Below are 252,500 nucleotides of genomic sequence, written 5' to 3' on the forward strand. Positions count from 1 at the left end.
AATGTAACAAAGACATGAAACTGACTTATGAACAAATAATGAATGAATAAATGAATTGGAAAATTAAGAAGTTTTTGTTTTCTCTTTTGTTTCCGAACATAAATTTTTTTTTTTGCTTTTTTCTGAATATTTTTTTTTTCAAAATTTAAATTTTTTGAAAATGAATTTTTTTTTCAAAATATTTTTTTTTTTATAAAATGTACTTTTTTCAAAAAAAAATTTTTTTCAAAATTTTTTTTTTTTCAAAATGTATTTTTTTTTACAAATTTTTTTTTTTTTTCAAAATTTTTTTTTTTTTTCAAAATTTAATTTTTCAAAATTTAATTTTTCACAATTTTAATTATTTTCAAAATTTAAAATTTTTTCAAAATTTAAATTTTTTTCAAATTTTAACATTTTTTCAAAATTTACATTTTTTTCACAATTTAAATTTTTTTTAAAGATTTTTTTCTCAATTGATAACATTTCTGATAAAAACAAAATAAAACAAGTTCTTATGAATTAACGAAGTTGTTAAATGGTGTAAAAATGCTATTTAAAAATACAAAATTTGACAATTTTCTTCCAAAAATCTAAATATTCTGTTCTTCTGAATTGACTTGATAAATTTTTTTTTCATTTTAATACTTTGAAATAAAATCCTGTCGTACAAAGTCCACACGCGAGGAAACACGTAACATAACATTCAGAATATTTATTTTTCTCTCTGTTAAAATAGATCCATGAAATTAACATTAATTCCATACAAAAGGTGAAACATTCGTACAACACGAGCTTCACGGTGAACGGACGAGGGTTTGTACGATGAATTTGCCGTTGTTTTTTGCGTTGTGTCGCAGTAGCAGCGTTTGTGTTCGGAAAAAGTTAATCTCATCAAGAAAAATGAATATTGTGAGTTTTTACCGTTTTATTGCCTGGAAAAATAAAGAGTTTTCTTAAAATCGCTGAAGCTAACGTCGTCAAATTAAATCGTTTTTTTTTTTAACAGCAGCTCAGTATAAGACCCCTTCACTGAACTTCAAAATAAAAGCCTGTAAAGTGCTTCGTATATTTTTTTTCCTTTTTCTCCGCGTAACTCACGAGCGTCGTCAGCGGTCTCTGTTGCGAGGGCCGTGCGCCGGCGGAGCGCCCTCCAGTGGAGCGGAGCTGGGCACGGAGAGCATCTGTCCACCGTGCATTCGCTCGTTGGCGCGCAGCTGACAGCCGTCCTGTAGCATTCGCAGGACGATGCGGGCGATGTTGCGCGAGTCGTCGAGGCCCGAGTGAGGGCGGCCTTCGTACTTCAGGCCCAGTTTCTCCAACATCGTACTCAACTTCGTCTGTGTGCGAGGAACCTGCGCGGAGAGCGAAACTTTTAGCGTTATTTTCATCGTTAAATCCGGATTTTCTCTCTTTTTCCGAATTTTGAAGTCCCGATCAAAGTCAAACCTTGTAGAAGTTTCCGTACGATTTCCTGACGTTGATCCACTTCTTGGCGAACTGAGGATATCGGATGTGACTGACGCGACACTGGATGTTCAGGAACTTACTCATGTCCCACGACCTGGAAAAGAAACACGGGATTATGATGAACGTGAACAGGGATTATTATTATTATTGTTGATGAACAGGGATTATTGGACTAACCCGTCCGTCAGGATGGCGTATTTGTATTTAGTCCCGAGTTCTCGCTCCTGAAGCCACGCCGCCGCTCGTCGAAGGACATCGGGGAACAAATCTGCGTCGTCCACCATTTTCTGTTCACCGAGAAAAATTTTCTTGAAAAAAAAAAACCGGACGCCGAGATTAAACCTTCAGATTTAATCTGGGGTTTATAACTCACCTGTGTTATTCCCGTCAGTTGCACGCAGAAATCCGACAGCTGTGGATTTAACTCAGGTTTGACGTATTCCTGAAAACTGTCCACCTGAAAATGACGTGACAAAAAAACAAAAAAAACACGTTAAAGCTCCGCTAAGTAACTGCTGACGCCACAGAATAAGTCACTTATGTTTCTGAGAACTGGGGTTATTTCCTTAACATGAAGTTCATGTTTCAGAGAACCTGGGTTATTTCCCTAACCTAAAGTACACATTCTCACTCATGTTTCAGAGAACCTGGGTTATTTCCTTAACCAAAAGTACACTTTCTCACTCATGTTTCAGAGAACCATGGTTATTCCTTAACCTAAAGTACACTTTTTCCACTCATATTTCAGAGAACCTGGGTTATTTCCTTAACCTAAAGTACACTTTTTCCACTCATGTTTCAGAGAACCTGAGTTATTTCCTTAACCTAAAGTACACTTTCTCACTCATGTTTCAGAGAACCTGGGTTATTTCCTTAACCTAAACTTCCCTTTCCTCACTCATGTTTCAGAGAACCTTGGTTATTGTCTTAACCTAAAGTACACTTTCTCACTCATGTTTCAGAGAACCTGTGTTATTTCCTTAACCTAAAGTACACTTTATCACTCATGTTTCAGAGAACCATGGTTATTCCTTAACCTAAAATTCCGTTCCTCAGTCATGTTTCAGAGAACCTGGGTTATTTCCTTAACCTAAAGTACACTTTCTTACTCATGTTTCAGAGAACATGGGTTATTTCCATAACCTAAAGTTGACAGCCTTCTCTCTTTACTAGCGTAGCTGTTAAGCTGATGTGTCTCCACAGACACAAAAAAAAAACCTGATATAACAAAGAATATAACAAAGAATCATGGAGCTGGTATTATTTTTAAAAAGTCACATACTACAGCTTTAAAACAAGAATAATCCCGTGTTTGTAAGAAAATCCACTCACGATTTCTTGCGTGTGTGTGTTGACGAGGACCATGGGGAACTCGATGATTTCGTGGAGGAAGTCGGCGGGATTATCTTCCTCGCACGTGGCTTCAAAGTCGACCACGCAGATGTAGTCGTAGTAGGTGTCGGCGGTGGCTCCGCCCTCTGCCGCCGCCGACTGCTGCAGCTTCTGCTTCTTATAGTGGCTCTTCAGCCTCTTCTTCATCACGTCCTTCACTCCTCTTCACGCACAAACACAGGGACATGTTCATTCACAACACTCGTCGTGTTAATACTACGTTAATAAACTGTTTTTTTTGTTTGTTTTTTTAAACCTCACCTGGTGTCGAGCTTCAGCTCGGATAACTTGAGCCGCAGCTCGTCCTTGGACATGCGGTTGATGTGTCCGTTAGCTAGCGCGATCTCCTTGTAGACGGGGTGACTGAAGTCGCTGTTGGACTGAGACGGCGACACGGGAGGGACGGAGTCCTCTGAGGGACAAACCCTGCTGCAGGACTTAACCTGAGGAGGACAATGAGGTCAGGAAAACAAACATTTACGTAATTCTCTTAAGCTAGGGCTGCAGCTAACGAGTACCTTAGTATTTTCTCGATCCATCTTGCTTTGTTGCAATGCATTGTAATTTTTTTAAAAAGCGGACTAATTTGACTAAATGTGAGAAAAACAACAATGCATCGAAATCAATGTTGCTGCCAATCGTTGACCCATTTCAGGGCCTAATAATAATAACTAATATTATGAAATTCTCTTCGAAATGTTATGTAAATTACTGTAGTTTTTTTTTATAACAGTAGAGTTGTGTAAACATACTGGTCTTTCAACTGTTAAAATCTGTGTGTATATATATATACATACACACATATATATATATATATATAAACACACATAATTTTCAGAAAACTGACTCATTTAAAGTGGAAATAAATATTATTATATATTATTTTTACAGCAGTTTTTGGGAAGGTGACATAATCTGCCTCAAGGAACAAATTAGTCCGTTTTTAAAGGGTTAATTACATATATCTTGCCCATAATAGGATATTATTCACAGTTTTTGCCTCCTGTATTTTACATTTGTATTGCTTTGCTGCTATTATACTGAGAACAGAGTATATAACGTGTTGTTTCAGAGCTTTATACATTAAATAATTGGATATACACGACGTGACAGAGCTAATAGCGACATTTAACGGTTACACATGAAGCTAAGGCTAACATTGGTCGTGCTAACGCGTCCACGAATGACAAGAGTTTGTGTTCACAAATGTGTTGTTTTTCCGTCACCTTTTCCTCGTCTTCTTCTCTGGTGTCAGACATCGCCACGTTCACGTCCTCTGTGGTGTTGATATTCTCCTTCTGTTCGTCCATTTAAAGGCGAAAAAATACGCATAAAAAACGCGAACTTATTCAGACTGAAGTCATGAGAAACACTGGGGATGCTAACGCTGCTTTAGCCACACGACGCTAACAACAACAACTTCTGAGTTTAAGATAAGATAAAAAAACAAAAAACTCCACCGTTTCACCAGATGTTACGGATTTAAAATAAATTAACAAAACTCGGATTAATTTATTCTGAAGTGTTCGTATCTTTCGTCAGTTACTGCAGCATTAAAATATCGTTTTTTCATCTAAAGTGAACAGTTGTGACGATTTCCGGTTTGCGCCTAAACAACAGAATGGACGCTCGCGATCGCCCTCTACCGTCACGGAAGACGAACTGCATTTTTTGTTACGACGTGGTTTTAAATTTTTATTTTTGTATTTATTTGCTTTAATTACCTCATATTTATGTATTTTTAAGTATATCAAGTAATTTTGCATTATTTTGAGATTTTTATTTTATTAACGAATATAAATAGTTTTATGTTTGTGTATCTTTTAGTGCGTAAAAGTGATGTGAATATCTTACAATATCGAAATATTGACAATAATTATCGATATTGATATAATATACACGCGATATAACGTTTTTAATGGGATTGGAGGCGATATTAGTAAAACAACGTTTGAACTACTTTTAAAATTAAAGTTGTACTGTTCAGGTCTGGCCACTAGGTGTAACTCTTTTATTATTTTTTAGTCTTTTTGTCAATAAAGCACAGAAAGTAAAAGAAGAATAAGAAACTGGATAAATTAACCGTTTTAGATGTTTTTATTCACTCATGAGGCAAAAATAAGTGACAATTATATAAAAAAAACACACTTTAAATGAATTGAATCACGTTTATTTTTTATACAACTGGATATATTTATATAAAAACGTGAATATTTTCTTCTTAAATGCAAATTTTTTTCAAAATCAAGCACTTATCTGCTGTTTTTATATTTTCAGCGAGGTATTTAATAGTTTTATTGTTTGTTTGTTGTTTACTCTCTGGTGGAGGTCACGTGACGTATGATGGATGACGTCAGGAGGGAAAAGAAGACAAACATGAAGAGTTTTCTTAGAAAAACAAGATTTATTTATTTTCTCCTCCGAGACAGAAAAACTAAAGAAAGACAAAGACGAGACCGAAGTTTGACGTAGAAACGGCGACAATAAGAAAAAACTGTGTTTGTTAAAAAAAAAAGGCGAATGTGCCTTTAAAGTCTCTGTATTTGGCTCTTTGTTTTATTTTGAAGGAACACGGCGAGAACACACACACACACACACACACACACACACACACACACACACACACACACACACACACACACAGGGACACAGTAGAAATATACGCTGCATTGAAAAGGCATCAGTCTCTCGTCGACCTTCATCGTCGTCATCGTCGTCACAGTGATCACAGGGGTCGGGTGGGCGGAGCTACATTGTTCACTTCCTTGTTTTTGCGTCCAGTTTGCGATGCTGCGTTCAGGTCCAAAATGTCCAAAGACGTGGGACGCGATTGTCCTCCAGAGTGAGACAGGCTCTTCAGTTGGCCACCAGGGGGGCGACAGGGTGACACACACACACACACACACACAATAAATCATTCTCAGCTGGCTGATGGACAAGGACACACATACCGAGTTAAAAACAGACCTGCTTTCACACACACACACACACACGCGTTGATGTGTTTCCACTTGTTTATATTTAAACTTTAACCAAAGACGTCACACTGATCCCAGTCTCGCGCTACGTGATCTTCCACCAGGTGGAGCCATAACCTTTTTTTTTTTTTTTTTTAATCTCGTCTCCATATCGCACGTGGAGAAGCGTAATTTTTGCTCACGTCAAGATACGTTTTACCTTAGCTAGCATTGTCGTCTGAGATACGTAAAAAAGTTTTCGTACGCCGCTCCAGGAGACAAAGTTCGGAATGTTGTACGTCACACGACAAGTGGCAAGGATTTTTTCCGTTAGTTTAGAGCTTCCTGTGAAGACGTGGTGTGCGTATAAGTCTGGGCTACGATTTCTGTTTTGCCGTTCACGTGACAATTGTCTACGAATTGAGTTTTTAGCTCATCTCGATGAACCCTTAAGAGGTCCTTTAATATCCTAACACATTTGTCCTTAACGGCAAAAAATGTTAGCTTTAGTAATTTCTTTCCTTTTCCACTTTAAACGAGTCAATCTTTTTAAAACGACTTCAGCCTGAAAACAGATCAAATATTGATTATATATTTGACGTTTTAACCTTTTAAAAAACAGCTGTTTTTGGGACATATTTTTGTCGCTAGGAACAAATGTGTCGGTTTTTGTGAGACGACATTTCTAAACGTAAAAACATTTATTAAACGAAACCAAAATGGCTTGAAAATAGAACACAGAATGGCACATAATCTCCCCTGTATCTCTGAAGGGCTTTACGATCGTACGTTTGATTAAAAAAAACGTACATTTTGCGAATATTTTGACAGATATCGCAAAACGGCGTTATTAGCAATTGGTACAAACGATCGTTTTCATAAAAATAGCGATCGAAATCAAGATGTGGAGTCCGTCAACATGCAGCGGGGCAGAATTTCAGGTTTTGACGCTAACAAAGAATCTTTTTCACGATTGCGATCACTGTGACGTCCTAATGCGACAATTTGCCAAAATCGCGATTGATTGGTCAATCCAGAGGCCAACGATCACGCGTCCATCCTTGTTGCGATGAAAAAAACGTGGTGTCACGTTGCGTGAACTCGTTCCAGCTTATTCGTTGTGTTTTTGTCCGATTTTTCCAATGTTTACGTTTGCGTCCTCGGCGTATGCTCACTGCTTGTCCGCGTGCCGTTTCCTTGGAATTATCGCAGACTCGCGCGGACACGAGGCCGCGAATCCGTTCGCGACATGGCTGAGGAGCTACGGCTGGTGTGAGGCTACATTGTAAGCTCCTCCCACCCTCGGTTTCTGTGTTGCCACGGCGACGCGCGCGCGCGGCCAAGGTTTTTGGTACAAAGTGTTGGTCCCGGGGTTTTTTTTTCCAGTCAGTGCGGCAGCAGCAGCCGCTCCAGCGCGCACTGCATGTGTTCCCAGTTCTTCCACAGCAGCGCCAGCAGGGACACGCCCACGCAGGTGAGCGCCAGGTGGAGGCGGCTGCGCAGCAGCGGCGCGGCGAACTTGGCCGCCGTGGAGACGCACACCAGGATGACGGTGACGATGGCGAGCATGATGTTGATGCACTTGCCCAGCAGCACTTTGGCGTCGGCGTTCTCCAGCTGCACCGTCTGCTGCTGCTGCTGCTGCTGCAGCTCCAGCTTTGAGACGCGAGTCTGACACGACTCCAGCACTTCCTGCATCACACAAAAACACACAAAGGACGATGGTTAAAGTCCCCGGATTGGTTTAGCTTGGTTTAGCATCATTGGTTCTCGCTCTGAAGGTCCAGCAATCAGTTGTTAAGGTCACTTAATCATCACACATGGAAGGAAAACGGCTTTGCAGTAAGTGGTGACCTGCTTAGCGTTCCGTAGCGCGGTGCTAGTACGTTCATTTCAAGTTTAAATTCCAGGGTTTTTACACAAACGCGTCTTTAGCTCTCGTTAGCGCTTTAGCGCGGACGTTTCGCTCTAAATGAGGACAGAAGAAGTCTGTCTCACGTGTCGTCTCACAAAAACCGACACATTTGTTCCTAGCGACAAAAATGTGTCCCAAAAACAGCTGTTTTTAAAAGGTTAAAACGTCAAATATATAATCAATATCTGATCTGTTTTCAGGCTGAATTCGTTTTAAAAGATTGACTCGTTTAAAGTGGAAAAGAAAAGAAATTACTAAAGCTAACATTTTTTGCCGTTAAGACAAAAACTAAATTCGTAGACAATCGTCACGTGAACGGCAAAACAGAAATCGTAGCCCAGACATATACGCACACCACGTCTTCACAGGAAGCTCGAAACTATCGGAAAAAATCCTTGCCACTTGTCGCGTGACGCACAACATTCCAAACTTTGTCTCCTGGAGCGGCGTACGAAATATTTTTTTTACGGCGCAGACTGCGATCTGATTTCTAGAGCGCGTGACGGGATAAAGACATCGCAGACGACAATGCTAGCTAAGGTCAAAATTTTACGTAGATCTTGACGTGAGCAAAAATTACGCTTCTCCACGTGTGATATGGAGACGAGATAAAAAAAAAATGTTTTGTTTTATCTGAATTAATTGAAGTTTATTTTGTCCGGAATTTTTTTTTAAATCGTCTTGTTTTGTCCGCGCGTATTTTCTTTGTCATGTGGTGCAACCGATAATAGGCGACAGTTTATCAAGCTCTCGATATAATAACCGCTCACCTGTATGTCTCTGGCTCTCTCGTAGGCCTGGTACGCCACTTTCTCCTCGATGCTGGCCAGCTCCTGCTTCAGATTACTGGTCTCGTGCTGGTGCAGCTCCGTCAGGTCGTTCAACTGATCCTCCAGACGCTCATACCTGAACACAGAGGTCAGACGGGGACGAGTGAAACTATGCCCTCGGTCGACTTGGCAACAGTCCGAGGGGTTTGTGCGGAAGCTCCGTCGCCCTATTTATAGTCGACAAAAGCTTAGAATAATAATAACGGTCCCAATAAAACCGTCAAAAGAGCTCAAATAAGTCCAGCGGCTGACCGGCGATCACAAACGTGAGTGCTCGTCGTCCAAGACAATAGGGACTCTTTTCACGCTAGTGGAATGATTTAGGGTGAATTCCAATTCCTCGCTTAACCCTCAATCTTAACCCTCAATCTCAAAAAATGTGCGCTCCCTCTAGTGCAAGTGCTGTCCCGATTCTCAGAAAAACTGAGTTGAGGGGTGAGTTTAAGGGCTGTATCGCTCTCAATGTTGAGATTTTCCAAGACCACCCTTGGGAGCGAGGGCTACCCAGAATGCATTGCGTGTTTTCACGTGAGAAAGATGGCGTCGAAAGCAGCGAATCAAGTGCGCTACAAATTAAGTGTTTTCTTTGTTAATAGAGATATAAAAATGACGAAAACCATTGTATTATCTTAGTTTAGGCCCATGTTATGGATTACTGACGTCATTGTTGCGTAACATTTATTTTTATTTTACGATCGTTTGTCAATAGCCGGCCGGTGCGGATAAGCGATCGTTCGCTATCGTTAACCCTTCAATAAGCCGTGGTGTGTGGTAACTGTCAGCTGAATATTTGTATGAGTATCATCTTATAACTAACTGACAACCTAATAACTTGACTGACAAACGGATCATAATAAATAGTCCTGACGTAAATGTGTTCTTCTTCTTCTTCTTCTTTTTTGGAGTTGACAGACTGGACGCAGCTTCTTTCGCGTTATTCTGCCCCCTACAGTCTGAAGACGTATATGCATTTAAGGGGTGTCCCATTTCTAAGTGACAAAATAACCCTCAACACTTGGTTTTGAGGGCCAGTTAATATTAAGGGTTGAGCTTCAGGGTTAAGATAGGAATTGTAATTGGCCCGTAGCCTCCGTCAGTCCACTGGATTTCTTCCCAAGACTTCTTCCAATTAGCTTATTCCTCTTAGCGTCTGCTAAACACTTGAACGTAAACAGCAGTCTTGTCCTCACCTGTATCGTTCCTCCTGCAGCACCTGCGTGAAGTAGCTATAGTCCCGTTTGAACTGCGTGTTCATGGCCTCCATCTCGTCGGCCAGCTGTCCCTGAGCGTCCCTGACCTCGCGCACCATGTCCACGATCTCCGACAGGCGCCCGTTCGAGTCCGACCTGCCGGGACCGGCGCCGGAGCCCGCCCCCGAGCCGCCGGCCGGGTTCCCGTTGGAGTCGGCGGACGCCGACGTGCCGGTGGAGCACTCGTCGTCGCTCTGGTACTTGGCCGTCTTGCTGACCGTGGTGGCGCTGCCGCTCAGGCCGCGCGCCGCGCCGTCCACCTGCAGCCCCGACGAATGCTCCATGGAGCTCTTGAGGTGGGCGATGTTGTCCGCGCTGCCGAACTTGTTGCGTATGAGGTTGGCGAACTCCCGCGACTTGTTGAAGAAGAAGGGCGGCGAGAGCGACACGCCCGGCCCGATGGTCTTGACCTTGTCCAGCGCCGGGTGGCGCCCCGTGGCGCTGACGTCCTTCAGGCTGCCCTCTTTGCTCTGCGAGCCCGACTCCTTGCCGTCCTTGTGGCCGCTGTGCTTGCCGTTGGTCTCGGCGTCCTTGGCGCGGCGGTGGTACTGCTCCAGCTTCCTCTGCAGCCGCGCGATGCTCTGCGCCGACTTCTGGTTCTTCTTCTCGAAGACCTGGCGGATCCGCGACGCCTGCTGCTTGTCGGCGTTGTTCACCAGCTTCAGGTACTCGGCCACATTCTGGTCGCGGGCCTCCTGCTCCACCTTAATCTGCTCCGTCACCTGAAGGGATTATAGAAGACCATGATGTCAAGACGCAAAGCGCACGTCAAATCTACGACGCGTCACGTGTGAGCTCGCGTTCCCGCTGACCTTAAGGATTTTCTGCTGCAGGCTGTCGATACCCAGCGCTCCCTTGGAGAAATCCAGGCCCACGCCTTCACTGCCAACGCCGTCCACCGCATCCAGGTTGGACTCTGAGCCGCCGCGGCGAATGGGCACTGGGATGCTAAGAATGTTGACATCGCAGCCGCTGCGCTCCGCCTGTGAAGACAAAAAATAAAAAATACTCAGAACTCTGCTTTCGGACGTGCAGAAAGACTTTCGAGATCCAGAGACTTTCTGGATCTGTACAGATTCACCCCGATCTGGTCAGATCTCGCAGAGATAAACACATCTGAACTTAATCGGTGAGTCGATTCTTAACGAAATCTCACGGGAACATACATGGGCGATCACCCATCATCCCCCAAAAAAATTAGATCGATCCGTCAAAAAAAACTGTAGACAGGAAGTTGCTAACGGGAGAACAAACCTACGCTGACGAAAACATACCCTTTTTGGAAGTAGTAAAAATACTCAGACTATTGTGCGGACTTTTTCCCGGCCTGCCTGCAAGTCACATTCCCAGAAAACAATCGATCCAGCGCAAGATAAACACACAAAAAGCGTTGAAGTTGCTTAAAAATTGGCGGGCCGACAACTGAGCCTTGAGGAACGCCATAAACGAGAGCAAGTGTCACGCTTTCTGTTTACTCAACGCTTCAACGTTTCAATTGAACGCTACAGACATTTTTCTACTCCCGTGAAAACTAGTTTTGACGTAAAACAAGCTCCCACTTGATCCAATTTTCCTCGCCGGATAACTCCCCTGTGGATAATTTTTACGAAAACATTTTTACGGCACTTTTTGGTCGGAGAAGTTTGAAAACGGTGTTTGGCGTCTAAACCGTTCTCATTCAGGATAAATGGTAAAGGAAACGCACACGGACGTAAAGCCCAACTTATACTCCTGCGTAATGTGCTCTACGTAGGTTACGTAGAGCCTCTGCGTCGTCTCAGGCTGCACGAAATATTATCACTCCGTCAAGGGACAAGGGAGATGGCAAGAGCTGCGATTGGTCCTCAGGACAGACCGAGCTGATCACCGCCGACAACGTCGCTGCCAAACTATAAATGCGTCGTATCTTAACGCACAAACCACGTGTTTAGACTCTAAATGGCTAATTTCTCGCCTCAAATTATCTTAAAACTGCGTTCCGTGACACAGAAAAGTGAGAAACGGCCACTGTTTCAACAACAACAACAACAACAGTCTTTCTCTCTCCGACGCCATTGCTCACTGTAGCACAAAAGCACAACAACCTTGCGCAGCGACCCCTACTGATCGGGCGGGGAATTGCAGCGCTTATGCGTCACCACGACGCGGGAGTATGAAGGCTCGAGGCGTCGCAGGCCAACTATTTTGATAATCGATTAATGGGTTGGAAGCTTTTTTCATGATTAAAACAAGATTTCTGATTGTTTCGGCTTCTTAAATGTGAATATTCTCTTAGTCTTTGCTCCACATAAACAAAGAAATCATTAAAACTCATTTTGGTTTGTGGACAAAACAAAACATTCAAGAACATCGTCATTTCCAGGTTTGACAAACACTGATCAATGTTTTTTTTTTTTAACATTTTCTGACATTTTATGGACCAACTGATTCGTCAATTAATCGAGAAAACAATCGACAGATTAATCGATTACGAAAATAATCGTTAGTTGCAGCTCTAATGTGGCCTTTAGACTGAAACTGACGAGATTTATTGAATGCATCTCGTTAGCGGCTCCCGTTAGCTCAACGCGCCGCGAACCCTGAACTCTCATTCGCCTCAGGAGTTCAGAATATTTGAATATCGGACTAAAAAACCTCATCCCAATGCTAAACAAACGGTAAACACTCGACTCTCGAGTCCACTCGGGGCCTTCGGGGTAAAACAAACACAAACCTACTGCACTATTTTGGTTCCCTTTATTCAAAAAGCTCTTTCACCTTCACGGCACTCGACGAACTCGCTCTCGTCAAAAGAGGATGAAGAGCGTATCGAGTTTTGCCGAGAGGATTCTAAAGGGTTTTTTTCAGATAGGATGCTAAATCTGTCTCGACGCTGAACAATGGTCCGTCGGCAGAGCAGCGACTCCAAACAACAAACCTCCCCCGGAGCCTCTTGTACTGGGTAAAAAAGACACTCTGCGTTTGACAAAAGCAGACGATTATGTAAGGGAAGTGAAAATATTAGACCGTGGTGTCTGCGGTTGCCACGGCAGCAAAGCACAAACAGACACAGACTTTAAAGGCTTTAAAGACACATAAGCGAGCAGCTGACGTGGCCTGAAGGCAGGTTTTGTCCACTTTACTTCCTTAATGTCTTTGTCTTTAACTGCGATCGTCAAACCTACAGCTTCTGCTTCTCTTTTAATCATCTTTCCAGTGTTTCTCACGCTTCCTGATTTACAGACGGAGGCGGCAAAAGAAAAACAAACCTTAAATATCATGATAATATCGTACTGTGACTTAAATATTGTGATAACATCGTACTGTGACTCAAATATCGTACTGTGACTTAAATATCGTGACAATATCGTACTGTGACTCAAATATCGTACTGTGACTTAAATATCCTGATAATATCGAATTGTGACTCTAATATCGTACTGTGACTTAAATATCATGACAATATCGTACTGACTCAAATATCGTACTGTGACTCAAATATCGTACGGTGACTCAAATATTGGGACAATATCATACTGTGACTCAAATATTGTGATATTTCGGATTTTAAATTAAATATCGTGATAATATCGTACTGTGACTTAAATATTGTGATAACATCGTACTGTGACTCAAATATTGTACTGTGACTTAAATATCGTGACAATATCGTACTGGGACTCAAATATCGTACTGTGACTCAAATATCGTACTGTGACTTAAATATCCTGATAATATCGAATTGTGACTCTTATATCGTACTGTGACTTAAATATCGTGACAATATCGTACTGGGACTCAAATATCGTACTGTGACTCAAATATTGTACTGTGACTTAAATATCCTGATAATATCGAATTGTGACTCTTATATCGTACTGTGACTTAAATATTGTGATATTACGGATTTTAACTTAAATATCGTGATAATATCGAACCGTGACTCAAATATCGCATTCTTGATTATTGTCAGAATCGATTAATCTGTCGCTTAAAATTTAAATTATTTTGCCCACAAACTCATAATCTATTGCATTTTAAAGAGTTATTTGCAGAAAAACCAAAGAATGTTCATATTGAAGAAGCTGAAAACTCACTTTAATTCTTGAAAAGAAAAACTGCTTGAATTGTAATGTGATTGATTTAGTAATGAATTAAAAGCAGAATGAAGCTGCATCCTTCAGCCACTCACAGGTCAGTTCTGTGGTCCACGTGGTGTTTTTGTTGTTTAAAACTGTTTGGTTATGCATGAAAAGCTCTCGGGGCTAAATTTAATTTCAGGAAACTGCCGTCGTCAGAGGAACTCGCTGTGAGTTGGGATTAAATAATTCATGTTAATTTAAGGACGTTTGTTATTTGTTTTCCATGTTTGAGTCCATGTCAGGAAAAACATGTTGCATCGTCACAGCGTTAAATAAAACATAAATAACTGTTTAATAATGTATGCGGACGTTCTTCTTCTTCCACACAATTACATGTTTTCCCCTTTGTGTTGGTTTTATTTCCCTGAGGAAACGTGTGTGGGTGTGTGTGTGTGTGTGTGTGTTTTTGTACTTGCGGCATTCTGAGGACCAGTGAGGGTTTTTAACCAACAAAGTGAGGTCATTTTTACGGAGTGAGGACATTTTGGCTGGTCCTCACTTTGAAATCACTTCCTAAGGTTGCTATAACATGCCATACTCAATTTGTCAAAAAAAAAAATCTAATTTTGGACGACATAGTATAGTATGACGTTTTTGTCAAATTTTGGACCAAAAATTTTGGCTAAAATTTTCTTTTCAAATTTTGGGGCAATTTAAAAAAAAAAAAAATTGTCAAATTTTTCTTACAAATTCTGGGTCAAATTTTTGTTTTTCACATTTTGGGTCAATTTTTTTTTTCACATTTTGGGTCAATTTTTTTTTTCAATTTTTTTTTTCACATTTTGGACGACATAGTATAATATGACGTTTTTGTCAAACTTTGGACCAAAAATTTTGGGTCAAATTTTGGGTCAAATTTTTTTTGTCAAATTTTGGATGACAGTATAATAGTTTTTGTCAAATTTTGGACCAAAGTTTATTTGTCAAATTTTGGACCAAAAATTACAAAAAAAAATTTTTTGAAAAAGTTTTCCAGACCTTTTTGCTCTGGGGATCCACCTGCAGACATTTTGTGGTACTGCACCCAGTAGTTCTTTATAGATGTCATTCATGAAGTAGATATTTGTAATTGTGTTGATTTATAAAGTGGAAATGCTGGTCCTCACTTTGTCAGCAACCCAGTCTTCAGTATGCAGCAAGTACAAGAATGTGTGTGTGTGTGTGTGTGTGTACAGTAATATAAACAGCCTCACAGGTCACTGCAGGGCTCAGCGCTTCAGTACTGACCACAGATCTGCTCCGTCTCTGTGAGCTTGGACTCGTTGACTGTGATTCATCGCTTTAAAAACACACTGTGACCTTTGACCTTCCCGCTTCTGTGTCGGTGGCTGAAATTTTTTTTTATTTAACACAGATTTTTGCGCCGTGTCTATTTAACGATCATTCTCCTTTGTCTTAACTTTTCTCATAAACTCACTAAGACTCACGGTTAAAGTGTATAATAATAATATGCCGATGACGTCGTGTTTTACCTTGGTAACAGCTCACTCTGTTTAATGATTTGTAATCAGTGCAGCTGATGAAGAACCTTTATTATTAACTCATCATCACATTAGTCATGAATCATTTCTCTGATTAACCTTTAATCACTCGTTTGAAAGCTGAAGGACACAAGCACCTAGCGCTTAATCACACACACACACACTGGTCCTTTAAAAAACACAACATTTATATCACTGTCATGTCAGGGAGACTTTATTTAAACATAATGCATCATCACGATAACAGCTAAATAAAAAAAAAAGTTGTATTGTTATTGTTACTGTGGTGTTAAGTTATTAAGATTGTAATAAAAATCCTATTGTCATTGTCATCTAAACTTAAATATTGTGATAATATCATATCGTGACTTAAGTATCGTGATAATATTGTCTTAAATGTCATAATATCGACTTAAATAGTACGATATTTTCACACTAATTAAGTAACAGTACGATATCATCACGATATTTACGTAACAGTGCGATATATCACGATATTTAAGTCACAGTATGATATTATCACAATATTTATGTAACAGTAGGATATTATCACGATATTTAGGTAACAGTGCGATATTGACACGATATTTCAGGAACAGTACGATATTTTCATGATATTTAAGGAACAGTGCAATACTTTCACAACATTTAAGTCACAGTATGATATTTTCATGATATTTAAGTAACAGTACGATATTATCACGATATTTACGCAACAGTACGATATTACCACATTATTTAAGTTCCCAGTACGATATATTCACGATATTTAAGTAGCAGTACGATATTTTCACGATATTTAAGTAACAGTACGATATTATCACGATGACATTACTACGATATGTACGTCACGGTACGACATTATCACGACATCAAAGTGGCAGTACAATATTACCGCTTACATTCCGTTGTTATCGCATGCTCTTGCAGCGTTACAGCGCCACATACAGGCCTGGCGGATACACTACTTTTGTAGTGTAGTTTGTTCTTACAGGTTTCTGGAAACATTGCTGCGTTTACAGAAAACTTTTAAGAACAACAAATGTAAAACATATACAGTGAAAGAGACAGAGATCAGAGAGAAAAGTGTGTACAAACAAGTGTGGTCCAGTAAAGCTGCTGCAGCAGCAGCTCCCTCTAATCCAGGATAATCTGAGAGTCTCAGAGAGGAAGACGGAGCTGGATGTAAGAAGGAAGGAAACCTCGCCAAGGTTAGAGAGAGAGAGAGAGAGAGAGAGGATGATGACGACCTGGCACGAAACACAGAGGAGGAGGAAATGATCCAGGAAAAACCTCACGTCAAGATTTATTTCCCCACTGAGGCGTCTCAGATACAAAGAGACACGCCGTCCCCTCTCCTCCCCCAGCAGCCTTCAGGTAATCAGGGTCAGATTAATAACAGCCAATACACAGAGGTGGGACTCAATAATTTGTCAAAAAAACAAAAACAATCAGCAGCTGTCAGTCGCTGACGAGAGAGGAGACGGATCCATCAACGCAAAGTTGTTTACGCCGAGTGTTTCACCTTCTCTGATAGACTTGAAAACAAAGATTGTTCTGGTCCCCAAAAATCCATCTTAAATGTTCAGATTTAGACGCTTTAATATCAACGTTAACGGGAAATCTGTCGGTCGGACAAAAACAAGAAGCTTCGGATGTCAAAATTCGGATGCGGAGAGGAACGGGGATATTTAAAAACCCATTTGAGCATCAAGCCATCTGACGTAATTACCGCGTGGGCCAGCGGAGGGCGCATTGAGCGCAAGACGGTGTAAGTCACGTCGTACTCAAAACGCGACACCGAAGCGTCTTAAAAGTGCGAAAGGGCGGAAGTATTTCCAGTTCTACGACACAGACGAGAAAATAAGGTACAAACGTGCCGACTCACCTGTTAGCTAAGATGCTAGCATCGCAGATCTTTCACGTTTTCAACCTCGTGTGACTAATATTACGTGTAATAACAATAAATGACGTCATATCTGTGTGTTTCGGAATATCTTTAAAGGAAAGGCACGTCACATATTTACTTATAAAGTCATATTTTTTTGGGAGGTAAACTGTATAAATGTATAAAGATTCGTCTTTTTGGGCTAACGGACAACATAACAATATTATTTTTACGGATATTTCATAGGCAAAAGATGAAAATAATCACTATTTCCAATTTGAGCATCACGCCATCTGATGTAATTACCGCGTGGGCCAGCAGAGGGCGCATTGAGCGCAAGACGGTGAAGGTGTCGCGTCTTAAAAGTGCAAAAGTGCGGAAGTATTTCCAGTTCTACGACACAGACGAGAAAATAAGGTACAAATGTGCCGACTCACCTGTTAGCTTAGATGCTAGCATCACAGATCTTTCACGTTTTCAACCGCGTGTGATCAATATTACGTGGAATAACAATAAATAACGTCATTTTTGGAACGGCACGTCACATATTTACTTATAAAGTCATTTTTTTGGGAGGTAAACTGTATAAATGTATAAATCTTCGTCTTTTTGGTCTAACGGACAACATAACAATATTGTTTTTACAGATATTTCATAGGCAAAAGATGAAAATAATCACTATTTCCAATTTGAGCATCACGCCATCTGACGTAATTACCGCGTGGGCCAGCGGAGGGCGCATTGAACGCAAGACGGCGTAAGTTACGTCGCACTCAAAACGCGACACCGAAGCGTCTTAAAAAGTGCAAAAGTGCGGAAGTATTTCCAGTTCTACGACACAGACGAGAAAATAAGGTGCAAACGTGCCGACTCGCCTGTTAGCTTAGATGCTAGCATCGCAGATCTTTCGCGTTTTCAACCTCGTGTGACTAATATTACGTGGAATAACAATAAATAACGTCATTTTTGGAACGGCACGTCACATATTTACTTATAAAGTAAAATTTTTGGGAGGTAAACTGTATAAATGTATAAATCTTTGTCTTTTTGGGCTAACGGACAACATAACAATATTGTTTTTACGGATATTTCATAGGCAAAAGATGAAAATAATCACTATTTCCAACTCCAAACAACAAGATAACTAAAAAACGGAAGTTGCTCTTTGATTCATTCATTTCAAAATGACCCCAAACATTAGCTGAAAATGGAAACTAGTCTTTTTCATGGAATAGAAACATTCAGATTACAGGTATTAATTACTCTGCTCTAATCAGCTTGAACCAGATCAACTCTGGTGTGCGTTTGAGTGTCGCGGAGTGGGAGAATAACGGGATTAAGTGAATCCAGATCAAGAGATTTAAGTTTACCACGACAGACGAGGAAAAGGTGCTTAGAGGAAAACAACACCTGGCTGCGAAATAACAAACTAACTAACGAACAAACCAGCGTCGGGAAACCATCGTTCTTAACCATGAAATGAACTAAATGTGCTGCACGTGGCGGAACGGCATTAAAACGAGTGAATTCATTAGTTTTACGAGTAAACAATGAGATAAATTAGCACGTTGTGGATCCTCGGGGGTAAAGTATCAGCGGAGGAGAAGTCGTTAAGACGATTTCCTTTAGGGAACACGAGCGAAAACATCACGGAAAAATCCATTTAACTGTCGTTGAGCAGAACTTTCTTTTCTGGTGCCTGTTTTTCTAAACTAACTAACAATATTAAACGTCAATGCCTGATTTACATACTCAAAGTTCCCAAAAAGGCTCAACCTCGACGATATTTCGCCAGGTTCACAGTGTTCCAGCACAGACGAGCATCTCTGCTAATTCATGACTGTACTTCCTGAGGGCGGCAGAGACAGAAACACAGAATATTATGGTCCTAAATTACACCTAAATTACAAACCACAGCATCTGCAACTCAAACTCAGACGTATTCAGCAAGTCTCAGCTCTGTGCATGAATAATAAATGAAACGAGGCTCTTTAACAGCGAGAGCTGTCATTAGCGTTAGCGAGCGTGCAACTCCGCGGTCTGTTTTGGCAACTCTGAGGTTTCACTTTCACTTTCTCATCAGGTGATCTTTACTTCCACTTATCTACACTTCGCGATACATGGTCCACGATACCAATAATATCGCGATACGGCGATTCTTCCGTAATAAATATATTGTGAGACAATCATACGGTGAAACATCGCAATATCTAAGTGAAGAAAACAATATCTGTTTTTAACGGCGCAAGCTGTCATTAGCGTTAGCATGAGCGTGCACTCCACGGTCTGTTTTGGCAACTCTGAGGTTTCACCTTTACTTTCTAATCACGTGATATTTATCAACACTTATCTACACTTCACGATACATGGTCCACGATAGCAATAATATCGCGATACGGCGATTCTTTCATAATCGATATATTGCGAGACAATCATATGGCGAAACATTGCGATATCCGTCTAAGTGAAGAAAACAAATATCTGTCTTTAACAGCGCAAGCTATCATTAAAATTAGCGTTAGCATGAGCGTGCACTCCACAGTCTGTTTGGCAACTCTGAGGTTTTTTGGCCGACATACCAATAAAGATGCATAATTGCAGAGAGGTCATTAAATCTCGTCTATAGTGAAACTTATAGAATATTTCCACATCTGTGTTCAAAAAACAATACTTTCAAACGTCTTTTTCATATATTGTTAAGTTTTTGATGATTTTCTTACAGAAAATATTCACAATCCGTTTCTTAAAATCCCATTTGGTTCACTGCATCCCGACAAATAAACCTAATATTATGCATACTTGCGTCACAGCACATGTAAATAAATATAAAAAAAATCATATTTGTAGAGGACGCCAGTATACAAGTGAAGGAGTTGGCCGCCTAGTGTTTTATTCACGAGTCGTATCAGTGGATCTTTACGTGTTTGCAGTCAAGAATCAACCGATTCCATCTCCCCTTGTAACTCCTCCTCTCATCTCTAGAGTAAACATCTCTTATCGCCACAGTCGACTTCAGTGAAACTGACTGTAATAATGAAGTCGGGGGGAAAACGCCCTTAAAGTCAAGTCTGTGATATATAAAGAGAGAGAAAAAACAAACTCTATAGAGGCTACGTTTATACTGTACGTACACTTGTATGTGCTGATAATATTCACTCGCCTGATTGTCGTAATTGTAATTGTAAAAATGTGATTTAAAAACAGCATTAAATGTTATATTATGAACTTTTTTTGACTGAATTTGTAATTGTTTTGTATCGGCCATCAGCAAAGTTGTTATTTTAAACATATGTAGCAGGGGTGTGAATCATAGCTAACCTCACGCTACGCGATACGTGGTCCACCATACCAACGATATCGCGATACGGCGATTCTTTCATAATCCATATATTGCGAGACAATCGTACAGCGATAATCGCGATATCTGTCGAAGTGAAGAAAACAAAAATGTGAACGTGAAAAGTGCAGGATTTCTCTATTCATACGATACTATATACGATACATGGTCCACGGTCCCAATGATATCGCGATACAGCGATTCTTTCATAATCGATATATTGCGAGACAATCGTAAAGTGATAGTCGCGATATCTGTCTATGTGTAGAAAACAAATGTAAACATGAAAAGTTAAAGTGCACGATTTCTCTATTCATACGATACGATATGCGATACATGGTCCACGATACCAATAATATCGCAAGACGATAATTCTTTCATAATCGATATATCGCGAGACTATCGTAAAGTTATAATCGCGATATCTGTCTATGTGTCGAAAACAAATGTAAACGTGAAAAGTTAAAGTGCACGATTTCTCTATTCATACGATACGATATGCGATACATGGTCCACGATACCAATAATATCGCGATACGGCGATTCTTTCATAATCGATATATTGCGAGACAATCGTACAGCGATAATCGCGATATCTGTCTAAGTGTAGAAAACAAATGTAAACGTGAAAAGTAAAAGTGCACGATTTCTCTATTCATACGATACGATATGCGATACATGGTCCACGATACCAATAATATCGCAAGACGATAATTCTTTCATAATCGATATATTGCGAGACAATCGTAAAGTTATAATCGCGATATCTGTCTAAGTGTATAAAACAAATGTAAACGTGAAAAGTTAAAGTGCACGATTTCTCTATTCATACGATACGATATGCGATAAATGGTCCACGATACCAACGATATCGCGATACGGCGATTCTTTCATAATCGATATATTGTGAGACAATCGTACAGCGATAATCGCGATATCTGTCTAAGTGTATAAAACAAATGTAAACGTGAAAAGTTAAAGTGCACGATTTCTCTATTCATACGATACGCGATACATGGTCCACGATACCAACGATATCGCGATACGGCGATTCTTTCATAATCGATATATTGCGAGACAATAGTACAGCGATAATCGCGATATCTGTCTAAGTGTAGAAAACAAATGTAAACGTGAAAAGTAAAAGTGCAGGATTTCTCTATTCATACGATACGATATGCGATACATGGTCCACGATACCAACGATATCGCGATACCAACGATATCGCGATACAGCAATTCTTTCTTAATCGATATATTGCTAGAGACAATCGTAAAAACTATAATCGCGATATCTGTCTACGAGTAGAAAACAATATCTGTTTTTAACGGCGCAAGCTGTCATTAGCGTTAGCGAGCGTGCACTCCACGGTCTGTTTTGGCAACTCGGAGGTTTCACTTTTCACTCTCTAATCACATGAGGTTTATCAACACTTATCTACACTTCGCGATACATGGTCCACGATACCAATAATATCGCAATACGGCGAATCTTTCATAATCAATATATTGCGAGACAATCGTCAACGATACATCGCGATATCTGTCTAAGTGACAAGTGCAGGACTTCGCCGTTTATTACCAACATAGGGAAAGGTCAAAGGTCATAAAGTCTATGTAGTGAATGTAAAAATGCATTTATAAGTATTCATTTACGACGATATATAACCAAATAGGGCGTTTTCACACAACTGTATCAGAGTCTAACTGTGTTTCTGCTTCGTTTTTGTGACAACAGTGCTGTAAAAACAGTATTCAGGTCACGCACGGAGGTAAAAAAAAACTTCCTGTCAGTTCACCCTTTTAATTTTTTTTTTAAAAAGGACAAATGTGAGTAGAGATGAGATATTTGGTTCATGTAAATCGCTCGTCAGGAGGAGGCTCGTGCCTGAGGAGGATCAGCCGTGACTCTGTGGCCATCAGAGGAGACTCCCGGGGGGAAGGAAAACACACACACACACACACACACACACACACACACACACACACACACACACACACACACACGCGCACGGAATACATGAAAAGCCAAACAGATGGAAAAATCAGAAAAACAGACCAGAATACAAAACACACAGGGTCTGAACGTGATTTTCAGCCTTTTTTCTCATTTCTATACGAGAACATTCGATCATTTAAGGACGATTTTTACATACATTTACAGCATAACGAAGATTATCAGTAAAGTATCAAATATCACTTACTTAAATATCAACTTTAATTAAAAAAAATTGTTCATATTTGGTCATAAATTGTCATAATTTGTCCTGCATGTAAGACTCCTGCTGTAATGTTTGTGTTCACCTTTGTTCTACTGTCTGTAATGTACTGTAAACACACACACACACACACACACACACACACACACACACCCAAACCCAAGGCGAGGCCGAGGGGAAGTAAACAACTTGGGTTTTAACGACTGTGTCACCGCGATGACTAAAGAGCGACTTCAAGTCCTGACAAAGCAACTGTTTGCACACGCGCACACACACACACACACACACACACACACACACACACACACACACAGATTATGTGTGTGTGTATAATACTGTGTCGAGTGTTGTTACAGACTATTATTTCAAACATCTTTGAACTTGAGATACAGGAGGTTTAATCTCAGGTGTGAAACGGGGGTCAACTCGGGAAGCGAAGTCTCTCCCAGTTTCCGACTTCCGACGTAAATGGAACGCACTATAATGTTTTAGTTTTTTTTAGTTTCTTTGTTATTTACTACTTAAAAGTCATTCATTTTTTTTTTTATAAATGTTGTGTTCCATTTCCAGAGCTGGGAGTGATGTCATTTCCCAGTTGACCGCGTTCCGGAAAGAAATCGTAAAAAATCACACGGGTATGGGGCTAGCCATTGTTAGCGGTACCAGTCCAGCCTCTAAACGGTATGTTATAAAAACACACACACACAAACACTGTCGTAAAAAATACCTAGCTGGACGGAACAATAACACTTTTTCGCATACCGATACCGATATTGGTATGCGGAAATACCGATACCACTTTAGATGTTTGAAACTATGACGCTTTTCAAGCTATTTCTTAACGACGTAACACGACTCAGCTAAAGCGCTGTTACCGATTTATTCTATTTTTTTTGGTTTTACATTTTTGGACCGATACCGATGTTGGGTATTGTGTCAGCTCATCCCTAATATCTACAGATAAACACTGCTATGTGTACGACTGATTAACCGTAGGAAATCCGAGTTCCAGAGGCCGTTCCTTTCCCCGTGAACTTGGAAATTCCAAGTTCTGACTTGAAATAAAACAGCAACGTTCTATTCCAGCTCTGTTTTTCGTCCATCAGATTGTCAGTTTGCTGCAGCTACACAAGCTCTGGGAAAACTCTCACCCTCGACACTACACTCACTCGTTATCAGACCACAGATGGAACGGCTGAAGGAGGAAAGTCATGTCCGACTGAGTCTGATTTGATGTATAAAAGACTACATCGGGACATTAGGAACATTTGAACTGTACGACCAACATTTGAATGATGCAATCACACAGCATGCTAATGCTAAATGTTAACTTTACAGCCCCGTAAGGTGGACGTTAGCACGCTTAAAAGATAACCGTTCATTTGTTTGAATAGTGTTTAAAATGTTAACTTTACAGCCCTCTAAGGTGGACGTTTTGCTAACATTAGCATGCTAATAAGATAACTGTTCATTTGTTTGAATAGTGTTTAAAATGTTAACTTTGCAGCCCTGTAAGGTGGACGCTTTGCTAACATTAGCATGCTAATAAGATAACTGTTCATTTGTTTGAATAGTGTTTAAAATGTTAACTTTGCAGCCCTCTAAGGTGGACGTTTTGCTAACATTAGCATTCTAATAAGATAACTGTTCATTTGTTTGAATAGCGTTTAAAATGTTAACTTTACAGCCCTCTAAGGTGGACGTTTTGCTACCATTAGCATGCTAATAAGATAAATGTTCATTTGTTTGAATAGCGATTAAAATGTTAGCTTTACAGCCCTCGAAGGTGGAGGTTTTGCTAACATTAGCATGCTAACTGTTCATTTGTTTGAATAGCATTTGAAAGGTTAACCTTACAGCCCTGTAAGGTAGACATTTCTCTAACATTAGCATGCTAATAAGATAACTGTTCATTTGTTTGAATAGCATTTAAAAGGTTAACTTTACAGCCCTGTAAGGTAGACATTTTTCCAACATTAGCATGCTAATAAGATAACTGTTTGACTAGTGTTTAAAATGTTAACCTTACAAGTTCAGCTCATGTTTGCTAATTTACTAGCACTGAACGCAAAGTACAACTTTGAATTGTTGTATGATTTCAACAAAATACCGTTACGTTTTCACGTGTAAATAAATGAAGTATAATTGTGGTTACAATGGTGAGGAATCATCGTCTGTACTTTAGCTGGTTAGCTGAATTTGACTGGTTAGCTAGATTAGCTTAGTTACAACTAGCATCTCTTAATTTTATCTCTGAGATTTCTTCACATTTTGCAGTATCTTCACTGCTTCACAAGTACTTCATTCATCAGCCGTCCGACGTAGGGCGAGTTAGAGTTGACGACACAAACACTTGTTAGCAGCTGTCAATCTCTTTGGCTAATCTGATCGCATCCTTCGTCGTTATAATTGAACTAATGTCCCCCCTGAATGAACGACGCTAATGAGATGTGATGATAAAGGGCTATATTTGGAGAGAGGCGCATTAAAAATTCATTAAGTTTTGACATTAGAGTCTCATTTCCTACAATTTAAGGACGCCGTTTAAGCTCAGCCGAGTCTCCTCGGGGACACAAATCTAATCGTCTAGTTTTTCTAAAACATATCATATATAACTGTTGTAATATTGTCACAGCAGACACATTAGGGCTACGACCAATCATTACTTTCATTTATTGATTATTTTTGGTCCATTAAATGCCACAAAATGGTGGAAAAAAATGTCTCAAAATGACAATTATCTTTGTCCACAAACCAGAGATTGAGTTTTTTGCTGGTTTCTTTGTCACAGAGGGAACAATAAAACAGAAAAATGTCGACATTTAAAAAAGCTGCATTTTTACACTAACAGACATAATCTGAATGTAATCCAGTAGTTTCGGGTTCCGCCGCGTTGCCTTGTGAACAGAAAACAAGGGAATACAGCGAATCAATAATTCACACTACAGTGAGAGAAGAGAAGAGCACGCTGGGGATGGATATCGAGTGAAAAATCAATCAACTGTTGGCAATCCGTTAATGTGACGCCGAGTGTCCGAGTGTAATCCACACAAACATCTGCAGCGTTTACGACAGGACGCGTGCGAATTAAAATCCCCGTGTTTATTTTTGTATATTTTTGACCTGCTTTATGCTTCCATTTGTGCAGTTTGAGGACACGGTGGGGAATAAAAAAAACTAAGTTGTAATCCCTCCTCCGCTCTCTCCTCTACTCTACTCTTGTAATCTGAGATTTTAATCTCAGCTTTTCCCACAGCGAAGATTACCCCCGGTCAGCCTCTGCTGTCGTTCAAACTCTCGGGAGGACAGAAAGGCAGAAGAAGAAGAAGAACTCCACAGGTGGATCAACACCAAGATCAATGTCAAACTTTAATTAAAGTCCTTAAAACACTATGACGCACTTTTTGCATGGGATTAACAGCCAAATTACATGGGATTAGAAATCTCAATAAAGTAGGAGTTGCTCGGTCATTCTGGTTCTGTCACATCCATAACACCGGAATTTGCCCGTGCAACAGTTAAATCATATTAACTGGTTGATTTTAATGGCATTTTATTAGCCACGTAGCCTCGGGCCAAGTAACTTTAGGTGCAGAAAGCTACGGGATTAGCATTAGCCTTAATCTTGACGACATTATTCCAGACCTGCAGTACCCTGATATCTTCAACTTCCGGATTAACTTCCCTTCATTTTAGTCACTGAAAGTTTACAAGAGCCTGGAGGCAAACAAATAATCTGGCTTTGTGAAAAGAATTCCGCTAACTGCTAACGATTGCACTGTTGTCACCGGAAGGGTAAATGTCATAAAGTAGCATAAACGTAAGCATTAGCAACGGGACAGTGTCGTGTAAATAAGTGCTGTGTTTACGTTTGTAGCTCTTGGTAAATCCAGTCTGAGTCCATGATTTACCAAGAGTTAACCACAATCCATTGCTTCTGGGTTCCAAGGGCTCTACTAGCAGCGATCGATCAAGCCGTCTGACACATAGTCCGACCAGAGGAACCACAGTTTGAGAACCACTGGTCTACAGAGTTAAACAGAGGGGTTACGTCACCTCGGTTGCTCGCATCAGTATATGAAATGTTCTACTACTCCCTAACAATGAGTCATCGTACTCCCAAAATAATCCCACTGGAACAAACCATTATTATGTGAACTTGAAGTTGAACTGACTTTGATTTGCCTGAGCTGCAACAACAACAATGACAAAGTGACCGTGTGCGCGTTAGCCGCTCGGGATAATCAGCTAATGAATTGATCCTGTGATAGGAGCAATGCACAAACAAACACAAAGCAATCAATTTTAATGACATTAAAGTATCATTTTAAGGATCTTGTCATACATTAAAGTATACTATTTCTCCTTTTTCAATATTTTTATGGTCATATTGACGTCAGAATCCTGCAATTCTGTATTCGTGTGGCCACGTTTGTTTCGTTAAGAGTCGTTTCAAAGAGGTTCGGAGCAGCTACAGGTGCTAACTTCATCTCACCGCATCACTGGAGATGATGTGGTGTGTTCTTGTACTTGCAGCTTACTGAGGACCAAGTGATGGGTTTTTAACCAACAAAGTGAGGTCTTTTTTTACAAAGTGGGGACAAAGTTGGCCCGGTCCTCACTTTGTTTTCGTTGAAATCACTTCCTTAGGTCGTAAACACGCTTTACTCTGATTTTAACGCAAACAAAACCCCCCTTTTCCAGCCCCTGGTGTTTCTCACACACACACACGTTTTGCTCTGGGGCTCCGCCTGCAGACATTTTATGGTACTGCACCCGGTAGTTCTTTATAGGTGTCATTCGATATGACATAGATATTTGTAATTGTGTTGATTTATTTAAGTGGAAATGCTGGTCCTCACTTTGGCGGCACTTTTACCCGGTCCTCAGTATGTGACAAGTACAAGAATGTGTGTGTGTGTGTGTGTGTGTGTGAGAACACAGGATCTCTTTGATGGGTTAGAGCATTTGCGCGTCGGTTAATCCGCATCGCGTTACTCGCACACCCGACATCGCTGCTGCTATGTGTGTGTGTGTGTGTCCGCTGAGTCTACTCAATCCCTAATCTGTGAGAGTGAGTGAGAGTGAGATGGGATACAATCCCATATTTTGCATATCACCGTTTGCTTCTTCTTCTTCTCACGCCTCGTTTAATCCACGATACGATAAAAAGAGCGAGAGACGAACATGTGCACCTACAACGTGAAATATTCCGATAGCTTAAATATCAGTTAGCTTCTTCTTCTTCTTTTTCTTCTCGGGCCGACACGTCGGATTGATTTCAATTCATTCCTACGATACGATAATGAGAAGAAGAGGGAGGGAGATATAGGGAAACTGATTCCACTGGTTGGTTTCCATGACAACAGACACAACTGAGCGGAGCTGGGCTTCGCACAGTGCCATAAAAATCTAATGAAGTGATTGAAAGGCAAAGACCATCAGTCAGAGCCCATTCAACCTCTTTGTCTCTCCGTTATCGACCGTTACTGTTGTGTTGTTTCAGTTTTTAACAATTTAATTAACTATTTCAATGACTGATGAGTGCAAATATGTTCTGTTTTCTTTGCTCCGAGCGACAAATAAATCACTAAAATGTGTAATGATGATAATTAAAGCTGGGCGAAATTAATTATCGATTTTTTTATAATAAAAATTTTAATTAGTTTTCTCTTTAACGTCGTGTAGTTAAGGTTAAGTTGAGTGTTTGAAGGCGGTAGAAACTTCTGCTGTTGTTTTTGTTGTTTTGCCGCAGGGCCCGCCATCTTGTTTATACGCTTGTATTTTGGTGAACTTTAACCTGAGGGGGAGACTTTGTTCAAATGTGCACAAAAGGGAGAATAAAAAACTATATTCAAGTAAAAAAGCAAGACTTTTGTAGTAAGTTTTTAAGAAGGAAAAAAAATTAGATAAAAGTCGTACATTGGGTTTGGTGTGAGAAAATCAGCTATTTCACACAAATACGTTCTCCCACCAAACTTGATTTATGACCTTTATAGATTTTGTTTTCCTTCTAAAAAAGCAAACTACAAAAACATGTTGTGTTTATTTTGTTTTTAATCTTCATTTGTGGGATTTAAAACACAAATTTCCATATTTGGAAACGCGCTACTTGTGATGTTTAATGTAAATAATCGCTGTCTTTAGCTGTTGGTAAATCTAGTCCGAGTCCATGATTTACCAAGAGTTAAAGGCGCCATATTTAAGAATGTGGCCAAAAAAACGGTTACTACATTCAAATTAAAAACACCGAGGGTCTTTTAGGTTTCCTTTTCTGACGTAACTGGCAACCCGTGGTTGCTCGGCAGCTGAGGCTCTACTGACTGCAATGATTGGTAGATGGCCGTAGGTGGCGCCACATGACGCCAAAACATGATTTCAAAACATAAACATGATTTGCAGTCTGCAAAAAAAAATTTTTAATGCTAATATTTTCTCTGTACTGTTGTTGTTGGTGAGTTCAGTTTGTTATATGAACATTATTCCTGAGTCTCTGTGACATATTAGGAGGATTTTTATGGCCAGTTGCTTTAGATTTATTACATAATGCACCTTTAAGGCTAATGCTGATCCTGTAGCTTTCTGCACCTATCGTTACTCAATCACCTCGCTGTTCTCCGGTTAGCTTGGCGTGTTTGACTATCCACCACCTTCATATTTTATTGTTCGCTCCTAGTACAGAAAAAACGCAGATTAGAAATAAAGATCCCCGCAACCAACACGACTCAAAAACAAATCTCCCGGCACCACTAGCGGCAGATACCGCGCGCCAACGACGTGAGATTAGACCTTCGCCGTCTTCCCTGACGTGAAGAGGAACACGCTGCTGCCCGCGGGGAAAACCGAGCGAAGGAAACAACAGCATCACCATCCCTTCCCTTCCCCTCACATCAAACACTCGCTCACAGAGCTGCAGCAGCACCAAGGCCATGAAAGAAATCTTTGAAAGTGATCTAAAAGGATAACAGGAGGAGGTGGGGTGGGGGGGGGGGGGGGGTGGGTGTATGTGAATTAATCATACACCCACACACACACATGGAGACGAGCGACGTGACCTTTAAGAGACCTCAGAGAAGCGTCCACGTTGATGTTACGATAAACAAAGTCAACTCGAGTCCTTCAGCACAGTCACAACAAATCAATTTCCACGCCGACGATGAAGGAAAAACAGTCAGTGCATATGGGAAAAACGTGGCTCAACGTGTTGCGAAACCTGCATTACTTACACTAGCTCTCATGCGCCGGAGCGTAGAATATCGTGTTATTCGATGAATAATAGCATCAAACAGCAGCGCACGATATTGGGACTTTTTGCAGATGTGCTAAATATCTTGGGATATTTGGGTCGCAAACTGATATATATATAAAAACACACTGTAATCAGCCAAAGACCGCCAAGTTTACCAGAGACGACACAAAGACACAGCTATATTTAGATCTGCAGCCAGTTTCTGTGCAAACAGTGTAAAGACGTGCGAGCTGCAGAACATATTTACCACTGGGACGGACATAAACAAACCCAAACGGAATGAAACACACACACACAGGTCAGAACAGAGGACCAATAAACAGGCAGGAAAGTCACAGGAAGTGGATAACGACGTGGAAAAGAAGGCCACCGTGAACTCCGTCAGTGCTTTCAAGTCATTGTTTTTCTTTGACTTTAATACTCAGGCTCAGTACTTGAGTTTCATATATTAGTATCAAAATTGTCACATTTTGGACGACATACTAACCTATGACTTTTTTTTTTTACTTGTTTTTTTTAACTTTTTTTGTCAAAATTTGGACAGACATTTTTTTGTTCAAAATTTGGACACACTTTTTTTAAACTTTTTTGGCAAAAAAAATTTTTTTGTCAAATTTTGGACAAACTTTTTTTTACTATTTTTTGTCCAGTTTTTGACAAAAAAATTCTTCAAATTTTTGACAAATTTTCGACAAACTTTTTTTTTACTTTTTTGTCAAAAAAGTTGTTTTGACAAATTTGTACAATTTTTTTTTTGTCAAAAGTTTGACCATTTTTTTTGTCAAAATTTTGACAATTTTTTTTTGTCAAAATTTGGACATAAATTTTTTTGTCAAAATATGGACAGAATTTTTTTTTTGTCAAAATTTGGACAGAATTTTTTTTGTCAAAATTTGGACAGAATTTTTTTTGTCAAAATTTGGACAAACCTTTCTTTACTTTTTTGTCCCAAAAAAAATTTTTGGGTCAAATTTTGGACAAACTTTTTTTAACTTTTTTGTCCAGTTATTGACAAAAAAATTATTCGCATTTTTGACAAATTTTGGACGAAACATTTTATTTTTACTTTTTTTGTCAAATTTGTGACAGTAACTTGTCTTGACTTTTTGGTCAAATTTTGGACAAAAGTTTTTGGACAAAAAAAGTGTTGAATTTTGGACAACATAGTATGACAGCATGATAGTGTCATAGTTTTGTTGTGAATAACATCTATAACTAGTCTGTTTCAGGAAAAATGGGTATTTCGTCAGTGATTCGAAAATAAATTAGATTCATATCTGTGACGCTGTATTTTCCACGTTAATGATTGAAAACTTCCGTGTGTGGCTCAACAAAAATGTCTCTGTTTGGCCACAGTGACTCAGATTAATTCACCATTAAATCTCACCCATAGATAGATACCCCCTCATTTAAGCAGCAGCAGAAACAGCAGCAGCAGGATGACAGTTGTGTATGTGGGTGTTGATTCTCAGACACACTATTCCCATCTCCCTCAGCGGTCTGACAGCGTCTCCTCTAACAATTATAATCAACTCGCTGCCGAACCTGGAGAGGAAGATTGCACTGGCTCTGGCTCACGTTCTCCGTTAAAAACTGCACCTCCGATCCACTTTCTCAGCCCACACACACACACACACTTCACTTTGTCAAAAACCCTGTGAATGTGAGTCTCTGCTGAAACTGGGTCAGAGGAGAGTGTTATTTTCCTGACGTGACACGTCGTGTTCTCCCAAAACCTTTAGGCGAAAAAGCGTTTACGCCGCACATACCAGGAGAGCACAGCTGCACAGAGTCGCCGGTTATTAGTGATCTACAGATGAGGTAATCTGGGATTACAGTCGAGCCGAATCGATCACTAAATGAACCGTCAACTATTTTCACAATCGACGAATCAGTTTGAAGCTGATTTTTGTTACTGCGTTTCACCGTAATGCATAGAGTGACCACGATTTTGGCTTCTCGCGATCATAAAAACATTAAAATCGCAGAAAAGCGATTAATGCGCCGCACGGCGCGTATGTAAATTCCCATGCTAGAGAAAGACCCTGAACGCACCAGTGTTGCTGCGGCTCCAACTGACGTGTGTGGATCAATAATATGAGGAAAGAACGTGGAAACACGACAGAATGGCAGCCTTTGGTTGAGAAGAAATGTAGGACAACATCTACATCTTTCTGCAGTGCTTTCAAACGCGTGCTCCTCATATCACCGATACACACACTCCACTCGCTAACTGGTGCGTTCAAGGTGTCCCTCCAGCATAGGAATTTCACACACACGATCAACAACAAAGGGCTTGTGAAGCTTGTGAACATTTTTTTCATAAATAAAATATATCCACTGGACACACAAAAATCCTCTGAGGCTGGAAGTTTGTGTAAAACACTTTGCTCCGCCGTGCAGCCACTCTTCCTCCCTCGCCTGCACTCTCGTATTTTGGGGACTGGTATGGCCCACTGAGTCCCAAATATAAGTACTTAAAGATTAAAAAGTTGATTTTGCACAATAGGGGACCTTTAAGGACAAATCGAGGCAATTAAGAAGATAATAGTGAGCGCGGGGGAACACCTTTCCACCGTTCTTTAAGTATATTCTGGATAAAATGCTGGATTTGCAGCCTCACAAGGCAAAGGCATGTGTTTGGATGAGACAAAAGATTCGAATCTCCATCCAGAATCAATGCAAAGTGCACAAACAGACGACCGGACAAACCGGCTCCTCCACCTGCTGCTGCAGCCACAGGCGTAGCTGTTTGCAAACAGACGTCTCCAGAAAACAACAACAACATCGAGCGCAGACGAGAAGATTAGATCGTCTTCCACCAAACCTCATAGGAAATATTTGGCGATTTTAAGCGAATCTCGCGCGAGGACATAACACGACGCAGCGGTTTGAGAAGCAGAGTCGTACGACAGCAGATCGGCTTCATGTTTCTTATTCGTAGTGCAGTGTGCGAGGCGGCGTGCGACACATAAATGTGACAAAGGTGGCGTGGGGACACGGCGTATTGGATCTGTGCTGAAATAAGAGCAAAAAACATTACATGTTTGAGGAGAAAATGTGGAAAATCAGGTCAATTCATCTTCAAACCAAACCCCGTGGAAAAATGTGACAATTCAAGCCCTTGCAGAAATGAGAGTGCAGACGCAAACAATGCAGTGGACTAATCTGATGGTGGTGCTTTGACAGATGAGTCATATAACATATTAACATATCGCCTCCATAGGAATGTGTGAATGATGAAAATAGAGATAGAGCGATATTAGGAGTAGTAATGTCGGAGCTATAGTGTCAGATTTATGTGCCGAAATGCACTTAAAATGTTAAATTTCTACGTTGATTTGTACAAAACTTGCTGAAAAGAATGTTTTGAAAAGCAGGTTCACGATTCCACCAAATCCCATTGGAAATTCTGTCAATTTAAACATCATAGGGACAGAAGTGACCAACTCTGCGCTGTAATATAGTATAAAGTATTAAAAAAGAGTCTTTAAATGCTTTCATATATATGCCGAATTGTACATTATTAACAAGCAAGAGACAAACAAAGTAAAAGTTGCGATGGTATTCGTCACGGAGCGTTAAAACAGTTTGTAAAAAAAAAAAATAGAGAGATTTTCAAGCCGAGTTCACCTTTTTACCAAACTCCATTGGAAAATCCGACAATTTAAGCCTTTTATCCCGCGTGGATGCCAACACGGTGCAGGCAGCGGTATAACATGACACAGTGGTTTGAGAGGAGTCGTATTAGAGTATATCGTCTCCATAGTAAAGGCATTATAATCACTATGGAGACGCAATATGTGAATGAGACCACGGACCGATATTCCGAATTTGAAAGAAAAAAAATCAATTTAAATGTGAAAATGTAGCAGCCGAATTGTACGTTAATGGAAAATAATGACAATTGAACCGAAAACGTGTTCGCGGTGCTCGACCGGGAGCGTTAAAACAACAGTTCGTGTTAAAAATGTCTATTTTATAACAGGGTTTCCGTCTATAACAGACCTCCGCTGTCCGTGAGTGTGTTTTCCTCCCACTCGGCGTGGCCACACATACCGCAACGTAAACGTAATGTATGGGCTGTGAAGCCACGGAGAAGCGGCTCGTTTAAATAAATAAATACATACATAAATAAATAAATAAAATGCTGAAAAGTGTTCGCTAGCGAGTTAGCAAAACACGAGCTAACTTCGGACGAGTACGTGTATTTACCATGTTAGCAGCGCTGTAGCAGAGACCCGACTTCTGTTGAACTTTTCCCCGCAGAAGCAGCAGCGACAGCGGCGGCAGCAACAGCAGCAGAACGCGGAGCTCCGGACATAATCTCTCCGCTGGAAACTCTTCCACCTCCCGCCCGGTTTTTCTGGTCGTTAGCCTCGGGTGTAAAGTTGACCAACGTCTGCCATGACGGGCTCAGGGGGAAACACACACACACACACACACTGGGGCTTGCTACGGTGCGCCGGCTTCTCCTGCCCCGCACGCCGCCGGCGTAGAATCCTCTCTCTCTGCCCAATGTGACTGACTGGAGCCGGGGGGGAAGTGCGGAGCTAGACCAAGCCCCGCCCACCGCGATACACAGAGAGGGAGGGGGCCGCGGGGCATATCGATTACACCCATAACAAACATGACCAATTCTTAATAATTGTTTTTATTCAAATGTTTAAATATTTGTAGGAAAACACGCCTTAAAAAAAACCGACTTATATTTTATGTTTTATTTAGTGAGCTAGTGATTTTGGGAATGTGATAAATAAATGAATGAATAAATAAATAAATAAGTTAATTAATTAGGGTACTCGTTATTAATTAATTAAAGTAGGAAATGCTGGGAAAAACAATTTAAAACAACATACTGAACATTCCTTGGCCAATTTATTAGGTACGCATATTCACAGAAAAATTATATTTTTGTCAATTTTAAGTGTTTTTTAATGGGTTTTATGCTCCAGTAAGAGGTTTTACCCACTTCTGCAGTCATATTTTGATACTTGAATTCTTAATTTTTCACTATTTCACGTAAAGCAGCGTTTTATAATGAGTGATTTAAAATGCGAACACGTCTGCTGTTGGGAGCATTAAAAGTGTCCACTCTTCCGCTGACTCGCTCCCAGATCTGTTGATTAAAATGTTTATTACTGTAGGAGTTAGAGAGCGTGGAGGCAAACCACACAACAATAATATAAACTGTGTGTGTCCCACGGCGCAATAATAATAAACAGTGCCCCGCGGTTTAAATGAATGCTGCTGTGAGACTGTCAATCAAACCTGAACTTTAGTGAAGAGTTTATAAAAGCATAAATCTACAACTGAGCTCCTGTCAAGTCATAAAAGTGAACCTAATTAGTAATTAAATTCCTATAAACTGTTTTTTTGCAGAAAAATATGTAATATTTGCACTTACATAGCGAAAATACTAATATTTTCACCTTTTTGTCACGTTCGAGGCCAAAAATCTCCATTTTCGTCCATAATTTCCCCTTTAATAGCTTGTTTTTACAGCGGAATAAATCATAATAATTATATTAAGTGGTCATTTCGTGCAGAATTTGCAGGGTTTTCCCAACCTTTTAGTCAAAAATAACATAAAAATGTGATATTAGCTGTAACAGACGGCGCTTGGGTTACACTGAATTATGACGGGGTCACGCGGGGGTAATGGTGGTTTAACGCTGTTGCCTTGCAGTAAAAGAACGGTCCAGGTCTGGGGCCCCAGTTCTCCGATTACCTCCCACGAAAACACGCAGAGGCTAATCGGACGCTCTAAATTCACAGTGAGAGTGAACGCTTGTTTGTGTCCGTGTGTGGAGACAAAACCACAACTGACGCAGTGGCCTCTGGTCCCGGGTCAGCAGGGACCCGAGCCGGGTTCGGCACCAGCAGCAGCCGCCGCGATCCCCCGCGTGGAGCATAAAGCAGCGGACGATGGACGGACGGATGAATTATTACTGAAACCTGGGGGGGGGGAAACATGACGAGGGGGCCGTTTTTCGAAAGATGAACGAGCCACAAAGAGGTCCGGGGACGGAGGCATGAATGATTTAAAGACACCGCGGGTTCAGTGTCTGGACGAACCTGACAAAGAAACCAATTAGTATCAGCGCAGGAGCCGTAACGTGAGCTGTCGCTGCCCGCCGGTAAATCTACCGTCCACGTGGCCGTTGAATTCTGTCAGAAAATTGTTTTATACCAAGAAGCAAATACTGAGCTCTTACGTTACGTTAAAATACACTGGCGTAAATACAACTTTTTTTTGTTTGTTATTTGCTTAATTTTTGCCAATAATGCCAAGAAAGTGGGCTGAGAAGTGCAGGGGGCGTGGCCTGAAAGCGGTGGGGAGAGAAAGACGACGTAGCCATACATTTGTCCATCATCAGTATGTGGAGTAATTTGCTGTCGGTTAACGGCGTCAATGTTAACGCACGTTAGCGCTTGTCGCGGCACTGGAGTCCAGGCAACGTTTACCAGTTAGCTCCGTTAGCTCCTTTAGCGCGTTTAGAGCGCCTACAGTCGAACTGGTAGCGGTCTATAAGGAAAAGAGCAGCGCTATAAATAACTAGCGTACCTGTGCACTGCGTATGTGCGCCTGTTTTTACAGGTTAGCGTCACTTTAGAGACTCATTTTAACGATCGGGAGTCACGTAAACATTACGTCGCGCAACCTATTTTTCCGCTCAGGCCATGTGTTAAAGTGGGTTAATGTTGACGCTGTTAACGCCGTTAACGTGCTAACATGCCCAGCACTAGACTTTATATAGAGTTGTTGATCATCTGCATATACAGTAATTCACTGTCTTTATATATAGAGTTGTTGATCATCTGCATATACAGTAATTCACTGTATTTATATATACAGTTGTTGATTATCTGCATATACAGTAATTCACTGTATTTATATATACAGTTGTTGATTATCTGCATATACGGTAATTCACTGTCTTTATATAGAGTTGTTGATCATCTGCATATACAGTAATTCACTGTCTTTATATACAGTTGTTGATCATCTGCATATACAGTAATTCACTGTATTTATATATACAGTTGTTGATTATCTGCATATACAGTAATTCACTGTATTTATATATACAGTTGTTGATTATCTGCATATACGGTAATTCACTGTCTTTATATAGAGTTGTTGATCATCTGCATATACAGTAATTCACTGTCTTTATATACAGTTGTTGATCATCTGCATATACGGTAATTCACTATCTTTATATAGAGTTGTTGATTATCTGCATATACAGTAATTCACTGTATTTATATATACAGTTGTTGATTATCTGCATATACAGTAATTCACTGTCTTATATACAGTTGTTGATCATCTGCATATACGGTAATTCACTATCTTTATATAGAGTTGTTGATTATCTGCATATACAGTAATTCACTGTATTTATATATACAGTTGTTGATTATCTGCATATACAGTAATTCACTGTATTTATATATATATATATAGAGTTGTTGATCATCTGCATATACAGTAATTCACGGCCTTTATATACAGTAGTTGATCATCTGCATATACAGTAATTCACGGCCTTTATATAGAGTTGTTGATCATCTGCATATACAGTAATTCACTGTCTTTATATATAGAGTTGTTGATCATCTGCATATACAGTAATTCACTGTCTTTATGTATAGTCTCACCACTGTGTTAGTGCTCAGACTTTAATAAACAAAGGCTGGTTAAACCTATTTAAAAGCCTGGTTCAGGTTGTTGTTTACAGTCCGGTTAGCAGCGCGACACATGATAACGGAGTGTCAGGTTCAGATAAACATCTACAGTATCGATGTTGCACAGGAGTCTCTACACCAACGACCTTATTAAAAAAGACACAGCACCATAATCACAGGGGGATTTATCTCCGTCTTCCTTTATCACCTTTCCTTCGCCTCTCGTGGGCCTCAACCCCACTTTATGAGGCTGTGAGTGAGTGAGCGCGTGAGTCAGACTCCCTGTTAATCACCGTGACAGGTGAGCGAGCTGATTGGTTGAGAACGACGCGAGGCTCGCGATTCAGAAAAATATAAATCTAAAAAAAAAATAAAAGAGCACCTGGCTGTGACACAGCGGCAGGAGATGAGGCGCCGAGCTGCAGGCCAAAATAGACCGTTAAAGCTGCAGTGTGCGACTTTTTTTCCCCCTTTACTTTACTTGTCAAGCAAAACTATCAGACCTGACGGAGGGAGCGCTTGAAAACTGCAAAATAACCGGGGTATTTCGAGCGGTACAATTATTTTTTCTAGGTCGCCTCGGTCTCGAACGAATCACGTCCCGTGTGCAGCACAACAATGTCACCGGGTGACACGAGATCTTGAATAGAAATCCCGTATATATCCGCTAATTGTCTCGCAAATAAAGCTAAATTGAAGTAAGTGTCACTAAACCACTTGTGTGTATCTATAGTTGATGTTATTTGTTGATCCAGGTGCAAAATTGCGATTTTCACACTCTGGGACCCTGTAAGTTCGTCAGCTATTTCGTTATGCTAGGGAAGTTAGCATTGAATTTCATTAAATTTGAATTTAGTATCAAAAAGGACTCAAATTTGGAGAATCCTGGCAGGAACGACAAATTGAGTTCCCCCCCCACCCCAACGTTTGATAAAATTTGACGCGTTTTTTTTAATATTGCGCTCAGACGAGTTTGTTCATTTACGAAGCGTGCAAATGGAAACGATGGACACCAAATCGAAAATAGCTGACTTCCTGTTGAGTTGAGGTCATGGTCCCGATTGACTTTTTTGTTCGTGTTGTTCTGTAACACATTTTCACCAAGTTTCGTGAAATTTGGCGCAACTTAGTTTCATCTTTGTCCTACTGCGCCTGCCAATTTTTGTCCATTTTCACCAACATTTAGTGCCTTCGTCTTGGCCTGTAACATGTTATGCTAGGGAAGTTAGCATTTAATTTCATCAAATTTGGTACAGTCTCAAATTCGGAGAATCCTGGCAGAAAAAACTATGTTTGTTTTCATCCAACATGTGATAAAATTGCCCTGAAAATGCCCTCGAAACATTTCACGCATTTTTTAGACGAGTTATTTTCATTTACGATACGTGCAAATCGCCAAGACGGACGCCAAATTCAAAACAGATGACTTCCTGTTGAGTTGACGTCATGGTCCCGATTGACTTTTCTGTTCGTATTGGTCTGTCACACGTTTTCACCAAGTTTCGTGAAATTTGGCGCAACTTAGTTTCATCTTTGTCCTACTGCGCCTGCCAATTTTTGTTCATTTTTACCTTTTTTCGTCTTGGCCTGTAACATGCTATGCTAGGGAAGTTAGCATTTAATTTCATTAAATTTGGTGCGGTCTCAAATCCTGGCAGGAAAAACTATGGTTTTTTTCCCTCACAACATTTAATAAAATTGCCAATTTTCCACCATATTGACTGAAATCTGAATCTAATCCACGACTGATTGCACAACAACGACAATAACAACAACAACAAATCTCGATCAACACAAGTCCAGATAAACTTCCAGTCCATTTCCAGTTTAGAGACAGAGAGTTAAATGTGACATTTATTTGATTTGATGATTTAGAATTCACGTTACGTAAAAGTCCACGCTGCCATTGTTCCCGTTTGTTTGTGTTCCTTATGGACTTCCTGCTTCACTTCCTGTCTCGGTCTCAGCCAACGTGACGTCTCCGTGACCTCCAGAAGAGCACGGACGTCCGGGTACGCTCGCTGACACCAGCTCAGAAGAATCCGGGAGGAGGTCGTGAGAGTGTGTGGAATGTTTAGAGGTCAAAGGTCGCGGCGGCGAAGCGTTTTGAAGGAGGTTAGGACATCGTGTCGGGATTAAAGGATGTTTCTGCAGACGGAGCGTCGGAATGTTGCAGCGGGATTGAGAGGAATGTTCCGGTGGGAACGTTCTGTCGAGGGGTCTGGAAACTGTCTGCAGAGAACCAGTGGAATCCGTCAAAGACTGAAGACCCGACCAGACTGAACCAGACTGAACCAGACTGAACCAGACCGAACCAGACTTAATCAGACCGTCACATCTTTCAAAGAAACTTGATTTGAAACTCTGCAAAGGTCCGCTATGGTCCACTATGGTCCACTAGGGTCCACTATGGTCCCAAATGATATACAATGGTCTACGAGGTTCTATCATTGTCCACTATTATCCATGATGATCTGTGGTCCACTATGGTCCACTAATTTCATCTTTGGTCCACTATGGTCCATGGTCTACTATGGTCCACTATGATCTGCTATAGTCCACTGTGGTCCACTATGACCCACTATGGTCCACGACAGTCCATCTGCTATGGTCCACTATGATCCACTCGAGTCTACAATGGTCCACTGTAGTCCACCATGGTCCATTATGGTTCACTATGGTGCCACTGTAGTCCACTATGGTCCACTATGATCCACTGTAGTTCACTATGGTCCACTGTAGTCCACTATTGTCTATTATGGTCAACTATGGTCCACTGGAGTCCACTATGGTCCACTATGGTCCAGTGTGGCCCACTATGGTCCACTACGTTCCACTATGGTCCAGTATGGCCCACTATGGTCCAGTATGGCCCGCTATGGTCCATTATGGTCCACTATGGTCCACTGTGATCCACTGTAGTCCACCATGGTGCATTATGGTCCACTATGATCCACTGTAGTCCACCATGGTCCATTATGGTCCACTATGGTCCACTATGATCCGCTGTAGTCCACTATGGTCCAATGTAATAGTCTACTATGGTCCACTGTAGTCCACTATGGTCCACTATGATCCACTATGGTCCACTATGATCCACTATGGTCCACTATGATCCGCTGTAGTCCACTATGGTCCAATGTAATAGTCTACTATGGTCCACTGTAGTCCACTATGGTCCACTATGGTCCACTGTAGTCCACCATGGTCCATTATGGTCCACTGTAGTTCACTATGGTCCACTATGATCCACTGTAGTCCACTGTAGTCTACTGTAGTCCACTATGGTCCACTATGGTCCACTGTAGTCCACTATGGTCCAATGTAATAGTCTACTATGGTCCACTGTAGTCCACTATGGTCCACTATGATCCACTATGGTCCACTATGATCCGCTGTAGTCCACTATGGTCCAATGTAATAGTCTACTATGGTCCACTGTAGTCCACTATGGTCCACTATGATCCACTATGGTCCACTATGATCCGCTGTAGTCCACTATGGTCCAATGTAATAGTCTACTATGGTCCACTGTAGTCCACTATGGTCCACTATGGTCCACTGTAGTCCACCATGGTCCATTATGGTCCACTGTAGTTCACTATGGTCCACTATGATCCACTGTAGTCCACTGTAGTCTACTGTAGTCCACTATGGTCCACTATGGTCCACTGTAGTCCACTGTAGTCCACTGTGGTCCACTGTAGTCCACTATGGTCCACTATGGTCCACTGTGAGTATACACATTAAGTGCGACGGCTCAACGTAAAACAGTATATGGGGCGTGAATTCCATTCATGTCCACATGAAAGTGACACAGACATGATGTTACATGACATTAGTAATCTGAACCATGTCTATCTACAGCTCTGTTGCTAAGCAACAGCTACAAAGTATCATGAAATAATCCAAGTCATGAGGCCGGTGTCATCAAACAGTCAAGAACATGGAACTGGAGAATGAGGTCGATGTTGGGGGATGACTGACACTGTCTGTGATTCGGCGTCACCGTAACGGACGTCAAATTTTCTTCATGACGTCATTTAATCCCTGCAAACGCGGCTCAGAGTGTTTTCCGTTAGCGCTGATTAACGTCATCGCTAATATCGATATTCTCATATCTCGCTGTTTGCACACGTGACCTCATCAAATATATATGTGAGAAAGCCGGTGACAGACGGAGACACCCAGCTGTCTCAATGTGGCGTCTGAGTCAGACAGGAAGAGCAGAGCAGCACAAACACACGTTTGTGCAGCATTTTATTCCTCATCCTAACCCTAAAACCAGGTCTTAACCCTCGAAAAAACCCTCTCAAGTCCTGACAACCACACAAAACGTCCTCACAAAGACCGGTTCCAAACAAAACTGGTCCTCACAAGCTTCTAGAGACACAACACTGACCTCGAGTTTAACCCTAATTCAAATCTTAGCCTTAAACTTCAACCAGCTCCTCAGAATTGAGGTTCTGCCTCATAAGGACCAGGTTTTGGTCTCCATGAAGACTAATGGTCCTGACAAGGCCAGTTTATACCAGAAAAAGATCTTAGTGAGGACACATCACAGAACCCTGACACTAAACCAAAATATCTTACCCTTACCCTAAACCTAATTCGAACCCTAAAACCAGGTCTTAAACCCTCGAAAAACCCTTTAAAGCCCTGAAAACCACACAAAACCTCCTCCCAAAGACGGGTCACAATCAAAATTGGTCCTCACAACCTTCTAGAGGCATGTACACAAGTTTGTATAGCTATTCTTCTGAGGACACAACACTGACCTCGAACCTAACCCTAATTCAAATCTTAGCCCCAAACTTTAACCAGTTCCTCAGAATTGAGGGTCTGCCTCAAAAGGACCAAGTTTTGGTCTCTCATAGGACTACAGGTCATGACAAGGTCAGCTTATACCAGAAAAAGAGGGAACACGAAGACACAAGCTTGTCTTTATATCTTAGTGAGGACACATCACAGAGCCCTGACCCTAAACCAAAGTATCTAACCCTTACCCTAAACCTAATTTGAACCCTAAAACCAGGTCTAAACCCTCAAAAAAACCCTCATAAGTCCTGACAACCACACAAAACCTCCTCACAAAGACCAATCCAATCAAATTTGGTCCTCCCAACCTTCTAGAGGCATGTACACAAGTTTGTGTAGCTATTCTTCTGAGGACACAACCCTAACCCTAACCCTAATTCAAATCTTAGCCCCAACTTTAACCAGTTCCAGAAAGTATGTCCAAAAGAGGGTACAAGAAGACACAAGCCTGTCTTTATATCTTAGTGAGGACACATCACAGAGCCCTGGACCCTAAACCAAGGGTCTAACCCTAAACCTAATCCTAATCCGAACCCTAAAACCAGGTCTTAACCCTGAAAAAGCACGTTAAAGTTGTGGGGATCAGACAAAAATGTCCGCACGAGGTCAAAATGAAACTGTAACTTAAGCACAATTCAAATCTTAGCCTTAAATTTGAAACCAGTTCCTCAGAAATGAGGTTCTGCCTCATTAGGACCAGGTTTTGGTCTCCAGGAGGACACTACTGGTCCTGACAAGCTATGATATATCCACTGTTTGGTGATGTTGGACATGTTCTGGCACAGAAAAACGTTCATAATTGAATAGTTTCCCAGCTCACCCGCTGTGTACGCGTCCAGGAGAAGGTTATTATGGTCATTATTTCACTTTTATTATGACTTCTTGTTTTTAATGATCCACACAAACACTCTGATGTGTCCAGTGATTCATATTATGCTGGGGAATATGTTTGAAAAAGCTGCTGCTGCATCAGATCAGACTGAATCAACACGGCTTACATAACCTCGCCACAGAAACATCCGAAAGATTAAAAAATAAATAAAAACACAGACCTCCTCCCCCTCCTCCTCTTCATCTTCATCTCCCATTTTCTTCGTCCTCAGATCTCACTCCCGTCTTATTAAATCTGTCAGCGTCGCTCTGCAGGCTGTTGCTTTCATGCCAGCAATTACATTTTCTTTGGTTATGACTCTCTGAAGAAAATAAAGTCGCTCTCTGTCACCTCGTAACTTTTCCTTGGCCTCAAATACTTCTTGTTTTCGCGCCGTTATTGCTGCAGCAGTATTTTTTTTACACTAAATGTTGGTGAAATGGCAGAAAAATATAGTAAAATAAGGGAAATTATGTGAAACACGGATTGAGGAAGTCGAAATTAAGTTCCACCAAATTTCACGAAACTTGGTATAAACATGTCAGAGCCCAAGACGAACAAAAAAGTCTATCAGGACCATGGTCTCAACGCAACAGGAAGTCCGCAAATTCTGAATTTACATGTTTCGCACAATGAGCGAACTCATCTGAGCATGTTTATTGTACCAAAATTAAAAAAAACACGTCAACTTGTACTGGACACACCAAAGATGAAAAGTTACCAAAATATCTCGCAGATTCAGAAGGGTGTGGCCACGGCAACCGTCGGAAATTTAGGCAAATTTCGATGAAACTTTACGAATTAGGATGTGCCTCATGAGAAAGCCAAAACTAAGTTTCACCAAATTTCACGAAACTTGGTATAAACATGTCACAGCCCAAGACGAACAAAAAAGTCTATCAGGACTATGGTCTCAACGCAACAGGAAGTCAGCAAATTTTGAATTTGCATGTTTCGCAGAATGAACAAATTGGTCTCAGCATGTTTATTGTACTGGAATTTTAAAAAACACATCAATTTGTACTAGACATATCAAAGATATAAAAAAGTTACCAAAAGGTCTCGCAGATTCAAAAGGGCGTGGCCATCGGAATCCAGGCAGATTTCAACCAAAAATGTAGGCGAATTTCGGCCAATCGCCAAGAAACAGGAAGTGCCCCATAACATCACCGTACATTGACCGATCGGCTTGAAACTTCATATGTGACACAAGGGAATGACCTTGAAAACGTCTACGAACATGAACTTGACTCAACAGGAAGTCAGCCATTTTGAATTTAACCACCATTTCACCACACTTCCAACAGGAAGTGCCCTGTAACGTCGCTCTACATTGACCAATCTGCTTGGAAACTTCACACATAAGACAAGAATTGGCCCAAAACGGATGGGAAACATCAGCTAAAAGTTGCATCAGAATTTCACAATAAGTGTATGAAGATAGTTTAGAGAATTCCCAATTAAACGCGTTTATTTTGGTGTGGAACGACGTATAGTTCACGAAAAAGAACATTTTCAAGTTGCAAAAATTCATCTATAAATGACAAAAAACAGACAGACGGCGCTTCCTGCGCTAAGTCGGCCACTATTTTTATTGAGAGTGACATTTCAGTCACGTGATTTCCTGACATCGTGCTTTATTTACTGTCCTCACTTCCTTCTCTTCCTCACGACTGTTTTAATAGATAATATAGGGGTTGTATTCCTTGACTATGTTTTCTATCCTGTGAAGCACCTCCGCAGTTGTGTTGCCTCGTATGAAAAACTGCTATAGATAGAAAATAAACATTTGATTCTTTTATTACACGGAATGGAAACTCATTTTCAAACCGAAATGAAAGTAAATCCCTGTGGACTGAGTCGTCAGAATGGCTGAGTCCAGTGACATAAATGCTCTTGTGTAACTGATGCTGCTGAGGCTCCATTATGACACGTAATGATCCGTACTCGCACACAAACAACAAAAACAAGCTGTGACACAGGGGGGTTAACTAAAGGGAGGCTCCCGCTGCTGATGATGCTAATGATGCTAATGATGCTGCTGCTGCTGTGGAGACTGTTGGCAGCGGTGACACTGATTAATAAGTGCGCCGCAGAGGGGAATGACATGAATTTTGTAAAGCTACGTCAGCTTCATACAAATAGTTTTAACGTCTCCATTAAAGTTTTGAAGCTACTACTTTTAAGCTGAAAATACACAACTCTGACTATTAGCACCACCTTTCATAACAAACACAATGAGCTAACTAAAGTATTAGCAGTCATTTGGAGTCATCTTTGTGTCCACGTGGTGAATGCAAATCAAAATGTCCACCTCTTTAGCTCAGTTGGCGGTCTCCACCACCTCCAGAGTAAAATACTGTGTATCGTTAGCGGCTAACTGTGACACTAAATGCTAAGGAAAGAGCCACAAAGCTAAAGTTAGGTAATATATTCCGTGAGTTCATCGTTAATAAAAGCTATTTTAGTTTTTAGTTTTTAGCTAGTAAAGAAAACTCACTAACACAAACTAGCATACAAGCTAGCATAACATCTAAAACTCAGCTCAGTTGAGACAGGGAAATACTTGCTAATGCTAACATTATGGGTCAATTGAGTCATATCTTTATATTTCATTGGATATATTTCAAAGTTTCCCATATAGTATAATTATTCAAAAATATTTCTATCAATATTAGAAGTTTGTCATTAATAAAGGCTATTTTAAGGATGGTTTTTAAGCTAGCAAGACTGGTAATAAATTAGAGAACTCACTAACACAAACTAGCATACAAGCTAGCATAAAACTCAGCTCAGTTGAGACAGGGAAATACTTGCTAATGCTAACATTATGGGTCAATTGAGTCACATCTTTATATTTTATTGGATATATTTCAAAGTTTCCCAGTTAGTATAATTATTCAACAATATTTATATTAACTATTAGAAATTTGTCATTAATAAAAGCTATTTTAAGGATGGTTTTTAAGCTAGCAAGACTGGTAATAAATCAGAGGACTCACTAACACAAACTAGCATACAAGCTAGCATAAAACTCAGCTCAGTTGAGAGAGAGAAATACTTGATGATGCTAAAATTATGGTTCTAGTTGAGCCTTATCTTTAGATTTAGACATTTCCCAGTTAGTTTAATTGTTCAGCAACATGTTTATTAAGTATTCGGTCTAAATATAAGCTATGCTACTATTTTACTTGTAAGCTAGCTTACGTTTTGTCGTAGCTCGGTTATTTTTCTTATATTCTGCTGCCTAAACAGTACATATATTTAGTTTTGTGTTTGTGTTTGTGTTGTTTTTGAATAAAATACGGTGTAAGTTAATGTTTAAAAGGAGGAGGAGGTGAAACTGGACGACTGTTTGAATTTATCTCTGAGTTATTGTCTTCTTTTCCCCGTCTTTGCACGTGAAAAGACGCTGCTTTGCCTCTTTTCAGCCTCTAATAAAAGCACTTTCTTCAGGGAAAGAGCTGAGAGATTCTTCGCTCTCCAGCCGAGGCCTTTTGTCCAGAACCTACGGCAGGGGAAGTAAATCAATGCGACACATGAATGGACGCTCTGGCAGTGGAGACGACGATTTGTTGTTTTGTCCCTGGCAGTGAATTTAAAGTGAATGGAGGTGAGTTGTTGTCACGGTGATTAACACCACGGACACAGTTTCACTGCGTACAGTTGGCAGTGACTGAGACTGAGTGAGTGAATGAATGGGTTTTCTGTGACCTGGAGGTGAAGTGAATAAATAAATGAATGGGTGAAAACGGGGTGAGAAATGTAGGTCAAATGTTTGTCAGAGATTCACCTCCTGAATCCCAGAGAGTATTGAGGTCAGGCTCTGAAAGACGACGCTATGTTTTCTGTATTTTTATGTCGCGTTTTGTGAAGCTGGAGGCGACGAGCGGTGGATCAGTGGTAGAGCGGGTGGGCTGTGGGTTCGATTCCCAGTCCACGCTAGTCTAAGGTATAAAATACCTTAAAGGGATACTTGAGTAAATGGTGTAAATGGGTGTTTAAGATGTGTGGAAGAAACTGTTGCACGGTGTGAATGTGTGAGTGAAGTTGTGTGAATGTGTGAGTGAAGTGAGAATGTGTGAGTGAAGTGTGAATGTGTGAGTGAAGTGTGAATGTGTGAGTGAAGTTGTGTGAATGTGTGAGTGAAGTTGTGTGAATGTGTGAGTGAAGTGTGAATGTGTGAGTGAAGTGTGAATGTGTGAGTGAAGTTGTGTGAATGTGTGAGTGAAGTGTGAATGTGTGAGTGAAGTGTGAATGTGTGAGTGAAGTTGTGTGAATGTGTGAGTGAAGTGTGAATGTGTGAGTGAAGTTGATTGAAGTGTGAATGTGTGAGTGAACTGTTGTGAATGTGTGAGTGAAGTTGTGTGAATGTGTGAGCGAACTGTTGTGAATGTGTGAGTGAACTGGTGTGAATGTGTGAGTGAACTGGTGTGAATGTGTGAGTGAACTGGTGTGAATGTGTGAGTGAACTGGTGTGAGTGAACTGGTGGTGTGAACGTGTGAGTAAACTTGTGTGAATGTGTGACTGAAGTGTGAATGTGTGAGTGAACTGTTGTGAATGTGTGAGTTAACTGTTGTGAATGTGGGAGTGAAGTTGTGTGAATGTGGGAGTGAAGTTGTGTGAATGTGGGAGTGAAGTGTGAATGTGTGACTGAAGTGTGAATGTGTGAGTGAACTGTTGTGAATGTGTGAGTTAACTGTTGTGAATGTGGGAGTGAAGTTGTGTGAATGTGGGAGTGAAGTGTGAATGTGTGACTGAAGTGTGAATGTGTGAGTGAAGTTGTGTGAATGTGCGAACTTGTGTGTGATATTTTTTAGATATTCTTTGAATTTTCCCGCTTGTTCCCACAATTGAATTATCCAACAACACTGGGTGAATATATACATTTATTAGCATATTAGCATATTAGCTTCTTTGTTTTTACTTGAAAGTTTTGTCCTAAAGTTATGTTTTTGTTTTGTTTTTTTAATCCTGCATAGTGGTGCTTTAATGACGAACCAGAGTCCAGATGAAGTGAATGTGTGAACACTTTCATGTGTGTGTGCGTGTGTGTGTGTGTGTGGTCACTGTTTGAAACAAATATCTGACGGGTCTCACTTTCAAAGGCGAGTGTGTGTGTGTGTGTGTGTGTGTGTGTGTGTGTGTGTGTGTGTGTGTGTGTGTGTGCTTTCATGTCCACCGACGTCACCTCCTCCGACCCGTGACATTTCATTTCCTTTGTCCTCCTCAGCGTTGTTTGATGTCTCTAATTTTTTATGAATAAATGTCACCTGTGGGCGAGGACGAGGTTTGTGACGTCAAAGGTCAGAGGTCAGCGAGACATGAATCATCACCTCTTTTCACCTGACAATGAATAACTATAGTGTTTAGTATAGTATATAGTGTAAATAGTGCAGTAAATGTAAAGTATTATTTACTGTCCTGAAACAACAACAGACAACTAACCCTAACCCTTAAACCAGGTCTAAAAAGCCCTTAAAGACAAAATGTCCTCACAAAGACACACATACAAGAACACACACATACAAACATGTTCTTATATCTTAGTGAGGACATTCCTAAGCCCCTTATCTTAATCATAACCATCATAACTAAGTGTCTAACCCTAACCCCTTAACCCTAAAACCAGGTCTTAACCCTTAAAGTAGATCAGACAAAACGTCCCCACAAAGACACAAATACATGCACACACACATACAAAATTGTATTTATGTCTTAGAGAGGACACGTCCAAGACATAATCCATTCCCTAACCCCCTTACCTTAACCTTAACCCTCACAAATAAGTGCCTTTAATTGACCCTTAACCCTAAAACCAGGTCTTAACCCACAAAAAGGTCCCCACAAAGACAGGTTTTTACAATTTTTTCTGGACCTCACAAAGATAGAAATACACGCACAAACACACACACTAAGTGCCCTATACCCTTAACCCTAAAACCAGGTCTTAACTCAGGGAAAAGCCCTTTAAAGTGCAGATCAGACAATGTCCCCACAAAGGCACAAATACATGTACACACACACACACATACAATCTTGTTTTTATATCATAGTGAAGACACTATATATATATATATATATATATATATATATATATATGTTTATAACTGACTGTGCTGTTAAAGAGTGCGAGGGTTTCAATAAAAGAAAATGAATCTCTTTAATCATCATAATAAAAAGAGCTCTGGATGAGGGATGACTTTCAAAGTAAGAGGTCTCGTAAGTCACATTCAGGAGGCTCGCCAAATTAAAGTCCACAGCAGCAGGTTCAGTCTGTGATAAACTGTGTTTCTAGAACACGATTATTCATTATTCTGCTGCATTAAGGCCACCACAGTTCGGGAATCTTCAGTCTCACCACTAGATGTCACTAATTCCCACACTCTTTTTAAAGAATGTTGTGAGCTTCTTCACGTATTACGACTTTTTTCACGTAATATTTAAACTTCTTTACTTATTACGACTTTTTTCACGTAATGTAACAAAAATGTTCTCGTATTATATACGTGATATTATATATCTCGTAATATTACGTGAAAAAAGTTGAAATTTTCCAAGAAAATGTTTGTAATATTACGACTTTTTTCACGCAATATAACAAAAATTTCTCGTAATATCAAGATTTTTTTTTGAAAAATTTCAACTTTTTTCTCGTAATATTACGACTTTTTTCACGTAATATGACAAAAATGTTCTCGTAATATTACAAAATTTTTCTTGGAAAATTTCAAAATTTTTCTTGGAAAATCTCAAAATTTATCTTGGAAAATTTCACAATTTTTCTTGGAATATTTCAAAATTTTTCTTGGAAAATTTCAACATTTTTCTTGGAAAATTTCAACATTTTTCTTGGAAAATTTCAACATTTTTCTTGGAAAATTTCAACATTTTTCTTGGAAAATTTCAACATTTTTCTTGGAAAATTCAAATTTTTTCTTGGAAAATAAAAAAAATTCTTGGAAAATTTCACCTATTTTCACATAATATTTAAACTTCTTCACGTAATATTAGGACTTTTTTCACGTAATATAACAAAAATATTCTCGTTATATTACAAAATTTTTCTTGGAAAATTTCAACTTTTTTCACGTAATATTACAACTTTTTTCTCGTTCTATAGTTTTTGCTGCCAGCTCGTGTCGCCCGGTGACATCCACGCACAAACACAGGAAGTGAAATCCAGTGCTCAAAAACCCCGTATTTTGCTTAAAAGACGTTGTTTTCAGACAAATCTTTGGTCGTTTCTGTTCAGAGACAGAACGTCGACGTCATCCACAATAAAATAAAACAAATTCACAACGTTAGCATCAGGCCGCCGCCGCGACGCTACGACGTGTTGTTCGTGGTGAATGTTTGCAGAGTCGGATAGTTCAGATAGTTTTCATCAATGATTGTTGTTTTTCTGGAGCAGCTGAGACGGAGTTTCCTCAGAGAGAGAAAGTGTCTTTGACTGCAGACTTTCCTCTGGTTACAAAAGCTGCTTCACATATTTCACTGCGACTGCGTGATGAAACACGTCTGACTGTTAAAGGGACAGTTCACGTGTTTCTGAAGAGTGACTTCACGTCTTTATCTCACTGTTACACAGTTTTTTAAAGGCTTTTATTTTGTAATTTAGTAATATAATATAAGTTCATAAAAACGTGTTGAAACAAAGAAAGTGGACTTTGGAGTTTCCCTCGAACACACGTCGACGACTGTCGTGGACTTTGTCTGTTTTTATGACGACGATTTCAAAGATAAACAAAGAAAATACAACAGAATATTATGACTTTACTATTTTTGTGTTAGGAGTTTTTTAACATTACTTTATTATTGTAATATTACGACTTTATTCTAATTATATTATGATTTTTTAATAATAGTTTATTTTTTATAATATTTCAACTTTTTTCCCGTAATATTACAACTTTTTCACGTAATATTACAACTTTTTCTTCGTTATATTACAACTTTACTTTTTTCTCGTAATAGTTACATTTTTTCACGTAATATTACGACTTTTTTCATGTAATATTCGGACTTTTTTACGTAATATTCCGACTTTTTTGACGTAATATTCTGACTTTTTTCACGTAATATTCTGACTTTTTTCACGTAATATTAAAAATGTTTTCACGCAATAATACAACTTTTTCACGTAATATTGCGATTTTTTTCCCATTATATTATGAGTTTTTTAACATTACTTTATATCGGTAATATTTCGACCTTTCCTAGAAAATAAATCAGATAAGGCAGCAGTAAAACTTCTTCTAATGCACAAACACTTATCATAACTTTATCATAACATTTTTAGTGATTCATTAACTTTTCTCGTAATAAATTAAAAAGCTAAACGTGACCTGAGCGTTAAACAGAGTCGTGTTTTTATTTGTGCAGAAAAACAAGACGTGAGACGAGAAGAAGAAGAAAAGCTGATCTCAGGTCAGATCTACCTCTGTGACCCAGACGAGTGGAATGACGCTGCTGTTCCTCCTCATTCCTCCTCCTCTTCCTCAGCTCAGCAGCTCCAGGACGACGAGAAGAAGAAGAAGAAGAAGAAGAAGAAGCCTCCTTCCTGCAAGTCACACTGCTCACTGTCTGTCTGTCCTTTGAACTGTGTGTGTGTGTATGTGTGTGTGTGTGTCCGTGTCCATGTGCAAATCACTTTATTGTGAAATGTTTCACTTCCTGTAGACGAACTGCTCAAAGCAGCTGCGGCTCCTCCTCGCTCTCAAATCCCAACCTGCTCTTAATCTCACACACACACACACACTTGCTTTTATCACTTAGTGAGGACACGTCCTCTTAAATCCAGGTTTTAACCCCTGAAAAAAGCCCTTAAAGGACAAAATGTCCCCACAAACATAAGGTTTTTTTGGGGGGGACCTGACAAAGATATAAATACAACACACACACGTCTGCTCCTGCTGTGAAAACACAGCACCTTAAAAGGCTCGAGGACACAAAGGAGGAGACAGAGGAGACGTCCACCACACGGGGGTGAAGAGGTGAAGATGGAGGAAGAAGAGGAAGAGGAGGAGGAAGAGGAAGAGGAGGAGAAGATTTCACTCATGTGTGAGGAGGAACTAAACTTTTGAACCAGAGGACATGAGGACATTTTGTCTGCTTCTAAAAATAGAAAAAGACTCTGACAAACGCTCTTACACACAGTTTGACTGAAGTGACGCAAGAGCTGACACTGATTTATGACGAGGAATCAATCAATCAATCAATCAATCAATCAATCAATCAATCAATCAATCAATCAATCAATCAATCAATAACAGACGTAAAGAACCACGCTGAAGCCACAGCTAAATAAAGACTTCTCCGTTAAATGAAGTTTTTTGCTGAATCGGCCAAATCCTCTCTCTCTCTGTCTGATGCAGATGAAGTGACACAGCACAAATCAACAAGGACAAACAAACAAACAGCTCCCCCTGCTGGACACTGTGTAGAACACAAAGTCAGCTGTAGTTTACTCACTCTCTCTCCTCCTCCTTCCTCCTCCTCCTCCAAACTGTTCCGTGCAGGAAAGAGTGATGAAACTGTGAGTCTCCTCATCAAACTGCACCTGAAGACACAAACAAACAGAGTTTCTCAAACACTGGGTCAGGAGCCCACACATGGGTCATGAACTAATACTCAGAATTAACGCTGTTATTTGTTTTCTTTGTGGCCAAACTGAGTCCTCTGTGTGTTTCCCGTGGAAATGCGCCTCTGCAAATTTGACCAAAACCTCATAGTATAGAATGTCATCCAAAATTTTGACATTTTTTTTTGTCCAAACTTTCACCAGAAAAAGTCATGGTATAGTATGTTGTCCAAAATTTGACATTTTTGGTCCAAAATGTCACCAAAAAAGTCACAATATAGTATGTCATCCAAAATGTTATAATTCCATTGACAATTTTTTTGTCCAAAATGTCACCAAAAAAGTCATAATATAGTATGTCGTCCAAAATTTTACAATTTTATTGACAAATTTTTTTGTCCAAAATTTCACCAAAAAAGTCATAATATAGTATGTCGTCCAAAATTTTACAATTTTATTAACAATTTTTTTTTGTCCAAAATTTCACCCAAAAAGTCATGGTATAGTATGTCGTCCAAAATTTTACAATTTCATTGACAATTTTTTTGTCCAAAATGTCACCAAAAAAGTCATAATATAGTATGTCGTCCAAAATTTTACAATTTTATTAACAATTTTTTTTTGTCCAAAATTTCACCCAAAAAGTCATGGTATAGTATGTCGTCCAAAATTTTACAATTTCATTGACAATTTTTTTTGTCCAAAATTTCACTAGAAAAGGTCACGGTATAGTATGTCGTCCAAAAATTTTACAATTTCATTGACAATTTCTTTTGTTCAAATTTCACTAGAAAAAGTCACGGTATAGTATGTCATCCAAAATTGTATAATTTTTTTGCCAATTTTTTTGGTCCAAAATCTCACCCAAAAAAGTCATAATATACTATTTCATCCAAAATGTGTCCATTTTTTGACAATTTTATTTTCCAAAATTTGACCAAAAAAAGTCATAGTATAGTATGTCGTCCGTTTTTACTCAGCACGGTTTAGGGGGCGTTTCCAAGCGAGCTGAGTAGGTACTATGCGCTGATTGGTCAAAACCGCCGGCCACTGATTGGCCAGAAGTGTCGTCACTGGATACGTCATGAGCGCGACATACGACACAGGAAGAAGAAGTAGAAATTCACCATTTTCAAACAAAACTTGCAGCAAACGAAGACGGCGACATGGAAACTCTGCGTAAAATCGTTCCGTGGTCCAACGACGAGATCCAGACGTTCTTGTCTTTAGTCGGAAACGACAAAATACAGAGAGAGCTGTACGAAGCCGCCCGGAACGCGAATGTCTACCGGGAGCTCGCGGAGTCGATGTCCGCTCGCGGTTTCCACCGCACACTCCAACAGTGTCGGGATAAGTTGAAGAAACTCAAGAGCTATTATCGGTCCATGAAAGACCACAATGGAAGGAATGGAGCGAACCGCAAGAGCTGGAGGTGGTTCGACCATATGGACGGTATATACGGCGAGGACCGGCCACTAAAGCGATGGAGAGTGGGTTTCCTCGACTCGGCCGCACCGTTGACATCGCAGGCGAAGGTGAAGGATTGGTTGGAGAAGAAGATTGAGGATGGTAAGTGTGTGTTTTTCAACCCGAGAGCAACGTTTAACCACTGCGGAGAATAAACTCACTTAAAGGAGACTTTTTAATTGGGACATAGTGTTTTGCAGACCCAGTGAGACACACATTTAGCCGGTAAGCTAGCTAGCTAGTCGGCTACATGTGTCCGTCTGTTTACACGATAGCTAGCTAGTTGGCAACAGTGTTTCAGGCTGGTGGCGTTTAAACACTGCTGAGAATAAAGTCACTTCAACAATACATTTTAATGTAATAATAAGTAATATAATGTGTGCACTGTATACCCAATGAGACACACATTTAGCCGGAAAGTTAGCTAGTAGGCTACCCTCCGTCCGTTTGTTTACACGATACGACGTAGCCGGTTAGCTAGTTAGCGATGTCCGCTACTACGTGCTCAGCCGACAACAAAACATGACGTAAACGTGTAAAATAAACCAGGTTTGTACATATCATGAATTAGACTTATCGCCGTAAGTAACATCACGTCTACAGACCCAGCGAGACACATATTTAGTTGGCAAACTAGCTAGCTAGCTAGGCTACCTGTGACCGTTTGTTTACACGAGACAACGTAGCTGGCTAGCTAGTTAGCAAAACAAAACATGACGTAAACGAAACCAGAATTGTACACGTCGTGGCTTTTAGTACCGTGTAACATGTTGTTTTACGTGTAATAATTACAGCGTATGTTTTGTACACTTCTTTCGTTCAAGAATCCCATTCCATTTTCGAAGAGGGTTCGTACGTCAGCGACGGCGCCCCAGCAGAGTCGTTAGCTGCACCGTCGCCGGTGCCACCGACTTCGCCAAAGCGACGTGCAACTGGTAAGAAATAATAATAATAAACATGATTTACAACAGTTTGCCCTTTGCGGCAACTGTGTTTCCGGTACGTGTACCTTCCTTTCATTCGTTTTTCAAAATAAAATAAAACAAAAAACGAACCCCAGAGCGGGGGGGACTTGTGGTGGTTGTTGTCCCCGGCCCTGGAGTCACAGAACGGGGGCAACTACCACCATCTCCCGCCTCACACCCTGGAGCTCCACACAGGGGACACTCGCCACCACCAGTCCGCCTCCCTGGAAGTCCAGAGCGGATACAACAAGCATAACAAGCACCCCCCACCCAGAGCTCCACGTTTATACTTTTTACACATTTAACACACTAGGTTAATATTAATTGTTTTCATGATTCCATTTCATTCATTTTCACAAAGCTCTGCCCCCCGTGGAGCTCCAGAGCAGGGACAACCACCAGTCCCCACCGCCCTGGAACCCCAGATTTATAGGACCATTTCCTTAACGGTTTGATTAATAACCCATTTCTACATCTCTATATTGTTATCTAGGTAAGAGAAAAAGAAGAAGCACAGAGCAGGACCTCATAGACGACCACACAGAGCTTTGGGCGGAATATGCTCGGCAGCAGGAGCTAGACCGGGATCAGCGTTTACGCCACATCCAGCTGATGTTGGACGACGCTCGGAAAACACGGGAGCAGGACGCTGTCCTGAGGAGGGAGGAGAACGCCGCGCTCATCGCAGCGCTGGGGCAGCTCGTCCAGGCGAGCGCTCAGAAGCAGCAGAGTGTCTGCTGGTTGAGAGAAACAAAAGCAATAGTTTAATTGACATCTATATCGCCTCCCTGTGGTCAAAGGGTGGAACAGGTGGTGGCCAGAACTGACCCTGACCCTTATGCTGGATTAAAATCCTTCAATATTTAACTCTCATAAATGCCTTTTTTCCCTCAACAGCAGGTTTATTAACAGTTTTTTTTGAAGACACACTTGAACATGTGTATAATCTTGTATTATCTACAGAAATAAAGAAACTATTATATTGTTAAATACAAAATAAAAGAGTCTGATCTTACCTTTTTTGTATCCTGATAACTTCTGCTGGATTCTGGCACCGAGTCTTCACAAGTGTGAGTGTGTGTGTGTGAATAAACACACACTCTTTGTTAGTGCTGGAGAATCTTAACACACATCGGTGAAACGCTGCCTCAGCTCAGTTTTAATCCCACATGGATTATAACACGATGACGCTGAGCTGCTCTCACACACTGTATCACACACTGTATGACTATAATGGGAAGATTTTTGTCAAATAAATTTACTTTATGGCCCAAGTTTTGACAAAAAATACACATTTTAACTTCTTAGATGCCAGGAAAACTTAAAAATAAAACAAAAATACACATTTAAACTTAAATGTTGTAATTACAGTCATTTTTCTACTGTTGACAAACATTTTTAACATTTGCCTGCCAATATCGCTCTATATTATTCCTATATGTTTATTTTTTAACTTTCCATTTACCAGAACATAATAGAAACACAAATTATTAATTATAATGCAAAATATATTAATATTTTAGTGAAGTATTGAACACAGCAAAATTTGTTTCTGATTTGCATGGTGTTTTTAACCTACTGTATATTAAAAAAAATAAAGTATTTATCTCTTGAAATGCAGTTCCACATTTAGCCATTTAGAAGTTTTCAAATGTTTAAATCGTCACACTGAGCATCGCAGTGTCACAAATAAATCTCCTGCATTTATTTTAAGGGCTTTTTAGGTCATGTTATGTGAAAATTTACTTTACACAGTGTATTAAATTTGCTGTAAACAGAATAACATAAATAGCACTTATATCCACATAGTTGTCGTCCAAAAAAGTCCTAAAACACCACTCGTACCAAATTATTTGCTATTAAAAAGTCATAAATCTGATTTTTTTGCCCAAATATTTGCACTCAATGCACTCAAAACAGTGTTTTACATATATCCTGCATTTATTTTTAGGTATTTTTTGGACATAATATGTTAAAAAGAAGACGCTTAATATTTACTGATTCTGAAGCTTTGAGGAGATAAAATGACAGAAAACCTGACAGTGACGAGATAAATCTCAGTGTGTGGAGGCTTTTATTGTGGACAGTAAAAGGTATAATTTACAGATAATTTGTGTGTTGACGTGTGTGTGTGTGTGTGTGTGCAGTGTGTGGGCTTCTCACGGAGCTCCAGCTTTGGGTGGAACCCACTCGTGGATCTTCTTGCTGGTGGTGGGGTAAGGAACGTACTGCTGTGCGCTGCCGCTGGTGTTGAACTGATGAACCTCGGCCAGGAACTTCTTCTGCTCCAGAGGGTGAGTGGTGGGCGGCTCGTCGCCGATGCAGTGGAGCCAACGGTGCCTGAAAAAACAAAACAAACAAACAAACAAACAAACACGCTGCCTCGTCATTTATTTATCTATATGAATAAAAGACAGAAATAAAATAACAAACGGGTCGTACCATTCAGCGGGAACCATGCTGCCGTCCACCTCCCAATACGTGTTCTTCCCGTTCATCTCAGAGGTGTAAATCACCCAGCGGTGACGCCCTGCAACACAAATACACACTCTGTCCTGTCAGTTATTTAGATTTGTTGTTATAAATAATTCAATATTGGGTTGTGTCTGTGTGTGTGGGCAGGCAGTGGCTCATCAGCAAAAAAAAATTTTTTTTATCTCGAAATGACTTGAAATTCACCATCATAATAGTCAGCATCACTCTGAACAAGGATCAGTTGAAAATATTTGAAAACCTCTTATGGAATAATTTTAATGAATTTTTGAAAATCGGGAAATTATCCATTTGCCATGATGCAAAAAAAAAAGTATCTCGTAATGACTTGAAATTCACCATCATATTAGTTGGCAACGCCCTGAACAAGGATCCGTTGAAAATATTTGCAAATCTCTTAAGAGATAATTTAAATACATTTTTAAAAATCGGGAAATTATCCATTTGCCCTGATGCAAATTTTTTTTTTATCTCGGAATGACTTGAAATTCACCATCATAATAGTCGGCATCGCCCTGAACAAGGATGTGTTGAAAATATTTGCAAATCTCTTAAGGAATTTTTTAAATTCATGAAATGACGTGCTGATAAAGGCCCCTCTCCTTCAATATTTACAAAAAAAGTAAGAAAACACCACTTCTATGTTCATATTTGATGAAGAAAGATGCAATAAACGGCTTTTTTTGTTGAATAACAACATGTAATAAAACAGCACTCATATATGAGTGATTTCTACTCACCAAAGAAGCAGTTCTTCTTGTCTTCATAGTATTTGTTCCCGTATTTATCGACACCGATCAGAGTTCCAACCTTCACCTCATTCACTCTGTCCCCAACAAAAACATCATAGTAGTGACATTTCTAACAACAATCATCATAATTTATTCATCATCTTGGAAGCTGATCATTCTGTTCTCACGCAGAAAATAACGATATCAACGTTTACACTCAGTGAAGCAGGTGTGCATTCAAATGTCATCTCAATCTCATAAATAGTGAAATATGTCTAAAATAAAGAGTGTTTGTATCATCTCTGCTGTGCCGAATTATTCCACACATTCCTAACTTCATTTTAAATAATCCCGCTAATAACTTGTAATAAGTTTAAAGTCGCGAGCTCGTCAAATGTTTATAAAATCAGGGAATTTTGAATAGGATCAGGTTTGACATTTCATAAATCAACTTTAAAACCGCTATAAAGGTAAAAGCTTCACATTATTAATTACACATGTATTAAATATACTTTTAAATGATTGTAAAACATTTTTAAAAGATTGTAAAAGTGTAAATAAAAGACTTAATGGAGGCTTTGAGTACAAGGTTAGCTGTCAACATGCTAGCATGTTAGCTCCGCGGAGGAAAAGAAGAAACCCCGTGTCACGCTTCGATTTTTAATCTAAACAAAACTTCTTTTGTCGTTTTAAAAGAGCAGATAAATGTGTGTAAATTTACCGGAATAAGTGCCACATAAAACCACGGAGTCCACCGTGACCTCCTAGCTGTCCCAAAGCCCTTCGGACTACGTTAACATACTCCGCCATCTTGAGACGGAAGACTTACGGAGACGGACTGTGTGCGGTTTTATAAACAGGTCCGGAAAGAGAAGAAAAAAGCAGTTCCGGTTTCAAAAAACCGTAAAGAGGAGCTATTTTATTATTTATGTGCAATTACATAAATAAATCAAGTTCTTACGCCTCGTAAACTGCCCTATAATATAACTCTAATGCTACGCGTACATATTTATGTTATATAGCTGCATAATTGTACTTGTTTAGTACAATTAGCACAGTTTGTGTACATTTTTATGATTATTTATTCTTTTTATTCTTGGGTACAGTTTTCTTTATATTCAAATCTACTTTTGTACTACTAATAATAACATAATTAATTGTCTGTAAATAGTAATTATCAAAAAGGTTAAAAAAAAAGCTAGTAGCAAGTAGTTAACAATAACAACTGCTAGTCATTCGGTATATTATATAAAAATGTATTATCACTATATTCAAAACGGCAAATCAGGTGCATCTTTATTCACAATTTAATGTTTAAAAACACACATTTCATGTCATTTTTTAATGTTTAAATGTGTATTTTTAATTAGATATTTGTCAGTCCGTAAATAAATAACCATTAAATAAAGAAAAGCTTGGAATTAGCCATTTAATTCGGCCAAAGAAGCAGAAAAGGGAACATTTTAGATTCAAGAAGTCGGTGCTCGAGCCCCAAGAGTCATGACTTCATAAAAGTGATGTGTAGACTTTTAAGTGCAGGATTTGTGCGTTTGTTTTGGCATTAAAGTGAAATGAAAGAAGGTAAATTAGAAGTATTGAGCTCAGCAGACGCTAACAGCTTCATCTGAAAAGTCCGGAGTGAGCCATAAAAGTGTTTTATCTCTTGAGTTTAATCTGTAGCTCAAACACAGACCCAGACTTGAACCCCGAGAACCTGATCCTCCCACGTTCATCCGTCCACACTCGACAATAAACCCCCGACGACAAAGAACAGAGCAGGACGTTAACACACATATGAACACACACGTAAAATTAAACATATATATTTTATTAAAAACTGTTGCCTGACAGTTTAGGGAAACATAACGTTTAACTGTACAATCAGCCCAAAAAAACAGCTCTAACGACGTCATTTCTTCATCTAAAAAAGCAGGATTTTTGTCGTTTTAAGAGACAAAAACAACTTTTTTTTTTTTTTGCCTCGAAACGACTACAATTACACGATAACCTTGTACAAAAGTGAGTAGTCGGTGGATTTTGTTGTAAAAACAGAGCGCCTATATTATCGCTATTCATCTCATAAAGGCACAAAAAAGTGTTTTCTATCTTTTTCAGCATTTCCTTAGAAATAGAGTTCACGTTTTCTTCTTCTTCTATTTTATTTCAAACAAAAACCCTGACTCCCCAAAACATAAGCTGCAGCCTGTGCTTAACAATAAATCTTCCTATTTTATTTCATCTTTTTATAAATATTACCTCTTGGTTTTCATATAAAAAAGGTCAATGTTGCTATTTTTTTTTTTTTTACCCATTAACCAAAAATAAACTTAAACTTTCTGTAAAAAAAAAAATCTACAAAATTGATGATACTTCCAGTTTTTTTTCTTCCAGGATGTTGTTATTGCTTTCTTTTTTTTTTTAAATAATCCCATGATGTACACGTGTGATGTTTTAAATCTAAAAACATATTAAAGTTAAATCTCTAAACCAGAGAGATCCACCTAAAAAAATAACAAGCAGAATATGTGATTTTCACAGTAAAAGCTCACCTTTCTTACACTTTACATCCCAAGATTCGTCTTATTTTGAAGATTCCGTAACAATATTGTGTCGTTAAAAGGATAGTTCGGGTCTTTTAAAGCGTCAAATCTCGACTATGTTGCTTTATTTTTGTTTTTGTTTTTCTGTCTGGAAACTAAAGTCAGTAAACCGCTCACTCTCCCACACCAAACCCCATAGAGAAAACCATCGATTTAACGTCACAGCTCACAGGAGCCGTTGATCCACCGCTGCCTCCGTCGCTAACTTCAAACGTCTTATTTTGCGACTTCGGTGTTTGAAATCCTTCATCTGGATTAACCTCAGTGACATAAAGTGACCACACGGGGCAGCGGTGGAGCAGAAGCTTCTGTGTCCCAGTGGGCTTAAAATGCTGTTTTTTTGTATGGAGTTTGGTGGAGGAGAGTTATGAGATTACAAACTTCAGTTTTTCTAGTCAGAAAAGTCAGATTAACAGTGAGATAAAGCAGTGAACGGATTATCAAGACATCGCAGACTTGAGCCGACGTAGATTGTGTAACGCAAGTGTGTTGTTAAGTGGTTAAAATCTGTTCTTATTTGTATAAATTGATGGTTTTCCCGGAATCCTGTGCCAGGTTTTCCTGGAATCCCAGGTTTTCCTGGAATCCTGTGCCAGGTTTTCCCTGAATTCTGTGCCAGGTTTTCCTGGAAATCCTGTGCCAGGTTTTCCTGGAATCCTGTGCCAGGTTTTCCTGGAATCCCAGGTTTTCCTGTAATCCTGTGCCAGGTTTTCCTTTACTTCTGAAACGACGTTAAAATATTGTGAAGGCTAATTTTAGTCACGTAGTACGGATCAGTAATTTATACTTGCATAAATTGATGGTTTTCCCGGGAATCCTGTGCCAGGTTTTCCTGGAAATCCTGTGCCAGGTTTTCCTTTACTTCTGAAACGACGTTAAAATATCGTGAAGGCTAATTTTAATCACGTAGTACGGATCAGTAATTTATCCTTAATCCCAAAAAAAGCCTTAAACTATCCCTTTAACTTTAGACTTTGCTTAAAAAAACTTTTTTTTAACATGTTTGAATGAAGGCGGAGTTTCATTTTCTTTTCTTTCCTTCATCCGTTAAAAAAAAAAAATCATCCCAGAGACTTCATAATCCCTCGGATTATCCCAGGACTTCAAAAACCCAAAACTGGAAACCGTTTGGTCTCACTTCCACACACGTGCTTCCGGACTTGACCTTTGACCTTTGACCCTTGGCTCTGAGCTCCAGAGAAACTAAAATCCAGTTGTTGTTTTTTTTTTTTTCCGGGGGACACAACAGCAGTTTGCTCTGCGCACAGTTGGTGGCGCTCCTGTTCCAAAAATAAACAGTTCATGCAGCAGACTTCCTGAGCTCGTGACCCTTGACCTGAGATCAACGCTGGGGGGGGGGGGGGGGGGGGCGGGGCAGGCGGGACGGGACGGGACGGGGGCGGAGTCTTATGTCGTCCTTCTACGACCTCGTCGTGACCTCACAGCTACTGCTCCAGAATCATGGCCTCCTGAAAGGCCTCGATCCACCTGAAGAAGAAGAAGAAGAAACATGAGTTTTACTTTGCCCAAAGTGAGGCTCGGGTCCAAAGTCGGCCCGGTTAGGGTTTCATTTGGCCCACGAGACTTATTTTATATTTTAAATAACTTATAAGTGCTTATTTCAGGTTCTGATGGTTAAAATCAGAGTTTTAAAATAAAGCTGACATGTGATAGCATGGAGGAACCTTAAAAAAAGTTTTTTTTAACAAAAATATACAATTTAACTAAGAAATATTTAATTTTAAAGAACCTATAATACAATATATAATATAATACAATTATTAAAGCAGGTGATTATTCATTTTAGCTCTTTCAGAGTAAAAGTTGTACTTTAACGGAGTAAAATTAAAGTGTATATACGGTACTTTTAATAATACTACTAAATTAAATACATGGAGCAGGTCAATAAAAATCAGAAAAAAAGTGAACTTTTGAATGAAAATTTTAAGATTCTGAGAACAAACATTTGTAATATTTGGCGGATTAGGAATAATAATCTGCCAAATGTCGTCCAGAATAAGCTAAAAAATATTGAATTTTAAAGAACCTTAGATCTTATTACAACATAAATAATTCCAGTAAGTGTTTAATTTGATACTTTTACCTCTTTCAGAGTTAAAGTTTGTGCAGTCCTGATGTATTAAAATACTTTAAAGGAGTAAAAGTAAAGTGTATACACAGTATTTTCAATAAAAATACTGAATATACTAAATTAAATACATAAAACAGGTCATTAAAAACAAATCAAGTTTAAGTTTCTGAGAAGAAACATTTGTAATATTTGGCAGATTAGGAATAACAATAATCTGCCAAATGTCGTCACAACTCGTTACTCGGTCTAACTAAGATCCCGTGTCACCGGGCGACATTCGCGTGCTGCACACAGGAAGTGATCGTTTACTTTAAAACAGAGGCGACGGAAACATCGCGCGAGTAAAGTGAGGTTGTTTTTTTTTTTTAACTAAAAGGACAAAGAAGCGTCAGTTTGACGGGATTAACGCTGCTCTGCTCTGCTGCTGTATACGCACAAACGCTCCCTCAGTCAGATCGGGACACTTTTCGACTAAGAAAAAAAAATCATAATTCCTCTTCACGGGTTAGCGAAACAGCTAACAGCCAAACTCCGGTGTGTAATCTGTTAATCTGGATTGCCGAGGCGTCCGTACCTCTGTGCAGCGGGGATGTCGTCGGCCTTGAAGATGTAAAACAGCGTGTTCTTGTGATACAGCTTGAACTGCAGCTTCTGAGCCGGTCCGTTCTTCTCCTCGCGCAGGAAGAAACCCAGCAGAGGTTGACTCTCCAGCGCCGCCACGTCCTTCGAAAACACACACACACACACATTCTTATTCTTACTCCGACTCATCTCAGATTAGGGGGAAAAAAAACGCGCGGGTTATCGCGCGGGTTGAGCGAGTACCTCGCTGGCGGCGTACGTGTACAGGACTTTGTTCTTGATGACGAACCACAGCCTCTTCCACTGCTTCTTGTTGCCCTTCGACCTGTTCAAGTAGCCGCTCATGGACGAGTTCTCCGTGTTTGCGGAGACCTGGAGAGGAAAAAGGGTCAAAGGTCATCCTTTCTCTTTCAAAATAAAAATCAACACACACACACACACACACACACACACACAAAAGTGTTTGGTTTGACCTCTTTCAGCGCGGCGGGAATCTTCTTCTGCTTCCTGGTGAAGGAAAAAGCTCCGGGTTTGATGGGAGACGTCGACGTGGAGGCGCAGCGGTCGCCTGGACACAACGCAGCGACGTCAAATTAACACAATTCTACGTAAACTGAACATTTAAGTGAAACCGAGGCTGAACGTCGTCGTGAAAAGACAAAAAACTTGGTCTATTTCAGCTTTAAATTGTTTATTTTCAATGGTACGTTTTGTCTTTAGCGCTTCTTTTAAGGGCTAAATCATGACATAAATAACACTAATTGGACAGGGGTAACCCACACCTTGGTTGACATCAAATTCAAGGACTTTTTAAGGACTTTCCAGGACCGGTTTCCCTCAAATTCAAGGACTGAATGTGCCGACACATGCTTAAGTCTTTGTAATCGTCTTTGGATTGGACAGATCTTGGAATTTTTCATATACCATGCGTCATCACGTAAGATTTGCTCTCTTGCTTAACTTTACTCGCTCATTGTTCTGCAAGGAATCTCACGTTAACGGCAGAAAGACACGACACCGCCAGGTAATTTCGACTCCAGGGAGCTAAACTTTTAGCTAAACCAACTTCTTTCTTGCACAAAATTCAAGCACTTTCAATGACCCTCGTCTGTTTGGGGCAATTTTCCAAAAAATTTCAAGGGGCTTTTTTCAAATTCAAAAACTTTCAAGGATTTCAAGGACCCAAGGACTCATATATAGAGTATAAAATGTCTGCCACTACAGGTCTCTCTCGCTCTCTCCCCCTCTTTATAAAAACAATAACAAAAGACTCAATTTGATGACGATCGTGAGCTTCAGTTCACTTCCTGATTAAGCGACTGATCCTCCTGGGGATTACGGGATTTGTTGACGACGAGAAAACTTTCACATCATCACCAGACTGATCCTTAAAATTCAATCTATTTGTGCATTCCATTTACATCAGAAGTCGGAATTGACCCAGGGTGATTTCGAAAAACTTTCAATGGCTTTTTTTCCCCCAATTCAAAGACTTTTAAGGATTTCAAGGACCTTTGAATGGAAGTGTTTGTATTTAGTATAAAATGTCTGCCACTAGAGGTCTCTCTCTCTCTCCCTCTTTATAAAAACAATAGGAAAGGACAAAATTTGGCGATGATCGTGAGCTTCTGTTCACTTCCTGATTAAGCGACTGATCCTCCTGGGGATTACGGAAAAAAAAACTTTCACATCATCACCTCCTCAGATCCTTAAAATCTAATCTATTGCTGCGTTTCCATTTACACCGGAAGTCGGAAAATTTGGGCGTGGGAGTGACGGGTGTTTTACTCACTGTTCTCCTGTAGTTTGGCGAAGCAGTGATCGCACACTCGTGCGGGCTGGTTCTTCAAGTACTCCAGGTAGTACTTATTAGCAGAGCAGGCCTGACACACCACCTGTGTCACACACACACACAGATTTATACATAAATAAATACATAAATAAATAAATAAATAAATGTGTAGTGTGAGGTCACGCTGACCTTCCCACAGGCTCGACAGTGATGCCTCCTCCAGGTCAGGGTGAATTCACAGGTGCACATCATGCACATGGTGGCTCTCAGGTCCGGGATCCAGATGGGAGCCTTGGAGCCCAACGGGGCCCCGCTGTCCACCACGGTCTCAGCCTGATCGTGACAGAAGACGGAAACACACAGGGTCAAACAAGTGACCTATAGGACCTATTTAAGCTAGTTATCCCTCTATTTAAGCTAGTAATAAGTCTTTAAACTAGTTATCTATCTAGCTACTTAAGCTTATTATCTATAGCTATTTATACTAGTTATCTGTCTATTTAAGCAAGGTATCAGTCTCTTTAAGCTAGTTATCTATCCAGCTACTTAGGCTTGTTATCTATTTAAGCTAGTTATCTGTCTATTTAAGCTAGTTATCCATCTATTTAAGCTAATTATGTCTCTTTAAGCATGCTACTTGTCTATTTAAGCTAGTTATATGTCTATTTAAGCTATTTATCATCTATTTAAGCTTGTTACATGTCTATTTAGGCTAGTTATATGTCTATTTAAGCTAGTTATCATCCATTTAAGCTTGTCATCATCTATTTAAGCTTGTTACATGTCTATTCAAGCTAGTTATACGTCTATTTAAGCTAGTTATCCATCTATTTAAGCAAGTTATCTCTCTTTTTAAGCTAATTATGTCTCTTTAAGCATGTTACTTGTCTATTTAAGCTAATTATCATCCATTTAAGCTTGTTACATGTCTATTTAAGCTAGAAATATGTCTATTTAAGCTATTTATCATCTATTTAAGCTTGTTACATGTCTATTTAAGCTAGTTATATGTCTATTTAAGCTAGTTATCATCCATTTAAGCTAATTATGTCTCTTTAAGCATGTTACTTGTCTATTTAAGCTAATCATCATCTATTTAAGCTTGTTACATGTCTATTTAAGCTGGTTATATGTCTATTTAAGCTATTTATCATCTATTTAAGCTTGTTACATGTCTATTTAAGCTAGTTATACGTCTATTTAAGCTAGTTATCATCCATTTAAGCTTGTTATCATCTAGTAAAACTTGTTACATGTCTATTCAAGCTAGTTATACGTCTATTTAAGCTAGTTATCATCCATTTAAGCTTGTTATATGTCTATTTAAGCTTGTTATATGTCTATTTAAGCTAGTTATAGGCTAAACCGGAAACAACCCAATATCAACAATCTGAAAGGGGGCATTATTGCCCCCTAGTGGAATGGAGGCGACACATATCAGTCAATTTCGTAGCCGATAGGACAGTCAAACAATTCAAACTCTCCTGCCTCGTTTTGGTGCAGGACAAACTTGAACCTCCCACAAACTTTACCTCCTCTTGACTCCGGCTGGATATGAAGGTGATTTTCTTCTTGGTGTAGTCGTCGATGGCCTTGGCGATGGCCTCCAGCCACTCGTCTCTCTCTGTGGCCGAGCTGCAAACGCGTGAATAAAACACACGAAGAATCTCAGCAATACAGCGATCACAACCATCCAGTGGGTGAATATATGAGGGAGTATGAGTGAGTCTGACCTGGCAGAGAGGATGAAGGAGCGTTCAACACTTTCGATGTTCAGCTCGTTCTGGTACGCCTCCTGACTCGGCTTACTCACCTGGAAAACACAAAAACAGATTATTGATTACTTTCTTCAGCCGAGAGAAGAACTGACACCAATTATTAAAAATCAGGTTAGCTGAGTTAGCTAATAACCGACATCAAAAATAGATGTTTGGGGTCCATATACTAAGTTTTTTCCCTTTATTTGATAAAATATAGCAGTTTAATTACAACAAATAATATAAAAACTTAAATAACCACTTATTGAAAAAGACTAATGGTCTGTATTTCCAACATTTTATGTTTGTACTGCAGTTTTCAATAAAAAATGATGTATAAAGTAAATATTAAATCCATGAAACTGGTCATCAAAAACAACAAAAATAAACTTTTAGATGAAAAAATTTAAGTTTTAGTGACTTATCGACATTTATCAAGTTCCTGAGAACAAAAAATATTTAAATTGTAATAATTAATTTTTTTAATTGTATATTACGGCATTTCAAAAGACTTTTATTTTGAAATTAACACTTTTATTTTGAAATTCGATGAAATATTGTCACAAATATCACCCTCACATCACACACCCTGACTAAGCAGTTGCTTTTTCCCCCCCACAAAAACAAACTTTTTATTTATTTCACTAAACCGGCCGACTCCCGACAGCCTAGAAGTTCACCGACTCCTCAGGTCGTTTGAGGTTTGAGACGTTTAACTTTTAGCCGTTAGGAAGCCACAATTCAGTTTAAACCAGTGCTTTTACTGTAGAAAAAACACTTGTAAAAGTCATAGGAATATAAATCAACAAACAGCAGCTGTAGATTAAATTTAACAACGAGGTTAAATTAAGAAAATAAAAGACAGACATTGAACACAAACAGAAAAAATAACCTTCTCACCTTCATCCCGGCCAGAGAGAGGACACTGTTGAGTTTATACTGAGCCGACTGGACTGGCGTGGTGTACATGAGAGCGTCATTAAACTGCAACAGAGAGGGAGTAAAACATAAATCAATCACCTAGTGGAGAAACTGTGGATTACACACACAAAAACCTGAGATATAAAACAATGAGAACTGGAATGTGTCTGTTTTTTTTTTTTTATTAAATCCTTCCAGACAATCGAGGGTGAAATAACAGGAAAAACTCACCAGGAAAAACATCCGCGGCTGCATGACTTTCCTGGACAGCTTCATCAGCGTGCCCTCCTTTAGGAACACCTGCAGAAATCAGCAGATTTAATCCCAGATTGAGATAAAAAATATGACAAAATCACGGTAAAACAGAGGTAAAAAACTTACTCTGCCCGGCTGAACGATCTCATGGTGACCGTTGAGACTGTACTGGATCTGCATCAGCTTCTGAAAGTTATCCTGACGATAAACACACACACACACACAAAAACATCAGAAAGAAGTCGAAAATCAGACGACGTTTACGGAAAAGTCGCGTTTACGAACTTTACCCCTTGTTTCATGATGTCGTTGGCGTGGTTAGCCACTTCCTTCACGATGCTGAGCGCAGCTGTGAGGACGAGAGGAGGAGGAGACGCATTTAATTAGTTTTAATTTTTTTTAATGATTTTCCGTATAAAAACTTGTGTTGTGTTGTTGTTGTTTTTTTTACCTTGTGTGTCTTTGTAATCTTCTGAATCTTCTGGAAGGTTCTTCAAATAATCTGGGAAAAACCACAGAAGAAAATGTAAACACAACATAAAAATGATTCCTTAAGAGGTTTGCAAATAATTTCAACTGATCCTTGTTCAGGGCGATGCCGACTATTATGATGGTAAATTTCAAGTCTTTCCGAGAAACTTTTTGTTTTCAAGAAGAAAGCCAGCTCACTGTTAAAGTGCATGAGGGCAAATGGCAAATTTTCTGAATTTCAAAAATTGATTAAAATTATTCCTTAAGAGGTTTGAAAATATTTTCAACTGATCCTTGTTCAGGGCGATGCCGACTATTATGATGGTAAATTTCAAGTTATTCCGAGATACTTTTTTTTTTTTGTTTTTGTGAAGAAAGTCAGCTCACTGTTAAAGTGCATCAGGGCAAGCGGATCATTTCCTGAATTTCACAAATTCATTAAAATGATTTCTTAAGAGGTTTGAAAATATTTTCAATAGATCCTTGTTCAGGGCGATACTGACTATTATGATGGTAAATTTCAAGTCATTCCGAGATACTTCTTGTTTTTGAGAAGAAAGTCAGCTCACTGTCAAAGTGATGGAAATGGATCATTTCCTGAATTTCAAAAAATCATTAAAATTATTCCTTAAGATTTTTACAAATATTTTCAACGGATCCTTGTTCAGGGCGATGCCGACTATTATGATGGTAAATTTCTAGTCATTCCGAGATCCTTTTTTTTTTTTTGAAGAAAATCAGCTCACTGTCAAAGTGCATCAGGGCAAACGGATCATTTCCTGAATTTCACAAATTCATTAAAATTATTCCTTAAGATTTTTACAAATATTTTCGACGGATCCTTGTTCGGGGCGACGCCGACTATTATGACGGTAAATTTCAAGTCATTCCGAGATACTTTTTTTTTGGCAGTGGGAATCCACTCTTCTGTGTTACTCTGACCGTCCACCAGGTGTCAGTAGAGTCAGCGAAAATCAGAACAAACCTGTGAGCAGCAGCTGGTACTGAGGAATCCTCTGCACTGGTTTTAACAGGTAGTGTTTCAGAGCCAGACTGGCACACCTCGCACTCGTCTGAGATGAACACAAACACAAAAAAAGAGTAAACATCAGAGTTTAACAACTTCTACTTTTAAAAGACGGTAAATCACAATATAAAGTGTTTCCCCCGGCGACTCTACCTCAAACTCTCGGACCACGGCGGCGAACGCCGGGTTCTTCCTGCACTGCTCGTCCAGCAGAGCCACGTTGTTGTCGAACTGTCGTATGTAGGTGGAGTACATCTTCAGGTACGGACCCTTCTGCACAAAGATGTCCGACAGACGCTGGTGATCGCTCCTGTGAGGACACACACACACACACACACACACACGGGACAACTCTGTTTTAGCCATTTTAGTGTCTGTGGGACACAATCCATCCATCACTGCTGAGCTTTAGCAAGATCTATGAGCACAAAGATAATCTTAGTCCATCTTACGATTATTAAGGTTGTCCTTAGTCCCAAAAGGTTTGAGAAAACCTGTTTGTAGTAGCCTGTGTGTGTTTGTGTGTGAGTCTGTGTGTTTGTGTGTGAGTCTGTGTGTTTGTTTCTGTGTTTGTGTGTCTGTATGTGTTTGTTTCTATGCATTTGTGTCTGTATGTGTTTGTTTCTGTGTTTGTGAGTCTGTATGTGTTTGTTTCTGTGTTTGCGTGTCTGTATGTGTTTGTGTGTCTGTATGTGTTTGTGTGTCTGTATGTGTTTGTTTCTATGTGTTTGTGAGTCTGTATGTGTTTGTTTCTGTGTTTGCGTGTCTGTATGTGTTTGTGTGTTTGTATGTGTTTGTTTCTATGCGTTTGTGTCTGTATGTGTTTGTTCCTATGTGTTTGTGTGTCTGTATGTGTTTGTTCCTATGTGTTTGTGTGTCTGTATGTGTTTGTTTCTGTGTGTGTTCGTTTCCGTGTGTGTGTATTTGTGTGTCTGTTTCTGTGTGCGAGTCTGTGTGTGTTTGTGAGTCTGTTTGTTTCTGTATTTGTGAGTCTGTGTGTGTCTGTGTGTGTGCGAGTCTGTATGTGTGAGTCGGTGTCTGTTTCTGTGTGTGAGTCTGTGTGTTTGTTTATGTGTGTGAGTCTGTTTGTGTTCGTTTCTGTGTGAGTCTGTGTGTGTTCGTGAGTCTGTGTGTGAGTCCGTTTGTTTGTTTCTGTCTATGTGAGTCTGTGTGTTTGTTTATGTGTGTGAGTGTTTGTGTTCGTTTCTGTGTGAGTCTGTGTGTGTTTGTGAGTCTGTGTGTGAGTCCGTTTGTTTCTGTGTGTGTTTGTGAGTCTGTGCGTGTTTGTGTCTGTGAGTCTGTGTGTGTTAGTGTGTGTAGTGTGTAGTCACCAGTGAGCCACCCTGTCCTCTAGCTCCCTCTGCAGGTCTCTGTTCAGCTGGTACAGCTGAGGGAGGTAGTACAGGATCTGGTTGAGGATCCTCTCGTCCACCACAGGCTTCCCGTTCTGACGCGTCGCCTTGGCAACAGCATCCCTGAAGTCCTGAGAAAGAAAAAATACACACTGAAATAAATCTTTACACACACACACACACACACACACACACACACACACACACACACACAGACAGCTGTACAGGGTGTGGTGACAATATAATATATTACAGCTTCAGAGGAGCACCTGGTCATGACATCATCAACACTACCCCCCCACCCCTTTGCACGCACACACACACACACACACACACACACACACACACACGCACACGCACACACACACAATGCTGAGTCAACACTCTTGACTGAGTCCAGTTTGCCAACACACACATCCACCTGGAAGGAAACAGAGAGGCGACGCAGGACCCAGTGACCTGGTGAAAACACACACACACACACACACACACACACACACAACTGACAGGACTGTTCCCACCCGCCCCGGCTCTGCTGCTGCATACACACAAGCGCTCCCTCAGCCAGGTCTGACAAGGACGCAGCAAACAAATACTGTCACATCTAATAAATGTCTTATTTTCTCCACAAACCTAATTATTACATTTTTTTATTTGTTAATATGAAAAAAAAAAACCACAAAAAAATATTTTAAGTAACAGGAAAATCAGCGAACTATTTGATTATTTAATAAAAAGAAAAAATAAATGGTAATAATAATGTATATAAAGTGTAATAATGTATGTAAAGTTCAGCAAACAACATTATCTCAGCGATTCAGTGATGATAAAATCTGTAATAACAGCAATTTAGTAGTCGATTGATCGAACAATCGTCGTCACAAGCCACACAATAATAACATCAACTGAAGTTACATACTGCAGCTTTAAAACGGAGGCTCAAAGACGAGCTTCTGTCCTCATTAGGACCAGAAAAGTCAGCGTTTATACCAGAAAACGCGTCCTGCAGACACGTTAGCGTCCAACACTGACCAGTTTCTGTAGCTGCAGCTCGTTTACTGTCTTTATTTACGTTGTTTACAGCGAGAACATCACATCAAAGAGCGTCTGGCTCTCGCCACACATCCCTCACCGCGTTCAAAAGTGAGAAAAAGACGCACAGACGTCGACACCAAAGACGACTAAACTTGGAGCGAGAGGAGTCCGGGAATAGATTTGTGGTTTTGTTTTCCCCACACCAAAAGAAAACTTTTATAAAAGACATTTGTTTTGTCACGCCTCCACCTGCACACACACACACGCACACACACAGAGGGTTGTGTGTGTGTGTGTGTCGTCTCTGCGGCCTGAGGAAGCAGCTGCTGCTCGGCCGTCGACCGACACACAAATATGTGACCTGACCTCGTTTCTTGGACAGAGAGAGCCGTGACTCCGCCCCCTCCCTACCTCCCTCCATCCCTCCCTGACTCCTCAAACAAACTATGGCATTTGGATGTTTTAAAACAATATATTAGTAAATAAAACAAATAAAACAATTATTGGACTAACTTTTCTTGCTAAAAGTAACATTAATTATGTGGTTTTAGCTTCTAAAATGTTTAAAATAGTCGCTTTTTTCTTTGTCAATCACGATAAAAGGGAAATCCTGGACAAAATATGGCATTTGGACATTTTAAAAACAATATATTAGAAAATAAATGAATTATTGGACTCACTGTTCTTGCTAAAAGTAACATTAAATATGTTGTTTTAGCTTCTAAAATGTAAAAATAGTAGTTTTTTCTATGTTTACAATCACAATAAAGTAGAAATCCTGGACAAAATATGGCATTTGGACATTTAAAAACAACTTAATAGTAAATGAAACAAGTAAATGAATTATTGGACTAAATTTTCTTGCAAAAATTAACATTAATTATGTGGTTTTAGCTTCTAAAACTTTACAATAGTAGTTTTTTCTTAGTCAACAATCACAATTAAGTAGAAATCCTGGACAAAATATGGCATTTGGACATTTAAAACAACATATTAGTAAATAAAACAATTATTGGACTCACTTTTCTTGCTAAAAGTTACATTAAATATGTGGTTTTAGCTTCTAAATTGTTAAAAATAGTCGTTTTTTTCTTTGGTCAATCACAATTAAGTGGAAATACTGGACAAAATATGGCATTTGGACATTTTAAAACAATATATTAGTAAATAAAACAAATAAATCTATCATTGGACTAAATTTTCTTGCTAAAAGTAACATTAAATATGTGGTTTTAGCTTCTAAATTGTTAAAAATAGTCATTTTTCCTTTGTCAATCACAATAAAGTGGAAATCTGGGACAAAATATGGCATTTGGATGTTTAAAACAACATATTAGTAAATAAATGAATTATTGGACTAACTGTTCTTGCTAAAAGTGACATTAAATATCTGGTTTCAGTTTCTAAAAAAATAAAAATTGACATTTTTGGACAAAATATGGAATTTGGGAAGTTTGTCGAGGCAATTTTACACTAATATTTTGTATTTTCCTTAAAAAGAAAACAATTGGAAGTGCCGAGTTTGAAAATGATCGTTTAATGTCCTTGATGAAGTTGGGCAATAAACCTAAATCAGTCTAAATCCCCCCAAACTGACCTTATTTTGGTCATTTTAATATTTCCCATTTCCTTGTGTTTCCCCTTTTTTTTGCAAAAATTGAAGCTAAAATTCACTTGAATGATCTGGTTCCAGCTTCTGAAATGTCAAAAATAGTCTTTTTCTCTTTGTCAACAATCACAAACCTCAAAATGACAATGTCCAGAACCAAAGATAATCACTTTACAGTCACTGAGGGACCAGGAATTAGAAGATAATTACATTTTAGAAGCTGAAATTCACTCAAAACAATAAATTGATTAAAACAAGACCGCTCTAGTGCCTTTATATGTGACTAATATGTAATAAAAACACACGTTTTTCTGCTGCCCGTTTCATTTTAACGTGAGAATTTCTCAAGCGCTCGCATGAACAGAGCCAAACCAAAACTCAACTCCTCGTCCGTCTTATTCCTCAATAAAACACACACACACACACGCACACACAGCAAGTTTAAAAAGCCTCAGCTGTGGAATAAGTGAATTATTCAACCTCTTCACAGCGGCCAAGAAACTCATTAACTCCTGTGTCCAGTCTCAGGCTCTGGTGACCGTTTAAAAACAATCACCGCGTTCGTTTACACGGGGGAAGGAAACCCTCGCTACAAGTCGTTATTTTAGGCACGATTTTTGTCCAGAGCTGCACTTTCTTAACATAAATTTAAAAAATAATAATAATAAAAAAAACACTTACTATGTGTAGAAGCTTCAGGACGTCCACAAATCTGATAAAAGAGCAGAAAAATGTCAGTAACACTGAACTCTACATCACATTTTTATCATTAATGTAAAAAAATAACATTCAGCACCTTAAGGACAAAAATGTACCCTCCCTAAAATCGTTATTAAACCCATTACATATACAGTACATTAAAACAAATGTATTTTTTGGCAAAAAAAATCAGTCATTTTCAGTATTTTAACCCTTTGAATGACACTTATTTTAATGTAATTCCACCATTTTTCACATTAAAAAACAGTGTGCAATATTTGACGATTCGATGATAGGATTTATTGTGGGTGGAAATGTCACCGATTACCAAAAGTGTCTTTTTTCCATTATTATTATTGTGTAGTGTCACTTTTTAAAAAGAACTACACACTCAGCGCCATAAGGACAAAAATGGACCCTCTCAAAAAATGTTATTAAACCCAATATACATGTACATATGCACTATATTAAAACTAATTTACTTTTAATGGATGGATTTTTAAGCAGCATCAAAAATGACCTTGAAAAAATCCTTTAAATACAACTTATTTTAATGTTTTTAAAAAGAACTACACACTCAGCGCCTTAAGGACAAAAATGTCCCATCCACATAAACTGCTATTAAACAATAGTTAATTTAACCAAAATCAGTCCCGATTACGAAATAAAACTTTTATTTTTATTTGTAAAAGCGCCCAATGGACAGTTATAATACAACACTGCCACATGCTGGATTACCAAGGAAATTATTATTGACGTCCGTTTTTCTTTTAAATCGCTAACTATACAACAATTTGCTTGACAAGATATTTTTTATGTTCTAATGTCAATGAGATTAATTTATACAACTTTACAATGGGCACATTTTATGTACTTAAGGTTCTGAGTGTTAGTATTTGTGACACAGTGTATTATTAGTCATATATTGGATGTCAGAATTTCGTAATCTGCGTAATCTGTGTTGTACACAGTTCATGACTAAAGCACTCACACTTTCTCCGAGCTCATGATCTCCTGGGCGATGTGCACCACCTTCTTCCTCTTCATCTCGTCCTCCTGCTGAAAGAGCGGCACACAACAACGTGGGGTGGGTGTCGGTGGAAAACGGACGCCACGGAACACAAACAAATCACGGAACTGGAGCACTCACGGATTCGCCGCAGATCACCATGATTGATCGCTGGACGGGCTCGTCTGAGCTCTAAAAGCGTCAGAGTGGAGTTTACAGCTTCGGAAAGTGGGACAAACGACCCCCCCAGCCCTCCCTGCCGCTCTCACTCTCTATCTCACTCTCTCTCCATGTCACACTCTCGATGGTGTGTGTCGTTGAATGGTAATGGGCTCTCTCTCTCTCTCTCTCAGTGACTTAATTTGGACAGCAGCCTTGGCCTCCACTTGACTGAAACGTCCTATCAGAGACGTGTGAAGTCCTGGAGCTTTGAGGGACATCGGTGTCACACAGAGGGTCACGCAGGACAAAGATTTTTTTCAAAATAAAAGCTTTTTTTTTTTTTTTTTTACTCAAGCAAAACCAACAAACAAACTAGTAAGAACCGCATTTTTCAGTGGTTGGTTTGTTCTGTTGACTGAAGGTTTTCATGTGGTTGGGTACCTTGCTCAGGGATTCAAACTGGCAACCCTCATGCTTACGAACTAAATTCCCTTTTTCGCTTGGCCATGAGCTAGCCCTACTTTGCATGCGTCCTCCAATTTCAGTTAATCCCTGCTCTGAGAACAACACGACATCGCTGTCTTACTGTTTTTCCTCACGGATTCAAAGTGGAGTCTCAGGCCAAGCAGTGCTCACTGCGCCTCCTGCTGGCCAACACAGTAATTACTTCAGATGTTGTGACGGGCTTCTACGCTGTATATTTCGACAACCAACCGGATTTTAGGGTTCGAACGTGAATCGTCCTCACCTTAAGTAACAAATTTTAAAGAGCGACAGCCGTAACATATAGCTAGCGATGGGGAAGTTGACGGCGGTTAGCGGCGTCAACGCTAGCACGCGTTTCCGCGTATCCGGCCTGGAAAAAGACGCCACGTTTGTGACGAGTTTTAGAATCCAGGCACCGTTTACCAGTTGGCTGCGTTAGCTCCTTTAGCGCACCTACAGGAAAAGAGCAGTGCTACAAATAACCAGCGTACCTGTGCGCCTCCGTTTTTAAAGTTTAGCGTTACTTTAGAGACTAATTTTAACAACCGGGAGTCACGTAAACATGACGTGTTATGCGCTAACATTTTGACGCCGTTAACCCGCCTGTTAAGCGCAAAACGTGCCCAGCGCTACACATAACATTAAAATTCCACCGTTATGCCGATGACAGTCAGGTTTATGTACCCGCTAAAGCGGAAGGACGCTATTCCTATTTTTGCTAGCGGAATTTAAAAAACGTGGGACGTGACGATTACCTGTCTGTCCGCCTCGTCCAGGTGCTCCTTGCTGGAGGTGGAGCTGTCGTCCTCTTCGTCCGAGGTGTGGATCTCCTCCTCGGAGTGGATGTCCTGCCTCAGCCAATCGCTGCTCGGGGCAGAAACACAGATTCAACACAATACACGTGTATTTAGCGTCACTAAAAAGCACTACACACTCAACGCACCTTAACCACTTCTTCCCTGACCCTCTTTTTGGTTCCTGCTCCATGACATGCCCAAACTAAATAGAGTAACTCTCTGCAGTTACAAGCTCTATGTGGATTATCTAGGTATCAAAATAAAGATCACACTTGTGAGATTCCACCAGAGGTGTAAGTTTCACTTTAGATGCCACTGTGTCAGAGTAAATGCACATGGAACACAGCATAACTGAAGGATTGTTTTCTCTCGCCTAAAAATATATTGCATTTTAAAGCAAATATCACCTTTAAAACGTGCAGTAGGAGCTTTAAAACACATGGAGGTCATGTAACAACATGTGGACATGAGCTGTGCAAAGTCTGATGCTGTTGAAATGAAGCAGAGTGAAATTACAGAGGTTTTAGTAAAGAAATGTCTAAGCGTTCTCTCATTTGGCACCATCTGTGCCATTTGAGATTTCTTAGGTACCAAATTATGAAAAACCCATTTAATTTTATGACGCTTTTGTCACTGACGCAAATATATATCGCTAAACGAGCCGTTTCTGCATACGTGTAGACGAAACACTGCACTAGTCCACTACTACTATTACTATTATTGTTTATGTTCTAACGTCAATGAGATTAATTCGGTTTTACGACGGGCACGTTTTATGTACTTAAGGTTCTGAGTGTCAGTATTTTTTTTACACAGTGTATTATTAGTCAGGAGAAGGAGTGTGCGAGTACAGACGATCCCTCCCTGGATAAATAAAGACGAAGGGATGCGTCACGTTTGTGAAACACAGAGGATGAAACTGATCACGTGCTATAATCTTCACCCAAACACATGCATACGAGTCAAAACCAAGACTCATTCGGGGATTATTTACAATATGTTTTCATGACGTTAGGAAGCATTTCAACATCCTGACTGAGGAAGTCCAGAAAATGTGGTGCGGGATAAAAAAAAAAAAAAAAGCAACAGATAAGACTGCTAAATTTAGGGAAAAGACAAATGTGGTATTTTTATGTCAAAAAATAATAATATCTCTACAAAGATAGTTTTGAAATGTGCTTGTATGAGGTATCGTCTGTGTCTTACATACAGGTGATTTCCTGTGTCTAGAACCCGCAGAGGAGAAGCAGACATGAGCTTAATGAAAACATGAGCTTCCAGCCACTCAATAAATGGGTCAATCTCGTCAAATATACACCAGCTTAAGTCTACAATATCCTACAATATGTTGTCATTTCCCAACTGGAAGTTACCGTTTGTGTCGCTTTTAATTAAAAAGAAGGAAAACACTCTCACTCGCCTGTACCAAATCCCATAGAGAAAACCATCGTTTTTAAGCCTGCTGCGACACAGGAGCTGCAGGTCCACTGCTGCCTCGTGTGGCCAGTTTGTGTCACCGTGGTTGATTTGAATAAAAGATTTCAAACACAGAAGTCACAAAATTACAGAAGCGTAATGCATTCACTTGGGAAACAAACAAAAAAACTCCTGTTTTTCTCAGTAATAAATTTTCGGTTTGATTTTTTGAATTATTTTTTTTCAGTTTTTCTGACTAATATTTTTTCCCTGTTTTTCTGTCTATTTTTTTTTTTCAGTTTTTCTGAGTAATTTTTTTCCGTTTTTCGTGCAAATTTTTTTTCCCCCGTTTTTCTTACTAATAATTTTTTTCTGTTTTTCGGAGTCATTTTTTTTCCTGTTTTTCGTGCAAATTTTTTCCCCGTTTTTCGTGCAAATTTTTTTTTTCCCGTTTTTCGGAGTAATTTTTTTTCTGATTTTCTGAGTAATTTAAAAAAAAAATTTACTCAGAAAAACGGGGGAAAAAATATTAGTACGAAAAACAGAAAAAAAATTTACTCTGAAAAACAGGGGAAAAAATATTTGCACGAAAAACAGAAAAAAAAATGACTCAGAAAAACAGAAAAAAAAATTAGACAGAAAAAAAATTATTCAAAAAATCAAATCGAAAAATTAATTACTGAGAAAAACAGGAGTTTTTTTTTATTTTTTAAAGTGAATGCAATACGCTTCCGTACAAAATAACACATTTGAACTTTACTAATGGAGGCAGCAGTCGATCAACAACCCCCGTTTACTGATTTTCTCTATGGACTTTGGTGTGGGAGAGTTTGTTTACCAAATTGACTTTTTTTCTGGCTGGAAAAGGCCGTCTATTGACGAGTTAAAGCAGAAAAACATACAAAATGTGTTTGCCTCCTTCCACACACAAAACATATATATATTAGTGATTAAAATAATATGAATTTGTCACAGTTTAAAAAAACACTACACTCAGCACCTTAAGGACAAAAATGTCCCATCCATATAAACTGACAGGAAATGCAAGAGATATGGGCAGAAATACGACAAATATATACGAGATACTGCACTAGTATAAGGAAAAATGGTTCCTATGCTGTAAAATAGCGATTAAAAAATACAAATATGAGCTCAAATCTTTTTTTTTTTAATGTTCTAATGTCAATGAGATTAATTAAGTTTACAATGGGTACATTTTATGTACTTAAGGATTTTTTTTATTAGTCTGTTAGTATAATTACCTCATACAACCACACTAAAACATATATATTAGTGATTAAATTAATATGTATTTGCCGACCTAATGACATTATTAATAGTAGGATGATGTCAAACTCGATTACATAAATTTTCTGGGTGTTTACTGAATGAAAATATAGTAAAATGATTATCAAATTACCGCTGTGCTCATAGTTAATGTGCTTAAATGAAAATGTCCTGTCATAATTCCACAGAAAACCTTTAAAAATCACCGTTCACTCTATCACTTCTGCTGTTTCTGGCTTCCCGTCAAAAACACGCCGCTGCTGCCCACAGACGCCGCCGTCTGCCAGGTTCCCGTGCAAGCGTCGACACGCACCTCGCGTCCGTAATGTGTTTATCTGCCTCTCAACACGTCTGATTCTGATTCACACAGATCAAATAAAAAAGGCCTATTAATGTAAAGTCTGCCTGGATGTTTGTGCTGACAAAGAGGTACGACGACACCAGACAGGAAAATTCAAATTTCCTTTCACCGCCATCGACCGGTCGCTCCCCGCTCCCCTTGCTTTTCCTTTCGGACACCATTGACAGTTTCTTTTACCTCGACTCTTTTCTGAACTTCTTTCCCTCTATGGCCCGAGCTATTCCCAGCTCACAGGGTCCCAAACACAGAGCGCCACTTGTTTACGGGGCCCGGAGGCTTCTTACATAAACGTCATTTCGGGGGCTCAAGGAAGAAAGAAAGATGGCTGCCAGGGAAACGCCACGGGGTTTCGCTCGACACAACACACACACGCCGCGGACAGAATTAAGAAGCAGGAGAGGAGGTTTGACGGTTTCACACCGCGGCCGCGACCTCGTCGCTTGCAGTGACCCAGTTTGAGCAGAGGGGGCAGGAAACGTGGGAACGGCTCTGGACCTTAAGGTCGCTTTCAAATCCAAGACTCCGCCCCAAGTTGGGGGTGGCAACATTCAGCTTGGTCTGAGTTTGCTTTCGTACTTTAGTGAAACGAACCGATTCCCCTCCTTGCCTGAGGCGGCGCTGCGTCAAGAAAACCTGAAGGAGATGACGAGACAAACGACGAACAAGAAAACTCATCTGTAGCTAATCTATCGGTTAATCCAGGGCAACTTCAAAACACGGAGCTGCGTCAAATCCTGTCGGTTTAAGTTTTTTAAATTTTTTGTTCCATACGCGTGTATGTTTTCGTTGCGTTTACCCACAATGCCCTGCGTCGTAGTCCACATCCTGCATTTGGTTCACTTGAAAGCGAACCGAGACCTACATGCGGTTTTTAGGCGGACCAGAGTTCGGGTTGCGCACTCGCGCCTTCCTCAAACGAACCGGACTTTCCGAGCAACGGTGTTATATTTATATATATTCATATATTCTAAACTCCAGTGCATGAGAGTTAGAGGAAGTAACGCAGGGCCCACAGAGCGTTGAGCTAACGAAATGCATCTTCAAGAGCATTCAAGGAACCTTGTAAATTCCGTTGACAAAACGACGTCCACTAACTAACTAAATATTTGCAGCTGCTGAAATGTTTTGCGATAATCGATGCGCTATAAATTTGTAGTTGTCGTAGTAGTTGTAGTTTGTTTTTAGTTAAAATAAGGTTGAATACGTTTTCGCCTCTAATCCAAGAGTCTTCCGTTCTTATTCAGAAATATTATTTTTTATGTTTATTTATTTTGGTTAATACACTAAAGTAGTTTTTAACACTATTATTGTGACCCATGAATTTTCAAATGTAAAAAAACAGAAAAATATAGCAAAGCACATTATTATTTCTTGATTTAGACGTCAAATTACAGTTATTTACTTGCATTCCTGAACAGAAACATTAGTTTTAGCAGATGAATGCTGTGCTGGATTAATGTCCGGCTCAGATTAGGGTATAAAACTGTGAATTCACTTTGTTAATTTGCCAAATAAATAACAAGTATAATATCGTGCATCCCTTGTCCTCCCTATGAATTAATGTGGAGCAGTGTCTTATCTTTAAAACCACTTATCATGTCAACGTGTGGACATTAAAACACAAGCTATCAAAGTGTGTTTTACTGCATGATTAAACATTTATATCATAATTCACCACTTAACTCTCATGTTTTCCCCAAAGGTGTGATGAAAACAAACAAACAAACCACAGTGTTTCTTAAAATTATTAAAGGGCGTGAATTAACAGTCGCTGCAGATTCTCTTGGAGAAAACAGGAGTGATGAGGTTAAGACGAGGCTAAAGGAGGAGGAGGAGGAGGAGGAGGAGGAGGAGGAGGAGGAGGAGGAGGAGGAGGAGGCCGGCGGTGGTTGCTGGAGGTTTATTTTCCCCCTGTTCTCCAGAAACCCGTGTGGCGTTTCTGCGATTCTCAGACATTTCCTGCTCCGGCCACTGAAAATAACCCACAGGAAAACAGGCCGACCTGCTGCACGTCAATGCGCCATTCAATTTCAAAATTCAATGCCAGCGCCTCAGAGAGCATTTCACGCTCCTGCAAAGATCAAAACAAGCCCTGGTTCCACCTGTGTGAGTTCCCACTGAAAAACAAAACACTGAAAACAGGTTGTTTTCAGTGTTTTGTGAGGGTTCAGCTTCTTAAATGTGAACATTTTCTGCCTTTTTTTTGCTCCATATAACTAAGAAATTAATAATTTCGCTTGACATCATCATCAATTCAAGATTTGGTCAAGATTTTCTGACATTTTCTGGACCAAACGAGTCCCAGACAGATTAAATGATTAATTGAACCATGTCCTCCGTTCCTCAAGGGGGCAACAATGAGCTTAGGCGGTGTCTAGACTAGCATGTGGCTAATTGTTGACGCTTTTATATTCTTCTTCTGTGCGTGCAAACATCTGGCGTGTTTGTCCTGCAGCCTGCTAGCGTCTTATTTTGTCCACAAACCAACGTTTTTCTTTTGTTAAACAAGAAAATATTCACATTTAAGAAGCTTATTTTGCTTGTTTGTAACACCTAGTAATTCCTAAACGGTTAAATAACTGCCAGATATCGATAAAGCGAAGGTTAGATAGATAGACGGTTAGATAGACATTAGATAAAAGTATTAGATTAGCGCGTGGCTAATTGTTAGCCTGTCCGACACTGTTTTGAGCCTTCCTACGATCTATTAACTAACCGACGGAAGAAACCGTCAAATATTCACAATTAAGAAGCTGAAAACTCGCATTTTTTTTACTCGTAAACATTGTAAATCCGAGTACTGTACCTCTCGTATTCGTGGTCCAGGTATCGATGATAAGGATCCTGGACCTCGTAAATGTCCGAGTCGGCGGCGTCGGGGTCGTGCGGCCACCCGAGTCTGCCGCTGTGGAACGGCAGGTTCATGTACTCGGGAATCTCCTCGTACAGGGGGACGTTCTCGTACTCCACCGATCCGTCGTCGCCGTCGCCGTCGTCGTCGCCGTCTCCTCCGCGGACGCCGGCCTCCACGATGCAGCTGCTGGGCCGCCCCCCCTGCTTTGTCTCCGCGGTGGTAAAGTCCGCGGCCTGCCCTCCTTTGGCCAGCAGCTTCGGCAGCATCTTCACAGACACCCTGAGCTCCAGCAGCTTCCGGAAGGAGAGGCTGCGTTTTTGCGGGTGGGCCCGGGTTGCCAGGTCGGCGGCGGAGAACGACTGCGCCCTCTGCTTCCCGCCCAGCGCCGGCGCTCGGCTCTTGGGCGGCATGCTGCTCCGGCTGGGCACCTGGCGGCTGAAGAAGGTGACGCACGGGCGCGAGAAACGCCAGCTCGTCTTCTCCTGAGGGGGCGCCGGCAGCTCCCGCATGGGCGTGTTGGCGTGCGGCGGCGCCGGCGGGCACGCGGACGGCGGCGGCGGCATCGCGGGCAGGCTATGGCGTTGAGGTTTCCTGGGCGGCGCCCTGGGCAGCGGCGGCTCCTCGGCGGATAGGGCTTTCCTGGCGTGGCAGCCGAGCTTGATCTGCTTGGGGAGGCTGTGAGCGATCGGGTAGCGCTCGAAGTCGCCGTAGCCGTCCTCCTCCTCGTCGCCGCCGCACTCCTCCTGCGCCCCACCCTCCGTTTTGTGGCTCGTGGAGTCAGAATGCGAGAGCAGGACTAAAGAGTGCGAGGTGTGTTTGTGCAGCGCAGGGAGAGTGTGGACCGTTCTGTGGAGGCGAGGGGACAGCGAGGTTTGACGAGGCGGCGGCACGGGCGCGTCCATCTCGCCGTCTTCTATAATACCTGAGTCTTTTGGGGGTAAAGAGTCCTCCCGCGCGTCCTCCCACGCGTCCTCCTCGCCCGTCGCGCCGTGAGACAGACCAGCTTGACTCACGTCCCGCTCGGATTCGACGCCGCCCTCCACGCCGTCCTGCCGCACCAGCGCCGCCTTCTTGTGCCTGCGAGGCTGAGGGACCGGGAGGGGCTTGCTGGGAGCGGCAGGAACCTGCAGTTCAGGGTGTGGCCTGGTGGCGGCGGCGGCGGCGGCGGCTTCATCGCTCTCCTCCTCCGCCTGTAAAGAATCCGCGACGCTCGAGAAGACGGCGGCGGCGGCGGCGCTACCCGCGACGTCACAGTCTGTTAAATCCTCAGTTTGTAAATCCACGACGACGACGACGTCCCGATGTTTCACAGCATCTGGATCCTCCTCCTTTAGCTCCTGCGTCTCTTCCTTGTCCACTTCCTTGTCCAAAAGTCTCTGTCTTTGAGGTTTGTCTCGGGTCTTTTTGCAAATCCCTCCGCCGGCGTCGCCGTTTTCCACGCTTGACCCGTCGGCACAAATCCCATTCTGCAGCGGCTCTTCGTCGCCGCCGTCGGCTACGCCGTTCCCGTTCTCCAGACGCCGGCACGAGCAGGCGGCGATGATGTAGTCCGACTCCCGCTTGCTGCACTCTGATAAAATCCCATTTTTGGAGTTGAGGAGCGAGAGGCTATTGTCCAACGCTTCCTGAGAGTTGATAAGGTCGCCTCCTCCTCCTCCTCCTCCTCCTCCAACAACGCTGCTGCAGGGTTTGGGTGGCGGCGGGGAAACCGGAGGAGAAGAAGAAGAAGAAGAAGTGGAGACGGTGGATTTGAGGATGTACGACGGTTTCGGAGCGAGAGCGGGTTTCGCCCTCTTGAGCGTGCCGGGAGACGGCTGCGAGGCGACTGAAGGCTGCGCGAGGATCCCGGGTTTGGGGGCGATGGGCGGGGGAGAGGGTTTGGCGGTCGAAGGAAGTTTAGGTTTGGGCGCTAATGGAGGCTTCTTCACACCTGCAAACGCAGAAGAGTCAAATATTATTGTCCCAACAAAAATAGAATACGTCAAAACACAAAACGACTCTAAATGTGCCTGTGTGTGGCGCTGTAACGCTGCAATGACGCGCTGCATTTCACGCAAACAAACTGCGAAATAATTAAATTTAATGCGAAATAAATGCCACAGAACGCGTGAAAATAGTAGTGTTTGTTTGGGATAAGAGTCGTATGTTGCTCCAATTTGAAGTTTCGGTTATACGCACAAAAATGCACACAAAGTTAGCATTTAGAGATTTTTAGCCACTTTAAGGCTAAAAAGTGGTTTCAAGATTCAAAATTTTTTGCGAGTTTCCGTGTTTACCGGCCCTCAAATTTAGCTTAAAATGCTACGTCGCTCCAATTTGCCCAATTTGAAGTTGTGTATACGCAACAAAAATACATACAAGTGTAGCATTTAGAGATTTTTCGCCATTTTTAGGCTAAAAAGCGGTTAAGATTCAAAAAGTTTTGCTAGTTTCCGTGTTTACCGGCCCTCAAATTTAGCTCAAAATGCTACGTCGCTCCAATTTGCCCAATTTGAAGTTGTGTATACGCAACAAAAATACATACAAGGTTAGCATTTACAGATTTTTTGCCATTTTAAGGCTAAAAGGCGATTACGTTTTTTAAAAAAAGAAGCGTTTTCGGGGTCTCAAATTTAGCTTAAAATGCTATGTCCCTCCCATTTGCCCAATTTGAAGTTGTGTTTACGGGCAAAAATACATAACAGGGTAGCATTTAGAGTTTTTTTTTGCCATTTTTAGGCTAAAAGGTGGTTAAGATTCAAAAAGTTTTGTGAGTTTCCCTCAAATTGAGCTTAAAAGTGATGCACTGCTGCAAACCAAGCTTCTCTCACGCCTACTCCAACAGCTGCACGTTGTGGGTGAAAAAGGTCAACGTTTAAGGTCAAAGGACACAAGAAATGGCGTAAAATCCAATGTGCAGTCTTAAAAAAACAAATGTCTTGTCGCTCATTTATTTAATTGCCCGTTTGCATCCATTACGCGGTTAATGAATAACGACTCAACTTGTTGAACTTTACAACAGCAGCAAACTGGACGTTAAACTGCATTACGCCGGTAATTGAATTGGAACTCTCCTTCCTGTTCTTGAAGGATCTCGGTATGCTTGGCATCCTCCTGCCTCTGTGTGTGGATAAAAAACCTGTATTTGCAGTGTTTGTATTTCCCAATTAAATGATGTATTAATGACTTTAAATTAGAGCCTGAGCACCAATAATAAAAAAAAAAGGCTTGTGAATTGACACACTAATGCCATGTTTTCCACTCATAAGTGTTGGCTGGCCGACACCACGAGAAGTGGAGTCATCGAGCGGATGTTTCCCGAAAAGGCCAACAGCCAAAAACCCGCTCTGCTCACCCCCTGTACCGGACCCGATCCACAAAGTCTGCACTTATAATCTCGTTCTGCTTTTAAACAAAGACGCCTGCTTTTTATGACAACAAGTGTGCTTTTTATCCAACCACTGAGATGTGTTCTTCAATTCGGCTCGTAACATATATTGGTAATGTTCGTGTTTTAGAAGTGGGTACATGTCTCACTGACCCCAAACGAGACCTACATTCACAGTGGATGAGTCCACTACACAATCATTTTTGTACTTTGAGTTGATCCAAGTAAGCCGAATTCACCAGCGCATGCTAAACATGCCATAAAAGTTGACAAACAACATAAATGTGCATTTATGTGGCGAAAAGAGCAGATGAAACACTAAAATGCGCGTATTTTCAACCGGAGTTTTGGCCTAGTGTGTTTTCCGCCGTGGACGCAAAACGCCAGGTATCCGCACTAAAAGCCGCTCGTGTCGTGGAAAAACACAAGCGGATAACTTTATGGCTCATTTCCTACACTGTGAAGTGGATTCCCCCCCCCCCCCTCCTCTAAATCCACGCACATTCCCACCCTTTTACAGCATTTAAACGTAAATAAAACGCTGCGGCGTGACTGTTTATTATCACCGTTGTCCGACTTGTTGCATCCACGGCAGGACAGATGTGCGTAAGACAAAGGATTTAACCCCATCCAGCTGCAACTGGAGCTGCAGTAATAATAATAATAATAATAATAATAATAATAATAACAGGAAAATGTAGAAAACATATCCCGGTTAAAATGACCCTTTATTCAAATACGGCGCTACAGCGGAAACAGAATCCTGCGTTAAATCTTATTTAGAAAAGCTGTTATTAAGAAAAACTGTAATTAACTCAAAATAGAGCGGATGCTAGCGACCGCTACTACACTCCGGTGTACGTTTGTTAGCATTCGGCGTAAAAAAAAAAAAAGATTTAAACGTGTATTTTGTGTTTTTCCCGGATACTTTTAGCAAGTTTAGCCAAAGTTAAGTTAGCTTCCCCACACGAAACAAACCTGTGCTCATGACTCCCGACGGGCTCCTTTCTCCATGAGTGAAGTCGCTTTCAATGGAAACGCGAGGAAAAGTGCGTTATAAGTCCCTTCTTCGACAACATTGTCAGGTTAAAAAGAGGCGTCCGGTGGAGGAAAAACACGCAGCCCCAGCGCCGTGGTTCGTTATCTCGCCAACGGACCCACGAATAACGTCTTTACGTCTGTTACTTTTCCCATTTTTTCCCAAAGTTTTTTTTTTTTTTTTTTTTTGGCCCACGGTGCTTTTTTTTTCTTTCCCCCCAACATAGTCAAGCACGCGACGATAAAACAACACGCTTCCTGTTAAGGCTTTTCAAAATAAAAGTGCTGTTGAAAAAAATTGCAATTGAAAGACAACACATGTAAACAGGATTTATATCTTTAGCAAGTACACATGTATTTGTAATACTATATCAATTGTGATACATTTAGATTGTTTATTAAGTTTTTTTTGTCGTTTCGTCTCAATATGACAGTCCAATATTTACATGCACAACATATGCATCATAGAAGATAAATACACAATGGCAAAGTTGTTTAAACTGTGGCTATTTTCTACTTTTTTTTGTTTTTATTTGCTATTTTTAACTGAAATACAAAATGGCTGTGTACATTTATTTACTGGTTTGTTTGGAAGTTCCATTCTATGATAAAAAAAAAGGATGAAACAAAAAATACCAAGAAAAGGTGGATTCTTTTTTCTTTTCCTGTAACTTTTATGATTTACTATTTCAATTAATACAATTATTATATATATATATTATATATTCTTAAATTGTCCTATCCATCTACTAGTCTGGTTGTCAAATAATAGCTTCGGTTCTAAGATATATAAAAAAAAAAAACACAAAGTTGTAGGAATTAGTGAATAAACGTTACATTTCCTGAAGTGAATCTTATTTTGAAGGTGCTTCGCCCGCTCATTTCCGCTAACTTTACCCTCCTTTTGACTCGGTTCGCTGCCTCTCGCGACCACTTGAGGTCGTTCGTAGATCCTCGGGATTGTTCGTTGACTCGCGAGGTAAAGGACGATCGAGGAGCCGGAGATAGGAAGGAGAGCATTGTGGGAAATGTAGTCGTGAACGCGTACTGTCCTTAGCAGCCGGCGGCTAACACAAAACCAAAACTACACAACTTGTGTGTCCTGTGACGGTCCGTCGCCGACAACTTCACCATGCTAGACGGGCTGCGCGCCGATGGCGGAGAGCAATGACTGAGGAGCTTGACGAAGATGTTGTATTTGAGGTTCGTATATATACATATATTTATGTTTCTTTTTTAAAACGCAAACTTGTAAAAAAAAACGCTTTGTCATTCTAAGCTAAGACACTAAATACAGCGTTGTGGAGTAGCTCGGTCCGGTTAGCTAGTTTTTTAACGTGCTAGCTTGACATTAGCTGTAGCGCTGTAGCCGTGTTGCCAGGTTTTTTTTTGGTTTTTTTTGTCCATTCTTGGCCGGTTGTCACACTGCGGCTCTGCCAAGCAGCTTTGTCGGTTATGAGAGCAGCTCAGCCGGGGCCAGTGAGTGAGTGAGCTCCATTGTTGCTGATGTTTCATCAGAAGTGGAGCAGCTGGAGCAGGAGGAGGTGGTGGGGTGGGGATGAACAGCACAGGTCCAATGCGTCGGTTCCGGAATAACGCACACACACTCACACACACACACACACACACACACACACACACACACACACACACACACGCTGCCACATCCCAATGACGATGACAACATGAGCATCGGCTGTTTGTGACAATGCATGTGAGTAAACGTTCCACTGCTCCATTTGCAGCTCTACATGCGTTGTTGTTATTATTATGACCGTGAGACATTAGCGTGTTAGTGACGTCACAGCGTAGACGTGTGGGAAAATGGACCTGTCATCCTTTATCCTGATCTAAATAATAATCCCAATTTGACTGCGATGGCTGTCAAATGTGTGATTTACGTGTTTGATGCTGATATCACAACCCGTAAGAATAAACCAGGACAGATATCATGGTGCATTCCAATTGTAGGAATTGAGGGGGGGGTGTTCCTTCAACTGGAATGCCAACTCAAGTCGGAAATTCCAACTCGTACCGTCCCCTACAAATGGTGCGTTCTAGTCGGAAGTCAGGTTTTTCCGAGTTGAGTAACGGGAACGTCTGGAATGCCATACTACCCCAATTTTGGGTCCCCACACCTGGGTTGACTTTAAATTCAAGGACTTTCCATGACCATAATTCACAAACTTTCAAGGATTTCAAGGACCAATGGGAACCCTGCCTACTACCTTTATTGTTTTGTTTGATGATGATATCATGACCCCGAGTATCTACCAATATCAGGGTGAGTTGTTCCAGTGCGAAGTTGGAATTTCTGAGTTGAGGTGGCGTTCCTTTACAAACCCTGACGTGGGATTATAATCTGGCACAAACACTGCTACTTCTGCTCCTATTTGTTTCCCAATAAATTAGTCATAGGCTTCTCAACTGGTGACGTCACTCCCGTAAATGGAACACACCATTGCATGTGCATGCTCTGCGTCTTCTTCTCTGTTTACGATGTGTTTTTGTAGCAGTTTTACAGCGCCACATACAGGCCTGGCATTTCTTTGAAAGGTTTTTAAGAAAAAACAAACACTTTTACTTTCAAATTATATGAAATATCATCACCGAAAGTCACTATTGCTTCATCATGATGAGCTTTTATTGCCCACCCCTACTGAACAGTTGGTTTTTCCCACACAGTTGGACATGGCCGTTCCCCTAATGTCCAGACTTGTGGCCCCTAGGTCATTTAAGTTTGAGGCCTCTGTTGTACAGCATTGTTATTGACTGATATCGACAACAATAGCTAGCCTGAAACATTAGCATTCTTGTTATTTTTTGGACTCAGCGCAGCATTTTGGTGCGTTCCATTTACATGTGAAGTCGGAGGTCAGACCTGGGAGTGACGTCTCCAGGTTGATAGCTAGTCTGAAACATTAGCATTCTTGTTATTTTTTGGACTCAGCGCAGCATTTTGGTGCGTTCCATTTACATGTGAAGTCAGAGGTCCGACCTGGGAGTGACATCACCTCCAGGTTGATAGCTAGCCTGATACATTAGCGTTCTTATTATTTTTTGGGCTCGACACTGCATTTTGGTGCGTTCCATTTACATGTGAAGTCGGAGGTCGGACCTTGGAGTGACATCACCTCCAGGTTGATAGTTAGCCTGAAACATTAGCATTCTTGCTATTTTTTGGACTCAACGCAGCATTTTGGTGCGTTCCATTTACATGTGAAGTCGGTGGTCGGACCTGGGAGTGACATGACCTCCAGGTTGATAGCTAGCCTGAAACATTAGCATTCTTGCTATTTTTTGGACTCGACGCAGCATTTTGGTGCGTTCCATTTACATGTGAAGTCGGAGGTCGGACCTGGGAGTGACATGACCTCCAGGTTGATAGCTAGCCTGAAACATTAGCATTCTTGCTATTTTTTGGACTCAGAGCAGCATTTTGGTGCTAATCCATTTACATGTGAAGTCGGAGGTCGGACCTGGGAGTGACGTTACCTCCGGGTTAACTGCGTTCCAGTTGAGAAGTCCAATAAAACCATGGATGCAGATGTATCCCAGGTGTCCGACTGTTAGCAATACAAGTGAATACACCTTTGTTTTACAGCGTTCCTGCCAGGTTTAAAAAATAAAGAGTGCAAAGAGCAGAGATATGGATGATATTAAACCTGGGAAACTCTCAGCTCTTTTCCATCCATCTGGTATTATTTTATCCACCCTCCTCCTCCTCGCCCATCGTTCCCTCAGCTGCTGTCCACTCTGTCTCCGACTGACCGTCCGTCTCCGTCTCTTTCGCAGAACTCTCCTCTTTTCCAGTACCTGCACGATCTAGGCCACACAGACTTCGAGGCATGTCCCACCGGGTCACAGGAAGAGGACGAATATGGCGGACAAGAGGGCGACCTCCTGTCTCCTGATGGAGAGCAGCGGAGAACTTTGGTGAGTGTCTCAATCACGCATTTCGACTGTCCTTCCCTGTTTTAAAAAAAAAAGGAACCGAAATGTCATTGGTGTTTCTGCTTGGTTAAAGATGCAGTAGGTAACTTATTTGTTTCAGCATAATTATACATCAATAATAATTCAATGCTCATTACCAGTAGATGTTTGTAGGATCTCCTCATGCTTGGTTTTGGGTCCTTTTTAAAAAAAAAAAAAAAATTGGATTCTTCTTTTTATGTCAAAATATTGAATATTTAATGAATGTACTATAAATGTGGATATTTTCTCGCAAATTTTGATTCAAATGTATATTGTGAAGAGATTTTGGTTAGTCTTTTTGTGCGTTAAGGCTTAGCTTTAGGGTTAGGATTAGGTTTTAGTTTGGGTTAGGCATTTAGCCGTGATGGCTAAGGTTAGCGTTAGGGGCTAGGGAATGTGTAGGTGTGTCCTTGCTAAGAACGCTCTACCAATATATGCATGTTATTGTATTTATTAGCATTTTTATTGACATTTTTTGTCATAAACGGTGACTTTGTCAGGACCAGTAGTCCTCATGGAAGATTAAAGGTAAAGGTTAGGGTTAGACACTAACTGGTTAGGGTTAGGGGTTAGCTAAGGGTTAAGGGTTAGGTCATGTGTTTGTGATTGTATATATACATCTTTGTGGGGACATTTTGGCAGGTCCTCACATTATGTTACACATTAAAATATTTATTTATGGGTTAACACTTGGTTTTAGGGTTAGCATTGGGTTCAGATTAGGGTTAGGATTAGGGCGTTTGGTTGTGATGGCTCTTTTTAGGCGCTCCAAAATTCGACTGTGACTGTTTGGCTTGTGCAGTCAGACAGAAAGTAATTAATTTGGCTATTGACTCACGAGCTCACAGACGTCCACAGACAGACACACCGACCGTATCGATGCTGCACTTTGAGTCACACAGTTCTGATAGAGACATGACAGGAAATGGCCTCACACACACACACACACACACACTCAGGTATTTATTCAGCGTTGCCTGTTCTTCACTGTGTGACCACAGAGACGGAGACACTCCCACTGTCTCATGTCTCATGTCCTGCTGCTGCTGCTGCTGGGTTCATAAGGGATTAAAGGGAGTAAATGTGATTACGCTGCCTTCTCTCTGACATCATCGTGTCCCTCTCGCCAACATCCGAGTGTGTGTTTGTTTGTGTGTGTGTGTGTGTGTGTAAACATCTAATGACACATGCGTTAATCCAATTCAACGTAGATGAAAAATACGTTCTGGGAAGCTGGGAGTCGCATGACAACACCCACCCCCCACATGTCGCCTTTACGGGAAACGGTGTTGCGTTGTTGTCGTCGTTTTTTCTCCCTCTCTTCTTCACTCAGGAACTTTCCGTACGTGTCATGCTTCCTCTCTGCTGCTGCCGCTGTTGTTCTTCGGATGTTCGGGAGGATAAAGGGTTTTTCGGGACGAGACAGGAAAGCGTTGGGGGTCGTCCTCCTCTGACCCCATTTCCCCGAGAAGCGGAGAAAGTCGGGACTCGCAGAGTCGACTTGTTGTTGGCGCGGTTTGTTTTTCAGTAAATTCGATACCGAAATTGCTTCTTTTTGTACAAAGTTAAAGCTCTTTATCGTACGTCGGTGTCTGTGCAGAGTGAGTTCATCAAGTCAGTCCACTGCATCCTGAGAATACTGATAACTGCAGTGACAGCACAGGCGTGGGTGTGGGTTCCATTTACATGTGAAGTCGGAGGTCAGACCTGGGAGTGACGTCTCCAGGTTGATAGCTAGCCTGAAACATTAGCATTCTTGCTTTTTTTTTTGGACTCAGAGCAGCATTTTAGTGCGTTCCATTTACATGTGAAGTCAGAGGTCCGACCTGGGAGTGACATCACCTCCAGGTTGATAGCGAGCCTGAAACATTAGCATTCTTGCTATTTTTTGGACTCGGAGCAGCATTTTGGTGCGTTCCATTTACATGTGAAGTCGGAGGTCAGACCTGGGAGTGACGTCTCCAGGTTGATAGCTAGCCTGAAACATTAGCATTCTTGCTTTTTTTTTTTGGACTCAGAGCAGCATTTTGGTGCGTTCCATTTACATGTGAAGTCGGAGGTCCGACCTGGGAGTGACATCACCTCCAGGTTTATAGCTAGCCTGAAACATTAGCATTCTTGCTATTTTTTGGACTCAGAGCAGCATTTTGGTGCGTTCCATTTACATGTGAAGTCGGAGGTCAGACCTGGGAGTGACGTCTCCAGGTTGATAGCTAGCCTGAAACATTAGCATTCTTGCTTCTTTTTTTTTGGACTCAGAGCAGCATTTTGGTGCGTTCCATTTACATGTGAAGTCGGAGGTCGGACCTGAGAGTGACGTCTCCAGGTTGATAGCTAGCCTGATAAATTAGCATTCTTGTTATTTTTTGGACTCGACACTGCATTTTTTGGTGCGTTCCATTTACATGTGAAGTCGGATGTCGGACCTGGGAGTGAAATGACCTCCAGGTTGATAGCTAGCCTGAAACATTAGCATTCTTGCTATTTTTTGGACTCGACGCAGCATTTTGGTGCGTTCCATTTACATGTGAAGTCGGAGGTCGGACCTGGGAGTGACATCCCCTCCAGGTTGATAGCTAGCCTGAAACATTAGCATTCTTGCTATTTTTTGGACTCAACGCAGCATTGTGGTGCGTTCCATTTACATGTGAAGTCGGAGGTCAGACCTGGGAGTGACGTCACCTCCAGGTTGTGTAGTGGCTTAGATATCTCTGTGAGGACATTTTGGCTTCTTGATGGTTAAGACTGGCTCAATGCAGCGTCTTATTTTCTTGTATTTATCACCTCTCTTAACACCTTTCCTGTCAGAAACACTGACCTTGTCAGGACCGGGTCCGTGCTCCGTCCTCACAAAGCGATCCACTGATCTCTGAGGAGCTGGTTTCAGTTTAGGGCAAGGATTTGAATTTGAATTAGGGTAAAGGGCAAAGGGAATGCGATATGTCTGTGAATGATGAGTGTCCTCACAAAGAATGCTGGTCTTGAAGTCGGCCACACCTCTGTTCGGTCTTTTCTCCCCTGTCCAAGCACCACAATGTACTCGGATACTTCCACAGAGGTTGTGTAAACAGACACACACAATACACACACTTATTCTTGTATGGTATTCTTAACAAGGAAACTCCCTAGTGAATGCATAACCCTAACCCTAACCCTAACAACCTGGTCTTAACCCTCAAAAAACGCCTTAAAGGTCAAAAAGTCCTCACAAAAATAGGTTTTACTCTAAAATTGTCCTCACAACCTACTACAAACACACATTTACGCACACACACAAACACTGTTGGCTGTGATAATTGCCTCAGTGTCCAATCAATAATCAATACCACCAACACTAACATGCGCTTTAGCCCCAACAGAAAAGTATCAGTGTCCGTAGAGACAGACTTCCTAGTCTGGATCAATAATCTCACACACTGGATTATATACACACTTAACGCCATACAATACAGTCCAAAATTAACATTTTGTGATTATTTTGACAGATATTTTGATTGCGATATGCTAACTAACTGAATTCTTGTTGTTGCTGCCACCTGGTGGTAATATATACACCAAAAATTAGTGCGTCATTGTAGTAGGAAAAACTTTTTATCGCAATTATCAACTTTTTTTATCATCAAATAATTCCTATTGCTCAAAAACAAAGAGTTTCCGTTATTTACACACTTAGCGTCGTACGATACGTCAAATTTCTTATTTATTTTGACAGATATATTGATTGCGATATGCTAACTAACGGAATTCTTGCTGCTGCTGCCACCTTGTGGTAATAGATAGCGGCACAAATGAGTGCATCATTGTAGTAGAAAAACTTGTTTTTATCGCAATTATCAACTCGTGTTTTGAGTGTGATATGTTAAAAAAATATATATTTTGAGAGATATTTTGATTGCGATATGCTGACTGAATTCTTGTTGTTGCTGCCACCTGGTGGTAATATATGCACCGCAAATGAGTGCGTCATTGTCGTAGGAAAAACTTTTTATCGCAATTGTCAACTTTTTTTCATCATCAAATAATCCCTATTGCTCAAAAACAAAGAGTTTCCGTTATTTACACACTTAACGTTGTACGATACGTTAAATCTTGACAAATATATTGATTGCGATATGCTAACTAACGGAATTCTTGCTGCTGCTGCCACCTTGTGGTAATAGATAGTGGCACAAATGAGTGCGTCATTGTAGTTCAAAAACTTGTTTTTAATCGCAATTATCGACATTCCCTGTTTCTCAAAAACAAAGAGTTTCAGTTTGTGCTGTAACAAACACTCACTAAGCAGATTATTTAACGTGAAAATCCTTTTCTTAATCTCGGTTTAAGTCGTCCTTTCAGTGCGGATGGAAGGAGGAAAAAATGTGTTTTGTTTCTCCTGCTCTGCGGTGATTGGACGGAGTGTTTTAGAGTGTGTATTGTCTCCATAGAGAGCTTTTTTATATTGTCTTTTTGTCTGTTTTGTTAGAAGCTGAACATGTAAACAGTTCTAAATCCAGAGTAGAAATCCAGCTAAAAGTGAAGCAGCGATTGTGGTCGAGTGAAAGTTTGACAAACACACGTTGCGTTTATTGTTGTTGTCTCCGGGGAGACGTCTGAGAGTCTTCCGAGTGTTTACCACAGAGAGAAAGCAGAGGCATGGAGGTGTATTATTTAGTCGTGTATTACCGAGTATAATTCGGTTTAACTGATCCTCCGGGGCCCGGATTAGGAGCGTGAAATGACTGCAGCGAAAGTGCAGCCGAGCGTTTATCTCCAGTGCCTGACTTTGCTCTTTAAGGAGTGTTCCCCCGTGTGTCCTGCTGTGCAGGGAGGTCGGCTGTGGAGCTTGGCCGACGCCGCGTGGAGATGGAGCCCGTTTCACCAGGCAGCTGCGTCTCATAAGCTGGAGCAGCAGCTGGTAGGTAGAATTAAAAAAAAAAAAACAACGTAAACAACCAAGAAAGGAACGCAGGCACTAAAAATAATCGCCCTTCTTACCCCGCTTAGGACGCCGTGTTCGGCCAGTACTCGGTGAGATGCATCCTGGACCAGGACGTCCTTCTGCAGGAGGACGTGGAGCTCATCGAGCTGCTGGACCCGAGTCTCCTCACGCTCGCCTCGGCGCCGTCGGGCTCGCCACGCAGAGCGAACGCCCTGCCCCGACCGAGCCTCATCGCCCGGCCTTCACCATGGTACGACACCTGCACTAACTGTAGCTGGAACTGGATAAATTATTGTAAAATAATCACCTTTTTTTCTTTAAAGATAGTAGCTTTCTTCTTAAGATGGTAGCTTTAGCTTGAGAGAGTAGCTTTAACTTGAGAGAGTAGCTTTACCTCGAGAGAGAGAGTAGCTTTACCGCGAGAGAGTACCTTTACCTTAAGATGGTAGCTTTATTTTAAGATGATAGCGTTAGCTTGAGGAGTAGCTTTACCTTACGATGGTAGCTTTACCTGGAGAGATTAGCTTTAACTTGAGAGAGTAGCTTTACCGCGAGAGAGTAGCTTTACCGTAAGATGGTAGCTTTAGCTTGAAAGAATAGCGTTACCTTAAGATAGTAGCTTTAGCTTGAAGAGTAGCGTTACCTTAGGATAGTAGCTTTATCTTAAGATGGTAGCTTTAGCTTGAAAGAGTAGCTTTACCTTAAGAGAGTGGCTTTACCTTAAGAGAGTGGCTTTACCTGGAGAGATTAGCTTTACCTCGAGAGAGTAGCTTTACCTAAAGATGGTAGCTTTAGCTTGAGAGAGTAGCTTTAACTTGAGAGAGTAGCTTTAACGAGAGAGAGAGAGAGAGAGAGAGAGAAAGAGAGAGAGAGAGAGAGAGAGAGAGAGAGTAGCTTTACCGCGAGAGAGTAGCTTTACCGTAAGATGGTAGCTTTAGCTTGAAAGAGTAGCGTTACCTTGAAAGAGTAGCTTTACCGCGAGAGAGTAGCTTTACCGTAAGATGGTAGCTTTAGCTTGAAAGAGTAGCGTTACCTTAAGATAGTAGCTTTATCTTAAGATGGTAGCTTTAGCTTGAAAGAGTAGCTTTACCTTAAGAGAGTGGCTTTACCTGGAGAGATTAGCTTTACCTCGAGAGAGTAGCTGTACCTTAAGATAGTAGCTTTACCTTAAGATGGTAGCTTTAGCTTGAAAGAGTAGTGTTACCTTAAGATAGTAGCAACAAACTAAAGAAACAAACTAATAATACTTTAAAAGAAGTCAAATGTCTGTTATAAAGTGCGTACATAAGTGGAATTGTCTTTAAAGGTGTCAAACTATCTAAAAACAAAGTGATTATTGTTACAATTTATTGAGTAGTGTGTTTACCTTTGCCAAAATATAATATCATATAAATTTGCATTTATGGACAGTTTTATTGGTCACAGGTGCCGTTTCATGACAGCATTTGCTTTGCTCCGCTTCGGCCGTGTTTGCTGTTTCACATTTGAAGTTTTGCCATCAATAATAAACTTTTAAACGCTCCAAGTAAGAGGCAGCGGGCACTGGCAGAATAATCTTATGATAAATCAGCCAGTTATTACAAATTTGCTGTCATAAAACTCTTGTTTCATGTGTTTTAATATTTAGTTTATACCATTTTTTTTAATAATACAGTGTATAATTATGACTGCAGTGCACTGAAGTATTTTCTCTATTAGATGGAGGAAAAAATTTCAAATTGGTTTAATATGTTGGCCAAAAAAAACTGGCTCATCTGCTGCCCAGATTTTCTAAAAAAAAAATCAGCCAAAGAAAACCCATTTACTCTAAATGCTCTAAAAAAAACCAGGGAACAGAAACACAAGAGTGCTTTTATTTTGAAACAAAAAGTCATAAATCTGAGAGGATCAGTCACTTAATCAGGAAGTGAGCTGAAGCTCCTGATCGTCCTCTTGACTCCGCCCCCTTCTCGCCCCTCAGGGACATGGCGGGTCTGGTGGGCCTGGTCGCCGTGCTGCTGGGTCTCCGCTCGGCCTCCGGGGGCCTCTGGTCGCTGGCCGTGGCCCCGTGGAGCCTGGCCCTGCTGGGCTGGGTGGTCCTGCGGGGGGCGGCGCTGTGGCGGCGAGGCCGCGCGCAGTCGACCGTCCACGCCAGGGCCTCGCAGCTCCAGGCGCTGGTCCACGACAGCAAGACTCTGACGGGCCTGTCCCGCAAAGCCCTGCGCCTGGTGCAGGAGACGGAGGTCATCTCACGAGGGTTCACCCTGTAAGTGTTTTGTTTTTACCGTTTATCTACGTCCTAACGCATAAGAATCATCGATAATCAATCGTTGCTACATCCAATCCCATTGAGATAGTTTTCCTTTAGTGTTGACCGTGTCATAATTAACCCTCGTCCTCGAGTAGTGTTTAATTATTCATGTTAGTCCACTCCATTTAAAGATCTAACATATGTGTCGTGTCCATGTCTGTGTCGTCTCGTAACATAGCAGAGTGTCCCGTGTTGTTGTGTAGTCGTCGTCGTTGAGTTTTGTGTGTTTGTGTGTGTGTGTGTGTGCCCCCCCCCCCCGCCTCTTTGGGACGTCTCCACAGTTGTATCACATTTCACTTGTCAAGTTTGCTCGACAGGGTGAGTGCGGCCGGCTCCTTTAGCAGGGCGGGGCCCGGGGCGGTGCCACGCGGCCAGCAGCTGATCGGACTCAGGAAGACCCTGTACCGGGCGCTCCGCTCGGCCTTCAGAGCCTCCAGGCGAGCCACCTGTCACATGCTCAAGGCATATCCTTTACCTGGAGAGAGGAACGTTACCTTGAGATGGTAGCTTTTAGCTTTTCCCGGAGATAGTAGCTCTACCTGGGGAAAGGAACGTTACCTTGAGATGATAGCTTTAGCTTGAAAGAGTAGCTTTACCTTAAGATAGTAGCTTTAGCTGGAGAAAGGAACGTTACCTTGAGATGATAGCTTTAGCTTGAAAGAGTAGCTTTACCTTAAGATAGTAGCTTTAGCTGGAGAAAGGAATGTTACCTTGAGATGATAGCTTTAGCTTGAAAGAGTAGCTTTACCTTGAGGGAGTAGCTTTACTTTAGTAGCTTCACCTGCAGAGGGGAGCTTTACCTTGAGAGAGTAGCTTTATCTTAAGATGGTAGCTTTAGCTTGAAAGAGTAGCTTCACCTTAAGATGGTAGCTTTAGCTTGAAAGGGGTAGCTTTACCTGGAAAATGTAGCTTTGCCTTGAGAGAGTACCTTTACCTTAATATAGTAACGTTACCTTAAGAAAGTAGCTTTTCCTTGAGCGAGTAGCTTTACCTTAAGATAGTAGCTTTACCTTAAGATAGTAGCTTTTCCTTGAGTGAGTAGCTTTACCTTAAGATAGTAGCTTCACCTTAAGATGGTAGCTTTAGCTTGAAAGGGGTAGCTTTACCTGGAAAATGTAGCTTTGCCTTGAGAGAGTACCTTTACCTTAATATAGTAACGTTACCTTAAGATAGTAGCTTTTCCTTGAGTGAGTAGCTTTACCTTAAGATAGTAGCTTTACCTTGAAATAGTAGCTTTACCTGTAGAGAGTAGCTTTACCTGTAGAGAGTAACTTGACCTTGAGAGAGTAGCTTGACCTTAAGATAGTAGCCTTACCTGGAGAGAGTAGCTTTACCTTAAGATGGCAGCTTTACCTTGGTAGCTTTACTTTGAGAGAGTAGCTTTAACTCGAGAGAGTAGCTTTACTTCAAGAGAGTAGCTTTACCTTAAGATGTTAGCTTTACCTCGAGATAGAAGCTTTACCTTACGATAGTAGCTTCACCTTAAGATGGTAGCTTTAGCTTCAAAGAGTAGCTTTACCTTGAGAAAGTAGTAGTACCTTGAGAGAGTAGCTTGACCTTAAGATGGTAGCTTTACCTTAAGATGTTAACTTTACCTTGAGATACTAGCTTTATCCTGAGAGAGTAGCTTTACCTTAAGATGGTAGCGTTACCTTAAGAGAGTAGCTTTAACTGTAGAGAGTAACTTGACCTTGAGAGAGTAGCTTGACCTTAAGATAGTAGCCTTACCTGGAGAGAGTAGCTTTACCTTAAGATGGTAGCTTTACCTTAGTAGCTTTACTTTGAGAGAGTAGCTTTAACTCGAGAGAGTATCTTTACTTCAAGAGAGTAGCTTTACCTTAAGATGTTAGCTTTACCTCGAGATAGAAGCTTTACCTTACGATAGTAGCTTCACCTTAAGATGGTAGCTTTAGCTTCAAAGAGTAGCTTTACCTTGAGAAAGTAGTAGTACCTTGAGAGAGTAGCTTGACCTTAAGATGGTAGCTTTACCTTAAGATGTTAACTTTACCTTGAGATACTAGCTTTATCCTGAGAGAGTAGCTTTACCTTAAGATGGTAGCTTTAACTGTAGAGAGTAACTTGACCTTGAGAGAGTAGCTTGACCTTAAGATAGTAGCCTTACCTGGAGAGAGTAGCTTTACCTTAAGATGGTAGCCTTACCTTAGTAGCTTTACTTTGAGAGAGTAGCTTTAACTCGAGAGAGTAGCTTTACTTCAAGAGAGTAGCTTTACCTTAAGATGTTAACTTTACCTTGAGAGAGTAGCTTTAACCTGAGAGAGTAGCTTTACCTTACCAGGAATATTGTTACTTCTGTAAAGGTCTCAAAGAAACTTGAATGCAAAGGTAAAACTGTGTAGCTGTGCGTCCTTAACGCCGCCAAACGTTTCCTCTGAACTCGGAGATCGACAACGTGACCAACTACGTGTCCGCGGTGCCTCTGAAGGAGCTGGGGCTCGGCTTGGGAATCGAACACCTGGGCGACGAGCAGGCCCAGGAGCTGACGGACGACTACAGCCTCCCTGCACTCAAGGTCCGACCGAGTTACAATCTATTGTTGTGAAACCACGCATAACGTATAACTATGTGACCGAAGAGTCTGTGCTCGGTTTCTCCCGCAGATGCTCTTCCAGCTGTGGGTCGGACAGAGCTCCGAGTGTTTCCGCCGCTTGGCCCTGCTGCTTTCCCCGAGCCAGCTGGAGGAGCCGCAAGAGGGCGCACTTCCGGGAGAAGCCTGCGCGTCGCCGCCTCCGCTGCACCGATCCGTCGCCGCGGTGACGGAGCCCCTGCACCGCGCTCTGGCCGGCTGCCTCGGCGAGGTGCAGCGCAGCTATGACTTCCACCGGCACTTCGAGACGCAGCCGAGGACGACGGGCTCCGACAGGACGGGACGAGCGCGGGAGAAATGCCGAGAACTCAACACCCTGCACACGTCCATCAGGAGCCTGCAGCTGCACCTGAAGGCTCTGCTCAGCGAGTGAGACTCTCACACTGAATCACTAAAATATCCCGTCTATCCGCCACTGCTGACGCTCTTCTTCTTCTTCTTCCCCCTCCTCCTCCGTCACAGGATGATCATCCTGGAGGACGACCTGGAGAAACTCATGGTGTCCAAGCAGCTGACGGAGTTGACCAACGAGGGCTACCAGGACCTGAGCGACCGGCTGCACCAGCTGCACCCGCACATGCAGGCCAGCGCCGGCTGCTGGGAGGACACCATCAACCAGGTGCAGCGCATGCTGAGGCGAGCCAACGCCTGTGCAGGTGAGGACACCACGCTGAGCCTCTTTCACAATAAAAGTCTTTGGAAAATAGGGCTGCAGTAAATTACAGTCAGTGATTATATTTATTTTATTCCTTCAAAATAAAAGTCTGTTTAAAAAAAAAAAAACAACAACGCAGGCCTGCAAGTAAATACTTGTGTTTGTTGATTAATTATTTTTTCGGCTTCAAAATAAAAGTAAAAAAAAAAAAGTCAGGACTGCAGGAACTTACTTAAATGCTTTTTGACTCTTTTTGTTTTTACTTCAAAATAAAAAATTTTTTTTGTTTTTTTTAAAAAAGACAGTTCTGCAAGAAATTGCTTAAGTTCTTTTTGAAAAAAAAATGGCCTTCAAAATAAAAGTTTTTGTCTTTTTTAAGACAGGTCTGCAGGAAATTTCTTAAGAGCTTTTTCATTTTTTGTTTCAAAATAAAAGTTTTTGAAAAACTAAAGACAGTCAGTGCTGCAAGTAACTAAAGTGATTTTTGGTGTTTTTTGGTTTCAAAATAAAAGCACAAAAACAAAGACAGTCAGGGCGCTGTAGTAGTTTTTTAATTTCCCCCCTCTAAACTGTCCTGTGATTGGTCAAAGTCTAAAAAAAAGTGCCCACTGCACCTTTAATGTGTCGATTATGTTCCCGAATGGTAAGATATCAACTATCAAAATAATTGGTGATTATTATCAATTCTAATTCATATAAAGTCCTATTTTTTTTTTACATTTAAACACATTGATACTTCATATATAGGCATAACAACAATAACTAGATCTATTTAATGAGATTAAATGGACGTCAGTGATGCTGCTGCTTCCTTTGTCACAGAGCTGTTCACGTTTACAGCCGTTCTATTCTTAGCACAGACTTCCTCCTTCCTTTTTAAAAATGATGATTTCATACCATTAGCAGACACAGGAAGTGGCTGCTTCACAGAGGAGGAGAAACGGAGCTCAGAAAACTCAAATACTCTTGTTGTTGTTGTTGTTATTATATTAAAGTTTCATTTACTCTCACAGGTAAGGTGGAGGGTGTGGAGCAGTGCGGGACTCCCGTCGCTGAGATTCCAGCTCCTCCTCCGTCATTCCCGCTCATCCTGGACAGAGACCCTGTGCCAGAGGAGCTGGTGAGAGCCAAAATGGCCTCCTTTCACCTTCACTTCCTCCATCGTTTCCCTCCATTTTACACTTCACCTGTGATGATGATGATGATGATGATGACGATGTGTTCCGTCTCCAGGAGTGGGAGGCCTACGTGTCCGACTCGGACTCCGACGGCGAAGGCCACGCCTCCTGGTCCGACACGCTGTCGCCGGAGGAGCGGGAACGCCAGCGACGCGAGAGGGAGGAGTCTCGGCGCGTCCTGTCGGAGCTGAAAGCCGTCCTGGGTTTCCGCGCGTCGGAGGGCGAGAGGATGAAGAGGAAGCAGCTGCTCTTCAACGACCAAGGTCTGCACCGACTTCTGCTGAGAGGGTTATTTTTATCCTGATTCTGTCGTAGATTAAACATTAAAACGACAATTTATGCCACAATTAATCTTCTGATCAATAATTCATCATGAATCACTCATGATTTAAGTATTACTTGTCTGCCTCCTGATTTCCTTTGAGGGAAAATAACATGTCGTCATCAATTATTTTTGACGGATGAGGTTATAGAAGGAGAAAAAACCTATTTTTACCACTTCACCCAAATATAATCTACATCACCCACTTCAAAACACTAGAATTATCACTTTTAGTGGCGTAAAATACCAGAAAATATTCAAATTTAAGAAGCTGGAGTCGGTAAAACTGCACATTTTTTTTTCTTAATTTGATAAATACAGCAAACACTTTGTGTATTTTTGCTGGTTTCAAACGCACACGTCTGAATATTTGTAAATTAAATAACTCCATAATCTCCATCTTCTTGCAGCTGCTGTGGCGCCTTCAGCCCGCGCCGACGGTTCTGACTCCGCCCCCGAAGAGTCCGACGCTGTGACTCCGGATCAAACCGGCGCTGAAGAGGGAAACCACCTCCCGGGAAGCGGAGAAGAGGAAGAGGAAGGAAAAGACGCCGAGCCGCTCGTGGAGTTCAGCTGCGGCCCGGAGGCGGAGCGCGGCGAGCCGGGGCGGAGCTCGGTCTGCGGCCGAGGCGGAGGCGGGCCGTCGGAGCTGCACCAGTACGACGGCGTCCTGGCGGAGGGGGCGGAGTCCCAGAACGGCCTGGACTGCTTCCTGAGCGCCCGGGTGCCCGCCGTCTCCGTGATGGACAGGCTGACGGAGATCCACGGCTCGGAGACGCTCAGCTTCAGCTCCGCCCTCGCCGCGCAGGTGGCGGCGCGCTCGCAGTCGCTCGTGAAAATGGAGGAGCTGACGTTCGGAGACGACGGGGACGAAGAAGAAGAAGACGAGGAGGAGGAGGAAGATGAGGAGGAGACTGAAACACCTGAGAAGGTTTAGCACGAACCTTTGCTGCTTGATCGGAGAGCGTATATTTATGTCTGCTGTGTTTCGCCGTTACGTATTTAAAATTCACTCTGTCATCAGCTCATCCGTCCACGTTAGCGCGTGCTAGGGCTGTCACTTTTTCTAATAAAAAAAAAAAACATGCGAATAAAGCGAAGTTTCTTCACAAATTTTCTTCACATTATTTTTTTCCCGCCTTTTTGTTGCCGTATCACTCGGTGGCGCTAACGGCTAAGCTAACAGTCAGAGTGGGCTAGATTTTTGTCACCTATCGCGTAAAAACCCAAAATACTTCCATACGTTTTTGTGACGATTTAACGTGTTTTCCGCCAAGCCGAGCACACAGCGTCCCCCGCTGGACGGCATCGGAACTACTCGAGGTTGACGATTTTTGCCCTTTCTTATGCGATTATTACAAAGCTTCTCAGAAAGTTGATCAATGTTGCAAAGCTACTAAATCTTATTCCTTTTGACGATTTCATGTATTTAACATTTAGACGACGCGTCTTTATTATTTTTTATTGAGAATACTGTAAATAACCGCACTCGCAAATCATAGACAGACCAAATATCTGTTAACCGAAGTTGTTTTTTTTTTTTTGCCTTATTTGTCAACATTATACGTCATTATTCATCAGATGGAGGAAGAAAAAAAAATCGGCATTAACCGCTCGTCCGTCCTTAGAATCCGAATTTCGCAGAAAAAGTGACATCCCTACTTTGTGTCCATTACCCACAATTCTCATTCTGCTCATTTTTTGCTGTTATAAAACTCAGGTACCAGAACTTTACCCACTACTACAACAACAACAACAACGACAACAGAAAAATACTTCTTTACAGTGTTGAGGTTTTACACCGGTGTGATTCCAGTCCGGGTTTTAGCTCCTCCTCAGAGAACCCAATCCAGGATCACATTGAGCTTCTGGGATTCCACCAGACGTTCTTTTCTCTTCAAGAAACCACTGCATGTTTCTCTATTTCCGGTTTCTTCGTGACACATGACACGCCCCCTGGTGATGGAAGTATTTTTTGGTTTCAAACTTTGTTTCTGGAACCCGGGAAACAAAAAATGGACAATGGAGTGGATCGGAAGATGTGAAAAAAAAAGATCTTACGTCGAGTGCTCAACGTCGATGTCAACGACAGGAACGATAATTCCAGATATTCTCTTCAGCTGTGTTCAGACAGAAAACGGATTTATCGTACAGATAACGGATTATTGATCAGTTGTTTGCATCATGAAAATGTCAGAAAATATGGATCATAAATATTCTCTATTTTATCTCTTTATTAGGGTTCGACCACGACTGTGCAAGAAATTGGAATAGTTATTATTATTATTATTATTATTATTATTATTATTATTATTGCATCAGGCCTGGTGTAAATTTACGTCTGAAAATAGTTCGGGGAATGTACGTCAAAAATTGGATGTGGGAGGGGCCAATATGTGTGGCGCCCCCTGTCCAAATTAAGCCTCAACACCACAAATATCGTACACGCGCGAAAATCGGCAGACGCGTAGAAGGTCAGGACGAAGACAAAATTATGACTATTATGACTATGATCAAAACGCAACGGGAAGGCCGCCATCTTGGATTGATCGGCCATTTTTCTTGTTTTTCTTCTCTGGAGCAAATATTCACATTTGAGAGGCTCGTTTGAAACGTTCAAATTGATGAATCGTCGCAGTCCGAGTACAAACAAACCTATAAAATACACTTTTTGTTCACAAAAATTCTGAAACTTTCAAGTAGATAAAGTAATTATGTAAATGAAGTCGGGTAGGGAAGTCCCATTATGTAAGAGATTGAGATTAAGAACTAAAAATTACGTAAACAGTGGGTACTTTTTGGTTTTTTTGGTAATAAATTTGTGCAGAATTCACTTTTTTTCTGTCTGACCACAGTTTGACATTTGACCCACACACCGAGAGAATGTAAGAAGATGCCTTTTTTTTTTACTGTGGTCCATTCTTTTCTCTTCTTTTGTTTCCTCCCCGTTCACTGTGATGTGTTTGTGATACGTCATACGTGTGTGTGTGTGTGTGTGTGTGTGTGTGATGGTGTCAAATCCCCAGGATTTGGAATTACAGTATAATCCCAGGAAGCTGGAGTTGGCAGCATGGATTTCTGTGAAGCTGTGGGAACGAGATGCTGATTTTCAAACAAAGAAACTGTGACTTTTTGACGTTTTTCAACGTGAAGATGACGGGACTCTCGCCTGATCTTACTGTAACGCCTCCATGTCCGTCTCGTCACGTCCCTCCTCGTTTCTCCTCATCCCTGGGGGGGGGTGAGGTCGTCTCCTCCCTCCCTCCTCCCTCCTCCCTCCTCCCTCATCCTGCATTTTCCAACGTGAAATAAAGAATCTGTCGGATGTTTCCCGAGGTTTTCTCTGCTTCCAGCTCGTGTTTCACAGACTCCGGAGCCGCGGGGTTAAGGAACAGGTTCGGTGGGAAACGTGATCCAGTTCAGGGATTTTTGCATTTGTTTGACCTGCAGCAGCTGCTGCTACACCCCCCCCCCACTTTAAAGAAAGAAAAAAGTGTCACACACTCACAGTTTAGACCATAAATTACTACTTTATCTGACTTTATTCTACATTTTAAGTGCTTAAAACCTACATTTTCTGCAAATATTCTTCATTTAAAGCCTCTCTGACATTACTAGTCTTACATACATCTACACACTGTACACCGACGCAATTTCGAGGTACCGTAATAGTACTATTTTTATTTAACTTAACTTAACACACAGACTATAATAATCCTAATCTAACCCAACAGAGATCACACTTTGAGCGAGCACAGCTAAAGGCAAGTGGAGAGAAAGTTAAATCTCTGACAGAACCAAACTCAAAGATGTGCAGCCATCTGCCAAGGCCGGTTGGGGTGAAAGGAAAGAAAAGATGGGGGACAGAGGTGGGACAAGAGACAGGTAAAAATGGAAGCATTTAACAAGAAGAAGTACAAGAAGGTATATACAGGGGCATCATGAATAGTAAATGATAATGATAATATCAGTGTCGTCACACAGACGCTGTCACTACCTGCAGACTCCAACATGACCATATTAATAGTTCAAAGTAGTTTTTTATAACTCCAGATTCTTTCATTCAACGTGTTTATCTTCACCTCTAATTCACGTGTTCTTCACATATATCAGTCACGTTATGAACAGATGGATAAATGCACGTGTTCATCGTCTCGTTTACTATTGTGCTCAATGGAAAAATTGCATTTTGGGCCCCATGAGTATCTTTTTTTGTTGCAGTACCCAGAGTGGCCACCAGGACAAAATTTGACTTTGTGGTGCCTTCAGGTGCTCTGCTGTGAGGTCGGATTTTTGACAACCACTACTTACGAAAACATACTTTTTTTTTTTTTTTTTTTTTTTTGCGAAATTGAAACAATGACACAGGAATATTTTGAATTTACACCCGCATGAAAGTAAATATATATATTCTATGCAGCCTGGTATATGTGAATGATACGCAGAAACATTTGCTTATTTGCATTTTTTTAACATCGTATTTCAGAAAATACTCGCGTTAACACACCTGGAGCACAAAAAGTGCTCATAAAAAATGTACCTTTAAGAATTTTTAATATTTTTTTTTGTTTCATCAGTTCACGCCATACGTAAAAAGTTTTTAACCCTTAAATTGCTAGGTTTTTTGTCTCAATGAAGCAGAAATAGTGATTTGAATGGGTTTTAATTAGGACATTTTTGTCTGTAAGGTGTGTTTTAGTTATTATTGTTTACAATAGACTAAAAAAACAAAACATTGAGAACACTTAAATATGCACAACCTCGCATAATAACAGATGTATTAATCCATGTACGTGCATGAGAATGTCGCGAAACATCAAAGTAAACTTAGATTAAATCAAAGACTAAAATGTGACAAATAAACACTGGTTTATTTCAGTTAAATCGGGAGCACGTTTGCGTTCGCTCGACAACAACAATCACAAAAAAAAATCCGCGATGTGCTTGAACGCACCGCCACCAACAGCACTCCCACAATCCATCGCGCTTCCTTTTCCAGCGGCAGCGCCTGCGAACATGGCGGACGTAGCGGCGGAGCAGCAGCAGCTAGCGGAGCAGAAAAGTGTCCGCGAGCCGGCGCTGAACGGCGAGGCGGAGGACAAGGAGGAGGCCGAGCCGGTGGAGGAGAGCGCGAAGAAGAAGAAGAAAAAGAAGAAGAAGAACAACAAGGCTGCCGCCGCAGGTGAGGCTGCCCACCAACCGCTTCGATGCTAACGGGCTAACGCGTCAAAAAAAAGAGCTGCGTCAAACTAGCGACGAGCCGGCCAGGAACTGCGAAGTGGGTCCTTCAGAATAAAAGCCCGGCAATGAGGCGTTAGAACGGTGTGTTTCCATTAATAACATGTAAAATAAACTGTAGTTAAAGCGTTTGTATTCAGTCTTTTCTAGGATTATAAAGGATGACTGGGTTTTCTATGTTTATATTAGTGAAATATTTTAATAAAGTGACAAACTCACATTTTTCGTTAAGAGTATAGATACTTAAATAATGACTTACGTATACAAATTTTGGTATACAATTAGGTTGAAAAGCAAAACTCCAGATAAAGAAGAAAATAGTTAATATAATAAAATAAAAAAATATTTTATGATTTGTCAGATCAGATTTGTTTTGTGTTGTGAATTAGGTGAAACATACCATGCATAACAAAAGTATATTTAGAGTAAAATGATGAAAATGTTATTAAAGATAACACTACATTGACCAGAAAATAGCATATTGTAAAATTAAAGTTCTCATAATCATATTACGTTTGTAACTTTATAATAAGAGCACTCGTATAGTGCAATTATACTATCGCTGTTATTTTCTAGCGAATAAAAAAAATCTTGCGTGTATGGTTAAATTACTTCACTTTATTTTGAAAGTTCTGGCGGAAGTGCCCGTGTAAAGCCCTTCTAGCTTGCCGCGCTGCTCGTCACGAACCATGCGGGTCGTGCGGTGTGTCGCTGTCAGGCCTCGTGAGACACGCCGGGTTCTGCGTGAGAACTTCGTCCGCACGCGGTGACATTTCGCTTCAAAACGTGGCCAAAACGATTTCACACCGTTTTTAAAGGAAATAAATAAATAAATCACAGTCGTGTCGGGGTTTTAATAACTTCCGGTTTGTGACAGACTGAACCAAAGCCAAGTTTTCCCACTGTTTCGTAAATTTTGTTGTTATGTAAAGCAAATATTAATTATTCTTGTCTGAATATTCTATTATTTTATGGACAACAATGTAGTAAAAGACTGTTTTATATTCGTATATCAGTTTGTGTTATATAAACAACGAGTTTCTCATCTTTACTCATTATATACGTTTGAAAATAGTTTAATTATTACAGATTAAGTTAGCAGTATTTTGAAAAATAAACACATTATATCCCTTCTGAGGTGGTTTATTTAAAGTACACATGAAGCAAATTCATTATATGTTAGAAAATAAAGGCTTAAAATTAATAATTTGTTTTTTTAGATTCTTAAATGTGAATGTTTACTGTTTTATTTACTGTTCAATCTAATCAGTTATTTGGTGAAACGACTGTCAGACTAATCCATTGTGAACGTTATTGTTAGTCACGGCTTTAACTGTGACAACGTTGAGATAATTGAAGCTAGGATTTTGCTCTTGAATTAAAGTTTCGGTTTGTTTTTTTATGAAAACATGGTAACATTTAATTCAAAATAAGATTACACACACACACGCACACACACATATCATTCCTGACATTGAAGACAAATGCACAGTGTTGTAATAAGAACCGTGTGCATGACACTCGTGTGTTTACACAGTAAAAGTGTAAAGAAATGCAGACTCTGCACAAACCCCTGAAGCAGACGTATGTTGTATGATTGACGTTTGCATGTCGCTGCAGTTCCCTTGTTGAACCTGTCGGATTAGTGTTACTTTGATCATGCAGAGCCACATGTGTCAAACTCGAGGCCCGGGGGCCAAATGTGGCCCGCCACGTCATTTTACGTGGCCCGCGAGTGAGTGTTAAAATAGGTCTGTGCCGCTTTAAAGGGACACTGTGTAGTATTTATGGGTTTATATGACCCAAAATCCACTTTTTTATACATATTATGTGCTCCTGCATTGTCTAGTCGCTGTATAATAGTTTTTGTTTCATTTTCGTAGTGTTTCAAAAAGTCATGTAAAATAACACGGTCGCGGGCCGCGGTTGCATAGCCACTGTTAGCAGCGAGACGCCATGTTTCTACCGGAGCCTGTAAGGACAAACGCGAGAGAACAAATCAAGCGTCTCTTTACTTGTAGCTGAAGTCCCGCCTCCTCTCTCTCCGCTTCGTCTGCTACGGCCGCGGTAGCTCCGCCCTCTCCCTCGCCTCACGAACCTCATCTGCTGACACGGAGAAAGACGACGAGGACGACATTTTGACCGGCTGAGGACACCGTAGCGCTCGGGGAAAGGGAGGGGGGTGAGCAGAGGAGCAGTTCTTTGTTGTAAATGTCAGCCTCTCCTCTAGATGGCACTATAAACTACTTACTTCACCTTAAAGGCGCGCGTTGACCATCAACTACATTTCCCGCAATGCGCGGCGATCGCGTTACCCCGCAAAAGCGACGGCGTCGCCATCGCGGACCGGGTTACATCTGTATTGCATCATATTTGTAACTTGAATAAGTCATAAATATAGAACGTTATTTAGCGATATGTGTGTTGTCGAGGATCTGGTTTCAGTCACTGATCCACATGTAGTTAATGTACTTTAAAATACAATAATATATATGTATATATATATATATATATATAAAAAAAACTATTCGAGTAATAATCAGCAAAATATAGTCCAGTGAGAGCAGATTTCTCTTTTTCAGACGTAACAAAACTATCAACGTAATCACATTAAAGTCCCATTTTTTTGAATGTAATACGTAACGTAACATTGCAGTCGTCGACACAGGATTGTTTACTGTCTGACTGATGATGATGATGATGATGATGATGATGCTGCAGGAGCTGAGGTGGAGGCCGATGGAGTCGCCGACGTCGCCAAACGGCTGGAGAAACAGGCGATAGACGACAAAGAGAAGGAGGAGGACGCAGAGGAAGGTGAGAGACGCTGACGACGCTTTTAAAAACAAACGGAGAGAAAGATTCCCGTCCATTTTCTCAGTGCCGTGAAGACAATTAGTGTTTTTAGTCATGATTAACACGAGCAGATGTTGTTTCTGCTTCTGGATGTGAATACGTTTCTGGTTTCTTCTTCAATATAAGACGTAGAAATAGGTGTAAAATGTCACGTAAATGCCATCTAAGGTAACTAGTACTAGTTGTATTCATAATCCATTACTGAATCAGTCGTCAACTGTTTTATTATCGATAAAAACGCTTTGAATGTTCAGCTCCTGGACTGGATTTAAGAAGCTAAATATAGCTAAAATGGATGAATCGTTATCAAAATAGTTAACAATTGTGTGTGTTTTCCGTGCACAGATGGAGACGAAGGAGAGAACGCAGCAGGGAAGAAGAAGAAGAAGAAAAAGAAGAAGAAAGGAAGTGAGTGGACGACATTAAAGCAAATGTTTACAGAGTGTTAAAACCTGAATTCATGTTTATGTTTGTTAAAACTTTCACTCTGTGTTTCAGCTAAATGTCAGACTGATCCTCCGTCTGTTCCCATCTGTGATTTATATCCCAGCGGAACTTTCCCCGTCGGACAGGAGTGTGAATACCCGCCGCTACAGGACGGGTAACACACACACACACACACACTAATAACTCTTAACTACGTGTGTGTTGATGGAGCTTCTTCTAAGTTGTTGTTGTTGTTGTGGTTGTGTTTCAGTCGCAGTGCAGCGTGGCGCGCGACCCACGACGAGAAGCGAGCGATGGACCGAGCCAACGAGGAAGTGTGGAACGACTTCAGGCAGGCGGCCGAGGCTCACAGACAAGTCCGCCAACACGTACGCGGCTTCCTGAAGCCTGGGATGACCATGATCGAGATCTGGTAAGGGACGAGGTTATCATCCGATTACCCGATTGTTTTAATTAGTGCCGGAAACGATATCGCGTCAAAGACGGTTAGCGGCGTCGACGCTAACGCACGTTAACGCGCGACGTGTTTCAATGACAACTGGCCGGAAAAAAAAGACGCGCGTGACGTCATGTTTACGTGCCTCCTGATTGTTAAAAGGAGTCTCTAAAGTAACGCTAAACTTAAAAAACAGAGGCATGTTTCATGTACGCTGGTTATTTGTAGCGCTGCTCTTTTCCTTTAACAAACAGACCGCTCCAGTTTGACTGTGGCCGCACTAACCGCGCTAAGGGAGCTAACACGGCTAACGGCGCTAAAGGAGATAACAGGGCTAAAGGAGCTAACGGTGCAAAAGGAACTAATACAGCTAAAGCAGCTGACACAGCTAACGGCACTAAAGGAGCTAATAAAGCTAACTGCTATCGGCGCTATAAGAGATAACAGGGCTAAAGGAGCTAACGGCGCAAAAGGAACTAATACAGCTAAAGGTGCTAAAGTAGCTGACAGCTAACGGCACTGAAGGAGCTAATAAAGCTAACAACTATCGGTGCTAAAATAGCTAACTGGGCTAAAGGAGCTAAAGGAACGAATACAGCCAACGGCACTAAAGGAGCTAATAAAGCTAACAGCTATAAGAGCTAACATAGCTAAAGCAACAAACGGCGCTAAAGGAGCTAACGGAGCCAACAGATGTAACTGCGCTAAAGGAACTAACACAGCTAACTTCGCTGAAGAAGCCAACCAAGCTAACTACACTAAAGGAGCTAACACTGCTAACGGAGCGTAAGGAGCTAACACAGCTAACGGCACTAAAGGCGCAAACGGAGCTTAAGGAGCTAACACGGCTAACTGCACTAAAGGAGCTTAAGGAGCTAACACAGATAACGGCACTAAAGGAGTCGTCATGGAAACACGTCGTGCGTTAACATTGACACCGTTAACGTGCTCAGCACTCTTAAACATGTGAGGTGTAGAAAGTCCTCTTGTCTTCATCTTGTCTTCATCTTGTCCTATTCGTGTCCTCGCGCGTCTCCCTCACAGCCAGCGGTTGGAGGACTGCTCTCGGAAACTGATCAAGGAGAACGGCCTGAACGCCGGCCTGGCGTTCCCCACCGGCTGCTCCCTGAACCACTGCGCCGCCCACTACACTCCTAACGCCGGGGACGCCACCGTCCTGCAGTACGACGACGTCTGCAAGATCGACTTCGGCACGCACATCAACGGTACGACTGTCTCTGTTTCTTTTTTTTTAACGTGAGAATATTCCCCAGAATCCACCTTTATTCCTCTCTCTCTCTCTCCTCTCTGTGTTTCCAGGGCGAATCATTGACTGTGCCTTCACTGTTACGTTTAACCCAAAGTACGACAAACTGCTGGAGGCCGTCAAAGACGCCACCAATACTGGGATTAAAGTACGACAACCGTCGATAAATAAACACAAACGCGCGTTTAAAAAAAAAAACGCACACCTCACGTGTTGTTTTAGCAGCTGATTGTTTATCTGTTTATTTGTTTGCAGAACGCCGGCATCGACGTGCGTCTGTGCGACATCGGAGAGTCGATTCAGGAAGTGATGGAGTCGTATGAGGTGGAGCTGGACGGCAAAACATATCAAGGTATAAACACGTTTATATATTTAATTTATATAGTAGCAAGTAAATAAAACGGCAAAATAGCATTTACCGATTAGCATATAATCTAATCTGAAACGGTAATCCAAAAAACATCAAAATTATAGTAACACCATAAAAATCACAAAAAAAGTTGATTTCTTTCTTTGAAAAAGTTGAATTTTTTATTTGAAAAAGTTGAATTTTTTTACTTGAAAAAGTTGAATTTTTTCTTTGAAAAAGTTGAATTTTTTTCTTTTGAAAAAGTTGAATTTTTTCTTTGAAAAAGTTGAATTTTTTCTTTGAAAAAGTTGAATTTTTTCTTTGAAAAAGTTGAATTTTTTCTTTGAAAAAGTTGAATTTTTTCTTTGAAAAAGTTGAATTTTTTGGGCTAAAGTTGAAAATTTTACACAAAAGTAAATTTTTCCAAAAGTAGATTTTTTTATTCATTTTTTTTGCAAAAGTTGAACATTTTAGGCTTATGTGTTTTTACGCAAAAGTAGAAAAAATTCCACAAAAGTTGAATTTTTTCTTTGCAAAGGTTGAATTTTTTCTTTGCAAAGGTTGAATTTTTTTGGCTAAAGTTGAAAATTTTACACAAAAGTAAATTTTTCCAAAAGTAGATTTTTTATTCATTTTTTTTGCAAAAGTTGAACATTTTAGGCTTACGTGTTTTTACGCAAAAGTAGAAAAAATTCCACAAAAGTTGAAATTTTTCTGCAAAAGTTCAATTTTTTCTTTGCAAAAGTTGAAATTTTTTGGCTAAAGTGGAAAATTTTACACAAAAGTAAATTTTTCCAAAAGTTGATTTTTTTATATATTTTTTTTTGCAAAAGTTGAACATTTTAGGCTAACGTTTTTTTACACAAAAGTAGAAACATTTCCGCAAAAGTTGAAAACATTTCCAATATATACATGAAAAGAAAATGGATATAGATAGAAAATAAATAAAAATCCCGGCAACATCATCATTCGTGTGTCTCCCCCTGCTGGTAGATTTTAGTAAACGGTCAAATCTCACAATCTCTCTGTGCAGTGAAACCGATCCGAAACCTGAACGGTCACTCGATCGGTCAGTACAGGATCCACGCCGGGAAGACGGTGCCCATCGTTAAAGGAGGAGAAGCCACGAGGATGGAGGTGAGCGCGTTTAAAGGTGCAGTCTGCGACATTTAGCCTCACAAAAAAAACGGTAAATAATCAATAATGTTGGGCTACTTGAGCTGATGTTGCGTCCTGTGGCCACCGGGTGGCAGTAGTTGTCACTGGAAGAGTCCGCCTCCTTAGAGCCGACTCTGCTTCTGATTTAAAAAACAATATTTGATTATTTTGTCTTCAATTTTTTTGCCAAATGCAAATAATTTCACCTCACATTTTTTAACGTACTGGACCTTTAATCTGTGATTGATCGCGGCGTTGTTTTTTCCCGAACAGGAAGGAGAAGTTTACGCCATCGAGACGTTCGGCAGCACGGGTAAAGGCGTCGTCCACGACGACATGGAGTGTTCGCACTACATGAAAAACTTTGACGTCGGCCACGTCCCGATCAGGTAAGAGTTTAAGACGTTACTTTTTGTTGATTTGCGGACATTTTTTATTTATTTATTATTATCGTTGTCCCGTGGAAAGTTTCAAGTCTGCGTTAAACGGAAAAATCAAAACGTAACAAAGAGCTAGTTATCCATATTTTTCATTTGAACACAATCATTTTTAAACGAAATAGCAAATTCAAAGTTCGGAAGTTTGAAAAAAAGCATAAAAATGTAAATTTTTGTTCAATTGGAAAGTTTTTTTTTTTGAAATTGTTGTCCCATGCGGTAAATTTCCCCCGTCATAAGGTCACTTTATGGTGACGCAACTTTTCCTGTCGCGTAACTTGCGTTAGCTGGAAAAATTGATTCTGATTTTTTCTGATTTTGATCTTTTTTTGATTTTGAAAAAATTTGCCAATTTTTTATTTATTTTTTAAATTTTATTTTGAAAAATTTGTTATTTTGTAAATTGTTGTCCCGTGGGAAGTTTCCCCCGTCATAGGTCACTTTCTGGTTACGCAACTTTTCCTGTCATGTAACTTATGTTAGCTGGAAAAATCGATATTGGAAATTTGGAAAAAAAATAGCAATTTTTAAAATTTTATTTTGAAAAATGAATTATTTTTTTATTGTTGTCCTGTGGGAAGTTTGCCCCGTCATAGGTCACTTTCTGCTGACGCAAATCTTCCTGTTGCGTAAATTGCGAAAAATCAATGTAGGAAATTTGAAAAAAAAAAAAAATGCCATTTTTTAAATTTGTAATTTTATTTTGAAAAACGACTGATTGACGTTAATTATTTGATGTCTGACCTCGGCGTCCTCTCCCCTCCAGGCTCCCGAGAGCGAAGCACCTGCTGAACGTGATCAACGAGAACTTTGGCACGTTGGCGTTCTGCCGCCGCTGGCTGGACCGCCTCGGCGAGAGCAAGTACCTGATGGCGCTGAAGAACCTGTGCGACCTGGGCATCGTGGACCCGTACCCGCCGCTCTGCGACACCCGCGGCTGCTACACGGCGCAGTTCGAGCACACCATCCTGCTCAGACCCACCTGTAAGGAGGTGGTGAGCCGAGGAGACGACTACTGACACCACCGCCACCAACAACAACCCCCCCCCCGAACGCCCCCCTGCACCTCCCCCCGACCCCGTTAGCTCCTCCTCCTCCAGCAGAAAACCGCTCGTGTGGTTGCGACGGACGCCAAACGCTACTGGATTGTACCTGAACGCACCACAGAAGAAGAAGTGGCTTTTCTCACCTCAGCTACAGCTTTAAGAAGCATCGCAGATTTTTCCTCCCCGACGTTCTGGAGAGTTAACTGTTAAACAGATGATGAGGAAATTCCCCCCCGACCCCCGACCCGTCTTTTTATTTTCCTAACTTCCTGAGGCTTCGCCCCCCTGAACCTCCAGCCCGGGCTTCAGTGCTCGAGTTAAATTAAGCACAAGAAGCTCGTGACGAGGTTTTCAGACGCGGTTCCAGGTCCGTGCATGGCCAGAAATCTGCTTACAAACAAACAAACACAAAAAAAAAAAAAGGAAAAACAAAACGCTTGGGGTTCTGTCGCCACGGCAACACAGTGTTCATTCTAGCTTCTGTCGCTGCGGGCGAAAGTGGGCGGGGACTCACGGTTTCTGAATGTTCCCGCAAAAGCTTTGTTTTGAAAACCCAGACAAATGTTTTTGTAAGAAAAGATGATTAAAATAATTTTTGCTCATGGTTGACAACGTCCTTTTTCCTTTTTTCACGTTGTTTTGAATTAATTAGGACAAAAAAATTACAGAAAATTGGAATTTAAGTCAGGCTGCAACTCCCGGTTATTTTCATCGTAGTTGAAAAAGATTCAGTTTGAATGATTTCAAATGAAGCTGAAAAATCACAGAAACTTTTCTTGTAAAAAGTACATGGGATGATGTCGTTTTTTGGGGGCGTGGCTATTTGTATGGAAAGCCACTAGGGCCATTACTTCATAACTTTTTTTAAAAGATTACCAAAAATAAATGTTATCGTAATTTGTTCAAAAAAATGTGTTAGCCACTGTTGCCGCTCCGCTAATACCCTGCTATTTAAATTATTTTTAATTAAGTAATTAATTAATTACAATTTTACTTTACTTAATTAGCAGCATTCATAACTTCCGTACTGGCTGTGGTTACGTTTTTGCATGTTTACGTGACATTTTTATTCCGATCGGGCTTTTATTCCGAAGTAAACAAGGCTACCGACAACAGGAGGAGGCACCAACAGCTCAAATATAACACATTTCTGACGAGATTTGCCGGAAACGCGAGTCAAAAATAACCAAATATTGAATTTTTGAATCCAGAGTGACGGCCCAAATGTGCGTAAACGTGTTTAAAGGGCACTTCCTGTTTGAAGAGAGCGTGAAGATAAGACACACAGACTTGAATCGTTTGTAGAAAAATGAAAAAATATTCTCATTTATTGAGGTAATTTTCTCTAGAAAACCAAAAAAAAATTGAGGTAACAATTTGCATAGTATAACTTCCATAACTTTACATTCGTCCATTCATTCATTCATTCACTCACTCACTCTTGACACACATTCATGGAGTAGTAACCAAAATGCAAACAATACAAAGTGTGCTTTGTTTTCCCCTCTGCTGGTTCAAATGTGAAGGAAGTTTCTTTTTCCTTTTAGTTTTTTTTTTGTTGTACATCGTTCTCCAGTATGGAGATAAATAATAAAACACTCACTCACGCATTTACTGAATGAACTGGTGAACCGCGTCGCGGCGGCGACGACGACGTCTGCTGCTGGTCAACGAATCGGCGTTTGTGTAAAAAAAAAAAAACGTTTCAGAAACAGTCGACGGCCTCTTTTCAAAGGATATAAAAAATACATTCATTATGTAAATAAATGCTGGTTTTTGTGCTGGTTCCACTTTTAAAACAAAAAGACTTGATATGAATTATAAAAATATACTTTTATATTGAAACAAAAGGGCACTTTTAACGAACTTTGTTTGTTTTTCAGCCTCTGGCGGCAGTTACATTCTGCAGCAGGTAGGTGGCAGCATTTAGCCAAAAAAAAAAAAATCCAAAAAAAATTTCCCCTTCAATCTGAGGAGGGGGAAAAATGGGGAGTTTTGGAAAATGTGGCGAGGTTTATTTTTAATTTCCAAAGCTTTGGTTTTGAGGTCGGTTTGATTGTTTTCCTGAAAACTAAACTTCCTGTCCTGTTTGTGTACAAATATCTGAACCATGAAACAACAGTTGTGTTTTAAAAAAAAAAAAAACGATCATAGTGCATTTGAACTGGCAGGAAAAAACATATTTGTTGGAAAACGTTCCTGGGTTTGGCCACACACAAACAGCATTAACGTTAACTAAAATACAACTGTACGACCTGTAGGGGGCGCACGCGTGTAATGCTGTGTTCACACTCGACGCCATTTGTCGCGGCCATGGACGCTAGCAAGCACGCAGCGTGATTCGGAGAACGTCAACACTTGATTGGCCTTTGCGTTGTCGCGAATTCTCGCAAAACATGAAAAATTTCCACACGAGCATCGAACGTGATTTTTAGCGTGCCGCTACGTGCCAATCGTGTCCAGCGCTTCATGTCAGAGATTTCTTTCGATGGATGTTGCACGATTTTTCACAAAAGTTTAAAATTGTACACAAATATAGAACATTTTTCGCACAAGTTTAACATTTTAGGCTAAAGTTTAAAATTTTCGCAAAAGTTTAAAATTTTAGGCTAAAGTTAAAAATTTTCGCAAAAGTTTAACATTTTAGGCTAAAGTAAAAATTTTTTGGCTAAAGTTATAAATTTTTACGCAAAAGTAGAACTTTTTTTCAGAATTTTTTTTGGCAGATGCAAAAGTTGAAAATATGTCGCGTGATTTTGTCGCGTCGATTGATTATTTGTGATGTCGCACGATTTTTCGCAAAAGTTAAAATTTTTCCGCTAAAGTAGATTTTTTTTGTTTTTGCAAAATTTTACCATTTTAGGCTAACGTTTAAAATTGTACACAAAAGTAGAACAATTTTGGCATTTTTGCACAAGTTTTTGTTGCAAAAGTTGAAAATATGTTGTCGCTGCGCACCAATCGCGTCTTTGCGTCGACTTCGTACGTAAACTTTGTCGCGCGACAAATTGTGTCACATCAGGTGTGAACACAGCATCGGTCACGTTGGCGTTAAACTCTCTCGTTTGTAATAAAAAATTAAAAAATTAAAGAATCACCTGTACATAAAACACAAACAACCAAATGTTTTCTTTTTTTTAGAAAAATACCTACATATAAACACCGTCAACAAGTTCAAAAAGCAGAACCAGGGTTTTTAAAAAGGAGTTCGTCTTCTCTCTCTCTCTGACGTGATAAAAAAAAAAGACCCGTCCTCCCAGGATAGAAATGCCCAAAACGACCAGGGAGAAAAAGATCGATAGGTGGCGCTGTGCTGATGTCGTTGTCGTCGTCAGAAGAAGAAGAAGAAGAGGGGGATTGTGGGTCTACAGCGGCCGGTCTTTGTCCTGAGTTACTCTCTGCGTGTAGAAGAGGATGTACGCCTGAGCTCGACACACTTCGTCCACCGAACACACGTTCATCTTAGAGTCGTTACAGTGAACCCAGAAACCTGCGACACGTGAGTAAAAACGCGTGAGTACGACACGCGTGAATACGAATGCGAGTACGATACAATAGTTAAAAACTTAACTCCACACTCACCTCCTTCTTTGTTGTAGCAGTAGGCCGTGTAGTGGCCAGAGCCGAAGCCCTTCCCATGATGCATCACCACGGCGGAGAGTTCGTAGAGGAAGTGCTTGGGACGCGGCGAGCTCGGGGAGGCGGGGCTACCGCCGCTGGGACTGGAGCAGGACGAGGTTTTGGGCGGCGGTGTCGGCGGCGGCAGCTCTCGGCAGCAGTACGGCTCCATGTTGAGGATCTGGTCGAAGCTGACGTGGACTCCGATCTTCTCCCGGTGGTTCCGCCCCGACCACCTGACGACCAATCACAAGACAGATATCAGTACGATACAGATGTTTGTTTTTTTTTACTGTTTTTATGCAGTTTAGGAGTTGACCCAAAAAATATCGGCGTCTTATATCGGCCAAAGAAAATCTATATAGATATATATCGGCATCATGTTATTTATCCAAAAAAATATCAGCATCATGTATCGGTCAAAAAAATATCGGAATCATACATTTGACAAAAAAATATGGGAATCATACATTTGACAAAAAAATATGGGAATCATATATTGCCCAAAAAATATCAGCATCATATATCGGTCAAATAAATATCGGAATCATATATTGGCCAAAGAAATACTGGCATCATATATTGGTCAAAAAAATATCGGAATCATATATTGGAAAAAAAAATACCGGAATCATATATTGGCCAAAAAAATATCAGCATCATATATCGCTCAAAAAAATATCGGAATCATATATTGGCCAAAAAAATATCGGAATCATATATTGGCCAAAAAAATATCAGCATCATATATCGGTCAAAAAAATATCAGCATCATATATCGGTCAAAAAAATATCGATATCATATTGGCCCAAAAAAATACCGTAATCATATATTGGCCAAAAAAATATCAGCATCATATATGGGTCAAAAAAATATCGGAATCATATATTGGCCAAAAAAATATCAGCATCATATTTGGGTCAAAAAAATATCGGAATCATATATTGGCCAAAAAAATATCGGAATCATATGTTGGCCAAAGAAATATCGGCATCATATATCGGACAAAAAAAATATCGACATCATATATGGGTCAAAAAAATATCGGAATCATATATTGGCCAAAAAAATATTGGCATCATATATCAGCCCTTTTTTTGCCTCCTTTAAAAAAAAAAAAGTAGACCAAACTCGCAACTGTGTGCCGCCCTCTAGAGGAAGATCTGCTTCTGAACAACATAGGAACCAAACCAATGTTTCTAAAGGTGTCATTAATCAGTCGCTGATAATGTCGCTGATCAATACTGATTTGTGGAAAATAAAAGATAACATTTGAGAAAACACAAATATATTACAAACAAAAACAACCGATTAATGGATAAAAAAATAATTGACAGACGAATAGTTGCTCGTTTTGTTATAGTTGTTTACCATCAGTTCTAATAATAATAATAATAATCTTAGTTAAAGTAGGAGTTCTGTGGTGGTTCTTTGAGTGAATCGTCAGATTTAGAATAAACTGGAGAGTGTTTTTATTTTTCTGCTCGGCGGCCATTTTGTCCTGATTAAACACAGGCGTGTAAGTGACGACACAAACTCGTTACTCTGATTCTGGACATCTGTGAGTTTCCTGCTGTGACCTCACAAAGAGCTGCAGCGTGTCTGTGCTGCTCTGTGTGACTTTTCTTTGAAACGTTTATTGATTTAACAACAAGCCCGAGTGTGATGTGTGTGTTTGTGTGACGTAGTTTTTTTTGCGTTACCTGAAGCGTTTGAGGTGAAGCCGCAGAACCTGAGGCAGTTTGTGGACCATCAGCTGTTTCTGAGCTTTGGTCAGGAGGACGGGTTTGGACGACGACTGACGTCGAGCTGCTGCACGCCACAGGACGGCGAGGTAACACACACACACACACACACACACACACACACACACGTACGTTATAATCCACATTTACAAGCGTTGGGTGTTTTTACGCGTGTCATTTTTGATATTTGAACTGAAACAACTGCACATAATTGAAAGTCGGCCCCACGTGATATCAATTAATTACTATTAATGAAAATAATCAAGCATATGTTGAATAAATTAGGTGTTTTTATAGCAGATATTTGTCGACAAACGCAGGTTTTAGGTTCCGCTCCAGTTTTAAGACAGTATTTCACCTTATTTTCCTGCAAAATGTTGTGATTTTTAAACTTTCTACACGTTTTTCCAATAAAGTAATTGAGGAATAATTATACTTTATGGTCATTGTAGCACTAATAAAACAACATATCTCATGGTGGCTCAAGACGAGCGTCTGTATCGGTCCGATATTGACTCAAAGAGTGGGCTAAATAAGCTGCTACATCTTCCCAAACTATTATTTTTACGTTTATTTATTTTGGACAATCTGCTGCGACACATTACGTCAATTTCACCAGTATCGTGCGTCCTTTAATTCAAAACAGACGCATAATTAGAAGCGAGTGTGTAGCCTGTAACCGCGCTCACCGTCAAAACATCAAATCCGTGGTGCCTAAAACATAAAAAATCACATCCTTGTACGTCTTATTTTGCCCATAAGCAAAAGAAACGTCGGTTATTATTCACGTTTAAGAAAATAAGCCCTTTTATTTATGACTTTAATCGTCGACGATTGCTCCGTTAATCGCTCGCTGGCCCGATCACAAACGTTTACAGGCAGCGGCACGAGCCGCGCGTCTGCTTTTCCTGCCAAATCCAAAGCAATTATTACATTATTCTATTGGTGACGTGAGGATAAAGAAGGATACGATCTACTTTAACGAGGCAGCAGGCAACGTTGAACCACAATAACGTGCTTTTCGGCTTTACTTCCAAAAAAACGAGGCGGATTAGACTCACAGTTGCACTGGTCGCAGGCGTAGATGTTTCCCTCCAGCGCCTCCGTCTCGGTGAACTTGGCCAACATCTCCGTCAGGTGACACGAGGCCTGCGCCGCAGACTCGCGGCTGTTGCTGTGGTAGCGCTCGGGGAATTCCAGCGACAGATCCCAGAAGGGCTCCACCGTGTTTGAGCGGTGGTCGCACGCCAGACACGTCACCTATAGATGCAATCTTTAGTCTCGTTTAAAATTGACTTCAATCTAAGATATATATGTAAAACACACTTTAAATGACACATGGTGTGAGGACGTGTGGTATAGAAGGAAGGAGGAAAAACGGTCTGAATCGGTGCTTCACAGCCACAGAACGGAGGATTTCCACAACCACAATCCCTCTATTCAGCATGAGCAGGTGTCCGTGTGTGTGTGTGTGTGTGTGTGTGTGTGTGTGTGTGTGTGTGTGTGTGCGTGTGTTCAATCGCACAACGCGACCCTGAACTTTGACAAGATTCACGTTCGCGACCGTAAATATGCGCCGCGAAATGTGCGTATCTGTACTTTATTTACGTCGTTATTTATATTTCTAGCAACTTTTGCTCCACTACGTTTCCTCTTGACCGTCTTGGTTACTATCAAATCAGAAGAAGAAGAAGAAGAAGAGTTGGTATTATGGTCTGTATTTATATTCGCAACAGTTTTCGCCCATTCACACGCTGCACATATGAATTTGTGTGATTATTTTCCTGTCTGTTAAGGTCAAATTGGACTTTAAGGATGCTTAAAACCTGACCTACAGAGAGCAAAAATCGAAAATGATTGTAAAAAAAACGCAATGATAAAAAATAATAATGTTTTGTCTAATGTAGATTGTTGCCGAATAATTAATTTAAAAATAAATATTAGGAATGTGTATATATATATACCTATTTGGTAACGCTTTCTTTTACAGTCCCCTAATTACCAGGTATTTACCTGGTAAATTCATGGTAACACCAAAGTGTTACTAGGTAATTACCAATGGTAATAAGAAAGTAAATACAGTGAAACTGTTGCCAAAATACTGGGCATTTACCTGGTAACTATATAGTTAATTATAGCGTGTTATTACTGCTGTTAATAAGAAGGTATGTACAGCTAAACTATGGCAAAACTATGGTAAATGTAAGTGTATTATTGGGTTATAAACTGGTAATAAGCAGGTACCTGCAGTCCCCTAATTACTAGCTATTTACCCAAGGGGTAATCTAACAAACCTAACCCTAAAAATGTGTGTAATTGCATGGAAACAAGCTTGGCTTTCTTTTACAGTACAGTTTTACTTTACTTACCGAGTACATTACCGTGCATTACCCAGTATTTTGGCAACGGTTTCACTGTATTTACTGATCTTATTACCCTTGGTAATTACCTAGCAACACTTTAGTGTTACCATGAATTTACCAGCTAAATACCAGGTAATTAGGGGACTGTAAAAGAAAGCGTTACCATATATTTTTATAAATATTTGATTGTGCCACCTGACATTTTTTTTCCGTTGTGAAGTTAAAAAATGAGTTAAAATAGTTATTCGATATGAGACATGTTCAAACACATTGTTCTGGACTCAAAAATATGCCATTACATCTATATTAAATATACCTTTTTTCGAAGCTTTATTTGTCATTGACCCATAGACGATCAATCCTCACGCCTCACTTCTTTAATAAACAATAAAATAAACTAAAAACTACATTTGACACTCAAGTACAGAAAATATATACTTATACTTTAATTACTTTTACTGAAGTAACTCCAACCCTTCTACCAAAAGTCATTTCCTGGTAACATACTTGCGTACTTTTACTCAAGTATGACCTTTAAGGAACTTTATACAAGACTGTAAATATGACATCATGCTTCTGTTACGACGTTATCTTTGTATAGTAAATCTATAAACGCGAGGTGTGTCACAATCACAGTACACAAACGTGGCAGGTGACTTACTGAGCGTCTAAATCAGCATCAGGAAAAACCAGATTAAATTTTTTCCGACTTAGCTCTTTTGTTGTTCTAATTAAAGCTAGCTTGACTGTTGCTAAAACGTACAATTCTGCTCTTTTTAGGTGTCGTTATCATTTCACGAAGCGTTTTAGAAATGATGACATTAGGAAGGACCATCGTGTTACAATGTTTAATCATCAAGTGTAACTTTAAACCTCCATTTGAATGTGTTAACTCGTGAATTATCCATGTAATCGGCGTGTACATGCATTCTGAATGAGTCGCATTAAGAGTTCCCTTTAGCGGTTGCTTAGTTAAGGTGATTACACTCGACTGTGTGTGTGTGTGTGTGTGTGTGTCGTACCTGGCTGAGCAGCTGCCCGTGAAAGATGGTGTTGACCACGTTCAGCACCTGCTTGATGAGCCGCTTCTGCGGCACGCCCGTCGACGTGGTGTGCTTGCCCGTGCTCTCCAGCTCGCGCTGCACCTTGTCCAGCAGCTCGCACAGGAACTCCTGCGCGTCCTGCTGCGCGTAGCCGCGGAACGCCGGGATCAGCTGCCACACCGAGTGCAGCATGGCGAACGGCGACACCAGCGCCCACTTGCCCGACCACATGACCTGGAACAGCGTGTGCAGCTCGTGGCACAGGGAGATGTGCTTGGAGCTGGGCTCCTTGGGCTGGATCAGCTCCATGCTGCGCGACCGCGACGCCCCGCCGCTGAGTCCCGCCCCAGGACCGCCGTAGCCGGCCTGAAGGCCCCTCCCCTGGGACAGGGACGACTGGGACAGGGCCTTCCCGGCCGCCAGTTGTCCGTGGACGGCGGTTGCCAGTAGCTCCAGCGCCTGGGTCAAATCCAGGCGCAGGAAACACTCCCTGAAGACATGCAGGTGACTCAGCACCTGTAAAATAGAGTTCATATAACAGGTGTTGCCTAAATTCCTCAAGCCCGTCACGCCGGGGGTGACCGTGGGACGCCGTTTAAAGGGTGAGCCCCCCTGTTTGGTGCTCTGCTTGTTGCGAACGGGCGCGTGAGACGGCGTTTTGGGCTTTGTTTTGGTGGCAGAGGAGCGACTCCTTGGTTTAGGAGTTGTTGGTTGGACCTTTTTAGTCCGCGTGGTTCTTTTGGGCGTCGCAGAAGCAGGACTCTGAGTCCGTGACGTGCGCGCGGGGGTTGAAGGCAAAGGGGTTTTCGTCTTATTGCGCGACGTCCTGGACGGTTTGGCGACCGCCACCTCCGTGACTCGCTGGCTCCTCCGCCGCAAGCGCCGACTCTTCCTCAAAGGAGCGTTCTCCAGCTCCTCCTGTAGCTGCCTCTTCTGCGCCCGCCGCCTCTCCCTCGCCTCCCTCTTCTGCTCCTCCTCCTCCTCCCTCTTCCGCTCCTCCTCCTCCCTCTTCTTGCCGCACTCGGTGAGCGCGAACCAGAAGCGGAAGACGCGCCCCATGAGCGCCCGGCGGCGGTGCCACAGCGCGGTGAACATCCTGTCCTCGTCCCTCAGCTGCAGCTCGCGGGCGCCGCACGGCATGAGCGCGTCGGCGGCGGCGTGGCTGGCGGAGCGCAGGGTGCGCCCGCTCCGCGTGGTCACCTCGTAGCGCTGGCTCTGGATGGCGCTGAGCGTGCTGCGCAGCAGCTTCAGGTCCCCCGTGGCGTTGTCATTGAGCACGTAGTCGTCGCACAGGTAGCAGAAGACGTAGAGTTCGTTGACCTCCATGGCCAGCGGGTGGCGCTGCTGCTGGAAGTGCTGCAGGGCGTGCTCCTCGATGTAGCGCCCGCACGCCACGTGAGCGCAGCCCAGGCACGCCCACATGGACTCGGTGGTGTTGCAGTCGACGCAGTGCCACTTCTGAGGGTTGAGGATGGAGTGGTCGGGGGCGAGCCGCAGCCGCCCCACATGCTTACACCTGTCCATCACACACACACACACACGCGTGCGCGCACACACACACACCGACTGTCTGTGAGCGTGCGTCAACTGTTCACACTGGCTTCATATCACCATGGTGACCACGGCGAGCTGTGAAACGGGACCCTGCCAGGGCATGGTGGTGTCTGCAGGGGGGGGAAGGAGAACAGAGACGAGGTCAGTGAAGAGCAACCGATGGGAAAACAGAGTCATGTGACCAGTGATTTAAAACTTCTCCATAAACTATAAATTATTGGTGTCGTCCAAAGTCAAACATTCTCGGGATGTTCGATAAATTATGGCCCAATCGTGGGAAAATTGTCTCGATTGCAAGTCACAAAAACATTCATTCCATTTGTGATTGTTCCGTGTTTTCTAATTAAAAAATGCAATAAATGTTGAAACGATTCACATCTTTAAGTATTAAAATACAGTTTTGATGGAATATTTAGTAATAATGCTGCATTTTGACTCGAAATCTATTTTTATAGTACATGATGAAGTGAGTTAAAGTCATATTGCAATTACATATTTTACATAATTATTCAGCCCCAATTGCGGTTAAGTCATTTTCTCAGATAAATACAAGTGCCATTTAGGGCTGAAACTAACCATTATTTTCATAATTTATTCATCTGTTGATTACGGAGTAATTGCGTGGTCCATAAATTGTTAGTAAATGTCGATCGTTGTTTCCCGAAATCTGCAAAAAAACGATGTCCTCAAACGTCTCGTTTTGTCCACAAACCAAAATGATCACGTTTTAATGATTTCTTTGTTCTATGGAGCAAAGAAACCAGAAAATATTCACATTTTAAGAGGCTGGAAAGTCATAAAATGTGTTTTAATTATTTTTTTGAAGTCAACTTCATTTATCTATGAGGACTGGTGCAACATGTTTTCACTGGTCTGGTTGTTGTTTTATCACAGAGGAGGAAAAGAATAGAAGTTAAGACGCTAAAAAGGTTGAAATATGAAGCAGCCGGCCACAAATAAGATTCATTCAACAGGTATTTGAACAACAGGTATTGCAATAAGTCAGAGTCAAAGACAGCAAAATTGCAGTTTATGGAACCTTGGTAAACGGCCAAGGATTTCGCAAGCTACTGCTGCTGCTGCTGCGTTCCACTCCCTTAGCCTTTCTTTGCCTCAGGTAAGTGTAGCGTGCAGGTTTTTTTAATACAAAAATGTGAAATTAATCCATATGTCGTATCACAAAGTGAAGTGAAGCACGTTTTGGTTGATTTTGCGACCGTGAACGTAGCCCCTGTGACATCACAGAAGCGCGACTTAACAAGGAAGTGACCTCGTCCGCTTCTGTCAAAGCTAATTAGTGTGACGGTCGGGGCTGAGAAGCGGTAAAGGCAGCTTAGCCGTAGCCTTTTTTTTATTTATTTATTTATCTAAAGCTTCTTAAAGTGATAGCTCGGAATTTTGGACATAAGACCTATTTTCCAACTCAGCCGGTGTGATGGAGACGTCTGGAGACGTTTTCAAGAAATTTTATTCAGTTCTTCTAGTTGCCGAGTTCGCTGATGCTATGGCTAGCGCAAGTCAATGATACAAGTTAGCGTGGCATTAAAAACACTCATACCGACTCCACAGTGCACCTGAGGCAAATCGATTGTAACGGCAGACTATCGATGTACATATCTGTGTTGATAGAATGATATTTGAAACAAAACTAATCTCGCATCGCATGAATTTGAGGGACTACTTTCTCAGCACTATACTTCCGCCGCTGCCGGAAGTATGACGCGCTGCTGCTGCTGCTGCTGCTGAGACATAAATCCTTCAAATTGCAAGGTTGGTTTTATTTCAAACATTCTATCAACACAGATATGTACATCGATAGTCTGCAGTTACAATCGATTTGCCTCGGGTGCACTGTGGAGTCAGTACGAGTGTTTCTAATGCCACGCTAACTTGTATCATTCACTTGCGCTAGCCATAGCATAAGCGAACTCGGCAACTAGAAGAACTGAATGAAATTCCCTGAAAACGTCTCCAGACGTCTCCATCACACCGGCTGAGTTGGAAAATAGGTCTTATGTCCAAAATTCCGAACTATCCCTTTAATGTGGGTGAGATTACTTAAAAAAACACAGATTAAACCGCACCCCCCCCCCCCCAAAAAAAAATCCAGCCGTCAGTCTCCTCTGTCTTTATCTTTTATCACTGCCTTTAACATCTTCGGGGGTCGACGTAGCTCGGTTGACAATGTGGGGATCCGTCAGTGGGCTGAAGCCCATCAACACCCCGTCACCCCCCCCAGACCCTCCACCCACTGAGGTCAGAGAAGTAAGATTATCCAACAAAAGGGGCGACTGAGCCTGTAAGTGCTGCATCTTTTGTCCGGATACAGGACTACCTTTTTCTTTTACTGGAGAAATAAAAGGGAGGGAAATCCGACAATAGGCAGAGGACAAATGAAGGACTCCCGGCCTTAAATGTGTCCAGTTAGAACTGCCTTTGACGGCAGTTTATTCAAATTAAAGTTCTCCGAGTTCAGCTACTTATATTTTCTAGTCGACTTCAGGGTCACAGTAAGTGAGCGGTGTAATTCTGAAAGTAAAGGACAAATTTAGACAGAGAGTTTTCTGGGGATGTGGGTCATGGAAACAAATCCCGGGTTAGCCATTGTTGGCGACACTAGTCGATAACGGAGCTCTAAAAACGCAGCGTAGTAACATGCGTGGTTAAAAATTAAACTTTACGATTTACGAAACAAATACAACCAGACGTCTGGGTGAGGTTGCGAATACAAATGGAACACACGCCAATAATCACGTTATTCATTCAGAACTAAGCTCCTTGTTGTTGTACTGTTGACGATTATTATAATAATAATAATACAGGCTTTACAGGTGCATTTAATGTGCCTGTTTTCCACGATTGATTGTTATTTTTTATTGTTTCCTTCACCCAAGACCAACAATCAATCTTAACAACCTGGAATTATCTTTAACCGCTGATTTGACAGAACAATTATAGCAATAAACCTTTTTATTTGTGCAGTATTGACCCGCGCTACAGTTAAGTATTGATCAGACTGCTGCTGTCAGTGTTAGCACTGAGCTAGCGTGATTATAAATAAAACATCAGTGCTGTCAAAGACCCAACACACACTCTACTGAGGGAACGTCGCATAATAATTAAAGGTGCATTATGTAATAAATCTAACGCAACTGGCCGTAAAATACTCCTAATATGTCACAGAGACTCAGGAATAATGTTCATATAACAAACTGAACTCACCAACAACATCAGTACAGACAAAATATTTGCATTTAAAAAAATATTTTGCAGACTGCAAATCATGTTTATGTTTTGAAATCATGTTTTGGCATGTGGCGCCACCTACCGCCGTCTACCAATCATTGCAGTCAGTAGAGTCTCAGCTGCCGAGCTACCACGGGTTGCCAGATATGTAAGGAAAAAGAAACCTAAAAGACCTTGGTGTTTTGAATTTGAATGTAGTAACCGTTTTTGGCCACATTCTTACACATGGCACCTTTAAATTACACAACGAATTGTACCTTAAAACACCAAGTATCTATATTTTATTTCTTATTTCGTATTTAAATAAACTTTTTGTTCAATACACGATGCCAAGTGCTCATTCTCGCTAGAGCTGCTGTGTGAATACTATCGTTATATCGTGAATTAAATATCGCGATAATATCGTATCGTGGCCGTCTCGGGCGATTCCCACCCCTGCGATTAAAGTGGACCCCTCTCTGTCACTGTAGCTCCAGTGAGGATTACGCACACTATCATTTAATCTGATCAGTTTATGGGTAAACTTCGGGAACAACCGCTCCTCTGGGGACCATGTGGCGTAAAAAAATAAAGTAAATAACAAGACTCTTGTGAGGAGTTTACGCAGAGTTTGTGATGTTAGCGCGCTTTGACTGGTTTGTCCTTCCGACTACACACACACACACACAGCTGAACGTTAACGCAGATTTAATTAATCCATTGTCAAAACACACTCACGCATTCATTCATTCACGCACTCACAGAGCGTGAATGTTTAATAAACTGCTCACAGATCCACGCTCAGGTAACGTAGCTTAACTCTCCTGCAGCTAAGGCTAACTAGCCGTGGTTAAGTGATAACAGCTATACGGAGTTACGATTACTCATTTCTTTAAAAAAAAAAAAAAATGAAAGAAAATATAAACTGGACAAACTAAATTCTGGAATATATCTGATTAAGAGCGGAGCACGGACACACACGTCGCGAACGCTCGCTCTCTCTCCCTGTTTACGCTAAATTAATTATTAAGATTTGAGGGGCACCTAGCTAACATTAGCCTAGCGCGCTAGTTAGCATTCAGCCCAGCCAGGCTAACGCAGCGATAATCCCGGCAAGTTCGCGTCTGAGCCGGGGGTGAGGTTCAGCGCCGCGGGTGCCGGGGTTCGGCTCTGTACCGTGAAGAACCACCGCCGCCACCGCTGCCACTACCACCACCACTACCGGGGCTGTGTCCCGTGTCTTCGCGGAACAACCGTGGACACACGGCCACGCGTGCCGTGCGGGCAAAGCCGCCGCCGCCGCCGCTGTGTGAGGGGGGTAAAGAAAACGGCGTACCTCGGCTCTCCTTCACGGCAGTAACTCCTCTGTTTCCAAAGTGATCGCCATCTTGTCAGTCCCTGTCGCGTGGTGCTGGCTCGAGCGCGTCCTCGAGCCGTGACGTAGTTGTTGTTGTTGTTGTGGGTCACGATGACGAAGTATATTCATGTTCCTGTAGCTAAAACGAGCCCAAAAAGGTAGATTTTCAGTTATAGTGTCGTTTTTTTGTGTGTTTTTAAGAGATTTGAGACGTGTTTTGTCTTTTCAGTGTAGTTTGTGTTTCGTACAGAGGCAGAAAACGTATATTTATCGTAACCCTGGGTTATACTACTCTAGTACCACTACTATTACTATTATTTATGTTTATGTATGACAAAACACGTGTATTTAATGGGGTGTATTGTGCAACAGCTGTTTTCTGAGTCTTTAAGAAAAAGTGAATTTACATTTTTGTAATGAAATTTCACAAAATTAAGACACTAAACTGAACATTCAAGCAAAAAAAAAAAACCAGTGTAGAAAAACTGTAATAAACTGCATATTCATGTATTATTAATTAATTTAAATCCAACCAAAATTGTCCAACTTGAATGATTTATTTGTCACATGGAGCAAAGAAACCAGAAAAATCAGATTATTATTGAAAAAATAAATAAAATAAACGATTAATCCATTATTATAATGAGTTGCTGATTCGATTAATAATCGAATAATCGTTGCAGCCCCAGTTATAATTCACTTCCTATGACGATAATCAACAAGTCTGAAAGTGGACTGGTAAAAATCACTGCTTACAATAAAACCGGAGGCGCCTTACACTTATTGACCACTAGAGGGGAGTGTTGTATCAAAATATCGCCCAGTGACTTAGTCCCCACAGACACAGTGATACTGAAAGAATAACAAATTAAATTAATTAATTTAATAAAATCCCAGTAGATTAGCAGTTCAGACCGACAACCATGTCCAAAATCACTTGAGTTCTATTTTCAGCTAACGTTATTTAATTTCCCCCAATGGAAATGAATAAAAAGTACATGTTATCTTATTGTATCTCCAGTTTCAGTACAGATTATTCTAACAAATTTCACTTTTTCTGCATGGACTATATATGGAAATTTATGTAATCTTACAGTTTTCTGTACTGAAGCCAACCTGGAAGATGGCAATATCCTGAAGGCCACTAGGGGGCTCCTAATCTGGTTAAAAGTCGAGGTTCAATGTGCGTCGTCTTCGTACCATGACTGTATCTGAGAAAATCCCAGTAGATCGGCACTTTCTGAAACAGGTCGATGTTCAAAATGGTTCCCAATGACTGGGTCGAGACCCACAGATGGGTCGCGGGTGATTTTTTTTGGGTCCCCGAACAAATTTGCGATGATTTGTGTGTATAATGTTTTAAATAACGTACATAAAATCATTATTTTACTATGTTTTTGCTAATTTCTTCTTTTATCTGTAAATACGTCCACGTAGCTCACACGCGCACATATCTGATTTTATACGGTTTTTGTTTTTATATCCGATCCAGTGATTCTGAACGATATGGGACCGATACTGACCCCGTAAACTGTTGAGTGCTATTTCCCCCGTTATCTCTAAATTAGACGTAGAGTCGAATAACCCCCCCGTTTACATTATTTTTTGCACTTGACGTCTTCTGCACACTTTGCATGTGCCGTGTTTTCATTTCCACTCATTCTTGCCATTCTTGATTTGCAGGAACCTCTATTGCCGCCTCCATCTGCAGCTGTCCGTCTCAGGTAATGTGATCATGCAACTATGAGCCAGTGTTTTTTGTTGCCGTTGTTTTTTCTCTTTCCCCTTCAATGTTAAGCAGCTTCTTTCACTTATTATCCTTTCTGTGTATGTGCACTGTGTCCTGGAGGGATTTGAAAGTCTTGCGTGCTAATACGCCGCTGTGGAAAACACACGTGTAGCAGCTTCATGCTGGTTAATGGGGGCTGATGGCACTCACTGTGCTGATGCTATCGCTCTGTGCTAATGTTTTTTTTAGAAGCAAACAACACTTTACTGTCTCCTGTGTGAATCTGAAAGATGTCGGATCAGATATCGGAGGTGGAAATAAGGTATAAATCTAATGTAATGCATGAATCACTGTTATTTTTGAAATGGCTAGCGATAGCTAGGACGTAAAATCTTACCGCGTACAATTACATCGTATGTTGGAACTCGATCGCATTCCAACTGAGAAGTTTTGGGGGAAAAATATCTCAGCCAAGGTATTGTTAGCAATACCACAGAAGTTGCAAGTGACGCGGTAGCCATCTTGAAATGTCGGGATATTGTGGGTGTTGCTCCAATTTTCCGACTTCTGACTACAACTGGAACGCACCATTGTTAGCAGCTAAGTTGTATCTGTAGACATGCGAGGGCTACGGTCAAGCCGAGGTGATTTGTGTCACTAATGATGATGACGCTAATTTTGATTTTCCCAATAAGTTACAAAAATATCTCAGGCTAGGCTTGGCTAGCAATACCGCAGAAGTTGTAAGTGACGCGGTGGCCATCTTGTTTGTGGCTACGAGATTAGTCCTATCAGAATCCGTGCATAGCTTATAGCTTTGGTTTATGGATCAATAAAAGTACAAGTACAAGTATTTTATGTTATTATTCTATTCTTATGTCTTAGTGGTCTAAGAAATATTACTTTTTTTTCTGCATAGATGGTGTGTAAAAAAAAAAAAAATCCAGTTTCCTTATTGAAGCCAACCAGGAAGTAGCAATATATTAAATGCCACTAGGGGGCTACTTGGCTGGTTGCAAAAGTACCTCAGTTTGAATGCAAATCTATGAGAAAACGACGCTAGTCCGTGATATGTTAGCTAGGTTTACACGGTATGTGGACACGGTATGATTGACGGCTGCTATCGTCCAATAGGAGCCTGGAAGGAGGTGATGATCTCTCTCGGATCCAACATGGCGGCTCTGGAGGCTTCAAAACTGGAGTTCGGGTTCCTGCGGGTGACGTTACGACGATGACGCATGCAAAAAGGTATTTATTGTATTGTATTTTTTTAATAAAAAGTACCATAAAACGATCTTTAATACAAGTAACAGTAACAGAAAGACCAAACGCGGGTGGAATGATAACATCATCGTAATCCCAAAAGAGAGAGCGACACGCTTTTGATGTGAGCTTTAAATTCCATAAGCTAAAGAAGTCGGCGCAGAAGTGTGTTTTTTTTTCCGCTAAAAGCGTTGCTACTGTAACGCCTCGTCAGACGCGACGCGAACATGACAGTAATTGCACGCGAGGTAAACATCTCATCACAGCAGGAGTAGACTTTCATTCACGAAACTGCGCCCGAAGGAGGACGTTTCATCCGCGCACTCCCGCACCGACGGCAGGCCAAAGAAAGAATCCCTCTCGTGCACCTTCGAAAAAAAACCCTCATCTGATCGAGGCCCGGTGCCATAATAGCTGTGTGTTTGTCCTCTCAGATTAAGAGGCGTTTGCGAGTGCGTTGGAGACGCAGGTATGCGTTGATTTGCCATGCGACGCGTCTGTGAATCACCTCTAATGTTTTTCTCTCTCGCTCCACGTCCTCGGGCCTTTCCCGCCGTCGTGTCCACACATGCTACGCTCTCCCCTCTCCCCGTCCTCTTTTTTCATCTGCACACGCTCTCACTTACACATTTTTTCCTGTTACTGTACCGCGCTGCTAATCATTTTAGCACCAAACCAAATGACCTCACTTTTTCTTTCTTGCCCCGGAGTAATTTATTCAAAGTTCACATCCCAGCGCCAGCTTTTTCCGCCTTCCGCTTCGTTTACCTCACCGTTTTTTTTTTTGGTTTTTCACCAAATTAACCACACGCACGTTTCTCACGAACGCTTGTTTTTAGCAACCGAATCAATAAACGGCAGCCAACGCTGTGTCCTCTTCACACACAGCCGAAGGCGCCAGCATCAGCTGTTTTGTTTATATTGTGCAAGGACACACAACAAAAATATACTGGTGGCAAAATGTTCCGAGAAACGTGGTAAAGTAATGTTTATGAGATGAACATTTGATAGAAACTATGGATACAAAGCTAACTTTGGTTTGTTTACAAGAAAACTAACATCCTGTTTAGAAAGGCTGTTAAATGCCACGCTGTAGCGGGTACGAGTGAATGCTAACACCAGCAAACGGAAAGGAAGTCGAGCGTCGCTAACTCGCAAGCTAATCTAGTCCATTCGCTAAACACATTCAGCTGTATTTAATGCATAAAAATAACATAACAACAAGCATAACAACTAAGTTTGTGCCAAGAAATGTGCTAAAGATGTTTATGGGAGAAACATTTGATAGAAACTATGGATACAAAGCTAACTTTGGTTTGTTTACAAGAAAACTAGCATCCTGTTTACAAAGGCTGTTTGTCTGTAAATAAGTGCCACGCTGTAGCGGGATATGAGTGAATGCTAACACCAGAAACAGAAAGGAAGTCGAGCTATGCTAACTGGCAAGCTAATCTAGTCCATTCGCTAAACACATTCAGCTGTATTTAATGCATAAAAATAACATAACAAGCATAACAACTAAGTTTGTACCAAGAAATGTGGTAAAGATGTTTATGGGAGAAACATTTGATAGAAACTATGGATACAGACCTACGTTTGGTAACCAACGACAACTAGCATTATTCTCCTACATCCTGTTTAGAACGGCTGTTTGTCTGTGATTAAATGCCCCGCCCCCTCAATAAACATGTTCATTAAGTGACGTAGAGCGTGCGAGCGAATGCTAACAGCAAAAACAGAAAGGAAGTCGGGCCTCGCTAACTAGCGAGCTAATCTAGTCCATTCTCTAAACACATTCAGCTGTATTTAATGCATAGAAATACCAACGAAAACTAGCATTAGTCGCCTGTGTCCTGTTTAGAACCTGTTTGTCTGTGATTAAATAGTAAAAATAGACACTTTAGAATGATGTAGCGCGTGCGTGCGAATGCTAGCAGCAAAGCGGAAAGGAAGTTGGGCCTAAAGTGTATTTTAGTTGCCACAAAATAGAGCTAATCAAATTAGGATTAGGGTTAACCCGAACCCGTAAATGGTCGCATTTAATTTAGATCAGTAACTCGCAAGCTAACCTAGTCCATTCCCTGCCATTTTCACCATGTAGTGTGTGTGTGTGTGTATATATATATATACATATATATATATATGTATATATATATATGTGTATGTGTATGTGTCTGGTAGATCTTCTGGCACCCAGTTGTGTGTTTAGGGCAGCAGCAGCCACAATGTTTTTGTCTTGAATAAATTTTGCACGACCGTACAAGACGCATAAATTCATCGACGGTGGCATCCGATTTCAAAGACGACCGTGTGTTTTTACCTGGAGGAGAGATAAAGAGGATTAAAACACACACACACACAAAAAAAAACAACAACCATGTCAGCACATTCTGTATCTGAGCGGTGAAGTGATCTCCTTGCGTTGTGATTCTTGGAAGGAAAAATGAAAGCGAGGACCGACGAAAAGCTTAGGATCGCCGAAAGGAGCTCCGATTTCAACCAGAAAGAAGCCACGTCTGCCTCGAAGCAGAAATGATTAATTTTCAAGTCAACAAAAAAGAAAACGCACCCTTTAGTAGAATTAAGACTATAATACAGCATCTGTGTATTGTTACTTTGGACTCGGGAATGCTTCACACACATTGTGTAAGTGAAATCAGAGTCGGGCAAACGTATGCAACAAATGTCGAGTAGAGGGATAACAATATGATACGACTTGTGTTAAATAAACAAATATGGTTTTCACTTCTAACGTAGATCCAGACAGTCATGGCACTTTTCCCATTATATAATTCTAGCACTTGGCGACGTCTCTAGTACCAGAACTGAAAAAACGGCAGCTGAATTCAAAATAGCTGACTTCCTGTTGATCGGTCAACGCACAGCAAAGTTACAGGTCACTTCCTGTTTCACCTTTTCCCCTCTTTGATCTTTGATGTGTCTAGTACAAATTGAGACATTTTTTTAAACGTTTGTACGATGACGAGTTCCGTTCATTTACGAATTGTGCTATAATTGCCGAGATGGACGCCAAATTCAAAATGGCTGACTTCCTGTTGGGTGAAGTTTGTGTCAGTAGACCTGTTCAGGGTTGGCCTCTTGTGCCACATATGAAGTTTTGAGCAGATCGGTCAATGTATGCCGACGTTACAGGCCACTTCCTGTTTCGTGGCGAATGGTCGAAATTCGCCAAAAACGCCAACGGCTGCTTTGGCCACGCCCTTTAGAATCTGCGAAAACCTTTTGATAACTTTTCATCGTTTGATTTGTCTAGTACGCATTGACACATTTGTTTTTATATGTCGGTACGATTAAAAACGTGCTCAGGCGAGTTCCCGAATGATTACCGAAAACGTTCAAATAGCTAACGTGGACGCCAAATTCAAAATGGCCGATTTCCTGTTGAGTTAAGGCCATGGTCGCAATGGACTTTTTTGTTCGTCTTGGGCTGTGACACGTTTCTACCAAGTTTCGTGAAATTTGGCGCAACTTAATTTTCGGCTCAGTCCTACCGGGTTTCAGCATTTAAGCATTTACCCTTATTTTATAAGAACGATTTTTGTCCATTTTCCCCAACGGTTTGTGCCTCAAAAATGTGAAATAAATTCCAGAAATTTCAAACTGTGCGATTGCTCGGGTTTAGGTATTACTCTCTTACGATGCCTAAATTGCGTGTTACTATCAAAATTCCGATGAATTAAACTGGTGTGATAACACAAAGCTCCTTTTCTGTCCTTTATTTTTTTTTTTATTTTAAGCTCTAACCAAAATCCTTCCGCTCACATTACCTGCATATAAACACACATAAACACACACACACACAAAGAGAATGTGGCTTAGTGGCTTGTTTTCTTTACAAAGACGTTAATGACTCGGGTGAAAGGAAGCCATTCCGGTGGTTTCATGGTGGTGTCGACGCAGCTGGATACGGTGGAAGGTGAAAACACAGGTGGAGGAAATCACGTGACACACCCCAGCCATCCCCTCACCCCCCCCCCCCCACCCCCCACGTCATTCCAGCAGCGTCGGCTTGTTAGCGTTGGCCGCTTGACAGCGACTGATGGTTATTCTGGTGTCGTGAGGTCGCGGGCGTTGTGTGTTTTTTTTGTGTGCGTCTGAACCGCGTTGTTGTCAGATTGACGACTCGATGACATCGGGCGTCCCCTCTGTTTGCATGACTGTGTAATAAGCAGCAGCAGCAGCAGCGTCTCAATCACTCTGCTATGTCAACACGGTCTCCTCCCTGTTCTGGCTTGCTCTGATGCTGTCCCAGGTAGAAAAACATTCCTGGTGTGTGTGTGTGTGTGTGTGTGTGTTTCCATGTGCAATTAACTCAAACCAAAGAGTCTGGATCTCCTTTAATCGGACACCGGTTTCCTTTTAGTACAAATCATGCTATTAGACTGATCACCGCTGACTTCGCAGACTCTGTTTGTGTTTTTGTGACCGAATATTAAGATTTATTCACACTAAGTGTAACTTTTTGTTTTGCATAACTACCTAAAGGAAGAGAATTAGCACTCGAAAGTTGGTCGTAAAAAAAACGGTCTATTCTCGGAATACGGAATTCCGGGAAAAAAGTCAGAACGTCGAGATTAGAGTCAGAAAGTCAGAATTCTGAGAAAGTTATTAACTGGTGATGCTTTGTAAAGGTCACCAGGGGCGTCAATAAGGCCCACGGGGTCCAATCAGGCCCACCTTTAACTATCTTTGTTACTCGTTACTACCAAAATAAAACCAGGAGAAGAAGAAGAGTTGGCATTATGGTCCGTATTTAGAGCTTTTCTAGTCTTCCAAACGAGCTGCTTTGCATAACAGTCTAAAGGTTAAGTGTCTTACTCAATGACACGTGTAGACGAGCAGGTATTGAACCCTCAACCTTCCAGTTTGAATGACAACTCGCCCTACCACTGAGCCACCATGACCCTGGTATCATACTTGTACTTTTACTTAAGTATCCCCTTACCAGTCTTGTATAAAGTACCTTAGTTACTGTAATATTGTTGAAATTGCACTTATTTATCACAAGAAATGTGCAGTTTGTTCATCATTTGTTTTGTAAAAAGACACAAAATTTAATTTGTGTGTGAGTTTGACAGCCCTGGTTTTAGGCCGTCATATTATAATGTACGCAGTGTCCTAAGAAGAATAGCTGTGCAGACCTGTGTGTGTGGTGGGGGGGGGGGAGGGTCGGGGGGTTATTGTCCCCGGAGTCTGCGGGAGCTGCCATGTGCTCCGAAGCCAATAGCAACACAAGAATGCTGATAGGACAAAGGCCATAACTCTGTTCTATAGCAGCACAAGCAGAGCATTGTGTTCATACAGGCACGCACACACACACACACACACACACACACACACACACACACGGCCTTGCGACAACAATACCACACACACATCAGCTATACCGGAGCAAACTATGCATGTGAGCACGCAGGCCAAAACACTCATTCATCAACCAGTTTCCCACACCATCAACACACACACACACACAGACACACACATCTCCATCACAGGCTGAGAATGGCCAGTCGATGTGAGGACAATGGGCGAGAGAGCAAGAGAGAGACAGTTGGTGAGAGAGAGAGAGAGGAAGACCTCAGTGTGTGTGTGTGTGTGTGTTGTTGTGTTTGCGTCTCTCTGTTGTGACTACACTCCCAAGGACGAGTTCCCACCGCGTTCGTCACCTTCACCCCCGACCGAACCTGGTGCACGAGTATTTTAACACGAGTATAAATATAACTCTGCGAGTGTGTTCCATTGAAGCCACCGTCAGTGGAATACTTGAGTTAAAATGTATTATCCAATCAGGAGCCAGAGTCCGCTCTGACTCACGAGGTTAGCGTGTGTTCACGGTACACCGGATGTAGCGCGGGATTTTGGCCTGCAGCGATGCGACAAAATCCCGGCCTATCGCACACAAAACGTGCGCGCGGATCGGCCGTCGTCGTGTCCGGCAGCAGCTCCGTACGGTGTCGTGAAAAGTACGCAAGACGGCGGTTTCTTCTCTGCGGACGTGTCCACAACAGACAGAAAGAAATATAAATTTTGAGTAAAAAAAAGAAAATTTTGACAAAAAAAAAATGAATTTGTTTTGAAAAAAATTAAAACATTTTGAAATTTTTTTGAATTTTTTTTTTTTTTTGAAATTTTTTTTTTCCTTGCATAAACTGATTTTAAAAAAAAAACATTTTTTAGAAATAAAATTAAAATTTTCAGAAAATATTTTTTGAGATAAAATTTTCATCGTTGCGATGACTCTGCAAATCTTTAGTGAATTCCACGTAGACCTGACTTCACAATGTATAGAGTGTATTTCTGATGCATTTAATGTTATATTCATTGAAGAAGTGCTTTTCCTTCATAAATGAGGGGGAAAAAATACAAAATAAGAATTTCTCTCAAAAAATATTTTTCAAAAAATGTTGTTTTTTTCTTAAAAAAATCTGTTTTTTCTAAATCTAAATCTGTTTATGCAAGGAAAAAAAAAAAAAAAAAAAAAAATGTAAATGTTTCCAAATTTTTTCTAATTTTAACATTTTTTTTCAAAATGTTTTAATTTTCTTAATTGTTTTCATTTTATTTTATTTCTTTAAATTTTCTTTTTTTTTTTGGTCAAAATTTCAAATTTTTTACTCAAAATGTAAATTTCTTTCTCAATTTGAAAAAAAGTGCTTGTCCTTTAAATAAGGACATTTCTAAGTGACTGTTTATCTTCACAACAGATCTTCATTTTCAGTTACTTAATGAGGCAAAGATGAAATTAACTGCATTTTTCCCACGTACAAAACGGCACAAATAGATTCTCCAGGAAGTAAAAGTACTCGGTTACCCCCCCCCCCCCCCCCCCCGCTGTCTGGAAACAGCTCGGTCAGAGACGACCTCTCTGCCACTAATCTGTGAACGCTATCGTCAATTAGCAAACGCAAAGGCGTAAGAGTTCGTCCGTCCTCGGCCGTGAGAAAACACCCGCTGTCCTCAGCGAGGGCCGGGGGCAGCAGACAGGTGAGCGACCTTTGACCCCGGGCCGGCAGTGGAACGCTGCTGGACGTGCCAGGAATGTGTCCACACCTCGCAGCCAACCGCGTCACGGCGAGCGGACGAGTGTGTGTGTGTGTGTGTGTTTGCCCCGGCCTCTCTGTTATGATCTACATTCTGTGGCGCTGTGTGAACGTACGGAACGAGGAAAGACTGTTTTGGGAGCGAGACTGACGGACGCGTCTTAATCTGTAGGAAAACTCTGGTGTTTGTGAGAAAGACACACAAAAAAACGTGATAAGGATATTTCAAGGCCTCGATCGGCCACTTTTGTTGCGTTTGTTTGTGTTTTTGTGGATTCTTTCCGCTCCAAAAACACAGTGTTTCAATGACGAGGTCGAATCTTTTATTTGTAAACCCCACATTGTTCCCCCTGTCAGTAATGATAATATTGTCGGGAACGTGTGGAGATCTGGGAAAACGACGTCAGGGCGAGAAGAGTTGAGCAATCGCATCGTCGTACAAGTCGGGAACAAATTCCCAGGCGTTAAACAATAATCCTGGTTTCTCTCCACCCCAGGTGTGATTATCTTAATTATCGTGTTACGTGCCGTCAGACTTTCCTCCAAAAAAAAAAAGTGCCCGCGGTGTGATTTTTACAGTTAATAACAGCGCATTTAAGCCAGGAATTCAAGTCAAAATGAACAGAAAGTACTCTAAAATGACACAAAAACGACATTTAATCATCACAAAACGGTTCTAAACCAGCAAAACATGTTTGTAATATACTGTAATTATGAGTTATAAAACTTTTAAATGACACGCTGACACTTTCCCCCCCCCCCCCTCCCTGATATCATTAGCTTAGCAAAGAGCCAAGAGATTAGAGTGAAGTGTTACAGGCAGATTTTAAAAACGTCTGCAGGCTAATCTGTAATACGCTAGGCACACGCGAGCGAAGTGAAAGCGTGGGGTCGACGTTGTATTAATTTTTACCAGCTTGGGAATGATCTTTGTCAGCTATTCGAACGCCACACGAACGCACGACAAGGCTAACGTTAGCTTAACACACACAGACAGAGAGGGGGAGAAAAACGGGTCATACATGCTAACATTCGTCCGTGGCATTGTTGATCATTGATTCGTTTGACCCAGTTTGTGTTTGGACATCTTGGGAAAACAATGCTAGCGCAGGCAACAAGTTAGCGAGCTAGTGTTATTGTGTTACTTTGTAAGATTAGCTGGACACGTTAACATTAGCTAACCTACATTATCTCAGATAGACAAGTCGGTGTGTTAAAAGTCCGCATTTTAGTCGCACTAAGGTCACCGGACGCGATGCTAATGCTAATAGACGGGACGAAAGTGCAGAGGATTCGGATGCGAATTATGACGATATGCGAAGAAACATATAAATTATGAAAAATAATTGCATCACCAGTCGACAACCACAGTTTCACATGGCAATATTACGCGGCCGATTGTGAAAGCTGCGTTGTTTGTTGACACACATTCGAGAAATATTTAAAACGTGCGAATAATTCAAACACGAAAGTGCCTTGTACGCAAAGGCTGTAAACACATTAGTCTGATTAAAATCGAGCTAGATGTACAAACGCTTTCCTCCCCTGGTCGTTAATCTCGCTGTGACGTCATGGCACCCGAGTCCAGGCGCCGTTTACCAGTTAGCTCCATTAGCTGCGTTAGCTACTTTAGCGCCGTTAGCGCGCCTACAGTCGAACTGGAGCGGTCTGTTTATTCAACGAAACGAGCGGCGCTACAAATATCTTAATTTAGCATCTTTTTCCGCTAAGTCGTCACGGAGTAACGTGTCATGTGCTAACGCGCGTTAGCACTGACGCCGTTTACCGCCGTCAACGTGGTCCCTAGGAACCTTATATGGCTTACAGAGAGATACTTCACGCCACGGAATAATTTTTTGTGACGCAATGAACGCGATGGGAGCGTAACGGGCGTTTCCTCAAGTTGGCATTTCAAGATGGCTGCTGCTAGCATAAATTACTAATTTTTACTGGGTATTTTTAAGCACTTGTATCTTTTTTTTAACGCTCTCTGTCGTGGAGACGTCCGCAGAGAAGAAAACCGTCGACTTGTGCGGCGCGCTCATCTCTCTGAAGTATCGCCGTAAGCGGCTGTCACTCATACGGAGCTCCCGAATTTAGCGGCGAAACCGCGCCAAGTTGCGTTCGGGCTTTTCGTGTGATGTGTTGTGAAACCACACAAGACGACGGGGTTTCTTCCCTGCAGATGTTTCCACAAAGAGATGAAGTCATCCGGAGAACCTCGACGTTGGCGTTCCGAGCTTTCGGGTGCGACGGTCGCGTTAGCTGGACAACGGGCCTTAGCCGGACTACGGCCTTAGCTGGATTAAACTGTGCAAATCTGTAAAACGTTCAGACTTTTTCTTAACACGTTCAACTTTGGAAAAATGACAACACCCTCCAGAGAGAATTTACTCTCTGACTCGAGCTCACTTTGGCGTACGCTGCTTCAACATGTGGAAAAATCCGCACAAAAGCCACACCGTGATTGGACGATCACTGTTTTGGCAGGTTTAGCGAGCTGCTAATTACGTCTTTTTTTTTTTTTTAAAAGTTCAAAGTGATTAGAACCAATTTGAGTTGCCCGGCCAAACCTTCAGGTCATCACAACACAACGCAACACCTGAATGATCTCACACACACACACACACTGTCGACACTTGCTCGGCTCAAAACGACGTAATGATAAACCACAACTGTCCTTTTATTGCAAGAACAAAAGCAACAAAGACACACGATGAACAATAATATTTATATAGATATGTACAAATAATACTGTACAAGCGCACAAAGGAGAAAAATGGAAAAACTTTTTTTCTGGAGGGAAAACGTGATACGAATGATAAAAAAAACGTACGGAAGAAAAGTTGGAAGAGCTGGACTGAATGTGGACTGTGCTCACACACACACACACACACACACACACACACACACACACAGGCGAATACATTCACGTTTGGGGTAAATCCCATTCACTCGCGATTTCAACACCGGCACACCTGCACTGGCTAGGATCGAACCACCTGTAGTGGCTTGTATGGCTTGTTCAGCGTCACTCTGGCTGCTCTGCACATCATGTTTGTACGACTCTCTCACACACACACACACACTTATATACACACACACACACACACACACACACACACACTGCCGTCTCTGTGGGGTGTGTGTCCACGGGAGGCGGGGCCTCCTCCGTCCACAGTCGGCGGTTACAGATTTGCGATTGCATGTGTTTTTTAAAATCTTCCTCTCTTTAGTGCATTCAATTTCCCTCAGTCCATCTTAGGCTAAAGTGCTGCAGAGAGGAAACGTAAAAAGGCATTTTTTAACGTAAATATATATATAAATGGGGTCCGAAGGAGGGATTCGTTCGCAGCAAAGTTTTTGCTTGAATTGGACAAAAACGAGAACAAAAAGTGACGGACGCAGTCCGCCGTCGGCGCGAGTCTGCGCGTGGTCCAAAAGCGAATCGCTATTCCACATCTGGAGGACGCAAAAAATCTGCGGCGTAATCTCCATGCGTGAGTCTTATCGCGTCCGTCCGTCCGTCCGTCCTCGACGCGCTCGCTCTACCAGTTGCAGTCTTTGCTGAGCAGCGTGAGGACCTTGCGTCCCAAGCTAGCTTTCCAGGGCTTGACGAAGCTCTTCATGTTGACCAGGAGGCGGCCCTTCTTGCGGTCGGTGTGTCCGGCCACCAGGTACTCCCCGCCTGAAAGGTTAAGTCAGAGAAGTGAGTTAAAACCTCGATTCATTTAAATCAATACTTGTCTTTGCTCGGCAAAACGTGTGTTTTTGCTTCATTTAAAACTGTATATTTTTGGTTCGCAGCATTTTTGGCTAACTCGCAAGCTAATCTGATCTACTTAAGTTACTTTAGCCAGTTTCCATGACGACTGACTGGAAAAAGGCGCGGCGTGTTAGCGTGCCGCGGCACCGGAGTCCAAGCACCGCTTACCAGTTGGTTCCGTCAGCTGCGTTAGCTCCTTTAGCGCCGTTAGCGTGCCTACAGTCGAACTGGAGTGCTACAAATAACCAGCGTACCTGTGTGTAAGTTTAGCGTTACTTTAGAAACTCATTTTAACATTTGATCATATTGCACAAAAAAGATAGAAGTGTTTCAAAAAACAAAAAACTAGCAATTTTATGCTAGCAGCAGCCATCTTGAAATGTCAGCTTGAGGTTACTAGGTAACTAGCACTTTTACGACCTCGGTATGACCAGACCAGCTTTTTCTTGAACACACAATTACTTTTCGTGGGATTAGAACCAATTTAAGTTGCCCGGCCAAACCTTCAGGTCATCACAACACAACACAACACCTGAATGATCTCACACAACTGTGTGAGATCGGAAAAAGGCGCGTCATGTTAGCGTGCCGCGGCACCGGAGGTCCTAGCACCGTTTACCAGTCAGCTGCGTTAGCTCCTTTAGCGCCGTTAGCGTGCCTACAGTCGAACTGGAGTGCTACAAATAACCAGCGTACCTGTGTACTGCGTAAAGTTTAGCGTTACTTTAGAAACTCATTTTAACAATCGGGAGTGACGTCACGTGCATCTTTTTCCCGCCAGTCGCCATGGAAACGCGTCATTCGTTAACGTTGACGCCGACTATTAAAAACACAGTATAGCGACGTGTCATGTAGAAAGTACGATCAAATGGCACAAATAAAGATAGAAGTGCTTAAAAACATCCAGTAAAAACTACAATTTTATGCTAGCAGCAGCCATCTTGAAATGTCAGCTTGAGTGTACTAGGTAAATAGGACTTTTAAGACCTGACTCTTATGACCAGACCGCTCTACGTTCAACTCCAACTGGTGAAATATCAGCTTTTTCTTGAAGACACAATTACTTTTGGTCTTTTCGTGGGATTTTTTTGGACAAAAACAGAAAAATCAACAGTGCAAACTTTGATAAACAACTGTATTTAATTAACCGAGTACGTGACTAAAAGTCTGACCTGGGTTGAGGATGGGGCAGGTGCAGCCCCGGGCGGTCCAGGACTCCGGGTAGAGGGTGACGCGACCTCGCTGTATTTTCACCTTGGCGTTCTGGCTGAGCACCTTCTGAACTTTGACCTCCACCTCGGCGTGGGAGCCCTTATCGTGGGCCGACAGCACTTTCACCTTCAGCACTACGGGTCGGGGCAGAAAGAGAGCGAGAGAGACGCAGGTCCGTGCTTATTCGCGTTCATCGTAGCCAACTCGAGTTTGTCAAACGGAACGTAAAAGAACGTTTCTTACCGTACGCGTAGTTCATGGTGCAGAAGAGTTTACTGTTGGTCAGCGCCTGTTCTTTGCACTCGCACTTCTCTGCAGGAGACAAACACGGACAATCGCAATCAGAATCGTTATCGTTAGCTGAAGCTTTAAAGGGATAGTTCGGCATTTTGGGACATAAGACCTATTTTCCAACTCAGCCGGTGCGATGGAGACGTCTGGAGACGTTTTCAAGAAATTTCATTCAGTTCTTCTAGTTGCCGAGTTCGCCGATGCTATGGCTAGCGCAAGTCAATGATACAAGTTAGCATGGCATTAAAAACACTCCATACCGACTCCACAGTGCACCCGAGGCAAATCGATTGTAACGGCAGACTATCGATGTACATATCTGTGTTGATAGAATAATATTTGAAACAAAACTAACGTCGCATCGCGTGGATTTTTGAAGGACTACTTTCTCAGCACTATACTTCCGGCAGCGGAATCAGTCCGCCGCTGCCGGAAGTATGACCCGCTGCTGCTGCTGCTGAGACATAAATCCTTCAAATTGCAAGGTTGGTTTTGTTTCAAACATTCTATCAACACAGATATGTACATCGATAGTCTGCCGTTACAATCGATTTGCCTCGGGTGCACTGTGGAGTCGGTATGAGTGTTTTTAATGCCATGCTAACTTGTATCATTGACTTGCGCTAGCCATAGCATCAGCGAACTCGGCAATTAGAAGAACTGAATTAAATTTCTTGAAAACGTCACCAGAGGTTTTATGTCCAAAATTTCCGAACTATCACTTTAAGGCACTTAAATGTTGATGTTTTGGCCCAATTGCTTACAAAAGAAACCACATTTACTTGCTGTTATTCATCTTTCTCCACAGTCCAGTGACCAAGCATTAATGGTTAAGTAATGAAAGTCTGGATAGGGCCCTTAGAAGGACATGGAACAAAGGTGTGTGTGTGTGTGTGTGTGTGTGTGTGTGCGCACACTTCACTCAGACCCCCCACCGCCACCATGTAACTGCACCTTTCATAGGCACATTCCTCACCGGACACGCACGCCGTCTTCTCGCATTCTTAGGACGCCGCGTACATTATCTCAGACCACACACACACACACACACACACACGACCTTGCACAGCCGTCGTAGCGAGGACGCTCGTAGACGCGACGTAACGAGCATAAATATGAAGGCGTCGCGCCTTCGGTCGCGTAAATATCTGCACGTTAGCATGTTCTCATCCATATTGTAGATTAACAAAAAGAGACAGACTTGGCAAATGATATCAGAAATAAAGTTGTTTTAGCATCAAATGTAATATGATTACATCATATTACATTTTAGTTATAAAGCTGCCGGAGCGTCCTCCTGTTGTCAGTGATTTCCTGCTGTTTATTCCACCCACAAGTCTTCTCGGTGGTTTGTTATTAATAAACTAATGCTAGCAGCATAGTTGACAACAACAACAACAAAGGAAATGTACAAGATTACCTTCTCCGATGACGCTAATGGAATAATTTCTTAACAACATAATGAAAACTGTGATGTCTGTGGTGAATTAGGGGAGCGGCCCTGGTGGTGGTGGTGGTGGTGTTGTTGCCGTTGTTATTTGAACAAATTACGGGTCATTATGAATTTGTTTGAACTTGATTTTTTTCAGGGGGGGAAAAATTACAGCAGGTTTGTGCAGCTACTCTTTGTAGGAGTCTGCACGGAAACGGAGTCTAAAGCTAAAGCGTCATCCCTAAACTTAACCACAACCAGCTTATGACTACCGCTAACATTAACGCTAACCAAGCTATGACTACCGCTACCTTAACCGAGCTACGACTCAACCACAACCGGTTCCTCAAGGTCAGTGTTTATGCCTGAAGAAATCCTAAAGAGGTAACGAATGATACGAACACTACGTTGTTTGGTCCTCACAAAGAAGCCTAAACTTGTAGAAACATAACCGGTTCCTCAGAAACGAGGTTCCGGCCTCATTAGATCCAGGTTTTTGTCTCGTCTTTGACTTGACGAGCTCAGTGTTTCTACCAGAAAAAGGTCCTAAAGAGTCAGCAAATGCATATATTCGTCGGGTCTCACCTGAGTACTGGTGGGCAGAGAAGAGCTCGTCCACTCTGAAGATCCTCCCCGTCTCACTGGAGTTTCCCTCCATGTTGTAAACGTCCAGATCGGAGCTGCACAAACACGTTAAAACCACGATTAAAACCAATCCAGTCCAGTCTGTCCGAACAAGTCGCTCCACAGCAGAACATTTCGTATATTAACAATCTTTGGTGGATGATCTCTGATGATCTGGGCTCTACTATTAGGTCTGAATTTACCTCAAACTCCACTGAGTTCGGCTAATTCGGAAATGGTCGGATATCTCTTTAAATATAACGTGAGTAGATGTGACCTCACCCGGACAAACAGTCTCCGGTGAAACGGTCGCAGTCGCCCGCGCAGTCACACGGTCGGCAGCCGTACTCGTGGAAACCCCAGTATCCCACCATGCACCTGTCGCAGTGGGCTCCGCCCACGCCGGGTTTGCAGATGCAGTTCCCGTTGGCCGGGTCGCACGGCGAACCGTCCGCCAAGTGGAACGCCACGGAGCCGGTGGGGTGACAGTTGCATGCTGGGAAAGACAAAAACAAAACAAAAATAGATAAAGCGCCACTATTCCGAACATTTTTTTCACTTATTTACTTATTTTGTATGACCATTTTACGACTCGAACAAATCAATTAATCGAGAAAATACTCGACAGATTAATCGCAATGAAAATATTGGTTCGGCAAATCATTTTGCACATCATCAAATGAAGGTTTTGATGGTGTTTCATGAAAGGTTTAAGGATAACCTAATCCTCGATATACAGGGATGACGATACGCTAATTTGCGATAAAAGTGCCGATTCATGTATCGCGATTCTTTTCCCTAATAGTTTAAGAAAAAAAAAACTCTTAAGTTATTGAAAATCTTTGCTTTATAGTAGAAAAAAAAGACATTTCAAGACGAAATGATATGCGTCCTGACGAATGAGAGTCGCAGAACGAGGGGGGTGGAGTCAAATGCCCCGAAAGTCTGCTGCTACCTGGTGGTCGGAGGCCGAATTACAACACAAAAATGACAGCCAGAAAAGCACAGTGAAAAATAAAGAATACAGTATGACCACATGAAATATCGCAATATTTTGGTGCGGTGAATCCAAAGGGATTCCATAACTGATCATTTACTGACCTACTAATAGCGCATTTATTGACCTGTTGATAATTTAGCGTTTGCTCGTAAAAAACAAAGACCGTTCTCTGTTTTGTCTTATCACAGCTTTCTCCGTCCCTCAGCGTGAGCTGATAGTGTGTTCTTTAAACAACCTCCAAAAACAATAATCACACATTCACAGACTGTGAAAAGTGTCAGCTCCTCTTTCCAGCGCTGCAGGAGGTGGAGGTGGAGGAGGAGGAGGAGGAGGAGGAGGAGGAGGAGGAGGAGGAGGCGTCTTCACCTTCCCCATAAATCTGTCCCTATCTCGGGGGCAGAGCTTTGTGTTTTTTTGAAGTCGTTTCTCTGCGGTTTAATGAAGCTTGAAGTCTGACTGGCAGTAAACGACTGTAACGACTCGCTCGACGCCCACAGGCCTCTCTCTCTCTCTCTGTAGCCTTATACTTTTGTTTTCTGTAATGAACGCGGCATATTTATTATTATTTATAGCAGCGTTCATATTCAGGTTATAGGGAAAACGTTAAATAAATCGAGGCGACGATCAAAGCTCTTGAAACCTCAAAATTCGCCCGAAAAAGCCAGGCGTCACCTACAACCAGGCTCCTATTGGACGTCAGCAGCTGTCAATCACACTTTTTCATAAATTTTTTCCTCTAGGGTTACATAATTAAAATTTTAAAACATCATGTTCTGTTGAATAATAATCATATTACATTTTATTTATTATTTAGCGCCATTTAAAAACCACAAAAAGTGCATTTTTGTGGTTTTTATTATGGATTATACCAATGTCATTTGTATAATAATGGCATTTCCCTCCCTCCATCTGATAAAACAAAGCACAAATTATACTCAAAATAACAAAATGCATAAAATTAGTACAAATTCGCATGTTTTTTTACGCACTCAAACGAGTTTGCTCATTTAGTAGGGGTGCAAAACGCCAAAATTCAAAATGGCCGACTTGCTGTTGAGTCGAGGCCATGGTTACCATCGACTTTTTTGTTCGCCTTGGTCTATAACGTCTTCCCACCAAGTTTCGGGAAATTCGGTGGAACTCGATTTTGCCTCCGTTTTTCACCCTAGCTACGAGCATTAGTCGCCCCCTAGTGGCGAACAATGGACCGAGCCCGAGCTCCAAACAAAGACAACTCATCACGTGGTTTCTCTCCCCGCGACGGTAAAGATAAGACAAAACTACCAAATCATAAGACCTGGACTCCCCCGCCACAATAAAAGCACAAAGGTGTCACATTTTTAAAGGCCCAGTGCTTTAACATTTAGCATTAACGTTTGTTGTCGTAGTTACACATTACAAAAGATTTGACGTTTGTCCACTGTGAGCTACCGTATATTTACCTGATATCAGGTAAAAAAAAAAAAAATATATATATATATGTATGTGTATAATTATTTTATCTTGAAAATGTTTTGCCTTATGAAAACAACTGAACCACAAATGTACAAATATTGGACATACCATTAAGATAAGAGTCTTATTTAAACACTTAATGTGAAGGAATGTGTGTGTGTGTGTGTGTGTGTGTGTGTGTGTGTGTGCGTGTGTGTGTGTCACACCCCACATATACTGTAGTGTCATAGTGAGCAGCCTCTGTGTGTTAATAATTAACAGAGTTAACGCAGAAACACCTTCGTTTAATGTAAAGCTGAAACACGTGCAGTGTGTGTGTGTGTGTGTGTGTGTGTGGGATTTCTTGTATTTGTTGCCTCTTTTTTGTCAAACACTGAGTAGTCCTCATGGAGACCAAAAACCTGGTCCTAATGAGGCAGAACCTCACTTCTAAAGGAACTGTTTTAGTTTGGGCCTAAGATTTGGATTGTCGTTATAGGTTAAGGTTAAGGTTTGTCGTTAGCTGGTTATGGTTTGGGTTATGGATAAGGCCAGTGTCCTCATAAGAGTAGATGTGCAAACTTGTGTGTGTGTGTGTGTGTGTATTTGTATTTATATGTTTGTGAGGACCATATAAAACTAGAGTGAAGTGAGGACATTTTGACTTTTAATTTTCACTGATTTATCATGCTGTACGAGGCAGGCAGCGGCTCAACAGTAAAAAAAAAAAAAAATCTCGGAACGACTTGAAATTTACCGTCATAATAGTCGGCATCGCCCTGAACAAGGATCAGTTGAAAATATTTGCAAATCTCTTAAGGAATAATTTTAATGAATTTTTGAAATTCAGGAAATGATCCATTTGTCCTGATTCTCTTTGACAGTGAGCTGAATTTCTTCAAAAAAATAAGAAGTTTCTCGGAATGACTTGAAATTCACCATCATAATAGTCGGCATCGCCCTGAACAAGGATCAGTTGAAAATATTTGCAAATCTCTTAAGGAATAATTTTAATGAATTTTTGAAATTCAGGAAATGATCCATTTGCCCTGATGCACTTTGACAGTGAGCTGACTTTCTTCAAAAAAAACATTAGGCGCATTTGCGTTGTGCCTTATGAGGTCGCACAGTTTTTGTATTATTTTAGCCTTTACGTTCCTTATCATGCATCACCATAACTGAACAATCTTCTTTTTGCTGGTTCTTTAAATGGCTTTTCCCAGAATTAAGACTTTTTTTGAGGGTTAGGTTTCTTAACATTGGGTTTATGTTAGCTTTAGGTTAAAGGTTAAGTGACTATGGTCCTCATTAAGGATGGCTGTATAAGAATGTGACCTTTTCAGGACCAGTCGTCCTCATGGAGACCAAAACCTGGTCCTAATGAGGCAGAACCTCACCTTTTGAGGAATTGTGTGTGTGTGTGTGTGTGTGTGTGTCCGTCAGCTGCAGGATCACTGACACTGAAGACTTTGAGCGTTTGCAGAGACATGACAGGACACCTGCCTCGACAACCACAAAAAAGAGAAAATGAAAAACTAACCTGACACACACACACACACACACACGCCACCAAACACATACTGTAACTTTCCCCTGTGTTGAAGTGTCTGGGTGTGTGCGGCTTGTCTTTCGCGGGCCCCTTGGAGCCAGGAATGAGGAAAATGTTCCTCACGACGGAGGGAAATTCCTTCATTGTCAGCACGCGGGCGACTGCAGGGATTTCACAACCTGTACCTTGGTCTCACGGCTTCTCTCGAGAACGAATGCTGTCACTTCTTTTTCTTTTTTCCCCCCTTTTAACGTCTGGGAAAAACCATCCCGAAGGACACCTGAGCCTCCGCGTGAAATCTAAACCCCGCTAAAACCTGCGGGGGGAATCCGCGCCAGCGCAGACGGATTTAGTTCTAAACTGACACGGACAAAAGAACGCGCTGTACGTCAAAAGTACAGTTCATTCTTGACGCAAAAGCACTTTACGTAAAGTTTAAGATCAGAATCAACCCGCGTTGTAAAGAAAGATAACGATTCGTGTTGTTGTAGATGGCGCCAGACTCAATTACGTCGGTTAGCCCGTTTTTATGAGTTGCGAATAAATCATAAAATGTAAAAAACGATTTACGTAAAGTTTTATGGTCAGAATCGACCCGCGTTGGACAGAAAAAGATAATGATTCGTGTTGTTGCGTGAAGGCGCCGTCATGTGACGCACTTTAGTATTGACATGTAGATGGCGCCAGACTCGATTACGTCGGTTAGCCTGTTTTTATGAGTTGCGAATAAATCATAAAACGTAAAAAACGCTTTACGTGAAGTTTTACGATCAGAATCGACCCGCGTTGGACAGAAAAAGATAACGATTCGCGTCGTCGCGAGAAGGCGGCTTCACGTGAGGCGCTGAAATGTTGACCTGTAGATGGCGCCAGACTCAATTACGTCGGTTAGCCCGTTTTTATGAGTTGCGAATAAATCATAAAACTTATGAACGCTTTACGTAAAGTTTTACGATCAGAATCAACCCGCGTTGTATGGAAAGATAACGAGTCGCGTTTGTCGCGAGAAGGCGCCTTCACGTGACGCACTTTAGTATTGACCTGTAGATGGCGCCAGACTCAATTACGTCGGTTAGCCCGTTTTTATGAGTTGCGAATAAATCATAAAACGTAAGAAAACGCTTTACGTAAAGTTTTACGATCAGAATCGACCCGCGTTGGACAGAAAAAGATAACGATTTGTGTCGTCGCGAGAAGGCGCCTTTACGTGACGCACTTTAGTATTGACCTGTAGATGGCGCCAGACTCAATTATGAGTTGCGAATAAATCATAAAACGTATAAACGCTTTACGTAAAGTTTTACGATCAGAATCGACCCGCGTTGGACAGAAAATGATAATGATCCGCGTCGACACGAGAAGGCGGCTTCACGTGACGCGCTGAAATGTTGACCTGTAGATGGCGCCAGACTCAATTATGAGTTGCGAATAAATCATAAAACGTAAAAAACGCTTTACGTAAAGTTTTACGATCAGAATCGACCCGCGTTGGACAGAAAAAGATAACGATTCGCGTCGTCGCGAGAAGGCAGCTTCATGTGATGCGCTGAAATGTTGACCTGTAGATGGCGCCAGACTCAATTACGTCGGTTAGCCCGTTTTTATGAGTTGCGAATAAATCATAAAACGTATAAACGCTTTACGTAAAGTTTTACGATCAGAATCGACCCGCGTTGGACAGAAAAAGATAATGATTCGTGTCGTCGCGAGAAGGCGCCTTCACGTGACGCACTTTAGTATTGACCTGTAGATGGCGCCAGACTCAATTACGTCGGATTGGCTGTTTTTATAAGTTGCGAATAAATCGTAAAACGTATAAACGCTTTACGTAAAGTTTTACGATCAGAATCGACCCGCGTTGGACAGAAAAAGATAATGATTCGTGTCGTCGCGAGAAGGCGGCTTCACGTGACGCGCTGAAATGTTGACCTGTAGATGGCGCCAGACTCAATTACGTCGGTTAGCCCGTCTTTATGATTTGCGAATAAAAAAAACCTGACTAGAAACACGGAAAAGTCCAAAAAAGTGACAATTTTAGTTTTTACGCTAAAGGAAGAAGAAAAAATTAGCATGTTTAGATGTTTTTAGAAATCGCGTGACTGAAGTGTCTACTAATTTTTATTTTACGTAATCAAGTCGCTGCTCCGATTTTGTCGCCACCTACTGCTCATTTTCGTCAACTGATAAAAACGCAAATAAATGCGCTTTTTTTTTTGCCACCAACATTTGTAAAATACGGTAAAAAAAGTCGGACTTTTAATTGCGTAACTGTCCAATAATGCTAACTACGTTTACATCCCGGTGTCTACTACTGTTCTACTGCACTGCTATTGTTGTTTTTACACAATTTTTACGTTTAAAAAAACGTTTTAATTGAATAAACTTTTATCGCAAAAACTAACGTTATCGCTTTCTAGGAAATATTCTAGTCATGTCGTCTTTTTAATAAGATTTTGGGGGAAAAGTGAAAAAAAATTGCGTTAAAAAAAAGGAATTTTTCGGACACATAATGCGATGAAAAAAATTGTGATAAACATGAAGTTTTTGCAATTTTTCATGTCAAATTTTGGCAGGAAATTGTCAAATTCGCAATTTAAAAATCACAATTTTCATACAAAAACGATAAATCGTTCGTCCGTAAAACAAACGTTGCTAGCGCAGAAACCTCCCCAGCGCTCCGGCTCACGACAAAATTTTGGAATGAACTCGCGCTCAACTCTGCAACGTTACAGATCGCTCTCAGACTCCGCCGCCGATGCCAAGACCTCGTGTTTTTTTTGTCCCCCCCCCCCCCCGAGGACGATTTCTTGGACGACGCTCGCAAACAGGTGGCGGCTGTCGTCTGTATCTCCCTCGACATCTTTATTCATCAGCGCCCGATCATGTTTCTGTTTCTGTTGTAAATGCGGAGAAAGCGAGGGAGGGAGGGAAAACAAAGACATGACAACACCTCAGCAGTGATAACACTGGGCCTAACGCCAACCGTCTTCTTCTTCTTCCCCCCGCAGGGTGTTTTTGGACGGTCTGGTGCAATTTGACTGTTTTTGTGCATTCAATAAGATGTTAGTGCGCGCACACACACACACACACACACACACACACACACGTGTGCATACTTCAGTAATCATGTGTGCGTCCAGAGTAAATACCTGCAGGACGCCGCTCGCCGCGGTCGAATCCGACAGATAATCGGAGGGAGAATGTAGCCGCTGTCGTGTTTATGGATGACTATCTCGTGTTTACTTAAGACACACACACGCACACACACACACACACACACACACACACACACACACACACCGTCACAACTGCCACCAATGATTACCCCTGAAGCTGCTCGAGCTCTGAGTCACGTATGGAAAATGGCAAAAACAAGCGCCGAGATGGACAATCGTGTGTGTGTGTCCGTGTGTGTCCTGTCTCTGTGTGTGTGTGTGTGTGTGTGTGTGTGTGTGTGTGTGTGTGTGTGTGTGTGTGTGTGTGTGTGTGTGTGTCAGGGGTTTGAGTCAAGACGAAGGAATGCCACCATCTGATGATTAACTGTGTTGTAACCCTGGGATGAAGCGGCATCATCATCATCATCATCGCACACACACACGCACGCGCACACGCACGCACACACACACACACACACGAGCCAGGTGCCCATCAGGACTCGTCCCGGCTTGCGATCTCCGTCCTCAGCATTCCAATTCGCAATAATCGGGAGCGCCGTGCCAGTGCATTGTGTGTGTGTGTGTGTGTGTGTGTGTGTGTGTGTGTGTGTGTGTGTGTGTGTGTGTGTGTGTGAGATTAATAATAATAATAATAATAACACATCAACACTTTGTGAGATTTACGACCCTCGGCGTTTAACGGTGCGTTCTGCGACGTCATGGTTTCGGGGGGGAGGCGGTTTAATCCGCGGCACTCTAATGTTCTAATGTCTTGAATCTACAGTTTACAGGTACACGGGACACCTGACGTGACGTGTTTGTATACATACAATGATGATTTATGCGTCTTTTGCATGCGTTGGCTTTAACTTTCTATCATTTTGAACCAGTCTGGCCATCTTTATGTTCAAAAAGTGACTTAAAACGCCTTCCTTTCCTCGTCCTGGGACTCAGGTCATCTTGACCACGTCTTTATGTCTAAAAGTGTTGTCGTATTTGCGTTAAGTAGTAGTCGAACAGGTGTACCTAATAAAGTGGTGCGATAAAAAGCAACATAATGCATTTATGGTGCATATTTTTTTAAACCTCCATTATCCCACGGTTGGATTATTTGTGGGATTGATTTGTGAAGATGAAAAGTAAACAATTAACCTTTAATTCAATGTTCGTTATGTGAGAAAATGACTTCATTATGCTTAAAAACTTTGATTTAAAACCTTTAATGTCCGCTTGAACGCAAACAAAAACACTAAAGTAGGTAAAATCGACGGCAGCGACTGACAAATTGACGTCGTCAGTCGCACCTGTGATCCACTATTGACAGTTCCGCACAATCCTGACCACGTTTTCTCTCTCGGTGGAAGCCGCGTTCAGACAAAATATTTTTGTTATGTTTTCGTCGGGATCGGGTTCAGCCGTATAATATGAATTCTTTTATTATCTAATATCTTTGGTGCGTATGTTTGTAAACATGAAGTGGTAACCGTGGTGACAGTTGTGTGTGTGTGTGTGTGTGTGCAAACGGGTGAAAACAAACGTAGCATAGCAGCCCGAGTCGGGTTTGGGCATAAAAAAAAAAAATCAGGCTCGGATCGTGTTTCAATCAAAAAAGTTGGCCCGAGCCGGGTTTTACTGTGCGCCACAAGTCTGGCATGCAAGTTACTGAAGTATTCCACTAGAGGGCACACATTTGGATCAGGGTAGGATCGGGTTTCAATCCAATAAGTTGGCCAGAGCCAGGTTTTACCATGCACCACAAGTGTATTTTGCATTTTACTGAAGTACTCCACTAGGGGGCACACGTTCAGATCAGGTTGGGATCGGATTTCAATCGCAAAAGTTGGCCCGAGCCGGGTTTTACCTTGTTCCTGAGGTATTCCACTAAAGGGTACACATTCGGGTCAGGTTCCAGTCAAAAAAGTTGGCCTGAGCCGGGTTTTTACGGAGCCTCACAAATGTGGTATGCAAGTTACTGGAGTATTCCACTAGAGGGCACACATCCGGATCAGGCTCGGATCGGGTTTCAATCAAAAGAAGATGGCCACATTTTACAAGTATTCCAAAAAAGTTGACCCGTGCCAGGTTTTACCGTGCACCAAGTGTGGTATGCATTTTACTGGAATATTCCCCTAGGGGGCACCTAGATCATAGTTAGCACTACTGTAGCCATGCTTGTTAGCTTGTGGTTACCAAGTAGACACTTAAACCAGTTACAAAAGCTAAACTGTCTCTGCACTGCCCCTAGTGTTCATGTGAGCGTTGCGTCTTCTGGACGTTGTAGCTATGATACGAACATGTTCTGGACGGTAACGTGCTAAGAACTTGGCGGCCGCGTTAACGAAGAACGACGTTTGCTAAGAAACGGGTGCGTGGATCTTACGTTTGCAGGAGTCGGGCGCCGTCGGCGGTCGGTGCGGATCTCTGTAGAATCCGGCCTTGCACGTCTCACACTGGCGCCCCCCGGTGTTGTGCAGACAGTCGCACACGCCTCCGCTCCGCTGGCCGGACTCGCGCCACGCCGTCCAGTCGAAGTGGCAGCTCTGAGCGTGTCCGTTACACTTACACTCTGGACGTGAGAGGGAGAACAACACTGTTTAACTTACAGTAGTGAAAACGAGGCCTCATTTGATCAGATTAAGGAATATTCCAACAAACAAACACACCCTCGGAGTCACAGTTGTCGTCTAGGTTATACTGAATATACATTTCCCATCACATGACCTCATCATTTCTTCTTCTGACAAGTTTTTTATGGATTATGTCAGACTTTATGAGATATTCCTTATGTCGTGTCTTCTCCAGAAGCATCTTCTGCAGAACCTTCCTCTACAGAAGTTTCTTCTACAGAACCTTCTTCTACAGAACCTTCCTCTACAGAACCTTCTTCTACAGAACCTTCCTCTACAGACGCTTCTTCTCCAGAACCTTCCTCTACAGGAGCTTTTTCGGGATCTTATTCTACTAATGCTTCTCCAGAAACTTATTTTCCAGAAGCTTCTTCTACAGAAGCTTCTTCTCCAGAAGCGTCTTCTGTAGAAGCTTCTTCGACAGGAGTGTCTTCTGCAGAACCTTCTTCTACAGAACCTTCCTCTACAGGAGCTTCTTCAGGAGCTTCTTCTACTAATGCTTCTTCTCCAGAAACTTATTTTTTCAGAAGCTTCTTCTACAGAAGCTTCTTCTACAGAAGCATCTTCTACAGAAGAATCTTCTACAGAAGCGTCTTCTACAGAAGCTTCTTCTACAGAAGCTTCTTCTACAGAAGCGTCTTCTACAGAAGCTTCTTCTACAGAAGCGTCTTCTACAGAAGCTTCTTCTACAGAACCTTCCTCTACAGGAGCTTCTTCAGGAGCTTCTTCTACTAAAGCTTCTTCTCTAGAAACTTATTTTCCAGAAGCTTCTTCTACAGAATCGTCTTCTACAGAAGCTTCTTCAGCAGAAGCTTCGTCTCCAGAAGCGTCTTCTACAGAAGCTTCTTCTCCAGAAGGGTCTTCTACAGAAGCGTCTTCTACAGAACCTTCCTCTCCAGAAGCTTCTTCTACAGAAGCTTCTTCTACAGAAGCTTCTTCTACAGAAGCGTCTTCTACAGAAGCGTCTTCTACAGAAGCTTCTTCTACAGAAGCTTCTTCTCCAGAAGCGTCTTCTGCAGAAGCTTCTTCTCCAGAAGCGTCTTCTGCAGAAGCTTCTTCTACCAACTCTTCTTCTCCAGAAACTTTGTCTCAAGAAGCTTCCTCTCCAGAACCTCCAGAAGGTTCTTCTGGATCCAGTGGTTCAAAATGTCATACTTTCTGTACAACAATATTCATATTATCGACCTCGTATGTTCTGCATCAAACTGGACCGTGGGCCAAATTGAGCTCGCGAGGCGTGAACGAACGGGCAAAATAACCACCTAAATGCAGCGAGCACACTGCGTTCTCAGTAGCTAAAACGATGGCCTTTTGCGTGCGTGCGTTCGCTTCCACTCACTGCGACATTCGTGCGGCGCCCCCGTCAGTCCGTCGGCGGGCTGCCACGGCCGGTCGCCGTAGAGCGGCGCGCAGCGCTCGCAGTGGTCGCCTGCCGTGTTGTGTCTGCACACGCACTTTCCGTGGACCTGGACAAACGACAGAGGGGTAGAGAGCGCTCGTTAGTGACAGGAAGTGTGAAAAGGAACGGAAAAAAGAGACAAAGAGGTCAGTGTGACGGACGGGGGGAGAGGACGCATTCCCTCGCCGGGACACGTTTTTTCCCGGAGGGCGAAGACTCCGCTCCGTCCTCTTCCGGTCAATTTTCCCCACCTCGTTCTCGTCGTCCCTCGCTTTAAATGAGTAAATTAGTGAGTGAGAGTTTTAATTGTTTTCCGCTTCATGGCTGGAAACAGGAACCCGGGGGCCTCCGCTCTGAAAAGCCTGTGTGTGTGTGTGTTTATGACACTGTGTGTGTGTGTGTGTGTGTGTGTGTGTGTGTGTGTGTTTGTGTGCGAGCAGAGTGCAAGTATGCGACGCTGGGAGCACAATAACAATCTCCTTGTCATTCCTGAGCGCTGGAATGCCATGCATGCTGGATAATGATTGAAGGACGGGGGGGGGGGGAGGGGGGGAGACGTCCGAGGAAGCGGGGTTTTTTTTTGCGTTGCACAGTTGCGACTGCAATGTAGGACACGCGATTATACAATGATTACAGAGGTCCGCGCACACACACATAAGAGTTTGACGTGTCCTGCATTACATGTGTTTGACCATAGGGGGCAGTGTGTTCAAAGTCTAATCCCCCCCCCCCCCAAAAATGGTTTAACTTGGTTTTTTACTGGATTTTCCATCCGCTTGTTCCCCCACACACCAAACCCCATTGATAAAATCATCGATTTTCACACCCCAGCACTCGTCAGTCACTGATCCACCGCTGCCTCCGTCGGAGAGTTCAAATATGCTGCCATTTTATGACTTTTTGGCGTTTGAAATCTTGTTTTCAGATAAACTTCAGTGACACGAGACATCGGCAGACCCGGCGGCTCCTGTGTCGCTGTGAGATAAAATCGCCGGTTTTCTCTATGGGGTTTGGTGTGGGAGAGGGGAAATGTTTTCAAAGTTCAGTTTCTACACAAAAATGGCGTCAAATGGTGAAATAAAGCATATTTCTCATCTCTATATATTAAGTTTATTTACTTTTTTTCCTCCATATGATAAAATATAACAATTTAATAGCAACTTCAACAACCAGTTATTGTACAACACTAATTATATAGTATATATTTATATATATACACAGCATTTTCCAATTAAAATAATGTATAAAGTAAATGTTAAATACATGAAACTGAAAATCATGAAGCTTTTGAATGGAAAAATAAAGTTTTAGTGACTTTTATCAAGTTTCTAAGAACAAAAACCATAAAGTGTGAGCTCAGAATGCTCAAATATTATCTAACTCTTCTTCCGTCGCTCCTGAACAACGTTACATTGCGATATCTCTTATCGTTTTATTGCCGTACAATATTCTCACCTTTAAAAAAAAAAAAAAACCTCGTAAAAGTCAAACTCTGATTAAAGAGTGAATCTCACGGTTTCCCATAATGCAGCTCGTGCCGCCGCCGCCGCCGAAGATGACGATGATGATGATGATGCCTTTAAAAACGTGACCTCAGAGAGACAAACGGTCACAGACTGAGTCGTAAGCGAGGACGTGTCGACAGCGACAGTCTGGTGAACGGAGCCAGTAAAACCTTTGATAAAATGATAACTTTCCCAGACTTGTAAAGTCCTATCTGTGATCGTCGCCATGGCGACGAGACGTTAGTAACGGCACAGAGACGAAGCAGCCGACTGCACTTTGGTCAAAAGACAAAGACAGTAAAGGTTCAGTGTGCAAGACGTAGTGACATCTAATGGTGACGCTGAAGATTGCAACAATCAAACGGAGTTCAATTTAAAGCCAGTGAAGTCGCCCCCTGGTGGCTAATACTACTTCCATCATACTTCCTATTGTCAAAGTTTTCAAAATGTGAAAAACACCCTCCGACTGTTTCAGCTTTTCAGGCTAGCTGTAGAAACATAGTGGAAACTATTTTTTTTAACTTTTAAAGTAGCGCTCCGCACATTAACGGCATCAAAGTTAGCGCGCGGCGCGTTTCCGTGACGACTGACCGGGAAAAGATGCGTAATACGTCATGTTTTTACGTGACTACCGGTTGCTAAAATGAGTAAAGTAACGCTTTTTTGAAGCCGCATCACTGGAGTCCAGCCACTGTTTATCAGTTAGCTCCGTTAGCTCCTTTAGCACCGTTAGCGTGCCTACAGTCTGTTTATTAATGAAAAGAGCAGCGCTACAAATAACCAGCGTACCTGTGTACTGCGTACGTGCGCCTCTCTTTTTAAAGGTTATTGTTAACTTTAGAGACGTTTTTACAATCGGGAGTCGCGTAAACATGACGTTTGACCTTTTTCTGGTCAGTCGTCATGGAAACGCCCGCCTTCCGCCGTTAACCTGGCCAACACTAGTTTTTAAGTATGAAATACTGGCTAAAGTAACTTAAGTAGATCAGATTAGCTAGCGAGTTAGCAAACCTAATATAACCTATCATATCAACACACGTTATTGCCGAGTAAAGACCAGTATTAACCGTTTACCAGTTAGCTCCGTTAGCTGCGTTAGCTCCTTTAGCGTGCCTACAGTCGAACTGGATCGGTCTGTTTATCATTAAACAGAACAAAAGAGCAGCGATACAAATAACCAGCGTACCCGTGTACTGCGTACGTGCGCCTCTGTTTTTAAAAAGATTAGCGTTAACTTTAGAGACTCATTTTAACAATCGGGAGTCGCGTAAAACATGACGTCAAGCGCGTCTTTCTCTGGTCAGTCGTCACGGAAACGCCCGCTTACCGCCGCTAACGTGGCCAACACTAGTTTTTAAGTATGAAATACTGGCTAAAGTAACTTAAGTAGATCAGATTAGCTTGTGAGTTAGCAAACCTAATATAACCTATCATATCAACACACGTTGTTGCCGAGTAAAGACCAGTATTAACCGTTTACCAGTTAGCTGCGTTAGCTCCTTTAGCGTGCCTACAGTCTGTTTATCATTAAACGAAACAAAAGAGCAGCGATACAAATAACTAGCGTACCTGTGTACCGCGTATGTGCGCCTCTGTTTAGCTTAGACTAGCGTTAACTTTAGAGACTCTTTTTTAACAATCGGGAGTCGCGTAAACATGACGTCAATCGCGTCTTTTTCCGGCCAGTCGTCGCGGAAACGTATCGTGCGTTAAAGTTAACTATTTTAAAGTAATTGTACACTTCTTCAAACATACTTATGGGTTGTTTTGCCTCATAAATGTTACATGCTGGACCTTTTAAGAAGGAGAAAGGGACAAAAATAGAGTGAGGAAACACATGTTGGGGATAATTGCTGCTGCTAATGCTTCAGTAGCTGGTTCCTGGATGTTGTTATTATTATTATGTGTGTGTGTGTGTGTGTTAGCTTTGTGGCTAGCTAACAGACGGTGTAATCACCGCCGACCGCAAAGCCCGAGGAGCACGAAAACAACAACAACAACAACCACAATAAACAAAACCCCAGAGCCTTCAGCGCTGCTCGGTGTCTGGACAGTAATGACTTTCACCGCCGATTACACACACACACGTGCATGTTTAGAGTAGACAAAACACTGCATTCTCAAGCACACACACACACACAAACACACCCAAACCTTGTATGAACAAGATAAAATAATCCGGATGTGAATGTTGACGTGAATAAGAACTGCTTTGAGAGGTCAAATATGCTTAAAAAAAACGGCATAAAACTTTTTAAAGAAAGACACACACACATACATATACACACACACACACATTCTTGTACTTGCTGCATACTGAGGACCAGCATTTCCACTTTATAAATCAACACAATTACAAATATCTACTTCATGAACGACATCTACAAAGAACTACTGGTTCGAGTACCATAAAATGTCTGCAGGTGGAGCCCCAGAGCAGAAAGGGCTGGAAATTATTTTTTTTTTTCTTTTGGTCCAAAATTTGACAAAACCATCATTCTATACTATGTCTTTCAAAATTTGAGAAAAAACATTTTTGGTCCAAAATTTGAAAAAAAACTTAATTCTATACTATGTCGACCAAAATTTTTGAAAAAATGTGACCAAAAATTTTTGGTCCAAAATTTGACAAAACCATCATACTATACTATGTCGTTCAAAATTTGAGAAAAAAAAATTTTGGTCCAAAATTTGAAAAAAACTTAATTCTATACTATGTCGACCAAAATTTTTGGTCCAACATTTTTGGTCCAAAATTTTTGGCCCAACATTTTTGGTCCAACATTTTTGGTTTTGGTCCATACTATACTATGTCATCCAAAATTTGAAAAAATCTTTGCCAAAAAAATTTTGGTCCAAAATTTGACGAAAAACTCATACTATACTATACTATGTCGTCCAAAATTGGAATTTTTTGTTTTTTTTACAAATTGAGTATAGCATGTTATAGCAACCTAAGGAAGTGATTTCAATGAAAACAAAGTGAGAACCGGCCAAAATGTCCTCACTTCGGAAAAATGACCTCACTTTGTTGGTTAAAAACCCTCATTGGTCCTCAGTATGCCGCAAGTACAAGAACACCCAGACACACACACACACACACACAACCTTCCCTCTCTTATCTTTGCCCTCATCTCCCGTCTTGTTTGGGTTTTGCCCAGAGAAACAGAGGCTCTGGGTCGAAACGGAGACACAAAAACAAGCTGCTAACGGGCGGGAAAAAGGCACTTATATAACATGTGTGTGTTTACCCAACGCATGGCACACACACACACACTTGTTTTTCATATCTTAGTGAGGACACATCACAGACATAATGCACTCCCTAACCTTTAACCATCACAGCTTAAATGTCTAACCCTAAAACCAGGTCTTAAAACCTTAAAAAAATGACCTTTAAAGTTGTGAGGAATGGATAAAAATGTCAATGGCTAACCCAAACCTTAACCACAATTCAAATCTTAGTCCTAAACTTAACCAGTTCATCCCCAGAAATGGGGGTCTGCCTCATTAGGAACCCTAAAACCAGGTCTTAACCCCCAAAAAGTCCTTAAAAGTTGTGAGGAACAGACAAAATGTCCTCAGAAAGACGGGTTTATACGTTGTTTGGTCCTCACAAAGAACCCAAAACAAAGTGTTGCCACTAACTTAGTCTTAGTCCTAAACCTTATACCTCAACCTAAACCTGGTTCTAACCCTAAAACCAGGTCTGAACCCCCAAAAAGTCATGGGTTAGGGTAAGGGTTGGGGTCATTTAAGCTCAACCATAACAAGTTAATGTCCAACCCAAACCTTAACAACAATTCAAATCTTAATCCTAAACTTAACCAGTTCATCCCCAGAAATGGGGGTCTGCCTCATTAGGAACCCTAAAACCAGGTCTTAACCCCAAAAAGTCCTTTAAAGTTGTGAGGAACAGACAAAATGTCCTCAGAAAGATGGGTTTATACGTTGCTTAGTCCTCACAAAGAACCCAAAACAAAGCGTTACCACTAACTTAGTCTTAGTCTTAACCAAAACTCTTACCTTTAACTTAAACCAAATTCTAACTAACCCCTAAAACCAGGTCTTAACCCCACAAAAAAGCCCTTAAAAGTTGTGTTACATTGACTTTCACTCGTTTCCTAGACTCAACCATAACCAATGACCATGACCATACATGTCTTCACCGTAAAATGCAATAATTAATGTGGACGAAGATGAGACCTCCTTATGTGACTGTTTAACAGATTTATAGAGTAATACCTGGAACACACACACACACACACACACACACACACACACTGGTGACCGAATGCAATGTTGAATTTTCTGCTTAAACATTTAAAACATCACAGCAGAATTTACGGCATGAATTCTTCCGCGCAAAAACCCGCTCGGGTTAATATTCCACAGAAGTGATTTAGTGTTATTATTATTACATTGATCCTGGCGTGCAAGAGAGGAAGCAGCTTTTAAAGAATAATCTTTCTGATGATTTAACCCCCCCCCCCCCCTCTTTCCTCTTCCTCCTCCTCCTCCTCCTCCTCAAAAGACGGAACGGAAATCCTCGCGAAAACTCCCAGCAGAGCCACGCGGAATTTCTTGGCACGGCCAAAACGACTGGTTGAGATTTAAAAACATCCAATAAAGAGCGGGGCCGACGTTTAAACAAAAACACGAGAAAGAAAACACACGCGTGAGGGAAGTTCACGTGAAATTAAACAAATATTTTCAGAATAAAGCGTCTGCAGCTGCAGAAAAAGAGCCGATAATTAGAGGTCAATGTGCAGCATTAAAGGGGATGATTTCAGCTGATAAACACGGCTTGCGCAAGTCAATGATACAAGTAAGCATGGCATTAAAAACACTCATACCGACTCCACAGTGCACCAGAGGCAAATCAATTGTAACGGCAGACTATCGATGTACATATCTGTGTTGATAGAATGTTTGAAATAAAATTTATTTAGATTTATGTCTCAGCAAAAGTAGTCCCTCAAAAATCCATGCGATGCGACGTTAGTTTTGTTTCAAATATTATTCTATCAACACAGATATGTACATCAATAGTCTGCCGTTACAATTGATTTGCCTCTGGTGCACTGTGGAGTCGGTATGAGTGTTTTTAATGCCATGCTAACTTGTATCATTGACTTGCGCTAGCCATAGCATCGGCGAACTCGGCAAACTAGAAGAACTGAATGAAATTTCTCGAAAACGTCTCCAGACGTCTCCATCGCGCCGGCTGAGTTGGAAAATGGGTCTTACGTCCAAAATTCCGAACTATCCCTTTAAGAGCACGTTTGCTGCGTTATTTCAAAGTTAGAAACATCGTTTCTGCCTGGAAACTGGAGTTTGTTAAAAACCGCTCGCTCGCTCTCCCGCACCAAACCCCATTCAGAAAAACGGCGATTTTACCGCTGCCTCCATCGGTAAATTAAAGCGGACCTAGACCGGAAGTTCCAATTAACGATGTTTTTCTGTAGTGTGTATCTGCGTCGTTACCTTGTTTACGAAGCCCTGAAGGTTCTAAACAAACAGTTCAGCCACTGCTTAGAACACTGTGTTTTATTGTAATCTCGGTGCTCAGCGAGATCTCTGAAAAAACCCGGTCCCGGTTACGTAAACATCGGTTCTCCGGAACAGCAGATCCTCCTGCTCCGGGCACTTGTCCGGGCACGTCCGGTTGCGTACATTGAACCGCAGATGAAGAATAACGTCCGTTGTGGAGGTGTTTCACGAGCGACAGTGTCTTCTGACTCTGGGTCTGACTCCGGGTCAAAGGTCGGCAAAGGGACTGCGGCGTGGAGTCGTAAAGAAGCTATTTTTAAACACTGTTAAAACAATGTTTTGATAATGAGTAGCAGTGCATCCACCGTTCCAGAGGGGGGAGCTGCGCTTCTGAGAGCTGGTGTGCCGATTATGTCACTTCCGGGTACTGGCCAATCACAAGACAGTTGGGAAGGCTCTACGTCTTCTGCGGGTGAGATTTATGTCTGAAATATCGCGGCTGAGGAACAGCGTCGGAAAAGAGAGATTTCCATCGGCTCATTTACAGCAACTAGGAGGTTTTTGAGCATAAAAACAAGTTAATGTGTATAAGTAGTGTTTGAAATCGTCCGTTCAGATTTACCAAAGTGGCACAAACCTTCCAAACGAGGCAGCAGCAGCAGCTCCTGTGTCACAGTGAGCTAAAAAAACAAAAAAAAAACGCTGATTTTCTCTATGGAGTCTGGTGCGATTTACAAACTTCGGTTTCCAGCCAAAAAAAAAAGTCAAAAGGTTCCGTCTCGTGCCAAGAGAAGTTGGCCAAATTGTTATCAAAGACTTGAATGGGTGTGGATTTTATTAGGTCAGCCTTTTGTTCAGTGTTTTTTTTTTTTTTAAGGAAACACTCGCTATCAGGCCAAAACAAGGAAGTTTAACCACCTACATATTGTTTATCTGACTGTGTAGCTTATATAAAGTGTAAATGGAACTCTCACTTTCCCTGTCGGGGGGGCCTCGCTGATTGCTGATTGCAGCCCAGCGTTTTCTCCTCGCTGGGAGATTTCCTGCGATAGGGGAACTTATGCTTCTTTTTTGATCTCCAGCACAAGTTACGCGCTGTGTTCACACCTTTATCAACAGGCACATCAACAACATCATTAATCCCCTGGCCCTCCATCAATATCGCCATCTCCATCGCTCGGGGTTTCCGTTAACAGCGAGGGGGGGGAAAAAAGCAGCTGTTTATCTGAAGAACAGAAGAAGAAGAAGTGATCCCCGACTCTCTCGTCTGTTAAGACGACCGCCGACACAAAGCTAACGAGCCGTTTCAGTCGGTTAATCGCGATAATCATCCGAATGTACAAAAAAAACGTCTTATCTCGAGTTTTCGTCGCGAAACGTGCAGTTTTACAAGGGTGAGAATGACCGTGTTGTGATAATATTCCGAGTGCATTCACAAGCTGTGTTGGTCTTGCATGTTCTGACCACTAGGGGGTGCACTGGCGCGATGTTTTGACGAGTGGAATCCTTTCTGTTGACTCCTAGACTGTTTGTGGTATCTAGAAAATTCAAGAGCTATGGACTAGCGATCTGTCCAGAGTCTAACAACCCTCAAGTGGAAGATGAAGTCGTAGAAGACGGATGGATGGATGAATGGCTACCGGAAAGCAAGGGAAATAGAGCTAAATTGCGCCCATATACTTGTCATTACGGTAGAACCTCAGGCGTTCCACCGAACGACCGTTAATAGACTCTTAAACACGGAAACCAGATCTCGTAGTTCTTGCTCTGTCGTTGAGGAAACGTGCAAGTAGTCTACTTGATGATACCAACTAATATTGTGTTCCAGACTTGATAGTAGAACACGTACCGAGTTAATGGTCTTACCACGTGGTTGGTTCTGTCCCTGATGGGCTGGTATCCCAGCGCAGGGACGCACTGCTCGGCGTGTCCGTTACAGAAGCAGCTTCCCTTCACGATCAGGTCATAGACGGCAAAGTGTCGGGTCGGGAGTGGTTCGTTGGCGGCGGCGGCTGCAGCGGCGGCGGAGGGGTCTTTGGCCTGGCAGGGACACGGCTGGCGCTTGAGCAGACGAATGCGGACGTTGGTCACCCGGAGTTGCTGCTGACCCTCGACGCCGAACGGGTCCAGGGACTCCCACTTGGGGAGCGTTCGGTAGATCACCTGTTGGAGCAAAGACCGGGTGTTAATTTGACCGATAATCTCGGCAACAAGACACAACAGAATCTGTCCAGGAATGCAACACTGGAGACGGGCGACCACATAGTATAACAGGAGATGGCGGAGTAGGGTTAGGGTCTGACCGGGCCACTCCTCCGCCATGTGGTCCAAGGGCTTTTCTGCATTGAATCTCCATGTTCTACCCATGTTTTCTCCAGGTTATACCTTAACCCATGGACTAACAGGAGATCGGACCAGACGGTGGAGTAGTGGCCCGGTCAGACCGAGGGCCTTTCTGCATGGAATTTGCATGTTCTCCCCATGTTCCCCATGGATTTATCTCCAGGTTCTCTGGTCCAAAAGCTTGCAAAGGTTAATTGGACACTCTAAACTGCCCGTAGGTGTGAACGTGATATTGAATGGTTGTTCGTGAGTTGGGATTGCCCACGCAACCCTCCCGTGGAGGATAAAGTGGTAGCAAATGGACTTGCAGACTTCTTGAAGACATTTCACCGCTCATCCACGGGGAAATGTCTAGACGAAGTCTGCAAGTCCAGTTGCGATCCAAAATTCAATGACTTTCGGAGATCCTTGACCTGAATTGACAAAAAATCTACAAAGATGGGAGGTCTGACATGACTTTCCACTAGTTGGAGTTGGAGTAAAGAGCGCTCCTTCTGGAAATTGGACCTGTTCCGTTGTTGCTTTTCTTGGCTCCTTGTTTTTTGTTTGCTTTATGTTTAGGAATTACGGAAAAAGGGGGGGATAAAATATTGGTGGCCCCCGGAGAGCAGCTCCTGCAGCTCCAGGTCATGATTTACAGCGTTTAAAGCCGGACGTATTCACTGGCAGAGTCGAGGTTCATTGATGCGGCTCATGTCGCGACATCTGTCATGTTAATTGAGGGATTTGTTCTCGTATTTTTACGACATCCTCGCATGACCATGTGGGGTGTCCTTGTGGGGTGTCCTTAAATCAGCGAGCTCAACCTTTCCAAACCCCCTTGTTTTTTTTTTTACCCCGTCTGCTCCTTGGACATCCTTCAAATTTAAGATCCCTTTGTGGGCCGCCGTCGCCATGGCGACTAGTGCCGCTAGCAACCAACACTGCTGCTGTTGTCGGGGTGAAAAAGTTGGTGCCTGCCCCAGCTCTCGCTGTGAGACAAATGTGTGTTTGCCGTGTCTCTCGCCGGCTAGCTGTCACTGATATCATTGGATGAGTTCTGTGTGAGCGGCTGAGGTTTGCGATGCGAGCGGAGTCCCGAACGTGGCTTCCCCGATTGGCCGTATGAGTGGCCGAGAGCGAGGTGGGAGGAGCGCTATTAATCCACCCCCCCTCCTCGTTGTTGGAAAAGGTCACGGGGTCACAGCATTGTGGTCCGCAATTAAGACAACACGACAAATAGGACGAGGGGCGCCGGTCCGCGTGGAGAGCACGGAAAAGCAAGGGGGGGGGGGGTTGGGATTCGGCGAGACAAAGACGGCGACGGAGATGCAGCTTCACATAACTCAGGGGCGGACAAAAGGCCCGCGACAGCCCGGCGACACAGCGGTTACGCCAGCACCCCACGCACAAACGCACACAAAAACAAAAATGCCACAAAAAGCTTTTAATGGACACCGTTGTCTCCTCCCGTCTTCTCTGAATGTGGAGACTGAATATTAGCGTTCGTGTATATGCAGATGACGCCCATGTTTATTTTACAAACGCCCCCCGATCATATGCAAGTCTTGCAAGGGTCTTTTTTTAAGGGCTTTAGATACAACAACAACAACACAATACAACACATATGTCAAGTAGCCTCAAACAACGGGACGATGGCACGCGTTCAACAGCTGATTTGTGTTGTTTTTTGCGAGTTTCGATGTTCGGTTACGATAAACGAATGGGGACATAAAAATTGGGGGTCAGAGCTCGTCGAATAGGGGATGTACTCCATGAACAAATGGTGACGTATTCACAAAATAACATGAGTACATACTCAACGTTGAGCATTAGAAAACACTTGTTACAAGTACCATGTCATGACGCTATAAAGTCAGATTATTTATATACATGTCACGCACACGTTTTTTTTTGCCGTTTTTCCACTCACAGATTCAGTGGCTAGGTCAGTTCGTCGCTCGGTTATTAGCTTCCTTTGGATTAGCATCCAAAAAAATGGCTCATGCCTATAGTTTTAGAATTATCTGTAGTTTCTTTTTGAATGTTTTTCCGAGATTTGATCAGAGAGCTATCAGTTCTGAAAAATGTCCAGAGCGACATTTGCATTGTCAAATTCAGCCATTTACGGACATTATTTAGCTAATCTCGTAGATTTCGATGCACGTTCGACACCAGATTATGGGTTTTAAGGGATTGCGTTTTCTTGCACGATAAACGGAAAAAAAAGACGCCGCGGCTCCACCTCACTTCCACTTATCTCCATCACTCTCGTTACAGCGCCACATACAGGCCTGGCATATGTACTGCACCCTTTATGCTCATTTTGGGGGGGGGGGGGGGTTTCGCGTTTATGCAAACCTCGTAAGGAAAAAACTTTTAAAAATGTCGATAAGAGACTGAAAACCTTTGCACAAACAGAGGTTGTACCGTATTGAAATCGCATACTGTAAGGTGAAGGTTTTACACCTGTTTTTTACATATACAACACATGTTAGGCCAATCCACCCCCCCCCCCCCCCCCACACCCTTTCCCTTTTCCCTTTCTCACAGTGAAGCAGGGGGGGCTCAATGTGTCCTCTGATAATCTTTCTTCCTGAAAAATAAAGTAAGTCTGGCTTTCACAGGCCTAATTCCATCAAAGCGCTGTGGACTGTAATCTGGTAAACAGGCACAATGGGCATTGATGGAAGGAGAAAGACGGAGGGGGAAACTGAGAGGGGGGGGGGGGTGGATGGAGGGGTGTGTGTGTGTGTGTGTGTGTGTGTGTGTGTGTGTGTGTGTGTGTGCGTGTCTCGCCAACAGAACCAACATCCATCAGAGCAACTGCACTTCCTTCCCGACCAACAGACGCACGGAGACACCGACGCTGTGTTTTATCTAAAAGGGCAAGAGCGAGGGTGTGTGTGTGTGTGTGTGTGTGTGTGTGTGTGTGTGAGCGAGTGTGTGTGTGTGTGTGTGTTTTCTTGTATCCGTTACCTCGTCGGGACCCTTTAATGGCGTAAAAAAAACACTGACCCTGTCGGGACCGGTCGTCCCAAAAACCTGGTCCTTGAATTGTGGTTATCGTTTTGGTTGGTTTTTTTTCCGAGCGGAGGTCAATTGTCCTGGAAAGGATAGCTGAGCAAACCTGTGTGTGTGTGCGTGTATGTGTGTGTGTGTTGGCCAGTCGGCCTCACTCTCTTCCCTAAGGAGGTCAAGTCTCTACAACAAACACCCACATTCTTCCAGTCTAGCTGACCTCATAAATAAGACAGGGAGTCCTATACACACACACATGCATCCACACACACACACACACACACATGCATTCTCTCACTCACACATACACACACACACTTTCACCTACATTACAGGTGAACATGAAAAGCTTTCAAGAGATGACACACGCTTTCATGTTTGCAGGAGAAACAAGACTGGAGGAAAAACCTGCTCCATGTTATCACACACACACACATTGCCTTACATTCATTTTAACCATAACTACGACCGACCTAATCCTAACCCTGACCCCTGACCCCTAACATTAACCTAACCCTGACCTCAGCCTAACTTTAAACCACGTCCTCACCTTTAAAATGCAGTCATTTAAACTTGATTTATGTCCCCACAACATAAGGAATACCAGGTACACACACACACACACACACACACACACACACACACACACACACACACACACACTTGATATGAAGTTGGAAGTCACTAAAGTGTCTTTAACTTATTTAAACACCAGATTATGCAAAAAAAAGTTTGTCAAATTTAAATTCCTGCAACTGGTCATAATCATATAAATAAATAAATATAAACCTTAAAGCTTAAAGCTGCAGTACGTAACTTTCGTCGTCGCTATGATTCTGCCTCCGTTTAACATCATTTCTGTGCCGGTTAGTCCCTCAAAACTATCAGACCCGACTGAGGGAGCGCTTCTGTGTATCGCCTAGCTTTACTAGCTCTGCCTCGACATGCGGCAAAATCACTTCCTGTGTGCAGCGACAGAATGTGTCGCCGGGTGACGCGAGCGCTAAATGCCGCTATAGTGAGAAACACTAGAGAGGATCGCGTGGCACTCTATGAACTCATTCGATCAATAGTTTGAATCTGATCTTTATATTTAAAAGGTACAATAATCTTGGCAAGCAAGTTTTGCACTAGAAAACTAATCTAATCTGAGGAAAAAAACGATCGTTAGATTGTCTTAATCTGATATTACGGTTTACTGTTAGCTAAAACAACAATTTTGCATCAAATCCCAACAGCAAATTCAACTTAATCAAGTAAAGGAAGACTCATAGTAAATAAAAAAATTCGGTCCAATTTTGTTTTACTTTTAGGATTTTAAGGAGCATTACAGTCCAAACGTTGTTAGATTTAGCTAGTTTTAAGAATTCTGGCAAAATTACCCTACGACCATTGGCAGCTAATTTTTCTTAAAATCGAGAAAACGTAAATAAATGTGAGAATACTTGTCTTATTGACTCGTAGAGCTGTTTTTACAGTCTGGAGAACTTGACTGTTGACGTAGCGCGGCTCGTTAGCGCTCGCCGTGCAGCGCGAGGGCCTTTGTTTGCCGTCGCCTCACACCTCTCACTGTTTGACACTCATTACAGGTCATGTGCAATCACAACAGAAAACACACACAGAGAAAAAAAAGGGAAAAGTGTGAACAGCTGAGCGACGTCTGCAGCTGCTGCTGCTGCTACTTGACCTCTGTTAACCCCCGAGGTCGTTGGTTGAAGGGTGAGAGGGCAGAGGTCGTCCTCGAAGCACAGAGGCTAACGTGTGAAGTGCAGTCGAAGGAAAATCACCATGCTGTTTTAACACAATATTTCAAAGCCTCTATCTATCTATCTATCTATCTATCTATCTATCTATCTATCTATCTATCTATCTATCTATCTATCTATCTATCTTAGCGAATTAGCTATCTACGCTATCTAGCAAACTATATCTAAACTACTTAGTGAACCATCTAAGCTAGTTAGTGAACTATCTGTCTCAGCTAGCTAGGGAACTATTTGTCAATCTAAGCTAGTTTGGGTTCCTTCTATCTATCTATCTATCTATCTATCTATCTATCTATCTATCTATCTATCTATCTATCTATCTATCTATCTATCTATCTATCTATCTATCTATCTATCTATCTATAGTGAACTATCCGTCTAAGCTAGTTAGTGAACTATCCGTCTAAGCTAGTTAGTGAACTATCCGTCTAAGCTAGTTAGTGAACTATCCGTCTAAGCTAGTTAGTGAACTGTCTGTCTAAGCTAGTTAGTGAACTGTCTGTCTAAGTTAGCTACAGAACTATCCGTCTAAGCTAGTCACTGAACTATCTGCCTAAGCCAGCTACGGAACTATCTCTAAGCTAGATAGTGAACTGTCTGTCTAAGCTAGTTAGTGAACTATCTGTCTAAGTTAGCTACAGAACTATCCGTCTAAGCTAGTCAGTGAACTATCCGCCTAAGTATTGTCCCAAAATAATGGGTCTACCAAAAGTACATCGCAATTATTTTGGTCATCGTAATAATTGTGACCTGATTTTTTTGATTTTACGTTTTTTTCATATTGCCCAATATCTACACCTGCATATGGAGAATGTAGCATGAATCAAACGGCAGCAGACGTGTGTGTGTGTGTGTGTGTGTGTGTGTGTGCGTGCGTGTGTGTGTGCGTAGAAAAGATTTACGAGCCTAGAGAAACAAAACAGCTGTTAGAGCGATGGAGCCCGTCAACGACGGGGCGTTAACACATCGCAGCTCGTATGAGGGCGCTGCAGGGGAGCCCACGGCGGCGGGGTGGGCCTCCACACACACACACATCTGCACAACAGGTCCTCCGACACACACACACACTGTTTCCATTAAACATCAGTGAACTTCAGGAAGCCCTCTCGTGCTACGGTTAGCGTACGCCTGATAAACACTCACTCATGCACACATTTGCACAGACCCCCCCCCACTATCACCACCATCAGCTTTTACTCTGCTAAGTTCACCAGATGACTCTCGCATGTTGCGTTAATTCGTGCAGAAAGAAGCGAATCAGTTCCAGACGAGCGGGCAAAGACGGAAGAGAGAGAGGGTGGAAAAACAAGAGAGCGGGTGGCACTGTTTACCTGCCATACATCAAGGGAGGGGTGTGGTTTAACTTCCTGTTACGCCCGAGTTTGTGTTTTTTGTGTGTCCACGTTTTTAATCCACTGTTTTTTTATGTCTGTTAAAACACTTAGCGCAGCGCTAACGACACGTTCGCGCGTGCGCGTTTTGCGTCATCGTAGTTACGCCAACAGTTTGCGCTGTCGGGGAAAAATTCAAGAGGTTTTCTGAACGCGGAGAAATTGCACGTCAAAAACTAACGCGTTGGTTATCGCGGTAATTTCGCTCGAGATGTTTCGGGAAGCCGGAGAATCGGTGTGTGGAAGAACACGTGGAAAAGCAGTTCCTCGTAATTTCAGTGAATTTGTAGCTAAGCGACAAAAACAAATATCTATTTCAAACGCAAATGCCGTGTTGGAACACAACAAAGTACAAATACTTCTTTAGTGGCGACTAGAAATGCTAACAGTGGCTAGCAAAAAATGTTAATGTTACACGACATATTTTCCGTAACTCTACTTCCTCACCTCTCCACGGTTGCAGGGATACGCCCCGGAATATTTGGACGTGCAGGCGGCGCCGTCCCGCCCCCCGCCCGCCTTCCCCTCCTCCAGCCCGAAGGTGGCGCTGCAGTTGCGGGCGTAGTACTGCAGCATCCTCCACGTGCGCCCAAAGTCCTGCGAGCGCTCCAGCGTCATGGCGGCGGGCCTCGGCGACCGGAACACGACGATGAGGTGCGTGAAGTAGAACGCCGTCTCCAGGTCCAGCTGCACCGTCTCCGACTCCGCCCCCTCGGCCGACTGCCACCAGGTGTTGGGGTGGCGGAAGGACGAGTCGGACATGGCGCCGGCGAGGTGCGAGAGCAGCGGCAGGCCGGCGTTGCACTTGGCGCACTTGGCGGCGCCGCAGGCCAGGTTGGCGTTGGGGTCGGCGTACGCGCAGTAGAGCTCGGTGCCGTTGTTGCCGCACACGGTCTGCGTGAGCACGCGGCGTCCCAGCGCCAGGTTGCCCATGCGCGGGTTGCAGGCGCGGCTCTCGCAGCGCGGGGCCACGCCCGCGCGGAACAGCTCCATCGACAGACCTGGGGGTTAAAGAAGAAGAAGACGTTTAGTGAAAGGTGCGGCAGACGAGACCTCGGCTTAAAGGGTCAGTCCACGCAAATCGCTCGACCCGCCGTGTTTATTTTAACGCTAGCAGACAAACTACCTTTGTTTGCTCTCCAGATAATCGACTGCGATTTCTGCGTCTAGCTTACGCAAGACGGGTGAGTCGTCTTCGCTTTCACTCGGAAACCGTTTCGCGTCAGATTAGCTCTAATCTGTGCCAGACTAGCAAACAAAGTAGTGTGGTAATTTCACAAAATTTGGTTCCAAACTGACAAAATTCGAAGGGTTATTCAAATTAACAATTTGAAGCAACATTAACAATTTATTCAGGTTAATGTTGCCGTCTCCATCTCGATGTCTATTATTTGATAACGACAAACAAAATTGGAGTGAATTTTATTTCGTCAATTCAGTCTCAAAACTGACGACTAAATCCAAAAAATGTCCAAAAGATGAGATAAGTCATGTCATTTGAGTAAATTTGGTGCTAAAATGCCAGAATTACACATTTTATTCACTAAAGGCAAATAAAACAAGTGAGAAACCAGTTTTTGTGAATTCTACTTACACTTAAAGATAAATAAGAACGATTCCCCCAGAAATTTAGAGTGAAATTTGTGCCAAATTGTCAAAAATGCTGGTTTTATGCTAGTAGTCGATACTTTTTGAGGGATATCTACATAGATTTGACCAAAATCAGTCAATAAATCAAGATTAGATGTGCGTCATAGTGATCATTGTCATTTGAGTGAATTTGGTGCCAATTTGCCTGAAATGTCTATTTTATAGACTACTTTAAGAAACTTTTGCCATCTCAGCGGATGATTTCGTCAACAATTTTTAATTATTACCTGACAAAAATGTCTTTTGGAGGCGGACGAGCCTCAATCTGAGTGGATGAATGAGCGCGAGGGTGACTCAGTGTGTGTGTGTGTGTGTGTGTGTGTGTGTGTGTGTGTGTGTGTGTGTGTGTGTGTGTGTGTGTACAGTAAAGTCAAGTGATTTACCTTGATCGGAAATGTTGTGCAAAAAGAGGATAATGGAGTCATTGTGCACCTGCAGCCACACTGAAGCCAACCAGTGTGGACTCTGACACACACACGCACACACACACACACACACACACACACATACTTGTACTTGCTGCATACTGAAGACCAGCATTTCCACTTTATAAATCAACAAAATTACAAATATCTACTTCATGAACGACATCTACAAAGAACTACAGGTTCGAGTACCATAAAATGTCTGCAGGTGGAGCCCCAGAGCAGAAAGGGCTGGAAATATTTTTTTTTTTTTTTTGGGTCCAAAATTTGACAAAAATGTCATACTATACTATGTCGTTCAAACTTTGAGAAAAAAATTTTTTGGTCCAAAATTGGAAAAAAACTTAATTCTATACTATGTCGACGAAAATTTAAAAAAAATGTGACCAAAAAGTTTTGGTCCAAAATTTGACAAAACCATCATACTTTACTATGTCGTTCAAAATTTGAGAAAAAAAATTTTTGGTCCAAAATTTGAAAAAAAATTGATTCTATACTATGTCGACCAACATTTTAAAAAACATTTGACCCAACATTTTTGGTCCAAAATTTTTGGTCCAAAATTTGACAAAAACATCATACTATACTATGTCGTCCAAAATGTGAAAAAATCTTTGCCAAAAAAATTTTGGTCCAAAATTTGACGAAAAACTCATACTATACTATATCGTCCAAAATTAGAATTTTTTACAAATTGAGTAAAGCATGTTATAGCAACCTAAGGAAGTGATTTCAACGAAAACAAAGTGAGGACCGGCCAAAATGTCCTCACTTTGGAAAAATGACCTCACTTTGTTGGTTAAAAACCCTCATTGGTCCTCAGTATGCCGCAAGTACAAGGACACACACACACACACACAGCCTGAGGGTCCACGGTGTCATCCTCCTCCTCATCCTCCTGGATTTATGATCTCATATCGACGACCTCACAGGTGGATTGATATTACATTTTTTTTTAAAACCTCGCAGACTGCATTAATCTGAGCAGATGAGGCCAGATTAACGAAAAACAAAAAACACACGTGAGGAGAAGTTCGCGACACCTCGAAAACTCAGATCATCTGGCCATTGTTTTCTTTGGGGGCCGGGATTATGTCAATCATTACATGATATATAATCAATATAGGAGCAAAATATTCACATTTAAGAAGCTGATTTCACTGAATTTAATTTTTAAGTTTAATTTTTTTGTCCAAAAAATCCATTCAAACTAAATAATCTGCTAATTTCATAATTAATTAATTGACGCAGGCCCAAAATAATAATCACTTTATTGTTGCAACCCTGACTCAAAATGGTTTTATATTCAATATTTTCCTATTTTACTGGACGTTGCATCCGCTCAAAGACGATCAGAAATCAGAAATAGTTGCAGATTAATTCCCTAATCTCTTATTTATGAATGAATCGTTGTTAAACGGATGCTGTATCTTGTTATTTCCACTTTACAGGAAGTTCGAGTCACTTATTCGGAAACAAAAATCACAATTTCTCAAACCAAAGTTGCAAAGTGAGCAAATGTTCAGATTTGAATGTAAACAACTGTTTTTTTTTGCTCTTCCAATGAGTAAATATGTAAATTGTAATGTGTAATAACAGTTAATTGTGTGTAACACATGTGTGTTTGTGTGTAGAAAGTAAATAAAAGTGAACATTGACTGACCTGACACTGACCACAGGGCCACACTGATCACAAATAACACCAGCATATTTCCTGGTCGCTGGGATAATCCAGATTATGAGAAGAAGGAAAAACCTGCAGCAGCTGGAGATGATGGTGATTATTATACTCTTAAAAAAATTTAAATAAAGATTTCATCCACTGCGGGGTAAACAAAAACAAAAACAAAAACAAAAACAGTGTAAAAAAGTGCGTAGGGTTCAGATCCAGTGCGGACTTTCTCTTTCACTCAGCTGTGAGCCGAGAACCAGGCGGTGAGACGAGAGCGGGAGCACGGAACAGCATGACGCCGCACGGTGAGTGTTGTCCCCGGGTGAAGGCTCGGCTCGGCTCGGCTCTTCTTCTTCCTCTGCTGTTTGCGGAGCTGCAGCGGCGTTCATCTCCCTGCACTGACGCTCGGCTCGGTCTCCCTGTGAGTGTGTGAGCGGAGCTGCTGCGGCTTTGAGCCGTGACACGGAGCACACGAGCCGCAGCAGCTCCGCCTCTTCTGCCGCTTAAAGGGACATCACCGTCCGTCTGTGTGTGTGTGTGTGTGTTTGTGTGTGTGTGTGGGTTGACGTCAGCGTAAAAACGTATTTTTGGCTAGCCACTGTTCGTGTTTTCTACGGAAGCGTATTGCTGCCGCGCATACAAAAAAGCTCAATATTGCGTTATAACGAGAAACTATCGCGTTATAACGAGCTAAGATTGTTTTCTAGTCATAATGAGAAACTATCACGTTATTTCAAGATAAGATTGTTTTCTCGTTATAATGAGAAACCATCACGTTATTTCGAGATAAGATTGTTTTCTCGTTATAACGAGAAACTATCACATTATTTTTAGATAAGATTGTTTTCTCGTTATAATCAGAAACTATCACGTTATTCCGAGAAACTATAACATTATAACGAGAAACTATCACGTTTTAACGAGATAAGATTGTTTTCTCGTTACAATGAGAAACGATCACGTTATTCCGAGAAACTATTATGTTATAACGAGAAACTATCACGTTATAACGAGATAAGATTGTTTTCTCGTTATAATGAGAAACTATCACGTTATTCCGAGAAACTATTACGTTAAAACTAGAAACTATCAGGTTATTTCGAGATTAGGTGTTTTCTCGTTATAACGAGCTAAGATTGTTTTCTCGTTATAATGAGAAACTATCACGTTATTTCGAGATGAGATTGTTTTCTCCTTATAAAGAGAAACTACTGGAACGCACCATAAATCAAAAAGAGACACAAGAGCAACATCAAGGTTTTAAAAAGCGCGTCGAGCAGGTGTAAAGTTTGCGATGTTTGCCGTCTCGGTGCGTTTGTTGTCAGTCGCGTGTTAGCATCTGACGACGCGTGCTGCCAAATTTCACGCTAATCCGCGCAGAGCTCGTGAAACATGTTGTTGTGACACGCGCTTTTAAAGCCGTGGCTCATGTGAGCGTAATTAATGGTTTCATTTTTCGTTTATCAATCACAGTTACATAACTGAGTAATTACTCCGAATGATCTCTTCGGGAATTATATCAATAAAGGAATTTTGAATCCCCCCAAAGAGCCTCGTGCGACGAGGAGATTATGAAGAAACGTGGCCTCAGGACACAGACGTGTAGAGAACTCCTCACTGCTGCTGCACAGGAGCCGCTCTGAGTGTCTCTGTGGACAATTTACGTGTCTCTGTGGACGTTTTAGGTGTCTCTTTGGACAATTTAAGTGTCTCTGTGGACAATTTATGTGTCTTTGTGGACGTTTTAGGTGTCTCTTTGGACAATTTAAGTGTCTCTGTGGACAATTTATGTGTCTTTGTGGACGTTTTAGGTGTCTCTTTGGACAATTTAAGTGTCTCTGTGGACAATTTATGTGTCTTTGTGGACGTTTTAGGTGTCTCTTTGGACAATTTAAGTGTCTCTGTGGACGTTTTAGGTGTCTCTGTGGACAATTTAAGTGTCTCTGTGGACAATTTACGTGTCTCTGTGGACGTTTTAGGTGTCTCTTTGGACAATTTAAGTGTCTCTGTGGACAATTTATGTGTCTTTGTGGACGTTTTAGGTGTCTCTTTGGACAATTTAAGTGTCTCTGTGGACGTTTTAGGTGTCTCTGTGGACAATTTAGGTGTCTGTGTGGACAATTTAGGTGTCTGTGGACAATTTATGTGTCTTTGTGGACGTTTTAGGTGTCTTTGGACAATTTATGTGTCTTTGTGGACAATTTATGTGTCTTTGTGGACGTTTTAGATGTCTTTGGACATTTTAAGTGTCTCTGTGGACGTTTTAGGTGTCTCTGTGGACAATTTATGTGTCTTTGTGGACGTTTTATGTGTCTCTGTGGACGTTTTAGGTGTCTTTGGACAATTTAGGTGTGTCTGTGGACAATTTAGGTGTCTGTGGACATTTTATGTGTGTCTGTGGACAATTTAGGTGTCTCTGTGGTTGTTTTGTGTGTCTCTGTGGACACTTTAGGTGTCTCTGTGGACATTTTATGTGTGTCTGGACAATTTAGGTGTCTCTGTGGACAATTTGTGTGTCTCTGTGGACATTTTATGTGTCTTTGTGGACGTTTTATGTGTCTCTGTGGACGTGTTATGTGTCTTTGTGGACGTTTAAGTGTCTCTGTGGACGTTTTAGGTGTCTTTGGACAATTTATGTGTCTCTGTGGACATTTTAGGTGTCTTTGAAGTTGTGTAATCTCTCTTTGTGGTTGTTTATTGTCTCTCAGTAGTTGTTTTGTGTGTTTTTATGTAGTTTTGTGTCTTTTTATAGTTGTGTTATGTGTCTTTGTGGTTGTTTTGTGTCTCTTTGAAGTTGTTTAATGTCTCCAAGTGGTTGTTTTGTGTCTATTTGTAGTTGTTTATGTCTCTTTGTGGTCTTTTAATGTCTCTTTATAGTCGTTTTGTGTCTCTGTAGTTTGAAATGTCTCTTTGTGGTTGTGATCATTTAATTGCTAATTGATAATTGGGATTATTTTACGTCTCCGTGTCGTCCCCTCATGTCTTTCGGTGGTTTTTATGTTTAATTGAGCTGAATTTAGCCTCTTTTCATAGCCGCTAAACGTCTCTTTGACAGAACCCAATGACTCTTTGTGTGTCTCTGTGTCTCTGTGGTCTCTCCCTACGCTTCGCCGCTGTTGTTTTATTGCTAGTCTGACACGTCGTCGCAGTCGTTCGGTGCGTGTTTGCGGTCGGTTGTGTGTTGTGTGTTGCTTGTTTGGTTGCGTTCACCCCTCTGGGGTTTGCTGCTCTACCCTCCTCTAATCACTCATCATCATCACCATCATCATCATCATTATGGTCATTATCACCGTGCCATAATAACTGATAGACACGTTGAGTGACAGACTGATAGATTGGTTAATTACACGGCGTGCAACACAAAAGCAGAGAGAGAGAGAGAGAGAAAAATGGGCTAAATGATGTAAGAACTCGAGTATTTCAGACACGCAGAGAAATTCATCCCCCCCCCCCCCCCCGTGCAATTTCAGAGGAATTTAGCGCGAAAAAAAAACCCACCGCGGCCTTTTACTGTAGGAAGTCAAATGTTAGTTTTATTCTCAGGTCTGAACTTGTCCTGTGCTTTAGTAACAGTTGGCTGCTTCAACGCAGAAAAATGATAGACATCTCCAGACTGCGTTTACCCCGAGAGAAATAGCTGTCCAGACACACTCGTTTCACTTTAAATCACTTCTTTTTTTTTTTTTTTTTTAAAGGAGCAGGTCAGACTTTTCCATCCCTGAAGAGTAAAAATAATAAGTTATGTCATGTTGTTTTTTTGGCGCCTGCCCTGAAGCTGATTATGTGAAGAAATGACAGGAACGCGGTGACCCTCGGGGGGGAAAAGGGTCATGAATTTACTACATGTAGTGGAAATTACGTCCCGTCAAGCGATATTACTCCTTTTTAAGTTAAAATGTGTGTTTTCTTTTAAATATATATATTTTTGATACCAAAACCAGAAAAACAAACACAATTGTGAACATAAAATTCTCAATTTTACCCAAATTTTGCTCATTTTACATATTCACTGTATTTTATCAATGTCATTTATTGTTATTTTATATTTAAAAAATAATAATAATAATAATAATAATAATAAAATAAACATAGAAAAATAAAAAAATCTGATTTTTTTTCTATATTTGTACTTGTATATTTCCTTTTACAAATCATGTGTATTTACTTAAATCATAACAATTTATATAATAAAGTATCAAGATATTATTCTTCATAATATATAGTTTCTATGTGTATTTTAGACTTGTTTATTTTCTATTTATAGAAAAGAAACTTCAATACACTGTATTGTTGCTCCTGTATATCAAAGTGACCACTAGGTGGCAGCGTGTAGAAACACGGACACTCCTTTTGGGGGTCACACACACACACACAGTTGTAGTACTTCCGGTCTGGCGGCAAAGCGTGTTCTCGTCTTTTTGTGAAGCGCTAACGTTTCCTCCGACGAAAGGAAGTCATTCGTCTAACTTGTACTTTGTCGTACTTGCTCGAATTCGAGAGAAAATGGTGAGTGTGGAGTTTGTGAACATCGCCGTAGACTCTCCGTGCGGTTGTTTGTGTGTTTGTTGTGCTGTGTCATCAGCCTTTCTTTGGTTAGCTAGTTAGCGTTAGCTTAGTAGCTTTTCATTCAAAGCTCCGACTGAATGAATTCAGCCGTAAACATTTCGCACGCAAGCGAAACAACGTGTAGCTCTTTGTTTGTGTTGGTGGACGATATTAGTTATATTTACACAACATGCGTAAATATAACTCATTATTATTATTTTATTTTTATACTGTCTTATGTTTAGTGTTTGGTCCGGAGCGAGAATAACGCCATACACCAAACCTCATTGTAAACTCGTCTAATTTAGCGCGTATGAACGAATGGGTCAAGAAATCCACATTATATTCAACATATCTCGCCCCCAATTAAGTTATTATTGTTAAGGTTGAGCCGAATATACACTGTGTTCTTGTTTATTCTGTATAAAGTGTAAACGGCATCATTTGTAAAATCGGAAACCTCATTTTGAACAACATAAAAACGGTCAAAACAGTGTAAAGTATATATGTGGGTTTGGCTGCATTCTGCAGGCTGCACCAGATTTAAAACAACACCAGATTTGAGTGTGTTTTATGCATTATTTTGTTGATCTTGCTCTAACTTAAGCTAAAACATTTAAATCTGTATGGAGAATAGTATATACATGTCGTGTATTGCAATATTTTTAGGATTTATGCAATGTTTATATTGATATTTTAAAATCCAAGTAGTGTAGTTATCTAATAGTCATAAAAATCAATCATATACAATGAAGTAAAGCCTTTCTGTCTTTATTGTTGTGTAAAAACAACTACATTTTCTAACCTTATCCCTAACATAATGTGCTCTCTAGTTCCTTTTTCCCACCTTTAAACTTGTACTTCTATAGTGTCCAGCTCAGGCTTCTGTCAGAATGACCTTGGATATATGATTTCGAGTGTATATAAAAGTATTTTAAGTGTGTAAAGTTTGTTTGTTCTTTCTCCTCCTGTAGAGTTTACCTCTCAACCCAAAGCCTTTCCTGAACGGCCTCACAGGAAAACCAGTGATGGTGAAGCTGAAGTGGGGCATGGAGTATAAAGGTTACCTGGTGTCTGTGGACGGATACATGAACATGCAGGTTTGTTCAAGCCCTCAACTTCCACAAGATTCGACATTTAGACGTTATTTATTGTCGTCTGCAGTAAATCTGTTCGCATTCAACGTGTCAAAGAAATGATGACGATGCTGCTCTTCTAGAAATATTCAGTTAAAATGACAAACAATGGGTTTGTACTTGAGAATTGAGTCCGCGTTCCATCTTTCACATATTGATTTATAGGTATTTTATTGTGAAACTCACTTGAAATGTTCTATAGATGAAGTTTAAGTTGCAGAAAAGTAGTAAATATTAAAGTATATGAGACCAGAATAGTATAGATTAGACCGTATTATAATAGACCAGTCCAATTTAGATTATAATAGACTATTCCAGTTTAGATTGGACTGGACTTGGTGTGTTTGGCGATATCCGATAATACACATCTGCTGATGCAGTGGGGGTTAGGGGTTTGTTCCCTAGCTAGTTTAGAGGTTAGGGTTACAGTTCACTAACTAGCTTCGACAGATAGCTAAGATTGGCAGTTCACTAGCTAGCTTAGATTGGCAGTTCACTAGCTAGCTTAGATTGGCAGTTAACTAACTAGCTTAGATTGGCAGTTCACTAACTAGCTTAGATTGGCGGTTCGCCAGCTTAGATTGACAGTTCACTAACTAGCTTAGATTGGCAGTTCACTAACAAGCTTTGATTGGCAGTTCACTAACTAGCTTAGATTGGCAATTCGCTATCTTAGATTGGCAGTTCACTAACTATCTTAGATTGGCAGTTCGCTAGCTTAGATTGGCAGTTTGCTAACAAGCTTAGATTGGCAGTTCACTAACTAGCTTAGATTGGCAGTTCGCTAGCTTAGATTGGCAGTTCGCTAGCTTAGATTGGCAGTTTCCTAACTAGCTTAGATTGGCAATTCACTAACTAGCTTAGATTGGCAGTTCACTTACTAGCTTAGATTGACAGGTAGTTCCTTAGCTAGCATAGATAAACAGTTAAACTGTTAAATAAATAATAATACATTTTTTTAACAATTCAAATATTATTCGGTTACATTTTTTTGCATGTTTCCCAAACCTGGGAATGATGTCCTCAAAATGATTAATGAAAATAATCACGTTTAAGAAGCTGAAAAACCCTCAAACCATTTAATCGATCATCAAAAAAGTTGACGGTTCGTTTAGTAATCGATTCATAACTACGATATCAGAAAAGTAGTGATAGCAGCAGGTCGGCATATGGATCCTGTAGCCATGGAGTCACAGTCGCATATATAAACATCTACAAACAGCCTGAGCGCCTTCTTCTCTGTTATATTTCTTAAAAATTGTGCTGATTGTGTAACACCCCCTCTGCGTTTCCACGGCAGCTGGCAAACACGGAAGAATACGTGGACGGAGCGTTGGCAGGTCACCTCGGCGAAGTCCTCATCAGGTTTGTTGTGATCCCTTCATCCTTTCTTTTATTGACACCGGCAGTCGAGCGGAGATTATTCCGTCAGTGACGCGCGTCGCTTAATTAACTTTTCTGCTCGCTAACAAAGCGCATGAAAGAATATTGTTTTTTTTTTATTCCTTGTTGTTGCCAACAAAGACTCAACGCTCGGGCGAAAAAACGAGTCCAGATTCGCAGCGAAGTTTCGATCGTAATCTGAGACGTTTTTTTGGCCAAAACAAATAAAAAACCCCCAGATGTGCTTAAGTTTTCACAGCCCCCCCCAGGGCAAAACAAAATCGTGTTAAATCATCATAATTACGGTTTATTCCTAATAAAGAAGCCAGACGGTGTCACATGACTGACGGTCCATTGTCTCCCCGTCACAGGTGTAATAACGTTCTGTACATCAGAGGCGTAGAAGAAGAGGAGGAGGACGGAGAGATGAGGGAGTGACCTCACCGTGTGTTTGGGTTTTCACCATGTGAAACAAATGAGCGTCTGTGGGCGGGGAGGGGGCGGGGCTTTCTTTTCACGTTGTCTTTTTTCTTTTTCTTTCTTTTTTTTTTACTGTATATGAGACCAATTTTCAGTTGTGACATTATGATACAGACACAATAAAGTGATTTTGTCCTCTTTCTTAAACCTGATTTATTTTGTGTTTTTCTCACATTGTGTCTCGTCATTAAACTGTGAACTCATCCGGCAAATTATCATTAAAATTTTTTGATTTATTGTCCCTCAGATAAATTTTTATTTGCTTTTTACCGAGAAAAACTCAGTTTTGGATTTAAAAAAAGAACAATTTTGTGACATAGGTTAAAGTAAAAAATTTTATTTGAAATTTTTATATCGTCAATAAATCGATTTTTGTACGATTTCTTTTCACTTATTTGTCATTGTACTTGTTATTTTTTCCTTATTCTACTTTAAAATGTCTAACATTTCTGCATATTTAAACAATTTATTGATTCTTTAAACGGAATATAAAACGGTTTTTATGTACATTTTCATCAACACCTTATTCCAGAAATTAAAAAAAAAAATATATATATATATATATTTAATTAGAAAAAATGCTACACTAAAACAAAATAGACAAAATTTAATTTACAAGATTATTACAAGACTAATTTTTTAGTGTTTTCTGTCTAGAATGACACTGATTTGTTTCCATGTGTAAATAATATCAACTATGTCTAATATAAAATAGAAATATAAGACATTTTTATTCATATTTATACTATTTTTTTTGTCACTTTTCTGTTTTTTACAATATTTTACTGCCTTATTTTTTACAGTGTTTTCAGTCTAACGTGACCGTAAATGAACACTTTGGACGTAATGATGCTAGTTAATGGTTAAGTGTTTTGTCAGTGACAGAAGCTCCGCCCCCTCTGTCTCCATCTGTACTTTAAACTCTGCTCTTTGACAAATATTTGCTGCTCTGACTTTGTTTCAAAAACACTCACTCACTCATTCACTGTGACAGGAGCGGTTTATTCTGCTGTGAGTGAATTAAATCACAAAGGATAAAAAAAAAAAATCAAGATGTGCAGCAGTTACAGACTCCTGGTGGAAAACGCTCGGCAGATCGTTTTAATCTGCAGCGACGGAGAGAAATACCTGCGAGGACGAGATCTGCAGAGTCTGAGTGTGATCGACAACGGCAGCGTCGTCGTCGGACGGTGAGTTTGTGTTTGTTTAAGAAGTATTAAATGTCATAGAAATAAGATTTTGTAGCTCGTCTCACATTTTCAGATGTAAGTCACGGGAATTTGAAATGCTTTTCATCTAAATGGATAAAAAATGTGATGAAACTGGGTGAAATTAAGTTTTTAAAGCTCTCTGGTGCCCCCTAGTGTCTAAAGTGGCTCATTACAGGCTAAATAATACCAATTTTGTTCACGCTAGCTCGTTTTTTGACTTCTAAAACTTGACTTATTATACAGTTATTAACATTTTCACTGTACAATGAAATATTAATCAGAATGAACTCTTGATACTCTTAAAAAAAAAACTGCTTTTAAAGGTGCAGTGTGTAAAATTTAGGCAAACTTTTTTTTTTCATTAATAGTTGAACTTAAAATTCTGTTTTAAATTTTAGTTTACAATCATCTAATTGTGTCAATTTTTTCATTTTTGTTGCCCCCAATGTTTTTACAGTAGCCCACAGTGGACAAACTAATCATGTTTTGAGGTTTGACGCTAGCTAAAGGCTACGTAGGATCCCCAACGTGCGACTACACCAGTAAATGCTGCTAAATTTTATGCACCGTACCTTTAAATTAGCGGTAAACCTACGTATTTTTTTTAGCATTTTGTTAACAATTTCTGTCTTTAACTTCGGCTTAAGTTTTGCTTTCGAGGCCGTTTGTTTCCACAGGGGAAATCGCGCGCTCGGCGGCCATTTTAGGAACGAGCGAGTCTGAGCTCCATGTCGTCGTGTGTTTTGTTTATTTATTTATTTATTTATTTATTTATTTATTCCTTTCTTTGTTTCTCGGTGCAGTGACGGCCTCATTAAAGCGGTGGGACCCGCGGAAACCATCGCAGCTCAGTTTTCCGAGGCGACGTTCGACAAAGTCATCGACGCGTCAGGAATGTGCGTCCTGCCCGGTGAGAACATCCGACCCCAAAATGGCCGCATGATAACTCGTACTCTGTTGTGTAACGGTTTGTTTTTTCCAAATTCTCAACCGGAACATGGGTGACATCACTGTTTTTTTCCGAGTTCCGATGTAAATGGAACTCAGCCGTAAGTCCGTAAAACGCAATCTTGGAGGAATGAGGCATTAACGGCTGTACCGTTATTATCAGTGGAGTTAGCATTTAACGTTAATCTGGTTTATTATTCTCTTGATGTCTCTGATGACGATTATTTCCATAATTTATTATTTTCTTGATTTAACCAAGCACTTATTTGGTCCAGAAAACTTGAAAAAACAAACTAAAATTAATCAATTTTAATGGTTTTTCTGATAAACGGAGGAAAGAAACTAGAAAATATTCACCTGAGCTTGTTTGAATTAGCCATTTCATGACTTAAATGCATTAAAGGTGCATTATGTAACAAATCTAAAGCAACTGGCCATAAAATCCTCCTAATATGTCACAGAGACTCAGGAATAATGTTCATATAACAAACTGAACTCACCAACAACAGTACAGACAAAATATTTGCATTCCAAAAAATATTTTGCAGACTGCAAATCATGTTTACGCTTTGAAATCATGTTTTTAGCATGTGGCGCCACCTACCGCCGTCTACCAATCATTGCAGTCAGTAGAGTCTCAGCTGCCGCGCAACCGCGGGTTGCCAGTTACGTCAGAAATCGAAAACCGAAAAGACCCTCTGTGTTTTTAATTTGAATGTAGTAACTGTTTTTGGCCACATTCTTACATATGGCGCCTTTAAATAATGCTCCTTTAAAGGTCCAATGTGTAAGATTTAGTGTATGGGCTGGAAACTGCGCATTTCCATACAAACATTTGAGTTTTTTTCCCCAGAAAAATAACGATAAACACTAAAATACCAACCGAAGCCGCGAGAGGTGACGTCGTTTGTCTGTTTTTGTTGTTCCAGGTTTGGTCGACGCTCACACTCATCCGGTCTGGGCCGGAGACAGAGTGCACGAATTTGCAATGAAGGTAAAAATCGACAAACAAACAAACATAACTATTCATTTATATGTTTTTTTTTCCCCCCCCTGAAGCTTTTATCTTCTTTCCCGCCTCCAGCTGGCCGGAGCCTCCTACATGGACGTCCACCGAGCCGGCGGCGGCATCCACTTCACCGTGGAGCACACTCGAGCGGCGTCGACCTCCGACCTCCTGACCTCCCTGCGGAGCAGGCTGCAGCGGATGCAGCGGGCGGGGACGACGCTGGTGGAGTGCAAGAGCGGCTACGGCCTGGAGCTGGAGACCGAGCTCAAGATGCTGCGGGTGATCGAGGAGGCCGGGCGGCGTCTGCCCATCAACATCTCCTCGACCTTCTGCGGAGCGCACGCCGTGCCCGAGTACGACTCCATCTCCGTCGCTCTTTTATTTAAATCAGTTATAGTTTATTTATTGTTTTTCCTGCGGGTTAATCCAGAGGGAAGACGGAGGCGGAAGCCACGGACGACGTCCTGCGCGTCCAGCTGCCGCGCCTCGGGGAGCAGATGTCCGCCGGGAACCTGGCGGTGGACAACATCGACGTCTTCTGCGAGCGCGGCGTGTTCGGCGTGGCGTCGGCGCGCGCCATCCTGCGCGCGGGGAAAGACATGGGCCTCAACATCAACTTCCACGGCGACGAGCTTCACCCGATGAACGCCGCGCAGGTACCGTTTCGTCCGCGGTGCGTTTGTTCCTTATATTGCTCCTGGTTCTCAAAGTGCGGCCCGGGGCCCAATGGCGGCCCGCAGAAACATTTCTGGCGGCCCCCGCATTGAATTACAGTTGATAGTTTTAATCCAGGAGCTACTGAGCTTGTTAAATGTTTATTTAGCAACATTACTGGATACAGACCAATAAGTGTAAACAAAAATACTGGGTATTTACCTGGTTTCTATATGGTGAATTTTAGTGTATTATTGTGTTATAAGCTGGTAATAAGCAGGTAGCTACAGCCTCCAATTACTAGCTATTTACCCAGTAAATATATGGTAACAGAAATGTGTTACTTGGTATTAACCTGTAATTAGAAGGTAAGAACAATGGCCAAAATACTGGGTAATTACCCAGTAAATTGAAAAAGCGTTATTACATTAATGCTTAAATTACATTATATTAACGCTTATATTACTTAACGCTAAACTGTAGAACTGCAATCTGGTCATTAAAATTATTATTAGTTTTTGGTCGGGTTTTTTTTTTCCTTTGGCGGCCCTCAGTCCAATGTTGGGTTCCTAAATTGGCCCTCGGGTATCAAAACTTTGAGAACCCCTGTTATATTGTGATCGCGATATCTCGGGAACGGCTTGACGGGTTTTCTTCAAATTTGGTATAAATGTTCGTCGCCGCTAACGCACGAGACGCTGCGATTTCGGTGTTAATCGCTCTAACGTAAAACCTCACGGGGACATTAAGAACTTCTCCAGAACACTGCGACGGAATCCTTTCAAATTTGGTACAACCTTGAAGGGTCGATGTGACCTCGTGGAACATGTTTTTTCTGCCTTTAAAATTCACTTTTTAAGTCAACAAACTCTAGGCTGTAAACTATATTATACAAGAGAGGCAAACAACAACTTGGGATTAATTCAACTTTTTTAATCAAATACTGATTTGGGCCAAATTGGACTGATTTGGGCCAAAAGTTACTCTTTTTATACTTTATTATTCTAAAGTCTTGGCTCTTTTAATGTCTAAAGTGGTGTCTTCGGAACTTAAACTTTGTTTTCTGATGTTTTTAAGTTGTTCACTCGTAAGTAGCAAAAAAAATAAAGCTGTAACCGATGATTATTTTAATAAACATTGATAAAAAGTTACTTTTCAGCACCTAAAACGGTTAAAAATAATGCTTCTGTTCAATCAAGAAACCAAAACCCCTAAAATATTTATAATAATTGGACGTAAAACCCCCCAAAAAAGGCCTCAAATCCTTACACCATATTTGTCATTTTTCTTTTATTAGTCGATGTTTTTTGGGGGGGGGCAGTAGAAGAATAATCTTGTCTATAATTTACGAGATTACGCATGTCTCACGTTGTGCAGTTGGGAGCAGAGCTCGGAGCTTTAGCCGTCAGTCACCTGGAGGAAGTGAGCGACGAAGGAATCGCTGCCATGGCCGAAGCAAAGACCGCTGCAGTTCTGCTGCCCACGACGGCCTACATCCTCAGGTGTTCACCGCACACACACACACACACACACACGCGCACACACACACACACAGGTGTGTAATTATGTGTGTGTGTGTGTTCAGGCTTCCTCAGCCTCGGGCCAGAGACATGCTGGAGGCCGGAGTGATCGTGGCCCTCGGCAGCGACTTCAACCCCAACGCGTACTGCTGCTCCATGGTGAGTCTGACCCTGAGAAGGTCAAAGGTCAAACGTCTTCTCTGTCCATGTCCCCTCTGACTCTGTGTCTCTCAAAGACGAGGAAGGACACAAAGGACTTTTCCACTGTTTTCCACCATGTCTTTTCTGGTCCCGATTTTTTTTTTTTTTGGGAGATTTTTTTTCCGGGCTGAATTTACGAAAAAAATTTGAATCTCAAATTTATGCAAAAAGAAAAAAAGGCTGGGTATGAATTTATGAGATTTTGTTTCCCAGTCTGAATTTACAAGATTTTTTTTTCGAGTCTCAAATTTACAAAATATGTTTTGAGTCTCAGATTTATGCCAAAAAAAAGTTTGGGTCTGAATTTACAAGATTTTTTTTGTAGGTCATGAATTTACAAGATTCTTTCGAGTCTCAAACGTATGAAATTTTTTTTCCGGATCTGAATTTACAAGATTTATTTGTTTTTTTTTATTTACGAGATTTTGTTTCCCAGTCTTAATTTACAAGATTTTTTTTCGAGTCTCAAATTTACAAAAAAAGTTTGAATTTACAAGATTTTTTTTCGAGTCTCAAATATACAAAAAATGTTTTGAGTCTCAGATTTATGCAAAAAAAAAAGTTTGGGTCTGAATTTAAAAGATTTTTTTTGTAGGCCATGAATTTACAATATTCTTTCAAGTGTCAAACGTATGAATTTTTTTTTCCGGATCTGAATTTACAAGATTTTTTTTTTGAGTCTCAAATGCACAAGATTTATTTTGGGTCTGAATTTATGAGATTTTTTTGAGTCTAAAATTTTCCGAGATTTTTTTCGAGTCGCAAATTTATGCAAAAAAAAATTAGGGTCTGAATTTCCGGGATTTTTTTTTTGAGTCTAAAATTTATGAGGAAAAATTTGGGTCTGAATTTTTTTTACAAAATTTGGGTCTGAATTTTTTTTACAAAATTTGGGTCTGAATTTTTTTTACAAAATTTGGGTCTGAATTTTTTTTACAAAATTTGGGTCTGAATTTTTTTTACAAAATTTGGTCTAAAACTCATAAAAATGGTTGCAATGACATCTTAGTCCATGATATTTGACACAAAATCAATATATTTACAATTAAATCAATGAGATTTCCATTTTCTAAGTACATGCTACATATTTTTTCCACTCATTTTAGTACAACATTTACTTTAATTTCACACAACATATAGTAATAATGTAGCCCTGAAGTTAAGAGTTAAACCTAAAATCATATAAATGTGTTGTGTAAATGAATTGGGAAGTGTCTTTGTCTTTGATAAACCTTCTCTCTCATCTTCCTCAGCCAATCGTGATGCACCTGGCCTGCGTCAACATGAAGATGTCCATGACTGAAGCTTTGGCCGCCGCCACCATCAACGCCGCGTACGCCCTCGGCCGCTCGCACACACACGGCTCTGTGGAGGTCGACAAACACGGCGACCTGCTGCTCCTCAACGTCACGCGGTACTAATATATTGTTTGTTTTTATTGTAAAATCCTCACATGCTGCAGTGATGAAGAACCGTGAGATATTAAGGTCGCTTTTTTAAGCTGTAAATGTACGGATTTACACATTTCTATATAGAATTAAATAAACATTTACTTTTTTTTTTACTATTTAAAACACTAATATTGTATTTCTCTACAGTTGGGAACATCTCATCTACCAGCTGGGCGGACACCAGGAGCTAATCCGCTACGTCGTCATCAAGGGAAACGTCGTCTACGACAACGACAACACTCTGGACTTGTGATCGCACAATCGTGGGAACTGATTTTTAAAATCAGAGAAGGTAAAAAAAATATCAACACGCAGACGATTCCCAGTCACTACACGGACGATTTTTAGCTACTTCCTGTTACTGCTAATGTCTCAGAACGGTACACAACTTGAGAAAATGTTACGTGGTTCCTAAAAAGGTCATAAAAATGCTTTATTTGTTAAAACTAACACAAGAAAATCAGCCGTTTTTAGACTGAGGTCAATGAATCAGAGTTACTGTTAAACTCACAACGATTTTTCGTATTAAAGTCAAATCTGAAATTCTCTTGAATTCGGTGTCTTTAAATTCTCTTTCATTCAAATTTGTTGACATGATCTCGTCCTTAAAGCCTAAAATGGTGCTTTTTTTCAGGTTTGAATTTACAAGAATTTTTTCAGGTCTGAATTCACAAAAAAAAAATTGGGTCTGAATTTACAATATTTTTTCGAGTCTTAAATGTACAATATTTTTTCGGGATTTTTCTGAATTTCCGAGATTTTTTTCGGGGTCTGACTTTACAAAAAAAGAAAGTTGGGTCTTAATTTACAAGATTTATTTTTCCGGGTCTGAATTTAAGTTCAAAATTTAAAAGTCTCAAATGTACAAGATATTTTCGGGTCTGAATTTACGAGATTTTTTTTTTTTTTTCGGGTCTGAATTTTCAAGATTTCTTTTCCGGGTGTGAATTAACGAGATTTCTTTGAGTCTCAAATGTACAAGATTTCTTTTCCGGGTGTGAATTAACAAGATTTTAATTCTCTTGAATTCTGCGTCCCCTCCTTCAAATTCTCTTCAATTCATAAAACATAAATTCTGCTTAATCACCTGTGTTTTTACAATTCGATCACATTGTCGTAAACCTTTTGAGTATCAGGATAATTGTTTTTTTCTTTCTTTGTCTTTTATTGAACACGTTAAAAAAAACCACAATGCTTGTTTCATCTAAAGCCGAGTTCACACCAACGAGACTTTTCAAGGAGTCAAAGGTTGAGATATCGCAGTTAGCAACAACCGCGACAATCGCAGGGTTAGCGGTGATTTTGAAAACACAAACGAGAGATGTGGACGTAAAATGTTGGGTTATCGTAGACGACCGGCGAACCCAGAACAATCGAATCAAAACAGTTAGCATATTTAAAAATGTCCGCACTTAGCAAAAATCTGAAAAGTGTAAAGTGTGAACTTGGCTTTAACGTACAGTATCTTTACATCATTATTATTATTCCACAGGCTTACGAGCTTCAACTCTCACTCTGATATCGTACAAAAAAACAACTCACTAATGCAATTTCTTTTTTTTAACGATAAAAAATATAAAAGTTCTAATGCTATGCACACAAAAATAACAGGTCCGTAACAGTAATAATCTGTCTTGATTCTGACTATACAACAAAAAGCTTGAAATGGAGCGGATTATATCGATTTATTTTCACGTTAACCACGTCAGGCTTCGTATTTCTTCCCCCCTCTGTGGATCTGTTGGTAAAGCGTCATGGAGAACGCCATGCCCAGCAGCTGTGGAACGGACAAACACCACCACGGTTACCATGGTTACGAGGCATCGGATTACACAAAATAACACAAATTATCGTTAAAAGTCCAGACTTTTAAAAATACACACTAGTCCAAATGAGACTGTACAAAGTCCGATATCTTAAAGTCGGACTAAAAAGTCTCGTTCTGAATTTACGATTTTTTTTTTTCGGGTCTCAAATGTACAAGATTTTTCTCGGGTCTGAATTAACAAGATTTTTTTTCAGGTCTCGCATGTATGAGATTTTTCTCGGGTCTGAATTAACAAGATTTTTTTCCAGGTCTCAAATTTATGCAAAATATACTGTGGGATTGAATTTCTGGGATTTTTTCTAAAAAAATTCAGACTAAAAACACCCAGATAACGCCGAGCTAGCCTGGACGTATTAGCCTTTAGCTAATACACCGAAAGTAATAGACGAGTCTTGTAAACAGAAGAATAAAACCATAACAACAAAACAGTCGTTTTTATGCTCCGACAGCTCAAAAAGAAGAAAATATTTTCAAAATAATGGAGGGTAGAAAGAATGGCGCTGTACATGCTAACAACTAGCCGCAAGCTAAAAAAAAAAAATGCACTAATCAGAATCAAAATAATGTTTTAATCCCTGCCGGGGGTAATTGCGTTTAAGAAAACAACAACATGAGCAACAGATAAACAGAATTTAACAGTGTGTGTGTGTTGTTTACCTGTACGACCAACACACACATGGCGATGGTTCCCAGCAGGTGTTTGTTCTCGTCCAGCCACTCCTCCACTTTCTCATAACAACCCTGAAACATCACAAAAACGGTTTAAAGAGGATTCTGATGATCTATTGTGGATTTTTTTGGTGGTAAAAATGTATTCAAACTAAATTATAATCTGTTTGTTTGCTTGTATAATCCCTGTAAAATAAGAAATCCTTAGATTTGAGTCTTTTTTATTCCCCGATGTGCTGTGATTTGTGACTTTTTGAATCGTTTTATGTGATTATTTTTGTTTTTTTTTGGTGAAATACCACATCATCAAAGTTCACCACTGACCCGTGTCCAGAAGGTGTTGGAGGCGTTGCGGCCGCAGTCGGGGAAAATGTGCTGGCAGCAGCGGTCGGGAACCACGTTTTCATGCAGAGCCACGTACCAGTCGTTGTGTCCGGACACTCCGCAACATCTCCACTGACGTGAACAAGGACACCGGCGCTTATTCTTCTGTCTCCTCTGATTTTGTTTTACTTAACCCAGCGTTCAACAGAACTCACCTCTGACTGTATGGTGTTCCACGCCGCCTTCAGCCCGGCGTTGTTGTCCGTGTTGTACAGAACCAGACCTTCTTTCAGGTCGCGTCTGGCGTTTTCACTCACCTGTGGAGGAGGAGGAGGAGAAAACAGATCACGTGACACCGCGTCGCGATTAAGAAAAACGGGAAAATATTCCTCCGATCGACGCTACCTTGTCGGTGTAGACGAAAAACAGGATGAGGAGGATGAGCTCGGCCAGGAGGATGATCAACAGGACGATGAAGAACTAAAAAAAGAAAGGAAACATGAGCCGAAACATGGAAGATGTTGTGTTTGTTCCTTTATAAACAAAAGTTAAACATTTTACTTTTCAAAAAAACATGTTATGGCAACATTTAGATGTAAATTTTGAAAAATTTACATGGGGTTTGGTGAAGGAGCCTGACTTTCAGGGCCAAAACACAATTCTTAAGGAATAAAAATATGTAAAGATGAGCCGAAACATGCAAGATGCTGCATTTGTTCATTTATAAACAAAAGTAAAAAATGTAACTTTTCAAAAAACATGTTCTAGCCGCATTTAGATGAAAAGTATGACAAATTTACATTGGGTTTGGTGAAGGAGCCTGACTTTCAGGCCAAAAACACAATTTAGGCCGTATCACTAATAGCACTGTGGGTAACGTAGTCCGCTTACACTGAGCAGCAGGCACTTGTTCTCCTTGATGGCGCCCAGGCAACCCAGGAAGCCCGTCACCATGACGACGGTGCCCAGGGTGATGATGAGGTTGGCGGCGGAGAGCGAGGGGAAGGAGGGCGACAGCGTGGCGAAGCTTCCCTGGGAAACCGAGAGCCAGACGCCGACACCCAGCAGTCCACAGCCACCCAGCTGAAACACACACACACACACACACACACACAGAGGAAATTGAGTCACTTTGAGTCATTCATTTGTGTTTTACTGATGTTATTTTCTTTACCCAGAAGAGCAGGTTGAAGAGGAAGAGCATGTACTTCACGCAGCAGATGCAGCCGCGAGCCATGGTTGAATTGACAGGTACTGCAATAGAAACAAAAGTAACTAATAGAAAACTCAAAACTGTATATAAGTACGCCATCTTAAGAATATGTTACCAAACTCCATTGAGAAAATTAGCAATTTTAGCTCACAGGGATCACAGGAGCTGCTTGACTTTGAGAAATTCAATTATTCAGTGCTATTTACGTCGCACGACCATGTTTACGTGCGTTTCGAAAGTCCGATTATAGTCCAACTAAGACGATAATTAGCGTCGCACACGTATGGCTGAGTGTAACTAGTCATCAGCGCGAGGTGAGTCAACGCGGTGACGACTGAATCGCAACAAACTCACCACTTCACAAACAGGAGAACGGAGGAAAACTCGAGACGTGAAACCTGTGAAACAAAAAGAAAATACGACGGTTAAATTAATGAGGGATCAAACTACTCAAATTGTGAAATTTTGTCCCAAAATCAAATACCCGACATTATGTTACAAATACATGTAACCAATGTTACAAAAATGAGTTGCCTTGGGTAAAAAGGTTTGCAATATTGTAGAAAAATGATGCCAACATTACACAAATTTCGTGTAATATTACAAAAACGCATTGCTAACAATACAAAAAAAATGCTTAACCTACCTTAAAGTGTTCAAACGTTATATTGTTACAAAATTACGGAAACGTATTGCTGCCACACATACAAAAAAAGTGAGGTGCTCAGTATTGTGTTATAACGAGAAACTATCACGTTATTTCGGGAAACTACTACGTTATAAAGAGAAACTATCGCGTTATTTCGAGAAACTAATACGTTTTAATGAGAAACTATCACGTTATTTTGAGAAACTATGACGTTATAATGAGTAACTACTACGTTATTGTGAGAAACTATTACGTTATAATGAGAAACTACTACTTTATAATGAGAAACGATCGCGTTATTTCGAGAAACTAATAAGTTATAATGAGAAACTATCCCGTTATTGTGAGAAACTATTACGTTATAATGAGAAACTATCGCGTTATTTCGAGAAACTATTACATTATAATGAGAAGCTATTATGAGAAACTATCACGTTATAATGAGAAACTACCGCGTTATTTCGAGAAACTATTACGTTATAATGAGAAACTATTATGCTATTATGAGAAACTATCGCGGTATTTCCAGAAACGATTCAGTTATAATGAGAAACTATCACATTATTTCGGGATAAGATGTTTTCTCGTTATAACGTCAAAACATCTCATCTTGAAATAACGCAATAGTTTCTCGTTATAACGTAATACTGAGCACCCTTATTTTTTTTGTATGTGGCAGCAATACGCTTCCGTACAAAATAATGTTACTTACAAAAAATGCTTACACTAGCTTAATGTTCCAAAAACAAAACTTTTATGTCACAAAACAAAATATTAGCATATTTCAAAACACTTGTAACCAATGTTACAAAAATGAGTTACCTTGCGTAAAAAGTGTTGCAATATTGTAGAACAATTATGCTAACATACAAATTTTGTGTAATATTACTAAAAGACGTTGCTAACTATACAAAAAAGTACTCCAAAATTATTATAATGTAACAAATTAATGTTAGTAACGTTACAAAAAATACTTACCCCACCTAAAAGTGTAATATTATAAAAACATGTTACTAACAAATTTTGGACCAAATTTTTTTTTTACCAAAAATGTGTCAAATTTTGGACGACTTTTTGTCAAAAAAAAAAAGTGTCATATTTCAAAAACACTTCTCAGACAGAGTGAGATTCCTGTTGTTTTCCCTACGATCTCTGATCCCAGCGTGACGTCACAGCTCTGAACTTCAGGCTGCGGTTTTTTTCCACACAAACTTTTTGTGACAAAATTAACGCCAAAAAACCGCCATTTTCTTCACTTTTCACGTCACGTCAGAGCACATTATTGTACGTTTTCACCGCAGCGGACACTTTATTTATTCTGTTTCTGTTTCCGCTGTGAGGAACAACAACGAGGGGAGAAAAGACAGAGGAGGAGGAGGAGGAGGAGGGGAAGAGAGTTTTCTTACCGTTCACCGCGAACTGAAGCTCATGTTCCCGGTAACGTCTCGACTCTGAGCCGCAGGAAAGTTCCGCTGCCTCTGGCTCACAGCATCACCGCGGAGAAAACCATAAAAGCGCTGGAAGTGAAAACGGTGGAGGCAGCTTTGAACTTTGGTCGATGGAAGAGGAGAAAAGAGGAGGAGGAAGAGGAGGAGATTTAAATGGAGGAGGGCGGAGGACGATGGAGCCAAAATGGAGGCGTGACTGCCGGTGGCTCACGAGGACCAGCACGGTAAGACATTTTTGGACGCTGAACCATGACATTTAAACATTTCTGATGCAGTTTTCATGACTTTATTCTTTTTTTTTTTTAATTCTAATTATCAGTCAAATTTTGTACGACATAGTATAGTATGACGTTTTGGTCAAATTTTGTACGACATAGTATTACATGACTTTTTGTCAAATTTTGTACAACATAGTATAGTATGACGTTTTGGTCAAATTTTGGACCAAAATTTTTCCCAAAAATGTGTCAAATTTTGGACGACATAGTATAACGTGACTTTTTGTCAAATTTTTTACAACATAGTATAGTATGACGTTTTGGTCAAATTTTGTACGACATAGTATAACATGACTTTTTGTCAAATTTTTTACAACATAGTACAGTATGACATTTTGGTCAAATTTTGGACCAAAAATTTTCCCAAAAATGTGTCAAATTTTGGACGACATAGTATAACGTGACTTTTTGTCAAATTTTTTACAACATAGTATAGTATGACGTTTTGGTCAAATTTTGTACGACAGTATAACATGACTTTTTGTCAAATTTTGGATGACATAGTATAGTAAGATGTTTTGGTCAAATTTTGTACGACATAGTATAACATGACTTTTTGTCAAATTTTGTACGACATAGTATAGTAAGATGTTTTGGTCAAATTTTGTACGACATAGTATAACATGACTTTTTGTCAAATTTTTTACAACATAGTATAGTATGACGTTTTGGTCAAATTTTGGACCAAAAATTTTCCCAAAAATGTGTCAAATTTTGGACAACATAGTATAATGTGACTTTTTGTCAAATTTGGGATGACATAGTATAGTAAGATGTTTTGGTCAAATTTTGTACGACATAGTATAACATGACTTTTTGTCAAATTTTTTACAACATAGTATAGTATGACGTTTTGGTCAAATTTTGGACCAAAAATTTTCCCAAAAATGTGTCAAATTTTGGACAACATAGTATAACATGACTTTTTGTCAAATTTTGGATGACATAGTATAGTAAGATGTTTTGGTCAAATTTGTACGACATAGTATAACATGACTTTTTGTCAAATTTTTTACAACATAGTATAGTATGACGTTTTGGTCAAATTTTGGACCAAACATTTTCCCAAAAATGTGTCAAATTTTGGACAACATAGGAGAACATGACTTTTTGTCAAATTTTGGATGACATAGTATAGTAAGATGTTTTGGTCAAATTTTGTACGACAAAGTATAACATGACTTTTTGTCAAATTTTTTACAACATAGTATAGTATGATGTTTTGGTCAAATTTTGGACCAAACATTTTCCCAAAAATGTGTCAAATTTTGGACAACATAGTATAACATGACTTTTTGTCAAATTTTGGATGACATAGTATAGTAAGATGTTTTGGTCAAATTTTGGATGACATAGTATAGTAAGATGTTTTGGTCAAATTTGTACGACATAGTATAGTATGACGTTTTGGTCAAATTTTGTACGACATAGTATAGTAAGATGTTTTGGTCAAATTTGTACGACATAGTATAGTATGACGTTTTGGTCAAATTTTGTACGACATAGTATAACATGACTTTTTGTCAAATTTTGTACAACATAGTAAAGTATGACGTTTTGGTCAAATTTTGGACCAAAAATGTTCCCAAAAATGTGTCAAATTTTGGACGACATAGTATAACGTGACTTTTTGTCAAATTTTTTACAACATAGTATAGTATGACGTTTTGGTCAAATTTTGTACGACATAGTATAACATGACTTTTTGTCAAATTTTGTACGACATAGTATAGTAAGATGTTTTGGTCAAATTTTGTACGACATAGTATAACATGACTTTTTGTCAAATTTTGGATGACATAGTATAGTAAGATGTTTTGGTCAAATTTTGTACGACATAGTATAACATGACTTTTTGTCAAATTTTTTACAACATAGTATAGTATGACGTTTTGGTCAAATTTTGGACCAAAAATTTTCCCAAAAATGTGTCAAATTTTGGACAACATAGTATAACGTGACTTTTTGTCAAATTTTGGATGACAGAGTATAGTAAGATGTTTTGGTCAAATTTTGTACGACAAAGTATAACATGACTTTTTGTCAAATTTTTTACAACATAGTATAGTATGACGTTTTGGTCAAATTTTGGACCAAAAATTTTCCCAAAAATGTGTCAAATTTTGGACAACATAGTATAATGTGACTTTTTGTCAAATTTGGGATGACATAGTATAGTAAGATGTTTTGGTCAAATTTTGTACGACATAGTATAACATGACTTTTTGTCAAATTTTGGATGACATAGTATAGTATAACTTTTTGTCAAATTTTGGACCAAAAATGTTCCCAAAAATGTTCCCAAAAATGTGTCAAATTTTGGACGACATAGTATAACGTGACTTTTTGTCAAATTTTGGATGACAGAGTATAGTAAGATGTTTTGGTCAAATTTTGTACGACATAGTATAACATGACTTTTTGTCAAATTTTTTACAACATAGTATAGTATGACGTTTTGGTCAAATTTTGGACCAAAAATTTTCCCAAAAATGTGTCAAATTTTGGACAACATAGTATAATGTGACTTTTTGTCAAATTTGGGATGACATAGTATAGCAAGATGTTTTGGTCAATTTTTGGACCAAAAATTTTCCCAAAAATGTGTCAAATTTTGTACGACATAGTATAACATGACTTTTTGTCAAATTTTGGATGACATAGTATAGTAAAACTTTTTGTCAAATTTTGGACCAAAAATGTTCCCAAAAATGTTCCCAAAAATGTTCCCAAAAATGTTCCCAAAAATGTGTCAAATTTTGTACGACATAGTATAACGTGTCTTTTTGTCAAATTTTTTACAACATAGTATAGTATGACGTTTTGGTCAAATTTTGTACGACATAGTATAACATGACTTTTTGTCAAATTTTGGATGACAGAGTATAGTAAGATGTTTTGGTCAAATTTTGTACGACATAGTATAACATGACTTTTTGTCAAATTTTTTACAACATAGTATAGTATGACGTTTTGGTCAAATTTTGGACCAAAAATTTTCCCAAAAATGTGTCAAATTTTGGACAACATAGTATAATGTGACTTTTTGTCAAATTTGGGATGACATAGTATAGTAAGATGTTTTGGTCAAATTTTGTACGACATAGTATAACATGACTTTTTGTCAAATTTTGGATGACATAGTATAGTAAAACTTTTTGTCAAATTTTGGACCAAAAATGTTCCCAAAAATGTTCCCAAAAATGTTCCCAAAAATGTTCCCAAAAATGTTCCCAAAAATGTTCCCAAAAATGTGTCAAATTTTGGACGACATAGTATAACGTGACTTTTTGTCAAATTTTTTACAACATAGTATAGTATGACGTTTTGGTCAAATTTTGTACGACATAGTATAACATGACTTTTTGTTAAATTTTGGATGACAGAGTATAGTAAGATGTTTTGGTCAAATTTTGTACGACATAGTATAACATGACTTTTTGTCAAATTTTTTACAACATAGTATAGTATGACATTTTGGTCAAATTTTGGACCAAAAATTTTCCCAAAAATTTGTCAAATTTTGGACAACATAGTATAACATGACTTTTTGCCCAATTTTGGATGACATAGTATAGTAAGATGTTTTGGTCAAATTTGTACGACATAGTATAACATGACTTTTTGTCAAATTTTTTACAACATAGTATAGTATGACGTTTTGGTCAAATTTTGGACCAAAAATGTTCCCAAAAATGTGTAAAATTTTGGACAACATAGGAGAACATGACTTTTTGTCAAATTTTGGATGACAAAGTATAGTAAGATGTTTTGGTCAAATTTTGTACGACAAAGTATAACATGACTTTTTGTCAAATTTTTTACAACATAGTATAGTATGACGTTTTGGTCAAATTTTGGACCAAACATTTTCCTGACTTTTTGTCAAATTTTGGATGACGTAGTATAGTAAGATGTTTTGGTCAAATTTTGTACAACATAGTATAACATGACTTTTTGTCAAATTTTGGATGACATAGTATAGTAAGATGTTTTGGTCAAATTTTGTACGACATAGTATAACATGTTTTTTTGTCAAATTTTTTACAACATAGTATAGTATGACGTTTTGGTCAAATTTTGGACCAAACATTTTCCTTCCTTCTTGTCAAATTTTGGATGACGTAGTATAGTAAGATGTTTTGGTCAAATTTTGTACGACATAGTATAACATGACTTTTTGTCAAATTTTTTACAACATAGTATAGTATGACGTTTTGGTCAAATTTTGGACCAAAAATTTTCCCAAAAATGTGTCAAATTTTGGACGACATAGTATAACGTGACTTTTTGTCAAATTTTTTACAACATAGTATAGTATGACGTTTTGGTCAAATTTTGTACGACATAGTATAACATGACTTTTTGTCAAATTTTGGATGACAGAGTTTAGTAAGATGTTTTGGTCAAATTTTGTACGACATAGTATAACATGACTTTTTGTCAAATTTTTTACAACATAGTATAGTATGACGTTTTGGTCAAATTTTGGACCAAAAATTTTCCCAAAAATGTGTCAAATTTTGGACAACATAGTATAACATGACTTTTTGTCAAATTTTGGATGACAGTATAGTAAGATGTTTTGGTCAAATTTTGTACGACATAGTATAACATGACTTTTTGTCAAATTTCGGATGACAGAGTTTAGTAAGATGTTTTGGTCAAATTTTGTACGACATAGTATAACATGACTTTTTGTCAAATTTTTTACAACATAGTATAGTATGACGTTTTGGTCAAATTTTGGACCAAAAATTTTCCCAAAAATGTGTCAAATTTTGGACGACATAGTATAACGTGACTTTTTGTCAAATTTTTTACAACATAGTATAGTATGACTTTTTGTCAAATTTTGGATGACAGAGTATAGTAAGATGTTTTGGTCAAATTTTGTACGACATAGTATAACATGACTTTTTGTCAAATTTTGGATGACAGTATAGTAAGATGTTTTGGTCAAATTTTGTACGACATAGTATAACATGACTTTTTGTCAAATTTTGGATGACATAGTATAGTAAGATGTTTTGGTCAAATTTTGTACGACATAGTATAACATGTTTTTTTGTCAAATTTTTTACAACATAGTATAGTATGACGTTTTGGTCAAATTTTGGACCAAACATTTTCCTGACTTTTTGTCAAATTTTGGATGACGTAGTATAGTAAGATGTTTTGGTCAAATTTTGTACGACATAGTATAACATGACTTTTTGTCAAATTTTTTACAACATAGTGTAGTATGACGTTTTGGTCAAATTTTGGACCAAAAATTTTCCCAAAAATGTGTCAAATTTTGGACGACATAGTATAACGTGACTTTTTGTCAAATTTTTTACAACATAGTATAGTATGACGTTTTGGTCAAATTTTGGACCAAACATTTTCCTGACTTTTTGTCAAATTTTGGATGACGTAGTATAGTAAGATGTTTTGGTCAAATTTTGTACGACATAGTATAACATGACTTTTTGTCAAATTTTTTACAACATAGTATAGTATGACGTTTTGGTCAAATTTTGGACCAAAAATTTTCCCAAAAATGTGTCAAATTTTGGACGACATAGTATAACGTGACTTTTTGTCAAATTTTTTACAACATAGTATAGTATGACTTTTTGTCAAATTTTGGATGACAGAGTAGAGTAAGATGTTTTGGTCAAATTTTGTACGACATAGTATAACATGACTTTTTGTCAAATTTTTTACAACATAGTATAGTATGAGGTTTTGGTCAAATTTTGGACCAAAAATTTTCCCAAAAATGTGTCAAATTTTGGACAACATAGTATAACATGACTTTTTGTCAAATTTTTTACAACATAGTATAATGTGACTTTTTGTCAAATTTGGGATGACATAGTATAGTAAGATGTTTTGGTCAAATTTTGTACGACATAGTATAACATGACTTTTTGTCAAATTTTGGATGACATAGTATAGTAAAACTTTTTGTCAAATTTTGGACCAAAATTGTTTTTTCAAAAAAATTATCAGAATTTGGACGTATTGGTGTGGTATGACATTGAGCTCGATAACATAATATATAATATATGACGTTTTGTGTCAAATTTTGGAGCAATATTTTTTTCCCCAAAAATGTGTCAAATTTTGAACGACATGGTATAGTATGACGTTTTGGTCAAATTTTGGACGACAGTATAGTATGACGTTTTGGTCAACTTTTGGACCAAATTTTTTTTTTCCTAAAAATGTATCTATTTTGGACGACATAGTATAACGTGACTCTTTGTCAAATTTTGGACGACAGTATAGTATGACATTTTGTCACTTTTTGGACCAAACATTTTTTTCCCCAAAAAATGTACCGATTTTGGACGACATAGTATAAAGTGACTTTTTGTCAAATTTTGGACCAATATTGAAAAAAAAAAAAAAAGTTCAGATTTTGGACAAAATAGTATAGTATAACATTTTGGTCAAATTTTGGCCGACTTATGATCCTATGACTTTGTGGTCAAATTTTGGACGACGTGATAGTATGACTTTCTAGTCAAGTTTCTGACGACATGCTATCGTGTAACTTTTCTGTCAAATTTTGAACGACATACTTAACTGTTATTTACTACGGACATGTATCCGTAGTTTATACATGTCAGCACGCTAGTTGCGGTAATATGCACACAGTAATAAGTGTTGACTCTTCATAAGTTTCATGAATTCCATGCATCCACACAGAAATCCCAAAGCCAAATAGGAATTTAATAAAGGTTTGTCATCATAACATTGATATAAATACATCACTCTGAACAGAAATGACCAAATAAAAATACAAAATATACAAAAAACATTAAAGCATTTTTCCAGCTTGTTGCCCTGGAGCATCCATGGCCTTGAAGCAGGAGAGTGTTTCCTGTGTAGTTCTACAAAAAGCCAGTGTCCAAATATCCAAGCAGGCAGCCATTCCCAAAATGCTGCTGGGATCTGGAGCTGTGCCCATCGGAGAGATGGGGAACAAAGGACACAACAAATGTTCCTCCATTTATTTATAGTGTCTGATGGTTTCTGTTTTATCCTAAAATCCATCGATCAGAGTGGGAGGAGTTCAACTGCACTGACTCGCTGCTCTCTCCGTCCTCGTGCTGAAAAATGGAGATACGTCATCGAGTAAACTGCTATACGACAAAGTCTATTTATATACAAAAGGCTTTAAACAAAGCTGATACTGACTTTGTTAGCGATGGCGCGATGGAGTTTCCCCAGCAGCGTCGGTTTCTGGGCGTACACCACGTCGTCATCAGGCTCCTCCCCCTCAGCAAGACCGCAGCTGTCTGCAGCCGGCAGTTCACACTCCTTGTTGGCCGACATCACGAGTCGAGAGTACTTGTACTCCAGCCTGTCCACAAACCACAAGACAGCAAAATAGAAAAATTATTTTTTTTGGTCCAAAATTTGACAAAAACATTTTTTATTACTACTACTTTTACTACTTTTACTACTACTTTTTTACTACTACTACTTTTTTTTTACTACTACTTTTTTTTACTACTACTACTTTTTTACTACTACTACTACTTTTTTTTTACTACTACTACTACTACTTTTTTTTTACTACTACTACTTTTTTACTACTACTACTACTACTACTACTTTTACTACTACTTTTTTACTACTACTACTTTTACTACTTTTACTACTACTACTACTACTACTACTTTTACTACTACTACTACTACTACTTTTTCAAGTCAAAAATGATTCTGTTTTAATTATTTCTTTGTTATAAGGAACAAAGAAAGCAGAAAATGTTCAACATGTGTAATAAAATAAAACAATTAAAGAACCAACGACAATTTATTGATTATTAAATTAATTGCCAATTAATTTAGTAATGATTTATTTCTTGGGACTGCGAGGTGGAATCGAACCATTTTTGGAGAAAAAAAATTTGGTCCAAAATTGGACAAAAACGACAAACTATACTATGTCGTCCAAAATCTGACACTTTTTTTGAAAAACGTTTTTTTGGTCCAAAACGTGACAAAAACGTCATACTATACTATGTAGTACGTCATACTATACTATGTCTCCAAAATGTGACCATTTTTGGAGAAAAAAAATTTGGTTCAAAATTGGACAAAAACGACATACTATATACTATGTCGTCCAAAATCTGACACTATTTTTGAAAAACGTTGTTTTGGTCCAAAACGTGACAAAAACGTCATACTATACTATGTAGTACGTCATACTATACTATGTCTCCAAAATGTGACAATTTTTGGAGAAAAAAAAGTTTGGTCCAAAATTTGACAAAAACGACATACTATACTATGTCGTTTTTGATTCTGACAATTTTTTTGAAAACGTTTTTTTGGTCCAAAACTTGACAAAAACGTCACACTATACTATGCAGTACGTCATACTATACTATATATCCAAAATGTGACCATTTTTGGAGAAAAAAAATTTGGTCCAAAATTGGACAAAAACGACATACTATACTATGTCGTTTTTGATTCTGACAATTTTTTTGAAAACGTTTTTTTGGTCCAAAACTTGACAAAAACGTCACACTATACTATGCAGTACGTCATACTATACTATGTCTCCAAAATGTGACCATTTTTGGAGAAAAAAAATTTGGTCCAAAATTGGACAAAAACGACATACTATACTATGTCGTTTTTGATTCTGACAATTTAAAAAAAAAACGTTTTTTTGGTCCAAAACTTGACAAAAACGTCACACTATACTATGCAGTACGTCATACTATACTATATATCCAAAATGTGACCATTTTTGGAGAAAAAAATTAGGTCCAAAATTGGACAAAAACGACATACTATACTATGTCGTTTTTGATTCTGACAATTTTTTTGAAAACGTTTTTTTGGTCCAAAACTTGACAAAAACGTCACACTATACTATGCAGTACGTCATACTATACTATGTCTCCAAAATGTGACCATTTTTGGAGAAAAAAAATTTGGTCCAAAATTGGACAAAAACAACATACTATACTATGTCGTTTTTGATTCTGACAATTTTTTTGAAAACGTTTTTTTGGTCCAAAACTTGACAAAAACGTCACACTATACTATGCAGTACGTCATACTATACTATGTCTCCAAAATGTGACCATTTTTGGAGAAAAAAAATTTGGTCCAAAATTGGACAAAAACGACATACTATACTATGTCGTTTTTGATTCTGACAATTTAAAAAAAAAACGTTTTTTGGTCCAAAACTTGACAAAAACGTCACACTATACTATGTAGTACGTCATACTATACTATATCTCCAAAATGTGACCATTTTTGGAGAAAAATAATTTGGTCCAAAATTGGACAAAAACGACATACTATACTGTGTCGTTTTTGATTCTGACAATTTAAAAAAAAAAAGTTTTTTTGGTCCAAAACTTGACAAAAACGTCACACTATACTATGTAGTACGTCATACTATACTATATCTCCAAAATGTGACCATTTTTGGAGAAAAAAAATTTGGTCCAAAATTGGACAAAAACGACATACTATACTGTGTCGTTTTTGATTCTGACAATTTTTAAAAAAAACGTTTTTTTGGTCCAAAACTTGACAAAAACGTCACACTATACTATGTAGTACGTCATACTATACTATATCTCCAAAATGTGACCATTTTTGGAGAAAAAAAATTTGGTCCAAAATTGGACAAAAACGACATACTATACTATGTCGTCCAAAATCTGACACTTTTTTTGAAAAATGTTGTTTTGGTCCAAAACGTGACAAAAACGTCATACTATACTATGTAGTACGTCATACTATAACATGTCTCCAAAATGTGACCATTTTTGGAGAAAAAAAATTTGGTCCAAAATTGGACAAAAACGACATACTATACTATGTCGTTTTTGATTCTGACAATTTTTAAAAAAAACGTTTTTTTGGTCCAAAATTTGACAAAAACGTCACACTATACTATGTAGTACGTCATACTATACTATATCTCCAAAATGTGACCATTTTTGGAGAAAAAAAATTTGGTCCAAAATTGGACAAAAACGACATACTATACTATGTCGTCCAAAATCTGACACTTTTTTTGAAAAACGTTTTTTTGGTCCAAAACGTCACAAAAACGTCATACTATACTATGTAGTACGTCATACTATACTATGTCTCCAAAATGTGACAATTTTTGGAGAAAAAAAATTTGGTCCAAAATTGGACAAAAACGACATACTATACTATGTCGTCCAAAATCTGACACTTTTTTTGAAAAATTTTGTTTTGGTCCAAAACGTGACAAAAACGTCATACTATACTATGTAGTACGTCATACTATAACATGTCTCCAAAATGTGACCATTTTTGGAGAAAAAAAATTTGGTCCAAAATTGGACAAAAACGACATACTATACTATGTCGTCCAAAAACTGACAATATTTTTGAAAAACGTTTTTTTGGTCCAAAACTTGACAAAAACGTCACACTATACTATGTAGTACGTCATACTATACTATATCTCCAAAATGTGACCATTTTTGGAGAAAAAAAATTTGGTCCAAAATTGGACAAAAACGACATACTATACTATGTCGTCCAAAATCTGACACTTTTTTTGAAAAATTTTGTTTTGGTCCAAAACGTGACAAAAACGTCATACTATACTATGTAGTACGTCATACTATAACATGTCTCCAAAATGTGACCATTTTTGGAGAAAAAAAATTTGGTCCAAAATTGGACAAAAACGACATACTATACTATGTCGTCCAAAAACTGACAATATTTTTGAAAAACGTTTTTTTGGTCCAAAACTTGACAAAAACGTCACACTATACTATGTAGTACGTCATACTATACTATATCTCCAAAATGTGACCATTTTTGGAGAAAAAAAATTTGGTCCAAAATTGGACAAAAACGACATACTATACTATGTCGTTTTTGATTCTGACAATTTTTAAAAAAAACGTTTTTTTGGTCCAAAACTTGACAAAAACGTCACACTATACTATGTAGTACGTCATACTATACTATATCTCCAAAATGTGACCATTTTTGGAGAAAAAAAAATTGGTCCAAAATTGGACAAAAACGACATACTATACTATGTCGTTTTTGATTCTGACAATTTTAAAAAAAAACGTTTTTTTGGTCCAAAACTTGACAAAAACGTCACACTATACTATGTAGTACGTCATACTATACTATATCTCCAAAATGTGACCATTTTTGGAGAAAAAAAATGTGGTCCAAAATTGGACAAAAACGACATACTATACTATGTCGTCCAAAATCTGACACTTTTTTTGAAAAATGTTGTTTTGGTCCAAAACGTGACAAAAACGTCATACTATACTATGTAGTACGTCATACTATAACATGTCTCCAAAATGTGACCATTTTTGGAGAAAAAAAATATTTGGTCCAAAATTGGACAAAAACGACATACTATACTATGTCGTCCAAAATCTGACAATATTTTTGAAAAACGTTTTTTTGGTCCAAAACGTGACAAAAACGTCATACTATACTATGTAGTACGTCATACTATAATATGTCTCCAAAATGTGACCATTTTTGGAGAAAAAAGAATTTGGTCCAAAATTTGACAAAAACGACATACTATACTATGTCGTCCAAAATCTGACACTTTTTTTGAAAAACGTTTTTTTGGTCCAAAACGTCACAAAAACGTCATACTATACTATGTAGTACGTCATACTATACTATGTCTCCAAAATGTGACAATTTTTGGAGAAAAAAAATTTGGTCCAAAATTGGACAAAAACGACATACTATACTATGTCGTCCAAAATCTGACACTTTTTTTGAAAAATTTTGTTTTGGTCCAAAACGTGACAAAAACGTCATACTATACTATGTAGTACGTCATACTATAACATGTCTCCAAAATGTGACCATTTTTGGAGAAAAAAAATTTGGTCCAAAATTGGACAAAAACGACATACTATACTATGTCGTCCAAAAACTGCCAATATTTTTGAAAAACGTTTTTTTGGTCCAAAACTTGACAAAAACGTCACACTATACTATGTAGTACGTCATACTATACTATATCTCCAAAATGTGACCATTTTTGGAGAAAAAAAATTTGGTCCAAAATTGGACAAAAACGACATACTATACTATGTCGTTTTTGATTCTGACAATTTTTAAAAAAAACGTTTTTTTGGTCCAAAACTTGACAAAAACGTCACACTATACTATATAGTACGTCATACTATACTATATCTCCAAAATGTGACCATTTTTGGAGAAAAAAAATTTGGTCCAAAATTGGACAAAAACGACATACTATACTATGTCGTTTTTGATTCTGACAATTTTTAAAAAAAACGTTTTTTTGGTCCAAAACTTGACAAAAACGTCATACTATACTATGTAGTACGTCATACTATACTATGTCTCCAAAATGTGACCATTTTTGGAGAAAAAAAATTTGGTCCAAAATTGGACAAAAACGACATACTATATACTATGTCGTTTTTGATTCTGACAATTTTTAAAAAAAAACGTTTTTTTGGTCCAAAACTTGACAAAAACGTCATACTATACTATGTAGTACGTCATACTATAACATGTCTCCAAAATGTGACCATTTTTGGAGAAAAAAAATTTGGTCCAAAATTTGACAAAAACGACATACTATACTATGTCGTCCAAAATCTGACACTATTTTTGAAAAACGTTGTTTTGGTCCAAAACGTGACAAAAACGTCATACTATACTATGTAGTACGTCATACTATACCATTTCTCCAAAATGTGACCATTTTTGGAGAAAAAAAATTTGGTCCAAAATTTGACAAAAACGACATACTATACTATGTCATCCAAAAACTGACAATATTTTTGAAAAACGTTTTTTTGGTCCAAAACTTGACAAAAACGTCATACTATACTATGTAGTACGTCATACTATACTATGTCTCCAAAATGTGACCATTTTTGGAGAAAAAAAATTTGGTCCAAAATTTGACAAAAACGACATACTATACTATGTCGTTTTTGATTCTGACAATTTTTAAAAAAAACGTTTTTTTGGTCCAAAACTTGACAAAAACGTCACACTATACTATGTAGTACGTCATACTATACTATCTCTCCAAAATGTGACCATTTTTGGAGAAAAAAAATTTGGTCCAAAATTGGACAAAAACGACATACTATACTATGTCGTTTTTGATTCTGACAATTTTTAAAAAAAACGTTTTTTTGGTCCAAAACTTGACAAAAACGTCACACTATACTATGTAGTACGTCATACTATACTATCTCTCCAAAATGTGACCATTTTTGGAGAAAAAAAATTTGGTCCAAAATTGGACAAAAACGACATACTATACTATGTCGTCCAAAAACTGCCAATATTTTTGAAAAACGTTTTTTTGGTCCAAAACTTGACAAAAACGTCACACTATACTATGTAGTACGTCATACTATACTATCTCTCCAAAATGTGACCATTTTTGGAGAAAAAAAATTTGGTCCAAAATTGGACAAAAACGACATACTATACTATGTCGTCCAAAAACTGCCAATATTTTTGAAAAACGTTTTTTTGGTCCAAAACTTGACAAAAACGTCACACTATACTATGTAGTACGTCATACTATACTATATCTCCAAAATGTGACCATTTTTGGAGAAAAAAAATTTGGTCCAAAATTGGACAAAAACGACATACTATACTATGTCGTTTGTGATTCTGACAATTTTTAAAAAAAACGTTTTTTTGGTCCAAAACTTGACAAAAACGTCACACTATACTATGTAGTACGTCATACTATACTATATCTCCAAAATGTGACCATTTTTGGAGAAAAAAAATTTGGTCCAAAATTGGACAAAAACGACATACTATACTATGTCGTTTTTGATTCTGACAATTTTTAAAAAAAACGTTTTTTTGGTCCAAAACTTGACAAAAACGTCATACTATACTATGTAGTACGTCATACTATAACATGTCTCCAAAATGTGACCATTTTTGGAGGAAAAAAAATTTGGTCCAAAATTGGACAAAAACGACATACGATACTATGTCGTCCAAAATCTGACAATATTTTTGAAAAACGTTTTTTTGGTCCAAAACGTGACAAAAACGTCATACTATACTATGTAGTACGTCATACTATAATATGTCTCCAAAATGTGACCATTTTTGGAGAAAAAAGAATTTGGTCCAAAATTTGACAAAAACGACATACTATACTATGTCGTCCAAAATCTGACACTTTTTTTGAAAAACGTTTTTTTGGTCCAAAACGTCACAAAAACGTCATACTATACTATGTAGTACGTCATACTATACTATGTCTCCAAAATGTGACAATTTTTGGAGAAAAAAAATTTGGTCCAAAATTGGACAAAAACGACATACTATACTATGTCGTCCAAAAACTGCCAATATTTTTTAAAAACGTTTTTTTGGTCCAAAACTTGACAAAAACGTCACACTATACTATGTAGTACGTCATACTATACTATATCTCCAAAATGTGACCATTTTTGGAGAAAAAAAATTTGGTCCAAAATTGGACAAAAACGACATACTATACTATGTCGTTTTTGATTCTGACAATTTTTAAAAAAAACGTTTTTTTGGTCCAAAACTTGACAAAAACGTCACACTATACTATGTAGTACGTCATACTATACTATATCTCCAAAATGTGACCATTTTTGGAGAAAAAAAATTTGGTCCAAAATTGGACAAAAACGACATACTATACTATGTCGTTTTTGATTCTGACAATTTTTTAAAAAAACGTTTTTTTGGTCCAAAACTTGACAAAAACGTCACACTATACTATGTAGTACGTCATACTATACTATATCTCCAAAATGTGACCATTTTTGGAGAAAAAAAAATTGGTCCAAAATTGGACAAAAACGACATACTATACTATGTCGTTTTTGATTCTGACAATTTTAAAAAAAAACGTTTTTTTGGTCCAAAACTTGACAAAAACGTCACACTATACTATGTAGTACGTCATACTATACTATATCTCCAAAATGTGACCATTTTTGGAGAAAAAAAAATTGGTCCAAAATTGGACAAAAACGACATACTATACTATGTCGTCCAAAATCTGACAATATTTTTGAAAAACTTTTTTTGGTCCAAAACGTGACAAAAACGTCATACTATACTATGTAGTACGTCATACTATAACATGTCTCCAAAATGTGACCATTTTTGGAGAAAAAAAATTTGGTCCAAAATTTGACAAAAACGACATACTATACTATGTCGTCCAAAATCTGACAATATTTTTGAAAAACTTTTTTTGGTCCAAAACGTGACAAAAACGTCATACTATACTATGTAGTACGTCATACTATAACATGTCTCCAAAATGTGACCATTTTTGGAGAAAAAAAATTTGGTCCAAAATTTGACAAAAACGACATACTATACTATGTCGTCCAAAATCTGACACTATTTTTGAAAAACGTTGTTTTGGTCCAAAACGTGACAAAAACGTCATACTATACTATGTAGTACGTCATACTATACCATTTCTCCAAAATGTGACCATTTTTGGAGAAAAAAGAATTTGGTCCAAAATTTGACAAAAACGACATACTATACTATGTCGTCCAAAATCTGACACTTTTTTTGAAAAACGTTTTTTTGGTCCAAAACGTCACAAAAACGTCATACTATACTATGTAGTACGTCATACTATACTATGTCTCCAAAATGTGACAATTTTTGGAGAAAAAAAATTTGGTCCAAAATTGGACAAAAACGACATACTATACTATGTCGTCCAAAAACTGCCAATATTTTTGAAAAACGTTTTTTTGGTCCAAAACTTGACAAAAACGTCACACTATACTATGTAGTACGTCATACTATACTATATCTCCAAAATGTGACCATTTTTGGAGAAAAAAAATTTGGTCCAAAATTGGACAAAAACGACATACTATACTATGTCGTTTTTGATTCTGACAATTTTTAAAAAAAACGTTTTTTTGGTCCAAAACTTGACAAAAACGTCACACTATACTATGTAGTACGTCATACTATACTATATCTCCAAAATGTGACCATTTTTGGAGAAAAAAAATTTGGTCCAAAATTGGACAAAAACGACATACTATACTATGTCGTTTTTGATTCTGACAATTTTTTAAAAAAACGTTTTTTTGGTCCAAAACTTGACAAAAACGTCACACTATACTATGTAGTACGTCATACTATACTATATCTCCAAAATGTGACCATTTTTGGAGAAAAAAAATTTGGTCCAAAATTGGACAAAAACGACATACTATACTATGTCGTTTTTGATTCTGACAATTTTTTAAAAAAACGTTTTTTTGGTCCAAAACTTGACAAAAACGTCACACTATACTATGTAGTACGTCATACTATACTATATCTCCAAAATGTGACCATTTTTGGAGAAAAAAAAATTGGTCCAAAATTGGACAAAAACGACATACTATACTATGTCGTTTTTGATTCTGACAATTTTAAAAAAAAACGTTTTTTTGGTCCAAAACTTGACAAAAACGTCACACTATACTATGTAGTACGTCATACTATACTATATCTCCAAAATGTGACCATTTTTGGAGAAAAAAAAATTGGTCCAAAATTGGACAAAAACGACATACTATACTATGTCGTCCAAAATCTGACAATATTTTTGAAAAACTTTTTTTGGTCCAAAACGTGACAAAAACGTCATACTATACTATGTAGTACGTCATACTATAACATGTCTCCAAAATGTGACCATTTTTGGAGAAAAAAAATTTGGTCCAAAATTTGACAAAAACGACATACTATACTATGTCGTCCAAAATCTGACACTATTTTTGAAAAACGTTGTTTTGGTCCAAAACGTGACAAAAACGTCATACTATACTATGTAGTACGTCATACTATACCATTTCTCCAAAATGTGACCATTTTTGGAGAAAAAAAATTTGGTCCAAAATTTGACAAAAACGACATACTATACTATGTCATCCAAAAACTGACAATATTTTTGAAAAACGTTTTTTTGGTCCAAAACTTGACAAAAACGTCATACTATACTATGTAGTACGTCATACTATACTATGTCTCCAAAATGTGACCATTTTTGGAGAAAAAAAATTTGGTCCAAAATTTGACAAAAACGACATACTATACTATGTCGTTTTTGATTCTGACAATTTTTAAAAAAAACGTTTTTTTGGTCCAAAACTTGACAAAAACGTCACACTATACTATGTAGTACGTCATACTATACTATATCTCCAAAATGTGACCATTTTTGGAGAAAAAAAATTTGGTCCAAAATTGGACAAAAACGACATACTATACTATGTCGTTTTTGATTCTGACAATTTTTAAAAAAAACGTTTTTTTGGTCCAAAACTTGACAAAAACGTCACACTATACTATGTAGTACGTCATACTATACTATATCTCCAAAATGTGACCATTTTTGGAGAAAAAAAATTTGGTCCAAAATTGGACAAAAACGACATACTATACTATGTCGTTTTTGATTCTGACAATTTTTAAAAAAAACGTTTTTTTGGTCCAAAACTTGACAAAAACGTCACACTATACTATGTAGTACGTCATACTATACTATATCTCCAAAATGTGACCATTTTTGGAGAAAAAAAAATTGGTCCAAAATTGGACAAAAACGACATACTATACTATGTCGTCCAAAATCTGACAATATTTTTGAAAAACTTTTTTTGGTCCAAAACGTGACAAAAACGTCATACTATACTATGTAGTACGTCATACTATAACATGTCTCCAAAATGTGACCATTTTTGGAGAAAAAAAATTTGGTCCAAAATTTGACAAAAACGACATACTATACTATGTCGTCCAAAATCTGACACTATTTTTGAAAAACGTTGTTTTGGTCCAAAACGTGACAAAAACGTCATACTATACTATGTAGTACGTCATACTATACCATTTCTCCAAAATGTGACCATTTTTGGAGAAAAAAAATTTGGTCCAAAATTTGACAAAAACGACATACTATACTATGTCGTTTTTGATTCTGACAATTTTTTAAAAAAACGTTTTTTTGGTCCAAAACTTGACAAAAACGTCACACTATACTATGTAGTACGTCATACTATACTATATCTCCAAAATGTGACCATTTTTGGAGAAAAAAAATTTGGTCCAAAATTGGACAAAAACGACATACTATACTATGTCGTTTTTGATTCTGACAATTTTTAAAAAAACCGTTTTTTTGGTCCAAAACTTGACAAAAACGTCATACTATACTATGTAGTACGTCATACTATACCATTTCTCCAAAATGTGACCATTTTTGGAGAAAAAAAATTTGGTCCAAAATTTGACAAAAACGACATACTATACTATGTCATCCAAAAACTGACAATATTTTTGAAAAACGTTGTTTTGGTCCAAAACGTGACAAAAACGTCATACTATACTATGTAGTACGTCATACTATACCATTTCTCCAAAATGTGACCATTTTTGGAGAAAAAAAATTTGGTCCAAAATTTGACAAAAACGACATACTATACTATGTCGTCCAAAATCTGACACTTTTTTTGAAAAATGTTGTTTTGGTCCAAAACGTGACAAAAACGTCATACTATACTATGTAGTACGTCATACTATAACATGTCTCCAAAATGTGACCATTTTTGGAGAAAAAAAATATTTGGTCCAAAATTGGACAAAAACGACATACTATACTATGTCGTCCAAAATCTGACAATATTTTTGAAAAACGTTTTTTTGGTCCAAAACGTGACAAAAACGTCATACTATACTATGTAGTACGTCATACTATAATATGTCTCCAAAATGTGACCATTTTTGGAGAAAAAAGAATTTGGTCCAAAATTTGACAAAAACGACATACTATACTATGTCGTCCAAAATCTGACACTTTTTTTGAAAAACGTTTTTTTGGTCCAAAACGTCACAAAAACGTCATACTATACTATGTAGTACGTCATACTATACTATGTCTCCAAAATGTGACAATTTTTGGAGAAAAAAAATTTGGTCCAAAATTGGACAAAAACGACATACTATACTATGTCGTCCAAAAACTGCCAATATTTTTGAAAAACGTTTTTTTGGTCCAAAACTTGACAAAAACGTCACACTATACTATGTAGTACGTCATACTATACTATATCTCCAAAATGTGACCATTTTTGGAGAAAAAAAATTTGGTCCAAAATTGGACAAAAACGACATACTATACTATGTCGTTTTTGATTCTGACAATTTTTAAAAAAAACGTTTTTTTGGTCCAAAACTTGACAAAAACGTCACACTATACTATGTAGTACGTCATACTATACTATATCTCCAAAATGTGACCATTTTTGGAGAAAAAAAATTTGGTCCAAAATTGGACAAAAACGACATACTATACTATGTCGTTTTTGATTCTGACAATTTTTTAAAAAAACGTTTTTTTGGTCCAAAACTTGACAAAAACGTCACACTATACTATGTAGTACGTCATACTATACTATATCTCCAAAATGTGACCATTTTTGGAGAAAAAAAAATTGGTCCAAAATTGGACAAAAACGACATACTATACTATGTCGTTTTTGATTCTGACAATTTTTAAAAAAAACGTTTTTTTGGTCCAAAACTTGACAAAAACGTCACACTATACTATGTAGTACGTCATACTATACTATATCTCCAAAATGTGACCATTTTTGGAGAAAAAAAAATTGGTCCAAAATTGGACAAAAACGACATACTATACTATGTCGTCCAAAATCTGACACTATTTTTGAAAAACGTTGTTTTGGTCCAAAACGTGACAAAAACGTCATACTATACTATGTAGTACGTCATACTATACCATTTCTCCAAAATGTGACCATTTTTGGAGAAAAAAAATTTGGTCCAAAATTTGACAAAAACGACATACTATACTATGTCATCCAAAAACTGACAATATTTTTGAAAAACGTTTTTTTGGTCCAAAACTTGACAAAAACGTCATACTATACTATGTAGTACGTCATACTATACTATGTCTCCAAAATGTGACCATTTTTGGAGAAAAAAAATTTGGTCCAAAATTTGACAAAAACGACATACTATACTATGTCGTTTTTGATTCTGACAATTTTTAAAAAAAACGTTTTTTTGGTCCAAAACGTGACAAAAATGTCATACTATACTATGTAGTACGTCATACTATACTATGTGTCCAAAATGTGACAATTTTTGGAGAAAAAAAATTTGGTCCAAAATTGGACAAAAACGACATACTATATACTATGTCGTCCAAAATCTGACACTTTTTTTGAAAAACGTTTTTTTGGTCCAAAACGTGACAAAAACGTCATACTATACTATGTAGTACGTCATACTATACCATGTCTCCAAAATGTGACCATTTTTGGAGAAAAAAAATTTGGTTCAAAATTTGACAAAAACGACATACTATACTATGTAGTACGTCATACTATACTATGTCTCCAAAATGTGACATTTTTGGAGAAAAAAAATTTGGTCCAAAATTGGACAAAAACGACATACTATATACTATGTCGTCCAAAATCTGACACTTTTTTTGAAAAATGTTGTTTTGGTCCAAAACGTAACAAAAACGTCATACTATACTATGTAGTACGTCATACTATACCATGTCTCCAAAATGTGACCATTTTTGGAGAAAAAAAATTTGGTTCAAAATTGGACAAAAACGACATACTATACTATGTCGTCCAAAAACTGACAATATTTTTGAAAAACGTTTTTTTGGTCCAAAACGTGACAAAAACGTCATACTATACTATGTAGTACGTCATACTATACTATGTCTCCAAAATGTGACCATTTTTGGAGAAAAAAAATTTGGTCCAAAATTTGACAAAAACGACATACTATACTATGTCGTTTTTGATTCTGACAATTTTTAAAAAAAACGTTTTTTTGGTCCAAAACTTGACAAAAACGTCACACTATACTATGTAGTACGTCATACTATACTATATCTCCAAAATGTGACCATTTTTGGAGAAAAAAAATTTGGTCCAAAATTGGACAAAAACGACATACTATACTATGTCGTTTTTGATTCTGACAATTTTTTAAAAAAACGTTTTTTTGGTCCAAAACTTGACAAAAACGTCACACTATACTATGTAGTACGTCATACTATACTATATCTCCAAAATGTGACCATTTTTGGAGAAAAAAAATTTGGTCCAAAATTGGACAAAAACGACATACTATACTATGTCGTCCAAAAACTGACAATATTTTTGAAAAACGTTTTTTTGGTCCAAAACTTGACAAAAACGTCACACTATACTATGTAGTACGTCATACTATACTATATCTCCAAAATGTGACCATTTTTGGAGAAAAAAAATTTGGTCCAAAATTGGACAAAAACGACATACTATACTATGTCGTTTTTGATTCTGACAATTTTTTAAAAAAACGTTTTTTTGGTCCAAAACTTGACAAAAACGTCACACTATACTATGTAGTACGTCATACTATACTATATCTCCAAAATGTGACCATTTTTGGAGAAAAAAATATTTGGTCCAAAATTGGACAAAAACGACATACTATACTATGTCGTTTTTGATTCTGACAATTTTTAAAAAAAACGTTTTTTTGGTCCAAAACTTGACAAAAACGTCACACTATACTATGTAGTACGTCATACTATACTATATCTCCAAAATGTGACCATTTTTGGAGAAAAAAAAATTGGTCCAAAATTGGACAAAAACGACATACTATACTATGTCGTCCAAAATCTGACAATATTTTTGAAAAACGTTTTTTTGGTCCAAAACGTGACAAAAACGTCATACTATACTATGTAGTACGTCATACTATAACATGTCTCCAAAATGTGACCATTTTTGGAGAAAAAAAATTTGGTCCAAAATTTGACAAAAACGACATACTATACTATGTCGTCCAAAATCTGACACTATTTTTGAAAAACGTTGTTTTGGTCCAAAACGTGACAAAAACGTCATACTATACTATGTAGTACGTCATACTATACCATTTCTCCAAAATGTGACCATTTTTGGAGAAAAAAAATTTGGTCCAAAATTTGACAAAAACGACATACTATACTATGTCATCCAAAAACTGACAATATTTTTGAAAAACGTTTTTTTGGTCCAAAACGTCATACTATACTATGTAGTACGTCATACTATACTATGTCTCCAAAATGTGACCATTTTTGGAGAAAAAAAATTTGGTCCAAAATTTGACAAAAACGACATACTATACTATGTCGTCCAAAATCTGACACTTTTTTTGAAAAACGTTGTTTTGGTCCAAAACGTGACAAAAACGTCATACTATACTATGTAGTACGTCATACTATACCATGTCTCCAAAATGTGACCATTTTTGGAGAAAAAAAATTTGGTTCAAAATTGGACAAAAACGACATACTATACTATGTCGTCCAAAAACTGACAATATTTTTGAAAAACGTTGTTTTGTTCCAAAACGTGACAAAAACGTCATACTATACTATGTAGTACGTCATACTATACTATGTCTCCAAAATGTGACATTTTTGGAGAAAAAAAATTTGGTCCAAAATTGGACAAAAACGACATACTATATACTATGTCGTCCAAAATCTGACACTTTTTTTGAAAAATGTTGTTTTGGTCCAAAACGTAACAAAAACGTCATACTATACTATGTAGTACGTCATACTATACTATGTCTCCAAAATGTGACCATTTTTGGAGAAAAAAAATTTGGTCCAAAATTTGACAAAAACGACATACTATATATACTATGTCGTCCAAAATCTGACACTATTTTTGAAAAACGTTGTTTTGGTCCAAAACGTGACAAAAACGTCATACTATACTATGTCTCCAAAATGTGACCATTTTTGGAGAAAAAAAATTTGGTCCAAAATTTGACAAAAACGACATACTATATATACTATGTCATCCAAAATCTGACACTATTTTTGAAAAACGTTGTTTTGGTCCAAAACGTGACAAAAACGTCATACTATACTATGTAGTACGTCATACTATACCATTTCTCCAAAATGTGACCATTTTTGGAGAAAAAAAGATTTGGTCCAAAATTTGACAAAAACGACATACTATACTATGTCGTCCAAAAACTGACAATATTTTTGAAAAACGTTTTTTTGGTCCAAAACGTGACAAAAACGTCATACTATACTATGTAGTACGTCATACTATACCATTTCTCCAAAATGTGACAATTTTTGGAGAAAAAAAATTTGGTCCAAAATTTTACAAAAACGACATACTATACTATGTCGTCCAAAAACTGACAATATTCTTGAAAAACGTTTTTTTGGTCCAAAATGTGACAAAAACGTCATACTATACTATGTAGTACGTCATACTATACTATGTCTCCAAAATGTGACCATTTTTGGAGAAAAAAAATTTGGTTCAAAATTGGACAAAAACGACATACTATACTATGTCGTCCAAAATCTGACACTTTTTTTGAAAAACGTTGTTTTGGTCCAAAACGTGACAAAAACGTCATACTATACTATGTAGTACGTCATACTATACCATTTCTCCAAAATGTGACATTTTTGGAGAAAAAAAATTTGGTCCAAAATTTGACAAAAACGACATACTATACTATGTCGTCCAAAATCTGACACTTTTTTTGAAAAATGTTGTTTTGGTCCAAAACGTAACAAAAACGTCATACTATACTATGTAGTACGTCATACTATACCATGTCTCCAAAATGTGACCATTTTTGGAGAAAAAAAATTTGGTTCAAAATTGGACAAAAACGACATACTATACTATGTCGTCCAAAAACTGACAATATTTTTGAAAAACGTTTTTTTGGTCCAAAACGTGACAAAAACGTCATACTATACTATGTAGTACGTCATACTATACTATGTCTCCAAAATGTGACCATTTTTGGAGAAAAAAAATTTGGTTCAAAATTTGACAAAAACGACATACTATACTATGTAGTACGTCATACTATACTATGTCTCCAAAATGTGACCATTTTTGGAGAAAAAAAATTTGGTCCAAAATTTGACAAAAACGACATACTATACTATGTCGTCCAAAATCTGACACTTTTTTTGAAAAACGTTGTTTTGGTCCAAAACGTGACAAAAACGTCATACTATACTATGTAGTACGTCATACTATACCATGTCTCCAAAATGTGACCATTTTTGGAGAAAAAAAATTTGGTTCAAAATTGGACAAAAACGACATACTATACTATGTCGTCCAAAAACTGACAATATTTTTGAAAAACGTTGTTTTGTTCCAAAACGTGACAAAAACGTCATACTATACTATGTAGTACGTCATACTATACTATGTCTCCAAAATGTGACATTTTTGGAGAAAAAAAATTTGGTCCAAAATTGGACAAAAACGACATACTATATACTATGTCGTCCAAAATCTGACACTTTTTTTGAAAAATGTTGTTTTGGTCCAAAACGTAACAAAAACGTCATACTATACTATGTAGTACGTCATACTATACCATGTCTCCAAAATGTGACCATTTTTGGAGAAAAAAAATTTGGTTCAAAATTGGACAAAAACGACATACTATACTATGTCGTCCAAAAACTGACAATATTTTTGAAAAACGTTTTTTTGGTCCAAAACGTGACAAAAACGTCATACTATACTATGTAGTACGTCATACTATACTATGTCTCCAAAATGTGACCATTTTTGGAGAAAAAAAATTTGGTCCAAAATTTGACAAAAACGACATACTATATATACTATGTCGTCCAAAATCTGACACTATTTTTGAAAAACGTTGTTTTGGTCCAAAACGTGACAAAAACGTCATACTATACTATGTCTCCAAAATGTGACCATTTTTGGAGAAAAAAAATTTGGTCCAAAATTTGACAAAAACGACATACTATATATACTATGTCATCCAAAATCTGACACTATTTTTGAAAAACGTTGTTTTGGTCCAAAACGTGACAAAAACGTCATACTATACTATGTAGTACGTCATACTATACCATTTCTCCAAAATGTGACCATTTTTGGAGAAAAAAAGATTTGGTCCAAAATTTGACAAAAACGACATACTATACTATGTCGTCCAAAAACTGACAATATTTTTGAAAAACGTTTTTTTGGTCCAAAACGTGACAAAAACGTCATACTATACTATGTAGTACGTCATACTATACCATTTCTCCAAAATGTGACAATTTTTGGAGAAAAAAAATTTGGTCCAAAATTTTACAAAAACGACATACTATACTATGTCGTCCAAAAACTGACAATATTCTTGAAAAACGTTTTTTTGGTCCAAAATGTGACAAAAACGTCATACTATACTATGTAGTACGTCATACTATACTATGTCTCCAAAATGTGACCATTTTTGGAGAAAAAAAATTTGGTTCAAAATTGGACAAAAACGACATACTATACTATGTCGTCCAAAATCTGACACTTTTTTTGAAAAACGTTGTTTTGGTCCAAAACGTGACAAAAACGTCATACTATACTATGTAGTACGTCATACTTTACCATTTCTCCAAAATGTGACCATTTTTGGAAAAAAAAATTTGGTTCAAAATTGGAAAAAAAACGACATACTATACTATGTCGTCCAAAATCTGACACTTTTTTTGAAAAACGTTGTTTTGGTCCAAAACGTGACAAAAACGTCATACTATACTATGTAGTACGTCATACTATACCATTTCTCCAAAATGTGACATTTTTGGAGAAAAAAAATTTGGTCCAAAATTTGACAAAAACGACATACTATACTATGTCGTCCAAAATCTGACACTTTTTTTGAAAAATGTTGTTTTGGTCCAAAACGTAACAAAAACGTCATACTATACTATGTAGTACGTCATACTATACCATGTCTCCAAAATGTGACCATTTTTGGAGAAAAAAAATTTGGTTCAAAATTGGACAAAAACGACATACTATACTATGTCGTCCAAAAACTGACAATATTTTTGAAAAACGTTTTTTTGGTCCAAAACGTGACAAAAACGTCATACTATACTATGTAGTACGTCATACTATACTATGTCTCCAAAATGTGACCATTTTTGGAGAAAAAAAATTTGGTCCAAAATTGGACAGAAACAACATACTATACTATGTCGTCCAAAATCTGACACTATTTTTGAAAAACGTTGTTTTGGTCCAAAACGTGACAAAAACGTCATACTATACTATGTAGTACGTCATACTATACTTTGTCTCCAAAATGTGTCCATTTTTGGAGAAAAAAAATTTGGTTCAAAATTGGACAAAAACGACATACTATACTATGTCGTCCAAAATCTGACACTTTTTTTGAAAAACGTTGTTTTGGTCCAAAACGTGACAAAAACGTCATACTATACTATGTAGTACGTCATACTATACCATTTCTCCAAAATGTGACATTTTTGGAGAAAAAAAATTTGGTCCAAAATTTGACAAAAACGACATACTATACTATGTCGTCCAAAATCTGACACTTTTTTTGAAAAATGTTGTTTTGGTCCAAAACGTAACAAAAACGTCATACTATACTATGTAGTACGTCATACTATACCATGTCTCCAAAATGTGACCATTTTTGGAGAAAAAAAATTTGGTTCAAAATTGGACAAAAACGACATACTATACTATGTCGTCCAAAATCTGACACTATTTTTGAAAAACGTTGTTTTGGTCCAAAACGTGACAAAAACGTCATACTATACTATGTAGTACGTCATACTATACTATGTCTCCAAAATGTGTCCATTTTTGGAGAAAAAAAATTTGGTTCAAAATTGGACAAAAACGACATACTATACTATGTCGTCCAAAATCTGACACTTTTTTTGAAAAACGTTGTTTTGGTCCAAAACGTGACAAAAACGTCATACTATACTATGTAGTACGTCATACTATACTATGTCTCCAAAATGTGACATTTTTGGAGAAAAAAAATTTGGTCCAAAATTTGACAAAAACGACATACTATACTGTCGTCCAAAATCTGACACTTTTTTTGAAAAATGTTGTTTTGGTCCAAAACGTAACAAAAACGTCATACTATACTATGTAGTACGTCATACTATACCATGTCTCCAAAATGTGACCATTTTTGGAGAAAAAAAATTTGGTTCAAAATTGGACAAAAACGACATACTATACTATGTCGTCCAAAAACTGACAATATTTTAGAAAAACGTTTTTTTGGTCCAAAACGTGACAAAAACGTCATACTACACTATGTAGTACGTCATACTATACTATGTCTCCAAAATGTGACCATTTTTGGAGAAAAAAAATTTGGTCCAAAATTGGACAGAAACAACATACTATACTATGTCGTCCAAAATCTGACACTATTTTTGAAAAACGTTGTTTTGGTCCAAAACGTGACAAAAACGTCATACTATACTATGTAGTACGTCATACTATACTATGTCTCCAAAATGTGTCCATTTTTGGAGAAAAAAAATTTGGTTCAAAATTGGACAAAAACGACATACTATACTATGTCGTCCAAAATCTGACACTTTTTTTGAAAAACGTTGTTTTGGTCCAAAACGTGACAAAAACGTCATACTATACTATGTGGTACGTCATACTATACTATGTCTCCAAAATGTGACATTTTTGGAGAAAAAAAATTTGGTTCAAAATTGGACAAAAACGACATACTATACTATGTCGTCCAAAAACTGACAATATTTTTGAAAAACGTTTTTTTGGTCCAAAACGTGACAAAAACGTCATACTATACTATGTAGTACGTCATACTATACTATGTCTCCAAAATGTCACATTTTTGGAGAAAAAAAATTTGGTCCAAAATTTGACAAAAACGACATACTATATACTATGTCGTCCAAAATCTGACAGTTTTTTTGAAAAACCTTTTTTTGGTCCAAAACTTGGGAAAAACGTCATACTATACAATGTAGTACGTCATACTATACTATGTCTCCAAAATGTGACAATTAAAAAAAAAAAAAAAAAGGATTTGGTCCCAAATTTGACAAAAACGACATGCTATACGACATAGTATACGACATAGTATAGCATGTCGTTTTTGTAGTATAGTACGATGTTTTTGTCTAATTTTTAAAGTTTTTGTCTAATTTTAAAGTCGAACGTCTCACCTCTTGTTTTTCTTCCAGAAATAACATGTGAGTGACACGAGCAGCGCCGCCACAAAGGCTCCGCCTCCGATGCCGACCTTCAGCCACAGTGCCACGGCCTCGCAGGGGGCGGAGCTTCTGGGAGGCAGAGACACGCCCTTGGTGCACAACTTTGGCTCGTTCCACACGTACAGAGTTTCCTGAGGACAAGACGTGAGTGTCAACACTGATGTGTGTGTCTGTGTGTGTGTGTGTGTGTGTGTGTGTGTGTGTGTGTGTGTGTGTGTGTGTGTTACCTGCACGCCTCTCTTACACGCTCCCTCTATCTGGTGAAAGTCGTCCTTGGTGCAGCGTGGACAGGCGGTGGCGCTCTCCCACAGGAAGTGGAACGTGCATCCGTCACATGTTCCTGCAGGACACGTGCTACACACACACACGTATTAAAATGTTATTGTGTGTGTATTGTTTTGTACAAAATCGTAAAAAAAAAAAGTTTCACTAGTTAGTTAGAAATTTAAAAAATAACACCATGTTAGTTAGTTAAACTATTAAAATGACTAGTTAGATTGTCAGTTTAACAATTATCATTAGTTGAGAAATGTAGTAGAGACGTGGTGGTGAATTTGAGTTTAACAATTAACATTAGTTAGTTCTCATCACCTAACATTAGTTAGTTTAACTATGGTTAAGAAATGCAGGTTGTATACATTTCATTACTAGTTAGTTTAACTATTAACCTTAATTAAGAAATTGTTAGTCGAGATTCCAAAATTTGACAACGTTTTTGAAAAATAATATTTTGGTCCAAAATTTGACCAAAACGTCATGTCGTCTAAAATGTGACACTTTAAAAAAAATTATAATGTTGGTCCGAAATTTGACCAAAACGTCATACTATGTCGTCCAAAATGTGACAATTTTTTTGGAAAAAAATTTTTGGTACACAATTTGACCAAAACGTCCTACTATACTATGTCGTCCAAAATTTGACAATTATGGCCAAAAAAAAATTTGGTACGAAATTTGACGTCCTACTATACTATTTCATCCAAAATTTGGCAATTTTTTCGGCAAAAAATGTTTTGGTCCGAAATTTGACCAAAACGTCATGTCGTCTAAAATGTGACACTTTAAAAAAAATTATAATTTTGGTCCGAAATTTGACCAAAACGTCATGTCGTCTAAAATGTGACACTTTAAAAAAAATTATAATGTTGGTCCGAAATTTGACCAAAACGTCATACTATGTCGTCCAAAATGTGACAATTTTTTTGGAAAAAAATTTTTGGTACACAATTTGACCAAAACGTCCTACTATACTATGTCGTCCAAAATTTGACAATTATGGCCAAAAAAAAATTTGGTACGAAATTTGACGTCCTACTATACTATTTCATCCAAAATTTGGCAATTTTTTCGGCAAAAAATGTTTTGGTCCGAAATTTGACCAAAACGTCATGTCGTCTAAAATGTGACACTTTAAAAAAAATTATAATTTTGGTCCGAAATTTGACCAAAACGTCATACTATACTATGTCGTCCAAAATGTGACAATTTTTTGGTCCAAAATTTGACCAAACTACTATGTCGTCCAAAATTTTAAAATTTTTTGGGAAAACAATTTTTTGGTCCGAAATTTGACCAAAACGTCATACTATTGTTACTGGTAAACTGACTGTTAGGTAGTTTACCAGTGGAGAATAGTTAAAAAATGAAAACATGAGAAATTTATAGCATTTCCAGCACCTCTCATTAGTTAGCTAGTTTTAAAATAAATAAAAACACACACACACACACACACACACACACACACACACAGTGGTCTCTTACGTGGGCACAGAGACGTCTCCTCGCTCACTTTTCTCTGGGTCACAGCGAACGGTGATGACTGAACTACGACCCTGGTCACATGACGCTGTCGCCTGAGAAGACCTGAAGGTGAAACACTGTTACTGTTGTTCTTGTTGTTGGTGTTGGTGGTGATGGTGTGTGTGTGTGTGTGTGTGTGTGTGTGTGTGTGTGTGTGTGTGTGTGTGACGTCCGCACCTGTAGAAGAAGTTAATGTCAGCGATGTCTCTGGGGTTTTCGGGGAAAAGATCAGGTTTGGCGTTCATGCCGTCCAGAACCGTCTCTGCTGTTGCTCCTGGACAAATGAAGACACGTCCCTCACATTAAAGGGATACGGTCGTATGACGTCTTGCCAGCAGGGGGCAGCAGAGACACAAGATGATTTTTAGACACTTAACAAGAAAATTAACTTAGAAAATGTGACATAAATATATATAAAAATGGATGTAGTCTTTCTGTTTTCACTTTAAGCCAACCAGGAAGTATTAATACACTGAACAGCCACCAGGGGGCGACTCAGCTGGTTGCAGAAAAAACTCACTTTGAATGGAAGTCTATGGGGCAATTTTTTTCCGATGTATTACCTCATTTAAAAGGGAAAAATATAAGAAAACATTGTGATTCACTCGCTATACATTAAAATTTAAGTACAGAAAGAATAAAGTCGTAATATTGTGAAAATAAAGTCGTAATTTATGAGAATCAAGTCTTAATTTACGAGAATAAAGTCGTAATATTGTGAAAATAAAGTCGTACTTTATGAGAATCAAGTCTTAATTTACGAGAATAAAGTCGTAATATTACAAGAATGAATTCATAATATTACGAGAATAAAGTAGTAATATTACAAGAATAAATTCGTAATATTACGAATTATTACGAGAATCAAGTCTTAATTTACGAGAATAAAGTCGTGATTTACAAGAATAAAGTTGTAATTTACGAGAGCCAAGTCTTAATATTACAAGAATAAACTTGTAATTTACGAGAATAAAGGCGTAAATATTACAAGAATAAACTTGTAATTTACGAGAATAAAGGCGTAAATATTACAAGAATAAAGTCGTAACTTATGAGAATAAAGTCGTAATATCAAAAAAGTCCTAATAGTACGAGAATAAAATCTTAATTTACGAGAATAAAATCTTAATATTGCGAGAATAAAGTCGTAGTCTTACGAGAACAAAAACCTAAACTTAACGATGCAGAAACAGACTAGAAACTGTCTTGTGAGGTAAAATTGGCGTTTTTTTTTTACACGTGGACTTTTCTACAGTTTGACATGTCGCACGTACCGACGAACGCGTCGGCGAGGCTGATGGACTGCGACGCGATGGCGCCCCTGAAGCCTCGCGCGTCGGCCGGGATGATGGTGGACTGACAGATGAAGCCGTCCACAGAGCTCACGAACTGAGCCGCGTCGCTCTGCTCGGCGTTGCCGGACGTCTGGTCGGTGATGTTGTCCGTGCAGATCGCCGCTCTCCTCCCCTGTAACAGAATCAGCAGACGTTGCTATGGTTACGCTCTAATATTACGCCCCCGCGGCTGTTTGCCACGCTAATGCGCCGAGATTGGGATTAAATCTGATTTGTTTGACCTTCAAAGACATGGAAATGGAAAATGTCAGCTTGTGTTGCGTTAACGTGACGTGACGGAACCAAACGCACACACTGAAGCACTTCAATGTTGATTTGACATTTACACAATGGAATTTTAACGCTTAAAACTGTAAAATATGAAAATAAAGCAGTTTGGGTTTATTATTAATGAATAATTCTGTTTAATCCTGAGTGAATTTCTGAAAAATAACATGGATACAAACGTTCTTAAGCTGTTTCAGGTGTTAAGTCATTTCTTATTATAATTAATGTAAGGAAGCGTATTAGAGCCACATGGAATAAACCATTTAAAAACAATTTTTTTTGTTAAAAAAAAAAGCGCCATTTATTATATTAAAAAAAAACAATATTTTTTTATTTACAAAAATAATAATATTTTAGGATATTGCAATTTAAAAAAACAAAAAAAACATCCATTGTTTTACAAAAAGCCAGTTTTTGTTTGAATTTTTTTTCAGAATTCTTACTTTTTTCTTGAAATTCGTACTTTTTTTTGTCAAAATTCGGGAAAAATCAAAACCATTTACATTTTTTTTTTTTACACATTTTTCAATATTCGACTTTTATTCTGAAATTTCTTTCCATTGACAATGAACGGAACCCTCGTCTGCCTTTGGTCTGATTTTGATGATGATTTAATCAATCAATTGTTAAATCAATCATTTAACAGTAGTTAAATCAAGAAAAAAGGTAAAGTAAAGTAAAACCCCAAAAATAAAAGACTGAAGGAGATTTTTTAAAAACACGTTTAAATTAATAACATGAAATATGAAGTTTCACCTGGTGTCCACAGAGGCTGATGTTGAACAGGTGAAGATATTTGGTGCCTTTAGACGTGAAGCTCGGGCCGATGGTCAGCGAGGCCACGGCGCTCAGAGCGCTGAGGTCAAAGGTCAGCGTGCGGTTGTTCTCCGTGTGGGAGAAGAGGCAGTCGCTATAGCAACGGGAGTGTTCCTGAAACACAGAGAGAATAACGGTTTGACAATAATAAAGATGACAATTTAAATCATGACTGAGGGGGAAAATGCTGTCGAGGGCCACAAGGGGGCAGAAGTCTGCTATCTTTAAAACTTCACAACAAAATAATGCATACATTTTAATGTGTATGTAACATTTTATTTTGGTAATAAATGTATATTATAATAATTTGGTCAGGTATGTTTGTTTTTAAAAACTAATAACGTGATGTTGACAATGGATGTTGTTGTTTTTTTTTTAATTGCAATATCTAAAATATTATTATTTTTATAAATTTAAAAATATAGATTTTTTTTTAAATATAATTTTTCTATTTTTCTATTTTAATAAAAAGCAAAAAAAATTAATTATTGAATTATTTTTGTCTTTTTTCACATCCCATACAAACATATCGCACACATACAAATCTAAATTATTATTATTATTTAAATTTAAAATGTATTGATTTTTGATTAAAAAAATATATTTTAAAATGTATCTATTTTTTCATTATTTGTTCATTTAAGTAATTAGTTTAGTTAATTTCGTTAATTTTTTATTTTAATAAAAAGAAAAAAAATCAGAATTATTTTGGTAATTTTTCACATCCCATACATTCATATCACATACATAAAAATCTAAATTATTATTATTTAAATTTAAAATGTATTTATTTTTAATTTAAAAAATATATTTTAAAATGTATCTATTTTTTCATTATTTGTTCATTTAATTAATTAGTTTAGTAAATTACGTTAATTTTTTATTTTAATAAAAAGAAAAAAAATCTGAATTATTTTGGTCAAGAAAAATAAAATATTTTTTCACATCATCACACGCATAAAAATCTACATTAAAGTAATACATTTCATGTCGTATTCAGTAAATAACAGCATTAATAAACTCCAAAATGTAACATTTGTAACAATTTAGTAACACGCTCGCGTGTCGTCACCTTGGTGCTGACGCTCGCCGGTCCACAGGCGACGCACGCGTCCTCTCCGTACGTGTGTCGTCCCGTCAGGTACGTGTCACGCGGACACTCCTGACACCGGTTGGTGTTTCTGTCGATGTAGAATCCCGGCGGACACGGGACGCAGGACGTGCTGGGACGCCGCGAGTTCTCGGGCACCAGGGCGCAGGCGCGGCACGCCGACGCCACGCCGTCCACGACGTTGGTCACTGTGACCGAGTAGATCTTCACCACGTCGCTGACGTAACGGCGCAGCTGCACAAAAACACACGTTAAATAATGAAGTTTGAACGCAGCACATTTACATAAAATGACAAACAGGAGGAACAAAACATGTCATTTTTATAATTATTATTAGATGTAAATATAACTATAACTAGTATTAATATTAATAGTATTTTCTATGACAGTTTTACCAAAACTAACATTATTTTGATGCCGGTAAATGAATCAAAACGTAATTTTATGCACGTTATTTAAAAAAAAGTCATAAATGTGAACTAAAAGTGAGAGAAAGTTGGGAAAATTCGGCAAATTAGTTTGAGGGACCGCAAAGATCGGTCCCGTGAACCACCTGAGGGGTCCCGACCCAGACTTTGACAACCACTGTGGTCTAATTTGTGACATAATTTTTTATAATTAGAAGACTTTTTACCAAAAAATTGACCTTAAAATTAAGGATAAACCTAAATAATGAATCTTAAGTCACATAAATAAGTGTAATTACTGTATATGAGGTATTTTAATGGTATAAAAGGGTGGAAACTAAGGCTGAATAAAATAAACGAAGAATTTGTGAACAAAAAACAAAAAATATTACCAATTTTAAGCCTTAAATGTGCAAATAACACAGGCACTTTTTCATTAAACCACTTTTTAAAAAGATACAATTAAAAATGTTACCGTTTCATTAAGGTTTACGCAAAAAAAAAAAAGCCAAATATTTGAATAATATCTTACTCCAAACCTCATGGTGGCGCTATAGGAAAAATCACATCATCATCATCATCATCATCACCAGGCTAACTTAATCTTCTCTTTTAGTCATCGTGAACGTCAGCAGCAGATTTCACGCCAAAGCGTTCAGTAGATTTTCAGATATTTGACTCTGAAGGAGAGAAGAACTCCGAGGCTAATAAAGTCGTAAATATCTACGTTAAAGCTCACGCACTTCCTGTTTTTAAATCCAGTTTAAAAACCCTTATCTGTGAGTTGTTTCTTGTGTGCTTGAGCGTATTTTTTAGCCTCTCATTATTCTCTTTATGCTGCACTTTGGTCACAAACTGCGTTTTTAAACGGGTTTAAAAACAACAAAAATCGGTAAAAACTCACGTCCGTCGCTCGGTTCGTCCTCTGAAACGCCCACGTGTACGCGACCGAGGCGTTCCTCGTCATGCCGTGAGAGTACGTCTGCTTCCGTTTGCCGCCCTGCCACGACTCCACCACCGTCGTGCTCTTCCTGTTCACGTCCTGCAGGGGGCGCCGTCACAACAACAACAACAACAACAACAACAAACACTGAGAATCACACAGGTTTCCTTGCGTGAGATTACGGATTGAGATCAGCGCGGGAAAACACACCATCATGAAGTAGAGCTCGCAGTCGGCCGAGCAGATGGTCTCGAACACGAAGGTGATGCGACCGAACTCGCCGCCCGTCATTCCAGCGAGGGAGGCGGGGACTCTGACATCACACACACACACACACACACACACACACACACATTAGTGCTGGGCATGAATGAATGAATGAATGAATGAATGAATGAATGAATGAATGAATGAGGAGACTCACTTAAAGCCGGGGACGTGAAGACTGAGGATGAGATAGTCGTTGTCTGAAGTTCCTGATCCGCTGCGAACGTGATCACCTGCTACTTCCCAACCTGATCATGACATTTAAATCACATGACATCACTTTAAATCACTTTAAATCACATGAAATCACATGACATCACATGACATCACTTTAAATCACTTTAAATCACATGAAATCACATGACATCACTTTAAATCACATGAAATCACATGACATCACTTTAAATCACATGACACCACTTTAAATCACATGACATCACTTTAAATCACATGAAATCACAATTAAATCACATGAAATAAAACCAAATATCCAACTTCTTAATTTTCAACTAACCAACCAACTAACTAACTAACTAACTAGGCATGGATCGGATAGTTAGTAAGTTAATAAGTAAATTAATTAGTAAGTAAGTTAGTAAATAAGTAAGTTAGTAAGTGAGTGAGTAAGTTAGTAAGTTGGTTAGTAAGTTAGTACATCAGTTAGTAAGTCGATTAGTAAGTTAGTAAGTAAGTTGGTTGGTAAGTTAGTAAGTAAGTATGTAAGTTAGTTAGTATGTAAGTTAGTTAGTAAGTAAGTTAGTGAATAAGTAAGTAAGTTAGTAAGTATGTAAGTTAGTAAGTATGTAAGTTAGTAAGTATGTAAGTTAGTAAATAAGTAAGTTAGTTAGTAAGTATGTAAGTTAGTTAGTAAGTATGTAAGTTAGTAAATAAGTAAGTTAGTAAATAAGTAAGTTAGTTAGTAAGTATGTAAGTGAGTAAATAAGTTAGTAAATAAGTAAGTTAGTTTGTAAGTATGTAAGTTAGTTAGTAAGTATGTAAGTTAGTAAATAAGTAAGTTAGTAAATAAGTAAGTTAGTTAGTAAGTATGTAAGTTAGTAAATAAGTAAGTTAGTTAGTAAGTATGTAAGTTAGTTAGTAAGTATGTAAGTTAGTAAATAAGTAAGTTAGTAAATAAGTAAGTTAGTAAGTATGTAAGTTAGTAAATAAGTAAGTTAGTAAATAAGTAAGTTAGTAAGTATGTAAGTTAGTAAATAAGTAAGTTAGTAAGTATGTAAGTTAGTAAATAAGTAAGTTAGTAAGTTAGTAAATAAGTAAGTTAGTAAGTTAGTAAATAAGTAAGTTAGTAAGTATGTAAGTTAGTAAATAAGTAAGTTAGTAAGTATGTAAGTTAGTAAGTATGTAAGTATGTAAGTATGTAAGTTAGTTAGTAAGATATATATAGATCTATATGTATATAGATCTATATATATATAGATAGATAGATAGATATGGTTTTAGTTAATTCAGTTAGTAGTTGGTCAGTCGTTAGCTTGTTAAGTTACTGAGTTAGTTGACGTTGGCGTTGGTTACCGTTCATCTCGTCACATTTGGAGTTCCCCACGTTGAAACAGGACGTCTTCATGTTGGGAGGAAGAACGTTCCACCATTTATACTCGTAACCTAAGACGGGTTCTGTCCCTGCAGGACACTGGACACACACTGAGACACACACACACACACACACACACAGTGTCACATCAGTGGAATCACACGTGGACCACGATGATCCAGATCAAATCCGCTCCGGTGTTTACCGTAGGTGCCGTCAGAGTGCGTCCCCAGTGGACAGGGCAGACAGGTGGAGTCGTTGCTGTTGTAGTAACCGGGGTTACAGGGAGGACAGTCCTCTCTCTGACCCGTCACAGGAAGTGCCACCGCTCCCGTCACGTTCTCCACGCAGATCTTTGGCTCCACCCACCGGAACAACACCTGCGTCTTCCCCTCGCTGTCGCACGCCGTGTGAATCTGGAAATAATCCGTCTCCGAGCACGGCGGCTTCACCTTGCACTCTGCCCAACCTTCACCTGAGAAGTGGAATTAAATCACTTTATTTACATTTTTGTTTACACTGTAAAACTGAAAATGTGACTTAAAAACGAGTGCGATCGTCGTACGTGAATAGTAGTGTTGCGGACACGGCGTACAGGACGACGCCCCTTTGACGGAGTAAGTGTTGCTAGGACACGGCTGACAGGAGAAGGAGCTGGGGGCGGAGCTAAACCAGCCGGGTCGACACGGAAAACACTCGGACGTGTAGGCGACGCCTGGACACACGTGACGAGCAGTTACATTAAGAAATATACGAGGATATAAGAACATCGTTATAGGTTGTTGTTGTTGTTTTTACCTTCGATCTGGACGTTTTTCAGCAGCACAGGTTTCACCATCTTCCCTCCCACCAGGATCCCAGTGGTTCTCCAGTAGAGGATGTTTGTCCCCGACTTCAGACTCACCTGAAACACACACACAGTGAGACACACAAAAACAACACAAACAACACAAACAAAGGAGAGCCACGTCCTCACCGTGTGTGTGTCCCACTCTCCGTTGCTGGTGATTTTAATCCACTTCTGGTCGTCGGTCTGAGCCATTTCCTGACACTGTTCGTTCTGGACCTGAACGTTAACGTCAACAAACAAACAACAGTGACAACTCTGAACTGTAGGGGGCAGCATTACACCCCTTAACGCCCATTTATACTCGCGCTGTGCGCTCAAAACGGATCTAAACGGTCTATAAGGCTAGGGTAAATGTATGCCGTGTTTACATCATGGAACGGTCCGGTTTGGAACACTTAAGTTCTGGTTTCAGGCTTGTGTTTCCACTGAGAACAGACCCTGTACTGGCTAGGCAGTGACGCAACACAACACAACAGCTAACAACACAACGGCGTACAAAACAATGACCAACAACACAACGGCTAACAAAACAACAGCTAATAACACAACGGACAACAACACAATGGCTAATAACAAAATTGCTAATAACACAACAGCCAACAACAGAAAGGCTAATAACACAACGTCCAACAACACAATAGTCAACAACACACCAGTCAGTAACACAACGGCTAACAAAACAGCGGCTAATATCACAGCGGCCAAAACAACACAACAGCTAACAACAAAAGGGCTAACAATACAACCACCAACAACACAACCGACAACAACACAACTGACTACGACATTGAACGCAACACAACACCCAACAACACAATGGACAATAACACAACAGCCAACAACAGAAAGACTAATAACACAACGTCCAACAACACAATAGTCAACAACACACCAGTCAGTAACACAACGGCTAACAAAACAGCGGCTAATATCACAGCGGCCAAAGCAACACAAGAACTAACAACAAAAGGGCTAACAATACAACCACCAACAACACAACGGACAACAACACCACTGACTACGACATTGAACGCAACACAACAGTCAACGACATTGAACGGAACACAACCGCCAACAACACAACGGACAACAACACAACTGACCACGACATTGAACGCAACACAACAGCCAACAACGCAACGGCTAACAACACGTTTGTCTCGACAAAGCTTGACGTCTTCGAATGAGAACAGATTACAGACGTTGAGGAAACACCGGTCGCAAGGGAGTGACGCAATTCTGTCACCCAATTAGCCGAGTGTCCCCCAAGAGAAGGCTACTGAAAATGGAATGGTTGAGGTCGGTTAATTTGGTACAACTCCTAAAGGAAATGCCCCCAAAGAAAAAATGCACCATATCAAACTGAACCGTTCAACTTGGTAGAAACACGGCATGAGAGTGTCTAATTAAAAATAACCAGCCCCAACTGTTCCATTTTTTTGGTTACCCATCCTTTGGGATACCACAGTGAAATGGTACGGTCTACCGCGGCGGAAGCTAGATTAGCAGACTGTATATATGTATAAGTGTGTACTTACGTAGAACTCAAAGAAGATGTTGTTGTCAGGATACTGGTAGGTGAAGGAGACCGAGCCCTGTTTCTCCAGGTGAACGGCGTAGACCAGGGACACCGTGCACTCGTCGCGGTTCGACTCCAGGTAAACGCCCTGAGGCGTCCACGACGAGCTGCGGCGACACCAGAGCAAACGTTAACGCCGATCGTCCATTCGTCCATTCATTCGTTCATTTATTCACACTCATGTCTGTGTCACCTGTTACACGTCTGAACCTCCTCGCCGTTCGGTCCAGCGTCGAAGAAGCTGGCCAGGCTGGTGAACCCGGCCGGGACGGCGTCCCACTGGTCGAAGCGGAGGCCGCTGCCCAGAGAGTAGGAGCCGGCGGCGCAGGACGTGCACTGTTGAGAGGACATTTCTAAAAACTTCCCCGCTGGACACGAAAAAGCTGTGAGAGGAACAAGAGAAGAGGTTTAAAGGTCGACCGATATGTGCAACCTTAAAGCTTACTTCTTAGTCAATGTTAGTTTACATTAGCTTAGAGTAGTTTAGCTTACTATACCTTACCTTAGCTAACCATACCCCTATACATTAGGCGAAGTCAGCTATGGTACGACAAAGCAAGCTACGTTATTATCAGGCAAGGTAAGCTAAGCTAACATAAAACATAAGGCAAAGTCAGCTAAGGTACAACAAGATAAGGTAAGCTAAATTAGGGTCAAATAAGATAAGATACAAAATAGGGTAAGGTAAGCAAAGCTAAGTAAACATGCTAAACTAAGCTAAGCTATTATCAGGCAAGGTAAACTAAGCTAACATAAGGCAACGTCAGCTAAACTATTTTAGCTTTAGCTTACATTAGCTTAGCTTACCTTGCTATTTTAAACTATTTTAGCTTTTAGCTTTAGCTTACATTAGCTTAGCTAACCTTGCTTTACCTGAGCTGACCTTGCCTTGCTGTAGCTCGGCTTACCATACCCTACCTTAGCTTAGTTTACATTTGGTTAGCTTGGGACCGTATCTATGTTCCCCGGGTCCTATGTTCCCCGCTTTGTATGTGACCGGGGAACATAGGACCCTTTCTCTAACCCTAATCCTAACCCTACCCTTTTTCAAAAAAAGGGTCCTATGTTCCCCTGTCACATACAAAGTGGACCTTTTTTGGGAAAAACGGGGAACATAGGTACGACCCCGGTTAGCTTACCTTACCCTATCTTATATCTTACCTTGTGTTGTGTTAGCTTAGCTCACATAATCTTAGATGAGTTGACGTTAGCTCAGCTTACCTTTTTTTTTTTTTTCAGATAATATCTTAAGACTTTTCATTTTAATTTAATTTAATTTAATTTAAGCATCAGTCGCCCATTAGCTGCACTTGTGCAGAAAGACATAGAGAGTAGAGGGCAGGAGTTTATGCTGAATCATTCTAATCTCACATACTGAGCAAGCGAATTACGGTCAGTGCAGGTGTGGCACGGAACTTAATCCCTGTCTGATGAATGAAGTGATCACAGTGTGTGCGATCATGAACTCATCTGACATAATAACAACAATAAATCTACTGAAATTATATCCCCTTCATTGTCCTGTATTATGCTAGCAGCACCTGCAGTGGGGTTAACGCATTGCTTACCATGCCATGATGTTAGCTTAGTTTACCCTATTTTAAATCTGTTCAAATCTTATTTTATTGCCTTACCTTAGCTTGTTTAAGGATACCTTATCTTATTTTACCCTGATTTTGCTTACCTTACCTTGTTGTACCTTAGCTGACTTTGCCTTATGTTTTATGTTAGCTTAGCTTACCTTGCCTGATAATAACGTAGCTTGCTTTGTCGTACCATAGCTGACTTCGCCTAATGTTTTGTTAGCTTAGCTTACCTTGCCTGATAATAACTTAGCTTACCTTGTCGTACCTTAGCTGACTTTTCCTAATGTTTTATGTTAGCTTAGCTTACCTTGCCCGATAATAACTTAGCTTACCTTGTCGTACCTTAGCTGACTTTTCCTAATGTTTTATGTTAGCTTAGCTTACCTTGCCTGATAATAACTTAGCTTAACTTGTTGTACCTGAGCTGACTTTACCTTATGTTTTATGTTAGCTTAGCTTACCTTGCCTGATAATAACTTAGCTTACCTTGTCGTACCTTAGCTGACTTTGCCTAATATTTTATGTTACCTTAGCTTACCTTGCCTGATAATAGCTTAGCTTACCTTGTCGTACCTTAGCTGACTTTGCCTTATGTTTTATGTTAGCTTAGCTTACCTTGCCTGATAATAGCTTAGCTTACCAACTTAGCTTCGCTTACCTTACCCTATTTTGAATCTTATCTCAACTTATTTTGCCTTACCTTAGCTTGGCTTAGGATACCTTATATTAGCTTATTTTACTGTACCTTAGCTTACTTTATGCTAACAATTATCTTATCTTAAATTAGCTCACCTTATCATATATTTGGCCAGTATTTTGTTTTTACCTCAGTCCTATAAATAAAAAGCTTTAATAGTATACTATTATACACATAATTAAGTCACTAAAACACCAAAATGCTTTTAAACCTAATAGTGCACCTGAGAGTGTTTAAACACTTTAAAAACGAGGTGACTCACAGCAGTCTGTTCCTCTGGTTGGAGACGGCAAACCTGAGCAGGATCCTGGACTGTGAGGGATGGTGACTCTCCATCGTGACCCTGTGCTGTCGCACTCAGTGTACTGGTAATAATAGTCTGTCTGCAGAGACAACACACACACACACACACAATACAATCAATACAAACCACATTTATTTACACAAGAGCGCTTATTTATGTATGTAATTTAATAAAGAGTTCATATGAACTCTATTGTCTCCATAAAAATGTGAGATGTTTCTGGTCCAACCAGTTCTTACTCCTGAACAAAAGCCTGTCGTATGAAAGAAATTGGAGAAACATTGGATGCAGAGGGCAAAAGTAGTGGCCGACCCTGGTCGCCACGGCAACCGGCCGCTGGCTCGCTAATGGCTCCATTAAGAGCACGAGCAGCCGGCTCGGTCATCTGCACACTGACCACATTTAAATAAATAAATAATAATAATAATAATAATAAAGAAAACAGCTGTTTATTCTCATCATTGTGAGCAAAGTGGACTTCGATTGTGACGTTAATAACTTTAAATTGTGATAAAACGAGTTGAAACGAGAGCAACAGAGGGCAGATTTATGATGAAGATGAGTTTTTCACGTTATAGATGAACTGAATTTGGCATTACGAACACAAATGTACACTTTTAAATGGCTAATTGCTCTTTTAATTGCATAATAAACAGCGCATTCTTTTTCATTTTCTCACATTTTATCCTGAGATTACCCTTTATTAGTCTCGTTTGTCTTGATTTTTGTGTCCCGTTACGGGATTAAAATCCATCCGTTCATCTAGATTAGGCTGCGAGGGTCACAGAGGGAGCTGCAGATAATCTCAGTTGACGTGAATGAGGCGAGTGGCGGGGGTTTTCGCTAAATATTGAACAAAGCTTTTGCGTCGATGCTCATAAAACTCTTCGACTCACTCGTGAAAAAGCGTGTGATTTTGAATATGAAGCGGAGATTATCTTACACACACACACACACAGATAAAACTATCTCAGGTATCAGCAGTTTGTTTGTCGTGCCACTGAATGTCATCCCGTCTCTCTCTCTCTCTCGCTTTTCACACCAGTCTCCATGGCGACCGGCGTGAGTCTCCCAGGAGACGGGCGGTTTTAAACAAATTAGTCCATGTCAATACATGAGCAGCAGATCTGCTCTGTGAGCAGGTGAATATCCGCCGCTACGACACATGCTAATGACTTCATTTCACAGGAAAACCGTGAGGCGAAAATGTGAAAAAAAACGTCCCGTCGCAATCATCACCGCGCTTAGTTCTTTTAAACAAAGCGTTAAGTAGCCGTTTCTGCGTGGTTTTACGCGTTCAAATTCTAGTCGGAATAGTCGGAAGTCTTACTTGACGCGACGACGTCGCTCACATTTCCAACCCCCCGATGTAAACAGAAAAAACACTATTACGGAGCATTCCAGTTGTGGTCGGAAATCGGAAATTTCCAAACTCGCGGAGTCGGTGCGACCTCGCTAACGTGGGGTTCCAAGATGGCTGCCGCTCGCACAAACATTGCTACTCTTACCGTTGACCGCACTTCTGACTGGACTGGTATTGCTAACGATGGCTAGCCTGACGTGGATATGTTTGCAAACATGATTCTATATTTCCGACTTCTCAACTGGAACGCGGTCAACTCGGATGTCGTACACATAGTACCGTTTCATTCGTAGCTGATGACTAATGCTGTGATGACACCGGACGGAACGCGATTTTGTCACCGGACCAAGCGTCCTGCGATAAAATCACGAAATCGGTGCAACCTCGCTAGCCCGGACATGGGATTCCAAGATGGCTGCCGCGCGTACAAACATTGCTACTTTTAGCGTTGACCGCACTTCCGTCGCGTTTTGTTTCACATTCAATCGTAAAGTCGTAAACATAGTACCGTTACATTTTTTCGTGGACTGTGTGTGCAAAAATAACTGACTGGTATTGCTAACGACGGCTAGCCCGACGTGGATATGTTTGCAAACACGATTCTATATTTCCGACTTCTCAACTGGAACGTGGTCAACTCGGATGTCGCACACATGGTACCGTTTCATTCATAGCTAACGACTAATGCTGTGATGACACCGGACGGAACGCGATTTTGTCACCGGGCCAAGCGCCCCGCGATAAAATCACGAAATCGGTGCAGCCTCGCTAGCCCGGACATGGGATTCCAAGATGGCTGCCGCGCGTACAAACATTGCTACTTTTAGCGTTGACCGCACTTCCGTCGCGTTTTGTTTCACATTCAATCGTAAAGTCGTAAACATAGTACCGTTACATTTTTTCGTGGACTGTGTGTGCAAAAATAACTGACTGGTATTGCTAACGACGGCTAGCCCGACGTGGATATGTTTGCAAACACGATTCTATATTTCCGACTTCTCAACTGGAACGTGGTCAACTCGGATGTCGCACACATGGTACCGTTTCATTCATAGCTAACGACTAATGCTGTGATGACACCGGACGGAACGCGATTTTGTCACCGGGCCAAGCGCCCCGCGATAAAATCACGAAATCGGTGCAGCCTCGCTAGCCCGGACATGGGATTCCAAGATGGCTGCCGCTCGCAATGGGTGTAAAATCGGAAACGTAGCACTGTTAAAATGTTTTTCAATTCGTGGACTGTTTCTGCGTGCAAAAACAATCGAATGGTATTGCTAACGACGGCTAGCCTGACGTGAATAGGTTTGCAGACACAGTTTCGTTTTTCCCCCCCGACTTCGCAACTAGAACGCGATCAACTCGGAAGTCGTACACATAGTACCGTTTCATTCGTAGCTAACGACTAATGCTGTGATGACGCCGGACGCGACAAAATCACGTCTATCGCGCAAAATCGCGTCTGTCGCACCCGTTGAGAATTTTCAACGTATGTCCACTTGACGGCGGTTACTCCGCGTCAATCACGTCACAAAACGTACAAAACAGCAGCGTAACAGAAATATACGCTTTCGTTCCGACTTCCAACATCCGAGGTAATTGGAACGCACAATTAAACACACGTAAAAAAATAAACCTGTTATTTACTGTTAGTTGCAATTATATATATTGGTTTTTTTTTAATTCTATTTTCTAAAATGTGTTTAGTGTTTAAATCCCAAGTCACTTTAAACCCTGACATCATCACAGCCTGGTGGCGCTCTCTCTCCTCTCTCTCGCTCTCCTCCACCTATCAGCGGGTAATCCCGTCAGTCGTGGCCGACAGCGGGTGCACTCATAGCGGGGATGAAGGTCCAGCAGACGGCGTCATCTCGTTATGGAGCGTATTTACTGTCGCGTTTAATCGGATCAGACGTGTTCACCGCATCATCACGTGTGTGTGTGTGTGTTTATGTTGAGCCAAAACGAAGCTGACTTCATTAATTTTATTTATTTATTTTTAAATGAATCCATTCGAGTCTAATGTGCTTTTGTTTATTCCTGCATGGACATTTTAATTAATTGTCCTCCCCCCAGTTTTATTACATCATTTCAACAATAAAGATAAAAAAAAAAACGTGATTTAATGCTATAAATGATCACATTTGTGTTTTAATCGTGAGGTTATTATGGGATAGCGATGTATTTATTGTCTCACCTCAGCGCACGGCCGCAGGTCTCCGTCCGCGGACACCGGTGATGTCAGCGCGGTGATGGTGAGCAGCAGGAGGAGGAGGAGGAGACGGAGAAGGCAGCGGGGGGAGCGGGAGGTCCAGGCCGGGAGCCGCATCCTCAGCTCGGGATCAGAAACACGCGCGGGTCCGCGGCTGCTGCGGAGACACGAACATCAAAGACACCGACCGTGTTTAGACTGAGGCGCTCGTGTCATTGACGCGTCTGCTGCTGCTACACCGTCAACGTACACGCAACATCAACAACACACTTCCGGCCACGACTTTCAAAATAAAACAACACTGATTGAAACAGATTGAAAAAAAAAAAAAAACATTTTTTTTTTAAATATTTGTATTCCTCATAATTATCCGAAAATGGTGACTCGGCATTTTGTTGCTTCTGCTACTACTACACCGTCAATTGACGCCGTAAAATTAATAAACATCCGGCCAGGACTTTCAAAATAAAACCACCCTTTTGTTTACAGATTGGGAAAACAAATGACAAAAGTATAATGTTAAGAGTTTTTATTCTTTCTACTAATTTGGGAATGATGACTCAGCAGTTTCCAACTGCTGTGTTCCTGTTTCATGGGGAAAAATAAAGTGGAAAAAAATTAACACAAAATGTAAGTATAAGGACAAAAAAAGACATTACACAAATTAATATAAGATATAAGATCACCAAAGATGGCCACAAATGATATATAGTTCACAATAAAAATGTATTTATGATAACATATTATTACTATTGTTATTAATAATAATTATAACAATAATAATAATCTATTATTCAAAAAACTTAAATGAACTTTTTTTTTTCTAAATCACATAAAACATTGCAAATTAAACTAAAAATATTGTATGTTTACTAATAACATGCTGTTCCGCTGTTGACCGGCAGGTGGCAGGAGCAGCAAAAACACAACCGTTAGAGGAACGAAGAAGAATCAAACCCGGAAATGTAGTAGCGGTGCAGAATCAAAACAGTTACAACATTTGACAGCTCGGCGAATCTTTTTTTTCTTCAAAATGCAATGGAAAACGGAGATGACGCTGTCCGACACGAACCACGTCCTTTACGCAACATCGCCGGAGACCGGAGCGACGTTTCACCGGACTGTCGGGGGCCGTTAACGCGAGGGCAGAAGGCTCGTTTGTCCCGCATCCGCCACCGCCACCGCTCGCCTCCGGTTAGCCTGCTAGCTTCCCCGGCTAACGACGGTTGCTCGTGTCCATATATAGAGCGAACACGGAGCTCCATCACCGGGAGATGTAAACAAACAACCCGGAAAACAATGTTCTTATTGAAATGAGACAAACGATTTAACATATTTAAATACAATCGCATGTTTTGTGACAACTGTCACGTGTTGTTTGCCAGTTAAAATAACTTAATTTATGTATTTTGAAGCAGTTACTTTTTTTGCGTTCGACTAGGGCAGCAACGGTTAGTTTAATTACTTGTTAATGTGTTGTTTGACTAATAATATGTACAAAAAGAGTTGTCTAATTTTGACCACAAACTAATTTCATTTAGTTTCAACGATTTATCTGTTAAAAGGAGGAGAATCACAAGAAAATATTCACATGTGAGAAGCTGCAAAATCAGAACTTGTTCTAAATATTAAACAAAACAACTCAAAGTGATCAAATTTGACGATCAAAAATAGTTGCTAATTGATTTAGTCATCGATTAATGATCTCCAAATTGAGTAGGACAAAGTAGAAGTTAATGTAAACTTCAGACAATACTTGAGGAGAAGAAGACAGAAGAAAAACAGAAAGGATTAATGAAAACACGACAGATGCAAACATAAGCTCCGCGATGTCGTCCGACCAGGTCGTCGCCATCGTCATGAACGACAAAACCTACGAGGTGAACAAGAAGAAGCTCATCGAGAAGAGCGACTACTTCCGCGCGCTCTACAGCTCCGGCATGAGGGAGTCCACGGAGAACTCGGTGCAGCTGCAGGGACTCAGCGCGCCCGGCCTGGAGCTGGTGCTGGAGTTCATCAACACGTCCAAGGTCCAGGTGGTCAACGAGACGCTGGAGGACCTGATCGAGACCGCCTCCTTCCTGCAGGTCACCTCCATCCTCAAGCTGCTGAGCTCCGAGATCCGCCCGGACAACTGCGTGGACCTGTACGGCCTCGCCGAGGTCTACGGCACTCACGACCTCCGCGCCGCGTGCCTCAAGTACATGAGCTGCTACTACCACCCCATGCTGCGGCGGCCCGAGTTCGGCGGCCTCCCCTCCGCCGTCCGCCACCAGGTCAGGGAGATGCGCATGAAAGGCACGGCCACGCTGGTGGCCATCGGGGACTTCACCTGCCTGTCCATGGACGTCCCCGACCAGGACGAGCCCTGGTCCATGCTGCGGTACGGCGAGGTGGAGCAGCGGTGGAAGCCGCTGGCCAACAACCTGCCGCCGGACATGATCAACGTGCGAGGCTACGGCTCGGCCGTCCTCGACAACTACCTGTTCATCGTGGGCGGGTACAGGATGACGAGTCAGGAGATCTCGGCCGTGCACTGCTACAACCCCAGTCGCAACGAGTGGAACCAGGTGGCGCCGCTCAACCAGAAACGGTAAATTAATTAAAAAAAAACAAAAAAAAACACGCTTACCCGAGTCTGACTGCGCGGTCTGATGTCGGTTTGTCTTCAGGTCCAACTTCAAGCTGCTGGCCGTGCAGGGGAAGCTGTTCGCTGTCGGAGGTCAGTCTCTGGGCACCGTGGAGTGTTACTGCCCGGAGCAGGACTGGTGGACCTGCGTGTCCTCCATGCCCGATCCACTGGCTGAGTTCTCCGCCTGCGAATGCCAGGGAATGATCTACGTCATGGGTGGATACACTGCGAGAGGTTTGGTTTCGATTTAAAATCGAGTTTTAACGGTTTTCTAGAACCACAAAGATACTGTGGATACCGAGATACATGATTAACTTAAGCCTGTTGTAGCTTAAAACTGTTTCTGTTCATCGTTAAAGAACATTTTCCAACAGAAAAACTCAAGTTTAAAGGTGAAGTAAGTAGTTTATAGTGCCATCTAGAGGAGAGGCTGAAATTTACAACAACGAACTGCTCCTCTGCTCACCCCCCTCCCTTCCCTGAGCGCTACGGTGTCCTCAGCCGGTCAAATGTCGTCCTCGTCGTCTTTCTCCGTGTCAGCAGATGAGGTTCGTGAGGCGAGGGAGAGGGTGGAGCTACCACGGCCGTAGCAGACGAAGCGGAGAGAGTGGAGGCGGGACTTCCTGCTACAAGTAAAGCGACGCTTGATTTGTTCTCTCGCGTTTGTCCTTACAGGCTCCCGTAGAAACATGGCGTCTCTCTGCTAACAGTGGCTACGCAACCGCGGCCCGCGACCATGTTATTTTACATGACTTTTTGAAACACTACGAAAATGAAACAAAAACTATTATGCAGCGACTAGACAATGCAGGAGCACATAATATGTATAAAAGAGTGGATTTTGGGTTATATAAACCCATAAATACTACACAGTGTCCCTTTAAGTTCCTGCACCAAACTCCATAGAGAAAATCAGCGATTTTAACACCATGAAACGCCGGACTTATTAATCCACTTTAACTCCATTTTTAAGTTAAAATGTGTTAATTTTGTGACTTCAGTTGTTAAAAGTCCTCGTTTCAAACGAATAAATGACACAAACGTCACTAAAAGAGGCAGCAGCAGCAGAGCAGCAGCTCCTGTGTCACTGTGAGCAAAAAACGACGATTTTCTCTATGGGGGTTTGGTGCGGGAGTGTGAGCTGTTTTAAAAAACGTTATATTTCATGCAGAAAAAGGTGTTTGACGGCAAAATGAAGCACAGACCGCCTTCTAAAGATGCTGTGGACGTCACCGGTGGATACACTCATAGAGTTTCTTGTTGTTTTCCTTCTGTCTCACAGACAGGAACACAAACGTCCTCTGCTACTGTCCCACCTCGGACACGTGGTCCGTGTTCCGCTCGTGTTCCGCTCACATCCGCAAGCAGCAGATGCTGTCGGTGGAGGACACCATCTACCTGGTGGGCGGCTACACCCACGAGCTGGAGACGACGCACAGGCGGCAGCAGCAGCAGCAGCAGCAGCGGCAGCGGCGTCCCAGCCAGACGGAGGACGTGCTGACGGTGCAGTCGTACAACGTCGGCACGGGCGAGTGGATCCAGCTGAAGGAGAACACGTCCAAGTCGGGCCTGAACCTGACGTGCACGCTGCACAACGACGGCATCTACATCATGAGCAGGGACGTGAGTCTGCCCACCAGCCTGGAGCACCGCGTCTTCCTCAAGTACAACATCTTCTCCGACGCCTGGGAGGCCTTCCGGCGGTTCCCGGCGCTGGGACAGAACATGCTGCTGTGTTCGCTTTACCTCCCCAACACGCTATGATGGACACGGAAACCACGGGGGGGGGGGGACAGACATTAATGCGGAGGAAGTGACTCAGACCCCCGGGGGTTGCCAGGTTGAACACCTCGTGACCAATGTGCCTCAAAAAAACCCACAAAACACTACGTTGTACAGATCTGCAAATTTCAGCTTCATTTTCAAGTGTGAAAGCGATAAAGTGCAACGGTTTGTGCCTTTTTTCGCGTGTTAAAAAGCGCCTAAATCGCAGCGTTAATCACCCGTTTCTCTGAAAATAAGTTCTGAAGGCGTTTACTGAATCCATAAAGTGATAATTCAGGTTCTAGAGCTGTGGAAATATCAGATACCTTAACAAAAGTAAGGAAAACCAGATGTTTTGCCACATAATAGAAGGTTAACTTAATAAAATATATGCCAATTTAAGTCTATTGTATCTTAAAACTGTTTTTTTTGGGTCATTTATCTCAACCTTTTCTGTTTTCTGATAGGAAACTTAAAGTTTGTGTCACTTTATTAAGCCGCTCATTCCCTGCACCAAACTCCATAGAGAAAAAAAGCGATTTTAACAACATGGAACACGGGAGTTGTTGATCCACTTTAACTCCATTAATGAGTTAAAATGTGCAAATTTTGTGACTTCAGTGTTAAAAAAATCCTTTGTTCTAACGAATAAATGACACAAACTTCACTGGGAGTGTGAGCATGTTTAAAAGCTCTAGAATTTGTGCAGAAAAAGCCATTTAACAGCAAAATAAAGCACGGACCATCTTCTAAAGATGCTGTGGACTCGATACTAAGTGTAGCTGCCTCTCTTATGCTGGTTCTTCAGGCACAGGGGGCGCTCACAACCCCTTCAAACTCTCCTTTTCAAAGACTATTTTTTACCGTCTGGGTGAAAGATATCCGGCACAAAGGACGCTGACAATGATTGAACCCAGTTTAAATGACTCACTCTCTGTTCAGGTTGAGTCATGTGAAGAATAAGAGGTTTTTTAATGAACCTTTCAAGCACCTGGTGATGCATTTTTCAGAGAAACAAGAATAACGAACGCACGACGAGCACAGACGGGGATTATTCTGCATTAGAGCATGTTTTAACATCTACGGGCCGAACAATTCCTCAACGTTTACACTCGATGTACATTTTTAAATCCGTAATTCACGACATTTCCCCCCCCGCCCCCCCCCCCCCGTCTCTGAAGTGCAGATAATCTAGATTAAATAAACGGCTTTGGTTTTACACTGCCACACTTTTAACGGGAACATGACATTTTACTTTCTTTTTTGTTTTTCCTGCTGTAAAACACACTTTAATTTCCCAGAGATATTCACTCCTAAGCAAAGCTTTAAAGGGCAATTCCACGAAAGTGACGACGCACACGTGCCTTCTGCGAAAAAACCTCAGTTATCTAAAAAAAAAAAAAGACGGGAAAAAAAAGCACAAAATGCAAAAAGACTTGTTACATTTCCAGCAAACGACCAAAACTTTAGCCTTTTTTTTTGTTTTTGCTAAAGCAGATTTTGTTTTCCGTCTCAATTTCCCGTCTCAATTTCCCCACGACTCGTGAGTGTGTTTTGGTTCGAAAAATATTTTCTTTTTAAAAAAGCACCGACATTTATTTCTTTAAACTCTAAAGTCGGGAGTCGGAAGTGTTTGTTTTATGGGATTATTTCAGCTTCTCTGTGCTTTCATCTGTTGGACGATAATAAAGATGATGATCATCAGGGAGTGGATGTTGATTCTCTTTGTTTTTTATTTGTGGTTCATTGTAGGGATGAGACGATACCGATTTTTTGCGTCACAAACTCCAGTATCTACCGATATCAGTAATTTTAGACAGATATCAATCATTTTAGACCGATATCAGTAATTTTAGACCAATATCAATCATTTTAGACCGATATCAGTAATTTTAGACCGATATCAATCATTTTAGACCGATATCAGTAATTTTAGACCGATATCAATCATTTTAGACGATTTCAGTAATTTTAGACCGATATCAATCATTTTAGACCGATATCAGTCATTTTAGACCGATATCAGTCATTTTAGTCCACTTATGAAGGTGTGAAGCTGTTAGCGTGTCATTGTACATTTTTATCTGTCCGATATCCGATCCAGTGATTTTGACCAATATCGGACCGATACCATGTCAAGGACCAGTCGTCCTCACGGAGACCAAAACCCTAACGACCAGGTCTCCCTCGTAAAAATGTGACGTACCTGGTTAAATTAAGGTTTAATTAAGTAAAAGAACAACTTATTATTTCTAAAGGAACTGGTTAAGTTTTAGGACTAAGATTTGAAAAAGGCAACA

General features: G+C 40.1%; 14 protein-coding genes across 16 annotated transcripts in view; 7 read left to right on the forward strand and 7 right to left on the reverse strand.

Annotated features, from left to right (window-relative positions):
* The window catches only part of lamb1b (laminin, beta 1b), a 35,378-nt gene extending 35,323 nt beyond the window's left edge, over positions 1-55 (forward strand). Inside the window, exon 33 of the mRNA XM_083906613.1 lies at positions 1-55. This exon is cut by the window's left edge and continues 740 nt beyond it. The gene's annotated coding sequence lies outside the window, so the exon portion shown is untranslated.
* A 673-nt stretch (positions 56-728) lies between these two features.
* Positions 729-4,424, reverse strand: eri1 (exoribonuclease 1). Its single transcript, XM_083907375.1, has 7 exons — positions 4,068-4,424; positions 3,103-3,284; positions 2,782-3,004; positions 1,823-1,906; positions 1,627-1,736; positions 1,429-1,543; positions 729-1,334 (listed from the first exon to the last, which is right to left on the reverse strand). Exons 1-7 carry the CDS (start codon positions 4,149-4,151, stop codon positions 1,089-1,091), a joined length of 1,044 nt encoding a protein of 347 aa, XP_083763501.1. The 5' UTR covers positions 4,152-4,424; the 3' UTR covers positions 729-1,088.
* A 2,278-nt stretch (positions 4,425-6,702) lies between these two features.
* On the reverse strand, positions 6,703-34,426 carry LOC310941927 (transmembrane and coiled-coil domain protein 3-like). The gene is made up of 5 exons (XM_083907181.1): positions 34,304-34,426; positions 10,606-10,776; positions 9,734-10,515; positions 8,484-8,619; positions 6,703-7,490 (listed from the first exon to the last, which is right to left on the reverse strand). The coding sequence occupies exons 1-5, from the start codon at positions 34,304-34,306 to the stop codon at positions 7,185-7,187; spliced, it is 1,398 nt and encodes a 465-aa protein (XP_083763307.1). The 5' UTR covers positions 34,307-34,426; the 3' UTR covers positions 6,703-7,184.
* Positions 34,427-54,209: 19,783 nt separating this feature from the next.
* Positions 54,210-56,363, forward strand: LOC310941898 (uncharacterized protein). The gene is made up of 3 exons (XM_083907146.1): positions 54,210-54,625; positions 55,348-55,458; positions 55,982-56,363. Exons 1-3 carry the CDS (start codon positions 54,223-54,225, stop codon positions 56,254-56,256), a joined length of 789 nt encoding a protein of 262 aa, XP_083763272.1. The 5' UTR covers positions 54,210-54,222; the 3' UTR covers positions 56,257-56,363.
* Positions 56,364-57,556: 1,193 nt separating this feature from the next.
* Positions 57,557-59,553, reverse strand: ndufa12 (NADH:ubiquinone oxidoreductase subunit A12). The gene is made up of 4 exons (XM_083906599.1): positions 59,434-59,553; positions 58,722-58,807; positions 57,931-58,018; positions 57,557-57,828 (listed from the first exon to the last, which is right to left on the reverse strand). The coding sequence occupies exons 1-4, from the start codon at positions 59,520-59,522 to the stop codon at positions 57,648-57,650; spliced, it is 444 nt and encodes a 147-aa protein (XP_083762725.1). The 5' UTR covers positions 59,523-59,553; the 3' UTR covers positions 57,557-57,647.
* A 3,204-nt stretch (positions 59,554-62,757) lies between these two features.
* Positions 62,758-87,726, reverse strand: fgd6 (FYVE, RhoGEF and PH domain containing 6; the record flags this gene model as incomplete). Its single annotated transcript, XM_083906726.1, has 21 exons — positions 87,622-87,726; positions 83,229-85,206; positions 77,317-77,425; positions 75,896-75,963; positions 74,887-74,917; positions 71,541-71,692; positions 70,363-70,519; positions 70,168-70,255; positions 69,163-69,213; positions 69,002-69,060; positions 68,838-68,909; positions 68,688-68,756; positions 68,436-68,519; positions 67,512-67,591; positions 67,311-67,413; positions 65,968-66,111; positions 65,779-65,881; positions 64,460-64,554; positions 64,230-64,358; positions 63,979-64,127; positions 62,758-62,800 (listed from the first exon to the last, which is right to left on the reverse strand). Exons 1-21 carry the CDS (start codon positions 87,629-87,631, stop codon positions 62,758-62,760), a joined length of 3,774 nt encoding a protein of 1,257 aa, XP_083762852.1. The 5' UTR covers positions 87,632-87,726.
* A 1,065-nt stretch (positions 87,727-88,791) lies between these two features.
* Positions 88,792-106,952, forward strand: vezt (vezatin, adherens junctions transmembrane protein). Its single transcript, XM_083906577.1, has 12 exons — positions 88,792-88,884; positions 91,477-91,617; positions 96,464-96,553; positions 96,643-96,827; positions 98,538-98,822; positions 99,185-99,350; positions 101,269-101,397; positions 101,486-101,841; positions 101,935-102,128; positions 103,141-103,247; positions 103,361-103,568; positions 104,038-106,952. Exons 1-12 carry the CDS (start codon positions 88,849-88,851, stop codon positions 104,562-104,564), a joined length of 2,424 nt encoding a protein of 807 aa, XP_083762703.1. The 5' UTR covers positions 88,792-88,848; the 3' UTR covers positions 104,565-106,952.
* Positions 106,953-108,633: 1,681 nt separating this feature from the next.
* On the forward strand, positions 108,634-117,466 carry LOC310941900 (methionine aminopeptidase 2-like). Its single transcript, XM_083907148.1, has 11 exons — positions 108,634-108,809; positions 111,587-111,682; positions 112,067-112,129; positions 112,220-112,322; positions 112,419-112,580; positions 113,649-113,830; positions 113,925-114,019; positions 114,127-114,223; positions 115,254-115,357; positions 115,652-115,767; positions 116,582-117,466. The coding sequence occupies exons 1-11, from the start codon at positions 108,644-108,646 to the stop codon at positions 116,832-116,834; spliced, it is 1,437 nt and encodes a 478-aa protein (XP_083763274.1). The 5' UTR covers positions 108,634-108,643; the 3' UTR covers positions 116,835-117,466.
* A 2,760-nt stretch (positions 117,467-120,226) lies between these two features.
* Positions 120,227-131,809, reverse strand: usp44 (ubiquitin specific peptidase 44; the record flags this gene model as incomplete). The annotated part of the gene is made up of 6 exons (XM_083906653.1): positions 131,747-131,809; positions 125,611-127,295; positions 123,287-123,485; positions 122,184-122,292; positions 120,444-120,715; positions 120,227-120,351 (listed from the first exon to the last, which is right to left on the reverse strand). The coding sequence occupies exons 2-6, from the start codon at positions 127,153-127,155 to the stop codon at positions 120,227-120,229; spliced, it is 2,250 nt and encodes a 749-aa protein (XP_083762779.1). The 5' UTR covers positions 127,156-127,295; positions 131,747-131,809.
* A 1,639-nt stretch (positions 131,810-133,448) lies between these two features.
* Positions 133,449-187,111, forward strand: snrpf (small nuclear ribonucleoprotein polypeptide F). 2 transcript variants are annotated; one of them, XM_083906916.1, is made up of 6 exons: positions 133,449-133,491; positions 134,631-134,744; positions 176,271-176,461; positions 185,074-185,199; positions 186,536-186,600; positions 186,990-187,111. In XM_083906916.1, the coding sequence occupies exons 2-6, from the start codon at positions 134,735-134,737 to the stop codon at positions 187,054-187,056; spliced, it is 459 nt and encodes a 152-aa protein (XP_083763042.1). In that variant the 5' UTR covers positions 133,449-133,491; positions 134,631-134,734; the 3' UTR covers positions 187,057-187,111. The 2 variants fall into 2 exon arrangements, with proteins under 2 accessions (XP_083763042.1, XP_083763043.1); XM_083906917.1 differs by lacking the exons at positions 133,449-133,491; positions 134,631-134,744; positions 176,271-176,461 and adding an exon at positions 183,952-184,060.
* A 1,040-nt stretch (positions 187,112-188,151) lies between these two features.
* On the forward strand, positions 188,152-194,345 carry amdhd1 (amidohydrolase domain containing 1; the record flags this gene model as incomplete). The annotated part of the gene is made up of 9 exons (XM_083906871.1): positions 188,152-188,288; positions 189,113-189,219; positions 190,187-190,251; positions 190,342-190,619; positions 190,697-190,922; positions 192,298-192,422; positions 192,506-192,599; positions 193,895-194,055; positions 194,240-194,345. The coding sequence occupies 9 exons, from the start codon at positions 188,152-188,154 to the stop codon at positions 194,343-194,345; spliced, it is 1,299 nt and encodes a 432-aa protein (XP_083762997.1).
* A 946-nt stretch (positions 194,346-195,291) lies between these two features.
* On the reverse strand, positions 195,292-200,323 carry LOC310941877 (tetraspanin-9). 2 transcript variants are annotated; one of them, XM_083907125.1, is made up of 9 exons: positions 200,182-200,323; positions 198,481-198,524; positions 198,088-198,167; positions 197,805-197,996; positions 197,319-197,393; positions 197,129-197,230; positions 196,914-197,045; positions 196,578-196,661; positions 195,292-195,869 (listed from the first exon to the last, which is right to left on the reverse strand). In XM_083907125.1, exons 3-9 carry the CDS (start codon positions 198,148-198,150, stop codon positions 195,798-195,800), a joined length of 720 nt encoding a protein of 239 aa, XP_083763251.1. In that variant the 5' UTR covers positions 198,151-198,167; positions 198,481-198,524; positions 200,182-200,323; the 3' UTR covers positions 195,292-195,797. The 2 variants fall into 2 exon arrangements, with proteins under 2 accessions (XP_083763251.1, XP_083763252.1); XM_083907126.1 differs by lacking the exon at positions 198,481-198,524.
* A 7,198-nt stretch (positions 200,324-207,521) lies between these two features.
* On the reverse strand, positions 207,522-245,921 carry LOC310941540 (endosome/lysosome-associated apoptosis and autophagy regulator family member 2-like; the record flags this gene model as incomplete). Its single annotated transcript, XM_083906727.1, has 21 exons — positions 207,522-207,607; positions 207,696-207,861; positions 228,651-228,829; positions 228,926-229,052; positions 230,460-230,561; positions 230,676-230,772; positions 231,773-231,965; positions 232,877-233,050; positions 234,009-234,281; positions 235,359-235,496; positions 235,608-235,710; positions 235,822-235,912; positions 237,195-237,323; positions 237,419-237,688; positions 237,779-237,928; positions 238,012-238,117; positions 238,190-238,279; positions 239,602-239,749; positions 239,836-240,025; positions 242,188-242,308; positions 245,790-245,921. 21 exons carry the CDS (start codon positions 245,919-245,921, stop codon positions 207,536-207,538), a joined length of 3,051 nt encoding a protein of 1,016 aa, XP_083762853.1. The 3' UTR covers positions 207,522-207,535.
* A 1,712-nt stretch (positions 245,922-247,633) lies between these two features.
* Positions 247,634-250,200, forward strand: klhl42 (kelch-like family, member 42; the record flags this gene model as incomplete). Its single annotated transcript, XM_083907304.1, has 3 exons — positions 247,634-248,397; positions 248,477-248,670; positions 249,719-250,200. 3 exons carry the CDS (start codon positions 247,634-247,636, stop codon positions 250,198-250,200), a joined length of 1,440 nt encoding a protein of 479 aa, XP_083763430.1.
* Between the last annotated feature and the right edge of the window lie 2,300 nt (positions 250,201-252,500).

The sequence above is a fragment of the Microchirus variegatus genome, assembly GCF_963457635.1.
Source record: "Microchirus variegatus genome assembly, chromosome: 20".
Classification (NCBI taxonomy): Eukaryota; Metazoa; Chordata; class Actinopteri; order Pleuronectiformes; family Soleidae; genus Microchirus; species Microchirus variegatus.

Bases quoted from the DNA above. Each gene is read 5' to 3' on its own strand.
- LOC310941877 (XM_083907126.1), bottom strand. From the start codon at position 198,150: ATGGCTCGCGGCTGCATCTGCTGCGTGAAGTACATGCTCTTCCTCTTC. The intron at 197,231-197,318 runs GTAGCGTCGATC...CCTCCTCCACAG, and splicing joins TTTTCGTCTACACCGACAAG to GTGAGTGAAAACGCCAGACG. The intron at 197,046-197,128 runs GTGAGTTCTGTT...TGTTCACGTCAG, and splicing joins GGAACACCATACAGTCAGAG to TGGAGATGTTGCGGAGTGTC.
- ndufa12 (XM_083906599.1), bottom strand. From the start codon at position 59,522: ATGGCGGAGTATGTTAACGTAGTCCGAAGGGCTTTGGGACAGCTAGGA. The intron at 58,808-59,433 runs GTAAATTTACAC...TGTTGGGGACAG, and splicing joins TTTATGTGGCACTTATTCCG to AGTGAATGAGGTGAAGGTTG. The intron at 57,829-57,930 runs GTACGACCCGTT...TTGTTTTTTCAG, and splicing joins AGCATGGTTCCCGCTGAATG to GCACCGTTGGCTCCACTGCA.
- eri1 (XM_083907375.1), bottom strand. From the start codon at position 4,151: ATGGACGAACAGAAGGAGAATATCAACACCACAGAGGACGTGAACGTG. The intron at 3,285-4,067 runs GTGACGGAAAAA...TGTCCTCCTCAG, and splicing joins GAGAAGAAGACGAGGAAAAG to GTTAAGTCCTGCAGCAGGGT. The intron at 1,544-1,626 runs GTTAGTCCAATA...TTTCTTTTCCAG, and splicing joins TACGCCATCCTGACGGACGG to GTCGTGGGACATGAGTAAGT.
- LOC310941927 (XM_083907181.1), bottom strand. The intron at 10,516-10,605 runs GTCAGCGGGAAC...TAATCCCTTCAG, and splicing joins TGCAGCAGAAAATCCTTAAG to GTGACGGAGCAGATTAAGGT. The intron at 8,620-9,733 runs GTGAGGACAAGA...CTCTGTGTTCAG, and splicing joins CTGCAGGAGGAACGATACAG to GTATGAGCGTCTGGAGGATC.
- LOC310941900 (XM_083907148.1), top strand. From the start codon at position 108,644: ATGGCGGACGTAGCGGCGGAGCAGCAGCAGCTAGCGGAGCAGAAAAGT. The intron at 112,130-112,219 runs GTGAGTGGACGA...TCTGTGTTTCAG, and splicing joins GAAAAAGAAGAAGAAAGGAA to CTAAATGTCAGACTGATCCT. The intron at 112,581-113,648 runs GTAAGGGACGAG...TCTCCCTCACAG, and splicing joins ATGACCATGATCGAGATCTG to CCAGCGGTTGGAGGACTGCT.
- snrpf (XM_083906916.1), top strand. The intron at 176,462-185,073 runs GTGCGTGAAGTA...CTCCTCCTGTAG, and splicing joins GACCGGAACACGACGATGAG to AGTTTACCTCTCAACCCAAA. The intron at 186,601-186,989 runs GTTTGTTGTGAT...TCCCCGTCACAG, and splicing joins CTCGGCGAAGTCCTCATCAG to GTGTAATAACGTTCTGTACA.
- vezt (XM_083906577.1), top strand. From the start codon at position 88,849: ATGACTGAGGAGCTTGACGAAGATGTTGTATTTGAG. The intron at 101,398-101,485 runs GTCCGACCGAGT...TTTCTCCCGCAG, and splicing joins ACAGCCTCCCTGCACTCAAG to ATGCTCTTCCAGCTGTGGGT. The intron at 101,842-101,934 runs GTGAGACTCTCA...CCTCCGTCACAG, and splicing joins CTGAAGGCTCTGCTCAGCGA to GATGATCATCCTGGAGGACG.
- LOC310941898 (XM_083907146.1), top strand. From the start codon at position 54,223: ATGGAAACTCTGCGTAAAATCGTTCCGTGGTCCAACGACGAGATCCAG. The intron at 54,626-55,347 runs GTAAGTGTGTGT...CTTTCGTTCAAG, and splicing joins GGAGAAGAAGATTGAGGATG to AATCCCATTCCATTTTCGAA. The intron at 55,459-55,981 runs GTAAGAAATAAT...ATTGTTATCTAG, and splicing joins GCCAAAGCGACGTGCAACTG to GTAAGAGAAAAAGAAGAAGC.